Genomic DNA, 225,626 nt, shown 5'->3' with positions numbered 1-225,626 from the left:
ATCCCGAAATATTTGGCCTTGGTGACAATTACCTTTTACTAGTATTTCTTTGCATTCTCGAGGAACCACGGATACAGCTGCAAAGTAATGTTCAGAATAGTTTTAGATAATTATTTTGTGCAAATAAAAGTGCAATTGTCCAACTATTTTAAGTTGATAAAAGATCTATCTAGCTCTTATTATTTTATTTCATTTTTTATTGAACATAGAGTGACATGTCAACTGAATTAAGTGAACGACGAAACCATAACGTAAAGTTTTAATAGTAAAACCAAAGAATGAATTAGATGGCATAAAAACAAGAATGCAAACCTGAAGATGCAATAAGAACAAGTACGAAGAGGAAGGCTAAAGAAAGCTTAGTCATTGTTTTTCACACAGTTTTAACAAGATTTGAAGCGCCTAATACTAATTTTTTGCCAATTAAAAAACGATTGAGGTGATTTATACATAGTAGTGATTTGGTTTGAGATTTTGAGAATATTTGGGTTTTCAATTGTGGTAAGAATTTAAAGACTACAGAACTATTTTATCAATATGGTCCATCTTGCACTATAAGAATTTCAGATTTGATATACAGTATCTTACTATTAAAATTTAAAATAAGATTTGATTTGATATGATATATATATATATACTAGAATTTAACCCGTGGCTACGCCACTTGAGTCATAATTAAATGAATACACGTAAATTTAACTTTTACAATAGAATTATCATTTTTTCTTCTTTGACATTTAAATTGAACTTGGTAGTGTCATTGTGATACCCTTAACTGCATATGCCTTAGAAAATCATCTTAGCCGAGTATATATATTGAGAACAATTTGTTCATCCAGAAGCGGAGTGTACGTAGACAATTTTAACTGTTCATTTCTTGTGTAATCCATATTCAATTTATACACGTTTCTCAAACGGTAGGAAAAGCTATAGGGGTATTTAAACAATGAAACAATTATATAATTTAATATGTGAAATAACTACACCTGTTTGTATGAAGAAAAGAGGAGTTTGCATGAAGAAAAAGGGGCTTTAGATGTTTTTATCTATTTGAGAGTATTAGGTAAATAGGACTCTTCAAGCAGACACTTTAGTATTAGGTAAATAGGTTTTGGAGGTTTTTGTCTATTTTAGAGTATTAGGTAAATAGGACTCTTCAAACATTAGCACAAATCCTGAGAAAATCAGGACCACCACTTAAACCCTTATAACTTATTTAAAAACAGAGCTGTTTTGTATTACTACACCTGTTTGTGTGAAGAAAAGGGGAGTTTGCGTGAAGAAAAGGGGTTTTGGAGGTTTTTAGTCGGGGTTCTAGAGGTTTAGTATGTTTTGGAGGTTTTTGTCTATTTTAGAGTATTAGGTAAATACGACTTTTCAAGCAGACACTTTAGTATTAGGTAAATAGGTTTTTGAGGTTTTTATCTATTTTAGAGTATTAGGTAAATAGGACTCCACTTGAGTCATAATTAAATGAATACACGTAAATTTAACTTTTACAGTAGAATTATCATTTTTTTTTCTTTGACATATAAATTGAACTTGTTAGTGTCACTGTGATACCCTTAACTGAATATGCGTTAGAAAATCATCTTAGCCGAGTATTTGTATTGAGAACAATTTGTTTATCCGATGGTATCATAACCCCATTTTCAGTAAGCAACTTCCTATTACTAACCTGTTCAAAATACAAACATCTTGTGAGAAGAAACCAATAGCAGCGCTTTGGACTGCACTCATGGCAGTGACTACAGCGGCTTCGACTGGTAATGATTGTTTAGCGAGCCATGCACGGAAGCCGGATTCTAAGACTTTAAATTTTGTTTGGAGTTGAACTATGGGATTTGCAGGTGGTAATAATAATCCTAGTTGTTTATTTGGAGTATTATGATTGGCTAATACTACTACACCGATGCTATCGACTTTTTGTTCCGTCATTTTTTTCCCCCACTCTGTGTAGAAGATACAGAAGGATGAAGAAGAATGCGAAAAGAAACTTTCACTAATAAAAAAGTACAAATAGACGTGTCGTTATTTTGTTTTTCTTTTTTTTAATCTTTTTGCCCTTATGAAAATACCCCAAAAATATATGGGAGATATTATTGGATTTAGACAGTTATTGAGGTATGACAAAAATTTATGTTAGTTATGGAGTATGGGAGTGTTTTGTTGGGTATGTCCAAGATCACCCCTCGTGAAAGCCTTTTTTTGTCACTCTTGCCTCAAAGACACCTCTAAACATCCACAAATTTTTTTGTAAGTAGTCGAATTTTTAGAAAGGAAATAATATGTTTACTCGTAAAAGCCTTTTTTGTTGGGTTTAGCTTTTCTTTTTGGGTAGGAAGAGTTTCAATCCGGAATGACTGTTTTGGTTTAACTTGTTTTTAATAGTATATACTAAATAGGACTCTTAAAGCATTTTTTAGCACAAATCTCGAGAAAATCAATACCACCACTTAAGCCCTTATAACTTACTTAAAAACTGAGCTGTTTTGTATTATAGACTAGAATTTAACCCGTGGCTACGCCACTCGAGTCATAATTAAATGAATACATGTAAATTTAACTTTTACAGTAGAATTACCATTTTTTTTTCTTTGACATTTAAATTGAACTTGTTAGTGTCATTGTGATACCCTTAATTGAATATGCCTTAGAAAATCATCTTAGCCGAGTATATGTATTGAGAACAATTTGTTAATCCATAAGCGGAGTGTACGTAGACAACTTTAACTGTTTATTCATTGTGTAATCCATATTCAATTTATACACGTTTCTCAAATGGTAGGAGAAGCTATAGGGGTATTTAAACAATGAAATAATTACATAATTTAATATGTGAAATAACTACACCTGTTTACGTGAAGAAAAGGGGTTTTGGAGGTTTTTAGTCGGGGTTTTGGAGGTTTAGTAAGTTTTAGAGGTTTTTGTCTATTTTAAAGTATTAGGTAAATAGAACTCTTCAAGCAGACACTTTAGTATTAGGTAAATAGATTTTGGAGGTTTTTGTCTATTTTAGAGTATTAGGTAAATAGGACTCTTTAAGCATACTCTTTAGTATTAGGTAAATAGGACTCTTCAAGCATTAGCACGATCGAGGAAATCGGGACCACTACTTAAGCCCTTATAACTCAATTTATACACGTTTTTTCAAATGGTAGGAGAAGCTTATAGGGTATTTAAATAATGAAACAATTATATAATTTAATATGTGAAATAACTACACCTGTTTTATGTGAAGAAAATGGGAATTTGCATGAAGAAAAGGTTTTGGAGGTTTTTAGTCGGGATTTTAGAGGTTCAGTATGTTTTGGAGGTTTTTGTCTATTTTAGAGTATTAGGTAAATATGACTCTTCAAGCTGACACTTTAGTATTAGGTAAATAGATTTTTGAGGTTTTTGTCTATTTTAGAGTATTAGATAAATAGGACTCTTTAAGCAAACTCTTTAGTATTATTTTAGTATTATGTAAATAGGACTCTTCAAACATTAGTACGGATCCCGAGAAAATGAGGACCATCACTTAAGCCTTTAAGCAGACTCTTTAGTATTAGGTAAATAGGACTCTTCAAGCATTAGCACGGATCCCGAGGAAATCAGAACCACCACTTAAGCAACAACAAAGCGTGTGTATTTCTCAAAGAAGTACTGCAAATCAAGGTCTCTCTGCTTGCCACGTCATTGTGTTCACCTATATTTGGTGCTATTTCATTTTCTGATCTTAATGGGACTGATTCCTGTCACATTAGGCCTTATTCCCTCAATGGAACTGATTCCTTCACGACTTACTAGGTATTCTTTGGTGGGATTCTTTGGTACTGCCTGACTCCCTTTATCTATAGGGACTGTTGTAATGATCCCACACCAAGGTCTGCTGCCGATGCATACAACTGATCAAGGCGGCATTTCTGCACGATTAATGGTATTATTCGGCTGCGGGGTCTGGAAAGAGTGCATTTTTGGTTTCGACGTGGATGGAGAGCAGAATCTGTAAATTTTTGTGCATCTCATCCAAGTTTTATTTTCACTTGCCATATGATTGTTTTAGGAGTGAAGGGTACACTGGAGCTCCAAATAACATTATATATGATCCCGTCTTCCCAAATTGTTGTTATATCCATAATATTAACCTTCTCTGAGTGTTCTTTTCTTCTCTTGATGTTGTTTCTTTAGTAGAATGTTATTTTCTCTATGCATTTAGCAATTAAGTGCACAATTGAATGTTCATTACAGACAGAAAAACTTTATTATAAGAGTCTCCTTATAAAACAATCTCGCAACGAAACTATTGAAGTTATTGAACTGAAATTTTTATTAGTCGCTCTCACCATAAAAGCTTATTCTCCACTACGCAGAGGTACAGAGCTTTCAGGCTAGGGATCCGTTCTCAATACTGAAGATGCTAGGGACTCGACCTCATTAGTCATCGGTGAGTTGCGGTGAAGAATCATAAACCAGCGTCAAGGCAAACGTGAGTTCAAGTGTTCAACGACACATAGTCAAGTTCCAAAGACTGTAGGTTCCTCCAATGGGGCCTCTCTTGTGCCATGGTTATGACAATGGCAAATGTGAGCTGGGCTATATAAAAGGGCACTGAGTGTTCTATACTTCTATGTACCATTTCGGCAAACTATCCATCCCCAAAGCCAATGTGTAGAGCATAGCTAAAATCTCAGGTAATATTTTAGGCAACATGCTGGAAAACTGTACCAAGAAAACAAAGATGCAATAAGCAAGAAGTCCAAATAAGTAGAGACGAAGAAACAGTAAGTAAGAGCCACAACTTGTCAGGGCACATTGCTACTTGAATTAAACGAATGTTCTACTTATATTAAGGAGAGCATATAACTACTTAAAATGTAAAATTGAAACTAATCCCCTTGTTTGAAAGTCTAGCTACTTGAATTATTTTAGACCAAGAGCAAATAGGAAATGTAAAAACCATATCTTGAGGTTATTTAAGAAAATCAGAAAAAAAATATATACTTTCACCCTTCTTGTTTGACAACCTCACCCTTTGACGAGAGAGTAGAGTAGAATAGTATACGTCTTTAAATAAAGAAACTAGGCGAAGGAGAAAGAACTGAAAGAAAGAGATTTGAGTTGGGCACAATTTTGTTTTCTTCATTTTAGACCCGCACGGAAGACTTGAATTTGAGACTCCTGGAATTTGTGTTGCAATTTTATGAGCAACGATTCGACATGGTGGTTTTGTATAGATGATATTCGATAATCGATACTAGCATGCACTGTATAGATGATAATTAGTTAGAAAAGAGCATTCGGTATACCTTTGATTGGTTAGGAATTAATTATGAAAAAATCACATGAAACTAATTTACTTTACAAGAACAAAAGTTTTATCAAGATAAAAGTTCTCCATCCATGGCCGAAGATATATGTAGTTGGACTAAAATTTGAATTTTATGAAACAGTAAGCACAGCTGCACAGGCACCAAGGGTTGAGTTTGTATATGAACTTGCCTCCCTTAGAATGACATACGTCCACTACTAACCAATGGCAGGCAACCAGGCAAGTTATAAACAGATGGTCTTCATGATCCCCGCAGGTTGTAGGCTTGTAGCATCACACTTCATGATCGCAAACAAGAGTAATCAAGTGCAAGTATTACTTTTGATAAAATAAAACTTCAATTCAGACTACTTGCTCATACAAAGAATATAAAATCTGCAACGCCATCTCAATTATTCTTAAAATCAAGGCCCAAAATTTCGATATCGGTTCATATATCGGTGTACCCAAAAACCGAGATATATCGGATATATCGGATAACTATAAAGTTTCTAAAATATCGGATATCTCACCGATATATCTCGGATATCTCGCCGATATATCTCGGATATATCGGATATTTCGGAAATTTCAATATTAAATTATTAAAAATTGGTCAAAAAGTCAACCGATATATATCGATTATCTCGGAAATATCGATTATCTCGGCGATATAAACTTTCATATCGGAAATTCCGATATATCTCGGAAAAAATGGGGTTCAATATTCGGTGGATATATATCGCAAATATCGATCTCGGTGTACCAATTTACCGAGATATATCGGCGAGATATCGGATATCTCGGCGATATTTTGGGCCATGCTTAAAATACATAAACATGTAGGCATGTAGCTGACGAGAGAGCAAGTTACCAAAAAGGAAAAGAAAGGTGAAACCATTGTAACCTGAGTGTTTGTATACCTCAACAAAACTTTATCTCAAACTGCCTGTTACATAAGGATTTTGAACAACTGTTTCTAGCATTTTCTATTGGGGGGAACACCAAGGAGGTGGAGTGGAGGGCAGTCTTTTACCCACTCAAATAACAAAATTGTTCGACCTGCGGTCAAATTTTTGAAAGCAATTAACTTGCCAAGCCAAGGTCTGAAGGGGAACCTCCAACACTAAAACCCAGCTGCCCTTGATGAGAGACCATCAGAGGACCTCATGGGCCTTCCCATAATACCTATTTATAAAAGGTGACTGCAAAACAACCAACAAAAGAGATGCAGCAGATGGTTAGTCAGATGAATACTATTAACCGATCTAGCATAAAATAAATATTAATAAACTACAGATGCATCCTTTCAGGAATTCAATGTTCCAAGCTATGAATCACGGATACGTCTGTATGGGTGAAGTATCCGTGTCCGATACGTATCCGACACGAATACGCCCCGATACACCTCGGATACACGATTTGGAGTATCAGATTTTTTAATTAATTTTTTAATTTCCGATACGCGGGGGACACGCGGGAATAGTAATCTCACAAAAAATTTGGAACTTTGTGAAATTCCAAGATAAGAAGAGATGCAAGAGAATAAAGATGAAATGAATTAAATGTATACATATAGCATTCATCCATAACCAAAACTTTTTTTTTTTTTTGAATTGGTCATTTTATGAAGTAGAATTGCCATTTTAATTTTAATTTTGAAAAATGCTCAATTATAATATATATATATATATATATATATATTATTCAAATGTATTTATGCGTATCCAGTATCCTATATTTTTTAAAAATGTTGTGTCCGCGTATCCGTGTCGTGTCGTATCCGTATCCGTGCTTCCTAGGTTCCAAGTCACTACACCAGCATACTTTTCTTGTTTTCTACCTTGTTTCCCTTTATGCGAAATATATATAGCATCAATAACCAAAACTTTTTTTCTTTTGATTGGCAAGTCTGTTTTAAATGAAATTAGTAACTCTTTGATGCTCACCCAAAGGTTTTACCGACTTTGCTAGTCGGCACCTACTCAATAGCCAAAACATCACTTCTCAAGATAATTAGATAGTCTCTCATCTTGACAATATCAATGATACTTCCTTCTTGGATCTAATTATTATCCAGTGTTTTCTTCTTCCTTTTCTTTCATGAATTAAGATTCATGTTTTACAATTATTTCAACCTAACCATGCAAACTGGAACCTAGCTATCCTACCAAAGCAAATAAGGAAGTATTGTCATTCAAATTGTGTGATTTGCGTCCCAAAGTTTATAATAGATAATAGTTAAGACCTTCACAGGGTATTATACTATTATCCAACCAACAAAAAAAAATTAAGTACCACTAATTAATATATTTATAAGAAGTAAGTGTTTTCTAACTTAGTTGGTAAAACCTTTGGGTGATGATACGAGAGGTCAAAGGTTCGAACCCCACTACACACTATTGAGTTACTGATCTCTTTAAAAACAAGGCTTGCAGGTGCTGACTAGCAAAGTCGGTAAAACCTTTGAGTGATGATACCAGAGGTCTGGGACTTGAACCCCGCTAGCATCAAAGAGTTACTGATCTCATTTAAAACAGGCTTGCCAATCAAAAAAAAAATATATATATATATATATACCTTTACATGGAAGCAAGAGAGAAATATATATATATTTCTAAGAAAGGCATTTCAATTACACTACTGATCAGCTTTTAATCTTTTCCATGGAAGCAAGAGAGAAATATACCTTTACACTGGATACATCAGGAGTATCTGGTGACTGCACTGGGTAGAACTTGTAGAACCTCATGTTGTTATATGCTGTCTTGGTATCCTCACTCATTTCCTCTACAGCCTTTTTGCGGGCATCCTTTGCCTACAAGGAAGGAAACATAAATGGTTTTCACATGAGAACATGCCACTAGACACTAGTCTACGAGGCACAAACTACCTATTATCCATTGATATAAAGAACTGTCAATGTCCCGACATATAGATAAAAATCGGTTCGATATATTCAGGTGATGGCAATACTGGAAAAGGGGTAAAAATCTGTGGATAACTATCAGAAATATCAATACCTCTGGTATCACCAACATTTTCAGATATATCGGAATATTTTATGTCTATGCTAGTCTATACTTCAATTAAATCTAAGTGCTAACATGTTTTTAGTGATAATACCTCTCTATTAGCCTTCTTGGCTTCCCTGACCTTCTCTCTGACAAAATTCTGCGGGAAATATGGCATGCACATGAGTCGGTTTACAAACATAAATGACTAACTAAATGCTTAAATGATAAAGGAGTACCTTAAAATCGTCTTTCTGATCTTCTAATATTTCTTCGCTTGTTACTTTCTCATCAACAAACTCCTGCACATCACATAAACAATATTTTGAACAGGAAATTAGAAGCATATAAAATTCTGTGGACAAGAAACGCTTCCTGAATATAGACAAAAATTTCCTGTCGCTCATCATTTGCGACCCATTTATTGTTGCAATGGTCGACAAAAGCTATTTGGATTGTGGCAATTATGTACATGAGGTATAAACTATACACACGCAAGTCCAAACCAATCAAATAGGTTAATGAAATTTTAATGGATATAGGCACTCATAACCATGTTATCTATGCAATGCTTCCATTTCAGATGAATATGACCAATGGATACTCATAACATCTGGACATCTGGTATATCCAGTGGACAGATATAAGATAAGGATCACATCAGAACTCATGAAAACCAATTTATTTATGCAATCAAATAGGTTTAATCTAGGGCCATTCTACAAATAAAATTTTAATTATATGCAGTTTATCTATGCAATGCCTCCATTTAAGATCAGATGAATATGACCAATGGGTAAACATAACCTCTGGTATATGTGATGGAAAGATATAAGATGAAGATAAAATCAAAACTCATGAAAACATACACATAATTCCTCACCTCAAGTTCATCAAGTTCCCAATCAAACTCACAAACGACCTGCAGGTAGAACGAGATAAATTAATTATCTTATCAAAGCACAACAATAGCATTTACTTGAGCAAAATTTTGCAATAGACAAAATTTCAAGACAAAGAATCTGGAAGAAAAACTTGTTTATTTGTTTCAGGATGTTTAAACTTACTGGTGGTTCAGCAGGAAAAAAGATGTCGACAACAGTACTCTGCTCAAACTCATCTTCTTTGAAAGGCTGGTAGAAATCTGCACAAAGAACAATGTCAAATATCAAAAAAAGTAGTATCTACAACACGGTGTCAAATTATGCTGCATGAACACACCATATTTTAAAAATAATCAGTTTGGGATACGTATCCATGCGTCCGAGACACATTGTATGTGATATACCTCATTTTTTTGTATTTCGATGTGTCAAACACTTCGTATCCATGTCGGATACGGATGCACGTGTCCGTGTAACATAGGTGTCAAAAGAGTAGTGGTATCTAACATGTGATTTCACACAAACATCTGATAATTCTACCCTAACCATTACCCACCACCACCAAAAAAGGGGAAAAAAAATTAACACCAGACAACATCACAAAATGTATCAAATAATACCTAACAGACAACTACAGACTGTCAGATGTGCCAAAAGCTATTACAAAGATCTAATTAATGTTCCACATGTGTAACTGACAAGAGCCACCACGACGGTGCTCCTGTGGAAAATCCTTTGAGAAGGGATAGTTACACCAAAACAACAATCTGGATTTGTGGTCAAAGTAAAACAACTTGGACAAAATTTCTTCATTTTTCCCAATAATCAACCATCTGACTTCAAATACTGAGCTGGATAACTGCACTGTCCAAAACACAACTTGCAAGGGGCCTTATAGCTTGAGATTTCAATGGGCCTCTTCATTTTAATTTTTAAGTTCCTACTAATTAATCTCATACAACCGAAGAAAAAGGGTTTAAAGTGCAAAGATATAGGACACCTAGCACCTAGGTTTCTAACAACCAAATGAAAAATAAGTTTGGGTCTGACAGGGCCCTCATGATTTTGGACCTGCTATGTGCAGCCTAGTAGATAAGGTCAAAAGAGTTGATGTTCAAGAAAATAAAATTTAAATGGCAAATATCGTTTAACATTGATAACTCACAAGGAAGACAATATTCATATTTCTTGACGCGTTCTTCGTTCAGATGCCTTAGAGCAGCCCTGCATCAAACAGATAGAAGAAAATAAGAATTTCATTAGACAAGCATACAAGCAACCGCGTCAAAAAAAATGGTACTGGATGTTATAGTGAATAATAACAGAAATCATGTAATTCTGATTGAAGACTGCACTAGCAAATTTTGAAATATTTATCCCATATAGACTGAAAACCTTCCTGAAGGTGTTATAGGATAGAACACTGTTCCAAGACTAATAGAGCTGGATCATTAAATAATTAAGATCAAAACAAAATCGGCAGGTCAAGGAAGAACAAATTACATGGTTTTCAAACAAATTCAAGTCCATACTGATTCAAAATTAGTGACCAAATGAAACAAGGCAGGGGTCCAGCAAAATGGAGGACCAAAACTATTGAAAGAAGACAGCATCTTGCTTTGATAGCTCATAGCTCAGTATAACTCCAAAGACAGTGAGAGGCGCGGATATGCAAGAAACAGATGTCAATGGATTTTGTTTCAATAGTAGCACAAGGACGACACCCCAAGCAGTAAACAGGCAGTTTCCTTAATTCACATCTCAGTAATTTGAAAATAACAATTTACTCCATGCGTAGCTCTTACCAACTTGTGTGTTAGCCAAACTTGTCTCAACCAGAAAAAAGATGCAATATAGAGAAACAGACATCCAATGGTGTGTGTTAGGTGGAATGAGCACTAGCAATATAAAAAGTGTCATCTAGAAATTGAGGAGAAAAGCATGTAGGCCCTTTACTTAGAATCCTTTTTAAAGCTAAAACACTGTAGCTTTAGAAAAATAAACAGCATGAAAATGGGTTCAGAACCCTTTCTCACGTTTTATTTGGCTTGACATCCCAGCTTTAGAAATCAAACATTCTAGTGCAATTCGCACTTAGTATTCAGTCTTGCCAATAAAATCAGCATCCCCCTCACCAGATTATGAACTTAAAACACAAATAATTAACTTTAGGAACTATGAGCCATATGAGCAATAAAATATCACAAGAAATAGTCAACTAACTTGATCTTAATCATATGTACAATACTAAATTGATAACTGATAGCACAGGAATACAAAATCCATGGCTGGGAAAAATGAAGACCATAGTACCTTCTTTGAGTGCAGCTTAAGATAAAAATCTGAGACTTCAATCTATCCACTTGGCTATCCCTGTATGAAAAATCAATTGAAACAACATATAAATATATGTACTGGAAGGATAGACTATAGAGTATTGTAAAATCGCATCAATTCAGAAACAGCTAAGAGATAGAATAGCAATTTCAATAAATGATAATTAAGGTCTAATAAAACAACAAAAAGTTAGGAAAGAATACCTATATGCTAGTGGAATGTATGGAACCCAATCCATTTTCATTTTCTTCATGGGAAGTATTTCCTCGGCCTCCCTTTGAACTGAATTAATACCTATCTTATCGGAAGGCGGGAAAGGAGACACAATCTGTCAAATAGAGGTAAATGAAGCATTGCATGAGATACAAAACGAATATTAGTTGGAACACTTTTTTATGTGATCCTACACTATTACATATTTATTGAATGAGTGGAACATGTAAAACCAGTGTATGTTAAAAGATAACAGTTATCAGCTACGGCTACTGTCCAGCAGAGGAACACACAAGCTTCTTGTGCTCACAAGAGTTATTGTGCAATAGGAAGTTCTGCAATTAATGCTCTTAAATGTCTACAGTTCCAAGTTAGAAATGGTACTGAAGTGATCCTGGAGATAAGTCATTTTGCAAGCTTCTACTTCAGCTTGCTTAAGATATAGAGGTCTAACGTCAAAACAAACAAGTAAAGAGACATTGGAATTTTGAAGACAAAATATATTCCAGTCTTTATAAGTAAAAAGGCCAATACCTATCAGTAAATGACACCTCCCTCTTTTTTTATTTTAGGTCTTATAAATGCATTTATGAGTATGCTAATACTTACAAGCTACATAATAACGATTAAATCATCTCCGGACTTATAAGTTTATTCATAAGCAGATATCAAGTTGCCTGATTTATTTCCCCATTCAACAATTTATTTCCATATTCATTATCAAAAATCATTCGAGTTGTTCTTTAATGCCAAAAAAGAAACACATAATATTATTTTAAGTGCATCTTTACTATTATAAGTTTACCCGTTTGTATTAGAAATTATAAGCGTTTCACTAGTAATTCCGCAATGATCTTATCCAAATTTATACCAATCCCATCACAATTTCCGAAAGTCTATTATAAGCAACAAAAGATAAAACCGCAAACAGCAATTGTCCTAAGAAACATTCACACAGATCCAAAACGAGGAGTTAACTCAATGAGGTCCATAAACAGAATGTTTGCAAAGGGAACTTACTGCCACCACCACAGGGATGCAGATTATTTTATTTTCACCCTTCACAGGTACCAATTGAGCTGAAAAACAGAAACGGGAGACCATTAATGTGCATATTAAAAATGCATATAACCTAAGTAGAACCGGAAAGACATATGAAAACTTACGCTCAGTACAACTGAAAAGATAAACTTTGTTGCCATGAAGCACTCCATTCTCTTCAAACGCATCCTGAACAAAATATGTTTTTATTAGCGTTAAGTAAATTGTTGTTGTATAATATAAACTAATCCAACAAAAAAATATAATATGGAATTTTCATACTCACTTCTAAATTTGAAAAGTTCCAATTGAACCGATACACCATATCAAACTGTTCCCACTGCATTAAAATTACATAATAACAAAATCATCTAGTTTTTCGCTGTAATAATAAATAAACAATAAACGAAACAAAATCAAACCTCAGTTCCAACAGGGAAAACAGCTCTCCATAAATCTTCCTGAAAAATGAAAACCAAGTCGAATTTCAAATTTCAATTTGTGAATCCAGAATAACAACCACTCACATTTCCAATAGAAACACTAAAAACCCTAATTATTATACCATATTACGTTTCTCTTGGAAAAATTCATCAGGAGTAGTAGGAGCCTTAACACGCTTACGTCTACTTGGACCAGCTTGTTGTTCTGGTGGATCTTGTTCATTAACCTTCTTATTCTTCTTCCTCTTATTATTATTATTATTATTATCTACCACAACTTCTTCTTCTGCTGCTTTCGTTTTCGCAGACCTTGTTTTCCTCATATTATAATTATGGTTTGTTTTGAAAAAGAGTGGAGATACAAACTGTAGATTTATAGAAGGCGGCTTCGGTTTTGATTTTTTCGGTGCGTGAAAACAACGCAACCTTGAAATGATAATAATAATAATAATAATTTGAAATTTGAGATGGAGAGAGAGACTGAGAGGGAGATATTTTTTTGGGAAATTTTGTGAAATATTTGAATACTGAGATTTTGACTTTCGATTGTATCGTTGAAACCAAAATTCGATTATTATTGATTGTTGAACCTAGGGTGCAGTGGTAGTTTTTACACGACCTCTGACCCGACACGAAATTAGCGGGTTCGGGTTGGAAAAAAAGGTTTTGGGTTATTTAAGTATTGACCCGCCAAACCCATCAAATAAATGGGTTGAATTAGGGTCACATATGTTAACCCGAGTAATCCGTTAGTAGACCTAATTAGTTCTCGAATCTAATAGTTCGAGTTATCAACCCGTAACCTGTATAACTTATTTTAAGATAAGTTTTATATAAAACAGTGTAAACCTCTAACCAAAAGGGCAAGATTAATTCTTATTCACAATGTTTTAGCTAATCTACTGATATACTACATGTCTTTACTCACAATCCCTATAAGTGTTGCGAAAATCATTGAGCGACGGGTTTAGGATTTTTTTTTGTGGGTTGTATAGAAAAGAATAGAAAATACCACCTTATTGCCTAGGAGAAAGTGTATATGCCCAAAGAGAAAATGGGACTCGGAATTCGAAACTTGGTGACAATGAACAAAGCCTTGTTGGGCCGTTGGTTATGGAGATATGATAAAGAGGATGGTGTACTATGGAAGAATGTAATAGTAGCCAAATATGGATATAACACTGTCGGTGGATGCCCTAATAAGGTGTCACATTCTCATCGAGGTAACTTATGGAAATGGATCCTCACAGTGATGCCTAGTTTTTGCGCTGGTATTACTCGTATTTTGGGTCATGGGAATCGTGTATGTTTCTGGTCAGATGTATGGGTTGGGAATAAACCTTTAGCAAAAACCAGTTCCCTCGTGTCTATCAAGCATCTAATAGGAAATTGGGGTGGTACAAGATTTTGGTAGAATGGACCACAATGGCATCAGTTGGAACCTTCACCTTCGGTGAGTTTATAATGATTGGGAGACAGAGCAATATGTGAATATTTCGACCCTTTTGGAAAATATTGTCTTTATAGATCAAAATCTTTCTATGAAGTTGCATGGACCAAAGAAAGAACTTTCTCTGATTGACTCTTTTTATTTTTATTTGCATGTCTCTGATAGTCCTGACCAAAAACTAAGATCAATATCTCTTTTGAAACTTGTATGGAAAGTCCTTATTCCAGTATCATAACCCAATAATTTTTATTGGATTTTTACAAGGTGACACGCTAACTTGGTGATTGACTTATTCGTAAAGGTTTTGATGTCTCACCCACTCGCACTATGTGTAGTAGTTTAAGTGAATCCATCATGCACCTATTTTTATTATGTCCGTTTGCTTTAGAGTGTTGGGTTGTTCTCATGCAACCAATTGGAGATGCCTTTCCAAGAATTGCCCAGGTTAATACTATGAAGGAATGGTTAGTAGCATGGACGAGGCTGAAAAGTAGGGGGTTTGGGGTGAAAATATGGAGATTGGTGTCCTATGCTGTGATTTGGGCTATATGGAAGGCTATAAACAATCACATTTTCAGGAGGAGACCACCATATGTAGCGTACATATATCGAAGTTAAAGCATTCTTGTGGTATTAGACATCTGGTTTAAAGGAAATAACAAACTATAACTCAGGGACATTGTTATGCATTGGGATGATATCATCAGGAGGCAAGGAGATGAGGGGATTAGTACTTTAGGAGAGTAGTTTCGTTACTTGTTTGTCAGAGCTTGTATGCCTTATATGTGAGGTCATCTCTCACTGGTATGGCCTAAAGCTGGCCGATTTGTATCTTTGATACTTTTAATAAAAATAACTTATCAAAAAAATAAAAAAATATAAGTTTTACATTTTTTAAAAGCTCATTATCCCAATAACCTAAAATAAACGACTAAAAATAGAAGGATTAGCTATCATATTTATTCATTCGATAAATATATGTTTCGTTATTTAATTTTCATTGATATGTATTTGAATTATGGATGATTTTTAGAATTAATACATATATTATTTTTATATATGTTTTATTGATAAATAAAATTGTGAACTACTAAATATTTTGCATACACATTGTCTGTGAATCCAATCCAAATTGATATAAAATTTTATTGATAATGATAACAAGTTTTACAAATAATTATGACAAATGTGCAACAAATTGCGTTGCAAGTTTTTATGAATTTGTTTTTTTGTTTTTTGGATTGAGGTATGACCGCTTGTTTATTTGAGAATGAAAAGAGGGAAAGCTTACGAATATGTTATGGATTATTAGAATTATACAAATTGGACAGTTGGGCTTTGGGCTTTGGCTATTTGTTTTAGTCAATAGTTTTAGACTAAAAAAAATAAATCATAATTTTGTAAGGGTAAAAAATGAAGTAAAAAAAAATGTTGTTTTATTAAAATGTTGGCTTAATAGTTTTTTTTTTTTAGTTAATTATATTCTTATTATAGTTGTGCTTTTTTTTAAAAGTGTGGTAGTGGAAGTTTGCTAAAAAAAAATTGGGAGATCATCTTAATCTTTATAGTTTGAAATTTTTTGCAATTAGTTAAAAGTTTGGGGATAATACGGCGTTATTTTCAGTTGTGTCCTTAAACCTTAATTATGATTTCATAATATTACCGTTCTATCTCTCAGCTGGTTCTATTATTTTCCTTCTCGTTCAAATGCTCGTAAGATGGTCAGAGCGCTGATTTCATTGGCAATACTGAATAGTGATTACAATTGCATTAGAATGTTTGATTACCAGGAGATTATAAAGACAAATAAAATATGAGAAAGGGTTGTGTGCTCATTACAAAGTGCTGGTACCTGGTACCCTGTCTTTTAAAATTCAGCCACCAACTTTGAGTCATTACGGACTTGGATTTTTTGAAAATCATGTAATTAGCTATTTTTGAACCTACCAATTGGGTCTGTAGCATATAACTTCAAATTGTACAGATCTATTAGTCTTGAAACAGTGTTATATCATAAAACCCCTTCTCAGAATTCCTCACAAAACCCCACTACAATTCTTTTCAAATAAAACATGCATTCCTCTTGTTATTCAATTGGTTTTACATAATTTTACAGTAGCACTAAATCACTATGGCGCATAAAGTGTAGACTACGAGCTATTTTAGGGTGCGAGTGATGTGTGGAAATTGTACAAAGTAAATCTATATTCCATTACTGGATAGATGAAAGGCTCAGTGATAAACACCGAGTCGTTAATAGTCCTATGAAGGGAGGCCCTCAACTATACAATGAGAAGTTACAAACCAAATGAATAATGATAAACACTAGATTATCTCATTCTTCAACTAGGGACTTCAATTCACTACTTCAGTCCAACAAAACGTCATTGACAGGAGGGCATTTTCTTAAGTACACTGCCCCCACTTTGATTAGTTTCTTCAACACACTCAATCCCCTGCACATTTGTATTGTTGTATGCACGTAACGAGGTTTCCCCAAAGTGCAGAAACAACTGAAGAACAGACACTCTTTTACACGTCGTCTGACCAATCACTTGGATCACTTCCGTAGAATAGACCATCAATTAGATCATCAATTAGAGAGTCAATGAAAGTGTTGCACTTAACAGTGAAAATTCGACCCACCCTGTTTCGAGCACTGGAAACCCAAGCAAAAACAACAGAACAACTGATGGCGAACAAACACACTCCTATAACTCTGGTTATCTCTTGTAAATCCATCTTTCGGAATAATGAGTTTCCAGTTACAAACTCCACCATAATCGTACTTGCAAAGACCACCTAACGTCATGAATTAAGAACATTATTATAAGAAAATATTTCACTGCAAATTTACAACAACAACTAACAAAAATTATTTATTATTCTCTTTGAAGTGGTAATAAGAATTGTAGCTAGAGATCAAACAATATGTCAATATGTATAGAATGATCAACACATGGTGGTTGCAAATATTTAAAAAATATGTTGTAAGTGAGAGAATTACCATAGCAAATCTACCAGAGATGATCTCAAAGTCCTCAGTCTTCTTTGAGTTCTCTATATACTGGGAGAGAGAAGCAAAAAATGACGAAACATCTCCACGATCAACTACATCTCTCCGCGTCTTTACCACTCCAGCACGATCTGAACCATAAGACCTCAAATTACAAACTCGAGGTTGTAGTACTATTCTGATGCTATCAAGTGAAGCAGAACCTGCTGATTCCTTCGTCGGGATAGTTGTTTTCTTCGATTGCAATTCACACAAGATTATTGCTCGTGCAGTAGTAGCCATAGAAGCAGAACATAGGAGCTTGATGAACATACATAAGTACTAAATGCCTTGTTTGTTGTCGTTGTTCGCGGTATCGTAAGATTCCACGTCTCTTTGGGATCTTTTGAGCTTTGAGATACTATCGTTGGTCCCATTAACGTACGTGGTGCATGTATTTAGCGATAGTGTGCTTTTCAAGTCGAGAAAAAAGTTCAAGCAACTCATTTTGGGCCCATTAATAACCAATTAGGCCCATTTAGCAACATTTTTTCTGAAAAAAGAAGACCCGTCTCTCTCTCTCTTAGGGGTGGAACTCCGGTGGATTGGGTCGGGTTAAAACATAATCTGGGTCCAACCCGAATTTCAAATGCTTCAACCCGAGGTCAGGACCAAAGCCCAATAACTCCCTTGAATAGAGAACCCAAGCCCTTGACCAACATAGTGGCGACATGGAACGCAACATCACCAACACAATATAAAAATCACCACTACAACATTAATGTTGTGAATATAAAAATCAGAACATCAACAACATCGAAAATATTGCGAACGAAATACCAGACAACAAAAATATTTCGCTACATTATATCACTGCAACATCAATGTTGCATCATGAAAACTACTACAACGTCAATGTTGCACCATAAAAACCACTGCAATATCAATGTTGTATTATGAAAAATCAATGGAATAGATGGTTTGTTATGGAAAAAAATGAAAATGAAAAATAAGAATGAAAATATGATAATGGAAAGAGAATAAGTGTTTTGAGTGAAAGAAAATATATTTTTGGCTATTATTTTCACCACTGCAATATTGACATTGCAACATGCCACGTCATTGTCATTTTATTTTGTGTGTCAGTGTAGTATTACACGCCCTAGCCCAACCGATTCGGGTTGGGTCGGATAATATCGGGTTGGTCAAACTTTTCGGTTTTTTTTTTTTTTTTTAAATTATAAGATAAAAAACACTCAAATTAAATCTTTTAATAAAATCAAAGAGATTCTATTGTTTAAAAGGGAAATTAGCATGGTTGATTACATAGAGATTCTTAACCTCATTTTTTACAAAAAATATAATAATTGAAAGATATACGTACATATATGTACACGGACTTGGTTTTTCAGTTTTTTATATTCTAACCTCGAGCCCAACCCAAAACCAAGTAGGGTTTTGATTTTACAAAACCAAACCCAGACCACGGATCTAACATATTAGCCCATGACCAACAAAAATCGGGTTTTAGTCCATCGGGCTTGGGCTTAACCCAACCCAAGTTACAACCCTTCTCTCTCTCTATCACCACATTCCAACCCTATTATTATTTCCCTGTACTACTTACTAGTTGATCTCCTACACAAAAAACGCCCAGAGAAAAATGGATCCTGATGAATTTCAATCCAAGATGACCGATTTAAATTTCGGAAATGTAATGGCTGCTGCTGCTCGTGATTATCAAAAGGTATAAACTTTGACAATGAATCAATGAAACATTGCAAAATTAGAAACTAAACAATGTGAATAAGTCCATGTGACTAGTTAACTAAGAATAGGCCAATGCTTGGATTTTGTTAGAGATAGTTTTAGGTATAGTGTAATTAGTAACTTAATTGTTCATGATCACATAAAATTACTTAACATGGTCACTTGTTAGGAGTAATGTGATTGGCTGAGATATATATATACAAATGTGGACAAAATGTAAAATAAAGAATGCTAATTTTTTGTACTGAATTGTACTAGGATGTATTAAATTATAATCCTTTTACAGGAACTGGTAGTTCAAGGAAAGGCGCAAGCGTCGACGAATAATGAAGAATTTGATCTTGATGAGTTGATGGATGTAAGTCATTCTCTGTAGCATGTTTCTTATTGTTTGTCTACCTATTGTTTTATATCTCTCAATGCCGTTTTTAACTGTTTAGGATCCTGAGCTGGAGAAACTACACGCGGACAGGATTGCAGCCCTTAAGGTGTGTAACTTACAAACTATTGGTTTTGAACATTGGAAGTCTAATATATGTGCTTTAAGGTAGACTGAGTGTATAATTATGTTTTTAAAAGTGAAATCTGATTCCAACAGAAAGAGGCAGAGAAGCGACAAGCCTTACAAAAGAAGGGTCATGGAGAATACAGAGAGATATCTGAAGGGGACTTTCTGGGTGAGGTCACTGCAACTGAGAACGTGATCTGTCACTTCTATCATAGGGAATTCTACCGCTGCAAGTAAATGATTCCTCTAGTTTGAGCTAAAATGTACCATTGGATGCAAGATTTCTGGTTGATTATTGATGTTTGTGGCCCTGGCAGGATTATGGATAAGCATCTAAAGTCCCTTGCACCGAGACATGTTGAAGCTAAATTCATCAAGCTGGATGCGGAGGTTAGTTAAACATAGTGCAAAGACCAGTTCTCTTATTCGTGACCTTTATTTTCTGGATACAATTATTTGCACCTCAGTAACACAAGGAAGTATATGGAAAGAAAACAAAAATGCGAGGATAGTGGTTTTGTGGGACAAAGGTGTAACTAACTCTTTGATGAAATGCAGAATGCACCCTTCTTTGTTGCTAAGCTAGGAGTTCAAACCCTTCCCTGTGTTATATTCTTCAGGTTAGGCTTTTACCTTGTTTGCGGCCAACCCAACACTTTTCTTCATATGTGTATGTGATTGTTTGTGTGTAATAATGTGATTCTGCCATGAAGTAGGCTTCGTGATAGTAAATTATGGTCATAAAATAAATGAATTCAACACCAAAAGTTGCGCCTGTTGCGATATTTTGAACATGTGTATATAGTATATACCTTAGTCAGATCTCTTAGCTCTTAAACTTTAGTGTCCCTTGTAGACTATGCTTTAAGTGCATGCATCCACACTTAAAAATGATTCATAGTTTTAACCTTCTTTTGTTGCATGCTGTGAATAGAGAACCATACACAGACATGATATATTTTTGAATAACCATGTGAGACATGTCCATGGAAACAAAAGGCCTGTATAGTTAATAAATTGGGCTCTGGAAAGTTCAGTCCTTTTTGCAGATATACAAAGGTGAAATCATATAATGCTGAGTAATGTCACATTGTCACTTAGACTCTATTTTGACATATGAATATATGTTTAAATTTTTAACTTTCAAATCAGATCCCCGGGCATAAACATTAGATTCTTGGTGCAATCATCTGTTTCAGGAAAGGAGTCGCAATAGATAGGGTGGTTGGGTTTCAAGACCTTGGAGCAAAAGATGATTTTACCACAAAGACTTTAGAGCGTTTACTAATGAAGAAAGGTAACATATACTATCTTGTTCTTGGTTATGTAGCTAAATCAAGTTCAGTTCCTAAATTACTGTGTTTCAGGTGCAATTGTTGAGAAGAAAAATGAAGATGAAGATGGAGAAGTGGATGGAAATTATAACAGAAGGACAGTGAGATCGTCAGTAAATTATGATTCTGATTCAGATTGAGAACAAGAAATACTTCTGCAAACTGACCGTTTTTCTGTAGCCTATAAATGGGTGAAATATTTATTCGTCACTCATTTGACATTGATGGATGTCAGACAAAAAAGGGTTGCCGTTAGCAAATTTCACTCTGCAGAAACTGTTGGTTAGGGTTGATCCTTTTTTCCCAGCGTGCACCAGTTCATGCACCCAAATGAATGTGCATTTTCCCCTCTCTCAGGTCTCACTAAATAGAATATGTTTGAAGATATCATCTACCCTGCAAAATGTGTTATTACAAAACAACAGCTGCAGTGTTGTATGTAAATGGACTCTTTCTTGAACTCAATGAAAACTGTTTGTATCATCAAGTCCTTTTACATTTAAGTGTGGATATAGTGATTGAGATTCCAGAGATGTGTTTTCTTCACATACTATTTTCATTATGGAATATGGAAAAAAAAACAACACTGATATTTAATCAATATGCCAATAGTTTCAGGTTTCAGTTGCCGAGATATATAATAGATATGCCACATTTGCCACTACAGCATCTGCTTTCCCAATTTTTTCTTCTTGAAAAAGAACACACTTTCCAAAACCGTTGTGTTAAATTTTTCATTTTGCAGAAAAAAGATCCAATCTTTAACAACTTTCAATCACTTATTCAAACTCCAGATCTCTCTCTATCCCCAATGGAAGCAAAGTTACTAGTATTTGTATCAACATTAGTACTACTTGCAACTGGGGCTACAACAGCATATACATTTTCTTCAAAGCTAATACACCGGTTCTCTGAAGAAGCAAAAGTAGCATTTAAGGTTTCTAGAGATAATAATGAAGAGATCTCTGGTGGTAGTTCTTGGCCAAGGCGGAGAAGTATGGAGTATTATAATCTTTTAGTTGGTAATGATTTGCAGAGGCAGGAAATGAAGCTTGGTGGGCAGTACAAGTATCTTTTTCCATCTCAAGGAAGTAAAACCATGTCCTTTGGAAATGACTTTGGATGGTTAGTTCACTTACTAACTAACTAACTAACTAACTAACTAACTAACTACTCTTTAATTATGAGTAGCTGAGTTTTTAACAATTTGCATTTTAAGTAGTTTGGAATTACTTATTTATGTGTGTTTATGGAGACACTAGTTATAATTAAAGTTGGTTATTGAATGTGAATAATAATGAGATTGAGTAACATTTATTGATGCTTTATTTGGAGGTCTTTGGTACTTTTGATTAATTGGAAAAATATGTGTGTTTGTTTATTTTATTTTGTAGCAATGTGTTGTTACTGCAATACAATACTTTTCTACTGAATTGTAATTCTAGGTCTGCCTCTTGAAATTTATTTTCAGTCTTCCTGGACACAATAATGGTTGTCAAAAGAAGTGAGTGTTTTATGTATTGGTGGCGCTAAAAGTACATGTCATCGTATTTGACTCTGCATATTGGTTGAATTTGCCTGTATTATTGCTAGATAGATTTCATTTATTGGAAATGATTATGGTCTAATCTGTTAAACCAACAATTTCGATTTTTGGTTTTCTATTGGGCAGGTTGCATTACTCGTGGATTGATATCGGGACACCAAATGTTTCTTTTCTTGTCGCATTGGATACTGGAAGTGATCTTCTTTGGCTTCCATGTGATTGCATACAATGTGCTCCACTGTCTTCTACTTATTATAGTAGTCTGGTATGCAACTTGCCAACTATTATCATTACTTTTCTCGTGTGCCATGCCGAAGTTGGTCTGCCACATATTAAATTTTCATTGATGCATATGCCCACCCTCTTTTTTTCTTCTTCTTTATCTGATTTGGTGTAATTATGCCATCTCCTTGTAAATCTGAAAATGAAAATCAAATAGATAGGGGCAAATTTACACTTAAACCGACAGTGTTATGCATGGGAATGTACTTACTAGAGAATATTACGATTGTCAAACTTGGCGATTAAACATCAAACGTGTTTAATGCCAAGAAGCAACTAGTTTGAAGAGGAATGTTGTGTAAACCTGTGTGTAATGCCATGTAGCAGTCATTTCCAACACATATGTAGCCATTGAATATGCAAGTCATCCATTGATAGACTTTTTTTTTGCTCTATTGACATATGATTGATATATTTATTTTCTAGGTCTGGTCGTCCACTTGTCCGTTATTTCAAGTGTTGGAAATGAGAGTGAGGTATCATTTTAGATTTTAGAGTTTAGGCTGGGGTTTGTGTGTTGCAACTCCAAGAATGGTTTCTTCCCTGCATTCCTATTTCAACTAAAATGAGGTCTTCAGGGTCCTAATTTATTGGCATGTTGATTAGCACTTGTAGAAAACTTTTTAGTTTGAATAATTCCTTAGTACCTGTATTTTCTCTTACTTGTTTAGTTGTATCTAAAATAGATGTGCAATTATGTAACAAATTCCTTATTGGCATGTTGATTGTCTTCATTTATTTGTTTGTAGTCAATATGTTACTCTTTATAACAAAGACAAGTGTGGAGTTTAGAGCTCTTGTGCTAAGTCTTGATAACAGGTGTAGCACTCATTTCTGATTGATTGGCAGGTGCTCCCTCGTATTTGGGGCATCTATTATGCAGGATAGAGATCTAACTGAGTATAACCCATCTGCATCAAGCACCAGCAAGCACCTGTCTTGTAGCCATGAGTTATGTGATTTGGGTCCAAACTGTAAAAATCCAGCTCAACCCTGTCCTTACATAGTTAAGTATTATTCAGAAAATACTTCAACTTCTGGGTTTCTTGTCGAGGATACGTTACATTTGTCCACAAACAACGATCATGCATCAAGAAGTACAGCACATGCTCCAGTCTTTATAGGGTTTGTTCTGTTTGCCTCTATTGCTGTACATTTCCACCTAAGTTATCCACTTCTCTTTAAATGTACACTGTGATGTTATCCTTTTGGTACTTTATTCTGATGTTTGCTGAGGTTAGATTCTCTTTTGTCCTCTTTTTAATGCAGTTGTGGCAGGAAGCAAAGCGGTGGTTATTTGGATGGAGTTGCTCCAGATGGTCTTATGGGTTTGGGGCTTGGTGACATATCAGTGCCAAGTGTCCTTGCAAAAGCAGGATTGATGAGAAATTCTTTCTCAATGTGTTTTAATGAAGATGACTCTGGGAGAATTTTCTTTGGGGACCAAGGACCTTCTAAGCAGGAATCTACTCCTTTCTTGCCTTTGGATGGAAAATAGTAAGCCAACTAGGGTGCACATTATCTATGGTCAGCTGTTCATGTTTCCAAATTATCTATCTTAGATGATTTTGCGTTCTTATTGATTTGTTTTCCCTTTCAGTTGTTTTCTCCTTTCAATTCACGCTCTTCTTAATTAGCTTGTTCTTTGATTCAGTATTGCCTACATGGTTGAAGTGAAGGATTGTTGTATTGGGACTTCTTGTATTAAGCAATCTGGCTTCCAAGCACAGGTTGATAGTGGGACATCATTCACATTGCTTCCAGATGAAGCCTATAAGAAAGTTTCTTTGGAGGTATTTCTTGCCTTTCTTTTTAAACTATGTTTTTGGCTCCTTTTCACCAGCCCAACACTTTTCTTTCTATATGTTAGTTTGACAGAAGAGTAAATGCTAAAAGGTCCAGCTATGAAGGATCCCCATGGGAGTACTGCTATGAGGCCAGGTAAGGTTGCTGCACTTGGTAAAGGGTACTTTATGAGCTTTCTCCCACGTGATTCTTGCTTATTTGTGCTGCTGCTTATGTAACAGCTCTGAGGAGTTGCGCAAGATTCCCTCTGTGACATTAATGTTTGCACTCAACAATACCTTTGTTGTTCGTAATCCAATTTTCCTTATATATGGCGATCAGGTATATTCTTTGTTTCTTGATCCGAGTTTTCATCTCTTAACTTGTTAATTGTCTGCAAAGTGTGTGCTAGAGCTTATTCTCTATTGCAGTAAATCCTGGATAGGATTTAAGAAAACTCGCTGAGGCTTAAGCCTCAAGGTGCGCCTGGAGCCTTTTATGATTTTACTGCCTTGAGGCTCAAGTCTTATATCTTTTTCCATTTTCTAATTTTATGTATTTCTTTTGATTACCTCTTAACTTCTTTGAAGAGTAATGACTAAAAACTCCCTGTTAGGCTATGTGTTGAAAATCAAAACACCTCAGTCTATTAGAAATCACAACCTTCCATCATCCAACCACATTTTTCCTCATTTACTTGTTATAAATTTTATTACAATTGGTATTACTACTATTATTGCTATTACTGTTATTATTACTATTTATAATTAGAAAATTATGATAATAATAATAATTATTAAGCCTCAAGCGCCTCTGAGACTCACTTCAAGCGTCAAGAAGTACACTTCTCAGTACATGAAGTAATAGAGGGGTGTCCTTTATTTTAGCTCTTGATTTGGGAAACCCCTCATTCGTTCCCTTTGAGATAATGTTTTCTCCTAATATTGTTTTGCATAAACTCATTATCTTTTTGGTCATTTTATTGTCATCCAAATGTTTGAGAAAAAAAGAGAGCACCCTAACTCAGCTTCAAATTTCAAGTTGAAATGTTTGGATTAGTTGAGATTGTAGATGTTTGATGTGCTCTTTATTTGTTGAAAACTTGAATAACTAAAACTTGTTTTCAAATTATATAATCCTCTTTGAGGAACACAAATTTCTTTAACTCTTGTTGTGCAAGGAGGTTCTTATGTGAACTCCAAAGAAAGTAGTCAAACCTAAATGGTTGGATTTGTTGGCGCAGGGAGTCACCGGATTTTGTCTAGCTATACAGTCCATCGAAGGAGACTTTGGAATCATCGGCCGTAAGTTGAGATACTTTTGCCGAATTTTAATGTTTTATCCCCCCTCCCCTCGCCTCCTCCTTTGGTTTTATTACTTCATAGTGAATTGCTTATGCAGAGAACTTTATGACTGGCTACCGCATTGTGTATGATCGGGAAAATCTGAAACTGCATTGGTCACGTTCAAATTGTGAGTACACAAATTACTCACATTTATCTTGTATAACAATTTAACCATTTTCGCTAGCTGTTTGTAACTTGAATTTCATCTTGGCATATTAATGTGTAATAATACTACCATAGTTTGGGATTTCAGAATTGTTGGAATTCCGACAGCTCCAAAAACTGGAATTCCATTTGGAATTCTGAAATATTCTGAAAAATCTGAACAAAATTTGAAATTATTATGTTCCACTGCCAAAATTAGCTTATGTTCCACTGCCTGTTTCCATGGTTATGTACCTACCATATACAGGTCAAGATCTCAGTGAAAGCAAGGGAAAAGCCCTGTCACCCGGGCCAGAAAATCCACTGCCAACAAATGAACAGCAACGTACCCCACATGGACAGGCAGTGACTCCAGCTGTTGCTGGGAGAACGCCGCCCAATCCCTCCGCTGCTTCCCCACATTTCCTCACCCAGTTTTGTATGATGAGAATGTTGCTATTGCCGTTCTGTCCATTTATTTTACTTATCTAATTGGACTGATGTTGCATCAATCTCGCCGGCCAATATATATATATATATTTATATACATATGTAAATGGAATGTTTCTACCAAGCTTTCTTGTTGTCCATGTTTCTCTGAGGTCATTGGATTGATTGAGGCTGTTAAGGAGGACTACAGAGATTTTTTCTCCCCACCCATCTTTTTTCTTTATGTGGTTATATTGATATTCTTTTTTTGTTGTTTCCATCTCTCTGTTTCTTTATTTGGTTGCGTTGCAGTTACTTTTTGAGATCCTTGGAGCTTGTTTAGTTGTTTAACAGAAAAATCGGGTCTGTTAATCGGAGTCCCAAAATTGCAATAGGTGTCTTGGTCTACTTTTAGTTGTATGTTTTTTGCTCTTACTTTTCCAGAACGGATATTTAGTCACTGTTAACTGTTAAAAAAGATGGAGAAATGAGCGCTGTAGTTTAGTGTGACTTTTCTACTTAAGATTGTGTAACTATGTTTAAAGATTGTAGAACAAGTAGTGTCTCAGTGTCTGCATGCTAGTCGGTTGTCACAAATATTTAATAAATTTGATGATGAGCATAATCTATGGATATTCCTAACCTACTTAACGTGGAGACAGCTTTCTCAAGTAAATATATATCTTAAGGCCGGGAATGAGTCCAGAATCTCGTTAGAAGCTAGAACTTAGACCCCATGACGAGCTACAACATTCCTGGCTACGTCTTGGACAGTGATTTATAATGTGTCAATATAATATAAACTACTTTATCTGCTTGCTTACTTTTTTAGAGAACATTATTTGGACTCGGAACGTTGTGTTTGGAAGTTACGACAGCGGACAGCCTGGTTCTGTGGTTTGGATGGAAACATGGGTCATGGCAGGGTAAATGTTGTTGTCCAGTCAAACAAGAAAGCTATCTGACATATAGAAGTTTGGTCACTGGTTCACCATTGATATGCACAAATCATACATCAAGCGTGTCATATTGTGCACTTTTATGAACTCTACTTTTCCTGTTTTCATTACGTTGTATATCTTGTTTTTAATAACAAACCTAATTGCCTAAGTCTGTAATGCCAAGTAAATTCATTTTAGGTATTGATAACTTGGCTAAGATTGTTTGACTGTGGGATATTTGCATGTATTTTGGGCTACCCGGAGGATATTCCTATAGGGATGAGTGTGCCGATACCGTTGGATCCGAGATATAACGGTCTGAAAATCAAAAAAAAAAAAAAAAAAAATTTGTTTTTGATTTTGAATTTGGATTTCCAATTTATCGGATGTCGTTATAGGGATATCCTCGGAGTAGACGAACTCTTTAAGAATCATATTTGGAGAGGGTGAACGAGTTACTTGGGTGATTTACTTGATCAGAAATCAGTAAACGATTTAAGCCAAACCATGATTGTAATAATATTCCCAAATGAAGATTTAGTGTTGTCATCAAAAGTAGTACCAACCACCAACAAAGTCATCACTTCGTGCAATGAGAGGTACGATAAGCTACATATAGCTTAGGTATAAAATGCACATGTAGTGTGGGTTAGAGCGTGTTGTCCCACCATTTGACGTGCTTCCCTCTCAAAAGCCAAATAATTGGTTCCTCAGCGAATACTATCAATCTGTTGAAAGAGACCTCCAAATTGAATATCAAATCACTTAAAAACAGTTGTCCCTACTTATGGACACCATAAAACAAGTTCTGGTTTACTATACCAATTAAATCAAGATTACCAAAGAGTCGAATAAGGTTGGTCACAAGTGTGTCAAACCATAATTTATATTAGAGTGTGTCCATTGGTTGCCAATGCCATGCACTCAGCACTCAAGTATATTATTTGCCGACTTGATTTTTACCCCCTAGAGAGTAGAGATAACCCTATAAAAGATCAAGTTGTTTTGCAGTAATTCTATTATATGTTCGATGGGGCTAAACAATCTCAATGGCTGCTTCTTTTCTTCATGAATATCTCCATAGCACCAATGAGTCAACGACGCTCCCCGACATTGCCATAAGATAAAAAAGGAAAAGGAAATAGTGCATGTGTGTCTTATGTATGTAAGTTGATTGATGACTAGTGGTAATCGATTTAGCCAAGTTGGGCATTTAGAATTCTACTTTTGTAAATTGGTCCACATGAAACATCCTATAATATAGTACTAGAAAAACTATTGCTGTTACCAAGAGCTTTCTTGCACTAAAAGTAATCAAATTCCCACTGTAATACACAAACTCCGGCCCCCTACAGGAGTAAACAGGACCCCTTTCTTTATGCTGAATTTTGAAAATTGAAACTAACAGGCAACAGGTGTTAGTCCCTTGGTGTGGGGCAAAAAATCACACCTACCAGCTTTCTTTACTGCCTTTTGTTGTAGGGTCACTACATTTCTTTCTTTTGTTACTCAAAGGTCGCTATAAGAAGAACAGGGGTTTTGCAAAGAAAGCTTCTAACAAGTTAAAGGTGGTTATAAAGAGCTGGCTTTGAAGCTGTTTATTTGAAGGTAAGGAAGTTTCCTAGAGTTTTAAATGCACCCCCATGATGCTCTCCTCAATCTCAACATACATTTTTATTAAAAACCATCTGCAATACATCTGTCATACCTCAGATATTTCTTAGTTAAACCTCTCTTCTTGCATATATATATATATCAGTTCTTATCTAGTTCTTCTTTCATTCTCCATACTCAACTTCGAAACTAGAGTCTTAACTCTTGAGCACATTTTGAAGCCTTTTGCCCTATATTAAGTTTTTCCTATTACATTCATCTCTTCAGGGAAAACAAGAAAACACAATGGGAATTGAAGGTACTTTGGAATATTTTTCTGATTTAATGAGCAGTGGCCACAAACACAAGAAGAAGACATTTCAAACTGTGGAGCTGAAAGTGAGGATGGACTGTGATGGATGCGAGCTTAAAGTCAGAAAAGCTCTGTCATCCATGAGTGGTATTTATCTTGAACCTTTTCTAGTTCATTAGTACGTACTGTTTTGTTATTACTGCTTCATACTGAAGTAATGTTTTGACATTACATTCTTTTTTGTTATAGGTGTTAAATCTGTGGATATAAACAGGAAACAACAGAAAGTGATAGTAAGTGGTTACGTTGAAGCAAACAAGGTCTTGAAGAAGGCTAAATCAACAGGGAAAAAGGCTGAAATTTGGCCCTATGTCCCTTACAACCTTGTTGCCCATCCTTACACTGCTCAAGCTTATGACAAGAGAGCACCTCCTGGTTATGTCAGAAATATTGAGATCACTACCACTGGCACTGTAAGCAGGCAAGATGATCCCTACACCAGCATGTTCAGTGATGACAATCCAAATGCATGCTCTATTATGTAGATTATGAAGAGAGATGGCAACAATTGTAAAACTCATTAGTCTTTTTTGATATTTAAAGAATTGAGAGAACAAGGTCAACGGAGTTGATCAGAGTGCCTTTCTTGTTCTGTTAATCTGGGCTATCAGAGATTAGTCATTCTTGTAATTTTCTGTAAGCGAACTGAAATGCTGAAAAGACATGATGGATAGAAGTTAAAAAAATATTTACTCTTTTCTTTATTGATTGTTGTCCTTGTCCCGTGCTCAAGTTTTTCCATCCTTGCTAATTTGGATTTTGGAGAAGGTATTCTGGATTTTGTGCTGTCAGAAACTCAGAATTTGGAACTTTTACCAGCAATGTAAGTACACAAACACACACTACATAAGATGAGATATCATCTTGATGCATGACATGAAGAAAGAAACCTCAGAGAAAGATAGCAGATAGCTACCATATTTAGCTAATACTGTTGGCTTGTAGGACTCGTAGCTCTGAACTGAGCTCTGATCGATTGGATAGGGACTTCCTCACTTTCCTATACATACATAATAAAGTGATCTCATTTAATAGAACCTTAAACTCAAAAAAAAAATGTATATAAAATATTAAAACTAGTATAAATTATAAATTATAGTTTATAAAATATAAAATGACGTGATAAATTATAAATTATAGTTATGGTTTATAAAGCTACTTTCGAACTCGAACTACTGCTATCTAGAAAAGTTTTTGATGAGTTTGAGTGACACAAGATGGTATCAATGAAGAATCCTATACCTGGTGAACTGAAAAACTGAATGGATTGGAAGGGAAACTTTTAAAAAATCTCATAAACACTGAAGAAATTTGCCCATGACACAAGATGGTATCAATAATGAGACAACTTAAAAACCAAAAGAAAAAGAAGCTTTTAAAATCTCATAACACCATGAGCCCATGAGGGTGGTACAGGAATCTTTGCCACAAATGGGTGAATTTGATTTTGTTTTGATGTAAAAAATAAAAAGAACTTATTAGGAGGTATGGTGATGGTAAAAAACTAAAAACAAATGATAATTAATTCATTATGAATTATGGTTTGATAAGTTTTGAAGTTCATATATGAGGATATTTTGAGATGCTTAAAAAACAATACTCTACACTTCTACCGAGTACGAACGCTGGAATAAAAAACCACAACAGCGCAAGTTACAAGTTGGGATTACGAACGTTGGGTTTCTCATTCCAAGTTCGACCTACTTTCATTTGATGCATCTGGTTGGTCGAGTTGCATGGTTGGAATATCCAACTATGGTATCTGGCCATCTGGGCAATAGTCTATGCTCTCCATTGGACTCGCTCTAAAAGCATTCCCAATGCAAGTCAATATTTCTCTCTTTTATCACCTATCACCTCCACGTAGGCAGTTTTTTTCCCTTTTATCACCGTGAAAAGCAAGGTGAAACTGCTAAATGCAGAGGTGAATATTAATCTCAGATGGGATGTTAGATGTCGTTTGGATGTAAAAATCGAAAAAAGCTCCAGACGGAATGAAATATCTCATCTGAAATTTAAAAAAAAAACGAAAAAAAGTCAAAAAATCATGCGAGACGGAATGAAACGAAACATTCCGTCCAAAAAATAAACACAAGAGACAGAATCTAACATCCGGTCTGAAGTTCACAAGTCAGCCACTATCTCTCGGTTGAAAGTTTCACTCTAGTAATGACTTGAGAAAATAGTCACCCTCCTTTTCACATCTCCATTTGAACAAAAATTTAAACAAAAAGGAGATAAATTTTTTCACATTCCCCTCTTTTTAACCTGGAAATGCTCAAATTGTGCTGTGTAAATAAATCTACAGATCATCCTCAAGTTTTCAAACAATTTCGAAATTTTAAATACCGGAGTTTTCCAGCAAAAATATATATCGGTATAAAGACACACGAACGAATTGAGTTCTCTCCTCATTCTTTCCGAACAAAACAACATGACTTCAAAACAAGAAAACGAGGAAGCAGAAAAAGATTACAACACCATCTTCTCATCCAATCATTCAACTCCACAACCAACAATCACAGACCCACTTACAACCCAATTCACTTCACTCTCTTCCCTCTGTTTCGGCATAACTACTCTCCAAGATCTTGCATTCAGAGGTTCATGGCGCTCAATTCTAGAAAAAATAGCCCATGCAAGAAAACTCTCCCTCCTTACAAACCCACACGAACACTTAATCTATCTCACTTACAATGTTCTAGCATTAACTAAACTTCGTAAATATTTAGAAGCAAGTGAAGAGTTAGATACGTTAGAAGATTTGGATAGTATTCGTTACAAGTATGAATCTTTTCATGATTCTTATCCGGGTTTATCTGGTTCTATGATTCCTTTTGCTTTACGTTGGATTCATGCAGAGATTCCTGTCAAATTGGGTAAGAGACAAGAAACTTTAGATAGGTTGTATGTTTTACTTCATTTCGTTAAACTCAAATTGAATGATAAAGAAAAGGATGGTTTAGATGTTTGTGTTGGGCAGTGGAAGAAAAGAGAAGACTTTGTGATTAGTTCTATTTTAAGTCATCATTTGAATAATAAAGAGTTTGGAGTTTGTTTAAATTTGATGAATAGTTTACTTAATCGAAATGCCGATGATCCCGTGTTGTTATCGAAGCTCGGGTATATACAAATGCAGCTTGGTGATTTAGAAGGGTCGAAAGTTTCGTTTAATAGAGTTGAGAGTTTGATGAACAAGATGAAGGAAGGGACAGGGAATGTGGTGTTGAGTGAAGTGGGGTTTAAGAATCTTGTTAATAGGAATAAAGCTTTGATTTATTTGGTTGGGAAAGATTACGTTTCGGCTGTTAGGGAGTATGAGGAGTGTATTGAGAGAGATGCCAAGGATATTGTGGCGGTTAATAATAAGGCTTTGTGTTTGATGTATTTGAGGGATTTGCCGGATTCGATTAAGGTGTTGGAAAATGCGCTAGAGAGAGTACCGACTTACGCTTTGAATGAGACTGTTGTGGTGAATTTGTGTAGTATGTATGAGTTGGCTTATGTTAACCATTCTGAGATCAAGAAGACGCTTAGTAACTGGATCGCAAGAGTTGCTCCTGACGATTTTGACTCGTCTTGTACTCGTGTTTAAGGTATTCCTGGTTCCTTACATCTTAATGGGAATTTCAATATATGTCTTGTTTATGTGCATTGTATCCATTATCTGAATGTTGATTCAGTGGTAGAGCTTGATAGGGTTAATGTGATATTTCTCTCATGTCATATCTGAGTTCTTTACTTGATTATTTGCGTCACATCCAACATTTGGATTCCAATAGATTTTCATGGGACCTTAGGCTTGGTGTTTGCTAACAAAATGAGACTCTTGCCTATAAGTTCATCAGCTAAAAAGGAATAGAAGTGGTGGGGGCATCGAAGGGAAAGGGTTCTGACACTACTTTAAGCATGTTGATTAAATGTTTGAAATTTCAGTTCTAATACAAATTTGACTTTAGCGTAGTTTTAAACATAATTTATGTATGCAATATTATTGCACATAGTTTGGAAAATTTTCCAATCCATCCCAAAACAGTTTCGTTCATCAGATTGAACTTGAGAGCTTTCAAGCATGGTTTGAGTATGGTATGTTTTTATTCACCTGTACTGGCTCTTCACAGGGGCAAGGTCACCACGACAACTGAACACATGTCAGTCCCTGGCTTATTGCATCTCATGTCTTGACCCACAAATCCTTCTATTTCACAGGGGCAAGGTCGAAATCTTTGCTAACGCCCTCTTGTCCTCCCCATCAAACTATTTAGTATATAACATAGAGTGCCTAGTGTTGGTCAATGACTTGGTTCAGGCATGATACACCAATAATGAATGAAACTAAGCTGCAGGCTCGTGATTTTGGTTTATAGCACCATTTTGTCTTGGCTTTTGAGCAAACTAAGATTCTCCGTGAACCAAATTAATGAGTGGGAAATACTTCAATGCTGATACCGTCGAATCCAAAGTGCAGAAATGGCATCATTCATTTGAAGGCGCTTACCCACCCGTGTTGAATAATGATATCGTCTTATTTGAATTTATATATGTGACTGCTACCCATTATTCATTTCGCAGGCGAAAGTTGCTAATGTAATGAAATCTTTGTTTCCTTTTTTTTTTTTTTGTATGGCAGGTGCAGCCTTACGAACACACTTTCAGCGTATCACAAACAGTATGCGCATTTGTATTGAAGGGATGGTTGTGCTATAACAGTATTCTGAACAAGATGGGTGCCTCAACTAGTTACCATAGATTCCAGCTGAAATGTGGCAGCTTCAAGCTTCATGCTGTCTAATGGCATATGACAGAATTTTTTTTCTAAAAGACTGTACTGTTATTGAAAACCCAGCAAAACTTGTGACATTCAGAAAACTATTGATTGTAATTTGTTTCACCTTGCAACATAATGTGTTTTCTCCCCAGTCTCAAAGTGGATGGACAGAAGGGTTGTATACTTGTATGATGTTCTATGTTGTATGCATTGCTTTTCTGGGTTGTGAATGAAATTTATATCTCTACTGGGCAGTTCATTTGTTTGCTTAAAAAATTGTCAAAAAATAAATAAAAATGGTGCTTGTCCAGTAAATCACAATAGTCCAGTAGATGATCTTGCAATTGCAGAATGTGGGCTGGTTATTACACCAATGTTCAAAGCTTAAATTCTACAGACACGGACAATCTCTTCATGCTGCAATCATCAAGGCATCCACTCAAGATGATGTCTTTCTGTCCAATCACCTCCTCAACATGTATGCTAAATGCAACGACAGTGTCTCTGCGAATAAAGTCTTTGATGAAATGCCGGAAAGAAACCTTGTGTCGTGGTCTGCTATTATTTCTGGGCATTTCCAAGCTGGAAACCATTCCATGGCACTTGAACTGTTTTCTAAAATGGAAATGGAACCTAATGAGTTTGTCTATGCTAGTGTCGTTAGTGCTTGTGCCGCCCTTTCTGCACCTAGACAGGGAAAACAGGTTCATGCTCGGACGATTAAAACTGGGTTTGAATCGATTTCCTTTGTGTCCAACTCTCTTATTTCAATGTATATGAATTGTGGTGTTTGTAATGATGCATTTGCAGTTTTTTCTAATACATCTGAAGCTTCATCTGTTGTTTCATATAATGCACTGATCACAGGTTTCGCGGAGAACAAACAACCTGAAAGAGGATTAGAGGTGTTTAAGTTCATGAATGGCCGAGATGTTGTTTCTGATCAGTTTACTTTGGTGGGTGTGTTGGGAATTTGCGCGGATATAAAAGATTTGTGGTGGGGGATTGTGGTTCATTGCTTGGCAATCAAGCTCGGACTAGATTCCACTGCTTTTGTTGGCAATGTGATTTTGACAATGTACTCAAGGTGTTGTTTTATTGAAGAGATGGAGAAGGCATTTAGGGAAATTGAAGAGAATGATGTTATTTCATGGAATACCATTATCAGTGCTTGCTCTATGTCTGGAGATCATGCCAAGGGATTGAAATATTTTGAAGAGATGATGATGGATAACGGAATTGGTGTAAGACTTGATGATTTCACGTTTGCAAGTGCCCTTGCTTCTTGTGCAGGGATTGCATCTTTCATTATGGAAAGCAGATTCATGCTCACATTATCAGAACAAGGCTTAATCTGGATGTAGGGGTTGGTAATGCCCTTGTGAACATGTATGCTAAATGTGGTTGCATTGGATATGCAATCAGCATTTTCGATAGAATGTTGCACCGCAATCTTGTATCATGGAACACTATCATAGCGGCACTAGGAAATCACGGATTGGGCAGAAGAGCACTTAGTATGTTTGAGCAGATGAGAACACTGGGAGTAAAGCCAGATTCTGTGACATTTATTGGACTGCTAGCCTCATGTAATCATGCAGGGTTGGTCGATGAAGGAGAGACCTGCTTCAATGCAATGAAAGAGCTATATGAGATATCCCCTCAAATTGAACATCTATCTTGCCTGATTGATCTACTGGGGAAAGCTGGGAGATTAAACAAAGCCAAAGAGTATTTGGAAAAATCTTTTTTGGGAATGATGTTGTTGTACTAGGAAGCTTGCTTTCTGCTTGTAGGCTGCATGGGAATGTTGTAGTTGGTGAATGGGTGGCTCAACGGCTTTTGGAGCTTCAACCTGTTACCAGCTCACCTTATGTCCTGTTATCGAACTTATATGCTTTAAGTGGGAAGTGGGATGGTGTTGCCGATGCAAGGAAGATGCTGAAAGGCAGTGGAGTGAAGAAGGAACCTGGTTATAGTTTAGTCCAAGTGAAGGGAGTTGTAGAAAAGTTCACTGTAGGAGATTTTTCGCATTCTTTTATGCAAGAGACGAAAGAAACACTCAGAAGTTTGAATTGGGAAGTGAGCAGAGTTGGTTTAACTTAGTTCCTTCGATGTGTTGGATAATTTGTTTGCAAGTTGCATTACAGCAAAATTTCTGGTTTCAGTTTGTAGCTAACATAGTTTACTCAGTCCTGTAAATCACACAATGAGTTCATATGTGTTTGCTACATCTTTCTCTTTCCCTATACTCAATTCCGAGTCCTAGATTGCAGCTTACATTCACCGTTAACAAATAAAACCGATTTGAAGCAAACAAGATACTCCATTTCATTTATTGTGAAAATAGTAATTGAAAATGCGTCCTTGTTTGCAGGTCAGTATGTAAAACATGGTGTGAAATGCTTGATAATACTCATTTCACCCAACTACACCTCAATGCATCAATGCTTAAATCAGGTAACACATCTTCTTTCATCTGTTTCCCTCCTGTATTTCGTAATGTTGTTTACACTATTCCAAAATCAGATGAAAACTGGCCTATCAATACCACAAAGATTGATCTAACATTTACATCACTTCAACGACATTACGCGGAACGTCCTGTGAATGGAATTGTATTGACGTATTCTAGACTCTTGTGGTTCAATCGATGGTTGTCAATTGATGCCATTAGGAGGGTGTCTTTCGGTGGTTGATTCTTGTTTTGAAGATCATATTGAATCATGGTTCAAATACTCTGTTAGTAAGTGTTTTACAGATGGATTGAGGTTTGGAAATATAGTTGAGCCCATTTCGTTTTGGAAGAATAATGAAATCTTACTACTGGGTGATCTTTCAACACTGGTTTCTTACAACGTTGTGAGTGGAAAGTTTACGCTACTTCAAGTTAAACTTCCACAAAGTAACTCGCCGTGGGTTAGTTCACAACCATATAAAATATTTCTGCATGTTGAGACGCTCTTATCATTCAAGCCAGCCTACAAAATGGAGGAGCCATCCCAGCCAAAAAGAAAGAAACACAAGACTCTAACATTTTGTGGTGCATAATACATGAAAGCTGTATACTGAACACTTGTTTTAAGCCATTAATAATTTCCATGGTAGAAGCTTATCTAAAGCTATCATTATATATTTCTTGTAATTTTGTTGCTGTAGTGTATACTATTTGGAAATCAAGGAATGCTTTGGTATTTCATCCACATGACAATTTGTCAATTAACTGTTTGAGTAACTTGTAGTCACTGGAAGTACTGCATAGCAAATGTGATCTTCATTTTGGGTGAACTGCCTCATTAAAATGACTACTGCTTGTGATCAAATGCTTGAATACTGGTTTTAATTTTATGCCATCTATGGGTTTTCTCCTCTGTTACAGCTGGTTTCAGATAATACAAGACATCTAAACCTGAGGAAGCAGAAAGCCAAATTATTTTAGAAGCTCTTGATATTACAAGTAGAAAAGAAAAGACTACGATTTTGACAGTATTGAGAATTCATATTTCGCCTTTTGCTGTACTGCAAAGGTTACCAAAGCTTTTCATGACAAGAGGTTGTTTCTATATATATATATATATTTTGGTAAAGATAGTTATTGCTATATTCAGTTACTAGAGAAGACTTTCTCTGCATATCTTTATTTATTTGTGCTTAAAATTTAGGGTTAGTTAGGGTTACCGCCATTTTCAAAAATATTATTGATACCCAGTGTTCTAAAAAACGCTAGGCGGTAGTCGGGCGGTGGGAGAGCGCCTAGCGCCAAGGCTTTCTAGGCAGTGCCTAGACGGGCAAGGCACTAGGCGGTTTTTTTTTCCTAATATATATTGTAATACACACATATACTACAAGAAATGAAGAAAATCATTTACCATAACTCAAAAAATAAACACAAACAAAGATACTTATTACAAAAATCCGTAATAGTTGAGGAATATTGACTTTACATAAAAATATACTCTTTGTTATAGTGGCATATAATTTATATTAGACTTGAGTCTTTTAAACTCATTCAAATCTTAAGCCTACACGGGTCTTTATTTTTCGACATTTAATAATTTAAAAAAAAATGACTGGACCGCCTAGACCGCCTAATCGGTCCGCCTAGACATGCCTAGTCGGTCTATCAATTTTTTAAACGAGTAGGGCCTAGGCGAGTCGGTTGGGCACTGCCTAGCGCCTAGAGACCGCCTAGACCAATTTTTAGAACAGTGGTGATACCCCTTCAGTTGCAAAATTCAACGGCTACGAGATGAAGTTTTTTTTTCACATGAAGAAATATGACCGTTGGATCTTACGAGATGAAGTATTTTATCATCCACCACTCTCAAATTAAATTTGAGGGGTTCGATGTTGACTAGGTTTCAACTAGGCTCTGCACATATCTTGGAGAAAAGATTGTATCTTGACTTTGAAATAACTAATTCAGACCATCTTTAGGAGAGAAACCAAGAAAACACCTAATATTTGAACCAAACCAAATACCAAACCACAAAAACACAAAATATTTGAATCAAACCAAATACCAAATCTAAAAAACCCCAACCAATTTTATGAGCCTATCAAATAGTTGATATCCAATGACGCGGTTTTAGATAAATCGCGTCGTACCGTAAACCATGCAGCTTTCGCAAAACCACGCCACAAAAGCCCAAGCTCACACGGTTTTCTAGAAACTCTACGAGATGTGTCCCACATTAACTTTTTTTTTTCTCTTTTCAAATCTCTTGCGCCGTTTTACAAAACTGGCGATTGAAGCTCACACTCTAGCCCAAGTCCATGCGGTGTTCAAATCCAAAACCGCAAGTGAGATTTGATACAATACTAAAACAAACACCAAATCGGCCAAAATTTGGTGTTTACTTTGGTATTTTTTTGGTGTTTTCATCAACATGTGTCTCTCCTGAAATTGAAAATTTGGTGTTTAATGCCAAGAGTCTAGAGGATCACCTAAAGATGCTTTTAGTCACAATAGTGCAAAGCTGATCAATAAATGAAATCTGAGGGGATATAGTACGAGCTTTGGTGTAAGTCATATAACGACATGAATGCCTTCATCACAGATAATAGCATACAGGCGATGTTTTTTGTTCAGCGCTTGTGCTTGCCATCTTTCACTCTGGATATCATTGGTGCAACAGGGCGATAAGGCAAGGTAAGCATGATAACTTATCGTAATCTACCCTTGAATTCAACGAGATCAATAAGGGAAGATGTGGTGCAAGAAGATTGTTATTTGCAATTAATCCACCTTTGATACTGAAAGAAAGTAACAGGGCATGAAAACGAAGGCTCGCAAAACTTTTGCGGTAAAATACACGTTGTGATAATTTTTTCCTTTTCAACATGCATGAACGATCAAAATCACTTGAATATGAACTCAGACTACATGCACTATCATGGTCTTTTTTGTTCGTATTTTGAGTCATCAGAGTCACGATAAGGTTCAGTTTTTGAACTCACTCTCACTATCTTTGTTCGTATTTTTGAGTCATCAGAGTCCCTATAAGGCCTTACAACTAGAAATATTTCATACATATATATATATATATATATATTCATAATTCATTTCATTTCACATATAACTTCCACATGTAAAACTACTGAAATGGACCAAAGCAAACGAAGGACACATGAATAAGACTTGACCTATAAGGCCTTAATACCATAGTCCACAGCCAAGTATTCTATCTCCTATAGTCAACATATGAATTACGATGGGAACCTGAATGAGAGAAAATAAACATGTGAGTTACAATGACTCCTGACTGCTTAGAAAATCTGAATTACAGTGACTCCTGGCTGCTTAGAAAACACATTCCTACACAACTCTCAAACTTTTCTAATCACAACAAAATGCGTCCTTCACTTGGTCAAGTTGTCTTCCTTTCATTTATATTCCAAAATCATGTTGTTTTCTGGGGCCAAGCCAACACAAGCCCTTAGTATGTTCTCAAGCATTGCCCTTTGCTTGGACAGAGCATTAACGACTGGAGTGCCAGGGGAACCTACATCACAAAAGCACAAAAGCAGAACAAAATCATTCAACATTTTAGTAAAACATGCACCTTCAACTTATGCTACTTAACTCGCCCCAAAAAAACACCTTAAGCTACTTAAGATCGAAACTGGAGTAATGAAGGAATACGCCGGTCAATTCCTAAATCTACTTGAGGAAATTTGATACTAAAAGGGAATCATTGCAATAGCAAGGCCAGCATTGGTAGATTCACATTTTCTAGTAGACATGGACTGCCTGTTTAATGCTTGTCAATTATATGCAATATCTTGTGTGACATTATTTTCTTGTAGCCCCATGTATGACCCACACTACGAACCCATGTTCACCACGACTCTAGGACAAGTCCAGTTGGTGAGGCATCGCCTCACACCCTCACCAACTAGCAAATCAGGGAGGCGATCCCGTATGACTAGTACAATGACTTTATACGTAAAAATTAGACGATGCATGTTTGCTTACCAGTGGGGCCTTGGTGAGATAACTGAGAATAGTAGCAACTGGGTGGAAGGAATGGAACTTGCCCTGTTAAAACCAATAAAACAAACAAATTAGCTCAAACATTATTAGGTACTAAAACATACGAACCAGAGTGCATATTAGAAAATTACCTCTCCCTCAGCTTTGAGCTGGATTCGGGTGCTGAGTTCAGCAAGCAGGACCAAGTCTAGTATGATGGGAGCAGCCAACAAGGAATCCTCACAAGTATTGTGCATGACAATAGTGCTCTTACCACCCATGAATATCTCTGATGTGTACTCATCCATAGCTCTCTTGCTATCCCCCACATATGGCACATACTAGAAGAATATAAAATGTCAATTCATTAATACCAAAAGTAAGATTACACCATCTCAAAAGAGTTCATTGATGAAAAATGAGATTGTGTTGTACCTTGATAACAATGACATGGTCGGGGTGCTCGCCCGGCTCATAAAGGATACCATTGCTAGAAACCATGTCGTCGACAACATTACTTTTTGAGATTTCCTTTGACCGGAAAGTCTGAGGTGCCGAGAGATTCATGCCATCATTGTTACCGAGATGGTTGTAGCTTACTATTGATGTTGGCTGTAATACCAAGTTAACAGCACAATTACCGTTAAACACCATAACCACTTAAATAAAGCATGACAGTGAATCACCAATTACTCTCACCTTGATTCCAGCTCCTACAAGAAAATCAACCAGCACAGATTTCATTTTGGTCTGTCCACTCTTGAAATCATCTCCACCAATCAAAGAGTTATTCTTAATAGCCAAATCAATGACCCCAGGAACAAAAGTGTTCTGGGGGCTACCATTGATGAACGGGACATTTTCATAAATACATGCCAAGGCAAACAAGGTAGAAGGTGCTATTTCAGACTCATTCTTGTCCAGTGAAGCCAAGAGATTCTCCGTGGTATCATTGAGTCCAACAATAACATTACTGTATCTCTCTGTGTTGGCAGTCCAAAGAACTACCACACTGTCTACCTTGGTAGACTCCTTAAATTCCCTGATGCCACAAATCAGCTTAAATCAACATCTAATCATTTATTATCTAACACAATCACAGATACCTTGATTACACAGTATGGGTACCTTATATCCTTGATGACTTGTTGCATTTGTTCCTTCTTCGTCCCTTTGATCACGTTGGTAGCACGTGTTCCTTGATTCGCCGCGATGAAATCAGGGTCGTAGATACCAGGTAGTGGCACCATAGATTCCATGTAAGGCCTCAGCTGCTTTTGCAAATCAATGTCCAAGACCTTAGCCCTGGTCATGGCATCTGCCAAGTTCATGTCACTTATATCCCAACCCCCAAACACAATGTCATCAGGGTTTACCTGACCATGATAAAAACAATCAATCAAGATGAGTAAATTCCTTTCTTTCTTTTCCCATTTCCCCTCACTTTATCACATGACACATGGCAATGTACATAGGTGGTGGCCAGTTGGCTATTTCTTTACAGATGAGTTCACTAGTGAATACATGTCAAGAGTCATATGCCACTTGTACATCAAAATGGCCAAATGGTGCAAAGAGAGCTTGTGGTTTTTTTGCTCTGTTATAGACTTCACAGAGTTACAGGTTCATCAGTTCATGGGTTATCAAGGGAAATTCTTTTATTTTATTTAGTTATCTCCCTTTCACCTATGAAAACCAACCAAAGATCCACCAAAAGTGGAAAGGTACACACTTTATTTTGGTTCTCATAGAAATAAAATGGAAAAACATATCAACTAAAAATTTGATATAGAAAAGGCTACCATTGGAAGTAGGCTCTTGAAAGGAGCATATATCTCTTCCCCATTAAAAGATCCAACTCTAATGGTTGAGGCCTGAGTCAAAGATCCAAAGTAATTGGCTTGTTGAACTTTATCCTTAGTAGCCCAAGAGATTCCTCTGCAAAAACAAAAAGATACCATCAAATAGTTTAATCACCACACTATATTAAAGTATTAAACCAACCAACCATACTAAGACTAAACTAATAAATCAAAATATGGGACTAGAATCTCACTCTCTATTGCTAATAACACCAGCTGTAAGTGTTGAGCCATTGTTTCCACCCCATCCAACAAGCATAACACTATAAAAAAAGATCAAACATTTCAAAACAAGCACAACAAAACAAACAAAAAGTGTAAAGATTTAGAGCTAACCCAAGCTTGGGAACACAAGTATCAGTTTTGAACTCATACTGAACACACTTAGGCTTAACTACCCACTTATAAGACCCATCCTTGTTTTCATGAACAAGTTCAGTTGTATCATACTTGTACACTGAATGAATCTCATCATCACCATACTTAACATTCGGGCTCTCAACTTTGAAACTTTCAATAAACAAAAAAAAAAAAAAAAAAAAATAGTCCTTAATGAAGAAGAAAAAAAATGCTTATCCTTAAAACTAAACCTCTTGTTGATGAATCTCTATAGCCAAGGGGTGTGTGTGTATTTATAACCAAAATGCAGGGTGACACGTGGAGATATCTGATTTGTTTTGGGCCCACAGGGAGGTTTTTTATTTTTTTAAAACTCTTTTTGGTACTTGTGTGTGAAAAGTGAGTGTAGCGTAGCCATGCAAACAACTAGAGTGACAGTGCAGGAATGCAACGCGAAGTGGACGATGATGACGGGACATATGGTGGGGACACATTGCACTTTACTTGTCGTGGTTAGTGCTTTTAGTGGACGCGTGTGTTTTTAACTTTTCCTCTTGGTAGGGAAAGTGGAGCCCATATTATGAAGGTGCGAGAAGGAATGCTGAAGTAGGATTCAGTGTCACGGGTCTCTTTTGCACTTTTTTTTTGGCTTAGCATTATTGAACAAGTAGGACTCAGTATCTGGCTTCTTTAGCTGATATAGAATTGGTGTTTCTGTGTTTTCAAGAGGAATCATACGAATAAATTTGGTGATGTGTTTGTTTGAGGATTTGAGCTACAAATTTGTAAACAAGTATGCGAACGTTGTTACGCATTTTATGTCGCTCTAATATTTTTCGGATAGTATGATTTTTGTTTCTATAACATCTCTAAGATAGTATGATTTTTTGAATTATAGTTTTAATCTAAAAAATAATATAAAAGTATTAAGAAATGTTGAATATAATTTCAGTGACGTGAAGGAGGTTTTTTAAATTATTTTAAATAATATGAAGTTAATTTTAATTTCAATAAAGTGAGAGAGTTTTTTTATAAATTGTTTAAAAACAAAACTTATTAGAATAATTAAAGGAGGTGGTTATAAAATCTTAAAATAGAGAGATTAGAAATACACTCTGTTGAAAAGTATGACTCCTAAATACCCTGCTATTATATAGGGAGAGATTTATATTGGTAGTTTGGTACAACTTTGAAAAATAGACTCAGTCAAAATACTTGATATACGGCTTGGTTAGTTGGTTGGCTGTTTAGTGTTTTCACTGCCCGAATTTCGTCCATGCCCATGCAAAACCGTAAAAGTCTGTTCCAAGACTTCCAACCACTTTATCAATGAAACACTGCCTTGGAACTATGCATTGTTAGCAATTCGCCGTACGTGAATTATATTCCCGATTCGAATTTTTGAAGGAAAAACGTATAATATTTTCAAATGTTTGAAAGATTCACAATAATTTGCGATTTTTTATCTTGAATCGAATACTACGGATTTTGCTGAAAATTCACATACTACATATTCACAAAAAAAAAATCGGCTAATTCAGCAAAAAAAAATTATGAAAATTCGGCAAATTCGGCAAAAGCCGAATACTACATATTCACGCAAAAAAATTATGAAAATTCAATTGCGTTTTTGTTATTTTTTATATACTTTAAGTCCTCACTCTTACTTTAAGTCCGTCACTCTTATATTTTTAGTGATAAATTAATCTAAAAGCTTTGTTTTTATATTTTTTTGGACAATATTTAATTTGTCATGTCATGGTGTGTGTGTATTTTGAAATTTGAACGTTAATTTCAATCTAAGAACAAATAAATGAAGGTATTTATATGAACCATTCAATTGGTTTCAATATTTTTGTAGTTAAATTGTTTAGATATGTTTGTTATGTTGTAAAGAATAACAACTATTATTAATATTTACTAACATAATATCATGAATTTTTTACTTCCGAATTTTTGCAACCAAACGTTTAAAACGTGTATTAATTAAACACCGCATAATTGGCGTATTGCGAATTTTTGACCGTACCATTTTTTTTAATCACCGAATAATTCTCAAATTATGCCCGTACCGTATTTTTAAAATCCAACTCTCGAATTATTCCCGTACCGTATTTTTGCTGTATCCCAAATTGCTAACAAGAGAACTATGTTTGAGTTCAAACACTCAAGTTTAAAGTCTATTCAGTAAAACCCAACTTACACTATTTGTACTTTACATATTTTCACTTCATTACCATTTTCACCACTTGATGATAGTGTTTTTTTACCACTTTGATTGGTGTATGTCTAAGTTACGTTCCCATTTTTATATAGGGGTAGATTCCGTTTACAACACTTTTTATACAATATCTCTTGAAAATATGATTTAAGCTTTGATTCCTTATAGATATGATCTACACACTATGAAGATCATCTCTATAAAAATTCATCTAATTTGAAAACTCCTAACCATTGCGATTTTGTAACTCTTTTTTAGCAAACTTAGAAATGTTTAAAGGACCGATTGTATAAAAACGTGTTGTAAACAAACTTACCCCTAAACTTGTGGTTAGCTAATTTCCACATTTACAGGAAGCTTGAAGCCATTAACTATCACATTACTTCAGAGCTTGGCAGCATGCGCTAGTGTACTACTTGGCAGGGGTGGATCTATTGTTGGGTGGATCAATCCGATTGAAAAAAAAAAGTAGTAGTGACCTAAATCTCCTGTAGGGTAGGCCCCTCAATCCGATTCACAAAAAAAGTGTGTAGTGTACGGCCCTAGGAAAATAAAAATAAAAGTAAAAAGGCCTTAACAAAAACACGTTTAATTCTAACATCTCTTATCATTTTGAACTTGTAAATTTATTTTTTACTATAATTTTTATGAAGTGAATCATCATTTTCACCCGAGGGAAAAATCTCGGATTAATAGACAACACCAAAAAATCTCTTCGTTGCCTAATTTGTTGAAAATTTTGCAACATGTTGAAAATGAACAGACATCTTTGCGAGTTAGAATGGAATTATTAATTCCGGTTTCTAATATCTTGATCACGATTTCATCAAGTAGTTCTTCTATCAATTTTGCCTTTCATTATTGTTTTCACACCCTACAATTGAAAACATCGATTAGCTCTGTGCTATTTTATTTATTTTTTGTTATTATACCGCCAATTTTTTATTTTTCTTTTGGCCGTGAATAGTCTTGAAATTTTGCGACCTAAACTTTGCTGGCATAGAATTGCTTGCATCGAGAGATAGTAGCATTTTAAGAGAAAGACAAACGACGAGGGCAATTGTGAAAGTTATTGGAGTTATATGAACTGATAATTTTTCTTCCAAGTTATGTTTCCCTTTTTATGACAGATTGTTTGCGTGTGTGTGTTTTTTTTTGCTAATGATGTATTTATTATATATTTTGTTCGTTTTCATATTAAAAAAACTATTATAGTATACTTATAAATGTATTAGGAATTTATCATCAGTAGTCACATTCTGTGGTGTCCTACCTCGATGAATTTACTGGCTCCACCACTGCTACTTGGGCAGGCTTGGTGAAAATAGAAGTGAAACTGAGGTGTTTGGAGGGTTTGGGCCAGCGTTTTCTTGGTAGGTCATAGGCGGTCCTGTTACCAATTGCTTAATGATACAGATTCTATTGAACACTTGCCATAAGTTCAAGGCTTACGAAAATTTCATTCCTTTGGCATCAGTAACTTTGGACCAAGACTGCAAGTGGCCACACTCTTGCTCAAAAACAAACTTTCTTTGGTCGAAATAAATTAATATTTGCTCTGCAGGGGAAGGCATTTGTCGTGAACTTGCTTAGATAGAATATATAAGGCATTCGCTTGGTTACCAAAGCTTGAAAAAGAGGCTTGGTTTTCCAAATGGACTATGCTTCAGAATAGCTTGTCCATTTGAATTTCGAATGTGGACTGATCGCATTTCAATTTATTATCAATGGCTGCTGAACACAATTATGTCATAAAAAGACGATTAAACTTAATCGTATGGTATGCTATCAAATCTGGGCCACTCATACCAAGGGGTGCGTGTGTATTGCATGGCAAAAGTACTGATCCAAAGGCCCACATTACCTGCGCACCATACATCTCGCACACTAAAGACATGCTCTAAACTTAAATGGACAAATAGTTCTACTTGTTAAAGTATACATCATGTGGCGATTGGTGAAGTCATTTAAAATAATAACTGCAAGATTTTTATTTATGAATCTGAGTTCAGCTTCACTGGGGATAGAACATAGATGGTAATCGATATGACTACAAAAATAAAAAGTGATTTTAACTAGCATGGTAAATAATGAGTATAAACATAACATTCCTCTAAAATGAAACAACAATTATTCTCCAAGATTACCAGAAACGAGTAATCAGAATGTAGGCAAGCACCCCTCGGAATACAATAGAGGGGCAGACATTTCTATATATATCTAAATCACATGAGTTACTAACAAAATTTACAATTTCGGAGATGTAAGAGTAACTGGAAAGACTCCTTTATTACCCTGCGCAACATTTCAACTTGACTTACGCCAACAAGACGAGGTGCGGCGCTTTTGCCTGATTTCTAATTCTGTGAAAAATGGGCTTACTCTACAGAATATCTTATTATGTCAATAGCCAAACAAACCATTGGCTAAAAGGATATAGGAACTTATCAGCCGAGTACTTTCCGGAGCTCCTCGATCAATTGGTCCCGGCTTGATGGCTCTACCTGCATTAGAATCCAGAAGATAATTGTAATGGTTCATAGAGATGAGAAAAAGATCTTGATCTACAACACAAAAACCTAAGCTAGCTATTCTTTACCTTGCTTAGAAGGGCACTGAGACTTTGAGGTAGAGCTCGTAAATCCAAAGTGGATTCACCAATACTTGACAACTGAAGCAATACCTTTTGGACCCTCAGCTCCTGCAAGTATTCTGCATAATTCGTGGGATCATCCCTCCAGGTGAAAAAATCTGCATCATTTAACCACGCATCATCTTCAACTTCTGTGGATTTTGACGCAAGGAACCATTTCTTGATCAAGTCCTTCGCTGATCTATAAGACAATTCATCACCAACTGCATTTCTAACAATCTTGACCAATGACTCTTCTGAAAGTCTCCGGTTTAATCTTTTGTAGAAGAAAGATCGTGAATCTTTCCAGTCAACAACTTCTCTGATTACTCCTTTAGCGGCCATCCTGAGAGAAGTATCATGTAACTCGGCAAATCGTGTAGCAATCTGAGTGTATACTGGCAAGAGCTGCTTCTCACGGGATCGTATCTGCTCTTGCATAGCATCCTGAAGTCTTACTTTCAAATTGATTAAATGTTGATCAAGCCTGCCCATGCACTCTAGTAGCTCCTTCTTCCGGAATTTAATCTCGATCATTCCTTCTGGTTCAAGAACATTTCCCTTCGCAGTCCTTTCAGCATACATCTCAATGTGGTCTGGATTGATCTTGCTGTCCACAACAACCCATGCACCTCCACGCAGCTCTCCCATCATAGGAATGTACACAAAGACAGGCTGCTTATAAGTTCGGAGGTTCTCGACAATGGTTGATCCAGCCTGAAGAATACCTTCAAAAAGGTCCCTTTGCCCCCCAGAGAAGCCTCTCCAGTTAGCCATTATAAATAGTGGAAGCTCTTCCCTGTTAAAATCCAAGAGCGCCTGAGAAGTTTTTGACGCAGAATCAGGGAACCACACTTGACCTGCTTGAGGCACAACCCTCTCATGGGAATCAGGCTGACCAGGGTCTGCGGGGATAACTTGCATCATAGTCTGTGTTTCAACAGCAACAATGCCTATAGGGATTCCCCCAAGTTTTGCTCTTCCAGTTACAACTGTTCTGGCCCAACCATCCAATGTCTCAACAAAACTATCCTTGTCAAAAATACCTCCAAACCATTTTCCATTACTAGCCTTAACACCACAAATAGCTGCACGAGGGTCACATGAGTTCTCAGGCATGTATTCAACCAGCCTCTCTGGAGGATCTGAGGGATTCACAATGGGTAGGGGTCCACCTACATAGGGAGGAACATAGCTGAGCCACTTCAATATGGCAGAAACACCTTCAAGATCATCAGAAACAGTCAAATGAACAACCCCATTGGTAGACATGATTTTAGGACCACCAAGTTGCATGTGAGAGCTATAAACTTCACGGCCAAGAAGTTTGTTCAGAGCAGAGTACCCTGTAAGAATTATAGGCTGATCAAGCCGCTGGATGCACCTCATACCAAGGCGAGCAAGATAAGCACCGATTCCAACAGTTCGACCAGTCACAAAAGTTAATGTAAAGGTTTCTCTGTAGGCCCTCGAATATGCACCTGCAATGGCTCCACTACCAGTCAAATTCTCAACCCCCAACCCATCTTCCTTCCCTACAATGGTTTCTATGATCCATCTGATTTCACCAGTTTCCAGCTTTAATTCATGTGCTATCACAGACAATCCTATACGATCATAATCTTCAGGAGTTATATATACATAATGGAAACCACGCTCAGGGGTGGATTCATCAGACCATCCCACTTTAAAGCATGATTTGATTTCCTCAGCTACCCCAATGCGTGCACCAGAGTTTGCTGCCAAGTATATCAGAGGGAGCTTCTTATCACAAGCTAGATTGCATAATGCAAGAAAGAATGCATCCTCCTTGGGGCCAAAGGAACCGGCTTTGAATGTGACATCATTTGCAACAATGAGAACAGTCCTTCCATTTGGAAACTCAGGAGTAGACATCTCCATAGACCAAGCCACCATGCCCACATCATTAAGACCAGAAGGACGTTCGACGGGAACAAGAGGAGTGCCCCAGGCACCTTGTTTGTCGGCAAACACGAGTTCCGTGACTTTCAGAATATCTATATCACTGGGCTTTTTGGTACCAGAGTATTGAGTTTTCCAAGCCTGCTGCAAAGCTGTCTTGAATGCCTGCACACGTTAAAATTATTCCATAGGAAGGTTTCAGAGTTCATAATCACTCTAAATCAAGATTAGCAGTAACAATTTTTTTAAAATGATAATTTAAAATAAGAACCCCACCAGTGGGAAATCATAGCAATAAGTGGTATTGCTCTTTCTTGCCAACAAACGTTTCCAGTCAAGGAGTCCCAAAGGTTGATACCGCCGAGTCACTGGCACCCCGTGAAGAGGACCTAACTTGGAGAAGGTTGAGTGATAGACCACTTCCTGGTTTTCTGTATTCTCTGTTTCTCTGTATACCTAAAACAAAACAGACCAAGTAAAAATTTAAAAAAAAAAAAAAAACTTATGAGTGTTAAGGAAAAATCATAACCAAAGAATTGCATGAATGGGATTACTATAAAAGTATAAAATTATATATAAAGAAAACTCTTATATCCAAAACTAGTGCAAAAAATTGAAACTTGCAAAAGATGAGCTTATAAAGAACACACCATTTTGCAATAGAGAAAAAATGTTGACATATAAACTTCCCAAAAAAAAATTCAAACATTTTATGAGGAAACAGGCCAGCCACTATCATATGTGAGCAAGGCAATGTTGATGATGATGATAACAATGAAATTTAGTATCTAACGTTAGGCACCAAATCAAAGTAAAAATGTTTATGATGATTCCAATTCCAGGATGAATAGGGCAACTACCAAGCATATCCAAATCAACTTCTACGTTTTCAATATTAGTGAGAAGAACGTGCATCATGGAGAATTACAAAAAAGATGGAGACACTTACATGCACAGTGCAAGTGTGACCTGTCACGTTGTTAACTCCAACCCTCCAAACACCGCTAGCAAGTCCAACAGATGGCATCCACAGCTTCACTTCCCACTCACTAACACCGAGGCGATGCATTCTTACACCTACAGATTCATGGATCTCATGTGCCAGATCTTCCAAAATCATCCCAACTGTAGCTTCTTCTTGACCAGCAACTATGTCAATACTCCTGAAAAAAAAAAAAAACTCAATCATAAGAACAAACTGACAACTTCAGCAGAAATGAATAAAGCATGCATGCTAAAACACCTGTAATATGGAAGAAGATCATCAATTTGCTGCTCTCTCAGGATACATAGATACATATGAGCATAATCAGCTTTCACATTCGCATTGTGCCCATGCAATTCCAGTTCTTCTAGTGCAGCATTTAAGGACCTCAAGATACTTCTTGAAGTAAAGGACAAAGCAGTTTGGGATTCGGTCTTTCCCACATCCTGACTTTGATAAAACAGGAAACCTTCATTTGTGTTAGACTGTCGAACGAGGGTTCGTAAGAACATCCTTTGAATGGGTTTGGGGTTGTCTACAACAGTGTACAGGTGCCATTGACGATCTCGAGATGGAGTATACTGTATATTCTCATATCCTTTAAGCTTGTCCTGGACAAGAACAAAATGAACGAAAATAGATAAGCTCAAGTATGACAATATAATGAAAATAAAATACATCTTTCTAAGCCTCATAACTACATACTAGTTCAAGAAAAATTGATAGAGGAGGTTCCAAATGACGCTTTAGAGGCTCTTCTTCATAATAGAGCTTTTCAAGGGACCACTGGAAAGAGTGCCTCACAGGGGGCCTCCCTTCATCCCTCTGTATGATGCAGCTGACAACCCCAACACCTGCAGATCGGAGAGCAGATCCTACTTGCTTTTCTTTAAGTATCTTAGCTAATTTATTGATTCTTTCCTGGGCTTGATCCTCATCTCCACTGCAAAGAGTAAACGGATGATGGTAAAAGAGAATGTAGAGTACCCAAAGTATCATTTAGAAGGTTTCAGATCTGGTAAGTTGACAAAAAGATATAGATAATAGAGGAACGGGTGAAGACTCAGAAAACAAGTCTTTTTATATAGACAAAATCAGGTGCCTTCACTATCATTGAGAGTTTACTACCCCTCAATTGTGGTTTAGTGAACAGCTGATGTGATTACTACAAATTGTTTACACTCCGTAGACATTAAACATGAAGTAACATTTAATCTAGGTCTTGAAGCATATCTATTACACTAAAAGTAGTGATAACTCGAAGTAATGGAAACATTTTAGTCAGAAGTTGTTCAATGACTTTGAAAAAGAAAATACTATATTTGATCCATTTGTAATGTTCTCACAATTAGATTTGAGGGCAAAGATCACATTTTTCAAATGCAATACAAAGGGAGAAAATTGAAGTGAATCAATCACTAACTGTAAATATTCCTAAACAAATGAGCAAGACGGCAAAATTTAAATATGATATCAGAAAATTCTATAGTGACATAAGAATGAAAGATTCAAGATTTGGATTCAGGAGTTCTGATACTAGATTCTTCTGAAGGGACAAAAGGTTTAAAAAATGTCATATCTACCTATCCTGAAGCATAGACATCTGGTTGTTGATGCCCACCAGTGCAACATGGAGCATATTACCATGACCAACTGGTTCTAAGGATCCATTTGACATTATATCATGAGAGCTGTGACTAGTCTCCTTCAACGCAGCACTGATTGCCATGGGCACAAACTGAAGAGATTTAACAATAGCCATAGCACCCCATTTCCTATTCTTATGTTTCTCAACAACAGGCTTTTCAGATATTTGATCCTCAGACCAGTTTCTTCTAGCAATATGTTCTTCAGAGAACTCCCAAGAAGCAATAAGACCAGACCTGTGCCACTGCATTCTGACACTCCCCTTCACAAGATAAGGCTGGGAACAAATAAATATCCAAGTTAGCAGAAAATATTAACAGTATGAATCAGTAAATGATAAATAGGTTGAAATTAATTACCTGGTACAACCTGCGGACATAAGTCTCCACAACCCTCCTTTGAAGAGTGTGATCGGTATGATCAAATAAACCCACAAGAGCATCTTCGACTGCCAGTGGAGCACTCACAAGATCTTCCATCCTTTCATCAATGGCAGTTTTTCTTCTAGGAGTATCCAAATGTTCACCGTCCTCAGTAAACATCTCTAGTTCTGAGAGGCTCCTAGCAATGCTTGAACGAAGTTCGCTCAGTTTGGTTTGTTCAAGCAATTGACTAGCTTTTAGTGCCAACTGTAAAAACAGATAAACACCAGAGAAAATGATTTGTAATACACCTTTGTTCTTTAATGACAAATAGAAGACTATAGACACTGATATTTGTCACAAGTCACAACAAAAGGAAAAAAGAAAACTTATAGCCACTGGTAATCTGCAGAAAAGGACAGTTAAGAAACCTCATCAAGGCAACCCTTTGACTGAAAAAAGAGTAACATGAACCTCACTGAATTGAATAACACACCTCAGAATAACTCCTATGGTTGAGGGAAGAAAACCGGATCAGTTTATCCCTATATGCTGCAGGATTAGGATAAACCAATGCTTCCATAAGTCGTAGTATCAGTTTATTCTTATTACGAACGCCCTGCAAACCATCATGTATTGTTTCTCATCAGTTGGTTGGATTTTTGAATTTTTCGGTTGGTATTGCTCAAAGAACATACAACGTAGAAACAAAACAAATGAACCCAGGTCAAAAGAGGATTCAGTATAGCACAACTGCTTTACTACTATACAGTGAGAAGCCTGGTCAATATAACGTTGTTGCGGTGTTGGGGATACCTGATGAGAAAGAACTATGTCCACAACCTTCAGAAGATCTTTTGTATATTGAAGCCTTAGACGTTCAATTACATCAGCCTGGAGAATGATAATTGGGAAGTGAGGATTCAACAACAACAACATTTCTGATTCCAGTAGGTGAAAGGGATAAAGTTTAAAAAACACAAAACAAGGGTAACTCTCCAATCTTATTTCCAAAGACAAAATTAATCTACTGGAATCATCAAAACTCGAAAGAAACTATTGGAAATATCAATTCCCTAACAAATAGTAGTTCATAATATATTAAACATATTTCTCAAATTTCTAACTGCCACCACTACCATATTGGATCAACCAGATTTAATGTTTCAACTTGAAGCATTTATAACGATTGTAATAAGTTTTTCCCTAGTTAATTTCTTTTGTAAGTTAACTTGAAACACTTCTGTAAGTAAAACACTTATAACAAAAATGGAGAGCATTAGTGTGTTAATGTGACTCACCTGAATGTTGTCATTAAATAATTCTTCAAGAGATAAATATTCGTCAAAAAGGGATTGGACAATGACACGAGCATGAGTCTCTCGTCCTCCTTCATAGGACTTAACCAGGCTCATTAAAGGCTCCACAAGCCTTTCTTGGGTCGCTTTGTCCTTGTCCGAACATGATACAAGATGTGCCTGAGGTACAAAATTAGATAGTCAATGAAAGTGTCTCACATACACGTCCTTCAAAGACAAATGATTACAAAGAGAAGAAGTGAAATACGGAACTAACCTCGAGAACACCTCGCAGTAATCTAGCGGGGAAATCAACATTCTTCACAGAGCTTGAGAACACTTCATACTCCTTGTATGTTTTGTACAACTAAAAATTCAACCAACTTTAGTCAGATTTACTTATAATCAAAGCACTTCGTAAGCAATTGTTCTTCCACAAGATAGATACAAAATGTTTCTGCTTATGATAGATGTGGAACCTTGCTTCTGAGACTTTTAGGAAGGCGGGTTGCCAGAACAGCCATGCACTCTTGCCACTGAAGGAAGGGCAGCTCAGGACTATCGAGGCAGTTGAGCAAATCTTGCACCACCTGAAATGGATGCATAAGAACTTGGGTAATGAAGAGTCGTTTATTTAATTGCATTAGCTAGTGGATTTTATTTGGTTTCATATGATAAAGGTAAATTTCAGTTAAATGTGATTAAGGATGATTGAGAGACTTTGCTACTTGTTGAGGTAGGACCCATGAGCTGAAATAGAGATTTGGAACACTATCTGTGTTATCTTTATCTCCTACTCAGTCATCTGGGCGTGGAAAGTTGTAGGAGCTTGTGGGGAAAAAAACATATGCCAAGAAAGAACAGAAGATGATCGTTGCTTTATTTTTTGATCAGTGAAATGAGAACTTTAGATGATTTCCATTCTCTCAGAGGAATAGGCTATGAAAAACTATGATTTACAGAACATGTCAGGCACACTTACTTCATCAATGTTATGCTCATAGCCAGCAAGAATCATTCGAGCAGCATTTAAACTTGCAGCACACCTCTGATGAACTTTTCCAGACACAGCAGTCGGAGGCCCCAGAAGCGGGAAGCTCCCATGGAATGGTTCAGCTTTTCTTACAGCCGACGGATCATCCAAATCAAGACTTGCTATAAGGTCACCTGCCTGTAACAGAATCGACCATTTAATTCAAACCTACCAAAGAATTAAAAGTTCTATGGACAGGAGATGATTACCTGCATTGCCTGTCCTTCAGATATCTTGAAATGGATTACTCCAGAAGCAGGTAACAAGAGTGGCATACACATCTTCATGACTTCAACCTCAGCATACGGGTTATCTGCGTCCACATGGCTACCATCTGAGACAAGAAAACGGAGCAGCTTGCATGGTGTCTCTGCCACTAATTTTGATGGATCATGATCATTCTGAAAGAAGCAAAGAGAATGATTATATGACTAAGTTTCACGCAGCTCAAAATAAGAATTAAATGAAAAATAGTAAGCATCTAGAGGTACCTGTAACAGGCAAGTTCTTCCATCAATCAGCAAACGAGTGCCCGCTGCCTCTTCCTCCGCATAGATCACATGGCTGTTTCCATCCAGCTGGAAAATTAATGAATTCAAAAAGCTGCTTTTTAAACGGCTTATACTCATGACAGAAATTTATTCGTAGAAAATCCTACCTGCATCAGTAGACCCCCATCACGCAATGTATGTATTTCTGCCTCAACCTCGGACTGATTCATCCTTAATTTAAAGCTTCTTGGTCCTCCCTTTACGATGTCAATCTAAAAGACAAAATTTTAGAAACTCAGTGAAGTACCAAAATAAACCGTAAAGAAAATAGTTTCAATCAATCCTGAAATAACCATTCATTTAAAACCTATATAAGAAAAGTACCGTGTACTTGCTTCCTTCAATGTTCAAAGAAACTTGAGAATGGACAAGTGATATGTGCTGCACTTAAAAGAGGTTCATTCAGCAACTAATATAAATGACAAAATGTGAGGATTGCTGAACTCATCTACGAAGGTACTCATGATATAATACCTTGGGTGGAATTTGCCCCTTTTCAAGATAACCAACATAGTCAGAAACCATTGTTGCACTGCTAGTTGAGGCTTTCTACAGAAAACAAAAGTTAAAGGAAAAGGGTTTCAGTACTTGAGTGTGTGTGTGTGTGTGTGTGTGTGTGTGTAGAGAAAGAAACTAATCAAGAATATGTACTTACATAAAGAGCACCTCCAACCACTGAGAGATACCACGGAGGCCTTTCTGCTCTGACTCGCATGGCAATTCTACTGTCCAGCCAGCCCGTGTGGATTTTATTACCTTTGTACTCTGAAGCCTACAAGGGACATTTTAACATCTCAATCTTGTTTTCACATGAGTAGAATCTCAATTAGGAGTCGGTTGAAATAGTTATAGCACGAAAGGTATACATGTAAGAGGTCAATAGTGTAATCAACATTCGTACGAATTTCTCCCCTAATATGGATCTCCTTCAACCCGAGAACCATATTTGCAATAGCTAAGGCTCTTGATTCTCCAAAAGCAAACACATGCCCTGCGATGTAAATATAGTGGTTCAGCAATGGAAGGCATTAAAACATTAAACTAAACAAAGTAACAGGTAATGTAAAGATGTCGCGACTCCAAGGTGTTAAATTTAGGTCTGGTCCTCTGAAAATAGGAAAGCATGTGGAATTATCTTGATACTATACGGAAAATGTGCAGTAAAAGGGAATCGAAAACAGGTAAACTGGATGTATATTAATTTAAAATTTACGAAACAAGTGTAAACTAAGAATCTAACAAGTTAAGATTTGCTAAAAAAAAAAAAAAAAAAAAAAAGTTAAGCTTTGTAATTTAATTGCTCAATCCTATATAACATCTAAAGACAATTAATATGTTAGGGTCATAAATCACAACTCCAATGAAACACTACGGAACACATGAAACATTGACTTGCTTCAAAACGTCATACTTAGTACTGTTAGACTGATGTGTCCTTTACCGCAGCGTTGTATTCAACTCCTACACCTACTGCAAGGATAATTCCAACTGGAGCAATATAAGTAGACTATTAGTACTATTGATCATTGAAACCCAACATGAGTTTTGTAACGAACCCGATGCACTTAGTGTGCCTTCCGCACAGATGTTGATTTCTTGTTGACATGCATATACAGCTCATATACACATAAGACATACATTATACTCGCACAACAAATGCACACATGTCCATACTTACTAGCCATCAACATTTATATACCGCAAGCACACTACACCAGAAGAAATTTACATCCATATACATATATTCTCACAACTAATGCGGGCAATGTCAATAGTCAATAGAAAAGTTTGAGTTGAATTCTGTTGAAATATTTCGGCACTGACAAAGCAAAGATATTCACTCAATTTAACATCTTCATTTCTAAGATTTGTTCAAGTTGATTTTGGTTCAACTTGAATGAAATATGTTGACTATCCTAACACAAATTCTTACCGAATTGAGAATCTGAGAACTCGTGAATGCCTCCTCCAGACTGCAAAAGAAACCGGTAATTGCCTGTTACTAGTATGTTCAAGGTATGAGTGATGCCACTGGCATGCAGTAGTAGTCAAGAATATATACCTTAACAGAGAAGTATGCCCACACATTTGGCTTACTTTTGAAACTCAGTTCCTGAAATGAGTCAGATACCATCATTGCTACATAAATAGAAGACAGTAAGATTGAGATTTTTCTAGAGTCCCAGCGAGTCTAACCTGTACTTTCCCACCAGTAGGCTTAAAACCATCATCAGGATCTTCACTAGTTACACGCACAGCAACACAATGACCTTTTGGCCTTACAGACTCAGCCTTGTCAAAATCAAATGGGGTAGCAACAACAGATGTTCTCTTCCAAGCATCATACCCTCCACTGTGGTCCATCCCATAAAATCGCCTTATTTCTGTAAAAATCGTGAGTTTAATGCAATTCTAATGTAACAAAGGATTACCACACAGTTAAGAATAAATAAATAAATGAATAAATAATAGGATATGGGAAATTATCAACAAGACTGTACCAGGAATTTGCCAGAGAGGAATACCCATCCCAACCGCAACTTGAGCTGCTGGAAGATTTATTTCCGCTATCCACTCAGTAACAGGATGCTCCACCTAAAATATAACTAACAGTAGTAACATGTTTGAAAAGAACACATATTATTGAAATTAAAGGAACTTATTTCAGACTTCAATATTATATCTAGGTTTCTTGATGCAAGACATAACAAAACATTCTACAAACCTGTAACCGTGGATTCAGCTCTAAAAAGAAGTACTCTCCAGTGTCCATACTGTACAGATACTCAACCGTAGCAGCACCAATGTAGTTCACACTCTTGGCAAGCCTCCGAGCTGCCTGCTCCAGCTCTTTCACCGTTGATGGAGGTGCTACTGTAATTGGACCTTCTTCAATAATCTACTTAATGAAAACATGTTAACATCATGTGGTAATGGTATAGAATCAGAAATTGATGCTAATGAAGAGAAAAAATTATATTAATGGGGAGAGGTTACCTTTTGATGCCGCCTCTGAACACTACAGTCACGGCTGTGCAGAGCTGCAACATTACCATACTGATCACATATCAACTGGACTTCTAAGTGCCGACTCTAAATGAAGACAATAAAGTCATTGTCAGTATAACGTTTAAACTCTAAAATTTGTGGAAAACAGGAACTTCAAAATGAGTTGGATGCAGGGAGGGAGAATGGTTTCACCTGCGAAGCCACCTTCATTATGAAAATTGGAGACCCAGGAACTTCACCCTGTACTTGCTTGAATAAAGCCCTCACTTCATCATCATTATGAACCTATAAAGTTTAAAGAGAGCTTACAGTGAATTCATAAAAAAAAAAAAAAGAAGTAATGAGAATTCAAATCAACTTCCACAATCATGCTATGAGACCGCAACAGCAATGTGCTTTAAATAAAGCCAATAACTAGATATAACTCCTTCAATGCTCAGAAACAAAATATAGTTAAGGCAAACCTTTCTTATGCCTTTACCACCACCACCCCAAGAAGCCTTGATCATAGCAGGGTAACCCACCACCTGACAGCTTGCTACTGCCTCTTCCGTTGTATAAACACAGGCTTCCCGATATATATTATCAGGAATAGAGTCCAAACAACTTTCTTGAGGAATTCTCACCTGGAAGAGATAATTCTAAGATTTTAGAAAGTGAACAAGTCAACAACCTCAAGAAAAAAAAATGTCAAATTTGGAACAAGACGTACATGTGAACCACTCCACGGAAGAGTTGGTACTCCTGCTGCTTGAGCGATCAGAGAAGAACCAATTTTATCTCCAAGTGCCGACATGGATGAAGCTGGTGGACCAAGAAACTCGATTCCCTTTTCACTGAGTGCATCTGGAAGCTCAGGCATCTCAGATGCATGACCCCAACCAGGCCAAACTGCATCAACATGTGTTATCTCTGCCATCTGGAGATGACCATAAGTCAATATCAACACATACTATCAATCCGAATTTTTATTTTATTTGCTAATACTAGATCAAGTTTCTATATCTACTCTTCTGAGTAGTCTTATACCAAACGGGGATTGCAGAGAAGAATACCAACTAAAAAGAAAGAATGATCAAAGTTTCTATATCTAATCTACTGAGTAGTCTTATACCAAATGGGGACTGGAGAGAAGAATACCAACTAAAAAGAAAGAATGATCAAAGCATGTACCTTCACACTTCAATGTTTTGAATATAGGTACTGAAGATTTCGCACCAAAAAATAATGTGTGAGTACGCTTCAAACTTATCTTACTTAGTGACTTGTGAGTCTTATTTTTGCTTCATAAATAAAGAGCGGAGTTTCTAAAGCTAAAAAAAATTACAACAAACCACTGTATGCTGAAGAATGAACGTTTGTTCAGAAATCTTCACTGACTTGCAAATACATTTCTATATTTCTTTGTCCTCAGCATAATACATCAATATTTCTTTATTCATTCTCATAATTATCTAATAACATAATTCATTTCCTCATCCATTAATAGAGAAAGAGAAGCCAGTAAACTAAATATGCACCTCTACAATAAGCTGCACGTTAGCATAGTTGTTGTTGTTGGTTCCACCGGGAACTTCCACAAATTGATCGGCAATTCTGATGTGCTCGGCATTGATTCTCACGTCCTCAGGACTGGCCATTGCCACCAGCATGATCGCCTTCTCACTCCCAAATGTTTCATAACTCCAGGTTCTAACACTACGCATGAACTTCACAGCTGCCATTCCATTGTTTGCTATTAAAATACTGTGGATAGGCCTCTTCCCACCAAGTGCATAGCAGAAATTGTCAATTTCTGACAATGTACTAGAGTTCCTGGCAGGAATCACTCCATTGAGGTTCCCATTCCTGTGCCAAACACCAGCCATGACCGGACTGCTTTGGGTTTCAGTCATGCTGCATCTTCATGACCAAATCAACAAACAAACATTGTGTTAGTTAAATACTATTGCAATCCAATCATTCCCTTTCATTAAACTTTAAAATAAAAATCATTTGAATTTGAATTTTTTATATGAATAAAGCGTTCTATTGATATCTATAAACTTACATGTCCGAATTGATTAATAAAGATTGTTCAAATTTGTTTTAAACATAAGTCACCAACTAATTGTAGATCAATCTACCAATATGAAAAAACCAAAACCAAACATAATCAAAGAGAGTGTGTACAAAAACATGGAATTATAACAGGGGGACCATAAATAATCATTCCACAAACAACAAACAACAAACAACAAACAACAAACAACAAAATATTTCCTTGGGCCAGTAGTAGGGAAAACAAAAATAAGATTCTACACATCACCCAACACACTTATATAATAAAAAAAAAACATAAAACCAAATAAGTTTCAGCTCATTTACCTTAGACTGAAAAACCCAAGTTAGTATTCTACCTCTACTTTGCTTCCTTGCAATGAAGATGTGTTGTGGGAGTTGTGTTTTGTAATAAATGAATAATAGGGAATGGAATGGGTGTTTTAACGGCTTTAATGGCCTAGTACACGTGTAATCTGCTCTATTGTTGTTTATTAGAAGTAGTTCCCAACTACCACCTTCCTGCCTTTCTCTTAATAATTCTCACCTCATTCAATTCAATATACATATATATATATACAGTCTTGCCAAAAAAAACAATACTTATCCACACTATATCATGTTTTTTTACTATAAGGTGATGTAGGCAATGGTTTGACCATGAGTTTGGTAGTTTATTAGTTTACCAGTCTTTACAACTTATTAAAAAAGAGGATAGATGATGGGACTGTTAGGTTCATATGTCTATCTATCCCATTCCTAATTCCCAAAGATCCTATCTTTTTTCTTTTTTTCAAGTTTTGACTGACAAGAATGTAAATTATGTCTATCTATCCCATTCCTAATTCCCAAAGATCCTATCTTTTTTCTTTTTTTTCAGTTTTGACTGACAAGAATGTAAATTTATATCTATGTATACACTGTACAATAATAAATAATTACCCATTGCCTTGTTGAATATCCTGCACACCACTAGGACTTGCACACTTTATACAAGGAAGACGCATTATAGATGGAGACATATACATCTTCTGATGATGATGATTGAAATCTTGTGAGGACAATGAGACATGATGTTGTTGTTGTTGTTGTTGATGGTAAATTTTAGTAGCAGCATGTGATGGTGATAAAGTCACGTATCCACTTGTTCCTCCTCCTAAAGCAGGAAGCATTTTTTTGTGGAAATCAAGGAATGTGTGAAATGTGAAAACAAGAGATTTCTAAGAGAATTATTGTATTTATTGTCTTCATTCTCTTACTTTTTTTTTTTTTGGGAAATAATTATTTTTTTGGTAATCTATATAAGTTTTGGTTAGTGATTATGTTCAAATAGAAATCTGATGTACAAACTATAACTTGAGTCCACGAGAAAAATTTATGGACCATCTAATGGTGTTACATTTCTCGGATAGTATGATTTTTTGAATTATAGTTCTAATCTAAAAAATAATATAAAAATATTAGGAGGAGTTGAATATAATTTTAGTGGCGTGTATATTGGTTTTCAAAAATTATTTTGAAAATCAAGGTTCTTTCTAATTTCAATAAACTAAAGGAGTTTCAAAAAAAATTAAAAAAAAAAAAATAGTTGTCCGGTTGAAAAATGTGCTTTTTTTACCGGATAGTATGATTTTGGGAATTCTAGTTGTCTCATAATCGGCGTGAATGAAATTTTCTAAATTATTTTAAATAATAGGAAGTTATTTCTAATTTCAATAAACTAAAGGAGTTTTTTTTTTAAAGTTTAAAAAAAAATAGTTGTTCGGTTGAGAAGTGTACCTCCTAAAGATCCGGTTATGATATAGTGTAGAGATTTGTGAAACTCACTAGCGAAACTATTATATAGTCAAACTCAAGCCCAAAAATATTTCTGAAAATTAGGAAACAGAATGTTATATATACTCAATCAAGTAACAGGAATATGTGCAACACAAATACAGAGAAATGAACCATACTAAAAGCCCAAGCTATTTTGAAGCGAGCCACTTGCAAACAAAACAGAGATCTTATTATTATGGATTATTATAGGATGAAAAATGAAAAAAGTAGATTTCACTATAAAAGTGGAAAAGGCCAAACAGAATATCCAAAGTGGGGTCACCAACTGAGATACTCAGTCTCTGACACACACAGTTACTCAAAGCCCATAACAAAAAAGTTTCATAACTGTGGGCATAGCAAAAACTAAATTAAGTACAAAAAAAATCAGGAAAAAATAAAAAGTGAATTGATTCACCTCTAATGGAGAGATTCGGAAAACACCTAGAACAATTTTTTACTTGAATGTTTCTTCTTTGTTGGGAAGAATGTTTAGAGGGACAGGGAGAGAGAAGAATAAAATGATTTGTGTGAGTTGTATGTCCAAGGCACAGATATATAAAAACTATATAGTAAAGGTAGAGGGAATGGGTGTTTTAAAGACAAATATTAAGTATACGTGTTACATGTTCCATTTGTCTATTCGTGGTAGTTCCCAACTAACCACTCTCTCCCTCTATTAATTGAGAAATCTCGCCAGTGCATGTTTTGAATACATATTTGACTCTTATAATACGTTTGATGTTGCAAATGTTTCGTGTTTGGACTTTGGACCATATGTTGAGTGGATTTAGTCGACCGAACCTATTACTTGTAGAAGAGGGCAAGAAATGTTAGGTTCATGACTTGATGATCTATATCTATCCAAGTCCTAATTCCCATCCCCCCTCAAACACCATTCTTGCTTCTGTATGGAAAAGGATACTTGTCCTTTTTTCCATATCAATATCTGTCTGATATATCTATCTCTATTATGTAGCACAAGTATCCACAAACTACAATGACCTTGATTTCTATTGTGTGACTAGTTATAGTAATTACTGCGCTACAGTTGAGTAGGTGTAAAGGTTGATGTGTGTAACTTAGGGGGTGGAATTCGGGCAGGTTGGGTCAGGTTGAAGCATAATCCGAGTCCAATCCGAGTTTCAAATGTTTTAACTCGATTCTAGGACCAAGTCCTAGTCGGTCTTTAAATTTTCAGCCCAAGTCCTAATTCGACCAATTCGGGTTGGGCCGGGTTATATTGGGTTGGTCAAACTTTTCAGAGTTTTTTTTAGAATTAAGAGGAAAAAAACACCGAAATTAAAATCTTTTAATGAAATCAAAGAGATTTGATTGTTTGAAAGAGAAAATAACCTTATTAATTATATTATTTTCTCTAAAATAGATATTCTAAACCATATTTTTTACAATAATAGAAGGATTGAAATAGATATGTACATATATGTACACAGGCTCGGATTTTTCGGTTTTTTGATATTCTAATATGAGCCCAACCCAAAACCGAGTCGAGTTTTGATTTTACATAACCAAGCTCGGACCACGGATCTGACATGTTAGCCCAGGACCAACAATAGTCGGGTTTTAGTCTATCAGGCTTGGGCTAATCCGACCCAAGTTCCACCCCTAGTGTAACTTCACTAGAGAAAATAAAAACAAATGCACCTAGAGGCTAGAGGGGCATCTAAAATCTCAATTCCTTATTCTCTATCTTATTTGCTAAGGTGCAGTAGAAGAAGATATATGTATACGACAAAAATTTGGTACAAAATAATTCAAAAATGATTTGATGACTTAAAAAAACAGTACTATCAAATATTCACAATATAGTAATTATGCAATGTTTAATCAATATACATTTTAAACGTTTGGTTGCAAAAATTTAGAAGTAAAAAATTCGTGATATTATGTTAATAAATATTAATAATAGTTGTCATTTTTTACAACATAACAAATATTATCCAAACAATTTAGCTAAGAAAACATTGAAACCAATTGAACGGTCCACATAGATATCTTCATTTATTTGTTCTTGGATTGAAATTACAGTTCAAACTTCAAAATATACATATCATGGCATGACAATTTAAATTTTGTCCAAAAAATATAAAAATAAAACATTTGGATTAATTTATCACTAAGAATGTAAGAGTGATGGACTTAAAGTAATAGTGGGGACATAAAGTATATAAAAAATAACAAAAGTGCAAACAAATTTTCATTATTTTTTTTATTTTTTTTTTTTAGCCGGATTTTTTAGGTTGAATTTTTGAAAAATTCGCCAAAAACCATATTATACATTTCAAGGCAAAAAATCGTGAATTATTCAGAATCTTTCAAACATTCGGAAGTATTATACGTCCATTTTAAAAATTCGATTCGCGAATAATTTGATGAATTGCTAACAAGGTATAGATATGTATATGGAAAAATTAACAATGACCACAACCCATATCACTACCATATTAAATTGTATAGGTCACAATGTCACAATAAGGCCATGTTTATATAATAATCACGATCGAAATACATAGTTTTAAGCTTTTGTTGATTGTGGACATTGTAAAGGCTAATTTTGTGTTTAACCTAACTAGCCTATGGAAATAGGGAATAAGTGAGATTGGTAATGTTATGACTGAGTTCGAGTTGATCGAACTGCCTACGTGTCAAGTTCTCCTTTCCATTTGAATCAAGTCAGACGTAGTTCTCTTATTCTCTTTCTATAGGAGATTCCTCAATCCTTCATCTTCTTTGGCATCAGGTCAGGTATCTATTTTAAGAGAGTTAAATGAGCTTTAATGGAGACTCATTGATGAGCACTGCTAAAGCCAAGGACCAAAATATCACAAATATTTTTTAAATATCGTTGATATATTTTCGGTTTTTTAGGTACTCAACATAGATATATTGTGATATATCGGAATAATTTATTGACACACTTTGTATTCTATATATATCGGATTTTTCTATATATACGATATAGATCGCTGCCTTTTACCGATTTTTATTAATATATCAACAATATTTATTATATATATATCAACATACCAAACAAAATTTTGACCTGTCAACAAAAAGATATATATCCATCGATATATTGATATCCGATATATATCAGTTTTTAGGGGGGTCTGATATCACCCAACATCAAAATATTTGGCATTGGCTGAAGCTACGCCATTGATGGATGCAACTATATTTGGACGTTATTGGTTGTTACAGGAGTGTATAGTATTGAGTTATCAGTTTGAGAGTAAGTACTTGATTGAACTAATAGACGATTTGACCTGAAGCTCACTATATCATTATGGACAAGGTATCAATTTTGAGCGTGGAGATCTGATATGAGCTCGTTTGACTTTGTGTTGAACACGTGTATAATATGCATGAGTGTATCAGTCCCTCACAGACACTGTGTAGTATGTTGGTTGTGCCATTGTGGCCTATACTCGGATAGTCAAATACTCATATTAGTTGACAAATCGACCACAAATGTTTGTGTCGTTATTTAGTTGTTATTGATTTTCTCGGAGGTAATAGATCAGAAGACATTACAAGTTTAACCAATTATCACAGGGTTAATTTGTCTAAACCCTCCACATTTGTGACCAGTTTATAATAAATCCCTCACATTTGTAAATATTACGATTCCTCCCTCCTCCCCATATGACTTCCATTATAGTTTTGTTGGTATTTCACATAATACTAAAATTATCCATGAACCAAGGGTATAACAAGTATTTAACAATAGTTTTTTTGCAAGTGTAAATATGGAAAAAGACAAAATGTAATAACGACTCTTTTTTAAGAGGTAATTTTGGAATACTAATGAAACTAGGATGGAAGTCAGACGACGCAGAGAGAAATCGTGATGTTCACAAATGTGAAGGATTTATTATAAACTGGTGACAAATATGAGGGGTTTAGATAAACTAATCTATTATCATAACTATAAAATAAATAATAGTACTACAAACAAAAAAAAAAAAAACCAGTTATTCCAATTACCAACCCAAACCTGAAAACAGCTAATTAATTTTTTTTGGGTATCTTGATACTAATAGTCAATTAATAAATTAGTTGTGAGATACTTGACTAACATTGCTTATTGACCAACAACATATATTTCTGTACTTTCCACCCACCACCAAGTGGACTTTCTTATAGAATTAATGAAGGTTTGTAAATTGTCAATCTACATTCGAAGAATCAGAATCTGAATTTATATACATAATTAAGACCTGAACCTAAAATAGTAAAATGGACCAAGAATTTGGTGTCTATATTCCTGCCTTTATATACTTGAACTTAGATGTTCCATGGAAGATGCAGATAGGTGGGGGACAAAAAATTGAGCTTTACAGCAAAGAATAATGGAGGAGGTTGGGAAAGAAATCATTGAACACATGGTCATTGAATTGGTGGGATCCATTATCTTTATTTTTTTTATTTTTTCCATTTTTATTCATGGCTCAAAGTTTTACTGTAATATCTGAGATCTCATGTATAGTTCGGATTTCAAAAATTTTGGAATTCCGATAAATTCAAAAATTGAGATTCATTAAATTTCAATATTTATTACATTTGGAATTTCAATTAATTTCGAAATAATCAATATTTCAACTCTATATTTGGAATTATGTTTTTGAAAAACCAAAATATTAGGCAGAATTCTAAAGTTTCGTTCGGAATCCCGAACACTGATCTCAGGCCGGTCTTACATTTGCCTGCAAAGTTTGGTGCATATGTGCACTGAACACATTTATCACTTTTTCCTTACTCTTTATGATAGAAAGTTTCTACCCAGGATAACACTAGATGATAATAAAAATAAATAAATAAATAAAATATCGAAAAAAAAAACTTTATTTTAAAGAAATCACTAACCCTATTTTCACGATTAAGTACTTTATACAACTCAAACCTTTCTTCATAAATATGCATCTCAAAGACTTAACCTAAGTACTCACATATTACTAAAACCTAAGCCTAATTGACAGTCAACTAGAGTATTTCACTTACTTGGGTCAATTAGAAGCTTAATAAATCGATGAATTGTCAATTGTTCAAAGTTGTAGTTCTACTTCCTAGGCCAATTTGTTTTTGTTTTTATAGAAATACACTTTTATGAGATGAGAGAGAGAGGCGACGTGGGAACCACGTGCCCAATGCTAGTAGAGGTATACTAGAAAATACCAAAAAGCAAAATACAGTGTGTGTAAGGTAACGTTCCAAGGGCCCAATTTATATGGTTGCTCTTTTAGTTGCACCTGAAAGTCCAGCCCGAATAGGATATATAGGATCCAGAAGTGTGCACGTGATTAGGGGTGTCAATGGACCGGTTCTAATCCTGTTCATAGTATTGTAAGAACCAAGAACTAACCATTTAATTATGCGGTTATGGTTTTGATTTTGGTTTCGGTTTCAGTTCTTTGCGGTTCTTAAAATTGTGGAACCTTACCCATAACTACTGGTTCCTAGCGGGTATTTTTGGTTTTGGTTTTTCATTTCGGTTTTTAAAAACTATTTACACACATTTTTTATTTGTCTTATTAAAAAATGTGTATCAAAAACACAAAAATACCGCACGAACAAATTGGTTCTTAAATATTAATATAAATAATTATGTCATTCAATAATAAAGTCAAATAGAACCATATATTTAAGATTGTAAGCTATATTTTTATATTATTTATAACATTAAATATCATTAAAACTACATATTATACTTGTAAATATAATTTAGTAATATATAAATGAACATTTAGAGTTTTTATATATTTTATTTAGATTTTTTTTTTTAATGTTAAAAATACGATAACATTTGTTCGGTTAAGTCGAATCCGGTATGATTCTCAATAGTCTCAATTCAAACATATGAAACAAGTTGGCAGTACTAAAAAACTGCAATTGGAATAATATATACGTGCAATGTTTTTGGGGTTTGGAGGGATGACATATCTGGTTGTAAATTATCTTTCCAAGTAATGCAAGTCACGAGAATAAGCATAATGGTTTTGAATTTTTTTTTTTTTTTTGTAAACTTTATTTCAACTTGGAAACTTCAAGTGATGATATTAAAATTAGTAGTGGGTCATTGCCTCATTGGTTGGGTTAGTTGTTTATACTCTTAGGAGTCTTACGCGAAAGAGCCATACACATTTTGTATTTGAATTAGACCATAAATTTTTTAAATATAAAAACTATCATAATAATTTTTTTTTTACATCACGAAAGATACCTAAAAGATCATGGGCGTATGCCCGAGTTCAAAATCTAGTTGTTACTAATTTGGTTAGGTAGTGACAAATAATAGCCGGGTATACAATTGTGCTTAAGCGGAAAACAAAAAATCTACTTGTCATGTTTTTCACTATGCGAGTGACAAAAGACCTTCTAGAAACACATCCATAGTTCGGTATTTCGGAATTCCGACAAATCCAAAATCCGAAATTCATCAAATTTCGACCCCTATATACTCGGAATTTCGGAATTATCAAGATTTTGACTCTATATTCGGAATTCTGATTTTTTGAAAAACTGAAATATTAGGCGGAATTTCAACGTTTCGTTCGGAATCACAAACACTGAACACGTCATAAAAAACAAATTATGTACTAGTGGTTATTCGCTTAGATTATGAGAGAGAGAGATACATAATACATATAAAGCCTAGTGACAATACCTATTAAAATAATAATAATAAAAATAATAATAATGCATAGGCGCAATTTTGTAATTGTCAGTATAGGGACACTTTTGTAATATTATATTTTGGTAGGAAAGCACAAAGACTTTTTTGTAATTTAGTTACAATATAGAAACTAATATATAATTTAGACAAAATATAGAGACTATTATATAGTTATCATTAGGGCAGGAAACGGGTCAGGTTCGGGTCGGATATGACTATATCGAATCCGAACCCGATTAGTTTGACCATATCCGAACTCGAACCCGAATATGAATAAAACCGAAATTTTATATCTGAATCTGACCCAAACCCGATCGGATAACACTAAAATAATTAAAAAAAAAAAACCTCAAAAAATACATCCAAACCCAAACCCGAATCCGACATACTTGAATAAATAAACAGATATGAAAATCGACCCGAATCCAAACTATTCGGATTCGGGTCAAACCCGACCTGATTCCCTGCCCTAGTTATCATAAAGTATATGTAATATTCCGTAATTACTATAAACAATAGGGACTGCTCTGTAGTTTATATAAAGTTTAGGGACCTAAAATTATTAAAAAAAAAATTATCAAAATACCCTAGGACGTACACTAAAATTATTGTGCATCGACCCCAATTTTTTTTTAATATAATAAGGTAAAAACAAAAATTGAATAATTACGAAAATACCTTGAGACATACACCAAAATTATTGTTCATCAACCTTTGAGATTTTTATAATATAGTAAGATTTATTACATAAACGAAATCTGATTCCCTTATATAATTTAAGAGTTTAGTTATGGGAAGGTGTTTGAACCATGTGCGAAATTGCGAACCACCCAAAGACCCACAAGTAGGGTTGTCAATGGATCGGTTTGGGTCGGATTTTAAAAATTTGAATCGAACCGATAAGAAAATTGGGAACCCAAAACCGAACCGAACCGATAGTACCACGTCTAATCCAAAATCGAACTGAACCGATAAGATATATTGCAAACCGAATCCGAACCGACCCGAACTGAAAACTATAAAATCAATTAAATTTTAAATAAAATTTAATAATTTTAATCACACAATTGATGAATACATACAAAATTAATTATAAATATTACTAAAATGCTATCTTATCGGTTCGGGTTCATATCGGTTCAGTGGAGGATAAACCCAAAACTAAACCAATATCTTATCGGTTTGATTCGGATTGGTTATCGGGTTATGGAAACCCATTGACAGCCCTACCCACAAGGCCACAGGCCACAGACCACAGCACCCAGGACCCAGGCAAATACCATTGAAATCGATCGCAACATCCAACAAATGTCAAATAGACCATGAAACCAACCTTTGAAACTAGAGGTAGGGAGATATTCCACGTGGATGGAGGAAATTGAGAAATGAGGATGTAGCTCAACATCCCATTGGTCCGAAATCTATCCAAGAGAGATGTAAAGATTTGTGTCCTAGATTTCCAAGGGACCTATCTATTCTGCCAATGTGAAAGGCCTCGGTTTATTGTTATAAGAAACAGAAATACAAAACCAGACTCTGAATTGCCACTAATACCACCACTATAGTGTAGAGTATAGAAGGTTATTAGAGGTAAAGATGGCAATGGCTGCAACATCTGCTGCAGGGCTTAAAACCTTTGGAACTCCCTTCTTAAGTGGGAAGAAGGGAACTAAGTGTTTGTTGGCTTCCAGCATTACAGGAGGCAGAGTTGGTGTACTTTCTCCTCGGAAGTTTGTTATCTCTGCGCAAAAGAAATCATGGCTTCCTGGTGTTAAGGCAGGAGGCAACCTTGTTGACCCCGAGTGGTTGGATGGATCGTAAGTTTTTTTCAATAATTTGCAATTTTTTCCTTGTTAAGTAGTCATTCTTAAAAAACGATTATCTCTATTTGCATGCTTTGTAAGCTAGTAAATTGTGGAGACGGCTCTTTACTGTGTATATATGTAATAATGCATCTTGGTACTTAGCCTTTAAGTGTAACGCTGACATTTATTTGGGCTTTCTCTATTAAGAGGACATAAGATTCAACAGTAACATATAACAAAAGTTCATAATATAATGTGAGAAATGCTAAAGGAGCTACCTGGGCAAGCATCGAGCTACATCTCTAGAACACAAGACTTTCGAGAGAACTTAGGATTCGTCCCATTTACTGTCCGATGACTTTGATAATCCACACATTGACGGCTAACTTGGTGCTTCGTCCCTAAAAACTGTAGCTCTTTAGACATATGTGGGCATTATAACCAAAAACACTTCTCCATTGCTAATTTGCCATCAGTGAGCATATTAATGAACATAATTTTTGGCTACGTTGTGAAAATGCAGGCTACCAGGTGATTACGGGTTCGACCCACTTGGTCTAGGTAAAGATCCAGCCTTCCTCAAGTGGTACAGAGAGGCTGAACTGATCCATGGCCGATGGGCAATGACAGCAGTTTTGGGTATCTTTGTAGGCCAGGCCTACAGTGGAATCCCATGGTTTGAAGCTGGTGCTGACCCTGGTGCAATTGCACCATTTTCTTTCGGATCTCTTTTGGGTACCCAACTTATCCTTATGGGCTGGGTAGAGAGCAAGAGATGGGTGGACTTCTTCAACCCAGAGTCTCAATCTGTTGAGTGGGCTACACCATGGTCCAGGACCTCAGAAAATTTTGCTAATGCAACCGGCGAACAGGGATACCCAGGTGGCAAATTTTTCGACCCATTGTCGTTTGCTGGCACCATTCAGAATGGTGTGTACATCCCAGATGAAGAGAAGCTCGAGAGATTAAAGTTGGCCGAGATCAAGCATTCTCGGCTAGCCATGGTGGCCATGCTCATTTTCTATTTTGAGGCTGGACAAGGGAAAACACCCCTTGGAGTCTTGGGATTGTAATTATCACCTCAAGTTTGAACTTGAAATTGTTTGTAATTAAACTAGTTATCAACTTATCATCGACCAACACAACTATAAGTCGTCCTTTTGAACTAAAAGCTTTCTGCCCCAAAGTTACATATTTATATCTTCACATGGTAATCATTCTATATTTATTGATTTGATTTTTTTCTTTTTCAGATGGCAAAAGAAAGAAATTAAGTATCATCTGTATCAGTTTATTCTTTTACAGGGGATGTTTGATCATGGTCTTGCATGAGTTGTATGGTGTATACCAGATTCAAAAATGTTCCAACTAAGTATTGAAAGGTAAAACTCAATCAATGATGCCACTGACCATGCCACCCCAGGATATAAAATCCAATTCCTAGTAGTCAGTCAAAGGTCCTTTGACGATATACAGTCAACACCACAAGCAAAAATCTCTCCATTAGGGTCTCTACAAGCTAAGTCACAACTCCATTCACAATCAAATCCATTGCCACCAAGTTAGCTCTGTCAACTATGACTTGTGATCAAACACCATAGTTCCTGATCGACACCATAGTTCTTCATCACCCAAATCTTAATCTCATTAGTACCAGACTTGTGATCAAACAAAGTTTCCCACCCAACACCCCCACATTTATTTTAGCTAAGTCGTAGAACCGACCCTTCTTTTGGGGCTAGGTACGGTTAAGAAAACTAAAGAGATAAAGATGGAACCATTAATCAAGGGATTTGCCCATAAAATAAAAAAATAAAAAAAACCGATTTTCTCAAAAAGATAAGAACCCCATTCTCAAAGGGCCTTCTCAGCTCACACACACTCTCATCATGTGCAGAGAAAGACCCCATTCTCAAGGGGAGAGAAGAAAAAGAAACATGAATCTCAACTATTATTGTAATCGGATACAAACATCATTAACAAATATCAGTGTGGATGTAGGCGTTTTTTTTGGCCGAACCACGATAACATTTGTGTCTTGTACTATTTATTTATCTTCCTGCGTATTATTGTGGCGTTGTGTGAAAAATGGATCGTCTCCATCAACAAAATATGTGTGGGACCTTCACGCTTGTTGTTTCCCTTAGCAGCGAGTAAACATGCATGCACTTTCAGATAGGTAATCGCCTTTGTGGTATTTAAAAAGAGCAATAATTAAAACAAACTTGTAATCAGGATTTAATAGGCTTCACACTGAATTCCCATAAATACAAAGCAATCCATTACAAGATGTCAATATTGGAATTTCATAAAATCCCCTACCAATGGAATGAATGGATAGTTTGATTCAAATGTTGTCGAACAAATCTAGAATCGTAAATTAACTTGCACCACGGCTTAGACACGCATCTGAATCGTATTAGGGACTTTGGTGGGAGTCTTGATAGAATCTCCACTATTATCTCCACTGGAAAATTCGGCATTGTTGCTCTCAGTGGTTTGCGGGGTTTTTCAAAGTTGTTGGGCTAAAAAAAAACTCAAAGCCCAGAAACTGCTGTTAATATCGATCCAGCCACCATCTTTGGTATTTGGTACGAAGTGAAAGTCTTCATAGGTTACGTTCCACTATTTTACTCACATACAAACTCTTATACTAACCACTATATAATCTTGCTTTCTCTCATATCCAACCCCTAAAAAAAGTTTTCATTTGGCCTCTTCTGCTTTTTTCTTCTCTAGAAAAAAATGAGGCTTTCAAGTGTTTTTCTTCTTCTAGTTTTGTGTTTTGTTGCCGATATTAGCAGTGCAAGCCCTCCATATCCTCCATATGCACCAGCACCTTCTCTGACCACATCCGCACCTTCACTTTCTCCCCAGGCGCCATCATTGGCACCTTCTTTGAGTTGTGATGAGTTGATTGTTGGTGACTTGGTTGAGTGTATTCCTTTTGTTAGCGTTGGGCGTGATGATGTGTTTAAGCCAGTTAGTGGGTGTTGTGATGCGTTGAAGACTTTTAAGGTTGAATGTGTTTGTGAAGCCTTTATAATTACAGAACAGTTTGGCATTGTTTTGAATGTAACAAAGGCTGTTTCTCTTCCTGCTGCATGTGGGCTTAAAGATATATCTCTTAACGACTGTTGTAAGTGAATACAATCCTATTATTATTTGTGAAGCCTTTACAATTTTTTTTTTTTTTTTTTTTCCCGATAGAAACATGTCTTATATTTCATCAAAATATTAGAGGTACAGTACTACCATCTTTACAAAATCTACTTCATGGGCATGTTGTTTTTGTTTTCATGTTGTTTTTTTTGTTTTAAGTTTGATTGATGATGGGCTTTATAATGGGCTTTTATGTTTTGAAGTTTTTGGCCCGGCTCCTGGTAATGTTCTAGGATTCTAGCTTTATATATATATACACACATCTAGTTATCGTTGATAATTTTGATTTTACTGGACTGCAGTTGTTTTAGTCTGTTAAGATTGGTAAAAAATGTATCATAAAAATAACTGATATAGATTTCTAGATGCGAGTGCTGCTGGGTTAGTTGGACGTATATTTTTTTTGGGCACTTTTCTGTTTTCTATCTTGCTTGTATAACAAGTGTATAACAAGATTAATTATTTCACTAGTTGGTAACTTTGTACACTAATCAATTAAGTTGATATAGTCCAGAAAACCAACAATGGTTGCATACTTTATAGTGCATTATTTGTTAAAAATATGATTGTAACGTACCTTTTGTTTTATCATGTTTGCAGTTTCATCCGGATCTGCTCCATCTCCTACAGGATCTCCACATGTAGACCCCTGCTCCAGCCCCAGCTCCAACTTCAAATCGTGGTGATGACGATCTTACTCCAGCTCCTGCTCCAAGTAAATCTGGTGTTGAAGTAGTCCCAGCTGGTCCACCTTCAGCTCCAGGTCCACCTCCAGCTCCATCGAAACCTAAAAAATCTAGCGCGTCCGTCAATTCCATTTCATTGGCAGCTCTTGTTAGCTTGGCTGCTGTTTCATTCTATTGCTTTTAAGCAGGGGAGCTATGTTTTAGTTCAAATCTCTTGAACAGTAGTCACTTTTTTGAGTTCTCTAGGCTAGTTGCATGGTGTTCTTTATTTGTTTGTTTCTATGTAGTTTCCCGTAGTCACTTGTTTCTTGTGCACATCTGATTGATTCATTAATATTATATTGTCATATATATATTCTAGTGATTTGTATGTGCATGGTTGTTATTGGACTTCTGCACTCATATGATGAGCTATTATTCCCTTTGAATAAAAATCGAGCATTTCTACACATTGTTATGTAGTCCAATACAAAACCTGTATCTTGGTCCATGGTATTCGAGTAATTTAACATTGTAGGAAGTCCTATCATAATTTAACAGTATCATAATTTAACAGCATCATAATCAAGGATCGAGAGGTAAAGCTCCCACAAGGAGTATTTTTCTAGCTCTCTTAAAATTCGTCATTAACTCCATGCTAAGCAGTTAAAATCGGTTTTTGAAACTAATCAAGGAACAGAGGTAAAGAATTAAAAGGAGTTTTTTCTAAAATTAAAATTCCGCCATTTATATATAAAAACGAGAAAAATTAAAAATTTAACACTTCTAATTAAAACGGAATCATTTTAAAAAAGAAAAATTAAAACAATTTGTTAATGAAACGGAAAATTTTATCCTATTAAAAACGGGAATCACACTTCTAAATTAAAATAGGATCCCTCAAATTAAAAAACAATTTGTTAATGAATTAAAACAGTTAACGGCGAAAATAGGAATCACGATTTGTTAAAAAATTTATATATGTATAGTTATTTTAACACTTATAATTAAAACGGGAATCACACTTTTAAATTAAAACAGGATCTCTCCTCAAATTAAAAAAACGGGTTTTTAAAATTTAATTAAAACAATTTGTTGAGAAATTAAAACAGGTTAGCGACGAAAATATTTATATATATAAGGGTGGGATAGAGGCACATTCACTATAGCCACATTATAGACACAGTGACTCCAATCCACCGATCTGTTTCAATCCTACGGATATGGGTATTCTCAGTTAGCCAAATACGAAATACGAAATTTCGGGAAAACAAAATTTTCGAAACAAAAAACACGAAAAATCTCCAAAACAAAAAACCAAAATATCGATCTATTTCTCTTTTCTCTCTTAAACCTTCTTCTCCAAAATCAAACCATGCTTCCACAGAGGGTGTTACCAAATATTTGAAGGTAAGCTTTTTGTTTGTTTTTTTTAGCTGTTATTCATTTCCATTTAGTGTATGCCTCAAAAATCTGTTTTTACTCTGGATAAACGGAGAAAGATAGAATCTTGAAACAATCTGGAGGTTTTGGTGTAGCATTGAAGTTTGGGACTGGAGTTGGTACTTATGGGGATGTTGTTCGACATTGTAAATTTGGGCTGGAAATATCTTGAGAAGATTGAAATCTTCGGGTTGATGGATTGTTATCACCATAAAGAACCAAACTTGAGTCTACTACTACTTCTAGGAGTGTACTTGGATTTGGGCTTTGTTTATCTGAAAATGAAGTTTGATGATCTGAAGATGAATCTTTGGAATAGATGTGCATAAAGCTTCTCCACCCAGTTCCACCCATGGGACTGTTTAGAAGATGATAGACACAAGAATTAAAACGAAAGAAAAGGGAGTTTGTTATTTGTTGTATTCCTAGCTAGCTAAACAAGACAAAATGATAAAAGAAAGAAGAAAACCAGATCGTCGAAAACAGATTCTTCATCATTTACTACTTTTTATAGTCGTTTGTGTGTTCTTTACTCGTGCTCTGCCAAATTTCCAGGCATTTAGCTTTAGATATTGCCGTGTCCATGTAACCTAGAGCAAAAACAATGGTGGCAGCAAAGGAGATGTCTGTATACTGAATATGGAGCTAAATGTTATGAGTAAACAGAGTGAAGCGGTAAGAATTTTGGTGGCAGCAAAGGATGTCTATATATATGTAAAAAAGGATAGAAGGGACTAGAAATCAGGATGTAGAAGAATGTGGTGCTGAATATTGGAGCAATGTGAGAGTGTTACTAATGAAAATAAATTCTTATGTCTTGAATGTAATCGATAAATTAAAGTATACAATTGTATTCCTAGGTAGCTAAACAAGACAAAATGATAAGATGGGATGATGTTATTCTATATACAGCAATAGAACTCATATATTTTTCTTGACTTTGCAGACTCTCTGTAGCATATTTCTGGAAACATTTTCAAAATTACTCTTTGGTAAGTGATCACTGTTATAAATTATTTTTTACTCGTCAATAAGCGATTTTCTTTGCTTTGAATGTTGCCTGATATTGATCGTGGTTACAGACAAAGAAATTCTTTTGTAATGTTTTTTGTTCACCAAAATTACTCGAGTTAAAACATCTACTCATCTATATGAACTCACTTTCCAATGAATTACAGGAGGAAATAAGGAGGGAGAAAAAGAGTGTTGGACAAGTTGAAGTGAAGTCGAAGAAGGAAGATAAGAAAAATAAGGGGAGTTTTATGGGAGAGATGTTAGTAAATGTTGTTGGACGAAAAGAGGAGAAAAAGAGGAAACATAAATCTAAGGAGGTAGTGAACGGGGAAGAGAAGAAAGAGGTACAAAAGGAGAAGAAGAAGAGATACAAAAGTAAAGAGGAGAGTATTTCTGTAGACGTTGAGGGGAAGGAAAAGAAAAAGAAGAAGAAACGGAACAAGGTGGATAGTAATGATGGAGTCCACGGCAAAAGGAGTCATAAGGACAAGGAGAGTTTGGGTTTGAGCAAGGATGAGAGGGAATCAGATCATGATGTTGAGTTGGAAGTTAAAAAGGACAAGAAGAGAAAGAAGAAGGAGAAGAGAGACAAAAGTAAAGATGGGAGGGAAGAAATACTAAATGATGAAGAGAAGGAAAACAATTTAGTTACTGAGAGCAATAAAGAGGAAGGTAATTCTTCGCTTGAGGAGAGAAAGGAAAAGGACAAGAAGAAGAAAAAGAAGAAGGGCGGCAATATTGAACCTCTTATGATGAACAATTCTAACAATCTCTCTACCAAGGAAAGCAATGAATCTGTTGATGTGGAGGTTGAGGAGGGGAATATTTTAGACACGGAGAAAAAGGAAAAGAAAAAAAAGAAGAAAAAGAACTTTCCAAGAGAAATCCTTGAAAATTCATCGGATATAGAAAAAACCCCACTTTGTGATAATGATCCCAATTCCAATCAAGGTCCTTCTGGTTCAGTTGCTAAGAGGAAGAGGAAGAGGAGTCGGGAGAAGGAAGCACTTCCGGGAAAAAACATTAATAAAGGAGAAACCAGAAGAAAGAAAAAGACTGGAAGTGCTGATGGTGCTGAAAATACAGAAACTAGAAAATCATCTAAGAGGGTGAAATTTTCAGAGAAAGTAGAAGTTTTCCCTTTACTTGATGTCACCGATATTGAGAAGGAAAATAAGGAAAAGGGCTTGGTGTGCGGTAAACGGTTCTCACTAGAAGAAGACGTGATCGTAAAAGATGCTGTTTTTAAGTTTATAAAGGTAAATGGTTCTGTGAAAATTTAGAATATGGTTTTAAGACAATCTAGATTTACAAATATGCACTATGCTTTTTGCAATGGTCACAAATTAATCCCTTTCGACACCTTTACACACACACACATGGGGTGGGGTAATGGTTTGCTCTCATTTTTTTTTTAATCTAGAAAAAACTTTGCCATTTGGATGTGTTGAATAATTGGTTTTAAAGATGAATTGATGAACCCCCATACAGGAACGAATTATCTTGTCTTAATTAAGCTGTAGTCTGCCATGCTTTGTGGACCAATTATACATTAATTTGCATATGTTGAAATTGATTTGATTTTGTGAGGTAACATGTCACTACTTTTTCCATTTATTTCTTTATTGTAAATGCTTACATTTGTTACCCTCCATTAATTTCTAGTTAAGTTCTAGCATTCCCTGAAATTGGTTCACTGTATTGTGTCTTTAGGAACATGATTTGGGTGATGATGGGATAGAAATGGTTCTGCGCTGTATGAATTATCCAGAAACCAGAAACTGTTGGTCGGAGATAAGTAAGCATCCATATCTGCAAATGAATTCTGTCTTCCCTGTTTTATTGTATGCCATGAGTATGTTTTCAGACTGCCTTCTATCATATCCAACAATTCTACTACATATTTGAGAATATGCAATACCTGACACCCGAACAGTGTAGTTGGCTCAGTATGTTTGTGCAGTTCTCCATTGGTATTATCTTTATTCAACATTTCACTGCATTTGAAAATAATTTGCAGCCGAAGTGAATCTTAATGTGTACGAAATGGTTGGAGAGGTTTTCATGGGAAAATGCTCATATTTAAGGATTATTGCCGATTGATTTTCCGGAGTCCCTTTTTTCTATTTATTTTTAATTTTTTAATTTTTTTTTATGAGAACCTGTTTTGCAAAAGCATGATGTGGATACTCATATTACAAAATTGCATATGTTCTAATTGTATGTTGCTTCTATTGCAGGTACTTCCATGCCTTGGAGAACGAAAGAGAGCATATATAACCGAGCACATCTTCTGTTCGAAAGCGATGGGAAATATAAATGGACTCCTGAAGATTTAGAAACTATCAAAAAGTTTGTTCTTTGCTACTGAATTTTAACTATTAGATGTTGCTTTTTCAATTAATTCTTAATTGGGTATCTAGAGTAGAGTTACTAGGAAAAGGGTTTCTAGAGTCTGGAACCTAGATCACTTGGTATCATGACCCAGTATCTTCATCCAGTTTTATAATGAGGTGTGCCTAGACAAAGTCAGACCGAAATTGTGTCTATTACTTTTGCAATACTTTAGTTGTCTCTGTATATAACTAAAATTTTAGGATGTCGAGCCTGTTAGCCCGAGGTCAGGCCAGACTGGAGCTGAAATTATTACTTTCCTCGTAGACACTATAGCATATTAGCTTTATCACTGAGTTTAGAGACATAACTTTGGGAACTGCTTTTGGCTTTCGGGGACTGTTTCTGCTATAGCTTACGAGGACGGAAAGTTACATAAGCCTGACCTCTTAAGTAGCACAAATTAATGTAAGGTGGTTTATCCATATTGCATTTTATAGTTTCAGCTTAGCCAAACACAGCCTGCCTCTCATTGCTGATATGCCATAAACATGACTGGTTCCTACTTGACTTTTGGTCGACCGGTGTAGTTTCTGGATTATGATTCATTGAAAATTGAAAGCAAACTCCTTACAAGTATATTGCCTCCCCATTTTAGGGATGACAATGGGATGGGTTTGGGATTACCATTTGGCAAATTTTCAATTGACTCGACCTGATATGTACAAATGTAAAACCCCCATTGCCATCTGCCCATCCCTACCCAACATAGGTAAGCAGCTACATCTATTTGTAAGATACAGGAATTCAATTAGTTATGTGCATATTTCTGAGTATTTGGGGTTCTGTAAACTTTAGGCACCACGCAAAGAATGGACCAGATTGGAGACCACTGGCTGATGAACTTGGCAAGTATAGGATTCATGTGAAGGATGCATGGCGCAGGATGTGCCTACCCAACATGAAAAAAGGTATTCTACTAGTGTTCGAGTTTTAAATATGCTTACCAAGTATATTTAAGGGAGGAGGCCATCAAATAGTTCTAGAAGTGGATTACTCAGAACATTTCTGAGTTTACCTCAATTGGGTGATTTCTGATTATATAAATGGGTTCTTTTGCTCCACTCAGATTGAAGATTTTTTTTTTTCCTTTTTTTTGAAAAAAATGTGTGATAGAGGGAGTCACAAAGAGAAAGTGGACATTGTTTGCAAAACATTCTTTTGTCGTGATTTGCTTGGATGGGTAATGAAGAGACTATATTTGATAAACTTGACATACATACTTACCCAACTCAAAAATTTATCTATTGTATAGTAACCAGGGTTTCAATTTCGGATCCTTTTTTCTTTTTCTTTTGTTTAGGTTACGTAACTCTCTTTGGTTTGTTTTGTCTATTACATCGAAATTAACACATTTGCTAGGATTTCCTTGGACATGGATGGCATCCAAACTTACAGTTAGTGATAGTTCATTTTTAAAAGAAAAAAATTAAGTTGTATTTTCTTGTCTAAATGGTGTAATTCACTTGCATCTCTCTCCTGATCTAGGGCGCTGGTCTCAGGATGAGTACCAACAGTTATTTGATTTGGTAAATATGGATTTGCGGATGAAAATTTCTGAGGAAAAGAAATCCAAGCATGGCATGGTGAGTATATTCTTCTATGTACGTACTTTGATTTGGGATTGCGGCTCTCCTCTTATGTAATAATTTTAGGTATTATATTTTTTGTTGGAGTATTCCCACCGCATGGGTTGTTAGCTTGTTATTAGTTGTTTGCCTACCCTGTCTTATACTGAAGACCACTTCCTTGTTATATTTGCCTTGGGCATCTCGGGTTCTTGGAGTGAAGTGGTAGTTAACATGGTACATTGGTACCAGAGTGGTAGTTCTTGAGAGGATGCACGTTCTGATCTGTGTTTAGCGGGTTTGGTGAGAGGGTCTTGTATGGTGTGCTGCCCACCATTGATTTGTATATATTACTACTTATCTCTTGTGTGCTATTCACTGTAATATTCTAATTTTGTCTTAAATGTCACTGGACAGTTACGAGATAATATTGCTTGGGGAGCAATCAGTTCCAAATTGTCCACTCGATCATTTGCGGCTTGCTGCAGGAAATGGTATATAAGTTCTTCTTCATCTTGGAGTTTATGCGTCTTCTTAATTCCCGTATTGCTTTTCGTATCGTTTTATCTTTTTGTAGGTTCATAAGAATATTCTTGCATAAGATGCATTTGGTGAGGCAATTCAATTGTCCATGGCATAGCATGAACCCATAGCTATCACAGAACAACCCCTCCACCCCCCTTCTCCTTTCCCACAACACACTCTTTGTACAGGGAAAGAAAATATACTAAGAGTGGAGCCATGTAAATAGAAAGTAAATGGGCCTACAATTGTCCGATAAAACGAGAAAAATAAAGAAAATAGAGGAAAGTGTATCAGCACAGTTCATAGGGTGCATAACTAGTCACCTTAACACTATAAACTCCCTATCAAACACAAAGCCATAGATTGAAGCCTTTCAACTCTCTTTTTCTTCTTGTGCAAATTGTGGTCTTTTAGTGAACAAGATGGTCATTTCAAGAGCAACTCAATTCAGTTAAATTCAAAGAATATGGGAGCAAGCAATCGACGACATTAAGTAATTGTGGAAGCATTCTGCAATTTTAAGATGTGTTATATATATATGAGGCAATACTAGTATGAAGGCTAAAAAAAGTTGTGTATACAACATCCAATAGAAGGTAGATACTAAACACAGCATCCTCTTCAAGAAACATTCTCTTTGATTCCATCTATATTTGATCCTTTGATTTCCTAACTTTAAAACAAGTCACGCTTGCTAATGAATCCTGTGGTATAATTTGGTTGAAATTTCAAGCGTTTATTTTCATAAAGATTGGTATTTTGTTTGGTAAAGGTCCTGTAGAATTTTGATTGTAGTTTATGATTGTTATCTGGATGCTTTCTTATACTTTTCAGGTATGAACAACTGGAGTCACGTTTGGTAAGGGAAGATAAATGGGCTAGTTCAGATGACATACGGTTGCTGGATGCGTAAGGCTCTTCCCTTTTCTCCTGTTTTTAATTCTTTTTTGACAAAAGGAATATATTGCTACTCGATTTCCTCCTCTATTTTCTGCCTCATCATTTTTCTTAAGCTGTGTGTACACAGTGTGTGAGGGGGGAGGTGCCATTTTTGCACATGATGATGCATGGAAACTGATGTAGATTTTGCTGGCGGAAGCTTCAGTTTAACAATCTACACTTGAATTAATCAAACAAAAGATAACTCTTTTATTGAATCTCACAACTCATAAACTTCAATACTGACGAACCCTAATTACAAGCCCTTATATTTATACTAAACCTAGAAACTATAAACCAATAGTAACACAAAAACATAAAAGGGTTGCATAAGCAACTTGTGGGCTTGGACTCGAACAAGTGGCACACGTCCTTAATATCAGTAGAAAACAAGGGCGCACACCCTTAACATCAGAACAACGACTTCATGTTCTACATTAGATACAATACTCATGGCTTGGACGAAGGAGCTCGTCTGGGTCTGAAGAAAGACTAGCTTGAGTTCCCCAAGAAAATAAAAGGACAAGACAGCCTAGTTTTTCCATCACGACCTTTGACCTAATATGTATCTTTTTATTTATTTATTTATTTTGATTGGTAAGCCTGTTTTAAATGAGATCAGTAACTCTTTGATGCTGGCGGGGTTCAAGCCCCAAACCTCGGGTATCATCACCCAAAGGTTTTACTGACTTTGCTAGTCGGCACCTGCACCCAATATGCATGTTGAAAGCTAGGAAGCACGGATACGGACACGCGACACGGATACGACACGACACGGATACGCGGACACGACATTTTTAAAAAATATAGGACACGGATACGTCATGGACACGTTTGAATAATATATATATATATATTATATAATTGAGTATTTTTCACCAAATTCAAATTAAAATGGCAATTCTATTTTTTTTTTATTGGAAAGCGAGGTTGTTAACGAGGTCCCCTACCCCTTTTTATTAAAATAAAAGTATCATAGCTTGTTACATTCTTACATACATTTTCCCTACTGCATCATCATGAATTATTTTCTTTACATCCTCAGAAAATAAACTTGTATCTAATTGTATACAGCTAACCGTGGGTATTATACTAGCAATAGCATCAACTAATTTGTTTGCTTCTCTGTAGACATGAGTAATAGAGAATTCTTCCAATTGCTCTTTCATTCGACTAATGCTCCTCATCATGTGTTCTGCTTGCCACGGATGTTTCCCCTTATTTTGGAACAGAGATATTACTGTTGTCGAATCAGTCTGTGCGCTTATATGCCTAATGCCTTGCTCAATAGCCATTTTCATGCCCTGCTCGACACCTTGCAATTCTATTAGATCAATAGATTGCTTGCTGGACCTTCCCTTTCTTGCACCAATAACCCTCCCATTCTCATCGCTCATTACCGCAGCCCATCCACCGATCAACCCTTGCAAACTTCCATCTGTATTTAGATTTACTACTCCCATTTCAGCTCGCTCCCATTTACAAAGTCGCTGCTGCTTCTGCTTTGAATGAACCTCCACTCTCCATGTATCTTCATAGTGTTGTTTCTCTGGACTCTCTTCCATCTTGACCGTCATTGCTTGGAGCTTCGTCCTCACATCACATAATACAAGATGCACCACCTGTTGGATATTTCGCTGCTTGTTTTCAAATATTTTGTCATTGCGTGTCCTCCAGACCCAATAGTTATATCCATTCCATACTAACCTTATAGCGTCCTGTTTCGGCCATTTCCCTGCTGATTCTTTCTGAGTCCACTCGATTTCTTCTCTCCACGTTCCAGCTGGTAATCTATTGTACCCCATTTTCACTAGTAAAGTCTGCCATACTGCCATGGAGAAACTGCAGTCATGAAACAAATGCTCTTCATTCTCTATCTCTCGCCAGCACAAGATGCAAGTGTCAGAATCAACTTTCTTCCATTCCTTCATCTTGTCGAGTGTCTTCAGCCCTCTGTTCATCGCCATCCAACTTATAAATGACTGCCTTGGTATACGGTTAGAGAACCAAACCAGTCGATGCCATGTAACTGCCTGCCTGATCCCTCGCAAACCTTCATATGTATCTCGCAAGCTGTAATCTCCCTGATGCGTGGCAGTCCAGACCATTCTATCATCTCCTCCCATTATTTCTATTTCATCCTTTGCTTGTTCTGCAATATCTCTGATCCCATTCTGTGTTCTGGGAAACACCACTTCCCTTGTTCAATAAATTCACCCACAGTGATGTTGAGGTGGCCTCTAGAGCTGTAAAGAAAAGCTTGCGGAAACTTTCCCTTTAGAATACCACCTGGGTGCCATGGGTCTAGCCAAAAGCTTGTGTTCCTGCCATCTCCAATTTGGTGTATGGCCACTTGAGCTGCTTCTGTTCTCCCTTTGAGCACGTTTCTCCAACTCCATGAGCAGTCATTGGGGACTTTTAGATGCCAAAAGTTCCTACCTTTGATTAAGTTCTTGTGTACCCAATCCACCCACAAGTTGTCCGCCTTCGTGACTAGTTTCCAGATGTGCTTCATATTAGATGCTTGATTCACTTTAGATAGGTCCCTTATGCCTAGTCCCCCTTCATCATACGGATAACACAAACTCTCCCATCCTATCAGAGCATGGGATTGAGTACAGTCAGGCCCTGCCCATAGAAAGTTTTTGCATAGCCTGTTTATATCATCTATAGCCTTATGCGGTATGATAAAAGAAGCAAACCAGTACACACTCAAATTATTTAGAACTGCTTTGATCAATTGCAATCTCCCTGCATATGATAGTGCCTTCCCCTTCCAGCTCTGTATTCTTTTGCTTACTTTTGAGATTAGTGGACTGCAGTCTGTGGTTCTCAGTCTTGTGGTGATCAAAGGTAGCCCCAAGGATTTCACTGGAAGCTCACCTTTTGGAAACTGTAGTACCCCTTCAATCTCTGTACAAGTCTGTTCATCTACTCCCGCAAAGAATATCTAACTTTTCTGGACATTGACTTCGAGGCCAGTGCATTCCCTGAAAGTGTTAAGATTCTCTCTCAGCTTTGTGTCTGTTCGGATATCTCCATGCATGAAAGCCACCAGATCATCTGCAAAAGATAAATGGGTGATAATTGGGTTCATACATTTATGATGTAATATGTACTGATTGTTTGTGACACTATAGTTCATGATTTCCGAGAATAAATCCATCACCAGGACAAATAAGTAAGGGGACATGGGGTCGCCTTGCCTAATCCCTCTTATGCCTTTAAAATACCCATATGGTGCTCCGTTGATCATGATAGAGTAAGAGGCAGTTTCCACACATACTTTCACCCATTCAATAAATTTCTGTGGCATCCCAACTCTCTTCATAGCAAATGTAACCGCTTCCCATCTAACCGTGTCGTAGGCCTTTCTTAGATCCACTTTAGCTGCGCATCTTGGAGGAGTTTCATTCCTATGGTAGTTATGCATTAGTTCATGGGAAAGCAAAATATTATCTTGGATACTTCTCCCTGTGATGAATGCTGATTGATTCATGTTTATCACTTTTGGCATGATCTGCTTCATCCTCCGTGTCATCACTTTAGTAATGCTCTTGTACATCACTCCACAACAAGCTATAGGCCTGTAGTCCCCCAGATTTGAAGGGCTCTGGACCTTTGGCACAAGTGTAATGCAAGTGGAATTAACTTCTTGAAGCATCTGACCTGAGCTAAAGAAGTTCCTGACTGCCTTTATAAATTCATCCCCAATGATTCTCCAGGTGCACTTGAAAAAGAAGGATGAGAAGCCATCGCTACCGGGAGCTTTATCATTTCCGATGTCTGCTAGGGCCTTTATTATTTCATCACGTGATATCGGTGCTTGCAGCTCTTCCAAATCTATGCTCTGTATAGTGTTTCGTGGTCCCATTTCCTGAAACACAGTGAAATCCATCCCTTGCATTTGATCTGGTCTATATAACTCCTTGTAGAATCGTTCACATTCATCACCAATCTCGTTAAAATCCTTCATGGTGTTACCATCTCTATCAACTAGACAAGTTATTTTATTAACTATTCTGCGAGCTTGTACCGATTTGAAAAAATAACTTGTATTGTTGTCTCCCACACTGATGACTTGGTCACGCGACTTCTGTTTGTAAAACCCCTCTTCTAATACAGCTGCCTGCACATAATGTTTTATTGCTTCTTGTTCCCTTTTAATGAGTCCCCGGTCCATGGGCTGCTGCTGTAGCTCTGTTTGAATTTCATCCATTTGCTTCTTTTTTTCTTTTACTCTGTTAATGACATTCCCAACTCTCTTGCGGTTCCATGCAATGAGTGCTCCCTTCGTTAACTTCAGCTTCTTCACGAACACGTACATTGGGTTGCCCACTACAGGACTCTGCCATGCTTCTTCCACTGTTTTCATAAAACCATCCTCTTTGTGCCAGAAGTTAAAGAACTTGAATGACTTTTTCTTTTGATTCCTCTGAACAAGCGAAGTTACTACCATCGATGAATGGTCTGAGATAGCCCCTGGATTTAAGAACTCAGCCTCGTGATCTTCGAACTCATCTATCCATTCTGAATTAACCATCACTCTATCAAGTTTGCAGCTTATTCTCTCCTCTTGTTTGTTATTCCACGTTAAAAAATTTCCTTTATACTTGATATCCACTAACCCTGCAGATGTCACACAATGCAATAGATCATTGAACTGCTGAGGCCTTATTTCAAGTCCTCCAACCTTTTCTTGCGAGTTCAGAATAGAATTGAAGTCTCCAAGAATTATCCATGGCTTTAGTATAGTGCATGACATATCTACTATTTCCCTACATAATTGTCTTCTTTCCATCATATCCACACTTGCATATACAATCGAGACTATAAACTCTTCCCCCGCTATAGTATTCACCTCCATAGTTATATGTTGGCCATCCTTCCTTAGCAACACTGCTGAACACACCCTTGGATCCCAACAAAACCATATTCTCCCCAAATCACTCTGTGCATAGTTTTCCTCCATTGCCCACTGAGTAAATGTTTTGTTAAAAATTCTCTCTCTTTGCTGATTTTACCCTCGTTTCCACTAATCCCATAATACTCAAGTTAAACTTGCGGACCATATCTTTCACTTCCACCTGTTTGAAACCCATGTTAAACCCCCTCATATTCCAACATCCTAGGTGTACATTCATTTGGAAGCATTGAGTGGCTTAGAGTGACCGTACTTAGCAGTCACTATGTTTTGTCTTCCTCCTGACATGGTTTGTTTCTTTTTCAGTATGTTACTCTGCTTGCTTACTCTGCTTGCTTCCTGTTCCAGTAGTGTCTCTGCCCATAACTATTCCTTTCCCTTTCTGATCAGTTAAATCCTTGTTCTCAGCGTGCTCAAGATTCTCTGTATCCTTTGTTTTACTGCCAGTGTCTCTGCCTATATTCAGTCCTTTCTCTTTCGTATCAGTTAATTCCTTATTCTCAGCATGCTCGAGATTCTCTATATCCTTTGTGTTATTGCCCTCATCCTTCTCTATATCATGTGGACTGCTGGTTCCACTTTGTTTCTCCTTGTGTTTCCCTCTGGATGCGATAATCATCTCTCTTTGTGTACATTGCTCATCAGTTCGTGTTCCTTCCCCTTGTAGATTGCGAGCTTTGCATTTGTGTCGTTTACTTGGTGATTCCCAACCAGCCTCTTCCTCGACATTGTGTACTTCATGCACCTCATTTTGTTCTGTCATTGCTTCCTTTTGCGAGATATTTTCTTTTTGTTGCTGCTGCTGTTGCTTCCCCATCCTTTGTACCAGTGCTCGTTTTCTGAATCCACACTTTGTGGGCGTTTTCTGCTGCCTCTCGCGCCTTCTTTGGACATCGCTGATCTAAGTGTCCAAATATCTTGCACTCCATACATCTCGGGGGCTTCCAGTTGTATTCAAAAGCCACTTTATACACTCTCCTTTGGTCAAGGATCACCGGCACTCCTTCTGGATATGAACAGTCTGTATCAATCTCTACGCACATTCTCGCATAATCAGTTCTCGACATGTTCTCTGTTAGCTGATCAGTAAACATTGGGATCCCAATAGCACTTCTCACTTGACTAAAACCATCCTTATTCCACATCTCCAGTGGTAGCCCTTTGACTACTACCCATATTGGAATAGTCTTCAACTCTCTTGTTTCTGCCTCCACAAAGGTTCTCCATGGCCTTATTACAAACAGCTGACTGGCGATATGAAACGATCCCATGTCAAGTACTGATTTCTTATCTTCAACATTCTCAAACTTGAAGGTAAACATGTTGTCCCCATATGGCTTCATGACAAAACTTTTAATTCTCCATGTTCTACTCACTATATCCTTTACATAGTTGTACTGCATCCTTCTTCCAACAAACGGCCCCACTATCAGATCCTCAAATTTTTTGTTGTATTCCGCGAATTGTAAACTCTGCACATGTATTACTGGTTTCCCGTCAACAATGGTGGGTGGAACATATGACAATTCAGTGGTTCCTACTGCCTTTTTACCAATCACATCAGCCCATGAGCTTTTCATTTGCAATGGCTGTGTCTTCTTGCATTGGTTCTCACTTGTTTCTTGGCCTCTGTTTTGATTCGCTGGACCAGTTTCTTGCGTTTTTATAGCCAAGTCACTACTTTCGCTGTGGTCCTTTGGTGGTGCAACTACGGTCAGCCTTGTAGCCCTTTCTGCTGTGTTCTCCTCTCTTTCTTTGTTCAGAATATTTTCAAGTGCTTCTTCTTTTATCTTTCTCCCTTTCAAGCCACTGTCATCTAACCCTTCCTCTTCCACAGCTTTTGCCTTTGTTCCAGTCAGTTCCAAACTTATCCGTTCGACTTTATTGGTTTCCTCATCCCTCACCTCAGTAGCAACTTGCTTAAATATAAAATCTCCATCTTCCCCGACTCCATCGATTCTTGCTACCCCTCGTACTTCTCCTTCCTTGTTATCTGAACTATTCGCATCTCTGTGCTCTCCAGAATCTTGAATTTCTTTAACTGCATCCAACAGTTTCTGGGCCTCTCTCAATAGTGATTCTTTTGTTCGAGTTGGAGTCAGCCTATCCAGTGACTCTTCATGCATACTACGTGCTTTCAAGTTCACTCCATACTCCTCCAGAATTTTTTTCTTGAACCTCTCAACAGACCACTCACCATATTTTGCTCTCATCTCCTTCTCAAAGTTGTCCACCTCGAGATCGGAGTCATCTGATGAGTTTTCCTCAACACTCCCAGTTGGTGTGCTAGGTTTCACGGCTGTTAGAACCCTAAACTCTTTTGGTTTTTGCATGTTTTCCTAATATTTTTAATGGCAATTCTACTTCATAAAATGACCAATTCAAACACTAATAGCAACAACTTAAATGTACAAGTGTATAACACTGCAAGCAACTTACATGTATAAGGTTTTAAAAGGAAGTTCCCTTTTTTTGCAGATTAAAATTAGTTAGTCAGGTACCACTTAATCACTTAATTTTTCTTCTCTTTCTTCTCTTTCTTCTCTTGCATCTCTTCTTATCTTGGATTTTATTTCACTTGTTTTTTTTTGTTGAAGTTCCAAATTTTTTTTGTGAGATTACTATTCTGGCGTATCCCCCGCGTGTCGGAAATTAAAAAAATTAATTATAAAATCGGATACAACAAATCACGTATCCGACACGTATCGGACGCGTATCGGACACCGATACTTCACCCTTACAGACGTATCGGTGCTTCATAGGTTGAAAGCATAAAAGCTCTTTCTTTAGTGAATTTCGATATAGTTTGATTCGAAGCAGGAAATGCCGATATGAAACAACTCTGATTCTCAATTCTCTAAATAATGACAACTCGCAATTTCTAATTTACATAAATAAGCTGTGTTATCGCTGCAAGTTTGGAAATTTTTCTAATTAATTTGAAAAAGGGATATGAGTCAAGGACTTGGTGGGTGTTTCCACCACCAAATCCTGCCAATAAGGATTACAATTTACAAATCCCGTGATTCCTGTGAAGATTATTTTTATTTTAAAACTGCATTCTTTAGTATCAATTTGCATCCTTTTCTATAACTTTTTCTTTGCTCTTCCTTGTGAAATAATTCCCTTATATGTACTGTTACTGCAGACTTCTTACAATGGATTTTAGTTCACTAGAAGAGGTGGACTGGGACAGTCTTCTTGACCACAGGTAAATTTTAATAAAGCTGATACTTATTACGTTATGTTTGTTATAAATTTTCAGTTATAATCTTTAATAGATAGATGAAAGAAGCGTGTTTTTCTTTTTGTCTTTTTCAGTTTTGACCTCTCACAAAATGTTTTCTCCCTGTTGGATAATGCTAGATCACTTTTAAATATTTGCCTCTAAAATTGACCTAATTCATTATATATACATTTTACTCACCGTCCAAAGCTTTTGTTTTAGCCCAAATTGCAAGGGTGTCTCAGAAAGCTCGAGTCACATTCTAAATGCGTCTTTGTGTTTATCGTCTATCAACAAGATCACAAATCTACAACTGTGGTTCCAGTTTGTTAATTTTCTTTTCACGTCGTAGTCTCAGATCTGCAATCACCGTTTGTGATTTCATGCAAACAAGGAGATTTCAGGTTTTCCTTTTCTCCATGGGTCTTCTCCTTCCCTTCTTTCTCTACAAGGAGATCTCCGTTTGAACTTTTGGCCTAAAAAACCACAATTTTTTCCGAATCATTAAACCATTCGGAAGTGTAGAATGCCTATTCAGTAATATGACAAATACCCATATATAGCATGAATGAATCGCCAATTGACTAGCAAGGAAAGTTTCATAGTTCGTTTGCTATTTCATTTCAAATTCTTAATACTATTCACAAGTCTATTAAAAAATTTAGTCCTATTTATGTGAGTACCTGTTGTGCACTTTGTTTTATTTTATTTTGACTTTTGGATGTTGTGCACTTTGTTTTATTTATTTTGACTTTTGGATATGTTTCCCTCAGGCCTGGAGATTTATGTAGGAAACGTTGGTGTGGAATGGTTAACCATTTGGGTGAGCATAGGAACAAATCATTTGCAGACCAAGTGGAAGTTCTCTCGAAACGCTATTGTGGGGATGTGCTTGAAGCAAGAGCTGCTTATGAGGAAAGAACTCCTGTTGACTGAAGCTTGTGGTTTTGACTGCTTACATTTTGTTGGTTCAAGTTATCCTGGGGAATGCCCTTGTTGGTTATTTCTTCCATTGCTAGGAGCGATAACTTTGAGACCACACTTGCTACTAGTAGAATGTTCACTTGTTATATGTGCAATGGTCTGCCTTTTGTAGTTGTCCTATAAAGTTGTTTGCTCTAGTTATAACATTTGGAATAAAAATTGTTTGCTGTAGAGAGTTTAAATTTAAAATTAAAAGTTAGATAATTAAATTAAGGTTTTTTTTTTGTTAAATTGTCAATTTCTCCGTAGGCTCAAATTTATTTGAATGGTCAATTCTATTAATATATTAGGAGAGTCTTGGGAGACATAAGTGGGACTATAGTCACACCTAGTTTTGGGGATCAACACTCTCTTTCAGCGGGAGGTGTTGGAAATACACAGGATGAAAGACTAGGACATTTTCATCTATATCTTCTATAAGCTCGAATTTATATGAAGGGTTATAGAATTTTAATATTAAATTTATGAATGTAATCTGAAATACAATACCACCTACTTGATAAATTTGCACTGCCAAGCAAAAAAGTTTTGATAGGAAGCAGTAATATGGTTACAGAGTCTATATTTTGGTTCTTTCAATTCCTCAGAACCACCTCTGATTAGTGTTCCTCCTTTAGTAGTAGAACTCCAATTTTTTTTCTAAAGGAAGATGCTCAAAGAACTGAATGATGCGTAAGATCTTGATTCATCTTTACAGATTAGGATCTTCCTCAACCCTCAATCTAAAACACACAAATGTTCAAAATAAAATAAAATAAAATTTTAAATACTTCTAAAAAGCATAATCTCGAAGTTCTAAACTTCATATTTCTTTTCCACATCAATTTTCACTAGATCTTTGAAATTCTAGCTAATAAAAATAACTAACTACTACCTCTATCTGTATTTCTGCATTATCAAATTGTATTCACATAGGATCTCCTGCATTATCAAATTGTTGAAGCAATAGCGATGATTCAATGAACGAAGCAACATTTGCATTTAAATGGTGGTCTGTTTTTTTGTCTCTTGAACGGTGTGGCCACACCGTTTGGACTTAGTCACAAACGGCATGGCCACACCGTTTGGATATGTGAGTTCCAGTGCCATCCTACGGCTCGTGTGGGCTATATTCACTGTGGGCCCCTGTTAAAGAGCTCCATGCAGTTGTGTAGATTTGACAGGTTCTTATTTCCAACAACTGGGACTTCCGAAGGTAATGGCGCCATACTCTCTGGCTTCTGTTTGAACCACAAGGCAGCAGGAAAAACAAACCACCACAATCCTAAAAACTTCAAGAGATCGGATTTTGGACGATACGACGCCAGCAATATCCAATATATACACATTTTTCTCACTCAAGGAATGAATGTTTATCTCGCCCATGGCCCTCAGAACAAAATCCCAGTTGGACCAAGTTGTTGAAGTGGCAATGCCCACCACACCGGATAAGAATAACAAGAAAAAGAAGGTAGCTTTTTTATGAATACATACATTAATATGACAGCATTAATCAGTTTATCCTATTGATACCATTTTGTCTAAAACCATTTTTTGCCATTTTTGTGGGTGTTGTAGTCTATAATTCCAAAGATTTTTAGTTCCAAAGGTCGAAATGGGAGAGGCTCAGATGAAGAACTTTATCAAGGCAGAGAAGTTGTTGTTGGTATATTTTTTTACCAGCCATCTCCTTTAATCACAATTATACAATTAGCTATGGTGAATTTATATATACTTTGCTTACTTTCATTTCTATTTAAACAGTATAGTACTTGTTATGAACCTTGAAGCCAGTACCTTGGTATACTTAAAATTTAGTTCCAATTCAAGACAATCAATCTGTGTCACACTGTCATTACATACTTAACTTAAACGTAGTAGTCTGATGCCTTACCATTACACTGGCAGCATGCATGGTCTAGATTAAGTACAGTTTATGAGCTTAGGAACATATATACCCGACCGTTGTTGTTGTCAATCGTGGTTCAAAATATTTGTAATTAATAACATATATTTTCGAAGAAACATATATACCTAATGTATGTACTGCTAGCAAGGTCCGAAATATTGATATCAACACATCACACATGTAACAGGTTCCCCAGAATACATGAGTATATATATGATGTTTTAGATCATGCTTCATAGTGTGGTGAAAAATTGTAGGTCCTCCAAAGTTCATCAACTAATTTAAGGTACCATTAGTGTTCATCTTTCTAATGACTCTGTTTTATGATAATCATCAGAACTTGACAGTAGGATTTCTTCAAGAAGAGCTGCTTTTATAGAGGCAGCACCTATTATGAGAAAAAGCTTCTCAGGTGTGTACACCTACCTAACATTTAATTTGAAATGTATTCTTATTGTGTCATACAAATATAAAAGAAGTTAACAAATATTATTTCTGAAATTTCTTAAAGTGAATGCCATATTCATAAGCAAATATGGAGAAGGATGTAATATGATCAGGATGATGACTGGTGCTGACTAAATTAATTTTCATTTTATATGTTGAATCAGTTGAAAAGGTTGAGACTATGAGTGTGATGGTGTGAAACATATGCGCACATCAGCACAAAAAGTCCAAAATTTTCCATATCTGCTATCCCCATGTATACTGGTAGCTTACCTACTTTTAATTACATGTTCTTTGATAATTGGCCTGAGATCTAATAACTTAGTAAAGTAAAGAGGAAAATTGTGAAAGAACAGCAATTTTTTTCTAATTGTAATCTTCAAGATGAAAGTGAAATCTCACAGTAAAGATGATGTACATTCCATATTTTATAAAGTTTAACTTTGTCTGCAGAAAGGCAAGCAAGTACTAGAATAGAAGGACTAAACCTCTCCAGTTTTGATCAGCCCATGAATCCTGGCAATGAAATTCGAGATTACCGGTATGAGTTCTGGTGATCACAGTAATAACTTATTTTCCTTTTGGTTTGGGACAACCTAGCTCCTCTAATCAGATAAACCTTTGGATGTGTTTTAGGATTTTTGTTGCAACATGGAACGTAGGAGGCAAGACTCCTAATAGTGGCCTGAACCTTGAAGATTTCTTGAAGATGGAAGGCTCTGCTGACATTTATATATTGGGGTAGGAAACAATACATTTTCATTCTCTTTTATGCTTTATTTGGTAGAAAATGACTTTCAGTTTTAACAACCATGTAAAATGATTGCGTAGATTAATGGTAGTATCCCCTGAATGGAAGAGCAGAAAAGGGGATTAGAGTAATGACTTGTTTCACTATTTTGTATTTTCTTCAGGTTTCAGGAAATAGTTCCTTTAAATGCAGGGAATGTTTTAGTAATCGAGGACAGTGAACCTGCAGCAAAATGGCTTGGCATTATTAGCCAAGCCCTTAACGGACCACACGAAGATTGTTCTTCCTCCGATTCCAGTCATAGTTCAAGACTGTCAAACAGTAGTAATAGCAGCTCAAGGGACTCAAAGTCTTCAGGTTTCTTTCAAAGGCCTTCTGTTAAAGTCCTTAGTAGGAATTATAGGGTGGATAGTAGCCTTGTCAAAAGTTGCAATTGCACGTTCGACTCACCAAGCTTGGATAAGTATTGGCCTAAAGATTGCAGTCACCAAGCTCACAAACATGATCTTCCACGATCACCTCGTCCTCGTCATGACAACTCGAATGAAGATGATTTTTATTCCATTGCTGGGATACCATCGCCTCCACAAAAGATGGAATATCGTCTAATAACAAGCAAACAAATGGTGGGTCTTTTCCTTTCAGTTTGGGTGAAGAATGAACTGGTGCAACACATAAGCCATCTCCGAGTCTCCTCTGTAGGGAGAGGGATCTTGGGATGTCTTGGTAACAAGGTTAGTTGACAGTTGAATAATTGTTCATTGCACATTGCAAATTAATGACAATGCTTGTGACCAAGAACCAGTATTCTATAATTTCCAAGTACTGAAGTAGTATGCTAACATTTATGTTTCGATGATCACATTATTTGAATCTTTAGTTGGAGTACTAACTGTTCCTTAATCCAATGAATCTGCAGGGATGTATATCTGTGAGCATGTTATTGCATCGAACCACATTTTGCTTCGTCTGCTGTCACTTGGCTTCAGGAGAAAAAGAGGGGGATGAACTAAGAAGGAACTCCGACGTACTTGAAATCATCAAGAGCACACAATTCCAGAAAATTTGCAAGAAACCATCACACCTCATACCAGAAAAGATCCTTGACCATGAGTAAGCTCATTTTGCTGTCGCCAGTGATGAAATTATTCCCTGCTTCTCAAGTTTTCATCTATTTTTAAATGCTTGATGTAACTTGTTATCTTATCTATCAATGGTATCAGCCGAATAATTTGGCTTGGAGATTTGAACTACCGAATGTCTCTAAGTTACGAGGACACAAGGCTTCTGTTGGAGGATAATGAATGGGACGCCCTCCTCGAGAAAGACCAGGTTCTTCTTCCTACTTGTCTCATTACTATCACTATCATAATTTTATTTCTGAATGCCGGATAAACAACATGGTAAGGCATGTATCTTCATGCTAATTCTTAAGTATTAGGATCCATAGTCAATCCTGTTTCATCCAATATTGTAGATTTCGTCCATTGGAAGTGATGACCTGCTTGGGCTATACAATTGTCACTTAGAAGTTAGAACTAATAAATAGATGAACACATAGCTTTAACACAAAAAATAAAAATTGCATACTATACTAGCATACTGCTAAGCAATGAGCGGAGAGGGAGATTGAGAGTGGGAGAGATTGAGAGTGCGTGGACAGGGGAGAGAGATGAAAAGAATAGAAGAGATGAGGACAGACCGAAACCAACCAAACACTTTTTTGTCGGCGTACCCCCCATTCTGCCTAGAACGTTAGCTCCGCTCACTTGACTATCTTACTTGGAGCTAATTTTGGTTTGTTTATTGTTTTACTTTCCTGAGTTCAGTTGAATATGGAGAGAGAAGCTGGGAGAGTTTTCCCAGGGTGGAAAGAGGGAAGAATTTTGTTTGCTCCTACTTACAAATACTCTCAGAACTCTGACTCCTACGCTGGAGAGACCATTAAATCTAAAAAGAAACGAAGAACTCCTGCATGGTATGTTCTGTCCAATTCCCCCTATCTTCAATCTATAATACGTGTAAATAATTCTCTATTGGCAATAATGAGTTGAAACTGGTGAATTCAGGTGTGATAGAATTCTGTGGCATGGAAGTGGCATTGATCAATTATATTATGTCCGCGGGGAGTCAAGATTTTCAGACCATAGACCGGTGTGTGCCATCTTCCTAGCAAAAGTGGAAATGAAAAAGAACAAGTTAAAAAAAGGTTATTCAATTGCAAATAGAAAATTGGAAATTGAGGAATGCATACCTTCAAGACATAGTTTTTGTGAGTTCTGAAGAGAGATACAGCCATGTAATATATAGAAGTAGAAAATGAGAGTTTACATGTAACATTTCTAACTAAATGACTTACTAGTCATTGATAAATCTTTCAATAATTGTACACACCAACCTACTAACAGAAAATCGTTCATTTACATCAAGGCACATGCCCACATGTATGTCAATGCAAACCAACGTTATGTTAAAAGTAGGTCTAAATAGCATTAGCAAAGAATATTGAATTATAACTTGTAGAATTGGAACTCTCACCCCGAGGATATCCTCATAGGGACAAAATCGTTGGATGTGTGATCTAATAGTCCGAAAATCAAAATCAAACTCATATTCTCTCTTTTTTTTTTGTTTTTGATTTTCGGACTGTTAGATCACACATCCAATGGTCTCGGAACTCTCAAAAACAAACTCACATCATCTTCTTTGACTTTTGGCATGGGCTATCACGAGAATATTCTTATAGGAACAAAAGTTTCGAGACCATTAAATGTGAGTTTGTTTTTATTTTCGGACTGTTAGATCACACATCCAACGATCTCGGGACGAATTCCATATGAGGATATCCCTGTCTTTTTTGACCCACTGATCCAGTAGTCACCCCTTATCCCATTTTCATTGAAAGCAGATGATGGGGAACCTCATCGCTATCCCGTTTCCCAACAGACCAACTGCCATTACCCACTCACCTTCCGACACGTGCATATACTCCAACTCACCACGTCAGCTCTCGCGCCATATAATAAACCAGAACTAACTAACTTTAAAGTCCTTGTACGTAACTTCACAACATTTCATATCAACTTTCTTTCTTCATCCTCAAAACCTCCAACAACTCTCTAAAAAAAAATGGACAACTCAAAACCCAAGTCAACTGTTAAAGAAGATGATCTTGTTCAAAGAAGAATCCAACGTCTATCATTACATATAACACCATGCATACCATTGCAGTACCAGAACCATGTTGAGTTAGTAACATGTGCCAGCAAGGTGAAGAACATCATTAAAGTGGACACATCTCTTTTATCAAAGTACATGAGAGGGAAGAACAGAGAGATTCAAGAAAGAGTCTTTGAGTATTTTAACTCTAGACCTGATCTTCAAACACCAGTGGAGATTTCCATGAGTGATCATAGAGAGCTTTGTATGAAACAACTTTGTGGTGTTGTTAAGGAAGCTGGAATCAGACCTTTCAAATATATTTCTGATGATCCTGCTAAGTATTTTGCTATTCTTGAAGCTGTTGGTAGTGTAGATATGTCACTTGGGATTAAGATGGGGGTGCAATACAGGTACTTATTAATTCTCTTAGTTGTTTGTATTTCGTATTGATTGATAAATTAATTGGTATGATTTTTTATTTATTTGCTTGAGATTAATATGGTTGAGATTAATATGGTTGAAATAATGTGCCAAATTTTTATTTTAATTTAGGCAATAAGGTTTCACTGTAGCAAAGACCCTTCAGTTAAGGTTGTCTTGATTTAGGGAAAATGGTTTCGGCTGGCAACACCCTTCGGTTCAGGCCCTGTTGTTGAATTGGGGACACGCCACTCTCTTTTGGGTGTCTACTTGATGAGCCCTCTGTAAAGGCGTGATTCAGCTTTCCTTTACATACACAGTTGAATGGGAACTGGAATGGATGATAGAAGGGACCGAGTTCGGCTTGGGAGCGAACTGCCTACGTATCTTGCTCTCCATTCTGAGGGGAGAGAAGAATCAGGTTTGGCGTAGTTCATAGGAGGGGTATTTATAGATGTTGAGAGTGAATCCTCGCCCACCACGTGTAAAGTGTACCACAAACGTGGGGTCTCGATTAAGGAGGCGTGCGAGACCTGTCTTTATAGGTCTGCTGTGATGATGGGGATTAGTAGTCTGGGCAAGTAGCTTGCGGCAGTGGTCAGTAGCTGGTGGCAGTGATTAGTAGCTTGCGGCAGTGGTTTGTGAAAGTACACCTTCGGTAATGATTGCATATGGATAAGAGATGATGTCATAAGTCGAGGCGTTCTGCGTGAGATCGTCTGTTCGACCTACGTTATCCTGGAGCAAGCTGAAGTAGACCATCTACATGAGGCGAGCTGCTTATGAAGTGAGCTTTGAGGACGTTGACATGAGGTCGGTGTGGTATTTCTGTTTATGCTGGACACGTGTCTAATATTCATTAGATATGAATATTACTCCCTCACACCCTCCAAATACTGGCCTGTAACGTACTGATACATAGTAAGTAGTGGAGTCACTGGTTGGATGATGTAGCTAGTAGTTCTTCATTGTGCAGTACCATGAAGGACTAATCTGCCTTAAACTTGGCTCATGTCAGTAGGAGAGAAAAAATTGGTAGAACGTAAAGTACGTCCATGATGAGTGGTGAATTCTCTTGTTTGTCTGTGTAAGTACAGAAAGCAGACTTCAAGGGGTCATATGATATATATAATTGAAAAAGGAAGAAATGGACCTGCTTTGCTGCGGCTTTCTCCTTGTCCTCCTTTTTTATAGTCATTCTAATGTAGATACTTATTCTGCAGTCTTTGGGGAGGTACTGTGATCAACCTAGGAACAAAAAACACAGAGATAAATACTTCGACAAGATTGACAATATGGAGTATCCGGGTTGTTTTGCCATGACAGAACTTCATCACGGTGAGCTTTCTCTAGACCTTTCTTATTTTTCCTGAAACCTTTTATTTTAGCATTCTACAATTTGATTTGTTCTTCTTTTCCTTTTCCTTAACCATTGATTTTTTGTTGGTAGCTCGGTGATTCACTTCTTTGTCCTTGAAATTAATGCTAAACTTGGGTTGAGGCTAAACTTTGTTGTTTGTTTCCACTTGAAAGGCTCAAATGTACAAGGTCTCCAAACAACAGCAACATTTGATCCAATCACAGATGAATTCATTATTGACACGCCGATTGATGGAGCCATCAAATGGTGGATAGGCAATGCTGCAGTTCACGGGAAGTTTGCAACAGTTTTTGCAAGGCTCTTATTAACCCATGACATCAAAGGCATTTCTGACATGGGTATCCATGCATTTATTGTCCCGATAAGAGACATGACGACACATCAAACACTTTCAGGAGTAGAGATACACGACTGTGGCCATAAAGTTGGCCTCAATGGAGTTGATAATGGGGCATTGAGGTTCCATTCTGTGAGAATTCCTCGAGACAATCTACTTAATCGATTTGGAGATGTTTCCCGGGATGGGAAATATACCAGTAGCCTCCCATCTATTGGTAAAAGATTTGCTGCCACACTAGGTGAACTTGTTGGTGGAAGGGTGAGCCTTGCATATTCTTCAGTTGGTGTCCTTAAGATTGCTCTTACAATTGCGGTACGTTATTCTCTTCTGCGACAACAATTTGGTCCACCAAAGGAGCCAGAGATCAGTATACTGGATTACCAGTCTCATCAGCACAAGCTCATGCCTATGCTAGCTTCAACTTATGGTTTCCACTTCACAACTTCGTATTTGGTGGAGAAGTATTCTGAAATGAAGAAGTCTCATGATGAACAAGTAGTGGCTGACGTTCATGCTCTTTCCGCTGGTCTCAAGGCTTATGTTACATCTTATACAGCTAAGTCATTGAGTGTTTGCAGAGAAGCATGTGGAGGCCATGGGTATGCTGCTGTCAATCGGTTTGGCAGCTTACGAAATGATCATGACATATTTCAAACATTTGAAGGAGACAATACTGTTCTTCTGCAGCAGGTTGGCAAATTCCCTAGTCCATAGGCGTTTCCTCCTCTGCTAGTTTGGGCATGAGAACATTCACATTAAAAAAAATTTGTGAACTTTCTGTACTTTTAATGCAGGTTTCAATTGACCTCTTGAAGCAATACAAGGAGAAGTTTCAGGGTGGGACGTTAGCAGTAACATGGAACTACTTAAGAGAGTCTATGGGTACATATCTTGCTCAGCCAAACCCAGTAACTGCTCGTTGGGAAGGTGAAGACCATTTACGTGATCCCAAATTTCAGTTGGATGCTTTCAGGGTAATTAGTTTCTAACATTCAGTTACCATCATATAAGGAATACTCTCATGCTCACGGTTTTATGTATATTCTCTTTGCAGTATCGAACATCTCGTTTGCTTCAAAGTGTTGTTGGACGCTTACGCAAGCACAGTAAGACTCTTGGAAGCTTTGGTGCTTGGAACAGATGCTTAAACCATATATTGACACTTGCAGAGTCTCATATTGAATCAGTCATCCTTGCAAAGTTTATTGAAGCTGTAGAAAGGTGCTTTTGGGTGACAATTCTCATAGTTGCCATTTTATTTAGTGAACTCGAGTATAATTAGATTCTTATTTCTGTTGCAGCTGTCCTGATGGCAGCACCCGTGCTGTTTTAAAGCTTGTGTGTGATCTATATGCCCTTGACCGGATCTGGAACGACATTGGGACATATCGCAATGTAGATTATGTGGCTCCAAATAAAGCAAAGGTAAGCCACAAACAAATTTGACTCTAATACTACAATATCGGAAAGGGTTATATGACTTATAACTCATGATTACACCCCTCTAGACCAGAGTTGTGCTACATAGTTAGCATAACCAGGCATATCCCAATACATGCACAACATGTGTCATTTCCTAATGATCTCTCCTGATACTGGAAGAATTTTTTGTAATACTATAAAGTACCTTCAAGTAGTAATATAAAATAAAATTTAACTGAGGAATGGACAGACTTGAACACACCCATATTGGATGAATGGATGAATAAATTCATCCTTTCAGCTATCTGGCCCATGAGTTCTCCTAAGTGAATTTATTGGATCTGTTTCCACTAACAATTACATTCATTCTAAAAGTGAGGATCGAATATTCTCATGGAATAGCGACCGTGTTAAAGTGTTAGAGGATAACTAAAATACACAACTCTTGTTTGTGGTTCTGTGTATTTATTCGAGAGTAACCTTTCCCTGGCTTGTTTTTTTATTTTAAAGTACCTTTCTTTTCTATGTGCAGGCAATCCACAAGCTGACGGAGTACCTGAGTTACCAAGTGAGAAATGCTGCCAAGGAACTTGTAGATGCATTTGACCTTCCAGATTATGTTACCCGGGCTCCAATTGGCATGAAATCTGAAGCTTATGCTCGTTACACACAATACATAGGATTCTAGTTTCAAAACGGAAAAAGATGCCAGAGAAGGCTTCTTTTATTTTTCGATAACCTGATGCCAGAGAAGGCTTAGTAGACTGTTAACTGAACTTTTACAGATGTGTTTGTACAAGGTGGTGCTACAGTTGTTCAAGCAGCGATTTTCAACGTACTCACAGGGATGTTATACTTTTGCTTCGGAAGAAAATAAGGGAGGACCTACTAATAAAATAATAAAGACAACAGACATTTGAGAGAGATAATTGCTATACTTCCCGGTTAGGCTTCATAATCCTAGCCAGAGGTTTGGTTAGCACTGTTCATAACGTCAAAATCTACTTGTGTTGTTTCTCATTGTTAACTTGTACAGAGATCTCAACTGTTATATATGGTTCATAAATTGATGCGTAATGTAGTTTGGTCGAGTCCACCTGAATGATAGACTCAAAATTGTTGTAGGACTGAACTTTGAACTTTGATTCCCCTTCTTTCACCAGTTACTACAATAGCTATCTGACACTGAGGAACGTAGGGGGGAAAGAAAAACACCATAATGCAAGGAGGTGCACCAAGCATGCAAGCCAACATATTCATCTTTAAAAACCTGTATTATATTACAACGTTGGGGTGAAGTCTAGATTGTTGGCCAGTTCATAGCACCTGGGATGTAAGCGTGTAACACCCAGACGATTAATTTTGATATAATTTGAAAATAACACAAACTATTACACACTACTGCTTGAGTCTAAGAGGATAAATTTACAGTGTGAAGATCCTACGGCTTACACCTGAGGGTAGTTCTGTTCATTGCCTACTGAATTATCTGAGACCATTTAATGTAAATGTGAATATGTGAGGCTTCAAGGGATGATCTGTAACAAGTGCCAATTGTACCTATATGTGTTGTTTCGGCACTCATTGTCATACTTGATCATTTAGTAGTTTCCAAGGGCAACTCAAGTGTCAAACGCATTGCCACATTATAACAGAACATCTCAATTCCGTTGTAAAATGAAGTCTGCCCATTACACATCTAAATAGTACAACAATAGCTAGTAACCAGAAACCAAGAGTCACTCACATTTACCCAAATAAAAAAGTCACTAGCAGCACATTTCCATTTTCTACAGGGCATAGATAAAGCTGTTGAGGTTCATTATTCTTTGTGTTCTACTCAAGACTTCAGGCTGTGAGTCTGACTTAAAAAGTGCAATCAGCTCAATCTTCTTGATAGGCATGGTACAGAACATACTCAAAACATACTCGAATAGCATATTCAAATACCCAATGACTACAGCAAAGCCTAAACAAACAACTATACTCGTAATAGTACTTCTTCCCTGACAGGACCCTTGTGTCTCGAATTTGAATCTTCGGAAATTATCATCCCCGTCTCTGGAATGCCATCACAGTAAATGACAATTCTCAATGTTCCATAATCACACCTTCTTAATTATCTGAACCACGTCCTCATCTTCTAACTCGTGCTCCTGGAAAGAGTTTCAAACGTGTCATTACTAAGTAAAGAATAATGCATAAAGTTGAGAAGGGGAAAAAAAATGAACTAGTCAAGAATAAACATGTCAAATGGGTCGAGTCAAAAGAAAACTTACCCTTCCCACTCTTTGGGGTCTATGTTTCACGCTTGAGCCCCAAACCAAGGCACTGCAGTTTGACAACAACAATAGGGGTTCTATGAGCCAAAGAAGGATAATCAGAAAGGATAAAAAACCAAAACACACACACACACACACACACATGCATACCCGCAAACAAATCCTGGTGAAGTCAATACATTCTAATATCAATACATGAGAAGTGTAAAAGTACAAAATAAAAAATAAAAACAAGAGATGGTTACGTTCAAATATGGTCATCGAATGACAAGATCACCTTGGACCTTGAAGGAGATGAGGGGCCCCATCTATATAATGGTAGGCTTAAAGATAATGAATACAAGCCACTCCCACAGGATGACAGTACAGACCTCGGCTAGAGCTTTTTCAGTTATGATTTTTTAACTTTGAATATTACATAAAAATGGACATGCGCAGAAAGAAGAGAGGGAAAAAAAGAGCTGGGATGGATTACTCACAATTTAAATTGTTTAAGCATATCTTTGTGAATCCTGCTGCAGAAATCCTCAACGGTCCTGTGCTTTGATGACAGGATTACCGGGTCTTCATAGTCTGGATTCATCCCCTTGGGCTTTGTGTATATGCGAGTTAGGTCCAGATATTCCCATATCTTCTCTAGAACGCCATCAAGGTTCCATTCCAAATGAGCACTGCAAGAACAATCACACAAAACCTATGGAATTAAGCATAATGGGTAAAGTGGGAAGCCAGATGTTACAAAAGGTTACATCTTCGGAAAAATTATGTTTAATGGGTAAATTGACTAAATTCAAGGCACCATGTACAAGAGGTAAAATGGTTGAATCATTTTTATCATCCAAGTATGTGATCCTACTGTTAGAATCTTTTTCTAAATAGGCACAAAAATATGGCCAAATATTTTTTACAGTTCTGGAATGTAACTATCAGTGTGTGGATCTTCTATAGTTCTCTCACAGTGCGTGTATCTTGGTGGTCGGCCTACCTAGCAAGACATCCAAACTAAGGACTTGTCTGGTTTTTAGTGGGCATTTGGAGTGGGGAACTTTCACTTACATTTGATGTGCAAACAAGCAGGGCCATCATATCAGATGCATGAAAGTTTATGAACAATGAGAAAAATACATGTAAAACAATGACTAACACATAGAATACTCAACAAGAAAATTACCTAACTGGACAGTAATGAGGAAGTTTATCCAGAATCTCCAGTTCTTCAAGAGTAATCTGATCAATCTTGTTGACAACATAGATGCAGGGTATATAAACTCTACTACCTTCAATGACATCTATGAGGTCGTCGGCAGTAGCATCATACCGGAGAGAGACATCGGCATTGTGAATTCTGTATTCACCACATATTGCCTTCACCGTTTCCAGATCTAAGTGTGTAGTTGTCACTGTTGATGTAAAATTTAGTCCTCCCTTCTCTTTCTTACGGAAGGTCAGATTAGGAGGTTCCTTGTTTAATCTGTTGTACGCATAGTTCAAAAATAAGATAATTTTTTTTTTAACATTGAGAAAGCCAAAAAAAAGATACCGTATAAGTATATCAAGCTATTATTATTTTGGGAGATTGGGCAAGAACAAATGTAACAGAACATCGTTAACATCGAAAAAGTACCTTATGCCGAATCCCTCAAGCTCCTTCTCTATTAGACGCTTGTGAGTTATTGGCTTTATTGCATCAAGAACAATAAGTATACAATTGCAGGTCCTAGCAGTACTGATAACCTACAAGCCAAAGTCGTTACATCTTGCATAAGTTTTCTACTTCCAAAAGCTTAAAACACAAAGCTTGATTACAATAACTACAAGCAACTTTAAAAACTGTGTGAACTGCAAGTGCCACTTTTATATAGATGATCCAGAAGGTAATCACCTTCAGTACAATGTCAGAACAGATTTAACAAGTCGGCGCTAGTATCAGATTAGACATGAAAAGAGTACAGAGTAGGTATCATTAACTCTAAGAACCAGACAAGAAAACAAATATAACTCTCAGCCAGAAAGAAAAATTCCCTGTTTACAGGAAGATCACCACCATGAGCTACACTGGACATACTGATCCTTTTACAAAATAATGCAAATTCACTTCCACAGGTTTCAAAAAATGCACCGAGGCTTCAGCATCAAGGCACGCCTTAAGCCTTTTATTTTATTTAGGCTTATATATATATATATATATATATATATATATATATATTACTTTTGCCAACGACTTAACCCCTCATAACTTCTTTAAAGATTGAAGTTCCCTATTAGGTTACGTTTTCAGCACTAAAACACCTAATTCTATTAGAAATCACAAACTTCTATCACCAAAACCCATTTTTCCCCTTTTGGCAGAGGCGCTGGCCTTGGGGCTTAGATGTGTTTTTTCGGACAATGGTTCTTACTCTTGACAGACCACTAGACCAGCTGGTTTTGGATGTTATGAAAGGCAAAGGAATGAAGGATCCTATCTCAAAACTAACGTATCCCCAACTTAATATTCACATGGCATGTAAGTGTATACAACGATAGTTTCCAAAATCTGCTCACACGATTTATAATCCAGACCCATCCTACAGCATGACAAGTCAGTAGGGAACCAGTAACAACAGTAGTAACAACACTAACAGCGACACTAATAACAGTTGCAAGATAACTCAGTAAACCATGTTTGGTTAACATGGTGCACAAAGACCAAATAGACATTGCGCAAGTGTGCAGCCCAGATAAAGTTCACTAGTGATCCTAACGTAGATTGTTAATGCAGTACAAAACCTGTTAACAATGGAAATAAAGGTCAAGCTTGCAAGGTACAATAATGTAAAGATCAATTACCTGCCTTCCTCTACCCTTCCCATCTTTTGCACCCTCAATAATCCCAGGAAGATCCAATAACTGCCATGAAGAAGTTGGAAAAAGATTGAACACAGATCTCCAAAAGAACAATTTTAGGAGGAAAAAATGAAACTATTTTTTAATGAACAAGTGCCAAATAATACATTTATCCACATATTAAACATTTAAACCACAAGAATTCGAGTAGGGGAGCAGCTTTCAAAGGGGTTAGAACAGTTTGCTTTCAAACTATGTGCCTACAGTGGACATCCCTTCTGTACTCCTTGGATAGATTGGCCAAAAACTACATAAAGAAATTCAATCCTCTATAGATTGACTGTCTAAAATCAACTTTTAAATCCCCTTACTGAACACTAGCATTACAACAATTTAGTATATCAATCTTATTAGCTTTTTTTTTTTTTTTTTTTAATTGGTAAGCCTGTTTTAAATGAGATCAGTAACTCTTTGATGCTGGCGGGGTTCGAGCCCCAGACCTCTGGTATCATCACCCAAAGGTTTTACCGACTTTGCTAGTCGGCACCTGCATTCTCTTATTAGCTTTGTGGCGCATATAGATCCATTTGCATTCACAAGCACGGCTATAAACTACATAAACATATGGAAAAATGAAAGGTACCTGGATTTTAGCTCCTCTGTATGTAATAACTCCCGGAATGCAAGTTAAGGTAGTAAACTCATAGGAAGCAACCTGCACCCGAAGAAAATATCAATAGTTCAATACCAGCCAAAACGCCCCAGACTTAAAGTAAGTAAGTAACCATAAAGAACTTATCTTTATTGCGTAATCAACTAAATGTTAGCTTTATAAGTATGTTGTGGAGTAAAACATACCTCTGAGAATGTTCCAGTTAATTTATTGAGAAGAGTGGACTTGCCAACTGAAGGGAATCCAACAAGACCAACCCTGGAATCACCACTTTTAGTAACATCAAAGCCTTCACCAGCACCACCACCTCCTTTGCTTGGTGGATCAAGAAGCTCCCTTCTTAACTTTGCCAGTTTGGCCTTTAACAACCCAAGATGATGAGCAGTAGCTTTGTTTTTTTGAGTCCTTCCCATCTACACATTCAATAATATTAATATTAAATTAATCATTTCATCAAACAACAAGTGATAATTAAATTATGGTTACCTCATCTTCGATATCTTTGATTTTCTGCATAACGGTAGACATTTTTTTGTTCAAAGATTTATTAAAAAATAACACTGAAATGAGACGCAGTCTATATATATATATGTTCCTCACTGCACTTACGCCATTGGTGCAGGGGTGTTTTTTATGGACTCCAAAATGCCGATATTCCGCTTAATACTTCCAAGTTCTGAAATATAAAATATTTTGTCAAAACGGTAACCCGCCAACACTATTGGTATAAAATGGCTTTTGAGAATGTTGAAAAAAATATTCCTTTCTATACCGCCATTGGTGTAGGGGTGTCAAAATGGCCCTCAAAGGCTTTGGGGAAGGGAGGGGCACTATCTTTGAAACTTAAGTCATCCTTTAAGCCCGACCCTCATTATGCCGACAACATTTATTATATATATTTTAATAAATTTTTTTACAATATATTTCATTTTAACATTAATATGCTAAAAATCACTTAAAAGAATGTTTATCTATTAAGTTTGCCAACCTTATAATTTCATTATAATATTTTATAAAATGAATTTAATTGATCTCAATTGACTAATACAACTTTAACAAGTTTTTTTAGTAGTTTGAAGGTTCAATTGTAAAGTGCATTTGATTTTATTATTTTTAACTAATGTTTCTAAATTTATTTTATAAATCAAATGCATAACATAGTATCCGACACTCATGTTTGGCCCTCAAGCCGGACCCTTCAAGCCCTCCCCAGAGAGTTGAGCGGCGGGTAAAAGCTTAGAGATTTAAATATTAGCCCGACCCGACCCGACCTCGAGGTAAATGAGAGTAGGGCTGGTCCGGCCCTCAAAACATGAGGGCTTTATTGTTTGAGGGCCGGGCCAGCCTAGCCCGGCCCATTTGACACCACTAAATTGGTGCTGGCCATACTAATGTGGTTTGGTGGGATCGGCGCACCAAACGATTGGACTTAGCCTTAGGATCGAGAGTCAAGTAATAGATTTTTCATGGACAAAACAATTCTGAGAGTGCAAGGTCATTCCCTGTTACTTGTCGTCCTCGGATGATCAAACTGAGAGTGCATCAGTGACTCCCAGGCCTCTACTCCATGCAATATTTCGGGTTCTTTCATATAACATTCTGGCTGATATGCTTGCGCCTGTTCAGAAGTATAGTCACTGCCCCACATGGGCTCTAACATGCAAGAAGTTTCCTGGAGTCATTACAAACCTTTTTATTACAAGGATCAATGATGCATTGATACCACGTTTGACAACCAGAAGCTCACCAAGTTTGATAGCAACTCATTAACGCTCCTTCTTTAGTAATACTAAAACAGAAAGTTACTAGAACAGGGTGTATGTGATTAGTATATGGAAACATATTTGTGTTAGGCTTCCAACTCCTACACGGTTTGAAACTTGATTGTATATATATATATATATAGGGCCTAGTTAAATATGCAGGCTTCCAACTCCTACACGGTTTCTTGATTGTGGGCCTGTTTTGTGCCTATATATGCACTAACCCCATTCGATGTGCTGTTTTGTGCTAGAGCCTAGAAGCACAGTTGTTTGAAAGTCCATTGTGTGTTTGATTTGCAGGAGATAGTTTGGTGTTTGTGTGAGGCTTCTTGACATTATAATTCACTTCTTTTTGCTTCGAGTTGATATTTTGTGTTTTATTTTGCTTTATTTCGTTTCTTGTGTTCGGTTTGATTTTCTTTGATCGGTTTCGTCTGTCGTTTTGGTTGGCTTTAATGGATCTGAACCTAACAGAAACTAGAACGAAGTTAATGGCAGAGATGCAAGTCCTACCAGAAGAAATCATCTCAACCATATTACTAAGAGTTCCCCCAGAGTTTATTATTAAATTGAAGTGCGTATGCAAACTGTGGTTCAACCTGATATCTCATAATTTCTTTACGCGTGCATACCTCAAGCGTTGGAGTTCGCTTGAAGAATGCATTATCTTTCATCTGTTCCACGGAATACCTTACAGAAACGAATGTTACGAGGAATGTTACCTCTCTATAAATTTACAAGCGGAAGATCCCAGACTGAAGACATTCCAGTTGCATATACAGTTCCAAGAATTGTTGGATCAAAGATTTCGGTTAGTAGGTTCTTCTAATGGTTTACTCCTATTGAGGAGCAAAACTGATTTGGAACAACTGTATGTCTGTAATCCCATGACTCGCCAATGCAAAAGGCTTCCTAGAATTACCAGTTTTGTGTACAAGTGGGCTTTGGTTCATGATGCATCGTCACTCAATGAAAAGTATAAAGTATTTGGAATATGTGACTGCTTTATTGCATGCTTCGTTTTAAAAATACCAAGTCACCATACTAGCAGTAAAGAAGGTGCAGGGGAGACTAGTTCTAGTACTCATTGGACGTATTTTTCGTCACCGCTCTTGGGTATGGATGCTGTACCATCTCACACATTGGTGAACAATGAATTACATTGGTTTTCATTTCGTTATGATCTAGATGCACCATGTTTTCAAACTGAGCCAGTAATTTACTCCATGGATGTTGTAAAAGAGAAATTCAGAATGACAAAAGCTCCATCTATGATTAATCCTCTTACAAAGTTGGCAAACTTGTTAGAGGTAAAAGGATATCTGTGCATAACTGAACTGTGTCTGGACAAGCAATTAGATATATGGACTTCAAACGATAGAGTGACGGACTACTGCCAATGGACAAAGATTCATAGCATTAATTTTGAATTCCAGATAACTCACGGCGTAGATGCCTACAGTTACTCGGGTCAGAACAGAATTCTTGTACAGCATGTAGACCGGTTTTTCATTTATGATTTGACTAAGAAGAACCTCAAGGAACTTGACATCTGTCTTTGTAGGGATGTACTATTATCCGGATCCTTTTCTCATACCAATAGCATTGTAACTTGGTAACTTCAAATCGCAGAGGCTACCAAGTTCAAGTTACCAACTAAAGAAGACAAATTCTCTGGTTAAACGAGGAAAAAGTGTGGAAATAGAGCTGGCATTTTGATTAACTATCACAAGAAATTCTTAATTTGGTGTGGACTGAAATGAGCACTGCAGCCTGCAGGAATTAGAGCCACATGTAGGATGGATTGAAGGGATGGTAGGCATTGATCTCTGGAGAGACAGATGGTGTTGGGGACTCAATACGACAAAGACTTGGTTATCTGATGAATCTATTCAAGAACGCACAGCTTGGCTCAGTGAGCCTAGAAGATGGAGAGCGGATTATAGGACCTGATATGCAGCTAATTCTTTCAATTGCAGTAATAGAGGAGCTTCCTAGATTTGACAAGAGGAGAAAGGATCAAAGAATATGGGCGCCTTGTGCAATTGCAACTTCTCTGTTTCTAATGCACATGAAGTGATTAGCAATGGGGCCAGCGGCCATGGTGTAAGTTAGTTTGGGGAAAAGCTATTCATCCGAGATTGACAGGCTTAACAAGTAAACATTGTCAGAATAAGGTTCTTGTTGATGACATAGTGCAATCTAAAGGTATGTATAAGACTGACATCCAGATGTTTGCATGTACAATAATGAAGGGGAAAGCTTGCAAACATTTAGTTCAAACTGCCAAATCCATATATGTGACAATGGTTGTCTAGCATATTTAGTAGCAATCTGGCTTCAGAAACTTGAAGGAGGCAGTACATATAAATAGAAGTGCCAGCTCTATGGTGGAACTCAGGAAATGCAAGAACAAAATATTTTCAAAGAGCAACCTTTCACTCAGGCTACTCAGGCTGGATACATGCAGAAAGTGGATGGTGGCAACACTGTGTTGCATCCATATCAAAGGGGACAGTACTCGGTAGAGCAGGACAGCAGGTGCCGGTCTCATCTTCAGGAACCACGCACTCTGCAGAAGTCGTTGGTGTTCTTGCACAAGGTCTTGGTGTTCTTACAAATTTCACAGCTGCCATTGTGCTCAGTTTTGAAAAGGCTTTTGAGCTAAATTACAGAAGAATAAGGCTTGAATTATTCAGACTCTCAAGCATCAATCATGGTCTTCAACGGAGGAAATATGCCTTGGGAACTGATTACCAGATGGATCAAGGAGGCACGACAGACCGGATTTGGTTAAATAGAGTCTCCTTTTAGGACCTATTAGCACTTTGTTTAACTATGTTATAAACACTCCATATGTACTGTGTAACATTTTTTCTCTCAATTCATAAAATCCATACTTGCCATGCAAAAAAAAAAAAAAAAAAAAAAGATGCTGAACACCGCTAAATTGGTAATTCTCAAAAGGTTACATGTTGGCCTAAAACTCGTTCTGCATGTATATTTATTTTCATCCACATTTTGTGACGTCCACCTCTACAATTTATTATGCCAAAGTCGGAATTTCGGAAAATTGGAATTTTGGGAAAAAGGAAAGTGGGTGCAAGTTGTGCAGTTTAAGCGTTAAGCTCTAACTAATCGGTTAAAGAGTGCATAGTGATTAAGCCTAGTAATCAGAATATATAGGGAATTATCTAATTAGAAACTGTTTTTCTTAGAAACTGTTCTGCCTTCTTCTTAAAAATTGTTTTCTTTTTGTTATGGACTACTTTGCTGCTGGACTCTTTCTTCCTTTTCTTGGTAGGAGTGATGATGGCTTATTTCCCTTAGTTGTAGATTTCAAACATGCTGGCTTGTTCTTTGATTTGCTTTTCATCCCTTGGAGTAAGTTCAACAAATAAATGAAGGTCAGATATCGAAATTAAAAAATAGCAAAGTATAAACATTATTCGGTTGATGTAAAGTGTATGAACAATGAATGTTCATAGTCCAATAGGAGTATGAGCATTCATTGTTCATAGTCCATTAAGTGTATGAACAATGAATGTTCATAGTCTAGTCTAATTCAAATATGAACATTCATTGTTCATAGTTGGACTATACTAAATGTATGAACAATGAATGTTCAATTCATACATATGAATCCTCATATTCAAATCTTATCAATGTTCATGAAAATCTAATAGTGATATGAACAAATAATGTTCATATGGATTTAGATAATTATAAATGAAAAATAAATGTTCATTTAAATGTCTGTAATGGTAAAAATGTTGTGAAAAATGAATGTTCATACATATCTTTTCAATGTCACCTTCTCACATTCAAATCTTTAACATTCTCAAATTATGGTATTTGATAATTCTTCTTGGTGTTCTTTACCAATGAAAATCCTAATAGTGATATGAACAAATAATGTTCATATCTTTTTTTATGTGCTTAGCAGAATTGAAAAAAAAAAAAATGTATGTATTTTGAACAATCAATGTTGGTTAATTTTGATATAATTATAATATGAAAAATATAATTCAACGCGTCTATTTAAATGTCATTGTTAATGGTGGTAATTCTCTAGCTAGTAATGTTAAGTTTTCTTTTTTTTTTTAAAACACAAACATTATTTGCAATTTACAACATAAACATAAACTAACACAAACATTATCATAAACATAAGTGGGTGTTTGGATCTCATTTTAAAAAAAAAAAAAAATTTCTGAAAAAAGTATTTATTCTAAAAACAATTTTTAAATAAACATGTTTGGTTGAGATTTTTTCTTAAAAGATATTTTATCAAACTAGTAAATTTCCTAATATTTCTCGAAATATCTTAACATATCTCGGTATTTTTCACTAATGGGCAATCCATATGCCTTTGGAGCCTGATGAGAAAGTGAACAAAAAAAAACTATTTTTTAACTTAAAAAATAAGTTTTTGCTATTTACCATAAAACATGTTTTTTGGACCAATAAATGTTTTTTGTGCGAAAAACTCTTTTCAACAAAAATATAAAGACCAAATATGTTTAATTTTTCAAAAAACATTTTTTTACTAATAAATGTTTATTGACAATAAATAAATAGGATCCAAACACCCCTAAACATTATTTCCATTCTAGTTAAGATAATAATATCTTTTAGTTTCAACAAAAACTAAAAAACAACTGAAAATGAGATAAAAGTATAGTGAAGAAAAAGAAGAAGAAAAAATAAATATATATAATATTGCACCGTAAACTTGATGCCCAAGAGAGAGAGACAAAAAAAGAGAAAAAAAAGCTAGCTATAAAGATGTAAAGGAGTGTGAAATGATTTCATGAAGTTAGGACTTGGGACTTGGGAGTGATATGGAGCTTGGAAACAACTCTTTTGGGAGCACTACGGAAATGACTTGGGAGTTGGGAGCGATATGGAGTTTGGAAACAACTCTTTTGGGAGCACTACAAAAATGACTTGGGAGTTAGGAGTTGGGAGCCTATAATCAAGTTGGTTTGATTTGATTGATTTAATGAAAATGTAACAAGAATTCGATCAGGTGAAGTGTTGGACCAAAACCTTAAGTGGAAATGGGGCTTTTGCTTGAACGATACCTGAACTTCATAGGGGATTGGAAATGGGACGCATGGGAATATGGGATAGACTGATAGAGTACGCAATCAAGTTGAATATTAAGGTAGAGTTAAAAGGAAATAGATTTAATGCTTCGAATTATATTGTTTGTTACAATTTGTGCCTCCATAGATTATTTGTGATGTAGTTGATGTGTTCATGTGTGTGTGTTCGGAATTTTGCTACCAAATGTGTAGTCTCCCAGGAAGGATTTTCTCTCTCATATGTGGCATTTTCTAATGGAGTTGTGGTGACACTGATATCTACTTGATTGGCAAGCTCTAATGAGACTATGAGAGTCCATCAATTGCAAACGTTGATTATCTTTAAATTAATATCAACTATCTTTAAATAGGAAAGATCTCATAATTACCCCACAAATTCATAAGGAAACCTCTTTCAATTTGGAATATATAGCTATTATTTCCTTAAAAATATGAAAGATTATTGCAATTATTTCCTAAAAAAATAGAAAATTAAGATCTTATAATCACGGTTTTACGATAGATGTAATAAAAACAAAATTGAACTTTTAGTTTGGGTGTATATATAATGTAGAGAACTACCTGCTTATGACTGCATTGTGCATATATATACTAACTATTGTATTTGATAACGAGAATAAACATAGGCAATGACATGGTACTGAACATAAGCAACACATTGATGAAAGGTAAACATTTAAATCTGAAGCAAACAATAGATGAAGAGGCAATGAATTGGTGAAAGGTGATGTTGTTATCTTGATGTTTCGTGGCTGTCCTTTGCCAAAATCAGATAATTAACATCTTTATTTTTGGTGGAAAGTTAGTATTCGATATTCAAGAGAGCGACTCTTGAAGGAATAAATGTGATATCACTAGCGTGATTCTATTTTCCATTTAGAGCACATAATTTCTAAGGTTAGAAAGAACGACTCCATAATCAATGGAGCAGTTGTGGTGGGAGGGAATGAATAGCTAGAGGTTAGCATATAAGGCCATGATCACTAGAGGCACACTCAACTCATTCGCCATGGACTCCTTGAAATTGCTTCAGAGCATATATCTTTTTAGTTCTTCAAATCGGCCTTTGTAATATATGGTTTGCGATGCACTCATGAATAAACTAACGGATAAATGTTGCTTCTTGATTGTTTGTGGTTTCAATAATATGCAACTACTGAAGACACATAAGTAGAAAGTTTGCTTAAAAAATTAGAGGAAAGCAACTATGTTAACAACTTATGATACACAAGAATTGAATGAACAGGGGTCCTAAAAATATTGAAAGACAAAAATAAATATCGAGAAGTAACGACATTCCTGTGTGAAGTTCGTTCTCATAATAGGTTTGTGAAGTCGTGACATTATCAAAGAGATATAATGGAACACCCAAACAAGTGCTCTAAACATTGTGAAAGATGAACTTATACTCTTATGAGCATTACGTGAAAGAGCCATATAACTTACATATTCTCCATCAAACCACACAAAAATTGATTTATCCAAGTGAGTAGTGTTGGTGTTTCAGCATCAACACATGAACTATAATCAAGTTGTTGTCATTTAATTGAATTAATGATCATTCACCAAGAATTCCATCATGTGAAAAATGACACCCCGACTTCAAAAGTGCTTCGGAAGCAGACACGTGCTAGATTGCTAGAGTACGCATTGAAGTATAGAACACACTTGATCTTAATAAATACATAAATACACTTTTCCTACCTCGCACATGAGAAGGAAACATGGTTTTGGAGTCTAACTAAAAGAGAATTTTTTTTTTTTTTTTTTTTTTTTTTTTTGAAAGAGTTGTAACTTGTTTATTTCAAAGTTTTCAACACTACTCTATGGGCAGATTTTTTGCCAATTTCACAAAAATGCCTAAACCCGAGATAGCAAAAACTAAACCGAAATTAAGACAAAAATACGCATCCTAATTATTTCTCTTTCTCACTTAAGACGAAAGAAGAACAGAAACAGTAAAAAACCAAACTTTGTCTTTTTTTTCTTTGTTTCCAAGAAGAAGAAGAAGAAAGAATGTGGGCAATAACATTTGGCAACTTATGATAGATGGCCAACAACCCTTCTCAACATCGCTGTGTCTTTGGTACGTTTCTTTCTCGCCTATCTCTCTAAAAACTAAGCTATAGCCTCTTTTTTTTTTTTTTTTTTTTTTTTCTTTAAACTTGATTTACAGATTTATATTTAGATATACTTTTGTTTTGAATATGTGCAGTTGGTAACATACCATATGATGCAAGTGAAGAACAGCTTATTCAAATCTGTGAAGAAGTTGGCCCCGTTGTTTCTTTCAGGTCTGGGCCCTTTTTTTCTCTTTGTTTATTCACTGTCTTGTTGGCTTGCTTTTTCTTTGAATTCGATAAAGAAATTAACTTTTTGTTTTTGTAAACTGTTATTTATGATTTGGGGTTTAATATTTCAATGGATGCAATTGCATAGGAACATTTTTAATTTTTTTTATTGATTTGGCTTTGTTCTGTTAACTTGTGGAAGTGAAAATTTAACTGAAACAATGAGCTTGGTTCAAAGTGATAAAGAATTTGTTTGTAGTTGCAATTTGATGGACTAATATATTTTTCGATAAGTGGTAATTAGTTCACTCTACTGTGAATTGTGAAAGATGAGAATGTGAAAGGGTGTTGTTGTTTCTCATTCACGATCTTTTGTTTCAGATTAGTCATTGACAGAGAAACTGGTAAACCTAAAGGTTATGGGTTCTGTGAGTATAAGGATGAAGAGACAGCTCTAAGTGCACGCCGTAATCTTCAGGGTTATGAAATCAATGGACGTCAGTTACGAGTTGATTTTGCTGAAAATGACAAAGGCTCCGACAGGAACCGTGAACAGGTAATTTTATGCGTATATACCTGAAAGCTTATTAGCTTTTTCATGCATGTTTTACTTTCTTGTATACTGTGGTTGATGCTCGCTTCACTTTTACTTTCTTTTCTATGATGCAATTCCATATGATTTTGTACTTGTCATGATGCTTGATGAATTTGAACAATTTTGTAATGCTGTTCGTATTCATATGATTGTTGAAATGTTTAGACTGAGTTAGAGGATAGTCTCTTTGCTCTGATATCATTTGAGGGGAGGAAACAAACACTCAGAGAACCTTTTCATAGTGATATTATTCGAGCATAAGCACTTAACATTATTAGCTAAGTTATAGTAACAAAAACGAAGGTGTGCTCATTTGTTTTTTCTTCTTTTTCAGGGTCGTGGAGGGCCAGGGTTGACTTCCAATACTGGTTAGATTACTATTCTGTTATTTTTCTTTATTTGATTTGTGCTCAACTTGATATCAGTATATCACCAAATCATGGAAGCTCATTATGGATATATAGCAGATGCTCAAAAATCATCAGGTGGCCCTGCTATCCTTGGGGATTCTGCTCTCTACCAGCCAATTGGTCTCCCATTATCTTCTACTGCTGCATCTGTCATGGCAGGAGCTTTGGGAGGTGTGCAGGCTGATAGTATGCGCTCAATGCAAAATGGTTTGCAAAGTCAGTCTGGTTTGGCCAGTGATCCTTTGACGCTTTATCTCGCTAAGATGTCGAGGAAACAATTGTATGATATTATGTCAGAGATGAAGGTGGGAATTTATATTCTGTTCGTGTGCTTTTATAAAATCACCCTCTCGTTCTGCTTTGACATTTAAGTCATACAGGTAATGACTACGCAAAACAGGGAGCTGGCGCGTCAACTATTTTCGTTATGTCCATTGCTCCTAAAAGCGCTTTTTCAGGTTGTTGTCTGTTGTTGATGTTTCTTTAAATAGATATTGAGAGACCCTTTTAAATAAGTTTTGAGGGATCCTTAATCCCCTTTGTGTTATTATATGGTTTTACAGAAAATTGAATTGCCAAAGGGCAGACCAAAGTCAGCCTGTTTACACCCCTTCTTGTTTATAGTATGCTGAATAAGGTGAATATTACTGTAGGAGGTTTAGGACTCATCTCATCTGGAACTTTGAAGCTTATCCATACACTAGCCCAAGTAACCGTAGTTTTGGCACCACCATCAGTCGCAGTTAAATATCCGACTCTCTTTGCCCCATCCCCTCACTTTTTCTATTTTATTTTATTTTTTCATTACCACCAAATCATGCACACACTCCTCCGTCTCCTTTATGATATATCAAAAGAAGTTTGTTGTGGGTCCTTCAAATAATTCCCACTTCAAAGTATCAATCACACACATGCCTGTTTTCGATCTTAAGGTACCTTTTGGAATTTCACATGCTCCAAAACCCTTAAATTCGATGTTTTCATACTTCTTCTGTCTGTTTTGTCTGTATACTCTGTCATAATGTTTATTAATCTCGTAGTGATACAGAGTAGCAATCTAAAACTTTGTTCCTGTGATTTTGCAGGCACAGATAATGCTGGGGATGGTATCTCCGCAAGTGGTTTGTACTCAATCTTTATTGTCATCTTTTGTTTGATGCCCACTTAAATAATGTCTTTATAAAAATTTAACGCTCTCTGTTGCAGTTACAGATGTCAAATATTCGACAGTCGCCTAGTTCAGTCCTGCAGCCCCCAACGCAGGATGGCGTACAGGATCTGAAGCTAGCAGGGCTTCCGCCAATTCCGGTACAATCTTCTCTAGCACAGAATAAGACGCAGCTAGGGATGATACCAAGTTTACACGAACCTCAAAATGCTTCGAGGAATAATCAGCATTCAGTCCTTCCCTTTCAGCAAGCTCCTACACAGCCTCGAATTCAGCATCCCCAGCAAGCGCAAAATCAACCTTTCCCACAGACAATGCCATCCCAACCTGGAGTTTTGACAGTCCCATCTGTACAACCTCTTACTAATTCACAGCCTCCAGCATTGGAATCATCAAGTGCACCGAAACAGCAAATGCAAGCTCCTTTGTTACATAATCCTCGACCTGTAGGAGCTGCAAATAATACTCAGAATGTTTTCCCTCACGCTACTCACCATTCACTTATACCTCGTCCTCTATTATCACAACCGAACTTTCAGGTGCCAAACTTTACTGTTAGAGAATATTGTAGTTGTCCTTGTTCATATACTAGTATCTTGTTTCTCTTCTGTTTAATGTTAAGAAAAGATTATTCTCAATGGAACTTTTTATTTTTGTTATGTTTCCTTCTTCTCCTTTTTTTCATACGGTGTTGAGATACTTGTTCTATTGATTTAGTTAAGATAGCTTCACTGCCTGCTAGGCTTCTAGTACCCTAATAGTGTTTTCTATGGGAAAGAAAAGCATTAAAAAAAATAGCCAAGCACAAAATGGATGAAGAGAACTTTTGAAGTTTCTCTTTTCTTTTAAACATTAACTGCTCATATAAATTGCAATGAACACATTATATCTACTTTTTAGTGTATTGTACTGATCGTAGTAGGTATTGACTTAAAAAAAGTGCAGAATTGCTGTTCTATTTTTGGTGAACCCATCTGGGGAGCGCTCCTCTCGAATTCTTGTTATACAATTTAGCAATTTAGCCCTGCTTGGATACTGCAAAAGATTGTGTAACAACACGTAGGTTTTTGTCCATTAGATCCAATATTTACAGGGGGTTGACCTTACCTTTTGCTCCTAAATCATGTCACGGTTTGTAAAATTTTGCAAGAAAGTACTAATTAGTTGCAAAGTTTGATGAAATTTCATATCCTTTTTGTAACGGAACATTTTATCATTATTCCTAGTGGACCCTTTCCGAACATAGAGTCCGACTTAGATTTCCCAGATTCTGTTCCGACAACTTTTGCATTACAAAACAAGGACTTAGTTGCAGTAGACACAGTTGTCCAGGGAGTTTTAGTTATTTCTGTCATTTATATTCTTTTCCCCTTCTGTAACTGTTCAGCAACAGCCTGGTTCGTCAAATTCTATGACAACATTTGGGCTACCAGAGATTGGTAATAACAACTTTGAAAAATCTTCTGAAGTAACAAATGAAACAAGATGGGTCCCTGGAAGTAATTCAAACTTGCATTTGGGGGTACCGGGCCAAACAGGTATGACTCGTAATAATATGGAACCGACTCGTCATCCATCCAAACTAGCAAAGTTAGAAGATGGAAGGAGCGCCACGCGTACCATGGTGAGTCAGAACACAAATACTGCAAGTGAATCTGGGCCAAGTCCTGAAATGTTGCAGAATTCCAACGACCAAATGTTGCAGAATTCCAACGACCAAATGTTGCAGGTACTGCTTCTTTGCTATTAATTTTATTATCTTTAGACTGTACCGACCTGGGTCAAAAGTGAACTCATGAAAATTTGATTTGACATTAATTTGAAAACTAGATTCCACACTTGCATGCTGATGGTGTGTATTATCTTTGTGCTATCTTAAATATATGGGACTGTTACTTCATTGCAAATTTGCTATACATCTCTGTAAGACCTGAACCTCAACTTCAGTCGAGGTTTGATAATATTAATCTGAATGACTACACTCAAAGCATATCTGAACTACTTTAGTCTACCTGCAGTTGCTCAAAGTCCTGCATTAACCGTGATATGAAGGATGTGTTACTTCATACAATCTCATGTTTGGCTGATTAGTGCTTGTATTGTCTTTGTTCTTTTTTACTAAAAGAAATTTTATTTTGTGTATATGTGCCATACTGTCAGATTTTTTACGTTGTTACTGTTGCAGCTGGCACCTGAAGTGCAGTCAGCCCTACTGGAGCAAGTAAAGAGTCTGACACCGGAGCAGTTGAGGTCGTTACCACCAGAGCAGCGGCAACAAGTGATTGATCTTCAGAAGATGCTCAGATGAATTCAATCCCAGCCAATCCAGCTATACTTTCCTTATGCCATCAATTGATTGGTTATCAACTTGAGGATAGTGATTTTCTGATGCAACCTGATTGGTTATCAACTTGAGTATAGTGATCCCAGGCAAGCCCAGCTATGCTTTCCTTTATTGCGGACATTAGTAGTTGTTGCTGAATCAGACGCAGGATGTTGTGAGTTGTTCTGAGGAACAGTCCAGGCCACTAATTGCGGGTATTGTTAGAATTTAATGAAACATGGTTGATTGTATCATTGTAACAATTATGCGATTGTGTATATCATCTATAGAAGAGAAGAGAAAAAAAATGAAAGAAAAAAAAATGATTCTTTTTCTTTTCTCGAGTTTTAATAAAAGAAATTGTTCTTTGTCCTGACTTCACTACCAGTTTTTATTTTCTGCATGAAGGCACACGTATCAAGGCAGTCAGAATGCCTACTAATCTGGTAGTCTATACAAGCATCCTATCCAAACTGCTTCTGTGTACTGCTTTTAATAGATGGTGAAACCGAAAAGGAATTGAGAAATGGAAAGAAACGCAATTGTGATAAATTTGGTAGTAACATACTAACATACACATTTTGCAATGAGGATAGCATGACTTCCCCGTGGCCCTGTGTATAGTTGTGTAGAATTGTAGATTAATCTTTTGATTCTGTTAGATGGCCTCACTATAAGATTGCACTTGTTTCAGTTAAATTATTTTGACAGACTCTTTTTCTCTTGAAGGATCAGTTTTTACCTTTCAGGCTTTCACTACTAACTTTTAGATTATCTCCAGTGTGATTCCATGTATTATTTGTTATAGACTCTTCCAACACGTCTGCTGCCCAACCTTTTTGTGGTTAGCTGGTTCCAGAACAATTTTTACAGAGTAACTAGTCGTCTATGTAGGCCACTTCAGATTTAGCTTCATTTCTTCAATTTGGGTTACACACACCACCAGGTTCGGCCTTTTCCTCCCCAGTTGAAGGTGCGTGGGGCCACTATACGTGTAGCTGTTTAATGATAATGACCATCAGAGAAATTTGGGTTACGCAACAGATTTCTCTGATAAAATTGGAAGCCATGTGATTTTATACCATTGGAGGATTTCACACCACCTAAATATCTAATGCTGAGAACATTTAGATAATTCTGTATCCTGATTTCCCACGTCAGACACTCAGACCTTTACACATGCATTTCACTGGACCACACTAGAGGATTAATCTTGCAAGAAATTCCATAGCAGATACATATTCAAATGAAACCTCAGCACAAGATTTTATTCATGAGAATCTAACTTCTGGAATTTGCCAATCCTCACATCTTAGAGATTGCATAGTCCAATGCATCCACCAAGAAATCTGCACATAGATTCCGAGTCAAAATCAGAAAAACACTGGTAGAAATATTAAGATAGACTGTGTGTAAGATGGGATTTACCAGCATCGTCTTTGTTGAAGCACATGGGTGGTTTTACTCTGAAAACATTTCCATGTAAGCCACCTTTGCCAACCAGCACTCCCAGCTCTTCGAAACATACATAATGCAAGACGAATAAATATGTCAAAAGGATGAACAACGATAGAACATGTTCCAATTCAAATTTAGTCAGTCTGAACATACTACCTCTAAGCTTTTCAAATAAAACTGCTGTTTCTGCTTTGGCAGGTGTCTTCTCTTTCCTATCAGTCACAAGTTCTATCCCTACCATTAAGCCTCTCCCTCTTACATCTCCAATAACTGAGAAACAAGATCAAGGCAAAATATGAGACTCAACGAATACATTATGTCTTAGACGTCTATCAGTGACATCAATAGCTGCAAGAAATGAGCAGAGTCATCACATAATTATAACCAATGATGAACCTTAACTAACAACGTAAACATTTTATCCATTCCAACCAGCAAGTGGAAAAATAGCATGCCTCGGGAGGTGAAATAATAAAGGATAAAACTTACTTTCATGTTTTTGTTGAAGAGATTTCAAGCGCTCAATTAGATGAGAGCCAACATCAGCACAATGTGCCTGGCGCTTTTCCTTTTCAATAACCCTAAGCACTGCAAGTCCACCAGCAGAACATACAGGGTTCCCACCAAAAGTGTTGAACAGAATTTTCTGAGCCAATACATTTGCTATTTCAGGAGTTGTCACAACAGCTCCCAATGGTAAGCCATTGCCAATGCCCTGTACAGAACAATTAATGGAAATTCAAAAAATATATGTTGTTAAAAAGGGCCCACTGCTGTAATAAAGAGATGCCAAAGACTGGATGTTCCTTTAGTTAAATACAAGGGCTTTTAAAATAAACACTTGTAAAACGAAAATTTGATGCCTTTGTCGGAAAGAGTTGAGACTCAAACCTTTGCCATGGTGACAATGTCAGGAATGACATTTTGTGTTTCAAATCCCCAGTAATGGCTTCCTGTACGACCAAATCCGGTTTGTACTTCATCAGCTATGCAGACACCACCTGCCTTACGCACAACTTCATACACCAGTTTCAAGTATCCAGGAGCAAGTTCAACTCCTCCTCCAACTCCCTGAAGTATACATGAAGAGAAAAATTATTAGCAAAGTAAATTATCAATGTCCCCATCAGCATAATGATAAAGGCTAAAACTAGTTCTTATTGCAAACAATCAACTCCCACCTGAATAGTTTCTGCAATAAACCCTGCAACTCTCCCCGAACTACCATAGTTAATGTGGTCTTCAACATCTTTGGCGTAGCTGTTCGCATCAGAGCCAAAAACTCCACGATAAGGATCCGGATTTATGACATGATGAATTTCACCCTGCACAAATTTCAGAGAGTATATAGCTGAGAGGTAATAGCAGTTGTCTTTAGGAGGTACATTCATAAACTATCTTAGTCAACTGTGCATTTCATACACCAAAAAAGCAAAGGAATAGCCGCATAGATTAGAAAATACAAACCTCTGGTATTGGGTACTTCCAAGTGCTTAGAGCTGTCAATCCCATGGTTCCTGCACTTCCACCATGGTATGCATTTCTCAAGGCAATCATACCAAGATTACCAGTATATAACCGCGCCATCAACATTGCAAGTTCATTTGCTTCAGTTCCAGAATTGACAAAGTATACAACCTGAACTTCTCCCAGGTGAATTAGTGGTATTGTGTCTAGAATAGTTCTTGAAATATAATTATTAAACGCATATATTGTTTGAAAAAAGATGGTGATTTTATTGATAGCTGGTTTGTGCATTGACAGCTAACATTTTCGAACCAAAAAATCTATGGAAAAACATATTATGTGAGTGGCAATGTGACAAAGGACTATTATCAAATCATCAATCAACACTAAAAGTGTTCCCTTATTTAAATTTATGAGTCGCTAGAACAAAATGTTCAAAATCCTTAGAAGAATTTATTGGGGAAATAAAGGGCTTAGAGGGAAAAGTTGTTTTGCTTTTGGAAACTGGAAAGGGTGGTGTTGCATAAGTATTGCAGAATGCCTTGGATCCTATGCAGATTGTAAGGCACGATCCTATCGTCTAGTTTTAGAATATGGAAATTTAGCTAATCCTAACTATATAAAGATCCAAATGAGGTTCACCTTCAGGTTTCCAGGCATCTTTGAAGCCAATGCTTCGGCAAAATCAGCGATAGCATGGTGCAAATATATAGTTGTGGCATGTTGGAGAAGGTTGCTTTGCTCCACGACAGCATTCACAATTTCTGGATGGCAGTGCCCACAGGACACAGTAACAATTCCAGCAAATGCATCGAGATAACGCTTCCCAGTATCGTCAAACAAATACTGCATCTTTCCTTCAACGATATTGAGCTGTACATGTTGAAAGAACCATAAACAATGTCAAAGGAACTCATACAAGGAAATGTGGGTTTTGTACTTAATTCCTAGTCAACATTGAAATTTCTATGAAGATGCAATATTACTAGATGTACATAATCAAGATCTACGATGAATATGTAAATTTCATACTATAAATATAATAATTGGTTTTTTGAGCAAAACAAGTAATCAGATAAATACAATAGAGTAGTTGACCTTTGACCTCTTAGAAAAATCTTATTGCACTCCTCTGTTCCTACCCAATAGCCACTAGTCCCACTTGTCTTCTGGTTTTCAAAGGGCTAGAGTTGTCCACTGCCTTAGGATGCAATCTTTTTTTTCCCTCTCCTTTATAATATAAACAGATAGGTCCAGTGTAATAAAATAAAATTTGCTTACTTCAACTACTCAATCATCCATTGGCAAATCATTTCAAAACCAACATATATCTATTTGCCCTTTCCCTTTCCCTAACCATAACAAATCAATAAAATAACAATGAGAATAAAACTGTACATGTATGCAGATTCACTTGAGCTGTTAATTAATCCTTAATGCAACACAAAATAACAATCCAGACCAAATTGAAACAATTGTGGGCACCCACTATTTCATTGTGAACCATAACCATTTCAATTCTACCAGCATTGTGAATCAAGAGCAATAAAAACCTCAATCTCAATCCACAAATCTTCAAGAACCTACATTTTCAGTATCAACAGACAAATCAAGGGAGAAAACATAAAGATGAACACTCAATTGAAAGACATTGTTCTAAACTAACAAAAAAAGTATCTTTTTTTAGCAAAATGCTTACAGGTTTCTGATAGTAATGAAACAAAGAAGGCCCAAGAAACTTTTTCCGCTTCTCAAAAACTTGATCAGCTGATGGGCCATTGTACTTTTTCGGTTCGTAATCAAAAGGTGGAATCTTTGGAGCAGAAACCGATGAGAATCTACAAAAAACTTGTTCTTTGATTCCAACGTCTTCTTCAATAGACTCCTTTGGAACACCATGATCGCAGAAGAGAGAGAGAGAGAGAGAGATAGAGAATGAGGAAGTGTCAAATGAGAAGTGAGAAGTGAGAAGTGGAGTGAAGTGAAATGAAGTTGGCGCCAGTTTTATACGAGAAAATAGCAAAATGGCTGACGTGGATTACTTTATTAGGTATAGATGGGGATAGAGATTGCTATTTTCAGGTGGGGAAGTTATAAGGTGGTCATGTGAACAATAGTTTGAGATTGAGACAATGGAATATTTATCTTGAGAGTATTTCCAATGCAGGTGAATTTTTTCCCCCTCTTATCACCTCAACGTAGGCAGTTTTTCCCCTTTTTATCGCCGTTTTGGTGAAAAGTAAGGTGAAGCTGCGCAATGTAAAGGTGGAAAAAAAAATTAGACGGGATGTTGGATTCCGTCTGGAGGTTTTTTTATCGAGACGGAATGTAATATTCCGTTTGAAGTTAAAAAAAAAAAAAAAAAAAAAAAAACGCGAGACGGAATGAAACATTCCGTCCGAAAAAAAACCGATTTAAAAAAAAAAAAACACACACACACACGAGACGGAATCCAACATCCCGTCCGAAATTCACAAGTCAGCCACTATCATGGTTGGAAGTTTCATCCTGGGAATGACTTGGGAAAATAGTCACCATCTTTTTCACCTCTGCATTGGGCACTGGTTTTGCACCAAAATGAGGTGAAAATTTTCACATCTCCCTCTTTTTCACTTGCATTGGGAATGCTCTTATCACTTCCACGTAGGCACTTATTCCCCATCTTTTCACCAAAACGGTGAAAAGCAAGGTGAAGCTGTTGCAAAAGTGAATATTAATCTTGGACGGAATGTTAGATTCCGTCGAGCGTAAAAAAAATCGAAAAAACGTTCGAGCGGAATAAAACATCCCGGCCCGAAATTTAAAAAAAAACCCGAAAAAAAGTCAAAAAATCATGCAGGCGGAATAAAACATTTCGTCAAAAAAACCCATTTAAAAAAAACACACACACCGCGAGATGGAATCCAACATCCCATCCGGTTAACAAGTCACCATTATCTCGATTGGAAGGTTTCACCTTCATTTCAAATGGGGAAAATAGTCACCAGTTTTTCACCTCTGCATTGAACCGCCCTTTTTCACAAAAACCAGTGACTATAGTCACAAACCCCCCAAAACCACCTGCATTGGGAATGCTCTAAGGCTAAGTCCAATGGTTTGGTGCAGCAAAACACCAAACCACAATAGCACAGTGGATACCGTTATTGGGATAGCGAAATCAAACCCAATGGTTTGGTTCTTCACCCGCCAGTGATATTGGCGTGCAACAATAATATCCACTTTTGTTATTTAAAAGGGTAGGATAGAATGGTAATTGCATAAATTACGCTATTGGGAGTGGCCGGTGGAAAATAATAATTGAATTCTAACCGCCATTGGGAGTGGCGTGTAGGTTATTAATTGAATTAAATCAAATTTCTAACCGCCACTGACAATGGCGTGCAAAGTTATTTGGATTTTTTTTGCTGGCCACCACTAGCTATGGCGTACAGAGCATACGCTATATTATTAAAATTGACTGCATAAATAGAGAAATTTATAAAAATTGCATTGACGGTATAACATTTTAACGTACCATTGCATCACATTTTACGTGAAATTTGATGTTTTGCCGCACCATTGGACTTAGCCAAAGGGGGTGGATAATACTAGTTTCCAAATCAATTCGTGTTAAAAAAGTAAAATATTAATTACTAGTTTTTCTGCTGCGTAATATGTAAACAGCCAGCTTCCTTGGCCTCGAAGTTGTGTGTGTTGGCCGTGTTGGTTACGTGTCGATTAGGTACACTTTCTTGTCTTTGTCTCTTTAATCTTCAATTAATTAATTATTTATTTATTTATCTACAAAAAAGATTTGATTTTTTCTTATTTAGAAAAAAATCAAGTCAATTTTCTTCAATTTGATCAACAACAACAAAAAAATGTCGATGCTTGATGCTTTTTTCAGTAAAGGATTCAAAGGAGCCAAGTGGTAAAACCCATTTTCTCTTTCTTTCCATTGTTTAATTGCTTTCACTAGGCTTTACCAATTATTTATTGTTTGTTTTTTGTCTGTGAAAAATTCAGTAAAACTTTACTTAAGCTGACAATTCCACGGATTAAGTTATTGAGAAACCGGAGAGAGATTCAGATTAAGCAAATGAGAAGAGACATTTCTAAGCTTCTTCAAACTGGCCAAGAAGCTACTGCTCGCATTCGGGTAAGCCTGTTTTAAATGAGATCAGTAACTGGTGGGGTTCGAGCCCCAGACCTCTGGTATCATCACCTAAAGGTTTTACCGACTTTTCTAGTCGGCACATGCAGTATATATATTATTATTGCGTTTACATTCACTATAATGATTCGAGAGGTTGATTAAAATTTTATTTCAGGTGGAGCATATTGTACGGGAGGAGAACATGATGGCAGCACAAGAGATTATTGAGCTATATTGTGAGCTTATTGCCGTTCGCCTCCCTATTATTGAAACTCAGAGGTTACTACTCTAAATTTATCCTCTAGTTGACATGTATTGTTAATATAGACCTTAATTGGTTGTTTCTGTTAGAGCAAGTCCAATGGAGAGCTGTTAAATTGGGCTCCCCAAAATAAAAAAACCAATACAATTGTGTTTTCTGTTTTGAAGGGATAAATGATATGGACGACATAGTTTCTGCTGTCCGTCTAATTTTTTTTGGACAGATGACACAGTTTCTGCCGTCTGTCGAAATTTAACACACGGACGGTAGAAACTATGCCGTCTGTCTCCCGAATTTATTATAGCAGCTGCTAGCGAAGGTGTTAACTTTGGCTGGGTTTTTGACTCCTTCCAAATTTAAGACCCTTTTAGTAGCCCCATTGGAATGACATTTTTGTGGTTGGGGTGCTATATTTGCCTTTAGCAGCCCATATAGCCCCCCATTGGACTTGCTCTTATATACATTATTATACATGTTCAGAACTGATATTTGATTCTGTTGTTGTTACGCCAGTAATTTCTTCCCGACCAATGTGTATGGCTAGTGAATAAAAGGAACATGAATTGCTTTTGTTGTTTATTAGTTTACTTATGACTTAGTTATACAATCAGGATAAGTATCTAACAAATGCGAAAATGACCAGGGAATGCCCTCTGGACCTGAAAGAAGCAATTTCAAGTGTGTGTTTTGCTGCACCAAGATGTGCAGACTTGCCGGAACTACAGCAAGTTCAGATGCTATTTGCTTCAAAATATGGAAAAGAGTTCATCGCAGCTGCAACTGAACTCATGCCGGACTGTGGTGTCAATCGCCAGGTTTTACTAATACCACTTGCAATGTGAACAGAGTTGTATGGATATTTTTTTATGCTTTCTGACAGTTTTCCTTTGATACGATGAAACTTCTTGTGTTTGGTGATTTTTGTAGCTCATTGAGCTGCTATCAGTTCGTGCCCCTCCAGCTGAAGTGAAACTGAAGTTGCTGAAGGAAATCGCTGAAGAACATGAATTAGATTGGGATCCAGCTGCATCTGAAACCGAGTTTTTTAAGTCACATGAAGATCTATTGGTAAGTCATACATTTTCTGCTTAATTTGACATGATATTACTTGTCTTTTCAGCTGATGTTTCACTCCTCCGTGTAGAATGGTCCAACCCAGTTTGATAGTTCATCTAAAATACCTCTTCCCTTTGAGAAACATGATGCGACCGTCTACTCTGCAAGTGCTGGAGTATCAAATATACAATCTGATTCAGATTCAGAGTTGGACACATTAGATTTTCCGGAAGTTCCAAAGGTGTCAGTACAACCAATGTTTGGTACTTCAGCCTCAGAAACATTTCCAGCACAAGCCCCTTTACCATCTGAATTTGACCATGAACCTACAAAATCTTCTGGGGGCAATGAGAAAATTCTTCATGAAGCAGTCATACAGTCCGTGTCATCTATGCCAGAGCAGGTTGGTGCTACGCCACAGGGGTCACCCAACAGTCTGGTCAGTGAAAGAGAAGACAAACAGTTCTTGCCATTTGTTTCTTCCCCAGCTTTATCTTCTGCATCAGTTTCTGCGAGGCATACTGAGCAGCCCATATCCATTTCAAAAACCAAAACTGGAGTGGATGTAGATTTGCAGGATGTCTTAGCTGCTGCCCATGCTGCTGCCGAGTCTGCAGAACGTGCAGCAGATGCAGCCCGCTCTGCAGCAAGGCTCGCGCAGGTCAGAATCACTGAGCTCATCAGGAAAAGACATGAGAACGCATCAGAGGGAAGTGAAGAGGTATTCAGTACCCAAAATCTCGATCAGTCCGCTGCTGGGGGAACACCATGGTTTGATCATCGGAAGTCATTTAATGGTATAAATAGCACCTCATACTCATTGGATACCCACCCAAGTCACGGCCTTAACCTAGAATCAGAAACACCAAAACCTTCTATATATGAGGAACCCAAAACTGAAGTTGAATCAAATTCTAATGATAATCCAGTTCTGAAACATGAGTCTACTAATCACCAGCCTCAACGTTTGACATCACTAGAGGATGACCCCTATTTTTCGTACCCAAACTTGTTTACCACACAAGAACCAAATCCCGGAGATGGCATTCATTCAGTAGATAAAAGGTCATTCTGAACGTGGCATGAGATATCTACCATCGAACTGAGTCATCTGGAAGGAGGATAAGGACCGAATATATACTGCGTGTCTGCGTCTTATCTAATACTGCAGGTGGTGATGTGGGCAGATCCCTTTCCCTTTATGTTGGTTGTGACATTGTGTTTTGCTAGGAGAGACACAGATATAATAAGATGTAGACGGCATATCGATTGAGATTTGTATAAATTGTTATCCCAAAATTCAGTCTGAGTAATATATTTATCGGTTGGGATTTGTATAGAAGTTGTTGTCACCAAAGACTAGTCTGAGTAGTACATACCATGGTCACAATTCTGGTTTCTCGATGACTTCAAATAACTTTTAGTAGTTCTTTTTAGTCTGCACTAGTCACTGATGGCATCATCAAAATACTATATCAAGAGTACTCACAGCGTATGTTTTTCTTTTCCCCTTTTTCTTTAGTCACTTGTGGCATCATGTTGTCGTACATTCCAGCCAGTCTAAGTTCCACCGGCTGACCATCTCTTTCATTCCACCCTGTTTAAATATGGTAATGACACTCAAAGTAACCACTAACATGCTGAAGTATTATATAATGACGCCAATATAAAAAAATTTGTTAACTGATGGCTGCTGCACACCTGAACATTTAGTCATCATAAAAAAAAAAAAAATTAACACCAAATTTTAAGCGTAATGCTTCACTTCTACCTATCCCTTTGTTCCCATTTAACGTGGGAGAGCAGGCTGGTGATGACCCATGAATCATGTCATAACTGGATAACTGGATATTTTTATCATTCATTTTAAGCTGTTATAGGACTACTTAATACCCTGTCAGCTTGAACTGCTGTGGTGGCTAGTCATCCATAAATGTTGGTGCTGGAGAATAAACCTTTATCCCTTAAGTTCTCAACTTATACGCAGACGCCATGTACACGGCGTATATGATCTGTTGTATCAAACCATTTCTGGATATGGGAACAAGATCCAACCCCACTGGTCAGGTTTGAAGCACTGGAAAATCAAACTTTGAACTTCACGATATTCAAATCCAATGAGGCTTAACAAGATCTTGCTGACTTAATGTTAAATAGGAGAGTGGAAGAATCATAATCTTTGAATGTCTTTAACAGACTGCAATGCATAGTTGTATATAATCTTTAATATCAGGTACCGGCCTCAGTTAGCATAAAAAACAAATTGCAGTAGTACATGGCCAAGAGATACAGTGACACTCCCTGACGGGGTATAATTACCGTCTCCAACACCTAAGTATAAATGTTGGCCTCCAATGCCAGAGAATCTTTTAGAATAAGATCATCATTTACAACAGCAGTACCAGAAGATACAGATGGGATGCAGAAAAGAACCAAAATATGCAGAAATGAGAAATGTGATGAATTTTGGGCTATTCCTTTCTTTACTTCAAGCGTGAGAGGTTTATCTTGGGCCAGATAACTCAACAGCATGGAGGTTGAAAGTGGAGTCAAAAACATTTTCGTCATTCTGATTAGGAGGAAGTTGAGATTCTTGACGGTCAAGCTCCACCTTCTGCCATTCTTCCCACTTCTCTTCCAAGCCCTCACCTTCGAGCATTCTCACCACCTCAGACATCCTGGGCCTGTCCATTGGGGACCCTTGTGTGCAGAGCAAAGCGACTTGGATAAGCTGCTCCACTTCTGCTTCAGTATAGTTGTTTTCCAATTCAGAATGAATTAGCATGTCCAATTTCTTCTCTTTCAGAAGTCCTTTTACCTGAAAAAAAAAAAGAATCATAATGAACACGGTGCTTGGTTCTTTTATGATGGTACATATCTGCTCAATTGATTAATTTGTATAGCTGTTAGTAAGATAGCATGAACTGGTGCACAAATTTCGTATTTAATATCCCATAAATTATAAATAAAATTATTCAGGGAATACCTTCTAAGTAACAAAGATGTCAAAAACATATGGTAATGCATCCAACAACGTGCTAGAGGAGATGGAACATAGTCACTTAAGTTATAGAAGTAAAGACAAATGCAGCGGATTTAATGTAATGCATTCGTATAGAGTTGAAAAGGATAATGTTATTGGTTTAGGATCCAAAGCAAGAGAGGTTGAGGGCATTTGTTTTACTATATTTAAAAAACATCTAAGAGCTCAAAAAAAATTCTACACCAGTATCGAAAGTGCCCTTTCACTGAATGATTCTAAAGATGATTTCCTTCTGTCTTTATTATCTTCAAATTGGAATGACATCTTAAAACTACTATTCATTAGAGTTGAACTCTATAATCTGTTAGCCAGGCGTGTATAAAAAGTACTAAATGTTGGTCCTGAAACTTAAAAAGTCTACGCCAGTCTAGAAGAATTTAAACAAATATCAAATAAACACATTAGTCAAGATGACGAAAATGTAATGCCTCTGTGTGTAAATTAACCTATGATAAGGAAAATGCATACCCAATCAAGTAGCATAATATCGTCATTATTTGCAAGCCGAGCAAGATCAAATGCTCTTTGTCCAGTGATAAGCTCTAAAAGCATGATCCCGTACCCGAAAACATCAGTTTTCTCTGATGATTTGCCAGTGGAGAGGTACTCTGGAGCGATATGACCAATTGTGCCTTTGACAGCAGTGGTCACATGGGTATTCTTGTAGTCCATAAGCTTAGCCAAGCCAAAATCCCCAACAACTGCTTCAAAATCCCCATCCAACAAAATGTTAGCAGCTTTGACATCACGGTGAATAATTTTTGGTCACAATGTTAGGTGCAAATAAGAAAGACCCCTAGCAGATCCCAATGCTATCCTCATCCGAGTTGGCCAACCAATTGGGGTGCAGATGATGAACGTTCTACAAGAAAACATCAAACTTACTGATAAGCAAAATGATTATGACCAAAAATCAAGTCAAAGTTAAAGTGACCAAATAGAAAAAGTAGAAAAGTAGCATGAGAAGTAGCACCTCTTAAACAAGATGAAACACTGCCATTTTCCATATACGGATATACAAGCAACCTTTCGGGTTGCTGTCATAGAAAAGCCAAGTAGGCGTGGGAGGTTCGATGCGGCCATACTAATCATCTCTATTTCTGTCTGAAACTGAATTTCTCCACCCAGTGAGCGCTCTTCTTTTAGTCGTTTAACTGCGACTAAGGAACCATCTGCCAGGCGTGCCTTGTACACCTTCCCAAACCCACCCTTACCTAGAATGTTCTTGTTACTAAAATTATCAGTAGCAACTTGTAGTTCCCATAAAGAAAACCTTTTGAGTTGACCTAAATGAACTTCTGGGTCCTCTTCAGCTGAAAAGAGATACAAAAAGTTAAACGATACATTTACTAGAAAACACACCTTAAGTTATTTTCAACCATTTTACTAACCTGGAGCGTCAAAGTAATTCTGTTGGGGTTTCCGTCACGCGCCACCATACTAACAAATTGCAGGGGCAGCAAAAGTAACGCAGCACCAGCAGCCACTCCTCCAGCAATTGCTCCTGTCCTAGGACCATTATTTCCTGAGAAATAAACAGTCATAATCGCATTTTCTATGATTATATGAATAATCACCATCCACTCACCAGTTTCAACAAGAAACAACTTTAACTAGGTTGCATCGAAGGCAACAGTATCTAATAAGCTTGACCCTAATAAAGCAATAACTATTGCCAGAATTTTTACACTTTTGACATTTGGAAAGCTACAGTACACAAATGAGTAGGAAAATCTAGATATGGCGCACGTAGAATTTCCAAAACAAAGACAAAAGACAGCCATAATCAAGAAATTTCTCATGCAAAGATAGAGAAGATAAGTAAAAAAGGAACATGTACTAAAAAACATCAATAAAATATTCACTACAAACAAGATAAACAGATTATGAATAAGTAGCAACATTCTACAACAGAACAACCATAATAAGGTGCAATAAAATTACCGCCACGAGATACTGGTGGAGGAACCAAGGGAGGAGGAGGAGAAAAGGGAGGAGATCCTGGGCAAGGCTTTTGAACAACAGGGCCACATAGATTTGTGTTATTATTAAAACTGCATTTCAACAAATAGATATAAGTATAACATCTCTAATCAGAGCAAAAAGAGACCAACTACAGTATACTAGCAACAAACCTGATGGGAGTGAACAACGAAAAAGAACCAGTATCTGGAACTGGTCCTGATAGGAGGTTGTTGGATAAATCCCTGCACGCCACTTTGCAAGATGGTAATAAGCCTACTTAAATAGCATTGCACCAACAAAAGAGTGAAAACGAGAGGATTTCACATCCGAGGAGAAGGATATCAGCTTGATACTTACAAAACTTGGAGTGTCGTAATATTGGTTAGAGACACAGGAATGTTATCCGTCAGGCTGTTGTTGTTAAGCCGACTATCCTTCCAGAACATTTAAAACAATGTCAAGTTCCAAAATCTATTGAAAAGGGTTACAGATAACTCAGGACATATGATATATAGACATGGTTTTTATTATAAGATGATTTCTTTTGAATAAGAATGGGTTGAAGGAAGTAACTTACAGAAAACGCAATTTTGTTAGGTTGCCAAATGTCTCTGGAATCCTACCACTTAAATGGTTTGAGTAAAGATCCAAACTCACTAAGCTTGTCAAGTTGCCAAGCGCACTGGGAATCTGTCCACTTAAGTTATTACTATAAAGTTCCCTGCATCAATAGAAATGGTGAGTTCAATTATCTGTAATCAGTTATAACTTTTCATTTGCTTATTATTGAAAACAAAGACTGAAATATTAAAAACCAACGGAGCGTCCAAAGAGAGGAATGGTTTAGTACTATACAAGTATGCAAGGCAACAGAAGATATATTATCTTATTGACAGGGAACACATCAAACAAGTATTGCTTATAGACTAGAGAAAGGCACTCACAAATACTGCAAAGATGTAAGCTGACCAAGCTGGGGGACCAATGTACCTGATAAATTAGAATTTCCTAAATCCCTGAAAGAAATACAAAAACAAGTAATCATTAGTTAAGCTGGTCAATCAATTGGAAAGTTGGATTTTATATCCTAAGCATTCAACATCAGAAAATTTTCTTTTATATTCATCTTAAACACCATATAAGTTATAAGTTATATGAAAAAAGAAAGAACTTACACTCTTATAACCCTGTTATCAGAGCTGCATGAAACATGAAACCAAGTGCACGGAGTGACAAGGGTAGAATCCCAACTTTGTAGCACATTATTAGGGTCCCTCAACGCGTTACGTAGGCTAAACAAAGCATCGCCTATTGAGTATTCACAAGAAACAGACAAGAACGATTATCATTACATTTGGCAGGGGAAAATGAGCAAACAACACTAGCAACATAGGAATAATTATTTTCTTGTTCCAGCAACTCAACTTTCATCCTATCATAATTTGAACAACTTTCAGACTAAGGGCACCAAATCTATATGTATATACTAAGGCGTAAAAGTCTTTAAAAAAAGTCGGGTCTCTTTAATTCCAATATATAGTAAGGCGAGCCGAAATACAGGTGCCAACTAGCAAAGTCAATAAAACCTTTGGGTGATGATACCAGAGCTCTGGGGCTCGAACCCCGCCAGCGTCAAAGAGTTACTGATCTCATTTAAAACAGGCTTACCAATCAAAAAAAAAAGCTCTATACGAAATTCCTAGATAGAACAATTGGATTTACCAACAAAAACCAATATTAGGCCTCTGATTAAGAAAATAAAGTAGCTAAAAAGCCAACTTTACAGTAATCCTACTAAAAATTCCAAAAGCCATACAATATAACAGTTGCACTTTTCCTAGATTACTTCATGCACACTTCTTTGATTCTTTAAAAAAAAGTGGCTAGCTAAAGATTAGAACAAACCTTCTGTATTAGCGTAAATGGTATTTAATGGATGGAACATGAGCATTAACCAAAGAAGAAATGAAGTTATGATCTCCATTATTTTTTATTACTCTCTAGCTTGCTAAACCAGCTCAATAATGAAGGAATATGGTATTGTTTTTTTGTGTGGAAGAAGAAAGTTCTTAGAAAACGAGTACAAGGCTGGCGTGCAGACTGGTGCACTACTGCATAAGTCTCAGCTCCTGTCCCATTTTCAGTTAGTCAAAAATCTCGTGCATGGATTGCTGAATGAGTCTTCTGTATGTACTTCCCAAACACACAGTCGTTTTCCGTCAGAAATTATGTCAAACCACTTACTTTTTAACTGTTTCACATCACTTACCCAGACTGGTTGCTCAATAGTACACAAATTTAGGCCCAACCACATAAATTAATCAATAATTTCGGTTTTAGCAAAAACGAGGGGATCATCAGCAACTACCATTAATAATTTCGGTTCTAAGACATTTTTGGACTAATGTCAGTAATTTATTTTTGTTTAATACTAATTACGACATTTTTTCCTATCTAGCAAAAAAACTTCAGCCTAGAAACTTGTAAAATGTTTTTGAGATCTAGTTGTATCTATCTCTGAACTAGCTGATTTGTGTGTTGTGACTTGTGAACTTGTTTGACAAAAACGAGCTGATCATCAACAACTACCATTAATAATTTCGGTTCTATGACATTTTTGGGCTGACCGTCAGCAATTTATTTTTGTTTAATACCAATTACGACATTCTTTCCCATCTAACAAAAAAACTTCAAACTATAAACTTGTAAAATATTTTTGAGATCTAGTTGTTTCCATTTGAGCTAGCTGATTTGTGTGTTGTGACTTTTTTTTTTTTTTTTTTTTTTTTGGCAAGTCTGTTTTAAATGAGATTAGTAACTATTTTATGCTGGCAAGGTTCGAGCCCCAGACGTCTAACACCTGCAAAAAAAGAGAGATTAGTATCTCAAAAGGAACCCCAAATCTCTAGTATCATAACCCAAAGGTTTTACCAACTAAGTTAGAAGACACTTACGTGAACTTGTGATTTGTGATTTAAGATATGAGAAAACATTTATCTTCTTCTCTATCTAGCTAAAAATAACTCCAACTATAAACTTACAATTTTTTTTATATCTAGTTGTTTCCATATTCGAGCTAGTTGATTTGTGTGTTGTATTTAATGATTTAAACTATAAGAAAACATCTTATTCTCTCGTGACGAACACTCTTCTCATTTTGCAATCTACTTTTTTACTTTTAAATTTAGATTATTGATAACTAATGAATGCCCGCGCCAATCGATACTCTAGACACATTGCTTTTAAACAACACCCCAAGAGACCATCTCTATGGTAGCATTGGATCGATGATATAACCATTTCCAACAGTTTTATACTTCATAATCATTTCATACACATACTCAAGTGAGCTTAATGATTGCAATTCTATGTATTTTATTTTTCACAAACCAACTCATTACACATACCCTTACACATTCATTAATTCAACACATATCAGAATGAGAATGAGAAAAATAAGGGGAGAGAGTCTTCAATTAAGAGCATCATCATTTTTATTTTAAAATAAAATAAAAAAATCCAGCAGAGTTTCCTTTGTATTTTCAACATTTCAAAAACCTAAATCTTGTCATAACCTGAAAATCAAATAATACAATTCTCATAGATCAACCATACCAAAATATATAACTTCATATTTATACATAACACAAATTACTTCTAAAACTAAAAGACAACTCATTAAACATTAAATAAAATTTTGCATAATTTTTCACCTGGGGCTAATTCTAGTAACGAAAGGAAAAAATAAAATAAAATAAAATAAATACTCCATGTCCACTGATCAAGTTATTCATTTATCTCATTCTCCCCTCTATGCATACTGTTCACACCATTACGCTACCATACGGATAAATCGCCATGGAGCAATGATTGCAATCAGTCAACAAAAAATTACGGCAATTTAAATTGGTACCTGCAAGCAAACCACATACACATGATTTTTTTAGACTTGATACATTTAGCATATTGTTTACAAAATAAAATAATCTCTATTCTTACTTTTAAGTATCCACGCTATTAAAAAAAAAAAAAAAAAAAAACCTATCATAAAAACTATCATATCATATATATGGATACAACATATTCTTTAATTTCTAAACCAATAAAAGTAGCAATCTTTAATTTCTTACTCGTCTTTTCTCATTGGAATCGATGTCCTTAGAGAAGAACTTCTGGGTATACGACATTTGTGGTACAATTTCTTGCATTAGGTGGAAGAAAAATAGATATTCTTTTTGAAGAAGTACATCTGGACATGGCCACATAGAGTTGTCCATGACTGAAAACCGGTGTCCTCAAATCAATGCTAACATATTTCACTGACTGACCTTGCGACTTATTAATTGTTATGACATAAGCTAGTCGAACAGGGAATTGTCGTCTTGATAGTTTGAAAGGCAACTCTGAATTTGAGGGAGCCAGAGCTTGGGATGAGTACCGGATTTCCAGCTTTCTCTCCAGTCAAAATTTTGGCTTGAAGGACTTTACTCGCACATTGAAGCACCATAAGTCATGTCCCATTGCAAAGGTCATCTTTAGGTGCTATGTTCCTGAGCAACATTATAGGGCATCCAGGTTTTAACTTGAGATTGAAAGGTGGTAAGCTAGAAAGGTCGAGGGAGTTGAGAAACTCAGTGGGATAGTGAGCCCCACTTGGATTATCAATATCATCTTCGATAATTTTATCTGTAGCCAAATACTCGAGCGCTTCACCAGGGAACAAATTCAGTGCAACCTCATTAATTGCACTCACATCATCATTACGGGCAGCAAGAATAGTATGATCAGTTAAGAAAGTTAGAGACGGTGTGTCCATAACATCCAATTAGGGATAGACAGAGAAGACGAGTTCTTAGATATTGGTACACTTGCGTATTCCATTCGGCAATTGTATGCATTCTTTGGGATTCGAACCAATCTAAATGAATCAAAGCAAAAAATAAATTCATTAGTTTCTAAAATAGTTCGTTTATATATGGAACAAATAGAGAAAAAACATTCTAATTAGAAGGCATTAATAGCATACCTCCAACAAAAAATCAGCGAATTTGACATTCTCGGACTCCGCCATTTCAAGCCGCATGTTATGTACCAAGTGCAAAACTTCTAAATAACTCCAAAGGAAAGAGCGCCGTAGTGATGCACCAACAAATTGCTCTCTCTGGCCTAACGGTATAACAGGTAGTGTTTGTCGAAAATCACCACCAAGAACGTAGTGATACCACCAAATATCTTCTTGTTTCCATGAAATATCTTGAAGTGTTCTATCAATGACCTCAACATAGTATCTATGTTGCATGGGCACCTCGTCCCAAACAATTAGTTTTGTTTCTTTAAATAGGTCAGCAAGGTTGGAATGTTTAGTGAAGCCGCAAAAAGTGGTATCCATCACATCAATTGGAATCTTAAATGTAGAATGAGCAGTGCGTCCACCACACAATAACAAAGATGCAATTCCGATGATGCCACCATGATGACAATAAGACCCGTCTTTGCCGCGACGGGCCTTTGCAATTGTATTATACAAAAAGTTTTCCCCCGTACCGGTTTGCTCCATTCATAAAGAAAAGTTTGCCCTTGTCACCAAATCTTGAATCGATCCTGGCCGATTGTAAGCATGAAGTTGTTCATCATTAAGGCGACTCACATCAATGCGACCTCTTCTCCTATGCCTTTATCTTTGAAGTTGGCGTTGCTCCCAAATGAGCTTATTGCCAACAATTTTGCTCCAATCTTCTTTTTGCTTTGGCATGGGTGGGAAATCTTCCAATGTCTTCCCAAATTCTAAAAGGATTTGTTCCACCGGATATAAAGCCGAATCGTTATTTGCTCATCGGTTGGATCACGGGATGCCGTGCTTTTATTCGAAGCCGATTGTCCAAGATCATCACATATACTTTCGATGCAAATTTGCTCCAAAGTAGATCCGGTCGTAGCGGATGACACTCTAAAAGAATTACACAAAACAACCTCCATGAATTGATATCCGGTTTTCATTATTGCGCCTCTTCTAGGCATTGTATCCACTCATCATCGACTTCCAACAGACCCACGGGCAATACATGCTTTTTTGTATGTGTTTTGTACGGTATCACTAACTTTATAAAGATATGCAAAGGGCGTAGGCCCTTTTTACAATGATGAAGTAGCAAAGCGTAGATAAAACCTCTCCCCGGCATTAGGGCTTGCAAAATACATCCTACCAATGGAAGGTCCACGAGTCCTAGGAGTCCACTCTTGAGAGTCTTTGTGGAAAACATAGTGTCGTGGAAATTCTTGATAGATATATGCTCGTGCATCTGGATCTTCAGCACAACGCTTAAAGAAAGCTATCAATGTTGAAGTTTGGTCTCTGGCTCGAGCAAGAATTGCATCCATGGGCTCTTTGCTATTGAAAACAACCCTATGCATGCCTTCCAAATAGGCGCCAATCGTTGGACACTTGGAAACTCTTTATGCATTGGATTCGAAATAGATGTCAAAAATACGTTGGTCCAATATACCTTGTATCGATATATTCTTTGAATCTCATCATTTGTTCTGCCACTGCCGCTTTGTTGCTTTGTCATAGCCTTTGTAAATGTACTTGTTAATATATTTAACAGCTTGACACGATGCACAAACTTCAACATTGATATGGCAGTCAAACATTTCAGACAGATATGCATTGTAGGGAACAATATCTCCATTATCAACTTTAACCATTTTATTCTTCCTCTTCACAAAATATTTCTTGCGATTAATGTCGCGCCCGGTAAATGGAATACCCTTTTTTATCCATAATTGTTTCCTCCACAAACTCTTTTGGATAGCCTTTGGTGCATCGACCATTTTCCATACATGAAGCACTCGGATCTCGATCACCACAGGGACCATGAACCATACACTTCTTCATTGTTTCAAACAATGCAGGGTGGGTGTCGGGGTTTGGGAATTCAAAGACATACAAATTTATCCACTTGCTCGGCTGTTTTGGATCTTGTCATCATCGCGCGAGAAATAAAAGGCAATGCATGTGTGGAAGACCGCGCTTATGAAATTCAATGGTATAGACATATGCAACCACCCGGCCGAAGATATCATTCTTCAAGATTTCTTTCATAATTGCTTTTTGTTTTAGCTCGAATACCCATGCAACTATTTCAGGCCGAAGTGTCGGTTTGGTGTTCCTTGAGCATCTTTAATTTCACGCCAATTAAGGTTTGCGATCGCCCGTAAGAAAAATATCCGGGTGCTTATAGTGCGGGTGATAGCCATTGAATCATGAAAAATCTCGTACATGTGCCTTGGACTTCCAACATGCGAGGAAGGTAAAATGAACCGTTGGCCAATTTGATCGGGACTTAATCCCTCAAGTGCAACATCGTCAAGCACTTGTACACATCCGAACGGATGGTGTCTTGATTTAGTATAATGTATCGCGGCCGGTTACGTTCATATGCAGCCCGAAGCATCAACCAAAAATTCATGCAACAATTTACACCCTGGCAAGATGGATGAGTACTCGTGGGTCGTTCAAACAAAGCGGTAGAATGTATACAATAATTGAGTGAGTCTTGCATTGCTTGGAGCATTTCTCTTGGCGTCCCACAAGTTCAAATCAGGTGACCAACCCAAATCCCCATAAGGAAACAGAAGAACATAATGCAAAGGCAAATAAGCGGAATGACATTCGCTTATCCGTTCCAACTCATGCCCTCCTCTCAAGTGAAGTACAATATCAAGCATGACATCAACCTTACTCCCATCTCCAGGCAACATCACTGCAATCTCATCAGTTGTCGGAAGATTGTACCTTCGTCTATCCGAACGTGGATCATAGTGTAGATGGACCGGAACATTGTTATTCTCAAAAGCATTTTCAGTTAAAACCTCAAATGCTTGCTTATAGATATCACAAAACTTGTGGGTCTACAGAAGAGTTTCTTGTACAGTTTTCAACACTTCCCTTGACAAATTCGGATTACGATTGTGGCGGTGATTCAAAGCAACTAGGGGATCATAAATATAAAGTTGTGAAAACTTAGGTTCCATCCCTGGATCAAGCAACAATGAACTGATTTGATGCCATGAACTCCCCATGAGCGATGAATGAGGTAGGACCACGCCCATGTAACACACGATCGTTAAATTTGCAACCAAGACTGGTAAAGGCATTACACACACGTTATATTGCGAATCGCTCACCGGAATAATCTTGCACGCGTTTATTAGATCCTTGAATAAAGATTTAAGTCTGGGAGGCGATTGGAGAAAGAAGTGGTAGCTTAACTTTTCCTCGTAAAAAGCAAGTTCCAAATAAAGGTCGGTTGCGCCTTGATTTCGATAATTGTTCATCTTTCCAATGAAGGGCCGAACAAAATGGACAAAGAATATCCATCTTTCCCAAAAAGTGACGGCGATTTGGAACGGGAAGCATATGGCCTCTATGAGGATTAAGAATTTCTTCTTCACTTTCGTCAAATCCAATCATATCATTATCACTGCAAAAATAGACCTATGATATATCACGCTTTACGATATGTTGAAACCTAACATAAGAGTGAGAATTTAAACACTTGACTTACATAGTGTTATCCTCACAACTTTGCATTGTTACATCTTTTGTGACTGAAGGCTGGTTTTCTCTGTAAGAGATATTATACATTGATGAAGAGTGTAAGGGAGTGATATCCTCCTTCAGGAATATTAGGCGCGTACTCGGCATGATGGAAATACCACACCGACTTGTGGAACCAGATCGCGTCTACAAGCTAAGAGAACACTCCAAACCCGATTGGCGCCCGAAGAAGCTTGAATCAAGCTATAACATTGATTTCGGCTTACCTTCTAGAAGCAATCATGAACAGAGATGCACATGCACAAATCACTGCCGCAAGCTACTAAGCCAGGCTACAAATCCCCATAATTACAGCAGACCTATACACACAGTTCTCACACGCCTCCACAATCTTGACCCTACATTTGTGCTGTCCTTTACACATGTCGGGTGAGGATATACTTGGACCCAACTTCGTACGTTGACCTCGTCTTCTTAAAGGAATCTGCAATGTAATCAGACATAACATCTTTTTCTCTCTGTCTCCGATTTTGTTGTGTTATAGTCATTTGATCGTGATCTAGAAGCACTTGCATTTCTCTTTCTCTTCGAAGACGTTGTGCAACAGATCTCCGATTAGGAGGTGCAATAGATCTTTCCTGAGAAATAATCAGTCATAATCACATTTTCTATGATTATATGAATAATCACCATCCACTCACCAGTTTCAACAAGAAACAACTTTAACTAGGTTGCATCGAAGGCAACAATATCTAATAAGCTTGACCCTAATAAAGCAATAACTATTGCCAGAATTTTTACACTTTTGACATTTGGAAAGCTACAGTACACAAATGAGTAGGAAAATCTAGATATGGCGCAATTAGAATTTCCAAAACAAAGACAAAAGACAGCCACAATCAAGAAATTTCTCATGCAAAGATAGAGAAGATAAGTAAAAAAGGAACATGTACTAAAAACATCAATAAAATATTCACTACAAACAAGATAAACAGATTATGAAGTAGCAACATTCTACAACGTAACAACCATAATAAGGTGCAATAAAATTACCGCCACGAGATAATCTTGGTGGAGGAACCAAGGGAGGAGGAGGAGAAAAGGGAGGAGATCCTGGGCAAGGCTTTTTGAATAACAGGGCCACATAGATTTGTGTTATTATTAAAACTGCATTTCAACAAATGGATATAAGTATAACATCTCTAATCAGAGCAAAAAGAGACCAACTACAGTATACTAGCAACAAACCTGATGGGAGTGAACAACGAAAAAGGACCAGTATCCGAATTGGTCCCGATAGGAGGTTGTTGGATAAATCCCTGCGCCATTTTGCAAGATGGTAATAAGCCTACTTAAATAGCATTGCACCAACAAAAGAGTGAAAATGAGAGGATTTCACATCCGAGGAGAAGGATATCAGCTTGATACTTACAAAACTTGGAGTGTCGTAATCTTGGTTAGAGACACAGGAATGTTACCCTTCAGGCTGTTGTTGTTAAGCCGACTGTCCTTCCAGAACATTTAAAACAATGTCAAGTTCCAAAATCTATTGAAAAGGGTTACAGATAACTCAGGACATATGATATATAAACATGGTGTTTATTATAAGATGATTTCTTTTGAATAAGAATGGGTTGAAGTAAGTAACTTACAGAAAACGCAATTTTGCTAGGTTGCCAAATGTCTTTGGAATCCTACCACTTAAATTGTTCGAGAAAAGATCCAAACTCACTAAGCTTTTCAAGTTGCCAAGCGCACTGGGAATCTGTCCACTTAAGTTATTACTATAAAGTTCCCTGCATCAATAGAAATGGTGAGTTCAATTATCTGTAATCAGTTATAACTTTTCATTTTCTTACTATTGAAAACAAAGACTGAAATATTGAAAACCAACGGAGCGTCCAAAGAGGGGAATGGTTTAGTACTATACAAGTATGCAAGGCAACAGAAGATATATTATCTTATTGACAGGGAACACATCAAACAAGTATTGCTTATAGACTAGAGAAAGGCACTCACAAATACTGCAAAGATGTAAGCTGACCAAGCTGGGGGACCAATGTACCTGATAAATTAGAATTTCCTAAATCCCTGAAAGAAATACAAAAACAAATAATCATTAGTTAAGCTGGTCAATCAAGTGGAAAGTTGGATGTTATATCCTAAGCATTCAACATCAGAAAATTTTCTTTTATATTCATCTTAAACACCATATAAGTTATATGAAAAAAGAAAGAACTTACACTCTTACAACCCTGTTATCAGCGCTGCATGTAACATGAAACCAAGTGCACGGAGTGACAAGGGTAGAATTCCAACTTTGTAGCACATTATTAGGGTCCCTCAACGCGTTACGTAGGCTAAACAAAGCATCGACTATTGAGTATTCACAAGAAACAGACAAGAACGATTATCATTACATTTGACAGGGGAAAATGAGCAAACAACACTAGCAACATAGGAATAATTATTTTCTTGTTCCAGCAACTCAACTTTCATCCTATCATAATTTGAACAACTTTCAGACTAAGGGCACCAAATCTATATGTATATACTAAGGCGTAGAAGTCTTTAAAAAGTCGGGGTCTCTTTAATTCCAATATATAGTAAGGCGAGCCCTATCTGAAATACAGGTGCCAACTAGCAAAGTCGGTAAAACCTTTGAGTGATGATACCAGAGGTCTAGGGCTCAAACCCGCCAGCATCAAAGAGTTACTGATCTCATTTAAAACAGGCTTACCAATCCAAAAAAAAAAGCTCTATACGAAATTCCTAGATAGAACAATTGGATTTACCAACAAAAACCAATATTAAGCCTCTGATTAAGAAAATAAAGTAGCTCAAAAGCCAACTTTACAGTAATCCTACTAAAAATTCCAAAAGCCATACAATATAACAGTTGCAACTTTGGTTCTTTAAAAAAAAAGGCTAGCTAAAGATTAGAACAAACCTTCTGTATTAGCGTAAATGGTATTTAATGGATGGAACATGAGTATTAACCAAAGAAGAAATGAAGTCATGATCTCCATTATTTTCATTACTCTCTAGCTTGCTAAACCAGCTCAATAATGAAGGAATATGGTATTGGTTTTTTTTGTGGAAGAAGAAAGTTCTTAGAAAACGAGTACAAGGCTGGCGTGCACACTGGTGCACTACTGCATAAGTCTCAGCTCCTGTCCCATTTTCAGTTAGTCAAAAATCTCGTGCATGGATTGCTGAATGAGTCTTCTGTCTGTACTTTCCAAACACACAGTCGTTTTCTGTCAGAAATTCTGTCAAATCACTTACTTTTTAACTGTTTTACGGGTCACTTACCAAACTGTTTTAGGACAAAAACGAGCTCACCGTCAACAACTACCATTAATAATTTCGGTCAGCCAATTTATTTTTGTTTAATACCAATTACGATTTTCTTTCCCATCTAACCAAAAAAAACCTCAAACTATAAATTTGTAAAATATTTTTGAGATCTAGTTGTTTTCATATTTGAGCTAGCTGATTTGTGTGTGTAACATGTGAACTTGTTTTTTTTTTTGGCACCTGCGAAAAAAACGTGAAAAAATCAGTAACTCAATTGGCGGGGTTCGAACCCCAGACGTATCATCACCCAAAGATTTTACCAACTAAGTTAGAAGGCACTTACGTGAACTTGTGATTTGTGATTTAAGATACGAGAAAACATTTATCTTCTTCTCCATCTAGTAAAAAATAACTCCAACTAGAAACTTACAAAAAAAATTTATATCTAGTTGTTTCCATATATTTGAGCTAGTTGATTTATGTGTTGTGATTAATTATTTAAACTATAAGAAAATATCGTGACAAACACTCTTCTCACTTTGCAATCTACTTTTTCACTTTTCAATTATAGATTATTGATAATTGAAGAATAATTAGATCGATTTCGGCACTGGTTCGACAAGCAATTGACCCAATTCTCACCCAATTCTGTCATAGCTATGGCCCGATTTCTGTCTATAGTATTGCTCCCACTTTAGTGGATGATGATCGGGCTAGGCTTTGATGGGTTCGGGTCAATTGGGCCGATTGGGCTTGTCTATAGATCCAAAAAATTTATTGGACTAGACTTTATTCGGGCTTGAAGCCCAAATCATTCATAAATTTTATTTTCCTTAAAAAAAAAGAAATGATTTTTATCATCTGTCTCATTTTTTAGAGTGGGCAGCCATGGTTGGAACTGGAAGAGCACTACTAAGCTTCTCATTTTCCTCAAATCTCTTTTCCAACACACTCTTTTCAGCAACAATAAGATACCTATTAGAATATGTTAGTATTAGTATACGTCCAATATGAAAAGTCTCATGTTTCTATAAGTGTGGACATCCATAACTAGTAGTTGTTATTATCATATTTTAGGTTAGTATAAATATGTAACTCTGGATAGAGAACAATCTCTCTCTCAGACTCTAAACTCTCTTAACCTAAGAATTCTTTAACCCTAATCAATCTCTAGTTTTTTTGGTCTTTTTCTTAGTTGTCTCTAATATATTAATGTAACAACTCTCCCTAAAGCATCACCACTAACATAGAATTCAACATGGTATCAGAGCGAAGTTTAGTGGTATGCGAGGTTCTTCAACATATTGAAGAAGGGAACATTGTTTATGGTGACATCAAGTATGTGGTAAGTGTTTAGTATTTAGCTTGTGCATATTGCTGTGCTTCTCAGAAGTATCTTGAAATTTTCGAGTCCATGAAGGAAGGTGCTGAACATGGTATTTGGAGACTATGATTTTTTTTTTTTTTTTTGATAGGCATGATTTTTTTTTTGTTGTTTCATTGCATATTAAGGTCTATTATGTGTATAAATGTGTTTCTCATGCAATTTAAGAAGTGACACGTAAATTTGTAACAATGCCAATGCTGCGTAAATTTGTTGTTTCAAGCGTGAGAGGTTTATCTTGGGCCAGATAACTCAACAGCATGGAGGTCGAAAGTGGAGTCAAAAACATGTTCCAATTCGTCATTCTGATTAGGAGGAAGTTGAGATTCTTGACGGTCAAGCTCCACCTTATGCCATTCTTCCCACTTCTCTTCCAAGCCCTCACCTTCGAGCATTCTCACCACCTCAGACATCCTGGGCCTGCCCATTGGGGACTCTTGTGTGCAGAGCAAAGCAACTTGGATAAGCTGCTCCACTTCTGCTTCAGTATAGTTGTTTTTCAATTCAGAATGAATTAGCATGTCCAGTTTCTTCTCTTTCATAAGTCTTTTTACCTGAGGAAAAAAAAAGAATCATAATGAACACGGTGCTTGGTTCTTTTATGATGGTACATATCTGCTCAATTGATTAATTTCAATAATTTGTATAGCTGTTAGTAAGGTAGCATGAACTGATGAACAAATTTCGTATTTAATATCCCATAAATTATTCAGGGAATACCTTCTAAGTAACAAAGATGTCAAAAACATATGGTAATGCATCGAACAACGTGCTAGAGGAGATGGAACATAGTCACTTAAGTTATAGAAGTAAAGACAAATGCAGCGGATTTAATGTAATGCATTCGTATAGAGTTGAAAAGGATAACGTTATTGGTTTAGGATCCAAAGCAAGAGAGGTTGAGGGCATTTGTTTTACTATATTTAAAAAACATCTAAGAGCTCACAAAAAAAATTCTACACCAGTATCGAAAGTGCCCCTTTCACTGAATGATTCTAAAGATGATTTTTGGAATGACATCTCAAAACTACTATTCATTAGAGTTGAACTCTATAATCTGTTATCCAGGCATGTATAAAAAGTACTAAATGTTGGTCCTGAAACTTAAAAAGTCTACGGCGCGCCAGTGTAGAAGAATTTAAACAAATATCAAATAAACACATTAGTCAAGATGACGAAAATGTAATGGCTGTGTGTGTAAATTAACCTATGATAAGGAAAATGCATACCCAATCAAGTAGCATAATATCGTCATTATTTGCAAACCGAGCAAGATCAAATGCTCTTTGTCCAGTGATAAGCTCTAATAGCATGATCCCGTACCCAAAAACATCAGTTTTCTCTGATGATTTGCCAGTGTTGAGGTACTCTGGAGCGATATGACCAATTGTGCCTTTGACAGCAGTGGTCACATGGGTATTATTGTAGTCCATAAGCTTAGCCAAGCCAAAATCCCCAACAACTGCTTCAAAATCCCCATCCAACAAAATGTTAGAAGCTTTGACATCACGGTGAATAATTTTCGGGTCACAATGTTCGTGCAAATAAGAAAGACCCCTAGCAGATCCCAATGCTATCCTCATCCGAGTTGGCCAATCAATTCATGCGGCAGATGATGGACGTTCTACAAGAAAGCATCACACTTACTGATAAGCAAAATGATTATGACCAAAAATCAAGTCAAAGTTAAAGTGACCAAATAGAAAAGTAGAAAAGTAGCATGAGAAGTAGCACCTCTTAAACAAGATGAAACACTGCCATTTTCCATATACGGATATACAAGCAACCTTTCGGTTGCTGTCATAGAAAAGCCAAGTAGGCGTAGGAGGTTCGATGCACGGCCATACTAATCATCTCTATTTCTGTCTGAAACTGAATTTCTCCACCCAGTGAATGCTCTTCTTTTTGTCGTTTAACTGCGACTAAGGAACCATCTGCCAGGCGTGCCTTGTACACCTTCCCAAACCCACCCCTTACCTAGAATGTTCTTGTCACTAAAATTATCAGTAGCAACTTGTAGTTCCTGCAAAGAAAACCTTTTGAGTTGACCTAAATGAACTTCTGGGTCCTTTTCAGCTGAAAAGAGATAAAAAAAAGTTACACGATACATTTACTAGAAAACACGCCTTAAGTTATTTTCAACCATTTTACTAACCTGGAACGTCAAAGTAATTCTGTTGGGGTTTCCGTCTACGCCGCCATACTAACCAAATTGCAGGTGCAGCAAAACGTAACGCAGCACCAACAGCCACTCCTCCAGCAATTGCTCCTGTCCTAAGAACAATATTTCCTGAGAAATAAACAGTCATAATCGCATTTTCTATGATTATATGAATAATCACCATCCACTCACCAGTTTCAACAAGAAACAACTTTAACTAGGTTGCATCGAAGGCAACAGTATCTAATAAGCTTGACCCTAATAAAGCAATAACTATTGCCAAAAATTTTACACTTTTGACATTTGGAAAGCTACAGTACACAAATGAGTAGGAAAATCTAGATATGGCGCAAGTAGAATTTCCAAAACAAAGACAAAAGACAGCCACAATCAAGAAATTTCTCATGCAAAGATAGAGAAGATAAGTAAAAAAGGAACATGTACTAAAAAATCATCAATAAAATATTCACTACAAACAAGATAAACAGATTATGAAGAAGTAGCAACATTCTACAACAGAACAACCATAATAAGGTGCAATAAAATTACCTCCACGAGATACTGGTGGAGGAGCCAAGGGAGGAGGAGGAGAAAAGGGAGGAGGAGGAGAAAAGGGAGGAGGAGGAGAAAAGGGAGGAGATCCTGGGCAAGGCTTTTGAATAACAGGGCCACATAGATTTGTGTTATTAGTAAAACTGCATTTCAACAAATAGATATAAGTATAACATCTCTAATCAGAGCAAAAAGAGACCAACTACAGTATACTAGCAACAAACCTGATGGGAGTGAACAACGAAAAAGGACCAGTATCTGGAATTGGTCCTGATAGGAGGTTGTTGGATAAATCCCTGCACGCCAATTTGCAAGATGGTAATAAGCCTACTTAAATAGCATTGCACCAACAAAAGAGTGAAAATGAGAGGATTTCACATCCGAGGAGAAGGATATCAGCTTGATACTTACAAAACTTGGAGTGTCGTAATCTTGGTTAGAGACACAGGAATGTTACCCTTCAGGCTGTTGTTGTTAAGCCGACTGTCCTTCCAGAACATTTAAAACAATGTCAAGCTCCAAAATCTATTGAAAAGGGTTACAGATAACTTCGGGACATATGATATATAAACATGGTTTTATTATAAGATGATTTCTTTTGAATAAGAATGGGTTGAAGTAAGTAACTTACAGAAAACTAATTTTGCTAGGTTGCCAAATGTCTTTGGAATCCTACCACTTAAATTGTTCGAGTAAAGATCCAAACTCACTAAGCTTTTCAAGTTGCCAAGCCTTGACTTTGGGAATATGTCCACTTAAGTTATTACTATAAAGTTCCCTGCATCAATAGAAATGGTGAGTTCAATTATCTGTAATCAGTTATAACTTTTCATTTTCTTACTATTGAAAACAAAGACTGAAATATTGAAAACCAACGGAGCGTCCAAAGAGGGAATGGTTTAGTACTATACAAGTATGCAAGGCAAATGAGAAGATATATTATCTTATTGACAGGGAACACATCAAACAAGTATTGCTTATAGACTAGAGAAAGGCACTCACAAATACTGCAAAGATGTAAGCTGACCAAGCCGGGGGACCAATGTACCTGATAAACTAGAATTTCCTAAATCCCTGAAAGAAATACAAAAACAAGTAATCATTAGTTAAGCTGGTCAATCAATTGGAAAGTTGGATTTTATATCCTAAGCATTCAACATCGGAAAATTTTCTTTTATATTCATCTTAAACACCATATAAGTTATATGAAAAAAGAAAGAACTTACACTCTTATAACCCTGTTATCAGGGCTGCATGAAACATAAAACCAAGTGCACGGAGTGACAAGGGTAGAATCCCAACTTTGTAGCACATTATTAGGGTCCCTCAACGCTTTACGTAGGCTAAACAAAGCATCGCCTATTGAGTATTCACAAGAAACAGACAAGAATGATTATCATTACATTTGACAGGGGAAAATGAGCAAACAACACCAGCAACATAGGAATAATTATTTTCTTGTTCCAGCAACTCAACTTTCATCCTATCATAATTTGAACAACTTTCAGACTAAGGGCACCAGATCTATATGTATATACTAAGGCGTAGAAGTCTTTAAAAAAAGTCGGGTCTCTTTAATTCCAATATATATATAGTAAGGCGAGCCCTATACGAAATGCAGGTGCCAACTAGCAAAGTTGGTAAAACCTTTGGGTGATGATACCAGAGGTCTAGGGCTCGAACCCGCCAGCATCAAAGAGTTACTGATCTCATTTAAAACAGGCTTACCAATAAAATAAAAAAAAAAAAGCTCTATAGAACAATTGGATTTACCAACAAAAACCAATATTAGGCCTCTGATTAAGAAAATAAAGTAGCTCAAAAGCCAACTTTACAGTAATCCTACTAAAAATTCCAAAAGCCATACAATATAACAGTTGCACTTTTCCTATATTACTTCATACACAATTCTTTGATTCTTTAAAAAAAAATGGCTAGCTAAAGATTAGAAACAAACCTTCTGTATTAGCGTAAATGGTATTTAATGGATGGAACATGAGTATTAACCAAAGAAGAAATGAAGTCATGATCTCCATTATTTTCATTACTCTCTAGCTTGCTAAACCAGCTCAATAATGAAGGAATATGGTATTGTTTTTTTTGTGTGGAAGAAGAAAGTTCTTAGAAAACGAGTACAAGGCTGGCGTGCAGACTTGTGCACTACCACATTAAGTCTCAGCTCCTGTCCCATTTTCAGTTAGTCAAAATTCTCGTGCATGGATCGCTGAAAGAGTCTTCTGTATGTACTTCCCAAACACACAGTCGTTTTCTGTCAGAAATTATGTCAAACCACTTACTTTTTAACCGTTTCACATCACTTACCCAGACTGGTTACTCAATAGTACACAAATTTAGGCCCAACCACATAAATTAATCAATAATTTCGGTTTTAGGACAAAAAATGAGCTGATCATCAGCAACTACCATTAATAATTTCGGTTCTAGAACATTTTTAGACTAATGCCAGTAATTTATTTTTGTTTAATACTAATTACGACATTTTTTCCCATCTAGTAAAAAAACCTCATCCTAGAAACTTGTAAAATATTTTTGAGATCTAATTGTTTTTATCTCTGAACTTGCTGATTTGTGTGTTGTGACTTGTGAACTTGTTTGACAAAAACGAGCTGACCATCAACAACTACCATTAATAATTTCGGTTCTATGACATTTTTGGGCTGACCGTCAGCAATTTATTTTTGTTTAATACCAATTACGACATTCTTTCCCATCTAACTAAAAAACCTCAAACTATAAACTTGTAAAATATTTTTGAGATCTAGTTGTTTCCATTTGAGCTAGCTGATTTTTATTTTTATTTTTTTTATTGGCAAGTCTATTTTAAATGAGATTAGTAACTCTTTTATGCTGGCAGGGTTCGAGCCCCAAACCTCTGACACTTGCAAAAAAAGAGAGATCAGTATCTCAAAAGGAACACCAAATCTCAAGTATCATAACTCAAAGGTTTTACCAACTAAGTTAGAAGACACTTACGTGAACTTGTGATTTGTGATTTAAGATATGAGAAAACATTTATCTTCTTCTCCATCTAGCAAAAAATAACTCCAACTATAAACTTACAATTTTTTTTATATCTAGTTGTTTCCATATTCGAGCTAGTTGATTTGTGTGTTGTATTTAATGATTTAAACTATAAGAAAACATCTTATTCTCTCGTGACAAACACTCTTCTCACTTTGCAATCTACTTTTTCACTTTTAAATTCTAGATTATTGATAACTAGTGAATGCCCGTGCCAATCGATACTCTAGACACATTGTTTTTAAACAACACCCAAAGAGACCATCTCTATGGTAGCATTGGATCGATGATATAACAATTTTCAACAGTTTTATACTTCATAATCATTTCATATACATACTCAAGTGAGCTTAATGATTGCAATTCTATGTATTTTATTTTTCACAAACCAACTCATTACACATACCCTTACACACAGGGGCGGACCTAGGAGAGGGATGGACCAGGCTTCAACCCGGGGTCCTTTTGCAATCATGTATTACCTAAACTACCTAAACTACCTAAAGCCCAACTGCCTAAATACTATACTACCTAAACTACCTAAAGCCCAACTGCTCAAGGCAAAAAAGTCTGCCCATATACTTAGAGCATCTCTAGGTAGTAGTATCACCTCTAAATTTGCTTTCAAAATTCAGAATTTTGCGAAAAACCAACTCTAGGTAGAAGCAAATCTGGTAGTATCACCTGTCTAGCCACAGCCTTGGATGCAAATTTTCGATTTTGGATGTGGATGTGGATGCGGCGCTACAATGGTAATGTCGCATGGTTTTTTTTTTTTTTTTAATTTGGGCGACATTGGGAGTGTGTCGCGCGACAGTACCTATGACGCGCGGGGTGAAATTTGAGGCCACCTAGAGTTGGTTAGATTTTGAGAAAAGTTTTGTCAAATTTCGGAGGCAATTTTGCAGGTGATACTACCACCACCTAGAGATGCTCTTAGAACTTGGGCTTGAAGAATTACACAATGGCATGGCTATCATCTTTTAGGCTTTTAGCCCGGAGAGAGTTGAAGTCCTTGGTCCGCCCCTGCTTACACATTCATTAATTCAACACATATCAGAATGAGAATGAGAAAAATAAGGGGAGAGTGTCTTCAATTAAGAGCATCATCATTTTTTTTTAAAAATAAAATAAAAAAAATCCAGTAGAGTCTCATTTGTATTTTCAACATTTCAAAAACATAAATCATATCATAACCTGAAAATCAAATAATACAATTCTCATAGATCAACCATACCAAAATATATAACTTCATATTTATATATAACACAAATTACTTCTAAAACTAAAAGACAACTCATTAAACATTAAATAAAATTTTGCATAATTTTTCACTTGGGGCTAATTCTAGTAACGAAAGGGAAAAATAAAATAAAATAAAATAAATACTCCATGTCCACTAATCAAGTTCTTCATTTATCTCATTCTCCCCTCTATGCATACTGTTCACACCATTCTGCTACCATATGGATAAATGCGCCATGGAACAATGATTGCAATCAGGTCACTGAAAAATTCTGGCAATTTAAATTGGTACCTGCAAACAAACCACATACACATGATTTTTTTAGACTTGATACATTTAGCATATTGTTTACAAAAGAGATGGTTCTCAAAATAAAATAATCTCTATTCTTACTTTTAAGTATCCACGCTATTATAAATAAATAAATAAATAAATAAATAAATAAACAAAAAACAAAAAACTATCATAAAAACTTACATAACATATATATGGATACAACATATTCTTTAATTTCTAAACCAATAAAAATAGCAATCTTTAATTTCTTACTCGTCTTTTCTCATTGGAATCGATGTCCTTAGAGAAGAACTTCTGGGTATACGACATTTGTGGTACAATTTCTTGCATTAGGTGGAAGAAAAATGGATATTCTTTTTGAAGAAGTACATCTGGACATGGCCACATAGAGTTGTCCATGACTGAAAACTGGTGTCCTCAAATCAATGCTAACATATTTCACTGACTGACTTTGCAACTTATTAATTGTTATGGCATAAGCTAGTCGAACAGGGAATTGTCGTCTTGATAGTTTGAATGACAACTCTGAATTTGAGGGAGCCAGAGATATTCTTGGGATGAGTACCGGATTTCCAGCTTTCTCTCCAGTCAAAATTTTGGCTTGAAGGACTTTACTCGCACATTGAAGCACAATAAGTCGTGTCCCATTGCAAAGGCCATCTTTAGGTGCTATGTTCCTGAGCAACATTATAGGGCATCCATGTTTTAACTTGAGATTGAAAGGTGGTAAGCTAGAAGGGTCGAGGGAGTTGAGAAACTCGGTGGGATAGTGAGCCCCACTTGGATTATCAATATCATCTTCGATAATTTTATATGTAGCCAAATACTCAAGCGCTTCACCAGGGAACAAATTCAGTGCAACCTCATTAATTGCACTCACATCATCATTACGGGCAGCAAGAATAGTATGATCAATTAAGAAAGTTGGAGACGGTGTGTCCATAACATCCAATTAGGGATAGACAGAGAAGATGAGTTCTTGGATATTGGTACACTTGCGTATTCCATTCGGCAATTGTACGCATTCTTTGGGATTCGAACCAATCTAAATGAATCAAAGCAAAAAATGAATTCATTAGTTTCTAAAATAGTTCGTTTATATATGGAACTAATAGAGACAAAATATTATAATTAGAAGGCATTAATAGCACACCTCCAACAAAAAATCAGCGAATTTGACATTCTCGGACTCCGCCATTTCAAGCCGCATGTTCTGTACCAAGTGCAAAACTTCTAAATAACTCCAAAGGAAAGAGCGCCGTAGTGATGCACCAACAAATTGCTCTCTCTGGCCTAACGGTATAACAGGTAGTGTTTGTCGAAAATCACCACCAAGAATTGTAGTGATACCACCAAATATCTTCTTGTTTCCGCAAATATCTTGAAGTGTTTTATCCACAGCCTCAACACAGTATCTATGTTACATGGGCACCTCGTCCCAAACAATTAGTTTTGTTTCTTTAAATAGGTCAGCAAGGTCGGAATGTTTAGTGAAGCCGCAAAAAGTGGTATCCATCACATCAATTGGAATCTTAAATGTAGAATGAGTAGTGCGTCCACCATACAATAACAAAGATGCAATTCCCGATGATGCCACCATGATGACAATAAGACCCATGCTGCGACAGGCCTTTGCAATTGTATTATACAAAAAAGTTTTCCCTGTACCAGCTGCTCCATTCATAAAGAAAAGTTTGCTCTTGTCACCAAATACTAAATCAGTCACAGCAGTGTAAGCATGAAGTTGTTCATCATTAAGACGACTCACATCAACTGCAGCCTCTTCTCCTATGCCTTTATGCTGAAGTTGGCGTTGCTCCCAAATGAGCCTATTGCCAACAATTTTGCTCCAATCTTCTTTTTGCTTTGGCATGGGCGGGAAATCTTCCAATGTCTTCCCAGATTCTAAAAGGATTTGTTCCACGGATATATAAGCCGTAACTGTTATTTGCTCATCGGTTGGATCTGGGATGTCGTGCTTTGTTCGAAGTCAGTGTCCAAGATCATCACATATACTCAATGCAAATTTGCTCCAAAGTAGATCTGGTCGTAACGGATGACACTCTAAAAGAATTACACAAAACAACCTCCGCAATTGATATCCAGTTTTCATTATTGCCGCCTCTTCTAGGCATTGTATCCACTCATCATCAGCTTCCAACAGCCCACGGGCAATACATGCTTCTTTGTATGTGTTGTACACGGTATCACCGACTTTATAAAGATATGCAAAAGACGTAGGCCCTTTTACAATAGTAAGTAGCAAGCGTAGATAAAACCTCTCCCCGGCATTAGGGCTTGCAAAATACATCCTACCAATGGAAGGTCCCTGAGTCATAGGAGTCCACTCTTGAGAGTCTTTGTGGAAAACATAGTGTCGTGGAAATTCTTGATAGGTATATGCTCGTGCATCTAGATCTTCAGCACAACGCTTAAAGAAAGCTATCAGTGTTGAAGTTTGGTCTCTGGCTCGGGCAAGAATTGCATCCATGGGATCTTTGCTATTGAAAACAACTCTATGCATGCCTTCCAAATGAAGTGCCAATCGTTGGACACTTGGAAACTCTTTATGCATTGGATTCTGAAATGGATGTCATCCAGCTTCTGTTGGTCCAATGTACCTTGTATCGATATATTGCTGAATCTCATCATTTGTTCCTACCGCCACCACTGTTGCTTTGTCATAGCATTTGTAAATGTACTTGTTAATATATTTAACAGCTTGACACGATGCACAAACCCAAAGATTGATATGGCAGTCAAACATTTCAGATAGATATGCATTGTAGGGAACAACATCTCCATTATCAACTTTAACCATTTTATTCTTCATCTTCACAAAATATTTCTTGCCAATGTTGTGCCTTCGGTAAATGGAATACCCTTTTTTATCCATAATTGTTTCCTCTACAAACTCTTTTGGATAGCCTTTGGTGCATCGACCATTTTCCATACATGAAGCACTCGGATCTCGATCACCACAGGGGCCATGAACCATGCACTTCTTCATTGTTTCAAGCAATGCAGGGTGGGTGTCGGGGTCTGGGAATTCAGCACATACAAATTTATCCACTTGCTCACTGTTTCGGATCTTGTCATCATGCGCGAGAAATAAAAGGCAATGCATGTGTGGAAGACTGCGCTTCTGAAATTCAATGGTATAGACATATGCAACCACCCGGCCGAAGATATCATTCTTCAAGATTTCTTTCATAATTGTTTTTTGTTTTAGCTCGAATACCCATGCAACTATTTCAGGCCGAAGTGTCGAAGTTTGGTGTTCCTTGAGCGCATCTTTAATTTCCTGCCAATTAGGGTTTGCAATCACCGTAAGAAAAAAATCTGGGTGCTTATAGTACCGAGTGATAGCCATTGAATTATGAAAAATCTCGTACATGTGCCTTGGACTTCCAACATGTGAGGAAGGTAAAATGAACTGTTGGCCAATTTGATCAGGACTTAATCCCTCAAGTGCAACATTTGTCAAGCACTTGTACACATCCGAACGGATGGTGTCTTGATTTAGTATAATGTATCGCAGCCGGTCCTGTTCATATGCAGCCCAAGCATCAACCAAAAATTCATGCAACAATTTACACCCCAGCAAGATGGATGAGTACTCTGTGGGTCGTTCAAACAAAAGGTAGGCGTAATACAATAATTGGGTGAGTCTTGCATTGCTTGGAGCATTTCTTTTGACGTCCCACAACTTCAAATCAGGTGACCAACCCAAATCCCCATAAAGAAATAGAAGAACATAATACAAAGGCAAATAAGTGGGATGACATTCGCTTATCCGTTCCAACTCATGCCCTCCTCTCAAGTGAAGTACAATATCAAGCATGGCATCAACCTTACTCCCATCTCCAGGCAACATCATTGCAATCTCATTAGTTGTTGGAAGATTGTACCTTCGTTTATCCGAACACGGATCATAGTGTAAATGGATCGGAACATTGTTATTCTCAAAAGCATTTTCAGTTAAAACCTCAAATGCTTGCTTATAACAAAACTTGTGGGCCCGGGTCTGCAGAAGAGTTTCTTGTACATTTTTCAACACTTCCCTTGACAAATTCGGATTACGATTGTGGAGGTGATCCAAAGCAACTAGGGGATCATAAATATAAAGTTGTGAAAACTTAGGTTCCATCCCTGGATCAGGCAACAATGAACTGATTTGATGCCGCAACTCCCCATGAACAGTGAATGAGGTAGGACCACGTCCATGTAACACACGATCGTTAAATTTGCAACCAAGACTGGTAAAGGCATTACACACGTTATATTGCCGAATCTGCTCACGGAATAATCTTGCACGTTTATTAGATCCTTCGAATAAATATTTAAGTGCCGGAGGCAGTGGAGAAAGAAGCGGTAGCTTAACTTTTCCTTGTAAACAGCAAGTTCCAAATAAAGGTCGGTTACGCCTTGATTTCGATAACCGTTCATCTTTCCAATGAAGGGCCGAACAAAATGGACAAAGATCATCCATCTTACCCAAAAAGTGACGGCGATTTGGAACGGGAAGCATATGGCCTCTATGAGGATTAAGAATTTCTTCTTCACTTCCGTCAAATCCAATCATATCATTATCACTGCAAAAATAGACCTATGATATATCACGCTTTACAATATGTTGAAACCTAACATAAGAGTGAGAATTTAAGCACTTGACTTACATAGTGTTATCCTCACAACTTTGCATTGTTACATCTTTTGTGACTGAAGGCTGGTTTTCTCTGTAAGAGATATTATACATTGATGAAGAGTGTAAGGGAGTGATATCCTCCTTCAGGAATATCAGGCGCGTACTCAGCATGATGGAAATACCACACCGACTTGTGGAACCAAATCGCGTCTACAAGCTAAGAGAACGCTCCAGCACAGTTCGCGCCAGCACGCGAATCAGGCTATAACGTGACTCAGCTTACCTTCTAGAAGCAATCATGAACAGAGATGCACATGCACAAATCACTGCCGCCAACTACTGACCACTGCCGCAAGCTACTAAGCCAGGCTACTAATCCCCATCATTACAGCAGACTTATAAACACAGTTCTCACACGGCTCCACAATCTTGACCCTACATTTGTGCTGTCCTTTACACATGTCGGGTGAGGATACACTTGGATCACCTATAAATACTCTCCATATGAACTACGCCAGACCTGATTCTTCTCTTCCCCCAGAATCTAGAGAAGATACGTAGGCAGTTCGCTCCTCGACGAACTCGGTCACAATCCTAATATAAACCGTCCTCCCCCTCCATTTGTATGTAAAGGAAATACCAAAACGCACCTTTACAAAGAGAACCCAACTTCGTACGTTGACCTCGTCTTCTTAAAGGAATTTGCTATGTAATCAAACATAACATCTTTTTCTCTCTGTCTCCGATTTTGTTGTGTTATAGTCATTTGATCGTGATCTAGAGGCACTTGCATTTCTCTTTCTCTTCGAAGACGTTGTGCAACAGATCTCCGATTAGGAGGTGCAATAGATCTTTCCTAGGAACACTATTTCCTGAGAAATAATCAGTCATAATCACATTTTCTTTTTGTCGTTTAACTGTGACTAAGGAACCATCTGCCAGACATGCCTTGTACACCTTCCCAAACCCACCCTTACCTAAAATGTTCTTGTTACTAAAATTATCAGTAGTAACTTGTAGTTCCCGCAAAGAAAACCTTTTTGAGTTGACCTAAATGAACCACGGGTCCTCTTCAAATTTGAAAAGAGATACAAAAAGTTACACGATACATTTACTAGAAAACACACCTTAAGTTATTTTCAACCATTTTACTAACTCGGAGCGTCAAAGTAATTTTGTTGGGGTTTCCATCTACGCCACCATACTAACCAAATTGCGGGGCAAAGAAAAGTAACGCAAAGCACCAACATCCACTCCTCCAAAGAATTGCTCTCTTAGGACCACTATTTCACGAGAAATAAACAGTCATAATCGCATTTTCTATGATTATATGAATAATCACCATCCACTCACCAGTTTCAACAAGAAACAACTTTAACTAGGTTGCATCGAAGGCAACTATAGAATTGAGAATTGATTTGGTTGGCTTCCTTAAGAAGACCAAGAAGAAAATATTTATTTATAGATCATTTACATGTATTACAAGGAAGTAAATTCGAAATTTGAATATACAACTATACAAGGATATAACCTACAATCAAAGAACCTAAAATCAAGGAAATCTTACGTTATTCTCTCCATACAACTATTACATATGTAGAGATAAAATCTATCATAACTAAGAATCTATAAGTATAGAAACTCTTGATATGTGGGATATGGTATGTTGCATAGATATGCACATACAATATCTTTAGGCTCCCCCTCAAGTTGGAGTAGGTGTTGAGAGATCAACGACACCCAACTTGTTAGATAGGTGTTGAAAGGCCTCAGCTCCAAGTGGTTTGGTAAATATGTCTGCAACTTGGTCATGGGACCGAATGTAGCAAGGTTCTATCAAGCCAGAGGTGATTTTCTCACGAACAAAATGACAATCAAGTTCGATATGTTTTGTTTGTTCGTGAAATACAGGATTTTTTGCTATGTGAATAGCAGCTTGACTATCGCAGTGAACTGAAATCGGTTGCGGGTGATCTATGCCAAGATCAGTGAGGAGAGATTTAAGCCATTGTAATTCACATGATAGAGTAGCGAGGGCATGGTATTCAGCTTCAGCTGGAGACCGAGATACTGTGGGTTGCTTCTTGATTTTCCAAGAGATTGGACTATAACCCAGCATTGTGAAATAACCTGTGGTGGAACGAGGGATAGTTGGGCAACTCGCCCAATCAGAATCAGTATATCCACTAAGGTGGAGTGAACTTGATGCGGATAAGAGTATGTCTTTGCCAACAGAACCCTTGAGATAACGAAGAATGTGATTGGCAGCATCAAGATGAACGGTATGAGGGGTTTGCATGTATTGACTTAATGTGTTGACGGCATACTGATATAGATGAACAAACATAATCTCCTAACTTAATAGGAGGGCGACGAACTCGTGGAGGAAGAGTAGCATCAATTATGGGAGATGTTGGTGTTAGTTCATCTGTAGAAGCTTGAGAGTTTGAGGAGGACGATTCGGAAATAAGAGAACCGAGTGAAATATTTTGTTGAGGTAACTCAGGTGTAATAGAACTGAGTGGAGAAGGACTTTGTGATAATGGAAGATCATATGATGTGTCATCAAGTATTGGTTTGACAAACACATGTGAATCCACGGATTTGGTGGGGATGTCCTGATAAGGGAATTTGTCCTCGTAAAAAATAACATCACGAGATATATATATTTTACGGGTTGTGATATCATAGATGCGATAACCTTTTTGGCCATATGGATATCCTATGAAAATGCCTGGTTTGGCACGCGCATCAAATTTATTTTTGATATTCATGTTCTTGTTGAAACATAAGTATCCGAAAACTCGCAAAGAGGAGTAAAAAGGAGGAGCACCTAACAAAATTTGGCGTGGAGATTTGTGACCTAGGATAGGAGTAGGCATTTTATTTATTAAATATGCAGCTGTTAATATGCATTCTCCCCAAAATTCTAAAGGCATATGCGCTTGGAATCTGAGAGCGCGGGCTACATCAAGAAGATGGCGATGTTTTCGCTCAACAATTCCATTTTGTTGAGGGGTCGCAACGCAACTACGTTGGTGTATTATGCCATTTAGTTGAAACCATGATTGAAGAGGTGTGGATAAAAATTCGGTTCCATTATCTGACTGAAATTTTTGGAGTTTGGGGAGAAAAATATCACCACCTCCAGAATGAATATTATTGATCTTTTTATTGAACTGCCTATTTACAAGATTAAAAAAATAAAGCAGTAATTTCATGGTTTCTGATTTTGCTTTCATTAAATAAATCCAAGTGCAACGTGAATAATCATCTACTATAGTGAGAAAAAAATGATCACCACTATGAGAGGGCATAGAGAATGGCTCCCATATATCACAGTGAATTAATTCAAAAGGATTAGTACTAGAAGTAATACTTTTATTAAAAGGTAAACGAGTTTGCTTTGCTAGTGGGCAAACATTACAAGAACATTCAAAATCAGATTTAATTGGTTCAAATGTTTTAACTAAAAATTTAAAACAAGACATAGATGGGTGACTGAGGCGCTAATGCCAAAGATCAAACTTGTTTCTGCCAAGAACGAAGAATGCAGAAGCTTTATTTAGATAATATAGGCCATCTCGAGAATCACCCTGATCAATCTGTTTCAAAGTCTGTTGGTCCTGAAATATACATTGAGATTGTGAGAAAATAACATCACAACTAAGAGAATGTGTTAGTTGAGATATTGATAAAAGATTAAATTTGAAAGAAGGTATGTGAAATACATTTTTTTTTATAGGCCATTTTTTTTGTTAGAAATCTGATACCATATAGAATTGAGAATTGATTTAGTTAGCTTCCTTAAGAAGACCAAGAAGAAAATATTTATTTATAGATCAGTTACATGTATTACAAGGAAGTAAATTCGAAATTACAAAGATATAACCTACAATCAGGGAACCTAAAATCAAGGAAATCCTATGTTATTCTCTCCATACAACTATTACATATGTGGAAATAAAATCTATCCTAACTAAGAATCTATAAGTATATAAACTCTTGATATGTGGGATATGGTATGTTGCATAGATATGCACATAAAATATCTTTAGAGCAACAGTATCTAATAAGCTTGACCCTAATAAAGAAATAACTATTGCCAGAATTTTTACACATTTGACATTTGGAAAGCTACAGTACACAAATGAGTAGGAAAATCTAGATATGGCGCAATTAGAATTTCCAAAACAAAGACAAAAGACAGCCACAATCAAGAAATTTCTCATGCAAAGATAGAGAAGATAAGTAAAAAAGGAACATGTACTAAAAAACATCAATAAAATATTCACTACAAACAAGATAAACAGATTATGAAGTAGCAACATTCTACAACAGAACAACCATAATAAGGTGCAATAAAATTACCGCCACGAGATACTGGTGGAGGAACCAAGGGAGGAGGAGGAGAAAAGGGAGGAGATCCTGGGCAAGGCTTTTGAATAACAGGGCCACATAGATTTGTGTTATTATTAAAACTGCATTTCAACAAATGGATATAAGTATAACATCTCTAATAAGAGCAAAAAGAGACCAACTACAGTATACTAGCAACAAACCTGATGGGAGTGAACAACGAAAAAGGACCAGTATCTGGAATTGGTCCTGATAGGAGGTTGTTGGATAAATCCCTGCACGCCAATTTGCAAGATGGTAATAAGCCTACTTAAATAGCATTGCACCAACAAAAGAGTGAAAATGAGAGGATTTCACATCCGAGGAGAAGGATATCAGCTTGATACTTACAAAACTTGGAGTGTCCTAATCTTGGTTAGAGACACAGGAATGTTACCCTTCAGGCTGTTGTTGTTAAGCCGACTGTCCTTCCAGAACATTTAAGACAATGTCAAGTTCCAAAATCTATTGAAAAGGGTTACAGATAACTCAGGACATATGATATATAAACATGGTTTTTATTATAAGATGATTTCTTTTGAATAAGAATGGGTTGAAGTTTGTAACCTACAGAAAACGCAATTTTGCTAGGTTGCCAAATGTCTTTGGAATCCTACCACTTAAATTGTTCGAGTAAAGATCCAAACTCACTAAGCTTTTCAAGTTGCCAAGTGCACTGGGAATCTGTCCACTTAAGTTATTACTATAAAGTTCCCTGCATCAATAGAAATGGTGAGTTCAATTATTTGTAATCAGTTATAACTTTTAATTTTCTTACTATTGAAAACAAAGACTGAAATATTAAAAACCAACGGAGCGTCCAAAGAGGGGAATGGTTTAGTACTATACAAGTATGCAAGGCAACAGAAGATATATTATCTTATTGACAGGGAACACATCAAACAAGTATTGCTTATAGACTAGAGAAAGGCACTCACAAATACTGCAAAGATGTAAGCTGACCAAGCTGGGGGACCAATGTACCTGATAAATTAGAATTTCCTAAATCCCTGAAAGAAATACAAAACAAGTAATCATTAGTTAAGCTGGTCAATCAAGTGGAAAGTTGGATTTTATTTCCTAAGCATTCAACATCAGAAAATTTTCTTTTATATTAATCTTAAACACCATATAAGTTATATGAAAAAAGAAAGAACTTACACTCTTATAACCCTGTTATCAGAGCTGCATGTAACATGAAACCAAGTGCACGGAGTGACAAGGGTAGAATTCCAACTTTGTAGCACATTATTAGGGTCCCTCAACGCGTTACGTAGGCTAGACAAAGCATCGACTATTGAGTATTCACAAGAAACAGACGAACGATTATCATTACATTTGACAGGGGAAAATGCGCAAACAACACTAGCAACATAGGAATAATTATTTTCTTGTTCCAGCAACTCAACTTTCATCGTATCATAATTTGAACAACTTTCAGACTAAGGGCACCAAATCTATATGTATATACTAAGGCGTAGAAGTCTTTAAAAAAAGTCGAGTCTCTTTAATTCCAATATATAGTAAGCGATGAGCCCTATACGAAATCTGAGGTGCCAACTAGCAAAGTCGGTAAAACCTTTGAGTGATGATACCAGGAGGTCTAGGGCTCGAACCGCCAAAGCATCAAAGAGTTCTTGATCTCATTTAAAAACAGGCTTACCAATCCAAAAAAAAAAGCTCTATACGAAATTCCTAGATAGAACAATTGGATTTACCAACAAAAACCAATATTAGGCCTCTGATTGAAAATAAAGTAGCTCAAAAGCCAACTTTACAGTAATCCTACTAAAAATTCCAAAAGCCATACAATATAACAGTTGCACTTTTCCTAGATTACTTCATACACACTTCTTTGATTCTTTAAAAAAAAAGTGGCTAGCTAAAGATTAGAACAAACCTTCTGTATTAGCGTAAATGGTATTTAATGGATGGAACATGAGCATTAACCAAAGAAGAAATGAAGTTATGATCTCCATTATTTTTTTTTACTCTCTAGCTTGCTAAACCAGCTCAATAATGAAGGAATATGGTATTGGTTTTTTTAGTGGAAGAAGAAAGTTCTTAGAAAACGAGTTCATTTTTACTGCATAAGTCTCAGCTCCAGTCCCATTTTCAGTTAGTCAAAAATCCCGTGCATGGATTGCTGAATGAGTCTTCTGTCTGAACTTCCCAAACACACAGTCGTTTTCTGTTAGAAATTCTGTCAAATCACTTACTTTTTAACTGTTTTACGGGTCACATACCCAAACTGGTTGCTACACAAATTTAGGCCAAAACACATAAATTAACTAGTAATTTCGGTTTTAGGACAAAAACGAGGCTGACTATCAACAACTACCATTAATAATTTCGGTCAGCCAATTTATTTTTGTTTAATACCACTTAGGACTTTCTTTCCCATCTAATGAAAAAAACCTCAAACTATAAATTTGTAAAATATTTTTGAGATCTAGTTATTTCCATCTTTGAGCTAACTGATTTGTGTGTGTGACTTGTGAACTACTACTTTTTTTTTTTTTTTTTTTTTTTGTTAGTCGGCATCTGCGACAAAAAACGTGTGGACAAGCCTGTTTTAAAAGAGTTATTAATCTCATTTAAAAAATCAGTAACTCAATTGTGTGTAGCGGGGTTGGGCCTCTAATATCATCACTTGCAAATATGTAGGCAAGTCTATTTTTAAAGAGATCAGTAACTCAATAGTGTGTAGCGGCCTCTAATATCATCACTTGCAAATATGTAGGCAAGCCTATTTTTAAAGAGATCAGTAACTCAATAGTATGTAGCGGGGTTCGAACCCCAGACGTATCATCACCCAAAAGTTTTACCAACTAAGTTAGAAGGCACTTACGTGAACTTGTGATTTGTGATTTAAGATACGAGAAAATATTTATCTTCTTCTCCATCTAGTAAAAAATAACTCCAACTAGAAACTTACAATTTTTTTTTATATCTAGTTGTTTCCATATTTGAGCTAGTTGATTTATGTGTTGTGATTAATTATTTAAACTATAAGAAAATATCGTGACAAACACTCTTCTCACTTTGCAATCTACTTTTTCACTTTTTAATTATAGATTATTGATAATTGAAGAATAATTAGATCGATTTCGGCACTGGTTCGACAAGCAATTGACCCAATTCTCACCCAATTCTGTCATAGCTACCGGGCCGATTTCTGTCTATAGTATTGCTCCCACTTTAGTGGATGATGATCGGGCTAGGCTTTGATGGGTTCGGGTCAACTAGGCCGATTGGATATGTCCAATATGGAAAGTCCCATGTTTCTATAAGTGTGGACATCATAACTAGTAGTTGTTATTATCATATTTTAGGTTAGTATAAGTATGTAACTCTGGATAGAGAACAATCTCTCTCTCAGACTCTAAACTCTCTCAGAACCTAAGAATTCTTTAACCCTAATCAATCTCTAGTCTTCTTTGGTATTTTTCTTGGTGTCTCTAATATATCAATGTAACAACTCTCCTAGCATCACCACTAACATAGAATTCAACATGGTATCAGAGCGAAGTTTAGTGGTATGCGAGGTTCTTCAACATATTGAAGAAGGGAACATTGTTTATGGTGACATCAAGTATGTGGTAAGTGTTTAGTATTTAGCTTGTGCATATTCTTTGTGCTTCTCGTAAGTATCTTGAAATTTTCGAGTCCATGAAGGAAGGTCTTTGAACATGGTATTTGGAGACTATGATTTTTTTTTTTTTTTTTTTTTATAGGCATTTTTTTTTTTTGTTGTTTCATTGCATATTAAGGTCTATTATGTGTATAAATGTGTTTCTCATGCAATTTAAGAAGTGACACGTAAATTTGTAACAATGCCAATGCTGCGTAAATTTGTTGTTTCAAGCGTGAGAGGTTTATCTTGGGCCAGATAACTCAACAGCATGGAGGTCGAAAGTGGAGTCAAAAACATGTTCCAATTCGTCATTCTGATTAGGAGGAAGTTGAGATTCTTGACGGTCAAGCTCCATCTGCCATTCTTCCCACTTCTCTTCCAAGCCCTCACCTTCGAGCATTCTCACCACCTCAGACATCCTGGGCCTGCCCATTGGGGACTCTTGTGTGCAGAGCAAAGCAACTTGGATAAGCAGCTCCACTTCTGCTTCAGTATAGTTGTTTTCCAATTCAGAATGAATTAGCATGTCCAGTTTCTTCTCTTTCATAAGTCTTTTTACCTGAGGAAAAAAAAAGAATCATAATGAACACGGTGCTTGGTTCTTTTATGATGGTACATATCTGCTCAATTGATTAATTTCAATAATTTGTATAGCTGTTAGTAAGGTAGCATGAACTGATCAACAAATTTCGTATTTAATATCCCATAAATTATTCAGGGAATACCTTCTAAGTAACAAAGATGTCAAAAACATATGGTAATGCATCGAACAACGTGCTAGAGGAGATGGAACATAGTCACTTAAGTTATAGAAGTAAAGACAAATGCAGCGGATTTAATGTAAAAAAACTCAAATTATAAATTTGTAAAATATTTTTGAGATCTAATTGTTTTCATTTTAGAGCTAGTTGATTTGTGTGTTGTGACTTGTGAACTTTTTTTTTTTTTTTTTTTGATTGGCAAACCTATTTTAAATGAGATCAGTAACTCTTTAATAACTCTTTGATGTTGGCGGGGTTCGATCCCCAGGCCTCTTTGTATCATCACCCAAAAGCGGAACCCCATACCTCTGGTATCATCACCTAAAAGGTGGGCAAGCCTGTTTTTAAAGAGATTAGTAACTTAATTGTGTGTTTTTAAAGAGATCAGTAACTCAATTGTGTGTAGCGGGGGTTCGAATCCGGACTTCTAGTATCATCACCCAAAGGTTTTACCAACTAAGCTAGAAGACACTTACAAATGTGTTTGTTTTTAAAGAGATCAGTAACTCAATATTGTGGACCTCTGGTATCATCACCCAAAGGTTTTACCAACTAAGTTAGAAAGCACTTACGTGAACTTGTGATTTGTGATTTAAGATATGAGAAAACATTTATCTACTTCTCCATCTAGCAAAAAATAACTCCAACTAGAGAAACTTTGTTTCCATATTTGAGCTAGTTGATTTGTGTGTTGTGATTAATGATTTAAAAGTGGATGATGATCAGGCTTTGATAGGTTCGGGTAAACTGGGCCGATTGGGCTTGTCTATAGATCCAAAATTTTCATTGGACTGGACTTTATTCGGGCTTGAAGCCCAAATCATTCATAAATTTTATTTTCCTTAAAAAAAAAGAAATGATTTTTATCATCTTCCTCATTTTTGAGAGTGGGCAGCCATGGTTGGAACTGGAAGAGCACTGCTAAGCTTCTCATTTTCCTCAAATCTCTTTTCCCACACACTCTTTTCATCAACAACAAGATACCCTTTTACCAAAACACCCACCAGGGGGGTTTTTCAAAGGTTTAAGCCTCTTTGTTCCAATGCAATAGAGCTAACAACAACTACTACTACTACTACACTTGAACAAGACAACTATGGTTTAGAACCCATGAGGCATTCTATCCTTTTAGAGAAACTAAGAGCAAGGCATTTAAAAGACTCCTCAAAAATCCCACTTAACAAACCCCCTTCTTTTGGTTCTGTTGAGAAACAGGCCGGTGATGACAAGTTGTCGAAAAGCCGTAAAGTTGGTAATACTAAGATTTTCACAAGTTTTAGAGAGTTGGGTTTGGATGAGGAAGTAATGGGTGCTGTTGATGAGCTTGGGATATCAGTTCCAACTGAAATCCAAGGTGTTGGTATTCCTGTTGTATTGGAAGGGAAGAGTGTTGTGTTGGGTTCTCATACTGGGTCTGGTAAGACCTTGGCTTATATGTTGCCTTTGGTTCAGGTAATCTTGTTGAGTTCATTTGTGCAATTTCAGTTTTAGTTATATATCTATTCACATGTTTAAAGTTGTGTTCTTTCTATGAATGTATAAGATGATGTTATACATTGAGACAGGAGAGTGTTTAGTCTGATGTTTCGTATCTACGATAGCTATTTAAGTACATATAGTTATTCTAAGGTAAAAATTATGTTGGTTTTGTAGCTACTGAGACAGGATGAAATGTTGCGTGGTATGCTGATGAAACCTAGGAGACCTCGAGCAGTTGTATTGTGTCCAACAAGGGAGCTATCCGAGCAGGTACTTATGCATTTTCTAGTTTAATATATGTGGTTTAATTCTATTGTTGAGAGTTGAAAGTTCAGATTTAGTAATGACCCATGGAAAACTATTGTAGGTTTTTCGCGTGTCGAATTCTATTAGTCATCATGCACGGTTCAGGTCTACCATGGTAAGTGGTGGTGGGCGGTTAAGACCTCAAGAAGATTCATTGAATGTCCCAATCGATATGGTTGTTGGGACTCCTGGAAGGGTTCTTCAACATATTGAAGAAGGGAACATTGTTTATGGTGACATCAAGTATGTGGTAAGTGTTTAGTATTTAGCTTGTGCATATTGATGTGCTTCTCAGAAGTATCTTGAAATTTTAGAGTCCATGAAGGAAGGTGCTGAACATGGTATTTGGAGACTATGATTTTTTTTTTTTTTTTTGATAGGCATTATTTTTTTTTTTGTTGTTTCATTGCATATTAAGGTCTATTATGTGTATAAATGTGTTTCTTATGCAATTTAAGAAGTGACACGTAAATTTGTAACAATGCCAATGCTGCGTAAATTTGTTGTTTCAAGCGTGAGAGGTTTATCTTGGGCCAGATAACTCAACAGCATGGAGGTTGGAAGTGGAGTCAAAAACATGTTCGTCATTCTGATTAGGAGGAAGTTGAGATTCTTGACGGTCAAGCTCCACCTGCTCTTGACGGTCAAGCTCCACCTTCTGCCATTCTTCCCACTTCTCTGCCAAGCCCTCACCTCCGAGCATTCTCACCACCCCAGACATCCTGGGCCTGCCCATTGGGGACTCTTGTGTGCAGAGCAAAACAACTTGGATAAGCTGCTCCACTTCTGCTTCAGTATAGTTGTTTTCCAATTCAGAATGAATTAGCATGTCCAATTTCTTCTCTTTCACAAGTCTTTTTACCTGAGGAAAAAAAAATGAATCATAATGAACACGGTGCTTGGTTCTTTTATGATGGTACATATCTGCTCAATTGATTAATTTCAATAATTTGTATAGCTGTTAGTAAGGTAGCATGAACTAATGAACAAATTTCGTATTTAATATCCCATAAATTATTCAGGGAATACCTTCTAAGTAACAAAGATGTCAAAAACATATGGTAATGCATCGAACAACGTGCTAGAGGAGATGGAACATAGTCACTTAAGTTATAGAAGTAAAGACAAATGCAGCGGATTTAATGTAACGTTATTGGTTTAGGATTCAAAGCAAGAGAGGTTGAGGGTATTTGTTTTACTATATTTAAAAAACATCTAAGAGCTCACAAAAAAATTCTACACCAGTATCGAAAGTGCCCCTTTCACTGAATGATTCTAAAGATGATTTTTGGAATGACATCTCAAAACTACTATTCATTAGAGTTGAACTCTATAATCTGTTATCCAGGCATGTATAAAAAGTACTAAATGTTGGTCCTGAAACTTAAAAAGTCTACGGCGCGCCAGTGTAGAAGAATTTAAACAAATATCAAATAAACACATTAGTCAAGATGACGAAAATGTAACAAAATCCCCATCCAACAAAATGTTAGAAGCTTTGACATCACGGTGAATAATTTTCGGGTCACAATGTTCGTGCAAATAAGAAAGACCCCTAGCAGATCCCAATGCTATCCTCATCCGAGTTGGCCAATCAATTGGGGGTGCAGATGATGGACGTTCTACAAGAAAGCATCACACTTACTGATAAGCAAAATGATTATGACCAAAAATCAAGTCAAAGTTAAAGTGACCAAATAGAAAAGTAGAAAAGTAGCATGAGAAGTAGCACCTCTTAAACAAGATGAAACACTGCCATTTTCCATATACGGATATACAAGCAACCTTTCGGTTGCTGTCATAGAAAAGCCAAGTAGACGTAGGAGGTTCCGATGCACGGCCATACTAATCATCTCTATTTCTGTCTGAAACTGAATTTCTCCACCCAGTGAATGCTCTTCTTTTTGTCGTTTAACTGCGACTAAGGAACCATCTGCCAGACGTGCCTTGTACACCTTCCCAAACCCACCCTTACCTAGAATGTTCTTGTCACTAAAATTATCAGTAGCAACTTGTAGTTCCTGCAAAGAAAACCTTTTGAGTTGACCTAAATGAACTTCTGGGTCCTTTTCAGCTGAAAAGAGATACAAAAAAGTTACACGATACATTTACTAGAAAACACGCCTTAAGTTATTTTCAACCATTTTACTAACCTGGAACGTCAAAGTAATTCTGTTGGGGTTTCCGTCTACGCCACCATACTAACCAAATTGCAGGTGCAGCAAAACGTAACGCAGCACCAACAGCCACTCCTCCAGCAATTGCTCCTATCCTAAGACCAATATTTCCTGAGAAATAAACAGTCATAATCGCATTTTCTATGATTATATGAATAATCACCATCCACTCACCAGTTTCAACAAGAAACAACTTTAACTAGGTTGCATCGAAGGCAACAGTATCTAATAAGCTTGACCCTAATAAAGCAATAACTATTGCCAAAAATTTTACACTTGTGACATTTGGAAAGCTACAGTACACAAATGAGTAGGAAAATCTAGATATGGCGCAAGTAGAATTTCCAAAACAAAGACAAAAGACAGCCACAATCAAGAAATTTCTCAAGCAAAGATAGAGAAGATAAGTAAAAAAGGAACATGTACTAAAAAATCATCAATAAAATATTCACTACAAACAAGATAAACAGATTATGAAGAAGTAGCAATATTCTACAACAGAACAACCATAATAAGGTGCAATAAAATTACCGCCACGAGATACTGGTGGAGGAACCAAGGGAGGAGGAGGAGAAAAGGGAGTAACCAAGGGAGGCGGAGGAGAAAAGGGAGTAGCTCCTGGGCAAGGCTTTCGAATAACATGGCCACATAGATTTGTGTTATTATTAAAACTGCATTTCAACAAATAGATATAAGTATAACATCTCTAATCAGAGCAAAAAGAGACCAACTACAGTATACTAGCAACAAACCTGATGGGAGTGAACAACGAAAAAGAACCAGTATCTGGAATTGGTCCTGATAGGAGGTTGTTGGATAAATCCCTGCACGCCACTTTGCAAGATGGTAATAAGCCTACTTAAATAGCATTGCACCAACAAAAGAGTGAAAACGAGAGGATTTCACATCCGAGGAGAAGGATATCAGCTTGATACTTACAAAACTTGGAGTGTCGTAATTTTGGTTAGAGACACAGGAATGTTACCCGTCAGGCTGTTGTTGTTAAGCCGACTGTCCTTCAGAACATTTAAAACAATGTCAAGTTCCAAAATCTATTGAAAAGGGTTACAGATAACTCAGGACATATGATATATAGACATGGTTTTTATTATAAGATGATTTATTTTGAATAAGAATGAATGGGTTGAAGTAAGTAACTTACAGAAAACGCAATTTTCTTAGGTTGCCAAATGTCTTTGGAATCCTACCACTTAAATTGTTCGAGTAAAGATCCAAACTCACTAAGCTTGTCAAGTTGCCAAGCGCACTGGGAATATGTCCACTTAAGTTATTACTATAAAGTTCCCTGCATGGTGAGTTCAATTATCTGTAATCAGTTATAACTTTTCATTTTCTTACTATTGAAAACAAAGACTGAAATATTGAAAACCAATGGAGCGTACAAAGATGGGAATGGTTTAGTTCTATACAAGTATGCAAGGTAACAGAAGATATATTATCTTATTGACAGGGAACACATCAAACAAGTATTGCTTATAGACTAGAGAAGGCACTCACAAATACTGCAAAGATGTAAGCTGACCAAGCTGGGGGACCAATGTACCTGATAAAGTAGAATTTCCTAAATCCCTGAAAGAAATACAAAAACAAGTAATCATTAGTTAAGCTGGTCAATCAAGTGGAAAGTTGGATTTTATTTCCTAAGCATTCAACATCAGAAAATTTTCTTTTATATCAATCTTAAACACCATATAAGTTATATGAAAATAGAAAGAACTTACACTCTTATAACCCTGTTATCAACGCTGCATGAAACATAAAACCAAGTGCACGGAGTGACAAGGGTAGAATCCCAACTTTGTAGCACATTATTAGGGTCCCTCAACGCGTTACGTAGGCTAGACAAAGCACCGACTATTGAGTATTCACAAGAAACAGACAAGAACGATTATCATTACATTTGACGGGAAAATGAGCAAACAACACTAGCAACATAGGAATAATTATTTTCCTGTTCCAGCAACTCAACTTTCATCGTATCATAATTTGGACAACTTTCAGACTAAGGGCACCAAATCTATATGTATATACTAAGGCGTAGAAGTCTTTAAAAAAAGTCGGGTCTCTTTAATTCCAATATATAGTAAGGCGAGCCCTATACGAAATACAGGTGCCAACTAGTAAAGTTGGTAAAACCTTTGGGTGATGATACCAAGGTCTAGGGCTCGAACCCGCCAGCATCCCGCCAGCATCAAAGAGTTACTGATCTCATTTAAAACAGGCTTACCAATAAAAAAAAAAAAAACTCTATAAGAAATTCCTAGATAGAACAATTGGATTTACCAACAAAAACAAATATTAGGCCTCTGATTAAATTCCTAGATAGAACAATTGGATTTACCAACAAAAACCAATATTAGGCCTCTGATTAAGAAATAAAGTAGCTCAAAAGCCAACTTTACAGTAATCCTACTAAAAATTCCAAAAGCCATACAATATAACAGTTGCACTTTTCCTAGATTATTTCATACACACTTCTTTGATTCTTTAAAAAAAAATGACTAGCTAAAGATTAGAACAAACCTTCTGTATTAGCGTAAATGGTATTTAATGGATGGAACATGAGCATTAACCAAAGAAGAAATGAAGTTATGATCTCCATTATTTTTTATTACTCTCTAGCTTGCTAAACCAGCTCAATAATAAAGGAATATGGTATTGTTTTACAATGTTTTTTTTTTGTGGAAGAAGAAAGTTCTTAGAAAACGAGTACAAGGCTGGCGTGCAGACTGGTGCACTACCATATTAAGTCTCAGCTCCTGTCCCATTTTCAGTTAGTCAAAAATCTAAAAATCTGTCCCATTTTCAGTTATTTAGTCAAAAATCTCATGCATGGATCGCTGAAAAAACACAATAGTCGTTTTCTGTCAGAAATTCTGTCAAATCACTTACTTTTTAACTGTTTCACGGTCACTTACCCAAACTGCCGAAACACATAAATTAACCATAATTTCGGCTTTAGGACAAAAACGAGCTGACCATCAACAACTACCATTAATAATTTCGGTCAGCTAATTTATTTTTGTTTAATACCAATTACGACATTCTTTCCATCTAACAAAAAAAACCTTGAACTATAAATTTATAAAATATTTTTTAGATCTAATTGTTTCCATCTTTGAGCTAGCTGATTTGTGTGTTATGCGTGTGAACTTGTTTTTTTTTTTTGATTGGCAAGTCTGTTTTAAATGAGATTAGTAACTCTTTAATGCGGGGTTCGAGCTCCAGACCTCTAATATTATCACCCAAAAATTTTACCCTGCGAAAAAAATGTGTGGGCAAACCTGTTTTTAAAGAGTTACTAATCTCATTTAAAAAATCAGTAACTCAATTGTGTGTAGCGGGGTTCGAACCTCGGACCTCTAATATCATCACCTAAAGATTTTACCAACTAAGCGGGGTTCGAACCCCGGACCTCTAATATCATCACCCCGAACCTCGGACCTCTAATATCATTACAAGTGGGGTTCGAACCTTACAAATGTGTGGGCAAGCCTATTTTTAAAGAGATCAGTAACTCAATAGTGTGTAGCGGGGTTCGAACCTCGGACCTCTAATATCATCACCCCGAACCTTGGACCTCTAATATCATCACCCAAAGGTTTTACCAATTAAGCGGGGTTCGAACCCCGGACCTCTAATATCATTAGAAGCGGGGTTCGAACCTTACAAATGTGTGGGCAAGCCTATTTTTAAAGAGATCAGTAACTCAATAGTGTGTAGCGGGGTTCGAACCCCAGACCTCTGGGGTCATCACTCAAAGATTTTACCAACTAAGTTAGAAGACACTTACGTGAACTTGTAATTTGTGATTTAAGATATGAAAAAATATTTATCTTCTTCTCCATCTAGCAAAAAATAACTCCAACTAGAAACTTACAATTTTTTTTTTATATCTAGTTATTTCTATATCTGAGCTAGTTGATTTGTGTATTGTGATTAATGATTTAAACTATAAGAAACATCTTATTCTCTCGTGACAAACCCTCTTTTCACTTTTTAATTATAGATTATTGATAATTGAAGAATAATTAGATCGATTTCGGCACTGGTTCGACAAGCAATTGAACCAATTCTCACCCAATTCTGCCATAGCTATTGCTCCCACTTTAGTGGACGATGATCGGGCTAGGCTTTGATGGGTTCGGGTCAACTGGGCCGATTGGGCTTGTCTATAGATCCAAATTTTTCATTGGACTGGACTTTATTCGGGCTTGAAGCCCAAATCATTCATAAATTTGATTTTCCTTAAAAAAAAGAAATGATTTTTATCATCTGTCTCATTTTTTACAGGGCAGCCATGGTTGGAACTGGAAGAGCACTGCTAAGCTTCTCATTTTCCTCAAATCTCTTTTCCCACACACTCTTTTCATCAACAACAAGATACCTTTTTACCAAAACACCCACCAGGGGGGTTTTTCAAAGGTTTAAGCCTCTTTGTTCCAATGCAATAGAGCTAACAACAACAACAACTACTACTACACTTGAACAAGACAACTATGGTTTAGAACCCATGAAGCATTCTATCCTTTTAGAGAAACTAAGAGCAAGGCATTTAAAAGACTCCTCAAAAATCCCACTTAACAAACCCCCTTCTGTTGGTTCTGTTGAGAAACAAGCCGGTGATGACAAGTTGTCGAAAAGCCGTAAAGTGTTGGGAGATTTCACTAGAAAGTCACACCTCAACCTAGCTACTTTTTATCCCAAATGATTTTAACTTGGAGTTCACACCAAAGAAATCACCCACCCAAGACTTTAGTAGTTATCACAACAAACTCAAACAAGCAAAGCTACTAATTTATCATCACCCATAACAAGCAAACAATAAATAAGGAAGTAAATATGCAAAGAGACACAAAGATTTAGGTGGTTCGGTAAATGTTACCTACATCCACACAAGAGCCGAGTTTCCTTTATAGCAAAGATTGGAGAGTTTACAAGAGATATCAAGAATCAAGAACAAGAGTCATCACTTAAACCCTAGCTCAATAGAGCTCCCACAATACCCAAGAAATGAATCTCTCAAAGTTGTATCAAAAACCCTAATCTATTTCCTTTATATAGGTGTACATAGAAAAAATGGGAGAAAATGGGCTTGGGCCAAAACAGTGAAAAATTTCGGTAGGCATGAGCGTAGGGTGCGCCCACTTCATCAAACTGAAAATTCGTGAACGTGGCATACGGACACCGGAGCAAAGCTCGACGGTTCCAACAACCCAACAATCTCCCACTTGGAACCTTCGAGATTCTTCATGCACATCACATCTCAATTGTAACAACTCAATCCAAATCCAATTTACTAATGAAACACTCGGCTCATCCATCATGGTCTTCAAGCAAGAAGACCCACCGAAGTTGAACACAACTTCAACTTCTCAGTAGGCACGGTCTTGGTCAACATATCCGCCGGATTCTCACTCCCTTGGATCTTCTCAAGTGCCAAAACCTCATCCTCCAACAGAGATCGGATAAAATGATACCGGAGACCAATGTGCTTGGTCCTAGAAATGGCGCAAGTAGAATTTCCAAAACAAAGACAAAAGACAGCCATAATCAAGAAATTTCTCATGCAAAGATAGAGAAGATAAGTAAAAAAGGAACATGTACTAAAAAACATCAATAAAATATTCACTACAAACAAGATAAACAGATTATGAAGAAGTAGCAACATTTTACGACAGAACAACCATAATAAGGTGCAATAAAATTACCGCCACGAGATACTGGTGGAGGAACCAAGAGAGGAGGAGCAGAAAAGGGAATAGATCCTGGGCAAGGCTTTTGAATAACAAAGCCACATAGATTTGTGTTATTATTAAAACTGCATTTCAACAAATAGATATAAGTATAACATCTCTAATCAGAGCAAAAAGAGACCAACTACAGTATACTAGCAACAAACCTGATGGGAGTGAACAACGAAAAAGGACCAGTATCTGGAATTGGTCCTGATAGGAGGTTGTTGGATAAATCCCTGCACGCCAATTTGCAAGATGGTAATAAGCCTACTTAAATAGCATTGCACCAACAAAAGAGTGAAAATGAGAGGATTTCACATCCGAGGAGAAGGATATCAGCTTGATACTTACAAAACTTGGAGTGTCGTAATCTTGGTTAGAGACACAGGAATGTTACCCTTCAGGCTGTTGTTGTTAAGCCGACTGTCCTTCCAGAACATTTAAAACAATGTCAAGTTCCAAAATCTATTGAAAAGGGTTACAGATAACTCAGGACATATGATATATAGACATGGTTTTTATTATAAGATGATTTATTTTGAATAAGAATGAATGGGTTGAAGTAACTTACAGAAAACGCAATTTTCTTAGGTTGCCAAATGTCTTTGGAATCCTACCACTTAAATTGTTCGAGTAAAGATCCAAACTCACTAAGCTTGTCAAGTTGCCAAGCGCACTGGGAATATGTCCACTTAAGTTATTACTATAAAGTTCCCTGCATGGTGAGTTCAATTATCTGTAATCAGTTATAACTTTTCATTTTCTTACTATTGAAAACAAAGACTGAAATATTGAAAACCAATGGAGCGTACAAAGATGGGAATGGTTTAGTTCTATACAAGTATGCAAGGCAACAGAAGATATATTATCTTATTGACAGGGAACACATCAAACAAGTATTGCTTATAGACTAGAGAAAGGCACTCACAAATACTGCAAAGATGTAAGCTGACCAAGCTGGGGGACCAATGTACCTGATAAATTAGAATTTACTAAATCCCTGAAAGAAATACAAAAACAAGTAATCATTAGTTAAGCTGGTCAATCAAGTGGAAAGTTGGATTTTATATCCTAAGCATTCAACATCGGAAAATTTTCTTTTATATTCGTCTTAAACACCATATAAGTTATATGAAAAAAGAAAGAACTTACACTCTTATAACCCTGTTATCAGGGCTGCATGAAACATGAAACCAAGTGCACGGAGTGACATGGGTAGAATTCCAACTTTGTAGCACATTATTAGGGTCCCTCAACGCGTTACTTAGGCTAGACAAAGCATCGACTATTGAGTATTCACAAGAAACAGACAAGAACGATTATCATTACATTTGACAGGGGAAAATGAGCAAACAACACTAGCAAGATAGGAATAATTATTTTCTTGTTCCAGCAACTCAACTTTCATCCTATCATAATTTGAACAACTTTCAGACTAAGGGCACCAATTCTATATGTATATACTAAGGCGTAGAAGTCTTTAAAAAAAGTCGGGTCTCTTTAATTCCAATATATAGTAAGGCGTGTTGGAGTTATCCCTCACATGAGGAGAGAAACAGAGCTGGAGAGAAACGGAGCTGATTTGGCGTTGAGAGGGGCGCACCCAGGCTCAAAGGGACCAAGCTCGGTGTCCAGTGTTTTGGTGCGACCAAGGCTCGGAAAGACACCAGCCGTGTCTATTTTGGTGGGCTCGCTGATAACATGGTGAAATTTGGTTTTTGGAGATAAAAACCAAAATCAAGGTTTTGGAAAACCTAGAATACTAAGACTAAGAACCAGACAAAAACAAAGAGAGAAACCAATTTTGAAAGCTATCAAGATTGAGAGAGAACCTTTACAGAGATACAACCCTGTAAATAGATAAGAGTGATCTAGTAAGGTGAGAGACTGAAAGGAGAGATTGTAATCTTCCTTCCCACTTTAATAAGAACTGGCTCTTGTGGAAGTAGGCATCATTGGCCAAACCACGGTAAATCTTTTGTGTTGTGGTCATCCTATCATAATTTGAACAACTTTCAGACTAAGGGCACCAGATCTATATGTATATACTAAGGCGTAGAAGTCTTTAAAAAAAGTTGAGTATCTTTAATTCTAATATATAGTAAGGCTTAGCCCCATATCACGAAATCACGGTGCCAACTAGCAAAGTCAATAAAATCTTTGGGTGATGATACGAGCTCACGGGGCTCAAACCCCACCAATTATCAAAGTGTTCTTGATCTCATTTTAAAACAGCTTACCATCAAAAAAAAAAAGCTCTATACGAAATTCCTAGATAGAACAATTGGATTTACCAACAAAAACCAATATTTTATTGACTTTGTGAACAATTGGGTCAATAAAATCTTTGTGAACATTTTTTTTTTTTTGGCAAATCTGTTTTAAATGAGATAAGTAACTCTTTAATGCTGGCGAGGTTCGAGCCCCACACCTCTGGTATCATCACCCAAAAAAATGTCTGTTTTAAATGAGATCAGTAACTCTTTGATGCTGGCGAGCTTCGAGCCCTACACTTTTGGTATCATCACCCAAAAAAAATGTGGGGTTCGAGCCCTGGACCTCTAGTATCATCACAAACTTGTTTTTAAAGATATCCTATGACTGGTTCAAGCCCGTAAAGCAACAGTATCTTATGCATTATTTTTTCGATTCTCTCTGGCATTTCGTTAACCCATTTCTTTTGTAACATCCTATTCCAAAATAGTGGGAGACTATTAGTATTTTGAAATAGTGGGGGATTGTTGGAATCTCTAGGAGTATTTTTAAATACTAGTTTCAGTGTCTAGTTGGTTTCTTCTTATCTGTTGGTAAAACCGACTTAGAGTTTGAGGATGAGTATTTATCTCTTTAGAGTTTGAAACCGACTTAGAGTTTGAGGATGAGTTTTTATCTCCTTAGAGTTTGAAACCGACTTAGAGTGGAAGTGTGAGTCCTTATCCTATCTAGAACCAACCACCTTACCTCTATAAATACAGGACCTTGCGTCCATATAGAGGATCCCTCGAAAAACAGCAACTCACATCTGCAGAGAAACAGAACTCGACCCCATCCTATTCTTCTTCTCTTCTTCCTGTCAGCCGCCAGAGAAAGTTATACTGCCGTTCTAGAGGGTAGTTTGTTCTAATGCAAAGTCAAACTGTTGTTAACCATTGAATCCTGTGAGGAAGACACCACTACTGCCTTTCTGCACCATTGGAAGGGGCGAAATCTTTCCTTAAGGACAGCCTAATCCGCGCCTTGGTTATTACATGTTACTTCTATCCTTGTCTCTTATTGTTTTCTTTATTCGCAAGCAACAATCTTAAGGAAAGGACAAGATGTCGACACCAGTTGACACCACGCCGATCAAAGAAACCAATTCTGGAGTCATGGAAGTTACTTCGACTATGAGAGATGTTGCACCTCTACTGAATGCTCGCAACTTACCCAATGTGTCAAAGATTGAATCCTTCAATGGTTCACACTTCAAGCGATGGAGAGAAAGGGTGTTCACAGCTATAGATGTACTCAACTATGCAAAGTATCTCACTGATACAGCACCCGTGGAGGGTTCTAATGATTTCGAAAGAAATCACGCTGCTTGGCTCAATGGGAATAAGGTATGTCGTCATGCTATTTTGAGTACCTTGTCCAATGAAATATTTGATATTTATTGTTCAAATAAGAATGCACATGACATATGGAAGAGTTTGAACAAAAAATACGTAATAGAGGATGCTGGTACTCAGAAATATGCTATTGGGACTTTTCTAAAGTTCCAGATGAGAGAGGATAGAGATGTAACGTCTCAAATCCATGATTTTCATGTGCTGATTAATGATTTGAAAACGGTATTGATTTATCCGAAACCTTTGTTGCTGGATGTTTGATTGAGAAACTTTCCGAGTCTTGGAAACACTATAAAAACAGTATGAAGCGTAAGCGTAAACAGATGACTCTTGAGGATGTGATAATTCACATTCACATTCACATAGAGGAAAAGAACAAGACTCGGGATGATGTGTTGTCTAAGGAATTCCATTCCAAAGCCAATATCGTTGAAGGTAATCCCAGTAAATCCAACAAAAACTCTAAAAAAAACATAAGTACAACAAAAATAAGAATTTCAAGGTCAAAGGTACTTCTTTTAAAATGAGTGGTACTGGCAATAGAAATTGTTATGTTTGTGGTAAACCTGGACATAGGGCTTTTCAGTGCAGACACAAGAAAGACACTGATGATCCTCCCAATGCTAATATGGTTGAGGGAGATGATATAATTGCTGCTGTAGTATCACAAGTGTTCATGGCCACTGAGAAGAAAAACTGGGTACTAGATTCTGGTGCCACCCGCCACGTCTGTGGTGATGTTGAAGCCTTCTCAGACTACATACTAGTGAAAGCTGAAAAGGTCTATATGGGTGACTTAATGTATGTTCCTGTTAAGGGAACATGCAAGATTCTTATGAAGTTAACTTCAGGGAAAACCCTTTCACTTAGTAATGTTCTTCATGTTCCTGAGATTCGACAGAATCTGATTTCTGTGTCCTTACTGGGAAAAGCTGGCGTCAAGGTGACTTTTGAGAGTGACAAGTTCGTTCTGACGAAAAATGAGGGTTTTGTTGGGAAAGATTATTGTAATAACAGTGGTCTTTTCATGTTGAATGTACTTGACAACATTATTATTAATAAGAATGAATCTGCTTCTGCTTACTTGCTTGACTCTTTTAATATATGTCATGGTAGACTAGGACATGTGAATGTTCAGTATATTAAAAGAATGAAAGCATGTGATTTATTGTCTAATATTTATGATTTTTCTAATGATAAATGTGAAATATGTGTTGAGACTAAAGCCACAAAGAAATCCTGCAGAACTGTTTCTAGAGATAAAACTGGATTACTAACTCTTATTCATACGGATTTGGGTAAATTCAGAAGTACCATGTCTAGAGGGGGGGAAGTTTTATTATATTACATTTATAGATGACTTCTCTAGGTACACCATGGTATATTTACTACGACAAAATAAGCATGAAGCAGGTGAGATGTTTCTCAAGTACAAAGCTGAAGTTGAAAACCAGCTTAACTGTAAAATTAAAAGACTTCGGTCTGATAGGGGTGGAGAATATGAATCTAACCCCTTCCAAGACTTTTGTGACAAGAATGACATTATTCATGAGACTACTCCACCATACTCTCCTGAGTCTAATGGAGTAGCCAAACGGAAAAACAGAATACTAAAAGAGATGAGGAATGCTATGCTTGTAAGTTCTGGAGCTTTCCTGAACTTGTGGGGGGAAGCAATTCTATCTGCTTGCCATTTACAGAATAGGATACCCAACAAGAAAATATGAAATAATACACCATATGAATTATGGAAAGGTCATGTACCTAACCTGAAATACTTCAAAATGTGGGGGTGTCTTGCAAAGGTTCTAGTGAACGAACCTAAAAAGAGAAAATTGGGACCTAGAACTGTTGATTGTATGTTCATTGATTATGCTCATAATAGTGCTGCATATATATTTTTAGTAGTAAAATCTGATAATAACCTTGTCGATGCTAACACTATCATAGAGAGTAAAAATGCTGATTTCTTTGAGAATTTGTTTCCTTTGAAAATTGGCATTGAGAGGTTGGTTGCTCCTAGTGAACAACAATCAACAGATCCTGAAATTTTTGAACAAAAAATTCGGAAGAGTAAAAGAGACAGAAAATCCACCAATTTTGGTGATGACTTTTACACGTTTATTCTTTATGATGATCCTGTGACGTATAATGAGGCAATCAGTTCTCGAGATACACCTTTTTGGAAGGATGCTATAAACTCAGAACTAGATTCGATTATAGCTAATCACACATGGGAGATAGTTGATCTACTTCCTGGGGCAAAACATATACGTTACAAGTGGATCTTCAAAAAGAAACTGAAGCTAGATGGTTCCATTGAGAAATACAAGGCTAGACTAGTAGTCAAGGGATTCTCCCAGAAAAAATGCATTGACTATTTTGATACTTATGCTCCTGTAACTAGGATTTTTTCTATAAGAGTTCTAATGGCTCTCGCTGCTATTCATAATTTATTTATTCATCAAATGGATGTAAAAACTATATTTTTGAATGGTGATCGATCTTGATGAATAAATATATATGATGCAGCCTAAGGGTACTATAATATCAGGGAATGAGCAAAAAGTATGCAAATTGGTTAAGTTTTTATATTGGTTAAAACAAGCGCCAAAACAATAACATGAAAAGTTTGACAGTGTCATGATGTCTACTGGATATCATATTAATGATGCCTGATAAATGTATTTACTTTAAATCTTTTGATGTAAATACATATGTGATTATCTGTCTATATGTGGATGACATGTTAATCATAAGTCCTAGCCTTGATGTTGTGAGAAACACCAAGATGTTTTTATCCTCCCAATTTGAAATGAAGGATTTGGAAGAAGCTGATGTGATTCTTGGAATCAAAATTATCGAAAAATGATGATGGCTATACGCTTTCACAAGAGCATTATGTTGAGAAGTTTTTTGAAGAAGTTTAACTTTTATGATAGTAAGCCCGCGGTCGACACCTTATGAGGCAACTAGTGAACTTCAGAAAATGATCAACATAGTGTCCTTCATCTAGATATGCCCAAATTATTGGTAGTCTCATGTACTTGATGAATTGCACTAGACGACATTGCTTTTATGCAGCTTAGGGTCGAGCAGATACACTCATTGTCCTAGCAAGGAATATTGGAGTGCGTTAGAGACTAGCCAAATACTTGAGAGGAACAATGAATTACGGCATACGTTTTAGACAAACTCCACCTGTGATAGAGGATTATTGTGATGCAAACTGGATATCTGATTTTCATGATATCAAGTCCACTAGTGGTTATATTTTCAGCCTTGGTGGAGGTGCAGTCGCTTGGAAATCTTTTAAGCAAACCTTGATAGCTCGTTCAACCATGGAGTCCGAGCTTATTGCTTTAGATAAAGCAAGTGCTGAGACTGAGTGGCTTAGAAACCTCTTGGCAGATCTTCCTATTGGTACAAAACTGCCTCCAGCTGTACCTATGCATTGTGACTGTTAGGCCGCGATAGCAAAGGCAAAGAGCAAATTGTATAATGGGAAAAGCATGCATATCCGTCTGAGACTACAGTCTATAAAGCAGTTGTTGGAATTTGGAGTTGTGGCTCTAGATTATGTGAGGTCAGAGTTAAATTTGGCCGATCTTCTGACAAAACCGCTTAGTAGGAGGCAAGTGGTTGATACGTCGAGGGGGATGAGACTTTTGCCTTAGATAGAGAGCTAAACTGACGGCAACCCCACCTATGTGATTGGAGATCCCATGAAGTAGGTTCAAAGGGAAAAACAAGTCACCTCGTCGCTCTAGTATGCTATTGTCTTTCTTTGAGACGTCCCTCCCTATGACGAGATAGCATTTTTGTATACTTTGTATAACTTGAATTGCAATGAAAAAGGATGAATTATTTTACTCTTATTGGAATCCATAGTCCATTTTATAATGAGATAGTGTATTTTAACTGCAATGTACACTTGATGGATATCCACCTACGTGAATGTAGAACTGGGTCGGTTTTTATTAGTATTCGGGCAAGTACTCTAGAGCATTCATGGAACACAAACAGCGCAGGGGCCAAAAAGCGCAACACCGCAGAACAGGCATATAATGAAAGAGCAATGTGGGTGCATGTGATCTATTTTACTACAAGGGAATGTTGGTCCAAAGATTATTTAATCCACCACTTTCATGTATTATAAGACATGTTATCTTATGACTGGTTCAAGCCCGTAAAGCACCAGTATCTTATGCATTATTTTTTCGATTCTCTCTGGCATTTCGTTAACCCATTTCTTTTGTAACATCCTATTCCAAAATAGTGAGAGACTATTAGTATTTTGAAATAGTGGGGGATTGTTGGAATCTCTAGGAGTATTTCTAAATACTAGTTTCGGTGTAGTTGGTTTCTTCTTATCTGTTGGTAAAACTGACTTAGAGTTTGAGGATGAGTATTTATCTCTTTAGAGTTTGAAACCGACTTAGAGTTTGAGGATGAGTCTTTATCTCCTTAGAGTTTGAAACCGACTTAGAGTGGAAGTGTGAGTCCTTATCCTATCTGGAACCGACTACCTTACCTCTATAAATACAGGACCTTGCGTCCATATAGAGGATCCCTTGAAAAACAGCAACTCACATCTTCAGAGAAACAGAACTCGACCCCATCCTATTCTTATTCTCTTCTTCCTGTCAGCCGCCAGAGAAAGTTATACTGCCGTTCTATAGGGTAGTTTGTTCTAGTGCAAAGTCAAACTGCTGTTAACCATTGAATCCTGTGAAGAAGACGCCACTACTGCCTTTCTGCACCATTGGAAGGGGCGAAATCTTTCCTTAAGGACAGCCTAATATGCGCCTTGGTTATTAACTGTTACTTCTGTCATTGTCTCTTATTGTTTTCTTTATTCGCAAGCAACACATTGTTTATGGTGACATCAAGTATGTGGTAAGTGTTTAGCATTTAGCTTGTGCATATTGCTGTGCTTCTCAGAAGTATCTTGAAATTTTCGAGTCCATGAAGGAAGGTGCTGAACATGGTATTTGGAGACTATGATTTTTTTTGTTTTTTTTTGATAGGCATGATTTTTTGTTGTTGTTTCATTGCATATTAAGGTCTATTATGTGTATAAATGTGTTTCTTATGCAATTTAAGAAGTGACACGTAAATTTGTAACAATGCCAATGCTGCGTTAATTTGTTGTTTCAAGCGTGAGAGGTTTATCTTGGGCCAGATAACTCAACAGCATGGAGGTCGAAAGTGGAGTCAAAAACATGTTCCAATTCGTCATTCTGATTAGGAGGAAGTTGAGATTCTTGACGGTCAAGCTCCACCTGCTCTTGACGGTCAAGCTCCACCTTCTGCCATTCTTCCCACTTCTCTTCCAAGCCCTCACCTTCGAGCATTCTCACCACCTCAGACATCCTGGGCCTGCCCATTGGGGACTCTTGTGTGCAGAGCAAAGCGACTTGGATAAGCTGCTCCACTTCTGCTTCAGTATAGTTGTTTTCCAATTCAGAATGAATTAGCATGTCCAATTTCTTCTCTTTCAGAAGTCCTTTTACCTGATTAATTGATTAATTTCAATAATTTGTATAGCTGTTAGTAAGGTAGCATGAACTGATGAACAAATTTCGTATTTAATATCCCATAAATTATTCAGGGAATACCTTCTAAGTAACAAAGATGTCAAAAACATATGGTAATGCATCGAACAACGTGCTAGAGGAGATGGAACATAGTCACTTAAGTTATAGAAGTAAAGACAAATGCAGCGGATTTAATGTAACGTTATTGGTTTAGGATCCAAAGCAAGAGAGGTTGAGGGTATTTGTTTTACTATATTTAAAAAACATCTAAGAGCTCACAAAAAAATTCTACACCAGTATCGAAAGTGCCCCTTTCACTGAATGATTCTAAAGATGATTTTTGGAATGACATCTCAAAACTACTATTCATTAGAGTTGAACTCTATAATCTGTTATCCAGGCATGTATTAAAAGTACTAAATGTTGGTCCTGAAACTTAAAAAGTCTACGCCAGTCTAGAAGAATTTAAACAAATATCAAATAAACACATTAGTCAAGATGACGAAAATGTAATGCCTCTGTGTGTAAATTAACCTATGATAAGGAAAATGCATACCCAATCAAGTAGCAGAACATCGTCATTATATGCAAGCCGATCAAGATCAAATACTCTTTGTCCAGTGATAAGCTCTAAAAGCATGATCCCGTACCCGAAAACATCAGTTTTCTCTGATGATTTGCCAGTGAAGAGGTGCTCTGGAGCGATATGACCAATTGTGCCTTTGACAGCAGTGGTGGTCACATGGGTATTCTTGTGGTCCATAAGCTTAGCCAAGCCAAAATCCCCAACAACTGCTTCAAAATCCCCATCCAACAAAATGTTAGAAGCTTTGACATCACGGTGAATAATTTTCGGGTCACAATGTTCGTGCAAATGAGAAAGACCCCTAGCAGATCCCAATGCTATCCTCATCCGAGTTGGCCAATCAATTGGGGGTGCAGATGATGGACGTTCTACAAGAAAGCATCACACTTACTGATAAGCAAAATGATTATGACCAAAAATCAAGTCAAATAAAGTTAAAGTGACCAAATAGAAAAGTAGAAAAGTAGCATGAGAAGTAGCACCTCTTAAACAAGATGAAACACTGCCATTTTCCATATACGGATATACAAGCAACCTTTCGGTTGCTGTCATAGAAAAGCCAAGTAGATGTAGGAGGTTCGGATGCACGGCCATACTAATCGTCTCTATTTCTGTCCGAAACTGAATTTCTCCACCCAGTGAACGCTCTTTTAGTCGTTTAACTGCGACTAAGGAACCATCTGCCAGACGTGCCTTGTACACATTCCCAAACCCACCCTTACCTAGAATGTTCTTGTCACTAAAATTATCAGTAGCAAATTGTAGTTCCCGCAAAGAAAACCTTTTGAGTTGACCTAAATGAACTTCTAGGTCCTTTTCAGCTGAAAAGAGATACAAAAAAGTTACACGATACATTTACTAGAAAACACGCCTTAAGTTATTTTCAACCATTTTACTAACCTGGAACGTCAAAGTAATTCTGTTGGGGTTTCCGTCTACGCCACCATACTAACCAAATTGCAGGGGCAGCAAAAAGTAACGCAGCACCAACAGCCACTCCTCCAGCAATTGCTCCTGTCCTAGGACCACTATTTCCTGAGAAATAAACAGTCATAATCGCATTTTCTATGATTATATGAATAATCACCATCCACTCACCAGTTTCAACAAGAAACAACTTTAACTAGGTTGCATCGAAGGCAACAGTATCTAATAAGCTTGACCCTAATAAAGCAATAACTATTGCCAGAATTTTTACACTTTTGACATTTGGAAAGCTACAGTACACAAATGAGTAGGAAAATCTAGATATGGCGCAAGTAGAATTTCCAAAACAAAGACAAAAGACAGCCATAATCAAGAAATTTCTCATGCAAAGATAGAGAAGATAAGTAAAAAAGGAAAATGTACTAAAAAACATCAATAAAATATTCACTACAAACAAGATAAACAGATTATGAAGAAGTAGCAACATTCTACAACAGAACAACCATAATAAGGTGCAATAAAATTACCGCCACGAGATATTGGTGGAGGAACCAAGGGAGGAGGAGGAGAAAAGGGAATAGATCCTGGGCAAGGCTTTTGAATAACAAAGCCACATAGATTTGTGTTATTATTAAAACTGCATTTCAACAAATAGATATAAGTATAACATCTCTAATCAGAGCAAAAAGAGACCAACTACAGTATACTAGCAACAAACCTGATGGGAGTGTGTAGAGAAAATTCTCATTTTCTCACGGTCGAAAGGCCGCAGTGAAAAGCGACTTCGCTTCATTTCACTACTCCAAGATGTTTTAAGCGCCGGCGCTCAAAGAAAGCGCCCATGGGCTCATGGCTTTTAACGCCATTCGGCCAGAGTAGAGCGGCGCCAGCCAGTCTTTTCGCGGGCCCATCACAAGAACCGCAATTTTGGTTTTTTGGTATAAAAGAAATGGAGTTTTTGGAAAACCTAACTTTTCCAAAACCAAGAAAGAGTGATTACAAGAGAACAATTCTTTGTGAGTTGAGTGTTCATTCTTTGTGAGTGAATTGAGAGAGACTTGTAACATTACTCGGGACATCTATTAAAGCTTGGAACTTCGCGGTGTGGATGTAGGCAAATTGCCGAACCACGATATATCTCGTCTTGTGGTTTGTTCCTCTTTTACATTGATTGTTTTATTTCATATGCTTGTTATTTGATATCGGAAGTGTTGGGATATTGCTTGGAGGTGTTGAAGTCTTGTCTATTGAGAAAGATCAATCTTTGTGTAGGATTGATCCGTTTGTGTGTGGTAACGTTGTTTCCGCAGATTAATTATTCACAACAATTGGTATCGAGCTAGGTATACGACTCCAGGATTTTGAGTTTAGTACTAAAAATTTGTGTAGACAAGGTGTTCGATTAAATTCGAGGTGAAATTGTTTCTTTTTGGGTTATTGTGTGTAACTTGAAAGATGGCTCCCAAGATGTCAAACTTGAGGTTTGAAGTAGAAGTTTAATGGGAAGAATAACTTTGGGATTTGGCAAGTCCAAGTAAAAGGACATCCTTATCCAACAAGGTTTGCCTGAGGCCTTGAAGGGGATTAAATCTAAGGCGCGAGAGTATGAGCAATGATGATTGGGAAGAGTTCGATCTTCGGGCTTGTTCATCAATCCGGTTATGTCTTGCTAATGAGGTCATGTATAGTGTGATGGGAGAAAAATTACCGGTATGTATTTGGCTCAAACTAAGTCTATGTATATGACAAAGAGCATGATCGAACAAGATGTACCTTAAGCGTCTTTATCGGTACATGATGGTCGATGGTTCAACGATGCAAGAAACGCGTTAGTGAGTTCCGTCGGCGTCTAGCGGATTATTTGAATGTTGGTATGAAGATGGATGATGAGGATCAAGCGGCATGTTTGATATTCTCCTTGCGAGAAAGTTATGAGCATCTAATGACTACATTCATGAACGAGAGAAGTCGCCGATCGATCTTGATGAAGTTCAGAGTGCACTTCTTTCTTATGAGTTGATGAAGAAGACACGTGTAGAAGAATAGCATTGATGCAAGTCGGGGGGCTAGTGGCAAGAGGAAATTAGATGCGAACGTAATTATTCAAGTAATGATAATTCTAGGTCCAAGTCAAAGAAGCCTTTAAAAAACATGCGAAGGCTACAAATTGCAATGAAAAAGGACATTACATGAAGTAATTGTCCTCACCAAAAAGAAAAGAACAAGAGATGGTCGGAAGAAAGGTAAGGCAAAATTTGAGGCAAATTATGCTTGGAGCTCTGAAGAGGGATGAGTTGATCTCGTGTGTCCCCACAAGACTATATGACCGAGAGGTGGATTCTTGATTCGGATGTTCCTATCATATGTGCCCGAATAGAAAGTGGTTTACTTCTTATGAGAGCATTGATGGCGGATTACGTGTTAATGGGTAATGGCGTTGCTTGTAAGGCGGTAGGAATTGGAACTATCACGGTCAAGATGTATGATGGTGTAGTGAGGACTCTAACCGATGTGAGACATGTTCGAGCTAAAGAAAAGTCTTATTTCTCTTGGTACCTTGGATTCAAAGGCCACAAGTTTTGGGCGAAGGTGGAGTCCTAAATATTGTTCATGGCTCTTGGTTGTTATGAAGGGTCAAAAATATGGAACCTTGTATACTCGATTGGTAGTACGGTGATAAAGCGATGTAGCGATGGGTGCATGTAGTAATGATTCCGAGTGCACTAAGATGTGGCATATCGCGTTTAGGGCATATGAGTGAAAAGCGGTTTGTCCGAAGTTATGCAAGCGAGGGTTCTTGAAGAACTTGAAGAAGAAGTATGGGGTTACGTGAGCATTCGTCTATGGGAAGCGGTCTGAGTCAAGTTCAAGTCAAGCAAGCACCGACAACGAGGCATCCTTGATTATGTGCATACAGATGTCAGGGACCTCCGAGGGGTGGCTTCCAAGGGAGGTAACCGCTATTATGTCTCATTCATTGATGATCATACTCGCTATGTGTGGGTGTATATGATGAAATCGAAAGATGAAGTGTTTGAGACATTTAAGAAGTGGAAGGCAAAAGGGTTGAGAATCGCATACGGATAGGAAGGTAAAGACATTACGGTCCGACAATGGTGCGAGTATACCTATGGACCTTTCCAAGAGTTCGGCGTCTTGTGGAATTGCCGGATTAATCGACCCGATCGAGGCACGCGCCACGCCAGAATGGAATGGCGAGAGAGGATGAATAGAACTTTGCTTGAAAAGAGCAAGATGTTTATTGTCTAATGCCCCCAGGCAAAAGTATTGAAGCGAATCACGGTGTCCATGGCATGTTACTGCATAATAGGTCACCAATACCGACTATAGATTGCGGGACACCTTATGAGGTGTGGTCGTAACCGGTGATTATAGTATCTTGCGAGTGTTTGGATCGACAGCTTACTACCATGTGAGGGACAAAGAAGCTAGATCCTAGAGCTAAGAAGGCCATATTCTTAGTTTCGCAAAATGGGGTAAAAGGGATACTGATTGTGGTGTCTAGAAGCCCACAAGTTCCCCGGGTCGAGAGATGTTACTTTTGATGAGACTTCGTGTTATCTTTAAGTGGAAGTAGTAGGGAAGAATGGTGAGTCTATAGAAGTTCAAGCCATCGAGCTTGAGTTGTGCGATGCGCCAGATGGTTGGTTAGATCATGATGAGGTACCAAATCATGGAACCACAAAGAAACGGGAAGAAGAGCAAGAGCATCCGCGAACTTGTAGTGGTGACCCTAGGCCCCGAGAGACAAGTTAAAGAAGTGCACAAGTATGGGGGGGCACGGAAGCCGGTGAAACACTATGGTCGGTGGATTTAGTGGCATATGACCGAATATTGAAGATGATGAGCCGGATAGCTTCAAGGAAGCCGTTAGAGATGCTCATTCTGAGATTGGTTGGTAGCTTTATGCAAGCGAGAGATGGAATCTCTTGATAAAAATCACACATGGGACCTAGTTTTATTGCCAAAGGGCAAAAGGACTATCGGCAGATAAATGGGTGTTGAGAGAAGAAAGAGGTCCTTCCCGAGTCCGACAAGATCTTGGTACAAGGCAAAGTGGTAGCAAAGGGTTTTTCGACGAAGGAAGGAGTTGACTACAATGAGGTATTTTCCCGGTGGTCAAACATACGTCCATTCGTGTGTTATTAAGTTTAGTTGCTCACTTAACCGGGAGTTAGAGCAACTTGATGTGAAAACCGCTTTCTTGCATGGGACTTGGAAGAAGAGATCTATATGAGACAACTGAAGGGTTTGTCGTTCTTGAAAAGAAGATTATGTATGCAAATTGAATCGGTCATATGCATGACGGGTTAAAGCAATCGCTTGTGCAATGGTACAAAGCGCTTTGACACATTCATGATGCAACATGAGTACACCGAAGTAAAAGTATGATCGCCGTGGTCTACTTTAGAAGGCTTCGTGGTAATGACTTCATCTATCTCCCGCTTTATGTGGATGACATGCTTATTGCTTCCAAAAGCATGGTGGAGATAGACAAGTTGAAATCTCAACTTAGCTCGAAGTTTGAGATGAAAGACTTAGGTGGAGCCGAAGATAATTGGGCATGGAGATTGACAGAGATAGGAAGAAGCGGCGGATAGTTGTATCTCGGAAGAAATACATTCGAAAGTAATTTTTCGATTTGGTATGGAGAATGCAAAGTCGGTTTCTACTCCTTTTATTTGGGCATTTTAGGCTTTCACCTAAGTTCTCTCCTAGTTGGTGGAGGAACAAAAGCATATGGCTAATGTTCCTTATGCAAGTGCCGTGGGTAGTTTGATGTATGCTATGGTGTACACGGGACATTTCCATGTGCGATTAGTGTTGTGAGCGGTATATGGCAAATCACGGGAAGCGGCATTGGGGAGGCGATGAAATGGGTACTAAAAGGTACTTGAAGGGTACTTTGGATGTGGGATTAGCTTATGGTGGAGGCACTTGTTATGTCGGTGGGGTTTGTGGATCCCGATTATGCGGGTGATCTAGATAGACGACGATCGACCATCGGTTATGTGTTTATGATGCATGGTGCACCGGTTAGTTGGAGGTTACATGCTACAAAGCTACTGATTGCTCTATCTATCTACTCACCGAGGCGAGTATATGGCGTGGCGAGGCGATGAAAGAGGCACTATGGCTTCGAGGTCTTCTAGATGATTTGGGTATTGAGCGTAGCGGTGTTGTTGTGTATTGTGATAGTCGAAAGTCTTTATTCATTTGGCGAAGAACCAAGTTCATCATGGTCGGACCAAGCATATTGATGTCCGATATCACTTTATACGGGATGTCGTTGAGGATGGTGGGATGTAGCACTTGAAAGTAGACACCCATGACAACCCCCGGCCGATATCTCACGAAAGTTGTCACCGGAGTTAAGTTCAACACTTGTTTGGACTTGCTCCAAATCCTACATGTTTGAAAAGAGCCTGTGTGGGCATAGCCGCCAGGCGGTTGATTCGCGAAGTCTTCCTTGGCGGAGGTGTTCCCTTGGATGTGATCTTCTTTGGATGTGTTCGGCTTGGTTTTATGTGTTAAAACCTCACCGAGGTGGAGAATGTAGAGAAAATTACATTTCTCACGGCCGAAGGCGCCAGCGGCCAGAGCTGGCGCGACTTCGCGCTCCACTACTCCGATGTTTTAAGCGCCTGGCGCTCTCAAAGAAGGCGCGCCGCCATGGCTTTAAACTGTAGCGCCAGGCCAGAGTAGAGAAGCGGCGCCAGCAAGGCCAGTCTTTTTGCGGGCCTCGCTACAGTAACCGCAATTTTGGTTTTTTGGTATAAAAAGAAAATCAGTTTTTTGGAAAACCTAACTTTTCCAAAACCAAGAAAGAGAGTGATTACAAGAGAACAATTCTTTGTGAGTTGAGTGTTCATTCTTTGTGAGTGAATTGAGAGAGACTTGTAATCTGTTACTCCGGACATCTATTAAAGCTTGGAACTCGCAGTGTGGATGTAGGCAAATTGCCGAACCACGATATATCTCGTCTTGTGGTTTGTTCTTCTTTTACATTGATTGTTTTATTTCATATGCTTGTTATTTGATATTGAGAAGTGTTGGGATATTGCTTGGAGGGTGTTGAAGTCTTGTCTATTGAGAAAGATCAATCTTTGTGTAGGATTGATCCGTTTGGTGTGGGTAACGTTGTTTCCGCAGTTAATTATTCACAACAGAGTGAAAAACGAAAAAGAACCAGTATCTGGAATTGCTCCTGATAGGAGGTTGTTGGATAAATCCCTGCACGCCACTTTGCAAGATGGTAATAAGCCTACTTAAATAGCATTGCACCAACAAAAGAGTGAAAACGAGAGGATTTCACATCCGAGGAGAAGGATATCAGCTTGGTACTTACAAAACATGGAGTGTCGTAATATTGGTTAGAGACACAGGAATGTTATCCGTCAGGCTGTTGTTGCTAAGCCGACTATCCTTCCAGAACATTTAAAACAATGTCAAGTTCCAAAATCTATTGAAAAGGGTTACAGATAACTCAGGACATATGATATATAGACATGGGTTTTATTATAAGATGATTTCTTTTGAATAAGAATGGGTTGAAGTAAGTAACTTACAGAAAACGCAATTTTGTTAGGTTGCCAAATGTCTCTGGAATCCTACCACTTAAATTGTTCAAGTAAAGATCCAAACTCACTAAGCTTGTCAAGTTGCCAAGCGCACTGGGAATCTGTCCACTTAAGTTATTACTATAAAGTTCCCTGCATCAATAGAAATGGTGAGTTCAATTATCTGTAATCAGTTATAACTTTTCATTTTCTTACTATTGAAAACAAAGACTGGAATATTAAAAACCAACGGAGCGTCCAAAGAGGGGAATGGTTTAGTACTATACAAGTATGCAAGGCAACAGAAGATATATTATCTTATTGACAGGGAACACATCAAACAAGTATTGCTTATAGACTAGAGAAAGGCACTCACAAATACTGCAAAGATGTAAGCTGACCAAGCTGGGGGACCAATGTACCTGATAAATTATAATTTCCTAAATCCCTGAAAGAAATACAAAAACAAGTAATCATTAGTTAAGCTGGTCAATCAAGTGGAAAGTTGGATTTTATTTCCTAAGCATTCAACATCAGAAAATTTTCTTTTATATTCGTCTTAAACACCATATAAGTTATATGAAAAAAGAAAGAACTTACACTCTTATAACCCTGTTATCAGGGCTGCATGAAACATGAAACCAAGTGCACGGAGTGACAAGGGTAGAATTCCAACTTTGTAGCACATTATTAGGGTCCCTCAACGCGTTACGTAGGCTAGACAAAGCATCGACTATTGAGTATTCACAAGAAACAGACAAGAACGATTATCATTACATTTGACAGGGGAAAATGAGCAAACAACACTAGCAACATAGGAATAATTATTTTCTTGTTCCAGCAACTCAACTTTCATCCTATCATAATTTGAACAACTTTCAGACTAAGGGCACCAGATCTATATGCATATACTAAGGCGTAGAAGTCTTTAAAAAAAGTCGAGTCTCTTTAATTCCAATATATAGTAAGGCGAGCCCTATCTGACTAAAATGCAGGTGCCAACTAAAGAAAAGTCAATAAAATCTTTGGGTGATGATACAGGAGCTCGGGGCTCAAACCCCACCAAGTATCAAAAGTGTTATCGATCTCATTTAAAACAGAACTTACCAAAAAAAAAAAAAAAACTCTATACCTAAATTCCTAGATAGAACAATTGGATTTACCAACAAAAACCAATATTAGGCCTCTGATTAACAAAATAAAGTAGCTCAAAACCCAACTTTACAGTAATCCTACTAAAAATTCCAAAAGCCATACAATATAACAGTGGCACTTTTCCTAGATTACTTCATACACACTTCTTTGATTCTTTAAAAAAAAAGTGGCTAGCTAAAGATTAGAACAAACCTTCTGTATTAGCGTAAATGGTATTTAATGGATGGAACATGAGTATTAACCAAAGAAGAAATGAAGTTATGATCTCCATTTTTTTATTACTCTCTAGCTTGCTAAACCAGCTCAATAATGAAGAAATATGGTATTGTTTTTTAATGTTTTTTGTTTTTTTTTGTGGAAGAAGAAAGTTCTTAGAAAACGAGTACAAGGGTAGCACTGGTGCACTACCATATTAAGTCTCAGCTCCTGTCCCATTTTCAGTTAGTCAAAAATCTCATGCATGGATTGCTGAATGAGTCTTCTGTCTGTACTTCCCAAACACACAGTCGTTTTCTGTTAGAAATTCTGTCAAACCACTTACTTTTTAACTGTTTCACATCACTTACCCAAACTGGTTGCTCAATACTACACAAATTTAGGCCCAAGCACATAAATTAAAAGTTGACTAGTAATTTCGGTTTTAGGACAAAAACGAGCTAACATCAACAACTACCATTAATAATTTTGGTTTTGGGACATTTTTGGGCTGATGTCAGCAATTTATTTTTGTTTAATACCAATTACGATATTCTTTTCCATCTAGCAAAAAAAAATTCAAATTATAAATTTGTAAAATATTTTTGAGATCTAATTGTTTTCATTTTTGAGCTAGTTGATTTGTGTGTTGTGACTTGTGAACTTTTTTTTTTTTTTTTTTGGCAAACCTATTTTAAATGAGATCAGTAACTCTTTAATAACTCTTTGATGTTGGCGGGGTTCGATCCCCATGCCTCTTTGTATCATCACCCAAAAGCGGAACCCCATACCTCTGGTATCATCACCTAAAAGGTGGGCAAGCCTGTTTTTAAAGAGATTAGTAACTCAATTGTGTGTTTTTAAAGAGATCAGTAACTCAATTGTGTGTAGCGGGGTTCGAATCCGGACTTCTAGTATCATCACCCAAAGGTTTTACCAACTAAGCTAGAAGACACTTACAAATGTGTCTGTTTTTAAAGAGATCAGTAACTCAATAGTGTAGATCTCTGGTATCATCACCCAAAGATTTTACCAACTAAGTTAGAAAGCACTTACGTGAACTTGTGATTTGTGATTTAAGATATGAGAAAACATTTATCTACTTCTCCATCTAGCAAAAAATAACTCCAACTAGAGAAACTTACAAATTTTTTTTTATATTTAGTTGTTTCCATATTTGAGCTAGTTGATTTGTGTGTTGTGATTAATGATTTAAAAGTGGATGATGATCAGGCTTTGATGGGTTCGGGTCAACTGGGTCGATTGGGCTTGTCTATAGATCCAAAATTTTCATTGGACTGGACTTTATTCGGGTTTGAAGCCCAAATCATTCATAAATTTTATTTTCCTTATAAAAAAGAAATGATTTTTATCATCTGTCTCATTTTTTAGAGTGGGCAGCCATGGTTGGAACTGGAAGAGCACTGCTAACCTTCTCATTTTCCTCAAATCTCTTTTCCCACACTCTCTTTTCAGCAACAACAAGATACCCTTTTACCAAAACACCCACCAGGGGGGTTTTTCAAAGGTTTAAGCCTCTTTGTTCCAATGCAATAGAGCTAACAACAACTACTACAACTACTACTACACTTGAACAAGACAACTATGGTTTAGAACCCATGAGGCATTCTATTCTTTTAGAGAAACTAAGAGCAAGGCATTTAAAAGACTCCTCAAAAATCCCACTTAACAAAGCCCCTTCTTTTGGTTCTGTTGAGAAACAGGCCGGTGATGACAAGTTGTCGAAAAGCCGTAAAGTTGGTAATACTAAGGTTTTCACAGGTTTTAGAGAGTTGGGTTTGGATGAGGAAGTAATGGGTGCTGTTGATGAGCTTGGGATATCAGTTCCAACTGAAATTCAAGGTGTTGGTATTCCTGTTGTGTTGGAAGGGAAGAGTGTTGTGTTGGGTTCTCATACTGGGTCTGGTAAGACCTTGGCTTATATGTTGCCTTTGGTTCAGGTAATCTTGTTGAGTTCATTTGTGCAATTTCAGTTTTAGTTATATATCTGTTCACATGTTTAGAGTTGTGATCTTTCTATGAATGTATAAGATGATTTTACTATAGCTATTGTAGAAGTCTCCTATGCTTCCTATTTAAGTGCATATAGTTATTCTAAGGTTAAAATTGTGTTGGTTTTGTAGCTACTGAGACAGGATGAAATGTTGCGTGGTATGCTGATGAAACCTAGGAGACCTCGAGCAGTTGTATTGTGTCCAACAAGGGAGCTATCCGAGCAGGTACTTATGCATTTTCTAGTTTAATATATGTGGTTTAATTCTATTGTTGAGAGTTGAAAGTTCAGATTTAGTAATGACCCATGGAAAACTATTGTAGGTTTTTCGCGTGTCGAAATCTATTAGTCATCATGCACGGTTCGGGTCTACCATGGTAAGTGGTGGTGGGCGGTTAAGACCTCAAGAAGATTCATTGAATGTCCCAATCGATATGGTTGTTGGGACTCCTGGAAGGGTTCTTCAACATATTGAAGAAGGGAACATTGTTTATGGTGACATCAAGTATGTGGTAAGTGTTTAGCATTTAGCTTGTGCATATTGCTGTGCTTCTCAGAAGTATCTTGAAATTTTCGAGTCCATGAAGGAAGGTGCTGAACATGGTATTTGGAGACTATGATTTTTTTTTTTTTTTTTTTGATAGGCATGATTTTTTTTTTGTTGTTTCATTGCATATTAAGGTCTATTATCTTATATATAATGGGAAAACTAGCCGCTGTTTATTAGTCCCCGTATCCTCGGTTTTAACCCAATCTTTTAAATCAAAAGGGTACCCGAAAGTTTCACCCACGAAATCCTCATACCAGTTTTAAGTTGAAGGGTATATTCGTCATTTAGAAGACACCGTTTCGCCTCCCGAAAGAAAATATAAGAAAAAAAAGGGGAAACCGTTCCGACTCTGTAACTTCCCTATCCCCATTCCCAAATCCCCTCTCAGATACTCTCTCCATGATCTCTTCTCATCCATTGTTTACATAAACAAACATGCTACACTGCATGTGTGTTCTAAACACCCACAATGCATCCATTATGGACAAGCCGCCATGGCGTTGCTCTTGCTCCTCTCTCTGTTGGCGCTGGTTAGGACCAGGAAGACTGATTCCCTTTGGTTGTTGAGAATGGCTTCCACCTCCCTTACGACGACCACGTTGAAGGACAGTTACTCTGCTTCCCTTTCCAGTTGATTCAATACATTGTCTTACGCGGATTTACTACTTACGCGGACTCTTTGGTATTGTACATATATACACATACCTGCAACATTGGTAGTTTCTTTGGTTATTCTCAACATTGATCTTAAATGCAACAATCTGCAAATCTTGATTATCTGTTGTGACAATGGATACTGGATGATCTGCCGGGACTATGAATGCAGTTCTTGGTGATAGATGGGTTCTGACCCTTTGGTAATGAAGAGTACTGCCGCCTGAACGTAACGTGATCGCCTGATTTGGTAGACTCACTTTGATTTGGGTAAACAACACTTTGATTTGGTAGATACTTTTCACTTTCTTCCCAATAAAACTTGACGAAAAGTTTTAAGGCTTTTCATTTTATCCAGATTAAGGCTTCCAACCGTCAATGACCATTGGTTCACCACTGAAGATGTGTCTTCAATTTTCCTCTTTCTAATTTCAGTGTTTTATCTAACTGATTGAACATTTTACCAAAGTTTTATCTAACCCGTCATTCTCAAATTTTAGGATGACTTATTTTTAGTTAAATTTCGTTGTCTTCATTTTTCGACATCGCTTAGTTGTCACTCTAAGAATTGTCTGGTTTCAAGTTTATTCGTTTTTAATAAATTGCTTTGTATTACAGGTTTTTCTCTTAGAAATGAAAGGAAGTGGATTATTTGGATTGGGAGAAACACACTGGATTCAATAACAGGTTGGTCATTGCTTACTGTTTGAATTTTCGCTTTTATTTTTCATTCAGCGAGCATCAAGAAGACTTAAGGGTATTATCCTTTGCTTCATTGTGTTATTGTCAGTGGAAATAATACAAAATCAAGTGAGTATCCGCCAAAGTGAAGAAAAATAAAATCTCTAACCCAATACTTTTGGTGATTCATAAATGATTTTTTTCCCTTCAGTTATGCTTTTATTTTCTATTTTCTATTTTCTATTTTATTCTCTGTCTTTCATGGTAGATTGTTTCTACATAATGTTCGATACTCATACTTTTTAACTTATATATTCCTTTAAGTAGGTGCAATACATTGCCAATGAGCAATTTCAAGAACTCTCACATTATTCTCCTGTTTCAGTTCTTGGTTTTGTCATTTGCTAAACAATTCAAAGGTGTACTATCCTTGCGTCGACTGAGTCAATCAATGATCAAGAAATACAATGACAGAGATTGATACTGCTTTCATTGTGAGAACTTTTATTGACAATTAACATGCGTTGAACTTTGATTTACATGTAACTAATAGGGTTCTTAGTTTAGACAAATGTCTTTTTGTTTTTATTTTATTTGATGGCTTTCTTTTAATGTGATATATATTATTGATATCGCCTAATAAGATAATCAGTCAGAATCCATACACAAATGGTTTGACACTTATAGTTGGGATTTTGTAAACTTATGTGCTACGTTGGTTAATGTCACACTTTTCTTCTGGTTTAACCACTAGCACATGTTATGCTTTCTCCATACCATACTTTCTATATTTAAACAATAGACAGTTAAGGTTTAACCTCAATGGATTGTACAGCACAAGTTTGTTACAGTACAAGTTTGTTACAGTCAGACACTTCTCCATAGCTTTTCTTAGGATCAGCTTCATAGAAATTATAGTTTTGAACATTTTATTAATCAATGGTTTCTGATTTGTAGATTTCTAAGTGGTGAATCTTGGTTCAGAGCATTGGTATGTTGGGGATTTCTACTTTGTAGCAATTATAGCCGTATTAAAATCTTGGGAGCCTTTTTCCAGAAACATAACAATTTTGTATCAGGTACGCTTTTTTGAAACCAATTAATTTCTTCGTTCTTTATTGTTCATTTTCATTGTGTAATATAGGCGTTTTTACCGATTAGTTATTTGAGAAAATGTAATTGCGACTTTCATATACGTTTATAAAAAATAAAGTTCTCTTACGACGTGATCAGTCTAACTCACCCACAATTTGAACTAAATCAAATTTGAACAAGTTGAAATAATACAAACTTTTAAATCAAAAGGGTACCCAAAAGTTTCACCCACAAAATTTTCACAACCCTTATGTGCAAGGGTAAATTTGTCATTCAACAAACAACGGAAAAAAAAAACGGAAAATTATGGGAAATTCTGCTTTAACAGATAATATAGCCAAAAGACACCGTTTCGACCCCATTTTCCATCTCTGTCTTCTCCATCTCTGACTTCTCCATCTCGATTTCCTTCTATTCCGAACTCCAATTTTTTCTCTTCTCCTTTGAATGATTTTTATATTCTCTTCTCTTCCTTTTAGTATCTCTATATCCCCAACCTCCAATATTTTGTCTCCCTCCTTCTATTTGTAGGAATTGCACTGATGCAATGGATGAGGTTAGTTTGAAAAACTTTTTACTTTTTCCATGTCTTCTATTCTTCTAATTTTAAATTTGCTTACTGCCCTTCATCCCTGACGCACGTTTACCATTCTAAACATACTTGGGTCTTCATTTCATTTACGAATATTCTCATTGGTTCATATAATCCAGGTTTTCTTTTTTCTAATTGTTTTTTCATAAATGGTGTCCATGTTATTTATTTACTTATTTTTTATTTTTAGTTTCAGAATATTTATAGAATCACATGCGACCGGAAAATCTAGACTTTGTTGGGCACTTCCTTTGTATTTGATTTAGTTTTACATGAGCATGGTAGTTCGTGAGTCATGACGTTGTTACTGTAACATGTTAGCACTTAAGGTGTATGGCCTTATGGTTCCTATAGTAAAAAATTTCTATATGTAAGTTGGTCAGTCATGGAAGGCTATGCCGGCTGATTTTAGTCTTTGGCAAGAACAGAGATCCATTTCTAATCTTCGAGGTGCAGGAGCCGAAGTTTTCGCTTGAAGAGTGGCAATGATGAGAACTGTGATAAGCAATGAATGGAGCTTTTGCGGAGGTTCAAGAGTTGTTCTTTGTCTGAAAGTAGTCAGATCTATGCCCAATGGAAAACCTTTGTTCTGAAGTAAATGCTTCATGTAAGATTGTAATCCTTTTGCTCATTGAATTTTCCTTCGGTAGTTGTGCTCATTTGTAGAAAATATAATATTGAACTGGCTTATGAGCATCATATTGAAATTTTTTATATTGATAGTTTGTCGAATAACGATTATTGATTTGGACCAATTTTATAGTATAGGTTTGAAAGATCGTGGCGAAATCAAGACAACAGCTTGCCTCCCTGACTTCTGCAAGATCGAGGGAATGGGATAGACCAACTAGATGGTTTGAATACTTGACTTCTGAAATGAATTCGTCAGTTACGTCGTTGTCTTGGAAGCCTGTAAGTTCTGAAGTATAGCCACAGGAGATTGGCAGATCCCAGAAAGTTGAGGTTTGAATATGCATTCAATAGTACTGACTGTCGCAAAAGGTTTGTTTGGCTAAGACGTATAGGTTGAACCTGATTCTGGTTATGCTAACCCTGTTTCACATGTGCGCTCGGAATAGTTTTGAAAGCGGGTGTCATTCCATTTCGTCTGAAAATTTGTCTGCTGGTTTCAAAGAACTTTCCAGAGTATCCTAGCAAATTGCAACTAGAAAGGGTAAGAGTTGTTTCTTTTGGTTTTTTTTAGGGTGCTAGATTAACCTTCTTACTGAAACATTGCAATGCATAATATTCATTTTGTAAGTAATATACTAATATAATAATTTTGCTCAGTCTTATGGCTGCTTCCTTTGCATATTGAAGCATTTTTTTCCTATGCAAATCAAGAAAATTCAAAGACATCTCGTGCCGAATTAGAATGCCCTGGAGAACATTTTGTTTTTGACATGTGCTTGGTTGGTTTTCATATAACATGTGAACATCTTATGTTGGTTCTTTTCCATAGTTTATTTTTCACACCTTGGTGATAAATTTTAATTTGCCAAGAAAATCTGTATAGAGTCATGTTCCTTTAAGTGATTTTTGGACCTATCAAATCTCAAAATTTATGGGTCAAGTTGTAGTGTTCCAGCCTTCGATCCATGACATGTAAATTTAATTTTGTATTATGTTTGTTATGTGATATGATGTTCTCATACTGAACATGTTTTATTCAGGTTTCAAAGTGCTTTCCTAAACATATCAATGTTATAGAGAGCCACACCTTTTAGTTGTTGTTGTTCAGATTTATTAGACTTTGTCACTAGCTAGATTTATTAGTCTAAGTTGTCCTTTGCTTCTTCATTGTTCAAATTTTTATGGGGTATCTTGAATGCATGTAGATCTAAATGTTTGTTCTATAGTGAAGTTTTTGCTTCGTAATTTTAGCACTATACATTCCAAAGTAATTGCTTATTACTTTATTAGTGGTTAGTTTGCTCCTGTTTTAAACAAACTGGGGAATCTTAGTTTGAACTCTTGCATGTGATGACACACACCTTAGGGGCCTGTTTTTTTGCGTCGTTTTTCTCTTTGAACTTTGGAATCACATAAACCAAGTCAAGATGGAAGGAGCTCAAGCTTCTATGCACACTTTGTGGAAACATGCAGATTACGCTTGGGAAGTCAATTGGACAGCTTTTGTTGAACAAGACCATTGGCTAGAGAATGGTAATGTTGTTGCAACTCAAACTGTAAATCAGTCTCAGTCTCAGAATGATTGGCCGAAAATACTCTTTGATGGTGCCTTTAGCATGTCAAATTCTAGAGGAGCTGCTGGTGCTCTATGTGCACAAGTGAAGATGGCCAGATTTTGAGAGTTACGTATACTAAGTTAATAGCAAACAGTGCATTGCAGTCAGAATTTTATGCTGCAGAACTAGCGACAAGGCTTGCACTGCACAATGGCTAGGACTGCAACAAGTACACCTATTTGGAGACAATCAATGTGTCACTAAAGCCTTAACTGGAGGAACTACTGCAGTCGATTGGGGATGTCAAAGTGTCAACCCTTTTAAATTCTATTTTGGCTTTCTCTGCAAATTTTGATGTAATGACCTGCAACTGGTTAAGTAGGACTTTTAATGGGTGGCTCATAGCCTAGCCAAGTGGGTTCTTATGTTTCCGTGTAGTGGGCCTCCTCCAGATATTTTTGTAAACTCTACTGTAATCTTTCTTGAATCTTACGAATAGAACGCCATTAGTCCACTTCTTGAGTAACAATAAGGGTTTCCTCCCCAAAATATTGATTACTTTGTTAAGATTCTGCTTATTGAGTTTTCAATACATAGTTTCAGCAACCACTGTTCTTTCTTTCTTTTTCATCCGGGGGGTGGTGGTGGTGTGTTGCTGTACATGGTACAGACTCGAGCAAACCACAAGGAGTGGTAATCAGTAAAATGAAGTTGAAGCAGCGAATCTTTATTTACTAGGATCTGTTTGAGTGATTCAGTTTGTCAGGCACTTCATGTTATTATTAGTATGTCAAACTTGGAAAAGGCGCATGGGAGTTATGGATGAACAGCAGAGAGCCTCGCTTCCTCGAGGAAACATCTACAAATTTTCCAACCTGAAACACAGAGTACATATTACAGTTTTGGACGTGTCCCTCGTGTATTTTGAGCCTATGAACGAAAGAGAGAAAGAAACACAGTTACTGTTAAAGATGGATTGGGGCATAAAAAAAGAAACGATCATGCCTGTGAGAGTCGTCATTGGGAGATGACCCTAGAACATGTTCTATAAGGCCCATTTATCTGGATTAGATTTTGTCCCAATCTGCAACTCATTTCTAGCATAAGCACTAAGTTTGAGACTCTACACTTAGCCATCTACTACAAGATCATATACATACACATTCAATGCGATCCAAAGGCATTGATACAATGCATCAGAGGAGAAGACAAAAACCGACCTTGGGAGGCAGGAGACATTATTGACGACATAAGGCATCTCTTTGCCTTCTTTGAAGATGTATCTCTCATACACATCTACAGAGAGAGAAACTCTACAGCGGACATTCTAGCCTCTTATGTTATTGTAATAGCCACAAATATGTGTTGCCGTGTTGGCATAGTAGACTGCCAGATTTCCTTTGTAAAAAACCTGTACTTAGACTCTATGGGTGTTTCCACACCACGTTTAGTATAAATAATATTGCAAACTTTTGAAGTTTTTTATTTATTTATTTATTTATTTATCTGGATTTAACTAAATTTGTTGGAGGACTATTTGTATAACTGCAAGAAGGGTAATTCAAATCGTACTGTCGTTGCAATTAACATATATAAAACTCTGCATGCATGGAAACTCATCATATATAAAGCCTTCAATTTATTAGCTCTTGAGACTTATAGTTGATCAATCCAACATTTGCATGCTAAGTAAATATTGCTTAGGCTTAGTTTCATCTCAGTTCTCCAACTATCAAAAATTTGATTGGGAGCTTCCCATCAGATCGGATGCTCAACAACATATAACAATATCCATTTCTAATGTTTATGGAAATTTATGCACAATTTATTCTTAAAAAATACTTACTACAACAAAGGAGCTTGGGAAAGGGCTGCACAGGTCGTAGTCTAAAAAAAAAAATCGAAGTCGAAGCAGACTCTGACATTGCTAAAACAAAACCACCGTGTCATTATAGAATTTATGAACTCATAATTGAGTGTAGAGTAAGAATAATTTTTTTTTGCAACACTCAAAAGTCAAAACACAGTAAAATCACATTTCTTTCTTAATGTGGGCACAAATTAGAGTGCTTTCGGGATTACAAAAAGGGATTTGATTTGATTAACCATGTAAAGGAAAACAGTTGTTGTGTCACTCTACTCAACTTAATGTTCTACATTCCTATATATAACCGATAATACAAGTTGCAAAAAGATTATGACCGTGCCATCACTGAACCTATTAAAATAATTCAGTTTCATGTGTCTTCTTCATCCCATTTGTTAGAAAGAGGAATTACTTTACATAGGGTTTTTTTTTTACATAAGGTGGAAACACACTACTCAATCCGATTGCCTTGGGATAGCTGGGCTGGGCCATGTCAGAATATCCGTTAGCCGGATAGCATAACATCCCCTACAGTCTACACTGGTACCCATGACTGAAATAACTAAGTCTCCTTTCAATTTTTGCTCCAACCAACACAAATAAAACTCCTATCCAAAAGGTAAAATTCAACAGTATATCGACTTTAAATTCAGCCTTCTAAGGAAAACCTAAAAAATATTGTATGAAACGGCTGAACCTGTATCATCTACCGCCTTCCCCTGCCACAAAACCCCACCACAGCCTAAACACATTACATCTAATCCACAAACAAAAGCCTAATGATGGTGCACAAAGCAGCCAGAACTCACACATACTCGGTCAGCGTATCCTTTTTCTTTAATAAGGTGATGGGGTTAAGGACCCCTACCTGTGCATTAAACTTCAAAGAGTTACATACATACCTCCTTCGGATGTTGGTTAAAGTGTCGTTCGAGCTATTTATAAACTAATAGCGAGATTCCCCATCTCCTCTATCAACTAATAGTCTATTACCTACGGTATACTACACCCATTGGAAATAGTTTTTTGACACTTGGAGTGTAAACTTTACACTCTATACGGTTTACACCCTCATTGGAACTACCCTAAGTAAATGGATTGGTAGCTAATTAAAATAAATGGATTGGTAGCTACCCATCTACAATGGCTCACAGCTCACTACAACAATTATATGTAAAATTTCATTTGCAAGCCTTGCATACTCCTCCCATACTAAACAACTAAAAGTGTTCCTTTGCAAAATTACAATCTATAAGGATCTTACACTTTTTTTTTGTCAATCACGTGCAAGGCAAAAAAACGGATTTTATAGTGTTAGAGTTTTTAATACCAGTCCAACAATTTTTTTTAATTTTTTATGAAGAACACTAGCATTTTTCCCAGTACACCAATATGTATTATGGATGTTTCTATATATAATCAAAATTGTTGCCGCTTGACAAAATGTTTCTATAATCATCTAAGCATAGCATAGTGAGTATGCACAATGGATCACGCTTATAATACATCTGCACTCTTTCACCATGCACTCTGCACCTGCTGCTAACTACTCGATCATTACACTTTATTTGACTCTCAAAGAACCAATATTCCATTGTATTATGTTAATCAAGTGGAAGCCCGAAACCTGCGGAGTTGGGTGCTAATAACATTTTTAAAATGGGGACCAATAACCAATGTAATAATTGATCAAAGGAATTTGCGACTAACAACAGGGTGAAACAGATGTCATATATTCAGCGATACAACTAGCTAGCATCCATAATTTCTTCCTTTTGTCGCATCCATACAGATGGTTTGAAAAAATCAACACTCCATCATTTTAATCATTCAATCTCCATACACATGAAATAAGATCCACATTATATTGAAAGATTTTAAATTGTAATATTGCCACATAGCCATCTTTCGGAAAGCTATTATTTACACATTCAATTCATTCCACATATTATATCCGACTTAATAGATCTATAGAACAAATATTAACAGTATCCAATGCATTTTTTCTAATTGTTTCCCAATGTGATTGTTTCTAAATTAAAAAAAATAATAATAATAAATAATAATAAAAAAAAAAAATACTTTTGTTAGCTAGCTACAAATTCTCTCTGTCCAAGCTACCTACTTATACCGACAAAAAAAAAAATGATGGATTCGCTAGATCATTTTGAAGACAATGATGAAAAAAAAAGTTATTCTTCTTGCATTTTTTTTTAGATATTTTATTCTCCAGTGTAGAATAACAATTATATTGCACACCATGATATAATATTCTTATATCTTACAGGTAGTACACTCATATGAATCCAACAATATTCCTCAATCACATATAAATGCTCGACAAGATAATTACACAACTAGCAGCACAAATGTTACCTTCATTAACATAATACCTATATTTTTGGTAGATTAGTTTGTGGCATATGCACTAATAATTGTATATTGACTAAATCTGGTGGTTAAATACCTCTTGAATATATTTATTAGAACATGGCAGTAGAAAGCAAAAAATCGAATCGAACAAAGAATACAACTAGCGTATTGAAGTTTTTTTGTTAGACCTCAGCCTTTATTATTCTAAAACATTTTACACATAATCCATTCAAACAAATGTAATATGTACTATTCTAATTTACATGCGTTCATTTCTTTGATTTTCTCCACCCTAATTTTATAGATGAGGTTTTTATTCAACATGACACCTTTGACGTACAGAAGTTCCGTCTATTGCAAGCAATATTAGAGTTTTTAATACCAGTTCAACAATTTTTTTTTTATGTAGAACACTAGCATTTTTCCCAGTACCTATTTTTTTTGTTAAATTAGTTTGTGGCATATATACTAATAATTATATATTGATTAAATTAGAAGCAGTTAAATACCTCTTCGAATATATTTATTCGCAACATGGCAGAGCATCAAAAATTGAATCAAACAAAGAATACAACTATCGTATTGAAGTGTTTTTTTTTCTTATTGAAGTTTTTAATTTACTATTCTAATTTACGTGCGTTCATTCATTTGATTTTCTCCGCCCCAATTTTCTTTCCTAACACGTGCAACGCACGTGCCCGTTTACTAGTGTGCACGTGCCCGTTTACTAGTGTGTATAAATGTGTTTCTTATGCAATTTAAGAAGTGACACGTAAATTTGAAACAATGCCAATGCTGCGTAAATTTGTTGTTTCAAGCGTGAGAGGTTTATCTTGGGCCAGATAACTCAACAGCATGGAGGTCGAAAGTGGAGTCAAAAACATATTCGTCATTCAGATTAGGAGGAAGTTGAGATTCTTGACGGTCAAGCTCCACCTTCTGCTCTTGACGGTCAAGCTCCACCTGCCATTCTTCCCACTTCTCTTCCAAGCCCTCACCTTCGAGCATTCTCACCACCTCAGACATCCTGGGCCTGCCCATTGGGGACTCTTGTGTGCAGAGCAAAGCGACTTGGATAAGCTGCTCCACTTCTGCTTCAGTATAGTTGTTTTCCAATTCAGAATGAATTAGCATGTCCAGTTTCTTCTCTTTCATAAGTCTTTTTACCTGAGGAAAAAAAAAGAATCATAATGAACACGGTGCTTGGTTCTTTTATGATGGTACATATCTGCTCAATTGATTAATTTCAATAATTTGTATAGCTGTTAGTAAGGTAGCATGAACTGATGAACAAATTTCGTATTTAATATCCCATAAATTATTAAGGGAATACCTTCTAATAAAGTAACAAAGATGTCAAAAACATATGGTAATGCATCGAACAACGTGCTAGAGGAGATGGAACATAGTCACTTAAGTTATAGAAGTAAAGACAAATGCAGCGGATTTAATGTAATGCATTCGTATAGAGTTGAAAAGGATAACATTATTGGTTTAGGATCCAAAGCAAGAGAGGTTGAGGGTATTTGTTTTACTATATTTAAAAAACATCTAAGAGCTCACCAAAAAATTCTACACCAGTATCGAAAGTGCCCCTTTCACTAAATGATTCTAAAGATGATTTTTGGAATGACATCTCAAAACTACTATTCATTAGAGTTGAACTCTATAATCTGTTATCCAGGCATGTATAAAAAGTACTAAATGTTGGTCCTGAAACTTAAAAAGTCTACGCCCGTCTAGAAGAATTTAAACAAATATCAAATAAACACATTAGTCAAGATGACGAAAATGTAATGGCTCTGTGTGTAAATTAACCTATGATAAGGAAAATGCATACCCAATCAAGTAGGAAAATATCGTCATTATTTGCAAGCCGAGCAGGATCACATGCTCTTTGTCCAGTGATAAGCTCTAATAGCATGATCCCGTACCCAAAAACATCAGTTTTCTCTGATGATTTGCCAGTGGAGAGGTACTCTGGAGCGATATAACCAATTGTGCCTTTGACAGCAGTGCTCACATGGGTATTCTTGTGGTCCATAAGCTTAGCCAAGCCAAAATCCCCAACAACTGCTTCAAAATCCCCATCCAACAAAATGTTAGAAGCTTTGACATCACGGTGAATAATTTTCGGGTCACAATGTTCGTGCAAATGAGAAAGACCCCTAGCAGATCCCAATGCTATCCTCATCCGAGTTGGCCAATCAATTGGGGGTGCAGATGATGGACGTTCTACAAGAAAGCATCACACTTACTGATAAGCAAAATGATTATGACCAAAAATCAAGTCCAATAAAGTTAAAGTGACCAAATAGAAAAGTAGAAAAGTAGCATGAGAAGTAGCACCTCTTAAACAAGATGAAACACTGCCATTTTCCATATACGGATATACAAGCAACCTTTCGGTTGCTGTCATAGAAAAGCCAAGTAGATGTAGGAGGTTCGGATGCACGGCCATACTAATCGTCTCTATTTCTGTCCGAAACTGAATTTCTCCACCCAGTGAACGCTCTTTTAGTCGTTTAACTGCGACTAAGGAACCATCTGCCAGACGTGCCTTGTACACATTCCCAAACCCACCCTTACCTAGAATGTTCTTGTCACTAAAATTATCAGTAGCAAATTGTAGTTCCCGCAAAGAAAACCTTTTGAGTTGACCTAAATGAACTTCTAGGTCCTTTTCAGCTGAAAAGAGATACAAAAAAGTTACACGATACATTTACTAGAAAACACACCTTAAGTTATTTTCAACCATTTTACTAACCTGGAACGTCAAAGTAATGCTGTTGGAGTTTCCGTTTACGCCACCATACTAACCAAATTGCAGGGGCAGCAAAAAGTAACGCAGCACCAACAGCCACTCCTCCAGCAATTGCTCCTGTCCTAGGACCACTATTTCCTGAGAAATAAACAGTCATAATCGCATTTTCTATGATTATATGAATAATCACCATCCACTCACCAGTTTCAACAAGAAACAACTTTAACTAGGTTGCATCGAAGGCAACAGTATCTAATAAGCTTGACCCTAAAAAAGCAATAACTATTGCCAGAATTTTTACACTTTTGACATTTGGAAAGCTACAGTACACAAATGAGTAGGAAAATCTAGATATGGCGCAAGTAGAATTTCCAAAACAAAGACAAAAGACAGCCATAATCAAGAAATTTCTCATGCAAAGATAGAGAAGATAAGTAAAAAAGGAACATGTACTAAAAAACATCAATAAAATATTCACTACAAACAAGATAAACAGATTATGAAGAAGTAGCAACATTCTACAACAGAACAACCATAATAAGGTGCAATAAAATTACCGCCACGAGATACTGGTGGAGGAACCAAGGGAGGAGGAGGAGAAAAGGGAATAGATCCTGGGCAAGGCTTTTGAATAACAAAGCCACATAGATTTGTGTTATTATTAAAACTGCATTTCAACAAATAGATATAAGTATAACATCTCTAATCAGAGCAAAAAGAGACCAACTACAGTATACTAGCAACAAACCTGATGGGAGTGAAAAACGAAAAAGAACCAGTATCTGGAATTGCTCCTGATAGGAGGTTGTTGGATAAATCCCTGCACGCCACTTTGCAAGATGGTAATAAGCCTACTTAAATAGCATTGCACCAACAAAAGAGTGAAAACGAGAGGATTTCACATCCGAGGAGAAGGATATCAGCTTGATACTTACAAAACATGGAGTGTCGTAATATTGGTTAGAGACACAGGAATGTTACCCGTCAGGCTGTTGTTGTTAAGCCGACTGTCCTTCCAGAACATTTAAAACAATGTCAAGTTCCAAAATCTATTGAAAAGGGTTACAGATAACTCAGGACATATGATATATAGACATGGTTTTTATTATAAGATGATTTATTTTGAATAAGAATGGGTTGAAGTAAGTAACTTACAGAAAACGCAATTTTGTTAGGTTGCCAAATGTCTTTGGAATCCGACCACTTAAATTGTTCGAGTAAAGATCCAAACTCACTAAGCTTGTCAAGTTGCCAAGCGCACTGGGAATCTGTCCACTTAAGTTATTACTATAAAGTTCCCTGCATCAATAGAAATGGTGAGTTCAATTATCTGTAATCAGTTATAACTTTTCATTTTCTTACTATTGAAAACAAAGACTGAAATATTGAAAACCAACGGAGCGTCCAAAGAGGGGAATGGTTTAGTACTATACAAGTATGCAAGGCAACAGAAGATATATTATCTTATTGACAGGGAACACATCAAACAAGTATTGCTTATAGACTAGAGAAAGGCACTCACAAATTTTGCAAAGATGTAAGCTGACCAAGCTGGGGGACCAATGTACCTGATAAATTAGAATTTCCTAAATCCCTGAAAGAAATACAAAAACAAGTAATCATTAGTTAAGCTGGTCAATCAAGTGGAAAGTTGGATTTTATATCCTAAGCATTCAACATCAGAAAATTTTCTTTTATATTCGTCTTAAACACCATATAAGTTATATGAAAAAAGAAAGAACTTACACTCTTATAACCCTGTTATCAGGGCTGCATGAAACATGAAACCAAGTGCACGGAGTGACAAGGGTAGAATTCCAACTTTGTAGCACATTATTAGGGTCCCTCAACGCGTTACGTAGGCTAGACAAAGCATCGACTATTGAGTATTCACAAGAAACAGACAAGAACGATTATCATTACATTTGACAGGGGAAAATGAGCAAACAACACTAGCAACATAGGAATAATTATTTTCTTGTTCCAGCAACTCAACTTTCATCCTATCATAATTTGAACAACTTTCAGACTAAGGGCACCAGATCTATATGCATATACTAAGGCGTAGAAGTCTTTAAAAAAAGTCGAGTCTCTTTAATTCCAATATATAGTAAGGCGAGCCCTATACGAAATGCAGGTGCCAACTAGCAAAGTCAATAAAATCTTTGGGTGATGATACCAGAGCTCTGGGGCTCAAACCCCACCAGTATCAAAGTGTTACTGATCTCATTTAAAACAGGCTTACCAATCAAAAAAAAAAAACTCTATACGAAATTCCTAGATAGAACAATTGGATTTACCAACAAAAACCAATATTAGGCCTCTGATTAACAAAATAAAGTAGCTCAAAACCCAACTTTACAGTAATCCTACTAAAAATTCCAAAAGCCATACAATATAACAGTGGCACTTTTCCTAGATTACTTCATACACACTTCTTTGATTCTTTAAAAAAAAAGTGGCTAGCTAAAGATTAGAACAAACCTTCTGTATTAGCGTAAATGGTATTTAATGGATGGAACATGAGTATTAACCAAAGAAGAAATGAAGTTATGATCTCCATTTTTTATTACTCTCTAGCTTGCTAAACCAGCTCAATAATGAAGAAATATGGTATTGTTTTTAATGTTTTTGTTTTTTTGTGGAAGAAGAAAGTTCTTAGAAAACGAGTACAAGGGTAGCACTGGTGCACTACCATATTAAGTCTCAGCTCCTGTCCCATTTTCAGTTAGTCAAAAATCTCATGCATGGATTGCTGAATGAGTCTTCTGTCTGTACTTCCCAAACACACAGTCGTTTTCTGTTAGAAATTCTGTCAAACCACTTACTTTTTAACTGTTTCACATCACTTACCCAAACTGGTTGCTCAATACTACACAAATTTAGGCCCAAGCACATAAATTAAAAGTTGACTAGTAATTTCGGTTTTAGGACAAAAACGAGCTAACATCAACAACTACCATTAATAATTTTGGTTTTGGGACATTTTTGGGCTGATGTCAGCAATTTATTTTTGTTTAATACCAATTACGATATTCTTTTCCATCTAGCAAAAAAAAATTCAAATTATAAATTTGTAAAATATTTTTGAGATCTAATTGTTTTCATTTTTGAGCTAGTTGATTTGTGTGTTGTGTGACTTGTGAACTTTTTTTTTTTTTTTTTGATTGGCAAACCTATTTTAAATGAGATCAGTAACTCTTTAATAACTCTTTGATGTTGGCGGGGTTCGATCCCCATGCCTCTTTGTATCATCACCCAAAAGCGGAACCCCATACCTCTGGTATCATCACCTAAAAGGTGGGCAAGCCTGTTTTTAAAGAGATTAGTAACTCAATTGTGTGTTTTTAAAGAGATCAGTAACTCAATTGTGTGTAGCGGGGTTCGAATCCGGACTTCTAAAGATCATCACCAAAAAGGTTTTACCAACTAAGCTATTTAGAAGACACTTTACAAATGTGTGCGTTTTTAAAGAGATCGATAACTCAATAGTGTGGGCCTACGGTATCATCACCCAAAGGTTTTACCAACTAAGTTAGAAAGCACTTACGTGAACTTGTGATTTGTGATTTAAGATATGAGAAAATATTTATCTACTTCTCCATCTAGTAAAAAATAACTCCAACTAGAGAAACTTACAATTTTTTTTTTTTTTTATATTTAGTTGTTTCCATATTTGAGTTAGTTGATTTGTGTGTTGTGATTAATGATTTAAAAGTGGATGATAATCAGGCTTTGATGGGTTCGGGTCAACTGGGCCGATTGGGCTTGTCTATAGATCCAAAATTTTCATTGGACTGGACTTTATTCGGGCTTGAAGCCCAAATCATTCATAAATTTTATTTTCCTTTAAAAAAAGAAATGATTTTTATCATCTGTCTCATTTTTTAGAGTGGGCAGCCATGGTTGGAACTGGAAGAGCACTGCTAAGCTTCTCATTTTCCTCAAATCTCTTTTCCCACACACTCTTTTCATCAACAACAAGATACCCTTTTACCAAAACACCCACCAGGGGGGTTTTTCAAAGGTTTAAGCCTCTTTGTTCCAATGCAATAGAGCTAACAACAACAACTACTACTACTACTACACTTGAACAAGACAACTATGGTTTAGAACCCATGAGGCATTCTATCCTTTTAGAGAAACTAAGAGCAAGGCATTTAAAAGACTCCTCAAAAATCCCACTTAACAAACCCCCTTCTTTTGGTTCTGTTGAGAAACAGGCCGGTGATGACAAGTTGTCGAAAAGCCGTAAAGTTGGTAATACTAAGATTTTCACAAGTTTTAGAGAGTTGGGTTTGGATGAGGAAGTAATGGGTGCTGTTGATGAGCTTGGGATATCAGTTCCAACTGAAATTCAAGGTGTTGGTATTCCTGTTGTGTTGGAAGGGAAGAGTGTTGTGTTGGGTTCTCATACTGGGTCTGGTAAGACCTTGGCTTATATGTTGCCTTTGGTTCAGGTAATCTTGTTGAGTTCATTTGTGCAATTTCAGTTTTAGTTATATATCTATTCACATGTTTAAAGTTGTGTTCTTTCTATGAATGTATAAGATGATGTTATACATTGAGACAGGAGAGTGTTTAGTCTGATGTTTCGTATCTACGATAGCTATTTAAGTACATATAGTTATTCTAAGGTAAAATTGTGTTGGTTTTGTAGCTACTGAGACAGGATGAAATGTTGCGTGGTATGCTGATGAAACCTAGAAGACCTCGAGCAGTTGTATTGTGTCCAACAAAGGGAGCTATCGAGCAGGTACTTATGCATTTTCTAGTTTAATATCGTGGTTTAATTCTATTGTTGAGAGTTGAAAGTTCAGATTTAGTAATGACCCATGGAAAACTATTGTAGGTTTTTCGCGTGTCGAAATCTATTAGTCATCATGCACGGTTCAGGTCTACCATGGTAAGTGGTGGTGGGCGGTTAAGACCTCAAGAAGATTCATTGAATGTCCCAATCGATATGGTTGTTGGGACTCCTGGAAGGGTTCTTCAACATATTGAAGAAGGGAACATTGTTTATGGTGACATCAAGTATGTGGTAAGTGTTTAGTATTTAGCTTGTGCATATTACTGTGCTTCTCAGAAGTATCTTGAAATTTTAGAGTCCATGAAGGAAGGTGCTGAACATGGTATTTGGAGATCCTTAACTATGATTTTTGTTGTTGTTTCATTGCATATTAAGGTCTATTATGTGTATAAATGTGTTTCTTATGCAATTTAGGAAGTGACACGTAAATTTGTAACATTGCCAATGCTGCGTAATGTTTGTTGGAACAGTAGTTTCAGCTCATATCTTAGAAGTATTTAGCATCATGATCTGAATAAGCACCAACAGGAAAAGAAAACAAGTCTAGGTTGGGTTTGTATTAAGAAATACAACTCCACCGAAAGCTAGAAATACTTTGACAAATAAAAAAGTACTCAATATATTTGTCTCAACAAAAACTGTAGGTTTAGACTCTTACTACAATATAGTATCAAATAGGAGTCATATTCACCATAATCATTTATTATTGCAAAGATTGGGGGTTGCAACATTTATCAATTATCATGCACCATTCAACTACATGTAAAGTGAGTATGTGCAGTTAAGTCGCTACTCGGTCGCTACTCGTTTGAAGAGCTTTAGTAGCGAGTAAATATAATCGGGTAGGGGGATTAATCGGGGATTAATCGGACGATTTTTCATAACACTATATTTCTTTACAAATAATTATTAAATATATTTAATTTTGCAATACCAACATAATGAAGCCAATTAAGAACCCAATCAATCAATAAACAATTAAAACACTCAATCAACTAAAATAAATATTATTAAAGTGTAGAACTTTACAGAATCGAGGGTTGGTCGAATCGGCGAAATGTCGAGTTCAATGTTTAACATTGAAATAGTTGAAATAGTGAACACAATTACTTGGCTAATCAGCTAATTGGGTCGGTCAAGTACTCGGGGAGTTTTTGAGCCCGATTGTGATCAGGGATTAAATTGTTAGTCGGGTCGGCTAAGCAGCGAGTAGCGAGTACTCACCGATTACTCGGCGAGTACTCAACGATTTAATAGCCCAGAAGTGAGTACTGAACTACTGAAGCACACTGAAACTTAATGCTGGGATTAAACTTGGACTTTTGATTATGATTGTGCTGGTCTCGGTGTTAGTGGCCCATGTGAATAATACAGAACACGAGAAATAGTATGAATTGTAGGGAGGATAAGCCACAAAGAACTTGATCAGGATTAACAACTTTTGTGCAAGAGTAAATGTCCATGTTTTATATTATTATTATTATTATCAGGTTCCATTTAATTTTCTTCCAGTTTTAGGTGTCTCTGTACACGTCATGATGATATTATTTTATGTTAGGTGCTGGATGAGGCAGACACTATGTTCGATCGTGGCTTTGGTCCTGATATACGCAAGTTTCTCGGCCCACTGAAAAACCGTGCTCTCAAATCCGATGACCAAGGATTTCAAACTATCTTGGTCACTGCAACAATGACTAAGGTATGGCTATATATTCTGTCATTTATTATGGACAAATTGTATGTTATGTGTTGAAGATTTTGACTGATTCACTTATGTGCATTACTTCTTTTCTTTTCTGTTGATTTACTCAATCTACTCTCTTTCACTGGTTTGAGATTTTAACTCTAGAACCTTTGACACAATTATTTGTGGTTTCCTTGGGGATTTTACAAATAAGGATGGTTGGATGATAAGTTTTTCTTAAAAAAATTCCAAGTCCCAAAGTAGAGGCATGCAAGTGATGCCTCCTTGTGCAAGGATCTCTTCACTTTTCCCAAATGTCAAAAGTCTCCCAGTTTTGCAATCTTTGCTTTGGGGGGAAGAGATGATGGAATGCAACGATTCTTCGCGATGAATTCTCTACAGTGAGGACATTACACTCAATGTTGAATCCTTTTATAGGTGTCATGAAAAAAGGATTCATAAAGTCATTATGTACCTGTCTGTGCTTATTATGCATGCCTTAGAGTTGTTTCTACTTGTAAATTGGAACATGTTTTCTTTCATTTATCCCCCTAGGTATTTTGATTTATTTGCAGGCAGTGCAAATGTTGGTTGATGAAGAATTTGAAGGCATTCTCCATCTGCGTACATCAACGTTGCACAAGAAGATTGCATCTGCTCGGCATGATTTTATAAAGCTTTCTGGTGCGGAAAACAAGCTGGAGGCATTGCTGCAGGTAGTTTCTATTCTCTGCATTACTAAAGTAAGTAAACAGTGTAAAACAGTGAAATAACTCTATAGTAAACACAACTACCAACACATGTGGTTAGCAGCACTTTAATGATGATAACTGGATACATGGTATGTTATTTTAGACAAGGCAATGGAAATGGTACTCCATAAGATCGTTTTCTATTCTTTGTTGTCTTTATGCTTTGGATTTTTTGTTATTGCCTATCAAAGTTGTGTCAAACTTATGCAAGTACACATAGTCCTGGACCGGGAAACCCAATCGGTTTTAGCAATTTTGTGTCTGCATATACACTGTAGACAGCCCATCAAAAAGATGTAGCCTGGTCTCCATCAACGAAAAATAGAAGAAAAAAAAAACTTGGTTGGTGATCCTCTGTATGTTAATAACATAGCACCACTTATATATCTTCCGAGTTAAACAGCTAGCACTTTTTTCAAGAATCAAAATACTCCTCAGTGGTACTATTCCTTACTATATATATGGCTTTTTGATCATATGCCATCACAGGTCCTTGAGCCGAGTTTGTCAAAGGGAAATCGTGTAATGGTGTTCTGCAACACCTTGAATTCTAGTCGCGCTGTAGATCATTATCTCAGTGAAAATCAAATTTCCACAGTGAATTACCACGGGGAGGTGCCAGCTGAACAAAGGTGAGTTAATTCTTTTGATTTGTTTTTGTTTAACTTTAATCTTTATATATGTTAATGAAATTTTGCGATGTGTTTCTAGTTTCCAATTCACCTCCTATGCATTGTTTCTGATTTGGATTCTTATGTGCAGAGTCGAAAACCTCAAGAAGTTTAAGAGTGAAGATGGGGATTGTCCCACGTTGGTTTGCACAGACTTGGCTGCTCGAGGGCTGGACTTGGATGTGGACCATGTCATTATGTTTGATTTTCCCTCAAACTCTGTATGTATTTTATTTTAGCCTGGTATTTCACCTCATTTATTGTTCTATTGACTCTCTTATAAGTTTTCCCATTTCCCCATCGAAGTTACTTCAGTGAAAATCTGACCTGACTGTTGCTTGATGGTATTTTAGGATTGACTACCTCCATCGCGACAGGAAGAACTGCTCGTATGGGAGCTAAAGGTATGTTGCTTTACTTTTGTTTGATTTTATTATGAGGGGGGACTAATCATAGTACAAAATGCTTGGCATAAAGCCTAATACTGCAGTATTTTCCACTTTAAACGCACGATAGACTCTATTATTTATACAGTAGCCCAGCCTCATCTACTGTCAAAGTTTGAATAGTTTTTTCCGCCAATATATTGACAGGAACAGAATTTTTTCTACAGAATTACTAGTTATTGCATACAACAACTGAAATAATACTAGAATTTAATTCATATCAAATTCAATTGTAAGTTCTACATGTGTCAGAGAAATGGAAAGATCACTTGTTGGCTACCAAACTAAGTTTATGCTTTGTCAACACGCATTGTTTTATCAAAATTTTATTTGTCTGCAGCCATTTCCTACATGATTATCTATAGTTGCTCAGTTCACTTCTAGCTTTGAGTTTGAATATGTGCTTTGGTGCTATGTGGATCCATAGAGCCATAAGCAGTTTTATACACACTTCTGCTTTCATGTAGCCACCTAAAAGTACTTTTACTTTAGATGATCGCAGAAAAGTCTTATACATGAAAACACACATAGTTGAAATATCTGTCAAACCTACAAAATTTCTTATCTTTGCAGGCTAATGTATGTTCCAGTTAACTAAACTGATTTATTGTAACAGGTAAAGTAACAAGTCTGGGCGAAGAAGGACACCAGTCTGGCAGCCCGAATTGAAGAAGCGATCCGAAGAATGAGAGCTTAGAATCTCACGGTAGATAACTTCAGAATGGCCAGCGACAAGGCTCGAGTAAGTTTGAAGGGTAAGAGCAGTACTGTAAGAGCCTCAAATCAGAAAAGTAAGAGTGAATTGGCAAAACCCCTCTAGAGGCCGTGGGAAAGTAGTAGCTGTTGATACATCGGCGGGAGAGCTGTTGATACGCCACGGCAGAGAACTGTTGATACATCACGGCGGAGAACTGTTGAACCCAAAGCCGGAAAAAGATCTGCACCACCAACCAAAACTGGAAGACCAGCAATTAAAGTCTCAAAACTGTCCAAGCCATCCTCGGCTAGTGTCTCAAAGAAAACTACACTAGGTGGGAAGAAACCTGCAGAGAGAAGGAAGTCTAACGTTGCGAAACCAGTCTCAAAGCTCAATGTTGTAGGGTTCAGGGGGCGGACTTCTTCCTTGGTCAAATCATAGAGGCTCAACTGTTGTTGTGTATGATTTTTGAATTCTTTTGCATGCATCTATATGTAAATCAAGTTTTTCTCCGCAATGTGATATTTTGTTTCTTGAGTTTATTTACTGCCAATCATTCCTATGTTGTGTGATTGTGTCTAGTAGAAACCGACCCATACTCACATTTCTAAAACGTACCAACTTTCTACAATGATTTTGCCCGTGGTTTTCAAAGAAGCCAAATGACTGCATGCATGGAACAATTCATCTTTGCCAGAGAGTCATAATAAAGTATGAATTCAGTATGCTTTATTTTGTGGTCTGGACTCCGGACGCAAGTGGCTATATCATAATTTTGTAGTTCTTAGTATTTTTCTTGGCGTGCTTGGTATATAATTCAAAATTTTGCCACGAAAATGATACGCGAAAAAGACATGCCCCGAGCTACATTGGTTAAAGCAGAAGTACCGCGCATGTGACTAGGAATGTCCATCTTGCCCGAAACCGAACAAAATACCCGCACCGAACCCTGTTCGAATCCAACAAAACCCGAACCTAAACCAAAACCGAAATACATAGGATAATGTAGGGTTTGGTCACACTCTCTAAACCCGGACAAACTCGAGCCCGACCCGATAATTTAGCCTTGAACCAGTTAAAAAGGCTAAAAAACTCGAAACCGAACCCAGACCGAAATCGAACCCCAAATCCGATTTCAATTGCATACTACTAATCTCATATAAAAGAATGAGTTAGATAAATATTTGGATTATGATCTCATTCATGTTTACAATGATGAGTTATTTAATATATTGGATTATGAAAAAAATTATGTCGGGGTTTCAAATTTTTTCAGTAATTGCACGTGATCATATGTCTATTGTTCATTCCGAAATCCATCTATTTTTAAATCATATCAAATAATTATGTCCGAGTATAGGTGATAATTACTTCCAAATTCATTAGAAGTTTTATTTTGTTTGAAGGTTATACCAGGCTTTATCCTACCCAAACCCGAGCCCGAGCCCGATGGGTATTCACATTTCTCAACAAAATACCCGACTCCGAACCCAACCTGCTGAAAACCAGTCCAGGTTCGGATAACTCGATACCCGTTCAAAACCCGAAAAGTCGGGTTCAGGCCACGTCGGCTACCCGTTTGGACATCCCTTGTGACCATCTTGGTTTTGGACTTTAATTTGGGCACCACCCGAATATTCGAAACAACGTTTTATCCAATTTGGATCCGAAATGGATCTGGGTCAAAAAGCCTAAAACAGTAAAACCCTGACAGACAGACAGACAGACAGACAGACATGATTGCAAAAGTTTCCAGTTTCAACAGTTTCAGACTTCATCTCATTCATGAGTTGGACTTGTTGTTCATCATCACTCTCAATCTTCTCTACAATGCAATCACAAAATATCAAATCTTTTCAAAAGAATGATTCTTTATTCTTCAAAGAACCCAAGACACACTTCCAAAAACCACTTCATTCTCTCCTTAAACCCCAGCAGATAACATACTCATTTCAAATGGGTAAACTTCCTACTGTTTCACACTTTCTTCCAACACAACTCACCCCAAAATCACTCAAAACTCACCTACACAACAACATTCTCAAAGTTACAGTACATAAAGTAGCAATTTTGCTTGTTGGTGGGCTTTTTCTCATGGGGAGTTATGGTTGCAAACCAGTTTTGGCACAAGGTGATAAGCCCAGTGTTGTTGAAACTATGGAGGAAGATAAAGTTACCCAGAGTGAAGATAGTGATGATGAGATGTATTTGAAGATTTTGGAGAAGAACCCAAGAGATGTTGAGACATTGAAGGTGGTTTTGTCCAGGAAGATGATGAAAGGGAAGAGAAAAGAAGCTGTGGAGTATGTGGAGAGGTTGATAGAAATCGAACCGAATGAAGTGGAGTGGAGGCTTTTGCAAGCTCTTTCTTATGAGATGTTGGGAAATTTGAACAAGGCTAAGAGACTGTTTAAGGATATCTTGGAGGAGAGACCACTCTTACTTAGAGCTTTACATGTATGATTTCTTGAAACTCCTTAACATTATTTCTTGTTTTCAGTGTTGCAATTTATAGTCATTTTTTATATTGTGTTGTCTTAGTTTGTATTGCTTGCATTTTGGAATTTGCAGAACTCATATGTGAGCTTTTATTGTAATGGATTATATTGGATATGCTTAAAATATCCTAATAATTACATTGTTTACACCAAGGGTGAACTACTCATTTGGTTGTTCATCTATATGACTAATTGAATAGTCATAGTGGATCAAGTGTTGTCAGGTTATTTACCGTTCAGAAAAGTTTGTTTTCCTCAGTCTTAAAACATTTATTACATATATGGATCATATTGATTTTATCATAAAATTGAATCTCGTATAATCTTCATATATGAGTTAATAGATCTCGTATAATCTTCAAAAGTGGAGGCTTCTGCAAGCTCTTCCATAGTATTATCATAAAAAACTGAAAACTAAAAAATAAAATGATATTCTGATTCTTCTCTATTTTCTATAACTTCTCTATTTTTAGAAACGAAGCAATGTATGTTATAGTCAGTAAAACAGTAGCTGTATAGGTCAGTTCTCCTTTGCAATTATCGCTTCAGTCTTGCAACTTAAGACAGTCAGTCTATCATAAGCCAACTGATGAGTGATGATACAGAAAATTAGGAACTTACAAAATTCTGTTAGAACCAGTTGACAGGACTTGTTGAAATGTTGATGCTATACTAATCACTAAATCGACCACCGGCAAGGTTCAGTAGTTTAACAGTGTGCTTACGTCTTTTACTGAGTAGAGCTACGTCCCACTATTTCGGGGATCAGGGTTAGTCAAATTGTTACTCCTTGTCCATCTGTGGTTAAATCAGTGCAGTGGATAACCTAATTATCCTCAATACTGGTTAATTTGTTTTGTTTTGTTTTTTGATAAACACTGATTCTATGTCAATGCAAACTATATTCTGAGTATACTGTTGTAGCTCTATTGTTTCAACCTCCTATCTCCCTCTTTTCTCTAGGTCTCGCCCCCCTCTATCCCGAAAAATCCTCCTCTATTCTCTCTCCCCTGTTCTCTTTATACACCCTTGTCTTCCATCTTAGTCGTCCACCTGTCCCTCCATCCCTCACTCTCTCTTCTTCCACGTGTAGGGTTTCTACCGCATACCTACGGGTCCGCGGACTGATCTTATACTCGCAAGTTCCCTGCATATCTTGCATCGGCGTCATCATACTGTTGATCCTCTACACCCCGGCTTCCACTACCACAGCTTGCATCGGGCCAATCTTACCCCTGATCCTCTATACCCCAGACCCTACCACCACATATACTTTCTGAGATCCTTGCAAAGACTGAACTAATCAGCAAGAAACTAGACAAATATGGATTTTGTTTAAGTGTTTTCTTAGTTCATTGTGTTGTATAGATTGCTTGCTGATATCGAGCAATTGTTCTTTGTGGTGTCTGGTTATAGGGTGCTTGTGTTTTATTCTTATATAATTCTGCTTTGGTTGGCTATTCATTTGGAAACAAAGCACTAAGAATCTCCTCCTTTACAGGGTTTGGCAATGGCCATGCATAAAAATCGTGAAGGTCCAGCTGTTTTTGAGATGCTAAATAAGGCTTTGGAATTTGCTCAACGTGAAAAAAGAGTCACCGAGGAGCGTAACATAAGGATTTTAGTCGCACAGATGCATGTCGCAAAGGTGAAGCCTTATTCTTTGTAATGAATAAATTTGAAGCATTTCATTAATGGGCGGAAGATTGGAGGCATAGAACTCAGACAAGCATAATGTTCTTATCCGTCCAACAACACTGGCTTTTATTCAATGGTTAAACTTGTTTGGTTTCTTGTTTATGTTCATTTACCTGAAAGCATCAGAGTTGTTGGTTCTGAGACCTTTGAGAATGGCCCATGCCTTTAACTAGTCTTAAACTCTGTATAGAATATAGATGGTTTTGAGGGGTGGCATTGAACACATGTTATATAAGACAACATATATATTATGCTGCATGAGAATAAAATGTGTTGTTTAATTACTACCTGGTATTTTGTGAAGTGTTTTAGTTTAATTATATATATGTGTATGTCATTGTAGGGTGACTTGGAGCAGGGTTTGAAGAAATTCCAAGATCTGGTTGATGAGAACCCTCGTGATTTTCGGCCATATCTTTGTCAGGTAAGGATGCTTCTGGAACAAAGTGGAGATAATTTAAGCTCACTTCTTTTGCATTGATAATATTCTTAAGATTATTTAGTCTGGTAGATCATGTTTGACTCCATTGTCACTACTTACATTCTGAAGGTTGATTAGTAAAATTCTCCTTCCTGAACATGACTTAACTCTTATAGATCGCGAATTGATGTGTCAGCTGACAAGT

General features: G+C 36.7%; 25 protein-coding genes and 7 pseudogenes across 43 annotated transcripts; 14 read left to right on the top strand and 18 right to left on the bottom strand.

The window, feature by feature from the left end:
* Positions 1–5,616: 5,616 nt before the first annotated feature.
* On the bottom strand, positions 5,617–13,798 carry LOC147473764 (protein HEAT INTOLERANT 4-like). Its single transcript, XM_086587076.1, has 15 exons — positions 13,348–13,798; positions 13,205–13,243; positions 13,069–13,122; positions 12,908–12,971; positions 12,762–12,820; positions 11,732–11,856; positions 11,505–11,564; positions 10,357–10,415; positions 9,375–9,451; positions 9,191–9,229; positions 8,547–8,609; positions 8,420–8,467; positions 7,983–8,111; positions 6,119–6,498; positions 5,617–5,711 (listed from the first exon to the last, which is right to left on the bottom strand). The coding sequence occupies exons 1-14, from the start codon at positions 13,546–13,548 to the stop codon at positions 6,451–6,453; spliced, it is 1,065 nt and encodes a 354-aa protein (XP_086443202.1). The 5' UTR covers positions 13,549–13,798; the 3' UTR covers positions 5,617–5,711; positions 6,119–6,450.
* A 3,064-nt stretch (positions 13,799–16,862) lies between these two features.
* Positions 16,863–18,073, bottom strand: SEP2 (stress enhanced protein 2). The gene is made up of 2 exons (XM_086587084.1): positions 17,683–18,073; positions 16,863–17,477 (listed from the first exon to the last, which is right to left on the bottom strand). The coding sequence occupies exons 1-2, from the start codon at positions 18,001–18,003 to the stop codon at positions 17,208–17,210; spliced, it is 591 nt and encodes a 196-aa protein (XP_086443210.1). The 5' UTR covers positions 18,004–18,073; the 3' UTR covers positions 16,863–17,207.
* Positions 18,074–19,196: 1,123 nt separating this feature from the next.
* On the top strand, positions 19,197–21,765 carry LOC147473762 (thioredoxin domain-containing protein PLP3B-like). Its single transcript, XM_086587083.1, has 8 exons — positions 19,197–19,417; positions 19,727–19,798; positions 19,881–19,928; positions 20,039–20,181; positions 20,266–20,338; positions 20,507–20,568; positions 21,148–21,245; positions 21,316–21,765. Exons 1-8 carry the CDS (start codon positions 19,334–19,336, stop codon positions 21,420–21,422), a joined length of 687 nt encoding a protein of 228 aa, XP_086443209.1. The 5' UTR covers positions 19,197–19,333; the 3' UTR covers positions 21,423–21,765.
* A 175-nt stretch (positions 21,766–21,940) lies between these two features.
* On the top strand, positions 21,941–27,092 carry LOC147473761 (Eukaryotic aspartyl protease family protein). Of its 2 annotated transcripts, none has more exons than XM_086587081.1 (10): positions 21,941–22,407; positions 22,955–23,093; positions 23,994–24,235; positions 24,380–24,607; positions 24,765–24,903; positions 24,981–25,051; positions 25,138–25,237; positions 26,139–26,199; positions 26,297–26,368; positions 26,654–27,092. In XM_086587081.1, exons 1-10 carry the CDS (start codon positions 22,094–22,096, stop codon positions 26,875–26,877), a joined length of 1,590 nt encoding a protein of 529 aa, XP_086443207.1. In that variant the 5' UTR covers positions 21,941–22,093; the 3' UTR covers positions 26,878–27,092. The 2 variants fall into 2 exon arrangements, with proteins under 2 accessions (XP_086443207.1, XP_086443208.1); XM_086587082.1 differs by having other exon boundaries at positions 22,246–22,407; positions 23,960–24,235.
* Positions 27,093–29,259: 2,167 nt separating this feature from the next.
* On the top strand, positions 29,260–30,425 carry LOC147473760 (heavy metal-associated isoprenylated plant protein 23-like). Of its 2 annotated transcripts, XM_086587094.1 has the most exons (3): positions 29,260–29,363; positions 29,637–29,808; positions 29,911–30,425. In XM_086587094.1, the coding sequence occupies exons 2-3, from the start codon at positions 29,655–29,657 to the stop codon at positions 30,204–30,206; spliced, it is 450 nt and encodes a 149-aa protein (XP_086443220.1). In that variant the 5' UTR covers positions 29,260–29,363; positions 29,637–29,654; the 3' UTR covers positions 30,207–30,425. The 2 variants fall into 2 exon arrangements, with proteins under 2 accessions (XP_086443220.1, XP_086443219.1); XM_086587093.1 differs by lacking the exon at positions 29,260–29,363 and having other exon boundaries at positions 29,366–29,808.
* A 1,690-nt stretch (positions 30,426–32,115) lies between these two features.
* LOC147473759 (Tetratricopeptide repeat (TPR)-like superfamily protein) lies at positions 32,116–34,733 on the top strand. The gene is made up of 2 exons (XM_086587095.1): positions 32,116–33,317; positions 34,352–34,733. The coding sequence occupies exon 1, from the start codon at positions 32,156–32,158 to the stop codon at positions 33,314–33,316; it is 1,161 nt and encodes a 386-aa protein (XP_086443221.1). The 5' UTR covers positions 32,116–32,155; the 3' UTR covers position 33,317; positions 34,352–34,733.
* On the top strand, positions 34,689–36,757 carry LOC147473758 (pentatricopeptide repeat-containing protein At1g11290, chloroplastic pseudogene; annotated as a pseudogene).
* Positions 36,758–40,009: 3,252 nt separating this feature from the next.
* LOC147473757 (inositol-3-phosphate synthase) lies at positions 40,010–43,434 on the bottom strand. Its single transcript, XM_086587077.1, has 9 exons — positions 43,163–43,434; positions 43,021–43,089; positions 42,767–42,902; positions 42,093–42,340; positions 41,664–42,006; positions 41,400–41,576; positions 41,117–41,305; positions 40,968–41,030; positions 40,010–40,494 (listed from the first exon to the last, which is right to left on the bottom strand). Exons 2-9 carry the CDS (start codon positions 43,083–43,085, stop codon positions 40,429–40,431), a joined length of 1,287 nt encoding a protein of 428 aa, XP_086443203.1. The 5' UTR covers positions 43,086–43,089; positions 43,163–43,434; the 3' UTR covers positions 40,010–40,428.
* Positions 43,435–47,433: 3,999 nt separating this feature from the next.
* LOC147473756 (acetyl-CoA carboxylase 1-like) lies at positions 47,434–63,179 on the bottom strand. Of its 4 annotated transcripts, none has more exons than XM_086587100.1 (32): positions 63,103–63,179; positions 60,347–60,728; positions 59,539–59,745; positions 59,291–59,452; positions 59,019–59,111; positions 58,815–58,910; positions 58,543–58,716; positions 58,319–58,412; positions 58,014–58,201; positions 57,880–57,930; positions 57,751–57,790; positions 56,684–56,808; positions 56,473–56,589; positions 56,292–56,366; positions 56,142–56,198; positions 55,925–56,029; positions 55,758–55,844; positions 55,476–55,667; positions 55,216–55,404; positions 54,713–54,823; positions 54,511–54,600; positions 54,237–54,413; positions 53,752–53,829; positions 53,432–53,554; positions 52,933–53,202; positions 52,510–52,850; positions 51,632–51,869; positions 51,185–51,537; positions 50,891–51,104; positions 50,218–50,397; positions 47,986–50,106; positions 47,434–47,890 (listed from the first exon to the last, which is right to left on the bottom strand). In XM_086587100.1, exons 2-32 carry the CDS (start codon positions 60,719–60,721, stop codon positions 47,834–47,836), a joined length of 6,780 nt encoding a protein of 2,259 aa, XP_086443226.1. In that variant the 5' UTR covers positions 60,722–60,728; positions 63,103–63,179; the 3' UTR covers positions 47,434–47,833. The 4 variants fall into 4 exon arrangements, with proteins under 4 accessions (XP_086443226.1, XP_086443224.1, XP_086443225.1 ...); XM_086587098.1 differs by lacking the exon at positions 63,103–63,179 and adding an exon at positions 61,809–62,042; XM_086587099.1 differs by lacking the exon at positions 63,103–63,179 and adding an exon at positions 61,194–61,424.
* A 7,541-nt stretch (positions 63,180–70,720) lies between these two features.
* Positions 70,721–72,354, top strand: LHCB6 (light harvesting complex photosystem II subunit 6). Its single transcript, XM_086587092.1, has 2 exons — positions 70,721–71,195; positions 71,707–72,354. Exons 1-2 carry the CDS (start codon positions 70,975–70,977, stop codon positions 72,254–72,256), a joined length of 771 nt encoding a protein of 256 aa, XP_086443218.1. The 5' UTR covers positions 70,721–70,974; the 3' UTR covers positions 72,257–72,354.
* Positions 72,355–76,312: 3,958 nt separating this feature from the next.
* LOC147473753 (uncharacterized) lies at positions 76,313–92,258 on the top strand. The gene is made up of 11 exons (XM_086587057.1): positions 76,313–76,420; positions 77,400–77,445; positions 77,632–78,726; positions 79,181–79,265; positions 79,708–79,819; positions 80,660–80,772; positions 81,350–81,447; positions 81,847–81,923; positions 82,789–82,863; positions 90,966–91,028; positions 91,817–92,258. The coding sequence occupies exons 3-11, from the start codon at positions 77,716–77,718 to the stop codon at positions 91,977–91,979; spliced, it is 1,797 nt and encodes a 598-aa protein (XP_086443183.1). The 5' UTR covers positions 76,313–76,420; positions 77,400–77,445; positions 77,632–77,715; the 3' UTR covers positions 91,980–92,258.
* On the bottom strand, positions 88,141–90,165 carry LOC147473754 (uncharacterized). Its single transcript, XM_086587063.1, has one exon. The coding sequence runs from the start codon at positions 90,148–90,150 to the stop codon at positions 88,564–88,566; it is 1,587 nt and encodes a 528-aa protein (XP_086443189.1). The 5' UTR covers positions 90,151–90,165; the 3' UTR covers positions 88,141–88,563.
* An 839-nt stretch (positions 92,259–93,097) lies between the features above and the next one.
* On the top strand, positions 93,098–97,538 carry BST1 (DNAse I-like superfamily protein). Its single transcript, XM_086587058.1, has 10 exons — positions 93,098–93,477; positions 93,585–93,672; positions 94,253–94,327; positions 94,816–94,903; positions 94,999–95,103; positions 95,277–95,847; positions 96,033–96,226; positions 96,337–96,445; positions 96,943–97,091; positions 97,183–97,538. The coding sequence occupies exons 1-10, from the start codon at positions 93,376–93,378 to the stop codon at positions 97,394–97,396; spliced, it is 1,695 nt and encodes a 564-aa protein (XP_086443184.1). The 5' UTR covers positions 93,098–93,375; the 3' UTR covers positions 97,397–97,538.
* A 615-nt stretch (positions 97,539–98,153) lies between these two features.
* ACX2 (acyl-CoA oxidase 2) lies at positions 98,154–102,963 on the top strand. Its single transcript, XM_086587054.1, is given in 8 exon segments — positions 98,154–98,685; positions 99,919–99,947; positions 99,950–100,033; positions 100,229–101,106; positions 101,211–101,390; positions 101,471–101,637; positions 101,718–101,841; positions 102,371–102,963. Coding segments are annotated over 8 exon segments (2,061 nt in total). The 5' UTR covers positions 98,154–98,242; the 3' UTR covers positions 102,527–102,963.
* Positions 102,964–103,560: 597 nt separating this feature from the next.
* LOC147473750 (GTP-binding protein-like protein) lies at positions 103,561–108,221 on the bottom strand. Its single transcript, XM_086587064.1, has 9 exons — positions 108,106–108,221; positions 107,805–108,032; positions 107,590–107,661; positions 106,950–107,009; positions 105,745–105,854; positions 105,292–105,591; positions 104,600–104,791; positions 104,118–104,169; positions 103,561–103,994 (listed from the first exon to the last, which is right to left on the bottom strand). Exons 1-9 carry the CDS (start codon positions 108,145–108,147, stop codon positions 103,944–103,946), a joined length of 1,107 nt encoding a protein of 368 aa, XP_086443190.1. The 5' UTR covers positions 108,148–108,221; the 3' UTR covers positions 103,561–103,943.
* Positions 108,222–116,372: 8,151 nt separating this feature from the next.
* Positions 116,373–121,661, top strand: LOC147473749 (cleavage stimulating factor 64-like). 4 transcript variants are annotated; one of them, XM_086587061.1, is made up of 10 exons: positions 116,373–116,579; positions 116,709–116,787; positions 117,166–117,340; positions 117,714–117,747; positions 117,844–118,094; positions 118,170–118,247; positions 118,875–118,910; positions 118,996–119,496; positions 120,351–120,686; positions 121,143–121,661. In XM_086587061.1, the coding sequence occupies exons 1-10, from the start codon at positions 116,543–116,545 to the stop codon at positions 121,263–121,265; spliced, it is 1,650 nt and encodes a 549-aa protein (XP_086443187.1). In that variant the 5' UTR covers positions 116,373–116,542; the 3' UTR covers positions 121,266–121,661. The 4 variants fall into 4 exon arrangements, with proteins under 4 accessions (XP_086443187.1, XP_086443188.1, XP_086443185.1 ...); XM_086587062.1 differs by having other exon boundaries at positions 116,376–116,579; positions 119,002–119,496; positions 120,345–120,686; XM_086587059.1 differs by having other exon boundaries at positions 116,381–116,579; positions 120,345–120,686.
* A 664-nt stretch (positions 121,662–122,325) lies between these two features.
* Positions 122,326–130,486, bottom strand: LOC147473748 (alanine--glyoxylate aminotransferase 2 homolog 1, mitochondrial-like). The gene is made up of 12 exons (XM_086587105.1): positions 130,028–130,486; positions 129,784–129,984; positions 126,753–126,900; positions 125,905–126,233; positions 124,848–125,078; positions 124,206–124,376; positions 123,920–124,063; positions 123,630–123,809; positions 123,228–123,453; positions 122,895–123,008; positions 122,709–122,795; positions 122,326–122,629 (listed from the first exon to the last, which is right to left on the bottom strand). Exons 1-12 carry the CDS (start codon positions 130,337–130,339, stop codon positions 122,586–122,588), a joined length of 2,187 nt encoding a protein of 728 aa, XP_086443231.1. The 5' UTR covers positions 130,340–130,486; the 3' UTR covers positions 122,326–122,585.
* Positions 130,487–131,833: 1,347 nt separating this feature from the next.
* Positions 131,834–133,486, bottom strand: LOC147473747 (somatic embryogenesis receptor kinase 1-like). The gene is made up of 2 exons (XM_086587073.1): positions 133,170–133,486; positions 131,834–132,476 (listed from the first exon to the last, which is right to left on the bottom strand). Exons 1-2 carry the CDS (start codon positions 133,371–133,373, stop codon positions 132,162–132,164), a joined length of 519 nt encoding a protein of 172 aa, XP_086443199.1. The 5' UTR covers positions 133,374–133,486; the 3' UTR covers positions 131,834–132,161.
* LOC147473745 (LRR receptor kinase BAK1-like) lies at positions 133,467–146,498 on the bottom strand (annotated as a pseudogene). The gene is made up of 10 exons (XR_015210308.1): positions 146,177–146,498; positions 145,470–145,602; positions 145,246–145,317; positions 144,879–145,022; positions 144,659–144,730; positions 134,837–134,908; positions 134,646–134,755; positions 134,093–134,226; positions 133,675–134,014; positions 133,467–133,563 (listed from the first exon to the last, which is right to left on the bottom strand). The product of XR_015210308.1 is annotated as an LRR receptor kinase BAK1-like (transcript).
* On the bottom strand, positions 134,833–136,850 carry LOC147473746 (leucine-rich repeat protein 1-like). 2 transcript variants are annotated; one of them, XR_015210298.1, is made up of 6 exons: positions 136,572–136,850; positions 135,842–135,974; positions 135,611–135,682; positions 135,244–135,387; positions 135,024–135,137; positions 134,833–134,918 (listed from the first exon to the last, which is right to left on the bottom strand). XR_015210298.1 is itself a non-coding variant. In XM_086587074.1 (6 exons), the coding sequence occupies exons 1-5, from the start codon at positions 136,648–136,650 to the stop codon at positions 135,073–135,075; spliced, it is 456 nt and encodes a 151-aa protein (XP_086443200.1). In that variant the 5' UTR covers positions 136,651–136,850; the 3' UTR covers positions 134,833–134,918; positions 135,024–135,072. The 2 variants fall into 2 exon arrangements, 1 of the variants encoding a protein (XP_086443200.1); XM_086587074.1 differs by having other exon boundaries at positions 135,024–135,100.
* Positions 146,499–148,143: 1,645 nt separating the features above from the next.
* On the bottom strand, positions 148,144–149,493 carry LOC147473744 (somatic embryogenesis receptor kinase 1 pseudogene; annotated as a pseudogene).
* Positions 149,396–166,328, bottom strand: LOC147473742 (LRR receptor kinase BAK1-like; annotated as a pseudogene). The gene is made up of 10 exons (XR_015210295.1): positions 166,155–166,328; positions 165,416–165,548; positions 165,193–165,264; positions 164,826–164,969; positions 151,035–151,106; positions 150,848–150,919; positions 150,621–150,766; positions 150,066–150,200; positions 149,645–149,986; positions 149,396–149,534 (listed from the first exon to the last, which is right to left on the bottom strand). The product of XR_015210295.1 is annotated as an LRR receptor kinase BAK1-like (transcript).
* On the bottom strand, positions 151,263–152,943 carry LOC147473743 (leucine-rich repeat protein 1-like). Its single transcript, XM_086587075.1, has 4 exons — positions 152,581–152,943; positions 151,850–151,982; positions 151,626–151,697; positions 151,263–151,401 (listed from the first exon to the last, which is right to left on the bottom strand). The coding sequence occupies exons 1-4, from the start codon at positions 152,666–152,668 to the stop codon at positions 151,296–151,298; spliced, it is 399 nt and encodes a 132-aa protein (XP_086443201.1). The 5' UTR covers positions 152,669–152,943; the 3' UTR covers positions 151,263–151,295.
* A 1,804-nt stretch (positions 166,329–168,132) lies between the features above and the next one.
* On the bottom strand, positions 168,133–168,438 carry LOC147473741 (somatic embryogenesis receptor kinase 1 pseudogene; annotated as a pseudogene).
* A 1,079-nt stretch (positions 168,439–169,517) lies between these two features.
* LOC147473740 (DEAD-box ATP-dependent RNA helicase 39-like) lies at positions 169,518–170,950 on the top strand. The gene is made up of 3 exons (XM_086587072.1): positions 169,518–170,104; positions 170,306–170,401; positions 170,499–170,950. Exons 1-3 carry the CDS (start codon positions 169,550–169,552, stop codon positions 170,697–170,699), a joined length of 852 nt encoding a protein of 283 aa, XP_086443198.1. The 5' UTR covers positions 169,518–169,549; the 3' UTR covers positions 170,700–170,950.
* A 10-nt stretch (positions 170,951–170,960) lies between these two features.
* On the bottom strand, positions 170,961–171,266 carry LOC147473739 (somatic embryogenesis receptor kinase 2 pseudogene; annotated as a pseudogene).
* Positions 171,267–171,722: 456 nt separating this feature from the next.
* On the bottom strand, positions 171,723–179,689 carry LOC147473738 (LRR receptor kinase BAK1-like; annotated as a pseudogene). The gene is made up of 16 exons (XR_015210307.1): positions 179,526–179,689; positions 179,302–179,373; positions 178,945–179,088; positions 178,725–178,796; positions 178,538–178,609; positions 178,284–178,456; positions 175,159–175,239; positions 174,357–174,489; positions 174,133–174,204; positions 173,777–173,920; positions 173,554–173,625; positions 173,367–173,438; positions 173,146–173,285; positions 172,591–172,725; positions 172,170–172,511; positions 171,723–172,059 (listed from the first exon to the last, which is right to left on the bottom strand). The product of XR_015210307.1 is annotated as an LRR receptor kinase BAK1-like (transcript).
* Positions 179,690–187,101: 7,412 nt separating this feature from the next.
* LOC147473737 (LRR receptor kinase BAK1-like) lies at positions 187,102–197,186 on the bottom strand. The gene is made up of 11 exons (XM_086587056.1): positions 196,963–197,186; positions 196,216–196,348; positions 195,992–196,063; positions 195,625–195,768; positions 195,405–195,476; positions 195,221–195,289; positions 189,562–189,671; positions 189,008–189,142; positions 188,590–188,928; positions 188,078–188,475; positions 187,102–187,497 (listed from the first exon to the last, which is right to left on the bottom strand). Exons 1-11 carry the CDS (start codon positions 197,039–197,041, stop codon positions 187,153–187,155), a joined length of 1,896 nt encoding a protein of 631 aa, XP_086443182.1. The 5' UTR covers positions 197,042–197,186; the 3' UTR covers positions 187,102–187,152.
* A 1,163-nt stretch (positions 197,187–198,349) lies between these two features.
* LOC147473736 (DEAD-box ATP-dependent RNA helicase 39-like) lies at positions 198,350–205,289 on the top strand. 7 transcript variants are annotated; one of them, XM_086587069.1, is made up of 9 exons: positions 198,350–198,926; positions 199,110–199,205; positions 199,303–199,491; positions 200,802–200,870; positions 201,822–201,943; positions 203,008–203,158; positions 203,315–203,514; positions 203,631–203,725; positions 204,658–205,289. In XM_086587069.1, exons 1-4 carry the CDS (start codon positions 198,369–198,371, stop codon positions 200,865–200,867), a joined length of 909 nt encoding a protein of 302 aa, XP_086443195.1. In that variant the 5' UTR covers positions 198,350–198,368; the 3' UTR covers positions 200,868–200,870; positions 201,822–201,943; positions 203,008–203,158; positions 203,315–203,514; positions 203,631–203,725; positions 204,658–205,289. The 7 variants fall into 7 exon arrangements, with proteins under 7 accessions (XP_086443195.1, XP_086443196.1, XP_086443194.1 ...); XM_086587070.1 differs by having other exon boundaries at positions 204,551–205,289; XM_086587068.1 differs by adding an exon at positions 201,250–201,358 and having other exon boundaries at positions 203,315–203,725.
* A 4,464-nt stretch (positions 205,290–209,753) lies between these two features.
* LOC147473735 (LRR receptor kinase BAK1-like) lies at positions 209,754–214,493 on the bottom strand. The gene is made up of 11 exons (XM_086587055.1): positions 214,229–214,493; positions 213,491–213,623; positions 213,267–213,338; positions 212,900–213,043; positions 212,680–212,751; positions 212,493–212,564; positions 212,302–212,411; positions 211,748–211,882; positions 211,330–211,668; positions 210,821–211,215; positions 209,754–210,147 (listed from the first exon to the last, which is right to left on the bottom strand). The coding sequence occupies exons 1-11, from the start codon at positions 214,305–214,307 to the stop codon at positions 209,809–209,811; spliced, it is 1,890 nt and encodes a 629-aa protein (XP_086443181.1). The 5' UTR covers positions 214,308–214,493; the 3' UTR covers positions 209,754–209,808.
* A 1,109-nt stretch (positions 214,494–215,602) lies between these two features.
* On the top strand, positions 215,603–220,534 carry LOC147473734 (DEAD-box ATP-dependent RNA helicase 39-like). Its single transcript, XM_086587103.1, has 8 exons — positions 215,603–216,204; positions 216,405–216,500; positions 216,597–216,785; positions 218,113–218,253; positions 218,814–218,954; positions 219,480–219,622; positions 219,753–219,886; positions 220,473–220,534. Exons 1-8 carry the CDS (start codon positions 215,647–215,649, stop codon positions 220,532–220,534), a joined length of 1,464 nt encoding a protein of 487 aa, XP_086443229.1. The 5' UTR covers positions 215,603–215,646.
* A 1,996-nt stretch (positions 220,535–222,530) lies between these two features.
* LOC147473733 (protein SLOW GREEN 1, chloroplastic-like) lies at positions 222,531–225,424 on the top strand (the record flags this gene model as incomplete). Its single annotated transcript, XM_086587087.1, has 3 exons — positions 222,531–223,261; positions 224,804–224,950; positions 225,344–225,424. Coding segments are annotated over exons 1-3 (900 nt in total), but the record flags the coding sequence as incomplete, so codon positions are not given.
* Between the last annotated feature and the right edge of the window lie 202 nt (positions 225,425–225,626).

Source organism: Coptis chinensis, unplaced genomic scaffold, assembly GCF_015680905.1.
Source record: "Coptis chinensis isolate HL-2020 unplaced genomic scaffold, ASM1568090v1 utg1828_pilon_pilon, whole genome shotgun sequence".
Lineage (NCBI taxonomy): Eukaryota > Viridiplantae > Streptophyta > Magnoliopsida > Ranunculales > Ranunculaceae > Coptis > Coptis chinensis.
The sequence above is the reverse complement of the archived record's forward strand: the minus strand, read 5'-3'. Positions and strand labels throughout refer to the sequence as shown.

Bases quoted from the DNA above. Each gene is read 5' to 3' on its own strand.
- LOC147473764 (XM_086587076.1), bottom strand. From the start codon at position 13,548: ATGAGGAAAACAAGGTCTGCGAAAACGAAAGCAGCAGAAGAAGAAGTT. The intron at 12,821-12,907 runs GTAAGTTTTCAT...TCTGTTTTTCAG, and splicing joins TCTTTTCAGTTGTACTGAGC to CTCAATTGGTACCTGTGAAG. The intron at 8,610-9,190 runs GTGAGGAATTAT...TGTGATGTGCAG, and splicing joins GGGAACTTGATGAACTTGAG to GAGTTTGTTGATGAGAAAGT.
- SEP2 (XM_086587084.1), bottom strand. From the start codon at position 18,003: ATGTTCATCAAGCTCCTATGTTCTGCTTCTATGGCTACTACTGCACGA. The intron at 17,478-17,682 runs GTAATTCTCTCA...TCATGACGTTAG, and splicing joins TCTCTGGTAGATTTGCTATG to GTGGTCTTTGCAAGTACGAT.
- LOC147473762 (XM_086587083.1), top strand. From the start codon at position 19,334: ATGGATCCTGATGAATTTCAATCCAAGATGACCGATTTAAATTTCGGA. The intron at 20,339-20,506 runs GTTAGTTAAACA...GATGAAATGCAG, and splicing joins TCATCAAGCTGGATGCGGAG to AATGCACCCTTCTTTGTTGC. The intron at 21,246-21,315 runs GTAACATATACT...ACTGTGTTTCAG, and splicing joins GCGTTTACTAATGAAGAAAG to GTGCAATTGTTGAGAAGAAA.
- LOC147473761 (XM_086587081.1), top strand. From the start codon at position 22,094: ATGGAAGCAAAGTTACTAGTATTTGTATCAACATTAGTACTACTTGCA. The intron at 25,052-25,137 runs GTAAGGTTGCTG...CTTATGTAACAG, and splicing joins GAGTACTGCTATGAGGCCAG to CTCTGAGGAGTTGCGCAAGA. The intron at 26,369-26,653 runs GTGAGTACACAA...TACCATATACAG, and splicing joins GCATTGGTCACGTTCAAATT to GTCAAGATCTCAGTGAAAGC.
- LOC147473760 (XM_086587094.1), top strand. From the start codon at position 29,655: ATGGGAATTGAAGGTACTTTGGAATATTTTTCTGATTTAATGAGCAGT. The intron at 29,809-29,910 runs GTATTTATCTTG...TTTTTGTTATAG, and splicing joins AGCTCTGTCATCCATGAGTG to GTGTTAAATCTGTGGATATA.
- LOC147473759 (XM_086587095.1), top strand. From the start codon at position 32,156: ATGACTTCAAAACAAGAAAACGAGGAAGCAGAAAAAGATTACAACACC.
- LOC147473757 (XM_086587077.1), bottom strand. From the start codon at position 43,085: ATGCTTGTTGGATGGGGTGGAAACAATGGCTCAACACTTACAGCTGGT. The intron at 42,007-42,092 runs GTACCCATACTG...TTGTGGCATCAG, and splicing joins CAAGTCATCAAGGATATAAG to GGAATTTAAGGAGTCTACCA. The intron at 41,306-41,399 runs GTACAACACAAT...ATATTCTTCTAG, and splicing joins ACCATGTCATTGTTATCAAG to TATGTGCCATATGTGGGGGA.
- LOC147473756 (XM_086587098.1), bottom strand. From the start codon at position 62,038: ATGCTTCCTGCTTTAGGAGGAGGAACAAGTGGATACGTGACTTTATCA. The intron at 59,453-59,538 runs GTACGTCTTGTT...TATCTCTTCCAG, and splicing joins TTCCGTGGAGTGGTTCACAT to GTGAGAATTCCTCAAGAAAG. The intron at 55,405-55,475 runs GTAATCATCTCC...ATTCTGTTACAG, and splicing joins CTGAAGGACAGGCAATGCAG to GCAGGTGACCTTATAGCAAG.
- LHCB6 (XM_086587092.1), top strand. From the start codon at position 70,975: ATGGCAATGGCTGCAACATCTGCTGCAGGGCTTAAAACCTTTGGAACT. The intron at 71,196-71,706 runs GTAAGTTTTTTT...GTGAAAATGCAG, and splicing joins CCCGAGTGGTTGGATGGATC to GCTACCAGGTGATTACGGGT.
- LOC147473753 (XM_086587057.1), top strand. From the start codon at position 77,716: ATGGGAGAGATGTTAGTAAATGTTGTTGGACGAAAAGAGGAGAAAAAG. The intron at 79,820-80,659 runs GTTTGTTCTTTG...TGTAAACTTTAG, and splicing joins GATTTAGAAACTATCAAAAA to GCACCACGCAAAGAATGGAC. The intron at 82,864-90,965 runs GTAAGGCTCTTC...CTGTTACTGCAG, and splicing joins GACATACGGTTGCTGGATGC to ACTTCTTACAATGGATTTTA.
- LOC147473754 (XM_086587063.1), bottom strand. From the start codon at position 90,150: ATGCAAAAACCAAAAGAGTTTAGGGTTCTAACAGCCGTGAAACCTAGC.
- BST1 (XM_086587058.1), top strand. From the start codon at position 93,376: ATGTTTATCTCGCCCATGGCCCTCAGAACAAAATCCCAGTTGGACCAA. The intron at 93,673-94,252 runs GTATATTTTTTT...GATAATCATCAG, and splicing joins AGGCAGAGAAGTTGTTGTTG to AACTTGACAGTAGGATTTCT. The intron at 96,227-96,336 runs GTAAGCTCATTT...CAATGGTATCAG, and splicing joins GAAAAGATCCTTGACCATGA to CCGAATAATTTGGCTTGGAG.
- LOC147473750 (XM_086587064.1), bottom strand. From the start codon at position 108,147: ATGTCTACCGTTATGCAGAAAATCAAAGATATCGAAGATGAG. The intron at 107,662-107,804 runs GTATGTTTTACT...CTTCGGGTGCAG, and splicing joins TAACTGGAACATTCTCAGAG to GTTGCTTCCTATGAGTTTAC. The intron at 103,995-104,117 runs GTAAGTTTTCTT...AACTCTTTCCAG, and splicing joins GACCCCAAAGAGTGGGAAGG to GAGCACGAGTTAGAAGATGA.
- LOC147473749 (XM_086587059.1), top strand. From the start codon at position 116,543: ATGGCCAACAACCCTTCTCAACATCGCTGTGTCTTTG. The intron at 116,788-117,165 runs GTCTGGGCCCTT...CTTTTGTTTCAG, and splicing joins GGCCCCGTTGTTTCTTTCAG to ATTAGTCATTGACAGAGAAA. The intron at 117,748-117,843 runs GTTAGATTACTA...ATGGATATATAG, and splicing joins AGGGTTGACTTCCAATACTG to CAGATGCTCAAAAATCATCA.
- LOC147473748 (XM_086587105.1), bottom strand. From the start codon at position 130,339: ATGAGCTCAGTGATTCTGACCTGCGCGAGCCTTGCTGCAGAGCGGGCT. The intron at 123,810-123,919 runs GTGGGAGTTGAT...TGTATACTTCAG, and splicing joins TTATTGCAGAAACTATTCAG to GGAGTTGGAGGAGGAGTTGA. The intron at 123,454-123,629 runs GTTTGAGTCTCA...TGTTCTGTACAG, and splicing joins ACATTGTCACCATGGCAAAG to GGCATTGGCAATGGCTTACC.
- LOC147473747 (XM_086587073.1), bottom strand. From the start codon at position 133,373: ATGGACTACAAGAATACCCATGTGACCACTGCTGTCAAAGGCACAATT. The intron at 132,477-133,169 runs GTATGCATTTTC...TTTTTTTTTCAG, and splicing joins ATATTATGCTACTTGATTGG to GTAAAAGGACTTCTGAAAGA.
- LOC147473746 (XM_086587074.1), bottom strand. From the start codon at position 136,650: ATGGAGATCATAACTTCATTTCTTCTTTGGTTAATGCTCATGTTCCAT. The intron at 135,975-136,571 runs GTTTGTTCTAAT...AATACTCAATAG, and splicing joins CATTTACGCTAATACAGAAG to GCGATGCTTTGTTTAGCCTA. The intron at 135,101-135,243 runs GTAAGTTACTTC...ATGTTCTGGAAG, and splicing joins CTAACAAAATTGCGTTTTCT to GATAGTCGGCTTAACAACAA.
- LOC147473743 (XM_086587075.1), bottom strand. From the start codon at position 152,668: ATGAAAATAATGGAGATCATGACTTCATTTCTTCTTTGGTTAATACTC. The intron at 151,698-151,849 runs GTAAGTTCTTTC...TATTTCTTTCAG, and splicing joins GATAACAGGGTTATAAGAGT to GGATTTAGGAAATTCTAGTT. The intron at 151,402-151,625 runs GTGAGTGCCTTT...CTATTGATGCAG, and splicing joins CTTACATCTTTGCAGTATTT to GGAACTTTATAGTAATAACT.
- LOC147473740 (XM_086587072.1), top strand. From the start codon at position 169,550: ATGGTTGGAACTGGAAGAGCACTGCTAAGCTTCTCATTTTCCTCAAAT. The intron at 170,105-170,305 runs GTAATCTTGTTG...TTGGTTTTGTAG, and splicing joins ATATGTTGCCTTTGGTTCAG to CTACTGAGACAGGATGAAAT. The intron at 170,402-170,498 runs GTACTTATGCAT...AAACTATTGTAG, and splicing joins CAAGGGAGCTATCCGAGCAG to GTTTTTCGCGTGTCGAATTC.
- LOC147473737 (XM_086587056.1), bottom strand. From the start codon at position 197,041: ATGGAGATCATAACTTCATTTCTTCTTTGGTTAATACTCATGTTCCAT. The intron at 195,769-195,991 runs GTGAGTGCCTTT...CTATTGATGCAG, and splicing joins CTTACATCTTTGCAGTATTT to GGAACTTTATAGTAATAACT. The intron at 195,290-195,404 runs GTAAGTACCAAG...AGTGGCGTGCAG, and splicing joins ATTACGACACTCCATGTTTT to GGATTTATCCAACAACCTCC.
- LOC147473736 (XM_086587067.1), top strand. From the start codon at position 198,369: ATGGTTGGAACTGGAAGAGCACTGCTAACCTTCTCATTTTCCTCAAAT. The intron at 198,927-199,109 runs GTAATCTTGTTG...TTGGTTTTGTAG, and splicing joins ATATGTTGCCTTTGGTTCAG to CTACTGAGACAGGATGAAAT. The intron at 199,492-200,801 runs GTAAGTGTTTAG...TTTGTATTACAG, and splicing joins ATGGTGACATCAAGTATGTG to GTTTTTCTCTTAGAAATGAA.
- LOC147473735 (XM_086587055.1), bottom strand. From the start codon at position 214,307: ATGGAGATCATAACTTCATTTCTTCTTTGGTTAATACTCATGTTCCAT. The intron at 213,044-213,266 runs GTGAGTGCCTTT...CTATTGATGCAG, and splicing joins CTTACATCTTTGCAAAATTT to GGAACTTTATAGTAATAACT. The intron at 212,752-212,899 runs GTAAGTTACTTA...CTGGAAGGACAG, and splicing joins CTAACAAAATTGCGTTTTCT to TCGGCTTAACAACAACAGCC.
- LOC147473734 (XM_086587103.1), top strand. From the start codon at position 215,647: ATGGTTGGAACTGGAAGAGCACTGCTAAGCTTCTCATTTTCCTCAAAT. The intron at 218,955-219,479 runs GTAGTTTCTATT...ATGCCATCACAG, and splicing joins AGCTGGAGGCATTGCTGCAG to GTCCTTGAGCCGAGTTTGTC. The intron at 219,623-219,752 runs GTGAGTTAATTC...TCTTATGTGCAG, and splicing joins GAGGTGCCAGCTGAACAAAG to AGTCGAAAACCTCAAGAAGT.